We start from the raw sequence: 230,182 nt of genomic DNA on the forward strand, positions 1-230,182 counted from the left end.
TCTCTACTAAAAATAGAAAAAATTAGCCAGGCGTGGTGGTGGCACATGTTTGTAATCCCAGCTACTCGGGAGGCTGAGGCAGGAGAATTGCTTGAACCCGAGAGGCGGAGGTTGTAGTGAGCTGAGATCGTGCCATTGCTCTCCAGCCTGGGCAACAAGAGCGAAACTCTGTCTCAAAAAAATTTTTTTTTTTTTTTAAGAAATAGTCTCCATAGTCTCATTATGTTGCCCAGGCTGGTCTGGAACTCCTGGGCTCAAGGAGTTCCCCCCTACCTCCTAGGCCTTGGCCTCCCAAAGTGCTGGGATTACAGGTGAGAGCCACTGTGATCAGTCAGTCTTGTCTTTTTATTTTCTTTCCAACTCCTTCACCTCCTTCAAGTCGTTGGTAAACATCAACTTCTCAAAGTGGACTTTCCTTATTTAAAATTCCAATCCCCTTTTATTACTCATTCTCCAAATTTTTTCCCTCCATATCACACACAAACTGCATTAGGCATGGTGTTCTTTTAGTTATGGTCATGGTACTGGGAAATTTTTTATTTATTTTTTATTTTTTAGACAGGGTCTCGCTCTGTCACCCAGGTTGGAGTGCAGTGGCACCATCTCAGCTCACTGCAACCTCTGCCTCCGGGGTTCAAGTGATTCTCATGCCTTAGCCTCCCGAGCAGCTGGGATTACAGGTGTGTGCCAGGACACCGGCTAATTTTTGTATTTTTAGCAGAGACCGGGTTTCACCATGCTAGTCAGGCTGGTCTGGAACTCCTGACCTCAAGTGATCCGCCCACCTCGGCCTCCCAAAGTGCTAGGATTACAGGTGTAAGCCACCGCACCCGGCCCCAGTCTACTTTTTTTTTTTTTTTTTTTGAGACGGAGTCTTGCTCTGTTGCCCAGGCTGGAGTGCAGTGGTGTGATCTCGGCTCACTGCAAGCTCCGCCTCCTGGGTTCACGCCATTCTCCTGCCTCAGCCTCTCGAGTAGTTGGGACTACAGGCGCCCGCCACCACGCCCGGCTAATTTCTTTTTGTATTTTTAGTAGAGACGGGGTTTCACCGTGTTAGCCAGGATGGTTTCGATCTCCTGACCTCTTGATCCGCCTGCCTCAGCCTCCCAAAGTGATGGGATTACAGGCGTGAGCCACCGCGACCGGCCCCCAGTCTATTTTTTAGGTGTAAAGGTGTCAGGCAGATCGCGATTCCCAGGCATCCCGCAAAGTAGGCTGGTCACCTTAGGGGCGACCTTTACCGCTCAAAAATTCGTCTCACATTAGCAGTGAGGATTCGGGCGTCACCCCGAATCATTATTTTCCTTACTCATAAGTTTAAGGCAAAGTACTGGGAATTAAAAAAAAAAATTAGGTTATTTTAGTGAGAGAGAAAGAGTAAGAGTGAGAGAGAGAGAGAGAAAGAAGAAGAGGAGGAGGAGGAAGAAAGGAAGGAAGGAAAGAAACCATTATATTTTAAATGAAGTAACTCAGGAATGGAAAAGCAAACATCGTATGTTCTCACTTTTTTGTTTTGTTTTGTTTTTTGAGATGGAGTTTCGCTCCGTCGTCCAGGCTGGAGTGCAGTGGCGTGATCTCAGTTCATTGCCTCCCAGATTTAAGCGATTCTCCTGCCTCAGCCTCCCGAGTGGCTGGGATTACAGGTGTGTACCACTAGGCCCGGCTAATTTTTGTGTTTTTAGTAGAGACAGGGTTTCGCCATGTTGGTCAGGCTGGGCTGGAACTCCTGACCTCAATTGATCCACTCCCGCCTCAGCCTCCCAAAGTGCTGGGATTACAGGCGTGAGCCACCGCGCCCGCCTTGTTCTCACTTACAAGTGAGAACTATGAGGACCCAAAGGCATAAGAATGATACAATGGGCTCTGGGGACTTGGGGGAGGGGTGAAAAGGGGGTAAGGGGTAAAAAACTCCATATCAGATGATGGGTGCACCAAAACTCAGAAATCACCACTAAAGGACTTTTCCATGTAACCAAACACCACCTGTTCCCCCAAAACTACTGAAATAATAACAATAAAATAAAAATAAGTAAAAACAAAAAACAAACAAACAAACAAAAACCCCTAAACCCATTAAGATAAAGCAGGGCTGGTGGGTTGGGGCCAGATCACACAGGGGTTTGACATGTGTGTGTTTAGAAATGTATTTATTTATTTTTAGAGATGGGTTCTTGCTATATTGCCCAGGCTGGACTTGAATTCCTGGATTCAAGTAATCCTCCCACCTAAGCCCCCGAGAAGCTGGGACTATAGGTGCATGCCACCATACCCAGCTTAGACATATATTTAATTTTATGAATCAAAAGCCTTGGCACCAAGAGTTTATCCAGAGCAGGGTGTGGAACTTGGGAAGGGTTTATAGCAGGAAAGTGACCACAGCATGAGCTCAGCTAGACCATGCACCGAGTGGCCTTGGGCAAGTCGTTTATTCTCTCAGAACCCGTTTCTTCTTGTAGAAAAGGGGGATCGTGTTGGTCCCTAACTCACAGCGTGGCTGGGAGCTTTAAACAAGGCTGTAAAAACAGTAAGTTCTGCCATGTATTCAGAGCTAACTATATGTCCTAATCACTTTACATATATTATTACCCCCATTTTAGAGAACAAAAAACCATCCTTCCAGTGCAGTCCTTAAGGGGGCTTGGGTTCAAATCCCATCTCTGCCACTTACAGATGTTTCCCTGTCTGTAGTATGAGGAGAATAAAGGTGCCTATTTGTGAGGATTAAATGAGACAACACATGAAGGGCATTTAGAATGACAAATACAAAGAAAAAGAAAGAGAAAAAAATACATGAAAGGCATTTAGAATTATTCCTAGTACATACAAGCAGTCAATAAATGTTAGTAAGACATGGAAGCCTCCCTGTGCAAAATTGCTCACAATTTTCTCACAAACCAACTAGGAGAAAAACAAAGAGACAATCCCACTTCTATGCAATGCATGATGAATATTAGTGGCAGATATAATCAACACGAAATTACACAGTACTTAATTGAATCTCTTAACAGTGTCTATCTTATTTTCATTGACGGTTATTATTAATAATTAGTAATAACCATTCATTATTTATAAGATATTCCCCACCAGGCCTTGGTATTCTGGGGATATATAAAGCAGGGTTTTTAGAATGAAACAATTAATGAATAAAGTACTCTATAGATTATCAATAGGTCCAAAGCATCATAAATGTATGTCTCCAGACCTGTTAACACCAGAGTAATAAATACATTTTCTTGTAATTTTAATTTAAAAAGCCAGAAACTCAGGATCTGGAAGAATTTGCTTTAAAAATAAGTAAGGCGGGCGCGGTGGCTCACGCCTGTAATCCCAGCACTTTGGGAGGTGGAGGCGGGCGGATCATGAGGTCAGGAGTTCGAGACGAGCCTGGCCAACATAGTGAAACCCCGTCTCTACTAAAAATACAAAAATTAGCTGGGCATGGTGGCAGGCGCCTGTAGTCCCAGCTACTCGGGAGGCTGAGGCAGGAGAATCGCTTGTACCCGGGAGGCGGAGGTTGTGGTGAGCTGAGATCCTGCCACGGCACCCCAGCCTGGGCAACAGAGTGAGACTCCGTCTCAAAATTAATTAATGAATTAATTAAAAGCCAGTAGCAATAAAATTTGTTTAATTATACAATTTTTAAAAATATGAAATAATAAAACAGCAAAATTAAAATTCGAAGATAAAAACTAAGTGAAAAAAAGAAACCAAAAATTAAAAAGCCAAAATATTAAAAACAAAGGCACATAACATTTGCACCTTTCCAAACTAGGATTCATACAGATGCCACCTAAATGAAAAACACTGTCTGCTTGCTTTTCCCAGCCTCTGCCTCCGCCAAGACTCTTAAGTCATAGCGACTTTTGGGCCACCATTGTCCTCATCCAGAATCCGCTTTCTCCCTTTTCTAAAAAAATTCCACTAGCCCTACAAACGTGGCCTCTTTGGGAAAGCTTTCATTTTGGGGAAAAAAAAAAAAAAAAAAAAAAAAAAAAAGCGAGGGGAGGGGCAGAGGGGTCGGTCTGGGATCTGACCTTGAAAAAGGCTTTTGATTCATCAAATTTAAACATATTAAAAATCACACGCACACATACAGGTTACATTTCTATACCAGGATTCATTCCGGGGGGATCTGGATAAAAGCCACTACCAAAGCGCTATAGGAGAAAACCAAACCATGAGCGCGTTCAATCTTAGTGTTTTGAACTCGCCTCCAGATTGTTTTCCCGAATTGCGGCTGCGCAGAGACTCGGGGTTGGGATGAGAACCAACAGTGCCCCACTGCCTCCCTACTCGAGTGACATTGGGCATGGAACAAGAGACCTGACAGGATCCAACAGAGACAGGTGGATGGGCTCAGAGCCTCTTTCCAGGCCCGACACTGTCTGGGGCAACAGATGATGTCCGGGAAGAGGCGGAGCCAGGTGTGACAGCTCTGAGGGCCAAAGACAGCCGTTGGGTTAATCAATTGTTCTTTGGAGCAGCTTGGACACTTTTAGAGGGTGGGCTCATAGGTGAAAGATCGGCAGGCGGACCGATCAGAAGTTCCTGCTCTGATGGCTGGGGACGTGCAGAACTAGAGGATGCGGAGCCGATTGACAGCAGACCTGACAGTAAGAGAGAGGTTAGACCCTACAGTTCTTCCGCGAGAAGGGGGCGGGGATTGGAACTTGATTGATGGCATTCCGACCAGTGAGAACGTCTGAGTCAGGGGCTCTTGAGTAGTACGTGTATTTTGGCAGTAGAGAGTTGGTCCTTGCTTTGACTGACCCTCTTAACATCCAATAAACATGCCCGCTTCAGTTGGGGGCGGGGCGACTGAGTGCAGAAAAGACGGGATCTTGTCCTTTTCCTCGTTTCCCTTAAAGAGGAAACCCAGTTCCACCAGGAGCTCCCTACCCGCTTATCTGTTTTTTATTTTATATTTTTTATTTTTTTGAGACGGAGTCTAGCTCTGTCGCCCAGGCTGGAGTGCAGTGGCACGATCTCGGCTCACTGTAACCTCCGCCTCCCGGGTTCCAGCCATTCTCTTGCCTCAGCCTCCTGAGTAGCTGGGATTACAGGTGCACGCCATCACGCCCGGCTAATTTTTGTATTTTTAGTAGAGACGGGGTTTCACCGTGTTGGCCAGGCTGGTTTCGATGTCCTAACCTCAGGTGATCCGCCCGCCTCGGACTCCCAAAGTACTGGAATTACAGGCGTGAACCACCGCGCCCAGCCTTATCTGTTTTTTTGTTTTTTTGTTTTTGTTTTTTTTAAGTTTGAACGTTACAGATTTAGAAGTTTAGCTTTCCTGCGCTGTACAGAAACGATGACCTCACTGCACCTGTGAAGAAAGAGCTGCCCCAGAAAAGGCAGTCTTAGGGTTGGGGAGTTGGCCTAGGATTGGAATTTGATTTGAGATTTTAGGCCTGAGAGGCTACGATGGAGGACGGGTGTTTCTGATAGAAGATTTCTGGGGTGAGTGATGGGAGGGTTCTAGGGACAATATTGGGGTCTGTAGAGATCAGTAATAGATGGTTAGTGGAAAAGCTAAACTTCTAAAGCTGTGACTTTCAAACGTTTTAAAACGTTTTATGCCTTTTTAACAGATAAGTGGGTGGGGAGCTACTGGTGGAAGTGGTCAGTCTGGGTCACTCATGTAGATGCCCATAGTAAGAGCCTATTCTCTGATGAGGCCGACTGGAATCAAACAGCTGATGCACTTCTAGTTCACTGCCCCCTGAACATGGCAATGCATCCACCATCATAGACTGGGCACAAAGTAAATTACTGTATGTTTCTGACACAGACCATTTGCAGTCTGACAGTGGTGTGCCTTTTGTTGCAAAGGCCAACCAACTATGGGCCAGTAGTCAAAGCCTTCCATAGATGTTCTATGTGCCCTACCATGGGCAGGTATCTGATATTGTTAAACATTGAAATGGCCTCCTCAAAAATGAACTCAAAAGGATTTCAGAACCTACCTCTCTCTCCTTCTCCTGGTCTACTCACCTTAGTAAGGCAGTTTGGTCACTAAATGTGGCTGTCCCAAGAATGGGATCATCTCCCATTGTGTACCTCGGATAACAGTCAGGACAAAAGGGGTGGGCCATAGAGGCATTTGGGATTCTACCATTGCCATTCCTGGACGTGATGTGTTTTTCTTTCCTTTAACAGTAATCCCAGGTCCCAGGCTAACCTAGTTGGTAACCCTCCAGGCAGCAGCCCAGCCCAAAAGAGCCCGAGGGGACTTAAACTTTTTTTTTTTTTTTTTTTTTTTGATACTGAGTCTCCCTCTGTTGCCCAGGCTGGAGTGCAGTGGTGCAATCTCAGCTCACTGCCACCTCTGCCTCCTGGATTCAAGCAATTCTCGTGTCTCAGCCTCCCAAGTAGCTGGGATTACAGGCACCTACCACTACACCTGGCTAATTTTTGTATTTTCAGTAGAGACAGGGTTTCACCATGTTGGCCAGGCTGGTGTCGAACTTCTGACCTCAGGTGATCTGCCCACCTTGGCCCCCCAAAGTGCTGGGATTACAAGCGTGAGCCACCATGCCTGGCTCGGACTTAAACTTAATTCTGGTCAGTCACCTGAATTCTCTTGTTGGGTGGACACGGTCCTAGATCCTAATGACAATGACCGCTTGACTGAGTACACTACTCACCAAGTTCCCATACAGCAGCTCACATGGGCTAAGATAGAAGACATTTAAAAAAAAGTCTGTAAATTTTATAAAAATGCCTTTGGCCCTTTTGTACTTGACCCTTCTGGATGAAAGGTCTGGGTACAAATAGGGGATGATTGGGAAAAAGTGAAGTTACAGGCTCTGAGATGGGATACATTGATTTCATGAGGTGTGGAAGGAGAGCATTTGGGGAGTGATATGGTTGGCTTGGCTCTGTGTCCCCACCCAAATCTCACGTTGAATGGGAATCCCCCTGTGTCAGGGGAGGGACCTGATGGGAGGTGATTGGATTATGGGGGGAGTTTCCCCCATGCTGTTCTTGTGATAGTGAGTGAATGAGTTCTTACGAGATCTGATGGTTTAAAAAGTGCGTGATGCTGGGTGCGGTGGCTCACGTCTGTAATCCTAGCACTTTGGGAGGCCAAGGCAGGCAGATTGCCTGAGTTCAGGAGTTCAAGACCACCCTGGGCAACATGGTGAAATTCTGTCTCTACTAAAAATACAAAAATTAGCTGGACATGGTGGTGTGTGCCTGTGGCCCTAGCTACTCAGCAGGCTGAGGCAGGAGAATGGGAGGTGGAGGTTGTAGTGAGCCAAGATCACGCCACTGCACTCTAGCCTGGGTAACAGAGCAACACCCTGTCTCAAAAAAAAAAACAAAAAACTGGGTGGCTTTCTTCCCTTGTTCTCTCTCCTGCCGCCTTGTGAAGAAGGTTCTTGCTTTTGCTTCACCTTCTGCCATGATTGTGAGTTTCCTGAGGCCTCCCCAGCCATGCAGAACTCTGAGTCAATTAAACCTCTTTTCTTCATAAGTTACCCAGTCTCAGGTAGCTCTTTATAGCAGTGTGAAAATGGACTAATACAGGGAGGAAATATCTTAGACCCTGAGAGGTGCAAGATGGGGAGACAATGAATGCTCTGTTTGTCCCCTAGATCGAGCACTTGCAGTCCAACGAAACAATCATCTGGTCTGCTGGAGTCAAGCAGCAGGTGCAGCTGGCAATCTGACCTGCTGCTAGGTTTGCCATCACTGTCCTTGGGTGACAAAAACAGAAAAAAGCATGTGAGCACGGCTGCTCCTGAATTACTCTGCTGTGCCTGATGCCATCAACAGCAGCTCCTGAAGACAGGCTTCCCTCATACCTGTAGACATACGTGGACCAGCACAACCTTGTTTAGATCTGGCTGATCCAAATTCATCTGCTTCTCCTGGCACTCGAGTGGTCTTGGATTATGCCATGTTTAGCAATTGAGCTACAAGTACTAAGATGCTACTTGCTATAGGTGGAATGTTTATGTTACCTCAAAATTCATATGTTGGAATCCTAAGCCCCAAGGTATTAGAAGGTAGGGCCTTTGGGAGGTGATTAGGTCTTGAGGGCAGAGCCCTCATGAGAGGAATTAGTGCCCTTATAAATGGGACCCCAGAGTGCTTGCTCCCTTGTCATTTTCTCCATGTCAGGACACAGTGAGAGGATGGCCATCTGTGAACCAGGAAGTGGACCCTCACCAGATGCAGAAATCTGCTGGCAACTTGATCTTGGACTTCCAGCCTCCAGACCTGTGAGAAATAAACTTGTTGGTTATATGCTACCCTGTCTATTGTATTCCATTATAGCAGCCTGAATAGACTACCTCTTATAACACTACCAAACCAATGTAATGGTGAGTCAAATCAATTTGAACAACAAATGTTGAAGTGAAATGAACTGTTCCCCTTTGGATGGTATATTTGTATATGGGGAGAACAGTGGGAAACAGAATGTCTCTCCACTTGGGATAGGGTTTGCTTTGGGGCCCATGTATTGCCCCCTAAATTATTGACAATACACCAAACATCAGCACATCAGTCTAAATTCCTTTGTGTGGGTTGTACATATGGTAGCCTGGCCTTAGTTTTACTACTTTGTGGCTGCCTAAAGATACAAGGCCCCAATCACTGATTACCTCAGCCATTTCTCAGGGTTGTGATGACAGCGAGCAACCCTGTGGGATGAGGCAATGTCTCCCTCTGGGGTGAAAGACAGGCTGGATGACCCAAGCTCAGTGTTTCTTGGCTGTGATGTAAACCTATTGTGTGTGCAATGTCCACCAGGGACCCTCTGCATCACTGCTGTGGGAGTTGGAGGACAAGGGGAGCAGGTGCCCCTGTGACATGCATGCTGCTGCTGTCCCAGGAGCAGGAAGGTCCTTTGTCTCAGCCCCAGGAGTCTCATGTTTTCTGTCAGCATCTCTAAAACATGTTAGCTTGTAAGAGGGTGGAGTCTCAGACCTTTCGCAGACCCTGACAATCAACAGTGGAGGGATTTTTCTTTATGCTCTGACAGTCTCTATGGTCTGGTCACTGGCAGTTTTGGAAGGTAGTGATTGGTTGCCAATGGTGTCAGGATGAGGCTCCAGGGATTTGAATCCTGAGGTAATTAATAATTGGAGGCCTTTGAGGCTACTGATTGAGTGTCTGTGGCTGTCAGTCACTGGGAGAGGGGCCATAGTGGTAGTGTTTGTGTGAGCCAGTGATGACTGACACTCTGTGCTTCCTTCCTCCCTCCCTCCTTCCCTCCCTCCCTCCCTCCCTCCCTCCCCTTCCTTCCTTCCTTCCTTCCTTCCTTCCTTCCCTCCCTCCCTCCCCTTCCTTCCTTCCTTCCTTCCCTCCCTCCCCTTCCTTCCTTCTTTCCTTCCTTCCTTCCTTCCTTCCTTTCCTCCCTCCCTCCCTCCCTCTCCTTCCTTCCTTCCCTCCCTCCTTCCTTTCTTTCTCTCTCTCTTTCTTTCTTTCTTTTCTTTTTCTTTCTTTCTTTGTTTCCTTCTTTCTTTCTTTCTTTCTTTCTTTCTCTTTCTTTCTTTTCTTTCTTTCTTTCTCTTTCTTTCTTTCTTTCTTTCTTTCTTTCTTTCTTTCTTTCTTTCTTTCTTTCTTTCTTTCTTTCTTTCTTTCTCCTTCCTTCCTTCCTTCTTTCCTTCCTCTTTCTTCCTTTTCTTTCTCTCTCTAATTCTTTCTCTTTTTCTTTCATTCTTTCTCCTTCTCTCTCTCTCTTTTTTTCTTTTTTTTTTTGAGACAGAGTTTCACTCTGTTGTCCAGGCTGGAGTGCAGTGGCACAATCTCGGCTCACTGCAAGCTCCACCTCCTGGGTTCAAGCGAGCACGCCCAGCTAAGTTTTGTATTTTTAGTAGAGATGAGGTTTCACCACTTGGCCTGGCTGGTCTCAAACTCCTGACCTCAAGTGATCTGCCAACCTTGGCCTCCCAAAGTGCTGGGATTACAGGCATGAGCCACTGCACCCAGCCTCTTTTTCTTTCTTCTTTCTTTCTTGCTCCGTCACCCAGGCTGGAGTGCAGTGGTGCAATCATATCTCACTGCAACCTCAAACTCCTCGTCTCAAGAGGTCCTCCTACCTTGGCCTCCCAAAGCACTGGGATTACAGGCATGAGCCACAGTGCCTGGCCTTGATTGTGGTTTCATTGGTTCCTTAATTGGATTCTTGGAGGGTCAGTGATTGGGCCTATGTATGATTACTGTTTGGAGACTTTGGAGGACCCTGTGGGAAACAGCTGCCCCAGGCAGGTGGGAATGGGTCTTCAGGAAAGCATGGAGTTGAATTTTTTAGGTAATAGTCTCCCTTTAGATTCAGACCTACATTTATTTGGTACATAGCTCTACTACTTACTAACATAGTATGACCTTGGTCGAGTTTCTGATTCCTTCTGAGCCTCAGAAGTTTCCTTATCTAGAAAATGGAGATAATATAGAATGCATATGCTATATAATACTGTAATATATAGAGTATATAATATATATGATGTCCTAGTATTGTGGAAAATCCTCAGCATGTCCATAGTGCAAAGTCATAGAAGATTTGTGAGAACAGAGGCAGTAACACACTGGGATACACCCCTATGGATTCGGGACTTGCAGGGCGGGAGGTGGGGAGAATGTGAATGGGGACTGGCTTTGCTGCAGGGCAGCTGCTCCCCCACCTCTCTGTGGTAAATCCTATCTATCTCCATGTGTCTTGTGAGGTACCTCCACTCCCTTGGACAAATCCGACCTCCACGTGTCCTATCAGGTTCACAGTTTTGACTCAGAGAAAGGCTAGCACAGAGACAGTCCTAGGACAGATCTCCTGGTTTTTGGCCTAGGTAGGTAATCTTATCAGCAGGGAAGTTTGTAATCTTGTCAGCAGAGGGTAGGCAGTGTAGGTTGCCCAGGATGTGCACTGAACTATTCAGGAGCTTTATTTTAAGTAACCCTGACATTGTCATACTGCAGCCTGAGCTCTTGACCTGAGCCTCACAGATGCCCCCTGCCCTCCACAATCACTGACCTCCACAGACTACTCGTTTTTATAGTTTCGTTTCTTTTTCTAGTTTTACTGAACTGGCTAGAATCTTCAGTACAATGTGTTTTTTGTTGTTGTTGTTTGTGTTTTGAGGCGGAGTCTCGCTCTGTCGCCCAGGCTGTAGTGCAGTGGTGCGATCTCGGCTCACTGCAACCTCTGCCTCCCGGGTTCAAACGATTATCCCACCTCAGCCTCCCGAGAAGCTGGGATTACAGATACCCTCCACCACACCCAGCTAATTTCAGTACAATGTTGAATGGCAGTATTGATACTAGAACCCTTGTCTTTTTCCTGATTTAAAGGAAAGTCTTTCAGCTTTTCCCATTGAGAACAATTTTTTATAGAGACTATCATGTTAAAAAAAAACCTTCCTGTCTTTTCCTAGTTTGATAGGAGTTTTTTGTTTGTTTTTTTTTGACAGGGTCTTGCTCTGTTGCCCATGTTGGAGTGCAGTGGCGCCATCATTGCTCACCACTCACTGCAGCCTTGGCCTCCCAGGGCTCAAGCGATCCTCCCATCTCAGCCTCCCAAGTAGGTAGGATAAGCTCATGCCACCATGCCCAGCTATTTTTTTTTTTCTCTAGAAACGAGGTTTTGCTGTGTTGCCCATGGCTGGTCTTGAACTTCTGGACTCAAGCAATCTGCCTACTTCAGCCACCCAAAGGGCTGGGATGCTGGGAATAGAGGTGTGAGCCATCATGTTCAGCATTTTGTTTTGTTTTGTTTTGTTTTGTTTTGTTTTGTTTTTTGAGACAGGGTCTCATTCTGTCACTTTGGCTGGAGTGCAGTGGTGCAATCATAGCTCACTACAGCTTCGACCTCCTGGGCTAAAGCAATCCTCCCACCTTGGCCTCCTAAGTAGCTAGGACTACAGGTGTGTACCACCACACCTGGCTAATTTTTTAATTAAAAAAATTATAAATGGATGTTAAGATTTGTCAGATGCTTTTTCTGTGTCTTTCTTGGCAACCACAAGAGTCTTCTCTTTTAATCTGTAAATATGGTAAATTGGCTGGGCAAGGTGGCTCATGCCTGTAATCCCAGCATTTTGGGAGGCCGAGGCAGGTGGATTACTTGAGACCAGGAGTTCGAGACCAGCCTGGGCAACATGGTGAAACCCCCTCTCTACTAAAAATACAAAAAATTAGCCAGGTGTGGTTGTGCATGCCCATGGTCCCAGCTACTTGGGAGGCAGGCGAATTGCTTGAACCTGGGAGGCGGAGGTTGCAGTGAGCTGAGATCATGCCACTGGACTCCAGCCTGGGGTGACAGACTGAGACTGTCTCAAAGAAAAAAAAGAAAGAAAGAAAGAAAGAAAGAAAGAGAAAAGGTAAATTACATTATTTAATTTTCCAGTATTAAACTAATATTGTATTCTAGGGATAAACCCAACTTGTTTATTGTTTATAATATATTAACCTTTTTATGTATTACTAGTTTTTTAGGATTTTTGCATCTATGTTCATGAAGGAGATAAACCTGAAAATTTTCTTTATTGAAAAAATTTTATCATTACTTTTATTTTTTAGAGACAGGGTCTCGTTCTGTTGTCCAGGCTAAAGTGCAGTGATGCAATCACGGCTCACTGCAGCCTTGAATTCCTGGGCTTAAGTGATCCTCCTACCTCAGCCTCTCAAGTAGCTGGAACTACAGGTGCATGCCACCACATCTGGCTAAATTTTTATTTATTTACAGACAGAGTCTCACCATATTGCCCAGGCTGGTCTCAAACTCCTGGCCTCAAGTGATCGTTGTGTGTTATGCTATCTTTTATGGGTTGAATTGTGTTCCCCGCCAAAAAGATGTTGAAGTCCTAACTCCTAGTAGCTCAGAATATGATCTTATGTAAAGTTTGGAAATAAGGTTGTTGCAGATGTAATTAGTTAGGATGATGTCCTTATAAGAAGACGGCCATGTGAAGACAGAAGCATACTGGGAGAATGCCATGTGGCCACGGAGGCAGAGATTGGAGTTTTGCAGCTGCAAGCCAAGGAATGCCGAAAGTTGCTGGCAAACCACCAGAACCTAAAAGAGGAGAGGAAGGATTCACCGACAGGTTTCAGAGGGAGCACGGCCCCGCAGACACCTTGACTTCAGACTTCCAGCTTCCAGAATTGTGAGAGAATAAATTTTTGTTGTTTTAAGTCACTCAGTTGGTGGTAGTCTGTAATGGCACTTCTATGGAGCTAATACACTATCCTCCTAAAATAAATTGGAGATTTAAGCCTCTTTTTTCCTCTTCCCTGTAAGAGTTTATGCAGTACTAAAGTAATCTGTTCCTTGAGTGTTTTGTAGAACTCAACTGCAAAGCCCTCTGGGCTCACTATTTTCTTTGTGGGAAGGTATTTCTTAAATAGGAACTAAACTCTTAGTCATCTACTGTGTATCTTCAGCACTGAGTATATAGGTGGGAACAAGACAGGCAAAGTCCTTGCCCTCATGGAGTGCCAATGGTCAGAAAAAATACATTCTGGATACACACACACACACACACACACACACACACACACACACGCACACACATATATGTAATATCCAGTAGGCAATTGGATATGTATGTCTGGGCTCTGCAGAGGGGCCTGGGATGCATGTTCAGAAGTGGATGGTTGTGGCCGGGCACAGTGGCTCATGCCTGTAATCCCAGCACTTTGAGAGGCTGAGGCAGGTGCATCACCTGAGTCCAGGAGTTCAAGACTAGCTGGCCAACGTGGTGAAACCCTGTCTCCACTAAAATACAAGAATTAGCCATGTATAGCAGCAGGTGCCTGCAATCCCAGCTACTCAGGAGGCTGAAACATGAGAATTGCTTGAACACAGGAGGTGGAGGTTGCAATGAGCCAAGATCATGCCATTGCACTCCAGCCTGGGTGACAGAGCGAGACTCCATTTCAAGAAAAATAAAAGTGGATGGTTGTTGAGACTTTGGGAAAAGATTAGTTTGTCCAGAAATAGAGGATACATTCCTTCATGTAAAATTATTTCTGATGCAATAAATTCCTCCTTATACTATTTGTGCAACCTCAGGTCTGTGATATCTTTTCCAGAAAAGTTTATATAGGATTGGTGTTTTGTTGTTTTTGAGACAGGTTCTCACTCTGTTGCCCAGGCTGGAGTGCAGCGGTGTGAACATGGCTCACTGCAGCCTTAACTTCCTGGGCTCAAGCAATCCTTTCACCTCAACCTCCTGAATAACTGGGACCACAGGTGTGCACCACCACACTTGGCTAATTTTTAAATTTGTTGTAGAGATGGGGTCTGGCTGTTTTGTCCAGGCTGGTCTCAAACTCTGGGGCTCAAGCAGTCTTCCTGCCTTGGCCTCCTAAAATGATGGGATTACAGGTGTAAGTCACTGTGCCTGGCCTAGGATTAGTGTTTTTTTCCTGTTTAAATGTTTGCTAGAATTCACTGGTGAAGCCAGTTAGAATTTTGCGTACAATATTGAAGAGAAGCGATAAGAGTAGATATTCTTGTCTTATTCCAGATCTTACGAGGAAAGCATTGTTTTTCACCATTAAGTATGCTGTTAGATGTAGGATTTTTGTAGAAGCCCTTTATTTGAGGATTTCACAAGAATCTTTCCGTTATTTATTTCTTTTCTTTTTTTTTTTTTTTGAGACGGAGTCTTGCTCTGTCACCCAGGCTGGAGTGCAGTGGCCGGATCTCGGCTCACTGCAAGCTCCACCTCCCGGGTTCACGCCATTCTCCTGCCTCAGCCTCCCAAGTAGCTGGGACTACAGACGCCCGCCACCTCGCCTGGCTAGTTTTTTTGTATTTTTAGTAGAGACGGGGTTTCACCGTGTTAGCCAGGATGGTCTCGATCTCCTGACCTCGTGATCCGCCCGTCTCGGCCTCCCAAAGTGCTGGGATTACAGGCTTGAGCCACCGCGCCCGGCCCGTTATTTATTTCAAATTTAGTTCCAATGTGGTCAGAGAACATTTCTCATTAGACTTGAGCCCTTTTTAATGTATTGAAGCCTGTCAATGGCCCAGAATATACGTTTGTAAGCGTTCTATGTGCACTTGAAAATAATGTGTATTCTGCTGTTGAAGGAGTATTCTACAAATGTTAGTAACGTTTAATTCGTTAGTAGTGTTGCTCATGTCTACTATGTCCCTGCTGATATTGACTGACTACTTATTCTGTTAATTATTAAGAAGGCTTATTGGCCAGGCGCGGTGGCTTATGTCTGTAATCCCAGCAATTTGGGAGGCCGAGGAGGGCAGATCCCCTGAGGTCAGGAGTCCGAGATCAGCCTGGCCAAAATGGTGAAACCCCATCTCTACTAAAAATACAAAAAAAAATTTAACTGGGCATGGTGGCACACATCTGTAATCTCAGCTACTCGGGAGGCTGAGACATGAGAATTGCTTGAACGCAGGAGGCAGAGGTTTCAGTGAGCCAATATCATGCCACTGCACTCCAGCCTAGGTGACAGAGTGAGACTCCATCTCAAAAAAAAAAAAAAAAAAAAAAAAAAAGAGAAAAAAGAAAAAGAAAAAAAGGAGGTTTATTGAGGCCAGGCAAGGTGGCTCACACCTGTGATCCCAGCACTTTGAGAGGCTGAGGTGAGTGGATCACCTGAGGTCAGGAGTTCGAGACCAGCCTGACCAACATGGTGAAACCCCGTCTCTACTATCTCTACTAAAAATACAAAAATTAGCTGGGCGTGGTGGTGGACACCTGTAATCTCAGCTACTTGGACTAAGGCAGGAGAATCGCTTGAACCTGGGAGGCAGAGGTTGCAGTGAGCCGAGATCACACCATTGCACTCCAGTCTGGGCAACAGAGCAAGACTCTATCTCAAAAACAAAAAACAAAACAAACAAAAACAAACAAACAAACAAAAAACATGAAGGCTTATTGAAATCTCCAACTATGATTGTGGGTTTGTCTACATCTTCTTGCAGTTCTATCAGTTTTTGCTTCATGCATTTTGAGCTCTGTTTTCAGGCTATAAATGTTAAGGATTTTTATATCTTCTTGACCTTCTTTATCCCTGAAATTGACCTTTTTCAATATTAATAGTCACTCCAAGTTTTTTAAAAATACGAGCACGATATATTTTTTTCTATCCTTTTACTTTTTTAAATTAGCGTCTTTGTATTTGAAGTGCATTCCTTGTAGGGGGCACGGAGATTGGTCTTGCTTTTTTTTCCAATCTGGAAATGTCTGCCTTTGTATTGGAGGGTTTAAACCACTTATATTTAATGTCATATTGATGTGGTAGTTAGGTTTGATTCTATCACCTTCCTATTTGTTTTCTATTTGTCCCATCTGTTCTTTGTTCCAAATTTAAATTTTTTCTGTGTTCTTTTGGATCAATTAAATACATTCATGATTCTATTTCATGTCTTTTGTTGTCTAATAAGCTATAAGTCTTTGTTTTGTTGCTTTGGTGGTTGCCTTAGGGTTTATAGTATACATTGTTATCAGAGTCCACTTTCAAGGGGTATATCACTTCATGTATAGTATTAAAAAACCTTACAGTATTATACTTTTATCTCTCTCCTTTTAGCCTTTATGCTATTCATTAATGCATTCTACTTTTACATATGTTGTAAACCTTAAGGAGCCAATTATATTTTAAATATATTTAAATAATAGAAAAAACATATATTTATCCATATAATTACCATTTATTTATTTACAACTGGAGTAATTTCCTTTTGCTTGATGCATTTCTGTAACATATTTTTTTCTTTTTTTTTATTTTTGAGACGGAGTTTCACTCTATCACCCAGGCTGGAGTGTAGTGGCGTGATCTTGGCTCAAGGCAACCTCCACCTCCTGGGTTCAAGCGATTATTTTGCCTCAGTCTCCCAAGTAGCTGGGACTACAGGCGCATGCCACCACACCTGGCTAATTTTTGTATTTTTAGTAGAGATAGGGTTTCACCATATTGGCCAGGCTGGTCTCGAACTCCTGACCTTATGATGCGCCCACTTCAGCCTCCCAAAGTGCTGGGATTACAGGTGTGAGCCACCACGCCCAGCCTCTGTAACATTTCTTATAGTGCGGCTCACTGTAGCTTCACCCTCCTGAACTAAAGCAATCCTCCTTCCTCAGTCTCCAAATAGCTATGACTACAGGCATGTGCTATCACAACTGGCTAATTTTTTTTTTTTTTTTGCTTTTGTAGATATGGGGGTCTCAATGCCACTGATTTTTGTATGGTGATTTTGTATCCTGCAACTTTCCTGAATTTGTTCATCAGTTCTAATAGTTTTTTGGTGGAGTCTTTAGGTTTTTCCAAATATAAGCTCAGATCATCTGCAAAAAAGTATAATTTGATTTCTTCCTTTCCAATTTGGATGCCCTTTATTCCTTTCTCTCTCTCTCTCTCTCTCTCTCTCTCTCTCTCTTTTTTTCCTGTGAGACGGAGTCTCTTTCTGTCACCCAGGCTGGAGTGCAGTGGCTCGATCTTGGCTCATTGCAACCTCTGCCTCCTGGGTTCAAGCGATTATCTCCTGCCTCAGCCTCTGGAGTGGCTGGGATTACAGGCACACGCCACCACATCCAGCTAATTTTTTTGTATTTTCTGTAGAGATGGGGTTTCACCATGTTGGCCAGGCTGGTCTTGAACTCCTGACCTCAGTTGATCCACCCACCTTGGCCTCCCAAAGTGTTGGGATTACAGGTGTGAGTCATCCTGCCCCGCCATATTTCTTTCTCTTGTCTGATTACTCTAGCTGGGACTTCCAGTGCTATGTTGAGTAACAGTGGCGAAAGTGGGCATCCTTGTCTTGTTCCAGGTCTTAGAGGAAAGGCTTTCAATTTTTCCCCATTCAGAATGACACTAGCTGTGGGTCTATCATATATGGTTTCATTGTGTTGAGATATGTTTGTTCTATACTCAGTTTTTTGAGGACTGTTATCATGAAGGGATGTTGAGCTTTATCAACTCCTGCCATTTTGTTGTTCGTTTTCTGGTTGTTTTGTGGTCTTCTCTTCCTCCTTTCCTTTTTCCTGTCTTCCTTTCAGTGAGGGTGGTTTTCTCAGGTGGTATGTTTTAATTTCTTGCTTTTTTATTTTTTGCATATCTGTTGTATGTTTTTTGATTTGAGGTTACCATGAGCCTTGCAAATATCTTATAACCCATTATTTTAAGCTCATGACAAAGTAACACTGATGGTATAAACATACAAACAAATAAGCAAAGAGAAAACCAATAAAAACTCTTACACTTTAACCTCATCCCCCATTTTTTAACTTTTTGTTGTTCCTATTTATATCTTATTGTACTATGTCTTGAAATGCTGTCATAGTTATCATTTTCAATTGGCTCATCTTTTCATCTTTTTTTTTTTTTTTTTTTTAGATGGAGTTTCACTCTTGTTGCCTAGGCTGGAGTGCAATGGCATGATCTTGGCTCACCGAAAACTCTGCCTCCCGAGTTCAAGTGATTCTCCTACCTCAGCCTCCCGAGTAGCTGGGATTACAGGCATGCGCCACCATGCCTGGCTAATTTTGTATTTTCAGTAGAGATGAGGTTTCTCCATGTTGGTCAGGCTGGTCTTGAACTCCCGACCTCAGGTGATCCGCCAGCCTCCCAAAGTGCTGGGATTACAGGCGTGAGCCACCATGTCCAGCCTCCTTCAGGACTTTAAATATGTCATGCCACTGTCTCCTGGCTTGTAAGGTTTCCACTGAGAAGTCTGCTGCCAGATGTATTAGAGCTCCATTGTGTTGTTTCTTTTCTCTTGCTGATTTTAGGATCTTTTCTTTATCCTTGACCTTTGGGATTTTATTATTATTTTTGAGACAGGATCTTGCTCTTTTGCCCAGATTGGAGTGCAGTGGTGCAATCATGGCTCACTACAGCCTTGGCTTCCTGAGCTCAAGTGATCCTCCCATCTCAGCCTTCCAAGTAGCTGGGACTACAGGCACATGATCCCACATCTGGCTAAATTTTGTATTTTTGTTTTGGTAGAAATGGGATTTTGCCATATTGCCCAGGCTGGTCTCAGACTCCTGGGCTCACATGATTTACCCACCTCAGCCTCCCAGAATGCTAGGATTACAGGCATGAGCCGACACGCCTGGCCAGGAGTTTGATTATTAAATATCCTAAGGTAGTCTTATTTTGGTTAAATCTGCTTGGTGTTCTGTAACCTTGTACTTGAATATTGAAATCTTTCTCTATGTTTGGGATGTTCTCTGTTATTAGCCCTTAACAGATAACTTTTTTTCCCTATCTCTCTTTCTCTCTCCTTTTTAAGGCCAATAACTTTTAGATTTGCCCTTTGAGGCTCTTTTCTAGATTCTGTAGGCATTCTTCAATCTTTCTTTCTTTCTCTCTTTTTCTCTTTCTCTCTTTCTCTCTTTCTTTCTTTCTTTCTTTCTCTCTTTCCTGAGACAGAGTCTTATTCTGTCACCCAGGCTGGAGGGCAATGGCGCGATCTCGGCTCACTGCAACCTCCGCCTCCTGCTCCAGCGATTCTCCTGCCTCACCCTCCCGAGTAGCTGAGATTACAGGCCTGACTAAGTTTTGTATTTTTAGTAGAGATGGGGTTTCACCATCTTGGCCAGGCTGGTCTCGAACTCCTGACCTTCTGATCTGTCCACCTCGGTCTCCCAAAGTGCTGAGATTACAGGCGTGAGCCACCGTGCCTGGCCTCTTTTTTCTTTTGTCTTCTCTGACTATATGTTTTCAAATAGCCTGTCTTCAAGCTCACTAATTCTTTCCTCTGCTTGATCAATTCTGCTCCTAAATGACTCTGATGCATTCTTCAGTCTGTCAATTGCATTTTTCAGCTTCAGAATTTCTGCTTTATTCTTTTTTCATTATTTCAGTGTCTTTGTTAAATTTATCTGATAGGATTCTGAATTTCTTCTTTATGTTATCTTGAGTTTCTGTGAGTTTCCTCAAGACAGCTATGTTGAATTCTCTGTCTGAAAGGTCACATATCTCTGTTTTTCCAGGATTGGTCCCTGGTGTCTTATGTAGTTCATTTGGTAAGGTCATGTTTTCCTGGATGGTCATGATGCTTGTCTGGGCATTGATAAGTTAGGTATTTACTGCAGTCTTTGCATCCTGGGCTTGTTTGTACCCATCCTTCTTGGGAAGCCTTTCCAGGTATTTGAAGGGACTTGGGTGTTGTGATCTATGTTTTTTGTCATCGAAGCCATATTTGCATTGGGGGAACCCCAAGCCCAGTAACACTGTGGCTCTTGTAGACTCATAGAGGTACCACCTTTGTGGTCTTGGATAAGATCCAAAAGATTCCTTTGGATTACCAGGGAAACATTCTTGTTCTCTTCCTTTACTTTCTCCCAAACACACAGTTTCTCTCTCTGTTCTGAGCCACCTAGAGCTAGGGAAGAGGTGACACAAACACCCCGGTGGCCACCACCAGTGGGACTGCACCAGGTCAAACCTGAAGCCAGCTCAGCACTGGGTCTTGCCCAAGGCCCATGGTAACCACTGCCTGGCTACCACTAATGTCCACTCAAGGCCCTAGAACTCTACAATGAGCAGGTGGCAATGCCAGCCTGGCTTGTGTCCTTCCCTTCAGAGCAGCAAGTTTCCCCAGTCTTGAGCAGGCCTAGAGACGCCATCCAGGAGCCAGGGCCTAGGCATGGAAACCTTGTGAATCTACCTGGTACTCTATTCTATGGTGGCCGAGCTGGCACCCAAGCCACAAGACAAAGTCATTCCCACTCTTCCTTCCCCTTTCCATAAGCAAAGGAGTCTCTGTGGCCAGCACTGACCCAGGTCTTTGGCAAATATTGCCTGGCTACCACTGCTATTCACTCAGGGCCCAAGGGCTCTTTATTCAGCTTGTCGTGAATGCTGTCAGGCCTGGGACTCACTCTTCAGGCTAGTGGGCTTTCCTCTGGCCCAGGCAAGGTCCAGAAATGTTGTCTAAGAGCCAAGGCCTGGAATTAGGGACCCCAAGAGCCTATTTGGTGCTCTACTCCCATGTGGTGAAGCTGGAACATAAGCTGCAAGACAAAGTCCCCTTTACTCTTTCCTCTCCTTTTCCAAGCAGAGGGGTGTCTCTTCCTGTGGCTACCACAGCAGGGAATATGCTGGGTCACACCTAAAGCCAGCATGTTTCAGGGTCTCACCCAAGGCCCGTGGTGTACTACCTGAGTACCACTGTTTGTTATTCAGGGCCCGAGGGTTCTTTAGTCAGCAGATGTTGTATTATACCAGGACTAGAGCCTTCCCTTCAAGGCAGCAGGTTCTCTTTTTCTTTTCCTTTTTTTTTTTTTTTTTTTTTGAGATGGAGTCTCACTCTGTCGCCCAGGCCGGAGTACAGTGGTGCGATCTCAGCTCACTGCAAGCTCCGCCTCCTGGGCTCATGCCATTCTCCTGCCTCAGCCTCCCCAGTAGCTGGGACTACAGGCGCCCGCCACCACGCCTGGCTAATGTTTTGTATTTTTAGTAGAGACGGGGTTTCACAGTGTTAGCCAGGATGGTCTCGATCTCCTGACCTCGTGATCCGCCAGCCTCGGCCTCCCAAAGTGCTGGGATTACAGGTGTGAGCCACCACGCCCAGCCAACAGCAGGTTCTCTTATGGCCCAAGGTGTGTCTAGAAATGTCATTTGGGGCCAGGCACAGTGGCTCATGTCTGTAATCCTAGCACTTTAGGAGGCCAAGGTGGGCAGATCACTTGAGGCCAGGAGTTTGAGACCAGTCTGGCCAACATGGTGAAACCCCGTCTCTACTAAAAATACAAAAGTTAGCTGGGTGTGGTGGCACGTGACCGTAATCGCAGCTATTCGGGAAGCTGAGGCAGGGAGAATTGCTTGAACCCAGGAGGTGGAATTTGCAGTGAGCCAAGATCGCACCACTGCACTCCAGCCTGGGTGACAGAGTGAGACTCCTTCTAAAAAAAAGTTTGAAAAATGTCATCTGGGAGCTAGGGCCTGGAACAGGGGCTTCAGGACTCTGCCTGGTGCCATATCCTACTGTGGCTGAGCTGGCATCCAAGTTGCAAGACAAAGTCCCCTTTACTCTCCCCGCTCCTCTCCTCAAGTAGAGGAAAGGAATCTCTTCCAGTGGTTTGAGCTGCACTGCTTGGGGTTGGGAGAGGGGTGGCTCAAGCACTCCCTTGGCCACCCCAGCCGATGTTTCACTGGGTTGTGTGTCCAAATCCACTGACTCCAAGCCCAGCACAGCACTAGGACTTGCCCAGGAATGGTAGTCCTTGTAGCCTAGACTGACTTTCAAGTTTATTTAGGACCGCAGAGCACTTTAGCCCACGGTGGTGAGGCTTGCCAAAACTCAGGTTCTGACTGCTGGGATGGACAATTTGCCTCTGGCTAGGGCTGGTCCAAGTGCTCCCCCCAGGGGTGCCGGCTTAGTTCTCTCCGGTTTTTGCTTTCTGTTGTGACAGGGAAGCACTGAGTTCCAGTACAAAGTCTCACAACTGCTGTGCTCTCCTGCCCACAAGCACACAGATTCTCTCTCTATGCCACATACCCACTACCAGGGGATGGGGGTGGGGTGGTGTAGGTGATTCAAGGCTGTCTTTCCTACCCACTTTAGTGCCTCTTTCGGTGATAGGAAGTTAAAACCAGGTACTGTGATTGCTCACCTGAATTTTGGTTCTTATGAAGGTGCTTTTTTATGTGGATAGGTGTTCGATTTGGCATTCCTGTGAGGAGGATGATCAGGAGGCTTCTATTCAACCATCTTGCTCCCTAGGTTGACAGTTTTTAAAATTCATTCTTTGAAAAATGTTGCACCACTGGGCCATTTTTATATCTTCTATGTCTCTCGTTGAACTCTTTTGAACTTGTGGAACATAGCTTTAATAACTCTTAATGTCCTTCTCTGCTAATTAATTTATGCATCAAATCTGGGTTGGTTTTCATTGATTGATTGTTGTCTTCATATTTTCCTGCCTTGTTGCATGATTAGTAATTTTTTTTTTTCTTCCCCCAAGATGGAGTCTTGCTCTATCGCCCAGGCTGGAGTGCAGTGGCGCGATCTCAGCTCACTGCATCCTTTGTCTCCCAGGTTGAAGCAATTCTCCTGCCTCAGCCTCTTGAGTAGCTGGGATTACAGGCGCCCGCCACCACACTCAGCTAATTTTTGTATGTTTAGTAGAAACGGGGTTTTACTATGTTGGCCAAGCTAGTCTTGAACTCCTGACCTCGTGATCCACCTGCCTTGGCCTCCCAACGTGCTGGGATTACAGGCGTGAGCCATCATGCCCCGCCTGATTAGTAAGTTTTTTGTTTGTTTGTTTGTTTTTAGAGACAGGGTCAGCTCTGTCACTCAGGCTGGAGTGCAGTGGTGCCATCATAGGTCATTGCCTCCTTGAACTACTGAGTTCCAGCAATCCTCCCAAATGGCCTTTTGAACACCTAGGACTACAGTCATGCGCCACCACACCTAGCTAATTTTTGAATTTTTTGTAGAGACAGGATCTTGCTATGTTGCCCAGGCTGCCCTGGAACTTCTGGCCTTAAACAATCCTCCTTCCTCAGCCTTCTAAAGTGCTGGATTAGAGGCATGAGCCACTGTGCCTGGTCCCATTAAGTTTTTCTTTTCTTTTCTTACTTTTTTTTTTGTTTTTTTGAGACGGAGTCTCACTCTGTCGCCCAGGCTGGAGTACAGTGGCTCCATCTCGGCTCACTGACATGGCTGCCTCCTGAGTTCAAGTGATTCTCCTGCCTCAGCCTCCTGAGTAGCTGGGATTACAGGCACGCGCCACCACACCTGGCTAATTTTTTTGTATTTTTAGTAGAGACAGGGTTTCACCATTTTGGACAGGCTGGTCTCGAACTCCTGACCTCAGGTGATCCACCCACCTCGGCCTTCCAAAGTGCTGGAATTACAGGCATGAGCCACTGCGCCCGGCCCTATTAAGTTTTGATTGGATGTCAAACATTGTGATTTTTTTTTTCTTTTTGGGTGCTGGATATTTTTGCATTCAATATAAATCTTCTTGAACTTTGTTGAGTTGCAGTTAAGTTTCCTTGGAAATATTTTTATCTTTTAAGGTCTAGCTTTTATGATCTGTTTGATGGAGTCTTGAGCAGTGCTTTTTGTAGGGCTAATTATTCTCCACAACTGAGACAAGACCTTCCTGAGGACTCTACCCAATACCTCATGAATTATGCATTTTTTCCAATCTGACTGGTGGGAGCAGGCACTATTACTGGCTCTGTGTGAGCATGAGGCACTATTCCCTCTAATCCTTTCAGATGTTCTCTCCCTGGCCCCAGGCAGTTTCCTCACATGCATATACTGATCAGTAAGTAGTCTTTTGAATACCGAAGCATATGCTCTTCAGATCTCCAGGGTTCTCTGTCTATATTAGGGTTCTCCAGAGAAACAGCACCAATGAGATATATTAGGATATATGTATCTATATTTATCTATCTATCTACCTACCTATCTATCTATCCATCCACCCAGAGATTTTAAGGAATTGGCTCACATGATTGTGGAGGCTGGCAAAGTTCGAAACCTTCAAGGTAGACTAGCAAGCTGGAGACCCAGGGAAGCGCTGATGCTTTAGTGTGAGTCCGAAGGCAGCCTCCTGGCAGAATTCTCTCTTCTGGGGAGATCAGTCTTTTTCTATTAAGGCCTTCAACTGATAGGATGAGACCCGTGTGCATTATGGAGGGTAATCTGCTTTACTCAAAGTCTACTGATTCAATGTCAATCTCATTTAAAAACTACCTTCACAGAAACATCTAGAATAATGTTTCACCAAATATCTGGGTACCAAGGCCTAGCCAGGTTGACACACAAAATTAACCATCACATTCTTTGTGTAGCGTTTTGCTTTCTGGTACTCTGTTCTATCAACTCTAGCTATTTTGATCTCCCAGAAGTCTTAGCTCCAAATCCTCAACTCAGGGAGTCAGGTGGGCTCTACCTCAGTTCTCCCACCTTGTGCCAAAGCCTGAACACTTTCTCAAGGGGCCAAACTGGTCTTCCAGGAGTGGTGGCTCATGCCTCTAAATCCTAGCACTTTGGGAGACAAAGGCAGGAGGATCACTTGAGCTCAGGAGTTTGAGACCAGCCTGAGCAACATAGGGAGATGCTGTCTCTACTAAAAATTAAATAATAAAAAAAAAATTAGCTGCATGTGGTGGTGCACACCTGTAATCCCAGCTACTCGGGAAGCTGAGGCAGGAGGATCCCTTGAGCCTAGGAGGTCGAGGCTGCAGTGAGCCATGATCATGCCACCTGCACTCCAGCCTGGGCAACATAGCAAGACCCTGTCTCAAAAAAAAAAAAAAAGGCAGTAAACTGGGGAATCGTTTAACTCTTCATCTCATTTGTTTCCCATCTCTCTATCCTTGGTTGCCTGCTGTCCATTGTTCAAAACCTGTTGTTTCATGCATTTTTCTGGTTTCTTTGGTTGTTTCAGGTGGGAGGGTAAATCTGATCCCTGTCCATCTTTGGGACAATCAAATCTGAATCATATGTTCTTCTCCAGTATAGCCTCTCAATATGATTTAGAAGAAATCTAGATGAGACTAAGCAGTTTACCTTTTTTTTTTTTTTGATGGAGTCTCGCTCTGTCACCCAGGCCGGAGTGCAGTGGCGCCATCTCGGCTCACTGCAAGCTCCGCCTCCCGGGTTCACGCCACTCTCCTGCCTCAGCCTCCTGAGTAGCTGGGACCACGGCACCCACCACCACGCCTGGCTAATTTTATTTTGTATTTTTAGTAAAGATGGGGTTTCACCGTGTTAGCTAGGATGGTCTGGATCTCCTGACCTTGTGATCTGCCTGCCTTAGCCTCCCAAAGTGCTGGGATTACAGGCGTGAGCCACCGCGCCCGGCCAAGCAGTTTACTTTCAAATAACTTGGGCCCTAAAAAATTCTTAACTGATTAAAGTAAATCTAAATGAAACTGAGTAATTGATGTGAAAACAAGCTCAGAATCACACATTCTACTCCAATGTAACTTCTCAATATCAGTTAGAATAAATCTAGCACAACTAAGCAATTTATGTACAAAATAACTTAGAATCACATATTTTCCCTAAATAAATTTTTATAGTGAGTTAATCTAGGTGAAACTAAGAGCTTTATTTTAAAATATTCAGAATCATAATTTTTTTTTCTCAAAAGTAATATCTTATGGAGAGTTAAGAGTATGTGAAGATGAAACTAGCTGTATATGTACTAACAAGCAAAAGATCACACATAGTTCTAAAAAATAACTGCATATGGTGACTTAGTGCAACTCTAGGTAAAATTATCAATATAAGTGAAAACAAGCTTAGAATGACACATTGTTCTCAAAAGTAATTTCCCATTGTGAGTTAGGGCAAAATTAGATGAAAAGAAGCAGCACATCTTAAAATAAGCTTAGAACCTCACATTCTTTGGCAAGGAAACCAATTCTTTGAGCAAAGTTTGAGCAAATTTAGATTAGTCTAAGCATAAGCATTATAAGTAAAAATGTGCTTAGAATCACACATTCTTTTCTCTTTCTTTCTTTCTTTCTTTCTTTCTTTCTTTCTTTCTTTCTTTCTTTCTTTCTCCTTCCTTCCTTCCTCCCTCCCTCCCTCTTTCTTTCTTTCTTTCTTTCTTTCTTTCTTTCTTTCTTTCTTTCTTTCTTTCTTTCTCTTTCTTTCTTTCCCCTTCCTTCCTCCCTCCCTTCCTCCCTCCCTCCCTCCCCCCCTCTCTCTTTTCTTTCTTTCTTTCTTTCTTTCTTTCTCTCTCTCTCTCTCTCTTTCCTTTCTTTCTTTCTTTCTTTCTTTCTTTCTTTCTTTCTTTCTTTTTCTTTCTTTCTCTCTTTCTTTCTTTTCTTTCTTTCTTCTTTTTTTTTCTTTTTCTTTTTTTTTTGAGACAGAGTCTCATTCTGTTGCTCAGGCTGGAGTGCAGTGGCGTGATCTTGGCTCACTGCAACCTCTGCCTCCTGAGTTCAAGCTATTCTCCTGCCTCAGCCTCTGGAATAGTTGGGACTACAGGCATGTGCCACTATGCCCGGCTAATTTTTTTGTGTTTTTAGTAGAGACAGGATTTCACCATGTTGGCCAGGCTTGTCTTGAAACTCCTGACTTCAAGTGATCTGCTTGCCTTGGCCTCCCAAAGTGGTGGGATTACAAGCATGAGCCACTGTGCCTGGCCAAAAATCACACATTTTTCTTCCAAAGTAATTAACTTTTCTTTCTTTGTTTTTATTTTTTTTAATTTTTATTTTTTTAATTGAGGCAGAGTCTCGCTTTGTCACCCAGGCTGGAGTGCAGTGGCACGATCTTGGCTAACTGCAACCTCTGCTGCCCGGGTTCAAGTGATTATCATGCCTCAGCCTCAGCCTCCCGAGTAGCCATGTGCCACCACACGTGGCTAATTTTTTTTTTTTTTTTTGTATTTTTAGTGGAGACGGCTTTTGCCTTGTTAGCCAGGCTGGTCTCGAACACCTGACCACACGTGATCTGCCCACCTTGGCCTCCCAAAGTGCTGGGATTACAGGCAGGAGGCACTGCACCTGGTCCCAAAGTAACTTTTTATTGTGAGTTAGAATAAATTTAGATGAAATCAGCAGTATTTGTGAGAATAAGCTCTGTGAAAACACCAAAATAACACACTCTTCTCAAAGTAACTTCTTATGGCTAATTAGAGAAAGTATTATTATTATTATTATTATTATTATTATTATTATTATTATTATATTATTTGTGATGGAGCCTCACTCTGTGGCCCAGGCTGGAGTGCGGTGGCGCAATCTCGGCTCATTGCAACCTCCACCTCCTGGATTCAAGTGATTCTCCTGCCTCAGCTTCCCAAGTAGCTGGGATTACAGGTGCCCGCCACCACGCCTGGCTATTTTTTTTTTTTTTTGTATTTTCAGTAGAGATGGAGTTTCACCATGTTAGCCAGGCTGGTCTTGAACTCCTGACCTCAGGTGATCTGCCCGCCTCATCCTCCCAAAGTGCTGGGATTACAGGCGTTGAGCCACCGTGCCCGGCCTCCCTTAGGTCTGTTCTAAAAGGACTCTGCATCCTCTGTGGAAGTCTCCAGGGCTACCTCTGCCAATCCCTCTCTTCTCCTTTCTCCCCTGCATGAGAAATGGGGTCACAAAATCTCCAGGCTGAGGTCGAGTGGTAAGACAGCTTCAGTGACTGCTTGTGACAGTTGTGACTTAGCCTCTGCAGAGAAAATTAGAGACTTCCTATCAGGACTATGAAGTGGGGACTTAGACTTGGGAGCTGAAATCAGAACTTAGCATCTGTAGGGGGAGTGGAGGAGAGTTGGTCCCTGGAGGGGGATTCGAGGAACCTGGTACTGGTGGCATAAATTGGGACTTATCCTCTGGAGGCAGAGATCCCGACTTGCTTTCTGGCAAGAGAGGTCAAGACTCAGCCTTGAAGCATAAAGTAGGACTTAGGTCCTAGAGCTATTAGTGTGGAGTTAGCTTCTGAAGGGGGAATTGGGGACCTAGTAGCAGGCGACATAGTATCTGGCAGGGGGAAGGCAGGACTTAGTGTCTGGTATGAGGAGTCTGGTGTTAGTGTCTGCCTGGGGACCTTAAACTCAGTGTCTGATGGGTGAGAATCAATGTCTAGAACTGTAAAGGAATTGAAGTTTTACCCTATTTTCAAGCCAATAAGATGTCTTATATCATGGAGGCAAGCAGAAGACAAGAGATTCCTTGGTCAGAGATAAAGGATTTTACTATTCACAGCAAAAGCAGTAGCCAGAGTATCAGCATGACGTTTGGGCTGGTTTGCCATGCCCCCAGGTCTCAGAGAGGTATGCAGGTGGGCCTAGATGCATGTGTGTGCACATAGTGGGGTTGTGTTATAGGAGAGGTACACTGAATGTGGTGGATTTGTTGCTTTTATAATGAACAGTGACAAGCCCTGCTTTTGTCTGGAAGGAGATATTACCTGATTTCTCAAGGGAGCTCACTGAGCCACTGCTTCTGTAAAGAGTGGTCAGGGCCTCGCATTCTTGGCATGCCTGGCATGAATGTGCAGGGACCCTCAGGAACCATGGCACATTGCCTTTTGGTAAGTCAGATTGACCGCATGGTCTGCTTTGTGGTTTGATAAGATGTTCTGATTTGGGGGTTGACCATAAGTCTGGGTTCACAGGTTGACCAGATGTCTTGATTCAACCAACTGTTCCTTTTAGAAGTTTAGTTGACTAGATGTCCATTTAGACAATTGGCCAAGAAAGACTCAGATAGTGCTGGACTTTAAAGTTTGTCAGGGCAGAGGCTTCCACCACTGGGGAGTGGAGCTACAGCCTCTGCCCCACTAGATTGAGTTCCCAGCTCCAGGAGTTCCAGAGAGGGCAAGAGAGCCACACTGGGGACCTCGGATCACCTGTAATTCCTGGTGATCTCCTCCTCAGACTCCTCGGGACACACCACTGTGGCCCCTGGAGCTCCCTGGAGCCATTCCACTCCTCTCCCCTCTACCTTGATTGAGAAATGGGCTGGAAGTGACTGGATTAGGAGGCTAGCCAATTCTGTTGAGGTGGGGGAAGGTTCCCTATTTTAGGCTTCAGATAATCCCTGGCCTTCTGAGGGTCCTCAATAAAGACCTCTATACTCTCTTTGGAGCATTGGGAGCCTCCCTGTGCCAGCCTTGTTGCTCTCTCAACACTCTTTTTTGAGAAATGGGAATGAAAAAGAACCAAGTAGAGATCAGACAACTAGTAGGCCACAGTGAGGGTTGGAGATGGGGAGAAGGAGGCCAGCCTGGGCCGTCATATCCACCTGGTACCTTGGAGAGCTCCAATGAAATGGTCTTTGCAGGTTAGCTTTGAGCCCAGGAATTCATAAACAACTTTACTTTGCTTTCCCCAGCTCCTGACCGCATGTGCATGGATTGGATCCTGATTTACATACCAAAGACTGTGAGCTGAGCTAATGCTAGACCTCTGTCCAAGTCCTAGACTAACTACTGGGTGGTACACAATGGGATGGACCTGAATAACACTGTAAAGTCTGTAAAAACTGAATGGAAAAAAAAAAAAACCCTACATCAACAGAAGACAGGATGGAACCTAACCTGTGGCCTGAACCTAACCGTATAGATTGCCTGCTAAAACAAATGTATCAACATTCTTCATATGATTTAAACAAGGCCCATATTATGTATTTTGAATACATAATATTCCAAATGGCCAGGATACAATCCAAAATTACTCAGCATGCAAAGAATAATGAAATGCTCAATTCAAATGGGGAACAACAACCAGTAGATGCCAAGAATGAGATGATGCAGATGTTGGAATAATCTGACAAGAACTTTAAAGCAGCTTTATAAAAATGATTGAATGAGCAATCATCCTTGAAACAAATATTAAAATGGAAAGTATTGGAATAGAAAAGAGGAGACACAAAGACTAACCAAATGGAAATTTTGGAATTGAAAGATAAAATTTTAAAAAATCACTGGGTAGGCACAACAGCAGAATAGAGATGACAGAGTGAAGAGCCAGTGAACTTAAGATAGATCAATACAAAATATTAAATCTGAACAACACAGTGAAAAAAAAAGACTGAAAAACAACAACAGTCTGAGGAACTTGTGGAACAACAAAAAGTCTAATATTCAAGCTATTGGAGTCCAAGAAAGAGAAGAGTGTGGGGCAGAAAAAGTATTTGAGGCTGGGTGAAGCCAGTGGCTCAAGCCTGTAATTTCGGCACTACGGGGGAGCCAAGACGGGAGGATCATCTGAGCCCATGAGTTTGAGACCAGCCTAGGCAACATAAGGAGATCCTGTCTCTAAAAAATAAAAAATAAATAAATAAAAAATTTAAAAGCTAGGTGTGGTGGCATTTGCCTGTGGTCTCAGCTACTTGGGAGGTTGAGGTGGGAGGATTGCTTGAGCTCAGGAGGTCAAGTCTGCAGTGAGCTGTGATTGTGCCACTGCACTACAGCCTGGGTGACAGAGAAAGACACTGTCTCAAAAAATATACATATTTAAAGCAATAATGGCCCCAAACTTTCCAAGTTAGGTAAAGACATAAAGTCAAGAAGATGGGCAAACCCCCAATAGGATAAAGCCAAAGAAATCCACATCCAGACACATAATCAAATTGCTGAAAACTAAAGGTAAAATAAAATATCTTGAAAGCAGTGAGAGAAAAATGGCTCATTACCTGCAGGAGAACAGTGATTTCAATGACTATGGATTTCTCATCACAAACCGTGAAGGTCAGCGCTATGGTTTTAGCATCCCCACCAAAACTCACGTTGAAACCTTAGTTTCCAGTGCAGCAATGTTGGCAGAGGGTACCTTTAAGAGATGATTAGGTTGTTAAGATACATTAATGTCTTTCTCGTGAGACTAGATTAGTTCTTATGGATTATTTCTCTGAAATGGATTAGTTCCTATGAGAGCAGGTTGTTATAAAGTGAGGTTGTCTCTTGTGTTTGGTTTCTCTGCAGGCACCTGCTGCCCCTTTGGCTTCTCTGCCATGTTGTGGTGCAGCATGAGGCCCTCACCAGAAGTTGAGCAGATGCCAGCACCATGCTGTTAACCTTTCCAGCCACCAGAGTTGTGAGTAAAATAAACCTCTTTCTTCGTAAGTTTACCCAGACCCAGGTATTCTATGATAGCAATACAAAACAGACTCTGATAGACAGAAGGAAATGACACATTTTTAAAGTGCTGAAAGGCTGAAAGAGAAGAACTATTGACCCTGAATTGCACATCCAGTGAAAATAGCCTTCATGTGAAATAAAGATATTCTCATATGAAGGAGTGAAATAAAGACATTCTCATATGAAAGAAAAGAAAACTAAGGGAATTCATAGCCAGGATACCTATTCTAAAAGAATTGCTAAAGGATACCTATTCTAAAAGAATTGCTAAAGGAAGTTCCTTTTTTTTTTTTTTGATCAAGTTGCCCAGGCTGGAATGCAGTGGTGTGATCTCGGTTCACTGCAACCTCCACTTCCCTCCACTTCCCGGGTTCAGGCCATTCTCCTGCCTCAGCCTCCTGAGTAGCTGGGATTACAGGCGCCCACCATGATGCCTGGCTAATTTTTGTATTTTTAGTAGAGACAGGGTTTCACCATCTTGGCCAGGCTGGTCTTCAACTCCTGACCTCAGGTGATCCGACTGCCTCAGGCTCCCAAACTGCTGGGATTACAGGCGAGAGCCACCGTTCCCAGCCAGGAAGTTCTTTATAAAAAGGATACAAGAAGGAAACTTGGAACATCAGGAATGAAGGAAGAAGAATGGGAATGGTAAACATCTTGGTAAATATAAGGGACTATTCTCCTTTTTAGTTCTTTAAAACATGCTTGACTGTTCAAAGCAAAAAAATTTAACATTGATGAGTTTTCAATGTATACAGAATATATAATACACTTGTAACATGAAGGAGAAAGGCTCATGCCTGTAATCCCAACATTTTGGGAGACTGAGGTCAGGAGTTCGAGACCAGCCTGGTCAACATGGTGAAACCCCGTCTCTACTAAAAATACAAAAATTAGTTGTGCATGGTGGCGGGCACCTGTAATCCCAGCTACTCAGGAGGCTGAGGTGGGAGAATCACTTGAACCTGGGAGGTGGAGATTGAAGTGAGCCGAGATCACACCACTGCACCCCAGCCTGGGCAACAGAGTGAGAGACTCCATCTCAAAATAAAAACAAAAAACAAATCAAACTTGAATTTCAAAGAATTGAAATAAAAAATATGCTCTCTGATCATAATGGAATTAAACCTGAAATCAATACCCAAAAAGATAATAATGAAATCTCCAATCATTTAGAAATTAAACACACTTCTAAATAATCCATGGGTCAAAGAAAATGTCTCTAAGGAAATTAGAAAATATTTTGAATTTACCAACAATGAAAAGACAATATATCAGACTTTGTGGGCTGCAGAAAGAGCAGTACTGAGAGGAAATGTATAGCATTAAATGTTATTTTAGAACAGAAGAAATGTCTTAAACCCATAATCTGAGATTCCAATGTAAGAAACTAGAAAAAGAGCAAAATAAATCAGAATAAAGCAGAAGGAAGGAATAACAAAGATAAAAGGATAAATCAGTGAAATTGACAACCAAAAAATGAAATCAAAAGCTAGTTTGAAAGATCAGCGCAACTGATAAACCTCTAGCACGATTGACAAAGAAAAAAGACACAAATAACCAATAGCAGGCAAAAAAGGGGATATCACTACAAACCTCTCAGGCATTATTAAAAAGATAATAAGGAAATACTACGAATAACTCTACACACATAAATTTGACAACTTAGATGAAAAGGATCAATTCCTTGGAAGCCACAAGCTAATAGACCTCACCAAAATTAAATAAGGCACCCAAGTGACCTTATAATTATTAAGGAATGTTTAAAAACTTCGGAAAAAGAAATCTCCAGGTCCAAATAGTTTCACTGATGAATTTTGCCAAATGTTTAAAGAATAATAAAAATTATACATTATCTTTTTTTTTTTTTTTTTTTTTTTTGAGAAGGAGTCTTGCTCTGTCACCCAGACTGGAGTGCAGTGGCGCGATCTCGGCTCACTGCAAGCTCCGCCTCCCGTGTTCACGCCATTCTCCTGCCTCAGCATCCCGAGTAGCTGGGACTACAGGCGCCCGCCACCACGCCTGGCCAATTTTTTGTATTTTTAGTAGAGACGGGGTTTCACTGTGTTAGCCAGGATGGTCTCGATCCGCCCACCTCGGCCTCCCAAAGTGCTGGGATTACAGGTGTGAGCCACCGTGTCTGGCCTATACATTATCTTTTCCAGATAGTAGAAGAGGGAATACTTTCCAGTTCATTTTATAAGGCCAGAATTACCCTGATGTCAACCACAGACAAAAGATAGTAGATGCAAAAATCCTCAACAAAATATTAGAAAATGGAATTCAGCAACATATAAAAGTAATAATATATCATGACCAAGGGAGGTTTATCTCAGGAATGCAAGAATTGATCATATTAACAGTCTAAAGAAGGAAAACCACATAATCACATTAATAAATGCAGAAAAGTAAATGAGAAGGGAATTTCCTCAATTTGAGAAAGGCCATCCACAAAAATACATATAACTAATATATTTAATAATAAAAGACTGCATGCTTTTCTCTTGAGATTGGGAATAAGACAAGGCTATCTACTCTTACTATTTCCATTCAACATAATAGTGGCAATCTTAGCCAGTGTAATAATGCAAGAAAAAGAAAAACATATGAATTGGAAAGAGAGAAAATTGTCTCTATTCATAGAAGACATGATTATATATCCAAAGAATCTCAGATAAGCTACAGAAATACTCTTAGAACCAATTAGTGAGGTTAGCAAACTCATCAGATACAAAGTCAACCTATAAACGTCAATCACACTTCTATGAACAAGCAATGATCAACTGGAAACAAATCCAAAAAATAATAATAAGACTGGGTGTGGTGGCTCATGCCTGTAATTCCAGCACTTTGGGAGGCTGAGGTGTGTGGACTGCTTGAGTACAGGAGTTCGAGGCTGCAGTGAGCTATGATCGTGCCACTTCACTCTAGCCTGGCCCATAGAGCAAGACCCTGTCTCAAATAATAATAATAATAACATTTACAATAGCTCCAAAAAGTGAAATACTTGGATATAAATCTAACAAAACAAGTACAAGATCTGTATGCTGAAACCTACAAAACACTGATGACAAAAATTGAAGAAGGCCTAAATAACAGGAGAGACATGCCCTGTTCATGGATAAGACTCACAATAGTAAAGATGTCAATTATCTCCAAAAGCAAAACCCCTAAAAACCAACCAAACAAATGAATGAAAAAATGACCATAGTGGCATGCACCTGCAGTCTCAGCCCAGCTACTTGGGAGACTGAGGTGCGAGGGTTGCTTGAGTCTGGGAGGTAGAGGCAGCAGTAAGCCATGATCGCGCCCCTGCACTCCGACCTGGGCGACAGAGTACATCCCGTCAAAAAAAAAAAAAAAAAAAAAAGCGATTCACGATTCCAGTTAAAACATTGTAGCTGGATTTCTTTTGTAGATATTGTCAAGCTGATTTGAAAATTTATATGGAAGGTCAAAGGAATTAAAATAGCCAAAGCTATTTTGAAAAAGAGCAAAGTTAGAGAAATCATACTACCTAATTTTAAGACTAATTTACAATGACAGAAAGCAGATCAGTGGTTTCCTGGGGGCGGGGAACAGGCAGGCAGAGGGGCTGAAGGAAAGGATTACGACGGGACAAGGAAAGTTTTGGAGTAGTAGATAGATTCATTATCTTGTTTGTGGTGTTGGTTTCATGAATGTATATTTGTGACAAATTTGTCAAATTGTACACTTTAAATATGTACAGGCCAATTATAACTCAATAAAGCTATTTTTGAAATAAGTCTTTCCAAAGAGACATATTACTTTTACATCCAGTAGGTGGCAGCTGGAACCATGGATTTTGACAGTATGTTTGCGTCTTATCCTCCAGCCATATTTTAGTTTGTAAAATAACATATAGGAAGTGTAATATCTATGTAGGTTAGTTAGCATTGTGGTATATTTTATAAGATTATGATGAAAATAAAAGGGAACATAATAGGTCGTTACCAGATTATTATTTATTGTTCCTTGAAGCTTTAATATAGTTAAGTATGAAATGCAGAATCAAGAAGAGATATGTACCCACCCACCCTGGCAATTTACAAAGAATCAAGAGGCTGATTGACAGTTGAACAATTCTTTGCTCTTCTATAGTACCTTTTACAGAAAGCCTTATAAGTGTGTTATCAAAGCCACCTGTCACTCCTTGTTAAAAACGCTCTGCCTTTTAAAAGTTGTAAATTAAAACTTAACCCCGTTAAAAATATCATTGCCTCATTTTTCTTTCTAACTAGATTGTAATTTCAGCCCCAGAATTGTCTAGTTGTCTTCAGAGCTCCCTCTGGCAGGAAAGAAGACCTATCCTCATCCTGCATAGGAGTAGGGAGCAATTCCTTTGACCCCCAGACCAGTTATCTGTTGAAAAAGAAAAGAGAGAATCTCAGGCGAAAGGTAATTCACAAGTATTCTTCAAAAGCATTTTTATGATTTGTAATAATATACTTAGCCACCTATTATCTTTGTTTTATTTCCTATCATAAAAAGGAATTACCTGACTGGATATTTATGGTCCAACCCAATGATTCATATAGTTTATAATTCAACTAGCAATCTTTTACGACTAACTTAGATTTAAAACTGAATTAGTTCTATCATCTGCCGCCTGCTAAGAAAGGGGTTTCTACATTATGTATTTCTTTTCAGCTCAAAAGCTCTACGATTTTTATCAGGGTTTATTCTGCTGCTAAAAGATGTTAAAAATCTGAAAAATCCTTAAGACATCAAAACAATCAACTGATCTTCTAGGCATGATGTAAATATTGGTTTTCCAAGTTCATTCGACTGATTTGAAGAATTTCAATAAACAGGAAGTAAAAAAATTTAATGTACAAAGTAGGCTAAACACATCATCTTGGAATTCGGATAACTTACTCTCTAGAAAATCGAAATAAAATGTTTTTCAGTCTAGCATGATGAGCTTAACATACTAAATAGGATCATGCTTTAGAAGTATACAAAAGTACCAACCACTCAGTTACTTACAGGGGATCCTCCCCAACCCCCAAAATCAAAGAAATAGTCCTATCACCTTGAAAATTCCACCAGCTTCAGGCTGCCTCAAAAGGCCCTCGGGGTCCATCCCATCCCGGGCGCAGGTCACGTACATTTCAGAGTAATTCTTCCCTCCAAAGCAGCATGAAGTTGTTTTATCAACAGGCAGCTTCACAGTTTGAAGTCTTTTCCCTAGACCACCAAGTATTTTATTTAAAGTTTAGTTGCAGCAATTTCCAACCTGTGTATTGTTTCTAGGGAAGATCTAAGAAGACTGGGGAGGTCAGGATTCATCTGTGCATTTAATATTTAATCTACTTTCCCTGACAATTTATTTTGAGCAAAAAGATGCACTTCTACAGGAAGAGAAATTCTGACTAACTTTCGGGCTATATCTCTGCTTGGCCATGACAAGGATTTTTTCATTTTGCTGTGGGCCTACCTGTCACAGGATCTAAACGAATCACTCTTCCTCCGTTGTAACAGGCCACCCAGAGCTTCCCCTCAGCATCAATACACATTCCATCTGGGATTTGTTCTTCTTTTTCGAGCTTGTAAACACTTCTGCGGTTGGCTATGGTTAAAAGGCAAAAACAAAAACAGAACCACAACAAAACAACAGGCCACTAAATACTGAGAATCAAACAGGGAGCTCTCAAGCTGGTTATAAATACTGATCACTTCAGCTTATCCAGTGTCTGGCATGTGAACAAAGGATTTTTACCACATGATTGGGATGGATTCATTGTCTTTTGTTTGGGTACAGGCATCTGTTTAAGCATTCAGAGGGAGAGAGAAAAAAGAAAGCAGAATTCTTACTAAAATGCCAATAATAGTTCTTTTCGAAGCTGACCTGAATTGGGGCCCTGCATGTCTATGTCAAGTACATGTCAGCTTGTGGTTAGACCTTTGCTGTTTCAGTTACAAAACTCTTGAGATCCACAAGGCAACTTAATGGTATCACGTGAACAGTTCATGCACAAAAACTAGCAAGATGTATGAGTTCTTTTTCTGCCTGACTGAGTGCTCCAAAATCAAGACTAAATATTAGAAGAGCCTGTTTCTGGCAGGAGGGGCACGCAGAAACCACCTAGGTGCCCTTAAGCGGGGGTAACCGTGGTATACAAAAAACAAATATCAAAATCCAGAACTTTATGCTACAAAGTCCAGGTCACTACAGTCATCAGATTGAGGTATAATGGAAAAATGTTAAAACCACGTATAATGACAATGGGTACAAACAGTCATAAAAAAGAGCACTACATCCTTCTTTCTTTTCCTTCCTTCCTTCCTTCCTTCCTTCCTTCCTTCCTTCCTTCCTTCCTTCCTTCCTTCCTTCTTTCCTTCTTTCCTTCCTTCCTCCCTTCCTTTCTTCCTCCCTTCCTTCCTTCTCTCTCTCTCTCTCTCTCTTTCTTTCTGTCTTTTTCTTTCTTGATGGAGTCTCGCTCTGTTGCCAGGCAGGAGTACAGTGGCGCGATCTTGGCTCACTGCAACCCCTGCCTCCCGGGTTCAAGCAATTCTCCTGCCTCAGCCTCCCAAGCACTACATATTTCAAAGCAAAACATCTGCACCAGAATAGTTTGGTCTGATTAAATCTGCATGCAGAGTTCTGGGGATATTTTTTCAAAGTCATTTTTATTATTAGTGTTGCTCTTTTGTTTCATAAAAGGTTTGGCACCTTTCATGAAACAGTTTCAAGGACTCCCTTCTAGATTCTAAATAATTCCTTCCCTCCCATTTTCCAACTATGGCTCCTTTCAAGCATATTGATGGAGTTGGACAACGTGCAATTACTGTTTTTTTTTTTTTTGCATTTCCATTTTGAAAGGTTGGTAATTAGCTTCTGAGTACTTGCCTATGGTTAACTAAAGTACAAACAAGAAATAGCAATCAAAAACCTCAAGGTTTCTGTTCTTTTGCGCCAATATTCCATTAAGTATTATCTGCCTTTAGTCACCTCCTGGTAGAACAGGATCCCTTTTGCAGTGAGCCTCTTTCTGGTGATGATGGCAAGGAAGAGGATTGAGAATCTATATTTGTATTAATTATTTTTTATTAGCTTCCCCAGATCTATCCACATTATGCCAAACTCTTGCCATATTTAAATATGTTGAGGGCCATGATTTGACTGGCAGCACAGTCAAGTCTGTGCTATCGTTACTGTATTGGAATAGTAGCATCAGAAAGCTCTCCATTTAAGTAAGGACCTCTTCACATGAGGCAAGGGAGAGGCGCCTTACTAGTCACAAACACGTGAAAACAATACTGGCAGCACTGAGACAAATAATGAAAAATACATACAGATCTGTCCTGTCTGCAGGTCATAGTCAAAGGCATCCACGGAGTAGGACAGGCTGTCAATGTAATAGAAGATTTTGTGGTCTAGCGACCAATCCAAACCATTGGAGATGTCCACCTGGTCAAAGTACTTTTTCACGTGGTGGTCAGGAAAGAGGGAGTACAGGGATCCCTGGTGCCGCTCAAGAACTGCCGGAGCTGTTTCCTCAGCCATGGTGCCTATGAAAACCAAAGAGCGCTCAGCTCTGCCCCAGAGCATCTTGCCCTATGCACGACACCATCCTTTCTCACCAGGGATCCTTTCCAGTGATTAAATCAAAGGAAATCATTATACAATTCCAATTTGGGCCCTATATATATATACATTTTTTAAAAATGACAATTACCTTGCATATAATGCAAATTAAAACTGTGCCTAGAGGTGCTGGTTCAAAACAAGAAGGAGTAAACATGCACGAACCTCATTTTCTCCCACTGAGCACAGCTATAAAACCTGGATAAAATACATGGCACAGCCATCTTAGAACTCTGAAAAGCAAATATTAGCAGGTAGCTCAGGGAAGAACAGCAGACGTGGAAGTACCATGGAATTGATGGTGAGCTCTTCATTTTCTTCTCTGGTATCTGCCAGCCTGAACTCAACGCACCCTGAAATCTGGAAATGTGCACTGTGATGCAGACAGAGATCCAAGAGAAACCCCCTAGATCTGGTTCAAGGAGCAGAAAAGGAAACTCCTGAAGCTCAGAGAGAGTGGAGAAAATCCCTAGGTTATTTTCCACTCCTTTTTCTCCATTCTCTCACGCACCAGTCCCCAGACAAGTCTGCAGCAGCAATGGCAGAGAGAATGGCCAGCAGCAGGAAACTGTAGGAATGCAAACTCCAAGGGAAGGAGACGTTCATCTCCATTGGGTGAAGCTGCAGCCCCAAAAGGGTGACGCCAAATACTGTTGCTTTTATATTATCTTTCTCTGTCCTCGCTGCTTGGTCCCAGCCGCAGCACAGTCATAGAAATGGGTGGTTTCTGGCTGGTGGAATGAAAAGGAGAGGTCCAGGAAACTGGAAATGACTGAGAAATAGTGAAGGGGCAATTGCTTAGGAACGCAATCCCGTTAAGCTGTTTACGATCTCCTAGGCTCACCCCAACTTGGACTTATACATGCATGAATTGGATTCGAATTAGCCTACTGAAGACATTGAGAGCAGAGCTGATAGAACTCCTTCTGGGTCCCAGACTGACCACTGGGTGGCACACGTGTGAGACAGATCCTAATAACATCTAATAAAAAACAGGTTGGAACTTGTGGCCTGAACCTACACATATACATTGCCTGCTAAGACAACTATAACAACATTCTTCAAAGGATTTCTTCTTCCTCTTCCTCCTCCTCCTCTTCCTCTTCCTCCTCCTCCTTCTCTTCTTCCTCCTCCTCCTCTTCTTCCTTCTTCCTTCTTTCTTCTTCTTCTTCTTCGATACGTCATCCAGGCTGGAGTGTTGTGGCACGATCATGGCTCACTGCAGTCTCAATCTCCCAGGCTCAGGCGATTCTCCTACCTCAGCCTCCTGAGTGGCTGGGGCTACAGGCACATACTACCACGCCAGGCTAGGTTTGTTTGTTTTGTTTTGGTTTTGTTTTTGTATTTTGAGTAGAGACGGGGTTTTGCCATGTTGCCCAGGCTGGTCTCAAACTCCTAGACTCACTCTGGTTGCCCAGGCTGGAGTGCACTGATGCGGTCTCGGCTCATGCAGCCTCGACCTCCTCTAGGCTTGGGTGATTCTCCTACCTCAGCCTCCCCAGTAGCTCAAGCAACTCAAGCAATCCACCTGCCTTGGCCTCCAAAGTGCTGGGGTCACAGGCATGAGCTGCCATGCCAAACCCCCTCCTTCTCCTTCTCCTTCGCCTTCTCCTTCTGCTGCTTCTTTTTTTTTCTTCTTCTGTTTTTTTTTTTTTTTTTTTTTTTTTTTTTTTTTTTTTTTTTTTTTAGCAGAGTCTTGCTCTGTTGCCCAGGCTGGAGTGCAGTGGCGTGATCACAGCTCACTGCAGCCTCAACCTCCCGGACTCAAGCGTTCCTCCCACCTCAGCCTCTGAGCAGCTGGGTCTGTGGGAGTAAGCCACCATGCCTGGCTCATTTGTTTTATTTTTTATTTTTGTAGAGACGAGATTTCACTGTGTTGCCCAGGCTGGTCCCAAACTCCTGAGCTCAAGTGATCTACCTGCCTCAGCCTCCCAAAGTGCTGGGATTACAGGCTTGAGCCACCGCACCCGGCCAAAGGATTTCAATAGGACTCAGGGCCTCATAATATTCAAAATGTCTAGAACACAACCCCAGATTACTTGGCAACACAAAGAAACATGGAAATCTCGACTCACATAGGAAAAGAGAATCAACAGATGCCGAAAATGAGATGGCACAGATGCCAAAGAGATAATGTAGATGGGAAGCCTGAATAGCAAGCAAGACAGGGTTGATCCTCCCTCCTTGGGGAGAAAGATGTTCCCTTGGCAGTTTCCTGCTCTAGGTCAGTTGGGTTTGTTTCATGGCTCTCCCTGCACAATATCTGCCTCACAGAAAAAGAGGCCTGGAACATGCACATGAATCTCCTGCTGCTTGGAAAGCCTCTTCCTTGGTGGACAGAATAATCTAGAGCCTCAGCTTCATTATCTAGTAACAAGCATAGACAGGTCAGATCTTGGGTGTGGTGATATCTTCAGGGTGCGATCACCTTGAGAATCCATCTAGACTATAAGATGACCCCACCTTTTTCTGGGCCTGGGGCACCTCGGAGTAACCTATTAGGTATATACTACTGTACTAGTGTTAGGCATCTGCAAGAATACTATAGTATTATAACATAATTATATATAATATAATATAATATATAAATATAATATATAATATTATATATAGTTGTATTATATATTATATAATGCAATTATATAATATATAATATATAATTATATTAATATAATATAATTATATGTACTTATATAATTATACTATATTATAATATATAAATTAAAATTATATATTATAATATATAAAGTAAAACTATATATTATTTTAAGTATAATATTATAGTATTAGTATTAGTACTATAGAATATTATAGTAATACCTAATAGTTACACCCACAATGACACCTACAATTTTATTTTTTATTTTTTATTTTTATTTTTATTTTTATTTATTTATTTTTTTGAGACGGAGTCTCGCTCTGTCACCCAGGCTGGAGTTCAGTGGCCGGATCTCAGCTCACTGCAAGCTCCGCCTCCTGGGTTTACGCCATTCTCCTGCCTCAGCCTCCCGAGTAGCTGGGACTACAGGCGCCTGCCACCTCGCCCGGCTAAGTTTTTGTATTTTTAGTAGAGACGGGGTTTCACTGTGTTAGCCAGGATGGTCTCGATCTCCTGACCTCGTGATCCGCCCGCCTCAGCCTCCCAAAGTGCTGGGATTACAGGCTTGAGCCACCGTGCCCAGCCAGACACCTACAATTTTAAGAGGTCTCTTGATGGCCCAGAGACTCCATGCTAAGAATGCAGGCCTTGGAGGCCATCTTTATTTTTGTCTCACAAAGTGCCTCAGAACTGTAAACTTTTTAAAAAAAATATGGAGCTCTTCATGCGTGTCATCCTTGTGCAGGGGCCATGCTAATCTTCTCTGTATTGTTCCAATTTTAGTAGATATGCTGCTGAAGCGAGCGCAGAACTGTCAACTTCTACTCAAAAGAGGGAAAGAAAATCAATTTCACCAGGAGGCGAAATATCCAATCACGTATCTTTATCCTGCAGAAATTACTGCAGAAGGGCTTCCAACAGATCCTCATCTTTAATCTTTCAACCTGTCCCTGACCATATCTGTGGTTGTATAAAGCCCAGGAAGATGGGAAGCAGTCTACAGTCAGCTGCTCTGACCTCTCCTGCCTTCCAGGTTGAACATGCACAGGGCCAGGACAGCAGGGCCAACAATATGAGGCGGCAGTGTGGGAAGGTGGGAATAGCAGAGATGGAGAATCAACTTTGGCTAACTTAGAAGGTTATTATGATGAGAAATATATGTGAAATGCATTATCTAATTTAAAACGGTAGATAAAATTCTTTTAAACCTGCATATAAGTCATTTTGCAACCATCATAGTAAACTTTGGTTCAAGAAAGAATCATCAACGAATGCAAAACTTAAGGGAGAAATTTCGATGAGGACAAGGATATTTGTGTGGACTTAGAGTATCTCCCCATGTTGTAGCCAGCCTCCAAGATAGCGCCTAATGATTCCCACCTTTCAGCATTCTCACCCTTGGATAGTTCCCTCTGTCATTGTCTGTGTGACCAAATAGCATATGGCAGAAGTGATGGTATGTCACTTCCAATTGGCTAAAGACTGTAGCTTCCATCTTGGATCTTGGGTGCATGCGTTTTCTCTCTCCCTCCTCTCTCTCTCTCTCTCTCTCCTCTTATCACTAGTTCTAGGGGCAGCCATGTCCTGAGCAGCCCTATGGAGAGACCCACCAGCTAAGGAACTGAAGCCTCCTGCCAACCCCTATGTGAATGAGCTTAGAAGTGGATCCTTTAGGCCTCTTCAGAGAATCCAGCCTTTTCCGAGGCTGCAGTCCCTGCGGAAAGCTTGACTGCAGTCTTATGAGATAGCCTGAACTGGATCCATCCAGCTAAGCTGCACCCAGATTCTTGACCTTCAGAAACCATCTGAGATAATAAATATTTCTTATTTTAAGCCTCTAAGTTTCAGCGTAATTTGTTATCCAGCAATAGATAACTAACAACCCCCACAAATTGTTTATAAATTGCAATTAAAAATAGTTATGCGGTAGAGAAATCTGACAGAGGCTTAACCTGGCAATCAAAATCACCAACGAGGGGACACATGGACATCGTGTACCTCCAGATGGGTTACCCTGAGAACAGAACATTATCTATGCAGTATTCCCGTCAGGAATGTATAACATCAACTTGATCACAAACACCAGACAGATACTAAATAAGGAATGCCCTGTTAAAAAAGGGGGGAGTTGGGTAGGGCTGGCTGTATTCTTCAAAAATGGCAATGTTATAAAAAACAACAACAAAAAAAGCTATGAAAATGTTCCAGTTTTAAAAAAGATCAAAGAGATATGAAAAGGAAATGCAATCCATGATCCTAGACTGTATCCTGTGCTGGAGGGAAAAAACGTGAGAAAGAACACTTTTGCACAATTGACAAAACTGGGATTTAAATAGTATATCAGATAAAATGACCATATCAATGCTAAACTTTTTTAAGTTGATCACTCTAACTGTGGTCATGTAAGACTATGTCATCTTTCTTGGGAAATTCACACTGCAGCATTTTAGGGGTAAAGGCACATAGGATATACATGCAACCTACTCTCACATGATTCTGGAGATAGGCCGGGCGCAGTGGCTCACACCTGTAATCCCAGCACTTGGGAGGATGAGGTGTGAGGATCACTTGAGCTCAGGAGTTCAAGACCAGCCTGGGCAACAGAGTGAGATCTCATCTCTATTTTTTTTTTTTTTTTAATAAAGGACTCCAGAGATAAATATGTTTAGACATATACAGACAGCGAATGATAAAGCAAATGGAACAAAATGTTAGCAATAGGTGAACCTGAGTAAAAGGTATACAATACAAGTGTTGTTTGTACTATTCTTTTTTTTTTGAGATGGAGCCTCTCTCTATTGCCCAGGCCGGAGTGCAATGGCGTGACCTCGGCTCACTGCAAGCTCTGCCTCTCAGGTGCACGGCATTCTCCTGCCTCAGCCTCCCCAGTAGCTGGGACTACAGGTGCCCACCACCATGCCTGGCTAATTTTTTTATTTTTAGTACAGACAGGGTTTCACCTTGTTAGCCAGGATGGTCTGAATCTCCTGACCTCATGATCTGCCCGCCTCGGCCTTCCCAAAGTGCTGGGATTACAGGCGTGAGCCACCACGCCCGGCCTGTACTATTCTTATTTTTTTCTGTAAATTTGAAAATATTTCTGATTTAAACATCAACAACAAAACCCCTGTATTTAAAACTCACTTAAACCACCAAAATACCATACAGATTTTAGTCTCTGCTAGAGACGGAAATACAAATGAAGATTTTATCATAGGATTTTGTGTGTGTGTGTGTGTGTGTGCTACAAGTTACTCAGGCAATAATAAAAGAAGAACCCAAGATTCATTATAAATAACACTTTTGAGGTAGTGAGAACTAACTTACTTTCTTACTTTCTTTCTTTTTCTTTCTTTCTTTCTCCTTTCTTTTTCTTCTTTCTTTCTTTCTTTCTTTCTTTCTTTCTTTTCTTTCTCTTTTCTTTCTTTCTTTCTTTCTTTCTTTCTTTCTTTCTTTCTTTCTTTCTTTCTTTCTTTCTTTCTTTCTTTCTTTCTTTCTTTCTTTCTTTCTTTCTTTCTTTTCTTTCTTTCTTCTCTTTCTTCCCTCCCTCCCTTCTCTCCCTCCCTCCCTCCCTTTCCTCCCTCCCTCCTTCCCTCCTTCCCTCCTTCCCTCCTTCCCTCCTTCCCTCCTTCCCTCCTTCCCTCCTTCCCTCCTCCTTCCTTCCTTCCTTCCTTCCTTCCTTCCTTCCTTCCTTCCTTCCTTCCTTCCTTCCTTCCTTCCTTCCTTCCTTCCTTCTTTCTTTTCTTTCGAGACTCTATCACCCAGGTTGGAGTGCAGTGGCACGATCTTGGCTCACTGCAGCCTCAAACTACTGGGCTCAGATGATCCTTCCAACTCAGCCTCCTGAGTAGCTGGGACCACAGGTGCACGCCACCACACCCAGCTAATTTTTTGTAACTTTGGTAGAGACAGAATTTCACCATGTTGCCCAGGCTGGTCTCGAACTCCTGGGCTCATGCGATCCACTCGCCTTGGCTCCCAAAGTGCTGGGATTACAGGCGTGAGCCACCACCCTGGCCAGTAGTGAGAACTTTGTATGTCAAAGTATTTCCTCCAAGGCTCAGTAAGTAGGTGTTAAGAGAAATCTTACCAGCAAAGTACCTCCCGGCGGGATCCACCTTCCCATCATTGAAGCGATTGTTTTTCTTGTCGTTATCCACTGTGGCCAAGACAACTGCTGATTGTTCTTCCCAGTTCAAAGCACAGAACTTTGTTCCAATGGTGGCAACATAGCCTCCCGACTGGCGAAGGGCCACAGAGCTGACTGGGGCATCTGTAGAGGCAAAGCAACAGTTAAAAAGCAGTACCAGTTTAGTGGCTGAGGCCACTGAGGTCACTGTGCTACCTGGCATCGCTTAGAGTGGGAGCCCAGCTCTCGTGACAATGGGAGCGCTCTCTTCCTTCTGTTGAGTAGGGAAGGCTATGTAACCTAGTACATTTGTTGAGTATGAATTATGTGTGCTGATCTGGGCAGCAATAGATAGAAATGTGAATAAAACCTAATTCCTCTGGAAGCTCCCAGTCTAGTGGGAGAAGCAGAGGAGTGAAAGCACAGTGGCCATGATATGGAGCAAGTGCCACATCCAGTTCAGAGGAGGAGTTTCTAATCTAGGGGCACTGGGACAGTCATCACAGAGCAAGTGATACCCCATTTTGCCAAAAAATGCTCCAGAAAATTCAGAGACACAAACTGAGTTTAGTTATAGCAACTAGGTTTTGTGACATCTCTCTGCCTCTCCGATACAGGATTTGCCTTTTTTTTTTTTTTGACAAGAGTTTTGTTCTTGTTGCCCAGGCTGGAGTGCAGTGGCGCAATCTCAGCTCACTGCAACCTCTGCCTCCTGGGTTCAAGCAATTCTCCTGCCTCAGCCTCCTGAGTAGCTGGGATTACAGGCATGTGCCACCACGCCTGGCTAAATTTTATTTGTATTTTTAGCAGATGGTTTCACCATGTTGGCCAGGCTGATTTCGAACTCCTGACCTCAGGTTATCCACCCGCCTTGGCCTCCCAAAGTATTGGGATATTAGGCATGAGCCACCGCACCTGACCCAGGATTTGTCTTTTCTAAGGGGCCCTATTTTATATGTATTTAATTGCAAATTGTTTCTCAGATCCTTTTTTGGAAGTAACCACGGTAAAAAATAATAAACAGATAGAAATGTAGATGCAGAGATAGTATAATCACATCTCTTCATTATATTACTATATTTTATGTTTTTAAATTTTAGGTTTTCTTTGTTTAATATTTTTCCATGTATAAGAAAACTTTTTTTTTGTTTTTGTTTTTTTTTTGAAATGGAGTCTTGCTCTGTTGCCCAGGCTGGAGTGCAGTGTCATGATCTTGACTCACTGCAACCTCCGCCTCCTGGGTTCAAGGGATTCTCCTGCCTCAGCCTTCCAAGTAGCTGGGATTACAGGCTGTGCTACCATGCCTGGCTAATGTTTGTATTTTTAGTATAGACAGGGTTTCACCATCATGGTCAGGCTGGTCTTGAACTCCCGGCCTCAAGTGATCCACCCATCTCAGCCTCCCAAAAGTGTTGAGATTACAGGCATGAGCTACTACACCCGGCCAAGAATTTTTTTTTTTTTTTTTAAGTGGAGAGATTGACTGCTGTGGTGAAATAAATTTATCAGAATTGATTTTGAAAACATTTCCTAAGCACCCATTCAGTGTAAGATAATGGGAGCTTCAGGAGCCACCCTTAGCTCAAAGCCCTGCTCACACTTTGATTGGAGTCATCAAGGGTCCCAGGGAATGTGTAGGACAACTCTCATCGGGGATCCCAACCTACAGCCTGAGACTTCTCTTGGTAGCTCTCTAAGCTACTGCTGACACCACAGCTTTTTCCATGGGTTGGGGGTGGGGGGCGGGGGGGAGGCGCTTTTCAGATCACAGATTGGCACGTGTGTCTGCTGCAAAAGAGACTAGAAAAGGCAAGGGGAACCCATCCCCATTCTACCCTCAGAGGTCACAGTCACTTTACCACAGTCATACTTCTGGGTGAATTAAAAAGTTGTTCCCGGGGCCGGGCGCGGTGGCTCACGCCTGTAATCCCAGCACTTTGGGAGGCCGAGGCGGGCGGATCACGAGGTCAGGAGATCGAGACCATCCTGGCTAACACGGTGAAACCCCGTCTCTATTAAAAATACGAAAAATTAGCCGGGCGTGGTGGCGGCGCCTGTAGTCCCAGCTACTCCGGAGGCTGAGGCAGGAGAATGGCGTGAACCCGCGAAGCGGAGCTTGCAGTGAGTGGAGATTGCGCCACTGCACTCCAGCCTGGGCGGCAGAGCGAGACTCCGTCTCAAAAAAAACAAAGTTGTTCCCTTTCATTTAAAAATAAAGAAGTTTAAAGCGGGCCGTGGTGGCTCATGCCTGTAATCTCCGCACCTTGGGAGGTCAAGGCAGGATAATTGCTTGAGCCCGGGAGTTCAAGATCAGCCTGGGCAATATAGGGAGACCCTGTCTCTACAAAAAATAAAAATAAAATTAGCTAGGTGTGGTGGCACACGCCTGTGGTTCCAGCTACTCAGGAGGCTAAGGTGGGAGGATTGCTTGAGCCTGGGAGATTGAGGCTGTAGTGAGCCATGTTTGCATTATTGCACTCCAGCCTGGATGGCAGAGCCAGACCTTGTCTAAAAAAATGAAAAAAGTTGAGGTCCGAGTTCCGGATTGAGAAAGAATGTCCCAAGATTATAGGAATTCCTGATATTTTTTCCCATGGGCTCAGTGAAAACAAGAAACTTTTTTCTCTATCGGTAATTACATCAAGCCCATTCCCTTGGGCCATAGGAAGTGATAAATTCCTTCTTTAGAATTCACAGGGCCATAAACGCATCACACTCAAATTCACATGAAATTCCATCATGAATCCTATTTTGTGCAGTGAGCAAAGATGGTCCTGGTTAACTCTTTATACATCCAAAAGCTAGTTTTCACTTTCAAAGAAGGGAGGCACCTGTTTTTGTTTTGTTTTGTTTTGTTTTGAAAATTAAGGTCTTGGCCTGACCCAAGGCAGATAGCTGCGTCTTTAACTTTCCATGGTTATCTGACGGTATTAAGGAAAGACAGAAACTAGAGTAACCCAGCATCCAAACAAAACTGGGAATGGGCTGGGCGTGGTGGCTCATGTCTGTAATCCCAACGCTTTGGGAGGTTGAGGTGGGTGGATCTCTTGAGCCCAGGAATTTGAGACCAGCCTGGGCAACATGGTGAAACACCACCTCTACAAAAAATACAAACTAGCTGGACGTAGTGGCACACATCTGTAGTCACAGCTACTAGGGAGGCTGAGGCAGGAGTATCCCTTGAGCCCCAGGAGATCAAGGCTGCAGTGAGCCGTGATCACACCATGGCACTCCAGCCAGGGCAACATGGTGAGACCCTGTCTCAAAACAAACAAACAAACAAACAAAAAAACAAACAACCCCCCTCCTCCCCCCCAAAAAATTGGAATGTTGTCCCTCATTCAAAGAGGAAGAGGACAGTATTGACCATCCATAATTAAACCCTGGGTCAGAGTGGAAGGATATGGAGTGGGGACAGACAACATGACAAGTGTATTCAGTGTGCTTTGACAAGAAGGGTGCCGTGGGAAAAGGTAGCTGGCTGATCTCAGCCCAGCCTTCATCCTTACCCATGGTCACTCGCTGTACTTGCTTGGTGAGTGAATCCCACCGGCAAAGCTTTTTTGCAGGAATGTCTACGAAGAGCAAAGAGTCGGATGCTTCCTCCCATACTGGAGACTCACCGCACTGGCAGTTCTCCGGCAAAACACACTCAATCTTAATGGAAGACATGGTCGCGGGGGAGATCTATTGAAGGTAACAGAGGTGAGTGAAAGGTCATCGCACAGAACAAATATAGTAAAACACCTGGCTAAGAACTGGCAAGGCTGGATACACTTCCCCCAGATCAGACAAGGATATGCAATGTGACAGGGAGAGACACATGTAGGCAAAAGAAAAGAGCTGATAACAGACCATGAAACATCTTCAACCAACTTACCAGTGACGTGCTTCTCAAATGATCTTTCAAAAAGAGAACAAAAAAGCGACACCCTGACCTCCACTCCTTGGTGTTTGTGCTCCTCAGAGAACTGGCTGTTGAAATAGTGCAAGGTCGCCCTTTATGTCAATACCCCGGGCCCCAGGGCGGGTCAGGGAGCCGGCAGTTTGTTCATTGGTGGCCCTTCTGGGTGTCTGCAGGGCACTTTCTGCTCCCCCCCTTCTGTTGATGCTGTTGAGCCCCTTCTTTGAGGGTGCAGAGGCCAGGGCCCTCCACACCTGTATTTTTCTGAGCTGCTTTACTGATTTATTTTTCTTCTCTGTGTGGTTGATTTTTATGAACTGCATTTTTAGGACTATGTTCACCCCAATGAGAACTCGCTGAATTCGAACTAACACGCATTTTCCAACGCAGACCATGGAAGGAGTGGAGAAAAGGACAGCATTGAACCACCCTGGCAGGAACTGACAGCCCTTCAGTGATTTCTTGCTTCCCAGGAAGACACCGTGCCAGTTTGGCAAGGAGTGTTGGACTCCACAGGAGAGGAACATTCTATGCTGGGACTTTAGGCCAGAGACCATGACCAGCGAACTGGGAGAAGACAGAAAAATTATCTGAAAAGGAGAAAAAATCAGATAAGAATCCCATGTGGGAGAGGAAAGACAGGCAACTTGCAAGAGCAATCTTTTCTTTCTGTACCTCTGCCCTGAGTAGGCGGTTTCCAGGAATGATCCACACTGCCTGCATTTGTCAGGCACAGGGGCTCAGGCCTGTAATCCCAGCTCTTTAGGAGGCTGAGGCAGGAAGATTGCTTGGACCCAGGAGTCTGGGACTGGTGTGGGCAACATAGTGAGAGCCTGACTTTACAAAACAACAAAAAATTAGCGAGTGTAATGGCACATGCCTGTGGTCCTAGCTACTCGGGAGGCTGAGGTGGGAGGATCATTTGAGTCCGGGGGATGGAGGCTGCAGTGAGCCGTGATCATGCCACTGCACTCCAGCCTGGGCAACAGAGCAAGAACCTGTCTCTAAATAAATAAATAAAAATTGCCTGCATCTTCATCCTTCTCCCAGGGTAGCTATCTGCTTTGAAGTAAGTGATCCTACACATGGGTGGGCAAATGAATAGAGGGGGGAAAAAGAAAAATAATGTTTGATCTAATATTTCCTCCAATAAACTATATTTTAAAAAAGAAACACATGCCAGGCGTGGTGGCTCACGCCTGTAATCCCAGCACTTTGGGAGGCTGAGCCAGGTGGATCACGAGGTCAGGAGTTCAAGACCAGCCTGACCAACATGGTGAAACCGCATCTCTATTAAAAATACAAAAAAATTAGCCGGGCACGGTGGCGGATGCCTGTAATCCCAGCTACTCACAAGACTGAGGCAGGGGAATCGTTTGAACCCGGGAGGCAGAGGTTGCAGTGAGCCGAGATTGTGCCATTGGATTCTAGCCTGAGCGACAGGGTAAGACTCCTTCTCAAAAACAAACAAACAAACAAAAAACAAAACAAAAAAAAACCAGAAAAACCAAAAAACCAAAACCAAAACAAACAAAAAAACCACAGCCCAAACCAGTCCCAAATACAAAGTATCCGCATCTGCAGCAGCATTTGGAATGTTTTTTGGCTATTAAAAATGGGCTCAGGCCGGTGCCGGTGGCTCGTGCCTGTAATTCCAGCACTTTGGGAGGCTGAGGTGGGAGGATCATTGAGGTCAGGAGTTTGAGACCAGCCCAGGCAACATGCTGAAAGCCCCTCTCTACAAAAAATACAAAAAATTAGCCCGGCTTAGTGGTTCAAGCCTGTGGTCCTAGCTACTAGGGAGGCTGAGGCTGGAGAATCGCTTGAACCTGGGAGGAGGAGGTTGCAGTGAGCCAAGATTGGGCCATGGCACTCCAGCCTGGGCGACAGACTGAGACCTTGTCTCAAAAAAAAAAAAAAAAAAAAAAAAAAAGGGAGGGGGCGGGCAGTGTTCAGACTCCAAAGGCCTTCATCCTATCAGTCTTAGATAAGGCTCAAGATCAGAGGCAGGAGTTTTGCCATAGCGACTTTTAACCCCATGCTCCCTCATAGAAGCCAGTGGGGAGGGGACAGGGGAGCCAAATGTTCCATTTAGGTCCGGCCCGTGGCCACAAAAGGGGTGGCTGGGCAGCAGGGAGCGGGGACGGGGGCGTCAAGCGCCCGAGCTGCCCCCCGGGGTACCTGTGCGGGTGAGAGGCCTCCACAACAGTCTGGTAGAGCCGCTGGGGCCTCGGGCGACGGTGACGGCGACAGTGACAGAGAGGCCCTGGGAATCTGAAGGTTGAGCCTGCCTCGTCCCTGGCGCAGGCTTTGCAGAGGGCGCACCAGCCAGCCCGGTTGAAAGGGCCCGGGTTCCCGGGTGGGCACAGGGCGGTCAGTCTCCTTCTGGCTGCCCCCGATAGGGAGATTGGGACGGGAGGAGCAGGTCTGGCTCTGTTGTCGCCGGGGCCTTTCCTTTCCAAGGAGGGGGCGGGGAGGCCGTCCTGGCTCGGCACTCGCCAGGCTGGAAACTTCTCAGGCGGCTCGAAGGTCAGGCAGCGGGCCAAGGAGAGGGGAAACGCCTCCCGGGACCCGGCGGCTTGGTAGGTGGATGGCACGGGCCTGGGACCCCGCCCCGTCCCCGTCCCTGTACCCCGCGGCTGGAAGAATCCTGCAAAGCCGCCCCTGGCAGGCACGGGGATGGTGGGTACAGGCTTACGGCCCAGTGAACCTGAGCTTTGGAGTTTGGACGAATAGCTAGTTTACCTCTTACTTCAACCAAAAAAAGTTGTTAAATGCCGAACAGAGAGAGACTGGGAGGGTTAAACCCAAACAGGTTAAAAAGGAAAGAACAAAGCTCCTCTCCATCCTAGTGGAGAAGACCCTGGTGGCTGAAGGCCAACTCTTGCAAAAACTTTTTTGGTGGGGGAAGAGGAAAGGCTCGATTTCATTTTCAAATCATATGGAAAACACATTCCTCAACGGCACGCAGCTCCACAACCCCATTCTTAGCCTAAATGTATTCCTGGTCCTGCCATCTGACGGTACAGGCTTTCTCTAAATAACCCACATTAAAAAAAAAAAAAAAAAAAAAAAAAAAAAAGCCAGGACCAGCACAGTGGTTCAGGCCTGTAATCTCAGCACTTTGGGAGGCCGAGGTGGGTGGATCGATTGAGCCCAGGAGTTTGGGATGAACCTGGCAACAAAGGGAGACTTCGTCTCTACTAAAAATTAAAAAAAAAAAATCCCCAAAAACGAAAAACAAAAAAATACTGGCCGGGCATGGTGGCTCACGCCTGTAATCCCAGCATTTTGGGAGGCTGAGGCAGGCGGATCACCTGAGGTCAGGAGTTCGAGACCAGCGTGACCAACATGGTGAAACCCTGTCTCTACTAAAAATACAAAATTAGCCGGGCGTGGTGGCACATGCCTGTAATCCCAGCTATTCGGGACGCTGAGACAGGAGAATTTCTTGAACCCAGGAGGTGGAGGTTGCAGTGAGCTGAAATTGTGCCATTGCACTCCAGCCTGGGCAACAAGAGTGAAACTACTTCTCAAAAAAAAAAAAAAATTATATATATATCTGGGTGTGGTGGTGCGTGCCTGTAGTTCCAGCTACTCAGGAGGCTGAGGCAGGAGGATCACTTGAGTCCAGGAGGTTGAGGCTACAGTAAAAAGATGTTTCATGCCCAAACCCAATCCAGGGTGAGGCATTGCATTTAGCTGCCTTTAGTTCCTTTTCACCTGGAACAGCTCCTCAGCCTTTTATTTTTGTTTTCTGACATCATTGACGTGTTTGGAATTCAAAATGTACAATGTCCCTTAATTTGGGATTCCTTAATTTATCCTCGTGGTTAATTCAGGCTATGCCTTTTTGGCAATGCTACAAAAGTGATGCTGTATTCTCAGCATCTGGAGGCAAACGAATGTTGATTTGTTAACTTTGATCATAATATGTGGTTATGAATCTTTTAAAATTGACTGGGCATGGTGGCTCATGCCTGTAATCCCAGCACTTTGGGAGGCCGGGGCAGGTGGATCACTTGAAGTCCCAGCCTGGCCAACATGGTCAAACCCCATTTCTACTAGCTGGGCATGGTGGCGCATGCCTGTAGTCCCAGCTACTCAGGAGGCTGAGGCAGGAGAATTGCTTGAACCCGGGAGGCGGAGGTTGTGGTGAGCCAAGAACATGCCACTGCACTCCAGTCTGGGTGAGAAAGTGAGACACTGTCTCAAAAAATAGTAATAAATAAAGTAAAAAAATAAAGTGTCATAGCACCCTGCAATGGACCTCGAGCACACAAGGCCCTTCGAACTTGTGGGGAGTCCCTTCTTGATCTCTGTCATGTTCTAGCCACGTTCTCTGCTTCTTGACTTTGAACTTGCTATTCCCTCTGCCTAGAACACTTTTCTCTAACCACTAATCCAATGCTCCCTTCTTCACTGGACTAACTTCTACCTAAGAGTCAGTTGAATGTCCCCTCCATCAGGAAGACTTCGCTGACCCTCCTGGCTCTCTGACCTATTGCTCTTCAATAACCATAACCAGCGCCTTGTTATGTTTTATTACATTACTCATCACACTGAGATCCATTGGTTTATCTGTCTCTCCTGCTTTATCAGGAGTTCTCTGAGGGTACATCGGGATCTTTTATTACAATATAAGTGCTCTTTATTCGCAGACCACCTGCAGTCAAACAAATCTGGGTTTATTGACTCTTTACAGTGAGGAGGGAGAACACACTCCATGGGGTACCCTGGGACATCTCAGTAACAGGCTGTTAGAAAGAACCTACTATAGGCCAGGCACGGTGACTCATGCCTGTAATTCCAGCACTTTTGGGAGGCAGAGGAGGGCGGATCACTTGAGGTCCGGAGTTCGAGACCAGCCTGGCCAACATAGGGGACACTGTCTCTACAAAAAATACAAAAATTAGTGCGTGTGGTGGCACATGCCTGTAATTCCAGCTACGTGGGGGGCTGGGGCAGGAGAACCACTTGAATCTGGTGGGCGGAGGTTGCAGTGAGCAGAGATCATGCCACTGCACTCCAGCTGGGGTGACAGAGCGAGATTCTGTATAAAAAAAAAAAAAAAAAAAAAGAACCTACTATAGAATTTGGCCTTGTATTAGGTGATGTGATTTTGGGGCGAGTCCGAGGATTGAATGCTGTCAGGGAGTAGGGGTGACTCCATGATTGGGTATTTTAATTTTCATCTAAAAGACAAGGAGAATGGGCTGAAGAACAAGCAGCCCTCATTCAGATGAGCCAGGATGGGGCGATGTTTAGTAATTTTTGTGATTTTTTTTTCTTTTTTCTTTCTTTCTTTTTTTTTTTTTGAGACGGAATCTCGCTCTGTCGCCCAGGCTGGAATGCAGTGGCGTGATCTCCGCTCACTGCAACCTCCTGGGCTCAAGTGATTCTCCTGCCTCAGCTTCTCAAGTAGCAGGGACTACAGGCGTGCACCACCATGCCTGACTAATTTTTTGTATTTTTAGTAGAGACAGGGTTTCACCGTGTTAGGTAGGCTGGTCTCCATCTCCTGACCTCGTGATCCACCCGCCTCGGCCTCCCAAAGTGCTGGGATTATAGGCCTGAGTCACTGCGCCCAGCCTGTGATTTTTTTTTTTAATTGAGACGGGGTCTTACTTTGTTTTGTCCAGGCTGGTCTTGAGCTCTTGGCCTTAAGCAACCCTCCTGCCTCAGCCTTCCAAAAGTGCTGGGATTACAGGTATGAGCCACCAGCCTGGCCTAAATTTTTAATTTTTTTGTAGAGACGAGGTCTCCCTTTGTTGTCCAGGCTGGTCTTGAACTCCTGGGCTCAAGTGATTCTTCCACCTCCGCCTTCCGAAATGCTGGGATTACAGGCATGAGCCATCACGTCTAGTCCATTTTTGTCATTTGGACAGTCTACGATTAATCTTGTTTTTGTCTTGATCCATCACAGTCCCAGAATGGCCTTGTCTGATGTTGGTGATCTCTGAATTGTTCATGTTCAGCAGGAGAATGCCAAGGCCTAGCTGTGGGTGCCATGGCGGATTTTGGATGTCACGGACTGCTTTTCTTTCTCAATCTCCCCTTTTGTCCAACATCAGATTAAGTAAAGGCCATAGGATATGATTCAATTTTGTGATCTTCACCATTTACCTGGATTTTGCTGATCTACAGGTGGCTCCAAGAAAACTGTCTGTAGTAGAACAAGGGTTAGTCTCCCCACCCTTTAAAAAAGTTTTTTTTGAGACAGTGTCTTGCTCTGTCTCCTAGGCTAGAGTGCAGTGGTAGGACTGTGGCTCACTGCAGCCTCGACCTCCTGGGCTCAAGCGATTTTCCCATCTCAGCCTTGTGATTAGCTAGGACTATAGGCACACATCACCACCCCTGGCTAATTTTTTTTTCTTATTTTTTGTAGAGATGAGGGTCACACTATGTTGGCCACACTAGTCTTGAACTCCTGGACTCAAGCAATCCTCCCACCTCAGCCTCCCAAAGTGCTGGGATTATAGGCGTAAGCTACTGTGCCTGGCCAGTTTTTATAAGACCAAAGTTTGGGGTTAATGATGCAAGGGAAACTTAAGAACCAGAAGAGGCTTACTAAAGGAAATGCACCTTCTGTGGTGTTTAAGGAAGAATGATTAATTTTTTTTGTCAGCAAACAGTTAAATTCAGAGCAGTAGCTATGCTCTGAGAAAAACTTATCAGAGTGCTTTGTTTTTTCTTTTTTCTTTTTTTAAAATTTATTTTTGAGACAGGGTCTTGCTCTGTCACCCAGGCTGGAGTGCAGTGGCACGATCATGGCTCACTGCAGCCTCAACCTCCTGGGCTCAAGTGATCCTCCCACCTCAGCCTCCCGAGTAGCTGGGACTACAGGCACACGCCACCAAGTCTGGCTGATTTTTGTATTTGTTTTGTAGAGACGGGGTTTCGCCATGTTGCCCAGGCTGTGTTTTTTCTTAAGTGAGAGGGGACCGTAAAGGTTCAGAAGTCACAGGATGAGGATAAGGGAGAACACACTGAGAAGCCTTTTAGTCTGTTAGTATCATAGAGAGAGTGTAAAGTACAACAGACAAGATGAGTAAGAGAATGAAGGGAAAGAAAAGGGCTGCTGAAGAATCAGAAAATTAACTTTGAGTTGAATCTGGCCACTTCTGCAGTCTGGAGAAGTGAAGAAGTTTCTGGAGGGCTCCTAAGAGCCTCTTAGTTTAAAGTGTCCCAATGGAACAGACATCCAGGAGTCAGGATAAACTGATGTATATCTTTTAAGCTGGGAAACAGGAACTTAAGTGTCCCGTTGGGGTTTTATTGCTGTGTCAGTTGCTAACAGTCCCTGATAAGGTCTTCCATGGGGACTCAAGTAGTTTTTCTCTGATGTCTTTTCAGAAAACCAAACCTTCGGGTTTGAGATCCTGCTGAGGTGGGGGTTTTGAAAATGTAATTCACTAGGCAGGCATCGTGGCGTACGCCTGTAATCCCAGCTACTCAGCTAATCACTTGAACCCGGGAGGCATGGGTTGCAGTGAGCTGAGATTGGGCCACTGCACTCCAGCCTGGGCGAGAGACAGAGCCAAACTCCGTCTCAAAACAAACAAACAAAAAAGAAAATGCAGTTTATACCTGTTGGTGAGAAAGCTGGAGGTATTGTAGGAGTCCCCTGCAGTAATGAGTCATATCAGCCTGTCATAGGGTGGAGTCTAGGATTGGGAATACTTTCCAAATGCATAGGGAAACCTGTTATTATCTCAGAAGCAGATAACTTGTGAATCCTTTGGGTAGGGGGGTGCAGATCTTATTGCCATGAAAAATAATGGCAATACTCGAGGCTATGGAAGTTCGAGGGGTTTCTAAGAGCTTTGATTATGGTGGTTTTAGAATTCCAAGAGTTCTCTGTTTTTTTTTTTTTTTTTTTTGAGACAGTCTCGCTCTGTCACCCAGGCTGGAGTGCAGTGACGCAATCTTGGCTAACTGCACGCTTCACCTCCCAGGTTCAAGCGATTTGCCAGCCTCAGCCTCCAAAGTAGCTGGGACTACAGGCATGCACCACTATGCCTGGCGAATTTTTTTTTTTTAAATATTTTTAGTAGAGACGGGGTTTCACCATGTTGACCAGGGTGGTCTTGAACTCCTGACCTCAGGTGATCCGCCCGTCTTGGCCTCCCAAAGTGCTGGGATTACAGGTGTAAGCCACCATGCCTGTCCAGTTCTCTGTACATTTTCTGAATTGACAGTTGATAAGGACCGTGCCACTCTAGGAAATGAGAATAAAAAATCACCTTCAGTGACCAGTGTTTTCTATCTATTCCTTACTCAGAAACTGTCAGTTTCCAATGTGTCCAAAGATTATTTATTAATGAACTTAATCTTTTATCTCAAGTCTTAAAGTTAGGATCCAGAGATTTCAATTTTAGCCAATACATTAAATCCTTATGGTTTGTAGAAATTTAAGAAATTTTCAGGCTGGGTGCAGTGGCTCACACCTGTAATCCTAGCACTTTGGGAGTCTGAGGCAGGAGGACTGCTTGAGCCCAGGAGTTTGAGACCAGCCTGGGCAACATAGGGAGACACTGTGTCTACAAACAAAAACAAAAACAACAATAAAAATTATTTCATGAAGGTGCAGAATGACAAAATATAATAAAACAAAAAAAAATTAGCCAGGCCTGGTGGCTCATGCCTGTAATCCCAGCTACTCAGGAGGCTGAGATGGGAGGATCGCTTGAGCCCAGGAGGTCGAGGCTGCAGTGAGCTATGATTGCACCACTGCACTCCAGCCTGGGTGACAGAGTGAGACCCTGTCTCAAAAAATTTTCTTTTTCATAAAATTAAACTACTTAAAAAGACACCTGTTCGTATTATTCCTTTCAGTCGTTCATCTATGTATGAAGTTACAGGAACAATGGTAACTTACTTAACCCATAAAACCAGTGTAGGAAATTTAGAAAGCTTAAGTAATTTAATCCTGATTTTTGTACAAGCAAAAATATTGTTCTGACATTACTTTAAAATGGTAAACTATTTTTAAAGACCTTCAATCATAATTGAAAGCTCTTCTTTATCTTGAAATTAAATTCTTTTCTTTTTTTTTCATAAGTATAATGACAAAGACTATTGTGTTAAATATACTTTCTAGTGTTCCCCAAAAGAAACACATTCCATAACTTTTTCTTTCCTTCTTTTAGACACTTTTGACAGTTTATCAGGACTAGATATTTCTAGAGCGTATGCATAACAACTAAATATTTTTTTTTTTGAGACGAAGTCTCGCTCTGTTGCCCAAGATGGAGTATAGTGGTGTGATCTTGGTTCACTGCAACCTCTGCCTTCTAGGTTCAAGGGATTCTTTTGCCTCAGCCTCCCAGGTAGCTGGGTGCCCGCCACCACACCCGGCTAATTTTTGTATTTTTAGTAGAGACGGGGTTTCACCATGCTGGCCAGGCTGGTCTTGAACTCCTGACCTCAAATGATCCACCTGCCTCGGCCTCCCAAAGTGCTGGGATTACAGGCTTGAGCCACTGCGCCTGGCCCTGAATTATTATTATATTTTTTTGATCAGTTAATCTTTAAAGTTTCCCAAGGGAGTAAAAGAGAGGGAGAGGAACAGCAACAACAAAAAGCCAGCTTCAGACGAATATGAAATTGTCATTTATTAGGTTGGTGCAAAAGGAACTGCCATTACTTTTAATGGCAAAAGCTGCAGTTACTTTTGCATCAACATAATCAAAGTCTAATTTCGTTCTTTCTTGAAGGACAGGGAAGAATATATAAATATAGAAAGCCCATTTTGACAAACACACTGGGGGGTGGGGAGGGAGACAATAACTTGGGCCTTTGACAGTTTTATCCACGTAAATAATTTTAAAGCTACCACTCACTAATCCTTGAAATGTGGAAACAAAGGAGGGGGGTCACCTACCCCCCAAAACAATTTTTCTTTTAGGCAAAACCAAATAATCTCCTAATAAGGTTTTCTTCACTCTGTTCTAAGATGCCTCTTAAATGAACAACCTTGTTCATCTCAAAAGTTCCCCAGTGTGGCTGCAGTAATTTCAAACTGACTCTAGAGAAATTGTGCCATATGGAGAACATTATAGAAGGAAAACATGAAGGAAGCAGATATTTAGTATCAAAGACTTGCAGTTTTAGACTTGGAAGACCCTATGAGAATGTCCATGGGCTGTAATGATGATGCTTGGGCAACTTCGTGTCTACGGAACCTGGCTGAAGGCCAACCATTGCCGGTCAAGAGGCAATGTAAAACCTGCCGATTCCAGGCTGATTAGTTTTTAACTTTGAGACTGGGTTTCACTCTGTTGCCTAGGCTAGAGTGCAGTGGTGTGATCATGGCTTACTGCAGCTTTGACCTCCTGGGCTTAGGCAATCCTCCTGACTCAGTTTCCTTAGTAGCTGAGACCACGGATGCATGCGGCCACACCCAGCTAATTTTTTTTTTTGTTTTTGAGACGGAGTCTCGCTCTGTCGCCCAGGCTGGAGTGCAGTGGTGCGATCTCGGCTCACTGCAAGCCCCGTCTCCCGGGTTCACGCCATTCTCCTGTCTCAGCCTCCCAAGTAGCTGGGACTAAAGGTGCCCGCTGCCACGTCCGGCTAATTTTTTTGCATTTTTAGTAGAGACAGGGTTTCACCATGTTAGCCAGGATGGTCTCGATCTCCTGACCTCGTGATCTGCCCGCCTCGGCCTCTCAAAGTGCTGGGATTACAGGCATGAGTCACCGCGCCCGGCAACCCGGCTAATTTTTAAAATTTTTGTAGAGACAGAGTCTTGCTATGTTGCCCAGACTGGTCTTGAACTCCTGGGCTCAAGTGATCCTCCTGTCTCAGCCTCCTGAAGTGCTGGGATTACAGGGATGAGCCACCCACACCTGGCCAGAGTATAATTTGATTAGTTTTGACATATGTATACATGTCTAGAACTATCTCTACCACCAAGATAATGAACATACTGGTCACCCCCAAAAGTTTCCTCCTGCCCTATTATCCCTTCCTCCCACCCTTCCCTGCTCCTAATCCCCAAGCAACCACTGATCTGCTCTCTGTCACTCTAGATTTGCTCCTATTTTGTAGGTTTTTTGGTACCTGGGATTATATTTATACAGTATGTATTCTGTTTTGTCTGGCTCAGCATAATTACTTTGAAATTCTTCTCTCCCAGTCTCTGATTTCTCTTTTCAGCCTATTAATAGCATCTTTAAAAAAGTAGTGGTTTTGGCTGGGCATGGTGGCTCACACCTATGATCCCAGCACTTTGGGGGGCCAAGGTGGGAGGATTGCTTGAGGCTAGGAGTTCGAGATCAGCCTGGGCAACATGATGAGACTCTGTCTCTATTAAAAAAAAAAACAAAACAAAACACACACACACACACACACACACACACACACAGACACACAAACCCTATCTCTTACCATATACAAAAATCAAATCAAAATGGACTTCAAACTATGTAACTACTACAAGAAAACATTGAGGAAAGTCTCCAGGACATTAGCCTGGGCAAAGATTTCTTGAGTAACCCACAAGCACAGACAACCAAAGAAAAATGGACAAATGGGATCACATCAAGTTAAAAAGTTTCTGCACAGCAAAAGGAACAATCAACAAAGTGAAGAGACAACCCACAGAATAGGAGAAAATATTTGCAAACTACCAATCTGACAAGGGATTAATAACCAGCATATATAAGGAGTTCATACTGTAGGAAAAAATCTAATGATCTGATTAAAAAAATGGGTATGCCCCCACACCCTAATTTTTAATTTATTTTTGTACAGATGGGATCTCACTATGTTACTCAGGGTGGTCTGGAACTCCTGGGCTCAAGTGATCCTCCCACCTCGGCCTCCCAGAGTGCTGGGATTACAGGTGTGAGCTAATGTGCCTGGCCAACTGTAGGGTTTTTTGTAGTGTCCTCTATAAGGTTCTGGGTAGATATCCTTTATTCAGCTTCTCTTCACAGTTTACTGAACACTACTATCAGCAGTAGATACTGTCAAATGTTTTTATTTTTTTGAGACAGAGTCTCACTCTGTCACCCAGGCTGGAGTGCAGAGGCACAATCTTGGCTCACTGCAACCTCCGCCTTCAGGGTTCAAGCAATTCTCATGCATCAGCCTACCGAGTAGCTGGGATTACAGGCGCCTGCCACCACACCCGGCTAGTTTTTGTATTTTTAGTAGAGACAGGGTTTTGCCGTGTTGGCCAGGCTGGTCTCGAACTCCTGGCCTCAAGTGATCCACCCGCCTCAGCCTCCCAAAGCACTGGGATCACAGGCGTGAGCCACAGCGCCTGGTCTCAAATGCTTTTTATGTATCTATTGAGATACAGTAAATCACATTGATTGATTTTCAAATGTTAAGTCAATCTTGCATGTCTGGGATAAATCCTACTTTTGATATATTCTTCGATTCAATTAGTTAACGTTTTGTTAAGAACTTTTGCATTATTTTTATTTTTATTTTTGAGAGGGAGTCTCACTCTGTCACCCAGGCTGGAGTGCTGTGGCACGATCTCAGCTCACTGCAACCTCCACCTGCTCGGTTCAAGCAATTCTCCTGCCTCAGTCTCCCAAGCAGCTGGGGTTACAGGCACCCACCACCACGCCCAGCTAATCTTTGTATTTTTAGTGGAGACTGGGGCTTCACCATCTTGGCGAGGTTGGGTCTTGAACTCCCAGCCTCAAGTGATCCTCCTGCCTTGGCCTTCCAAAGTGCTGTGATCACACGCATGAGCCACCACACCCGGCCACTTTTGCATTAATTTTTATATTGGTCTCTAGTTTTCTTATGTATTTGTCTGGTTTTGGTATCAGGGTAATGCTGGCTTCATGGAATGAGTTGAGAAGTATTCTCTCCTGTCCAATTTTTTGGAAGAGTTTATGTATAATTAGTATTATCTGTTTCTTAAGAGCTTGTTAGAATTTACCAGTGAAGTCATCTGGGCAGAGTTTCCTCAAAGAAAAGTTTGACTGCAAATTCAATTTATTTAATAATAAAGAGCTATTCAGGTTATCTCCTTTTTTTTTTTTTTTTTTTTGAGATGGAGTCTCACTCTGTCGCCCAGGTTGGAGTGTAGTGGCGCAATCTTGGATTACTGCTACCTCTGCCTCCTGGGTTCAAGTGATTCTTGTGCCTCAGCCTCCTGAGTAGCTGGGACTACAGGTGCGTGCCACCATGCCCATACTTTTAGTAGTGATCTGTACTTAGTAGAGATGGGTTTTCACCATGTTGGCCAGGCTGGTCTTGAACTTCTGACCTCAGGTGATCCATCCACCTTGGCCTCTCAAAGTGCTGGGATTACAGGCGCGAGCCACCCCAGCCAGTATGTTTGTTTGTATTTATTTATTGAGATGGCGTTCCCTCTTGTTGCCCAGGCTGGAGAGCAATGTTGTGATCTCGGCTCACTGCAACCTCCACCTCTTGGGTTCAAGTGATTCTCCTGCCTCAGCCTCCTGAGTAGCTGGGATTACAGGCATGTGCCACCACACCTGGCTAATTTTGTATTTTTAGTAGAGACGGGGTTTCACCATGTTGGTCAGACTGGTCTCGAACTGCCAACCTCAGGTGATCTGCCCGCCTTGGCCTCCCAGAGTGCTGGGATTACAGGCGTGAGCCACTGCGCCCGGCCAATATTTAAAATGGGCTTCTTGTAGGCAGCATAGAGTTGCATTCTTTAACCTCCAAGCTCGGCTCAGGTATCTGGGGTGTTTAAGAACTCAACTCTCAAGCCATTCACTTCCTTTTAGGAGGCTCTGATAACGAAAGCATTTCTCATAATGAGCCATATGTGCCTTCTATAACTTCCCCCGTGGAGTATCACTCAAGGAATTATTTCTACTTCCCCAGGACAGTTTTTCAGACAATAGGACCATACAAACCTATGGGCAACTCCTCTGGCAGTGCCAGATTCAGCTGCGGTGGATCCAGCAGGCCCACGGAGGATTATCCAAGGCTACCTAAGAAGTACCAAAGGCTACCTTGGAAAAAGTGTTGGGGGGATGGGGCGAGAAAGAGAAAACTAATTTCTCTAGGGGAGGATTCTATTGATCAAAAAACACACTGGTTTTCCATTTAATGCAAAGAGTTTCAACTAACGAAAGTACGGGGACAACCTAGAGTATCACAGCAGAGATGGGCACACTGGGAAAGGAACACTCCCCCAAAAGGGTAAGGAGCACTTTCAGTATGCCTAGTGTATTAGTTTTCTATTTCTGCTGTAAAAATTACCACAAATTTAGTGGCTTAAAACAACACAAATGTATTCTCTTAGAGTTCAGGAGGTCAAATGTCTAAAATCACAGCGTAGGCAGGGCTGAGTTGTTTCTGAAAACCTTCTGGGATGGGGGGGATCTGTTTCTTGTCTTTTTCCGTTTCTAGAAACTATCTGCATTCCTTGGCTCATGGCTCTTCTTTGCATCATTCCAACCTCCTGCTTCCATTGTCACATCTCTTACTACTGACTCGGATCCTCCTGCTTCCCTCTTATAAGCACCCTTGTGACTATATAGGTTGGGCCCACCTAGATAATCCAGGATAACTTCCCCATTTTAAGGTCCTTAAATTTTTATTTTAGAGTCGGGGGTACATGTGCTTGTTTGTTACATGTGTAATGGTTGGGGACGAAAGCCCTTAACTTTAATTACATCTGCTAAACCCCTCTTACCATGCAAGGTAGCATATTCGCAGGCTCCAGGGATTAGGAAGTGGACATCTTTGGGGAGCCATTATTTATCTTTACTATGCCCAGTTACAAGTTAGACTAGCTATGGAGAAGGCAAATTCACCAGGTCCTAGATCTGTGAGGTCTGTACTGTTCAGATTTGTGTGAATTAGCTTGTATTTTGGATGTGAACCTCGAAACTGACTTTGTGTTACATGACTAATTTTGGTCCAATCAGCTCTGTCCAGGTGTCACGGATCAAGTGGTACAGAATCCTTATGACCAAACCCCAACTCAGGTTGCTTTCTTCAGGAAGAAACTGAGTAAGAGTGTTTAGAGAGGGGGCTTTGGCACAGGAGTCAAGCAAAGTGACTAAAATTATGAGTTGTTGAGGCAACCTCACAGGTTCTAGCTTTGAACAACTGTCTTAAACATTTGGCCTCAGTTTTCACGTATCAAATGCAGCTGATAGTATCATCTTCATATGGTTGTTGTGAGAACTAAATAAAAGGTAGCTCCATGTAAAAGGTTGAGCAAAAGGCCTGCCATAGGTTAAGGGCTTGATGAATATTGTAACTTTTATTATTTGAAGGCTTGACGGGTCCCAAACAAGTTTCCTGGCTTGTCCGACCAAGGTTTTTTTTAAAAATATTTTTTATAACATGGAGTTTTGTCATGTTGCCCAGGCTGGTCTCACCTGGGATCCAGCGATCCTCCCCACCTCAGCATGCCAAAGTGCTGGGATTACAGGCATGAGTCACCATGCCCGGCCCCAAGTAGCTGTCTTGAAACTGACCTTTAGCTTGAAACTGCTCATGCAGCTCTCAGTCCATCTTTAAGGACTGGGGGACAAGACATGGGCAAAAATTCTGCCCCAAAGATGGAGGCAGCACTGTCTGATCTTGTTCATTGTTGTCCTTGAAGGCAAATATGACTGAAAAGACTGAGTGGCCATAGTACTGCACACAGCTAACCACCACCTTGTGAACACTGTTATTGCTTAACCCCTAGAGCCACCTTTGTCTGCAGAGCTAGGGGGAAGGGAAAGAAATAACCAGAGATCCAGTTTCGGAAAGTAGAAAAGTTAAGGTGAAGAGAGGAAAAATCTGTTGCCAGAACGCTGGCACCTATGCCAGGCTTATCTGAAGCAGGAACACATATTTAATGTTTTTTTTCCCTAAGCAGCTGAACGATCCAAAATGGTACTGGTCCAACCTGAAGTGTCTTTCTGTTGTGAGGCTGAAGTGATTATAATTTTCAAAATTTCAGCAATTTTTCTAATGAAGTTTTCTCATGTGAGAAATGACTATAAAATAATGAGATCCATTTCCATGTGTGGTGTATGAAAGCAGCGTCATTACATCATGGCAATACTTTAGAAAGCAATGTTGAGCAAAAGATGGTTCCGCAAATGGCCTCCCAACTCAAGATAACTCACTGTAATCAGTACAGCTTGAACAGACCAATTCCATCTTTCCACCTTGTTTATAACCTGATATTCAGTTATAATAAATGAAATTGAGAAGAAGAGTGGAAGTAGTGAGAGGAGGGGAAAGAAATTTAAAGCTTGGGGCATTCAAGCCTTGAGGCTGGACTGCTCACATCCAAATCCATCTTAACAAAATGAGAAATGATAGATGCTCTGAGACCCTAAAAAAAAAAAAAAAAAAAAAATTCATCAGTGGCCAGGCATCATGGCTCATATGCCTGTAATGCCAGCACTTTGGGAGGCCGAGGTGGGAAGATTGCCTGAGCCCAGGAGTTTGAGACCAGCCTGGGCAATATAGTGAGACTCCATCTCTACAAATAGAAAAATGTAGACAGGCATGGTGGCATGCACCTGTAGTCCCAGTTACTCTGGAGCTGAGGCGGGAGGATTGTTTGAGTTCAAGAGTTGGAGGTTGTAGTGAGCTCTGATCGTGCCGCTGCACTCCAGCCTGGGTGACAGAACAAGACCCTGACTCAAGAAAAAAAAAGATCATCAGTGACTACATAGAGTAGTGAACACTAGTCTGGGGCTTGATCCTCCTTAACATTGATTTATTTGAAGAACAACTATCCTCTCCTCTTCAGGTCATGCAATTTGATCCAATCTGTATAGTAAAATTAACCATATTCAAAGAAACTTCTTTTACAGTGCTAGACAGTTATAAAGCTCCCACATAGAAGTGACAGCCTCAGGGTGGGTCTTTTTTTTTTTTTTTTTTTGAGACGGAGTCTCGCTCTGTCGCCCAGCCCAGGCTGGAGTGCAGTGGCGCAATCTCGGCTCACTGCAAGCTCCGCCTCCCGGGTTCACGCCATTCTCCTGCCTCAGCCTCCCGAGTAGCTGGGACTACAGGCGCCCACAACCGCGCCCGGCTAATTTTTTTTTGTATTTTTAGTAGAGACGGGGTTTCACCGTGGTCTCGATCTCCTGACCTTGTGATCCGCCCGCCTCGGCCTCCCAAAGTGCTGGGATTACAGGCGTGAGCCACCGCGCCCCGCCAGGGTGGGTCTTTATTAACTAAAAGTTACTTAAAAAAATCCAAGCTTGCATGGTTGTTAGTTAAAAGAATAAATAAAAAACCCCACACAATTGCTGCTTTCTATTAAAACTTGCAAATAGCTGAATTAAGGTTGTGAAAATCTAATATAATTTATAAATAAGTAGATTTTTTGGGAAAATATCACATAAAAGCTATTCAGTGGTAAGTTAGTTTTTACTTCTATCATGTACTTTTCCCCCAATTCTGAAAGGTCAGCAAGCATACTGAGGATTTTAAAGTCCTATAAGGAAAATAACCCAGGACTGTGCATCCTTTGGCTTATCCTCTGAATTTAAAGTTGCTTCAACACAAGGACAAAGATTCATCTCCCATTGGAAATGTACACATTAGTATAAACTCAATAGCTTTTGTTGGCTATAACAGGGTATACCTGTAGTTTCAGTTCTCTAGCAGAGAGAGAGAGAGAAAGAGAAAGAGAACCAACTTCACCTTTATCTTCACTACTGATTTACCCAGTGACCTTTGGCAAGTACATTTTTCAATCATGAAAATGTTTATAATGCCTAAAAGCTCCCCTTGACACCACATAATCCCATGACATCAACATACTCACAAGACTCCAAACAGAATATTGTAAAGAGTATATATTTAAGAGATGCCTGACTGAAGCCTTTTCAGTCTTGTCACTTTAGATAGGATCTATCTCTCTGGTGATGTTTTATGATGATCCTAAGGCCTTTATCTTAACAGTCTGATAAAATCATGATTTCTTGGTAAAGTTCAAGTATCCAGAGTTCTCCTGGGTCCCCGGTATTGACTTGAATGTTGAATGTGTGCTTCTAAACATTCAGTTCCTCCTCTTCCTCCTCCCCCTCTCCACACTATCTGTTTTGTTCAGTGAATATAATTTTTTAAATATAAAACGAACATATGTAACCAATATGCCAAAATAAAAAACACACTGACAGTAGTTAGCAGTTTTCATAATTTAATGAAAAAGTATTGGTAAAAAGGTGACATTTGAAAAAGGACTGAGCTTATCTTGGAAAACTGGACTATATAAGACAAAATGAAAAAAATTAACAAAGAAGGTTAAGAGGTAATACTTCAAACAACAAAATGTAGCAAATACATTTTGGGGTAATTGAAATTTACAACTGAAGGCTCCTTCATTTACCTAGGAATATCCTGTAAAAATATTACAACTATATTTCCCTGACGAATGATATTTTAGTCAATACTCTCCCAATGGCATTACATATGGAATTTGGCTGAAGCACTGTTTCGATGTCTGCTTTTCCTCCCACTCAGAATTGAAAGGCATGAAAGGACATAGGCTACTGCACTGGCCTCTGACATAAGGAATTTACAACACAGCTCCATCATAATTTCATTACCATGAAGGTGTCAAATTAATATCTACTCCAGAGAACTCAAAGAAAAAGCACAGAAACCTATGCGTAAATAGGGGAAATTCTCTTCCTCATTTTGATAGTTTTTTTTCCAAACAAAATACAGGACACCTACCACACATGCTATGGCATGTTTACACATGTACATAGGCACAAAAGAAATATTTTGAAGATGTAGCCAAAAGAGAGGCGAAACACATATTTTCAGAAAAGGAGAAAGCAAAAAGCAAAGGAACTCATTAACAACATGACAAGAACGCAACTGGGGGAGAGGAAAACTGCTGAGTTTTCCATATTGACGGAGAGAGGGCCCCTGCCTTGACTGACTGGCACCTACTACAACTGGGCTGTTTCACCAGTAAGAAGCTTTAAAAATGGAAAATGGCCTCTTTTGTCTGAATATTCCCACTACACTTTCCCAAACTAGAAGAAAGAGAATATTAATTTAAGGCTAAGAAGAAAAGAGAGCTGAGAATTATAGTCTGCTTCACATTTAAGAAACGGCATCATTTCTCTCTTATTTAAATGGGAAGCAGACATGTTTTTATCCACCTCCCCTGCAAATGTAATTATTCTCTTCCTACTAGAAATTAATCAAGGCTGATAGTTTGGGAACAGGGTATAAGCAACTTCTGAAAAATGGCTCCAGCCTTTTTGTTTGGGAAACTGCCTCAGATTCAAAGTTGACACAAAGCTAAATTATATCCATGTGTTAAACACATGCTTTCAAATTCTGTTTGACAATAAAAATCTGTTTCAAAATTAAAGCAGGTAAGAATACTTAACCTCTGTGCATTTTACTATATTTTAATTATACCTCAATAAAAATTTTATAAACATTAAAGCAGGTATACAAAAACTGTCAGCCAAACTTATTTTAGTCAAACTTATTCGAAAACAACAACACAAAAACCCTGACCTGGTACAAATACCCCAGAAATGGTCTCACTTTGGGAAAGGCTCTGGAATACTTCATAAATGCCTAAACAGAGAATCAGAGCATTTTCCTTGGAAGTAGTACTTTTGTACTTTTGTAAACACTATCCACAAGTTAGCCTTTTATGCTTGTCAGTCAGGTGAAATAGTTATGAGTGTGTCCCCAACAAGCAAGTTTAGGAACAGGCACTGGACACTGATAAGCATGAGGAGTATTGACTCAGTAAGTTAAGATACTGTGAAAGGAACTCAACCTTGTGCAGAACAAAGGAAGACAGTAGTGAGTTTGACAGTATCTAAGATGGTGGTCTCCTGGTCTCTCCCCTGAAAAGGGTTTATAGATACCAGTGGAATTAGAAACTTCCTACAGACAGGAGCTCTGGGAGTCACATGCTGTAGCTTCAAAAGATAAGTAGTTTTAGTGTCTGATAATCATGGTCTCTTGCAAATCAGTTAACAATGCAAGGACTCTTAATACATATACTTGTCAATGTGTTATATAACTGCAAAGCTGCCCCAAAATATTTACTGAGCAAATACCCTGGGCCCAGCTGTTCCCAATAGCCTCTGACAAACCAACCTCTGGACAACCTGCAATTACTGTAATGTGCTTGTAAAAACTAGACTTGAAACATTTTCAAAAACTGCAAGACAATTTACTATGGAAAAATGTTATCCTTTTCACTGCAATTTCTCTTAACATATGCTAAAATCCTTTTGGTGTATGGGTTTTCCCCAATATATGGGGCAAAGGCAAAGGTTGGGTCATCCTTGGAAGTTTCTAATCACCTTTGCATTGAACTGTGGGAAAGGGGATGTGTCTTGCTTTTACCATGGCAATCCCGTCTAGAGTCATGGGGAGGATTTTCCCTGTCTGAGCTATCTTTCCTTACCCTGACTTTTTCTTTATTCCCATCACTTTCTGCTTCTGAATCACTCAGCTCCAAATCTGGGCAATAGCCATCATTTTCCTGATATGGAGCTCTCCCTGCAGACCGCTTGAGAAGCTGTCTACCCCAGAACTGCTCCTTGGGGCTCATATTCTTGGTTGGCTTCACATAGCACTGGAGGTCCTCTGCGTTCCTCACCCACCTATTGGTGGTCTCTTTAAAGGACCTACTAAAGTGTTCTACAGTGGATTTTCTAAAGCTGCCCTGACTGACCAAGTGGGGACTGAGCACAGGCTCCTGGTCACAGAACATCTCACTCGAGCTGTCTTTTTGGGTGACATTCCCAGACCAGCTGCCCTCCAGGCCATTGGATTTGGCAAACTTGGAGTTAGGCTGACTTTTCCCATTCCCAATGGAAGACTGTCCATGGAGGGCAGCCTGAAGGACAAGAGGCTTTCCCAGTGACTGCCCATGATAGCACTCTGAAGACGGGGTTCTCCAAGCAGGACTGGACTCCTTTGTTTCACTCCTAGAATGGCTGAGACTGGCCAGCAAACGGTTATTCTTGCTCTCTAGTGGGTATCTCGGATATGATTTCGTTCTCATTTCTAGTGACTCCTGGGGCACCTGCATGCTCCTTATACTGTGAACAGAGGAGCTGCTGTCAGGAGAGTGGGGTTGCTGATCGGTTTCTGTGGAGCTGTTTCTGTGGTCTTCTGGGGTTGATCTGGGCATTTTTAACTTCAAGGTAATTCTTGGTGGTGGATAAAACAGTGAGTTTTCGAGTGCATTTGTCAAAGGTAGCCCTGAGGTAAAAAAGAAAGATTCATTTTAACAACAGATTTAAATAATGGCTTTTGTGCTTATGGCAGAGTGAGTTCACATACCTACTCTTCCAAATGTTTAACAAGCACCTGGCTCTGCTAGGTATGTACATCATAGTGCAGCAGCTGGAGTGAGCTGAACTAGAGGCTGGGACCAAGAATGCTACAGATGAGAAACTCAGCAATGCCACTGTTTGCTATATGGCTCCACACCTCTTTACCTCTGCTCCTTTAGTTTGTAAAATGATCACAAACTAGTATGCTGCCTCCTGCGTCCCATCTCTGCCCTTCCATTTCTGAGAAGAATGTCTCTAGCAATAGTTTAGAACTGGGTCTCCCTATTTGTGTGTCTCTGTATGCATGTGTCGGTATGGCACAGCACTTAGTATGTGTCTTAAACACACACATTTCAGGCCCCATCCTCTAATCTCTTCTGGCCTTCCTGAAGCAAGGCAAACACAAACCTTCAGAAACGTTGCAAGGGTTTTGGTGGGTGAAGAGTATGTATGTGTTTGAACTTGGCATTAGAGGTGATACTGGGTGGTTCCCATAAATTTTATATCCTTAACCTAGAATAATTTCCTGACTACAAATGAACATTATGGAGGTGAAAGGTTTTGTAGTGGTAAGGCCAGCAGAAAAGAATCATAACATTCCTGCCAATCGGCTAGCTTTAGGATTGGCTGGGGAGTATCGGCAATCAGTTTCTCAGTCAAGTCACCCTACAATCACAGTCAGAACAGGCCTTCTTGTATTATTTCAAGTACTTTGAAATTTAAAAAGCACTATCAAACAATTCCTTCTTGTATATGGACTTGACCTTTGCCCATTATCATCTTATGGTAGCCTCACAAAAATGAGATATCGAGAGGATAGCTTTTAGGTACCCCAGTGGGCAGCATTTGTTCCCCAAAGGTCCACCTTAAACACCCACAACCCCCATTTCTGTCAGCAGCTACCACCTGCTGATGCTGCAAGTCATAATGAGGTTGACTCCTACCCATCAGAAGGCATGTGGGTAGGAGCCAATTTCCTTGGCATGCAGGGACTCTCCCTGTTATCCTCTGCTTCTCCTTGTTTGTCATGTTGCCCTTTGTGGCTGAGCAGTCTTGCTGCCTCCTGCTATACTACTCTGTTGAGACTGATGACATTGAGATACTCCAGGGCCTCTGACACCCACTTGTCACCTCATTTCTGAGTCTCTCTCTTGCTCCATGGCTCCCTTGGCAGGAGCTGATTCTGCACACCCTGTCCAGTGACCCCTAGTTTCCCAGGCTCTGCCATTGACCACTGTGTTAAATGAGGCACAGGGAGTTTACAGGTGTCACTGAATATGACTGTTATCACTCCAGCCAAGCTCCCTATGCTTAGGGCACTATAATTATGCTCACCTGTCTTGCTCACCCAGTGAGCAGTATACCCTACAGGCAGGGATTTTGTCTTGCTTTCTGCTCTATCTTGTAAATCAGTTCTTAGTCCATTGTAGGTGCTCAACAAATATTAGTGAATAAATGAAAAGATAACAACTCAGATCTAAAAACTTACTTCTGGCTAAGGATTTGTTTTAATAGACTACTGTTAAGATGAGTAACCCTGGAATTAAGTGTTTTCTGGAAACGGGTTAGATTCTATCCTGTCGATTTCTAAATGAATTTGATAATTACAGAATAATTTCATGGCTTCAACTAATGGTCTCGAATATCTGTTTGGGACCTAGATTACCTGCCTTAGACCTACAACTCCTCCTACCTCACCCTGGGATTTCTTGCCTTATGAATTGACAGTGAAATGGGCCAGTTTATACCAAGATTAGACGGAAGCAAATGAGATATCTGACAAGAATTTAAAAAGATTTTTAAGTGGAATGACTGGCATGAAATTTAAATTGTTAAGATAGGATATAACCAGAGTCTACATATTTGTTAGGACATTTTAAATATACAGGTTACCTGCATCAATTTCTTGGTTAAGAAGCTGGACTTGCAAACCGAAGATCTGTTCCTGTATTTTGTTGTGTGACAGTTTCAGCTTCTCTCGCCTGCTTATCATATAGCACAGATTTCGGACCTGAAAGCCCAATCCCCAACAAATAGAGATGTTTGTCATGTTAAGCAAACCTGACAACTGAAATTGTTTGGCTAAAATAAAGACACTAAAGTCAGGTAGGGTTGAGAAGACAGAATCCAAGAGCTGCAGAATGAGAGCCACTCCACAGGAATTCACACAGCATGGTCAATTGTGGGATCATGGTTCCTATATAAATCAATAGTAAGAGCAAAATGCTCCAAATCTGCCTTCTGAAACCTACTCTCCTTGCAGTGTCATGGGTTTGATATTTATTTGCACAGCCAGGTTAGGAAGACCGAATGATAGTTTAACAATTCAGCATTCCCTTTAGATCCCTGAGTATGAATGATGGCAATGCTGGCTGTACCCAGTAGAATTTTCTAATCAGTGCCGGATGGGCAGGATACAGTTCCACTGGGAAGACTAGAAGTGTTTTCTTTGCTCACACTTTCAGCTCAACCAAGTTTCCACAGCCACAAAGGTGAAATACTCACTCTCTCATACTCCCTACCTAGGCAAGTTACACAAACTTTCTTTGCCCCAGTTTGTTCATCTGTAAATAGCGATGATGATAATAATAGTAGTTTTTCATGGGCATGTTAGAATTAAATGAATTAATATTTATAAAATGCTTAGGACAGTGTTGGCAATAATAGTAATAGTAGGTGCTATATGTGAGTGTCTTAAATTTTTAAAAGTGAGCCAAATCTATTAGTTCTCTTTCAAATTCTGGTAGCAGAGAAAAAAACACAAGCCATTTATAGAATTACATTTAATTAGAAAATTCTCTAGGATAAACACAGGGTTTAACTTACCCTTGAAGCCCTGCAGCATCTCATTTAGTAGATACCTGATAAATACACCATGAGTTATATTGAATTATCATGTGGAGTGGCTCTCAACTGGGGGAGAGCAGTTTGCAGACATTTTTGGTTGTCACGTTGGGGGTGTGTGTGCGGGTGCTACTGGCATCTAGTGGGTAGAGGCCAGGGATGCTGGTAAACATCTTAAATTCCCCCTACAACAAAGGACAGCCCCCTAACAACAAAAAACGATTCAGTCCAAAATGTCAACAGTGCCAAGTTTGTGAAACTCTAATTTGGTGTTTTCCTGAACAAAATTCACTCTTTCTTCAGCCTAAAGTCTCATAAATATGTCAGTAAAATATGAAGGGGCCAATTTAGGCTCAACAGTGAATAAAAACTAAACCAAATGAGAGTTTATTTCAAATGTAAAGTTCATAGAGCATATACGTGAGGCCTCTCAAATCCCCTGGATGTGCCTGCCAGAATTTACACAGAGCCCACAAGTCTGGGGCCACAAAGAGATCAGAAGATAAGCAAGGACACAGAAGCCCACACTATTATGAGCTGACTAACCATTATTAAACCGGAAGTGGGACCTCCATTTCTACACAGACCAAGACCTATATACTAGTCACAGCTGGTCACCTTACCCTCTCCAGGTCCTGGCGTAGATGCATAAACATTCTCATTCGAGTGTGAATGCTTTCCTCTTTTGGCTGCACCAGCCCATTTTCTTCATCCTCCTTTGGAGGAAATAATGGCTTATTGAAGTTACTTTTCCGCTTCAGTTTCCAGTAGTTATAGATAAAGTCCACAGCTAGTGTGGGCATACCCAGCTCTGCAGCCACATCTTCCACTCGTACCAAGGAATAGAACTCCTCCTCCAGCTCCCAAAGCTTCTGTGCCCGCAGGCTGGTTTTCTCACTTTTGGCCTGACTCTGCTCTTTAGCCCTGTGGTGGGGGTACTCAGCTTCTCCAAGTTTCTGCCTGTTTTGGCTATGCTTGAGGCAATATGACTTGAACTTCACTTCGTCTCCCTCATCTAGGATGGTCTTCATCTCTAGGCCGTGCTCAAAGGCACAGGTGACGTGGAAGGCAGTGATGCAGCTTTTTATAGAGCACTGTAGGAAGAAAATATGCATCAAGGTAGCAGGGTTGGAGGAAAAGGGAGAGCCCTATGTTTCTGGACCTAAATTGATAGCTTATAGGAAGCAAAGGAAAGACTGGGAGAAAGTTAGTCCTAAACTGACCATAACAGATGCTTTACAAGTAACCCAAGAAACCTGTTCTTACAGAAAACAGCAAACACAGAGGCCAAAAAAAAAAAAAAATTCAAACACTCCTTTTGAGGTTTCAGCTCAAGCATTCAAGCATCAAGTTTTCTGAGATGCTTTCCTGGGCTCCTGTAAACAGTCATGTAGTCTCTTCTCTGTGTTTCCCACATCACCCTATAAATGCTTTTATAATGGGACTTTTCACACTGTACCTATATCAATTGTCAAGTCCTTAGGGATAGATCTTAAAAACAGAAACTGTGTCTTTCATTTTGCATTGTCATTAACTATTGAAGAAGCAGTTGCTCAGAAAATGCTTATAAACAAACAAAAGAAAACACACAAAGTCAGTATTATTGCTAGAGCATTCACTGGTTCTAAAAAGATCACAGGAATTCCAATATCTAAGTAACCTAACTTCTTGAATTTTTTTCTTTTAAACATAAAAATTTTAGGCCAGAGCACAGTGGCTTACACCTGTAATCCCAGCACTTTGGGAGGCCGAGGCAGGTGGATCACTTGACACCAGGAGTTCGAGACCAGCTTGGGCAACATGGCGAAACCCTGTCTCTACTGAAAATACAAAAGTTATCTGGGCATGGTGGTGCACATCTGTAGTCCTAGCTACTTGGGAGGCTGAGGCATGAGAATTGCCTGAACCCGGGAGGTCCAAGCTTCAGTGAGCCGAGATCACACCACTGCACTCCAGCCTGGGCAATAGAGTGAGACCCTATCTCAAAAAGAATTTTATAAAACATTTAAAAATAGAGATGGAATCTGTGTTGCTCAGGCTGGTCTTGAACTCCTGGGCTCAAGTGATCCAACAGCCCCAGCCTCCCTCAAAGTGTTGGGATTACAGGTGTGAGCCACCATGCCCCGTGAAATTGTTGTTATAGAACTGAGCTGTCCAACTTGGTGGCCAAGTAGCCATGAGTGGCTATTTAATTTTTTTATTTTTTTAGATGGTGTCTCACTTTGTCGCCCAGGCTGGAGTGCAGTGGTGCAATCTCGGCTCACTGCAACCTCTGCCTCCCAGGTTCAAGCGGTTCTCCTGCTTCAGCCTCCCGAGTAGCTGGGATTACAGGCATGTGCCACAATGCCCGGCTAATTTTTGTATTTTTAGTAGAGATGGGGTTTCACTATGTTGGTCAGGATGGTCTCGAACTCCTGACCTCAAGTGATCTGCCTGCCTTGGCCTCCCAAAGTGCTGGGATTACAGGCATGAGCCACTGCGCCCAGTCTTAAATTTAATTAAATTAAAATTACGTATAATTAAAAAATTTAGTTTCTTAGTCACAGTAGCCACATTTTAACCACACTAGACAGCACAGACGTAAAACATTTCCATCACTGTGGAAAGCTTTTTTTTTTTTTTTTTTTTTTTTTTTTGAGACAGTCTCACTCTGTTGCCCAGGCTGGAGTGCAGAGGTACGATCTTGGCTCACTGTAACCTCTGCCTCCTGGGTTCAATCGATTCTCTTGCCTCAGCCTCCCAAGTAGCTGAGACTACAGGTGTGCATCACCATGCCTGGCTAATTTTTGCATTTTTAGTAGAGATGGGGTTTCACCATGTTGGCCAGGCTGGTCTAGTCTCGAACTCCTGGCCTCAAGTGATCTGCCCAACTCAGCCTCCCAAAGTGCTGGGATTACAGGCATGAGCCACTGCATGCTGCTGCCCAAAGATTTAAAATGCATGAGTGCACCTATGCGTTTATGTAGAGGAAGTGGGGAAAGTAAGGGAAGATTCATTTCTAAGGAAATATTGGGAATTCTTATGGTTAAAGCCAAGTGTTAACTCTTACATATGAATAAAGACAAAAAGAATGCAAAGGCCCGATAGATTATCTTAGATTGAGAAATTCAACACCTAAGAGAATACTGGAAACTGTCAAAGTTTTAAAGGGGCATATTCCATATTTCATTTAAATTAATTTCATATGATAAAGAATTCCAGGGATGAAATATAATTCTAAGATCATCTAATCCAGCCTCACATTTATTATTGCTTGAATTTCCTCTAGAGTACCTGATTTTCTACCTCCATCCCCCACTCTATACACATCCCCCTCCACTTTCCAATTAAGTGGTAATCTAGCCACTTACTGAATTCTTCCAGATAAGAAGCTCCTAAGATGGTCCACCCTGGCTTTTAACACCACTATCAGAAAAGTCTGTTATATTACAGTGAAGCCTCTCGAAAATGAGGATGATGAAAGTTCAAGATGTACTTTTACCTGGGTACTTTTTGTTATTACTTGACTAAGAAACTAGTCAGACATTTGAGAAACAAAAGTAAAAGGTATTCTTTAGTAAAAGATTTCAAGTGTTGGGCACAGTACTCTTTTGCTGTTTAATAACTTAAACATATGGGAAGAAAAAACAAATGGTTTTCTATTCAAGGGAATGAATAAGTGACATTAAACTACTATTATTGGGAAGCTAAAAACAGATCTTCTCAGGTCAAATTTATAGAACGTTTATAGAATATAGAGACATAAATATAAACATAAATTATTCAAAATAAAAGATAATGCACAGACAAGAATTGGGTACTTATATAAAAAATATGCCTTAGGAAACTGCCATAAAATCCAACTCTTTTCAAAAAAGATAATTCTGTGGTATTTATAGCTGGAGATCTATATATTTTGGTGGTGAAAAAATGCTGGTCAATGGGCACAAAGTTATAATTGGGAGGAATAAGTTCTGGTGTTCTATTGCACAGGGTGACAATAGTTAACAGAAGGGTATTATATTTTACAAAATAGCTACAAGAGAGGCTTTTGAATGTTCTCACCATAAAGAAATGATAAACGCATGAGATGATGGATATGCTAAATATCCTGATTCAACTATACAACATATATAAAGACATCAAATTATACCCTACAAATATGTACAACTACAATGTGTTAATAAAAATTGCAATTTAAAAGATAAAACTTGGGCTGGGTGGGCATGGTGGCTCACGCCTATAATCCCAGCACCTTGGGAGGTTGAGGTGAGAGGATCGCTTGAGCTCTGAAGTTCGAGACCAGCCTGGGTAACATAGTGAGACCTCATCTCTACTAAAAATAAAAAAACACAAAGTAATATTGCCATTAAAAAAAAGAAGAAGAGTGCCGGGCACAGTGACTCACACCTGTAATCCCAGCTGCTTGGGAGGCTGAGACAGGAGAATTGCTTGAACCCAGGAGGCGGAGGTTGCAGTGAGCCAAGATGGCGCCATTGCACTCCAGCCTGGACGACAGGGCGAGACTCCTTCTCAAAAAAAAAAAAAAAAAAAAAAAAAAAAAAGAAGAAGAAGAAGAAGAGCCAGGCGCAGTGGCTCACGCCTGTACTCCCAGCACTTTGGCAGGCCAAGGGGCGAGGATCGCTTAAGTCCAGGAGTTCAAGACCAGCCTGGACAACATGACGAAACCCTGTCTCTACAAAAAATACAAAAATTAGCTGGGTGTGGTGGTGCACACCTGCAGTCTCAGCTACTAGGGAGGCTGAGCCTGGGAAGTTGAGGCTGCAGTGAGCCGTGATTGTGCTACTGCACTCCAGCCTGGGCGACGGGAGTGAGATCCTGAAAAAAAAAAAAAGGGTTGGGCGCGGTGGCTCACGCCTATAATCCCAGCCCTTTGGGAGGCTGAGGCAGTTGGATCACTAGGTCAGGAGTTCAAGACAAGCCTGGCCAAGATGGTGAAACCCCATCTCTACTAAAAAGTACAGGTGGGCACCTGTAATTCCAGCTACTTGGGAAGCTGAGGCAGAGAACTGCTTGAACTCGGGAGGCGGAGGTTGCAGTGAGCCGAGATCGCGCCACTGCACTCCAGCCTGGGTGACAGAGCGAGACTCGGTCTCAGAAGAAAAAGAAAAAAAAAAAAAAAGAAGAAAGGTGCCAGTCAGATACCAGATACCTATTTGTTCTTTTCTAAAACATATGTCTGGCACATTCTATTAAATAAAATGCCTTTGCATACATCTCACTTATTTCCACTGTAACCATGGAAGGTGATAGAGAGGTTTCATTACACCCATTAAAAAAATATTTTTATCTTTACAAATTTAAAATAAAAAATTGAGATAGCACTGTTCTCTTTGTGGCAAGCAAATAGCACTTGTACAAAGCATCTTTTATGTGACACGTCTTTAAACACTTCACTACATGCATTACAGCATGGTCATTATATTCATTCACTGAAATGACAGAAACAGCTTTATTAAGATATATTTTATATACCATAAAGTTCGCCAGTTTAATGTGTACATTTCAATGGTTTTCAAATATATTTACAGTCATGCACCCATTGCCAATACCTAATTCCAGGATATTTTCATCACCGCCCACTCCAAATCTTGTCCATTTGTAGTTACTCCCTGTTACCAACTCCAGCCCCAAGCAACTACTAATCTACTTTCTGTCTCTATTGATGTGCCTATTCTGGACACTTCATATAAGTGGAATTACAACAATATGTGGTTGTGTGAGTCTGGCTTCTTTCACTTAGCATGTTCTTCAGGTTCCTCTATGTTGTAGCATGTATTAGAACTTCATTCCTTTTTATGGGCAAAAAATAGTTGTATGGATATACCCCATTTCATCAAGTTGATGGACATTTGGGTTGTTTTAACTTTTTGTCTGTTATGAAATAATGGTGCTATGAAAATTCATGCAGCAGTTTTTGTGTGGATATATGTTTTTATTTCTCTTGGGTGTTGTGCGGTAAAGGATAACCTTGTCTAAAGAAAGGTTTGGCTGTTTGTCTTTAGCTCCTTAGAAGTAACCTTTAAGCCCCTGGAATGTCCTGCCTGATAAGAGTGTCTTTGTTTACCTTGGGTCCTTGGGCCAAGTGAGATAGTCTATGCTAACAATGTGATTTATGGTAGAGACTTTGGGGCACCTTCTATCAGCCTGACCTCCGGAGGGACTGGAGAGTAACGTCAGCCACGTGGATGGTGAGCAATGCCTACGTGGCCAACTCTCAATAAAATCGCTGAACACCAAAGGTGAGTTTTTCTGGCTGGCAATACTCTGTGTGTATCATATACTGTTGCTGGGAGAAATAAGCACTATCTGCACAACTCCACTGGCAGGGGTAATGGGAAGCTGTATTCCAGGTCTCTCCTGGACCATGCCTCATACGCCTCTATCCTCGGCTGATTTTAAATCTGTATCTTTTCATTATAATAAATTATAACTATGAGCATAACTGTTCCTCTGAGTTCTGAGAGTCCTTCTAGTGAATTACTGAACCTGAGAATGGTCTTGGTGATCTTAAACTGCAGGTATATACTTAGGAGTAGAATTACTGGTTTATAAGGTAACTCTATGTTTAACATTTTGAGGAGCTGCCAAACTTTTTTCACAGCAGCTGCATCATTTTTATTTCCACCAGCAATGCATGAGGGTTCCAATTTTTCCACATCCTTGATTGTTTGCCTTTCTTATTGCTGCCACCCTAGTAGGTATGAAATGGTATCTCACTGTGGTTTATTTACTTTTTTTTTTTTTTGAGATGGAATTTTGCTCTTATTGCCCAGGCTGGAGTGCAATGGTGCGATCTCGGCTCACTGCAACCTCTGTCTCTCCTGGGTTCAAGCGATTCTCCTGTCTCAGCCTCCTGAGTAGCCGGGATTATAGGCACATGCCACCATGCCCAACTAATTTTTGTATTTTTAGTAGAGACGGAGTTTCATCGAGTTGGTCAGGCTGGTCTCGAACTCTTGACCTCAGGTGATCCGCTCGCCTCGGCCTCCCAAAGTGCTGGGATTACAGGCGTGAGCCACTGTGCGTGGCCGGAAAAAATAATTTTCTATATATTGTTCAGTAATTGTAGAAGAAAAATACTTTTTCAAATGCTTTCACTAGAGGAAAAATGCTACCTTTTACAAATCCACATCTGTAAGAAGAGTTTCCGTGCCCAGGCTGATCTTGAGCTTCTGGCTTTAAACAATCCTCTTGCCTCGGGCTCCCAAAGCACTGGGATTTTAGGTATGAGCCACTGCATCCAACCCAAAGTTTCTTCAAAGGGGAATGATATGCCTTAATTCCTAAATCAGTCTCTGGTGTTCTTTTTCAAGATTTTTATTCTAGCCACTCTATCTTATTCAATTTCTATCCCACACCTCAAACATTTATCCTTTATGTTACAAACAATCCAATTATACCCTTTTAGTTATTTTAAAACGATCATTCATCATGACCAAATGGGATTTATCCTAGGGACGCAAGGATGGCTCAACATATGCAAATCAATCAGTGTGAAAAATCGTATCTTCAGCATGAAGGACAAAAACTGTATGATCGTTTCAATTGATGCTGAAAAAGCATTTGATAAAATTCAACATCCTTCATGATAAAAACCCTCAATAAACTGGTCATAGTGAATGATCTTTTTAAAGTATTGTTAAATTTGGTGTGCTAGTACTTTGTTGAGGATTTCTGCATCAATGTTCATCCAGAATACTGGCCTGTAGTTTTCTTTTTTTGATGTGTCTTTGTCTGATTTTGGTATCAGCGTAATACTGGCTTTGTAGAATGAGTTTAAAAGTATTCCCTTCTCTTCTATTTTTTGGAATAGTTTGAGTAACACTGGTACTAGTTCTTTCTTTAAATGTTTTGTAAAATTCGGCAGTGAAGCCACTGGGTCCCAGGATTTTCTTTGAGGGGAAACTTTTTATGACTTCAATCTCACCATCTGTTACTGGTCTGTTCAGATTTTAAATTTCATCATGGTTCAATCTTGGTAGGTTATATGTGTCTAGGAATCTGTTCACTTCTTCTAGGTTTTCCAATTTGTTGGCATATAGTTGCTCATAGTAGCCTCTAATGATCCTTTGAATTTCTGCAGTATCAGTAGCAATGTCTTTTTCATCTCTGATTTTATTTATTTGGATTTTCTCTCTTTTTTTTTTTTCGAGTTGGGCTAAAGGTTTGGTGATTTTATCTCTTCAAAAAACCAACTTTTTTGTTTTGTTGATCTTTGTTTTTTTCCATTTCAACTTCACTTATTTCTGCTCTGATCTTTATATTTCCTTTCTTCTACTAATTTAGGGTTTTGTTTGTTCATTTTTCTAGTTCTTTAAGATGCATTATAAGGCTGAAGTTTTTCTATTTTTTTGATATACATACTTATTGTTATAAACTTTCCTCTTAGTACTGCTTTTGCTATATTCTATAGGTTTTGGTATGTTGTGTTCCCATTTTGTTTGTTTGTTTGTTTCAAGAGAGTTTAACATTTTCTTCTTAATTCCTTCATTGACCTACTGGTCGTTCAGGAGCATGTTGTTTAATTTCCAAGTGTTTGTATAATTTCTAAAATTCTTCGTTATTGATTTCTAGTTTTATTCCACTGTGGCCAGAGAAGATAATTGATGATTTCAATTTTTAAAAATCATTTTAAGACTTGTTTTGGCACCTGACACATGGTCTATCTTTGAGAATACTCCATGTGCCGAGGAGAAGAATGTATATTCTGCAGCTGTTGGATGAAATGTTCTATAAATATCTATTAGGTTGATTTGGTCTATAGTACAGATTAAGTATGATACTTCATTTTTTATCTGGATGATTTGTCCAATGCTGAAAGCAAGGTATTAAAGTCTCTAGCTATTATTTTATTGGGGTCTATCTCTTTAACTCTAATAATATTTGCTTTATATTTCTGGTTGCTCCAGAATTGGGTGTATATATATTTATGACTGTTCTATCCTCTTGTTGAACTGAACGCTTTATCATTATATAATGATCTTTTTGTCTCTTTTTATAGTTTTCTTTAAATCTATTAAGTATAGCTATTCCTGCTTTTTGATTTCCATTTGCATGGAATATCTTTTTCCATCCCTTTATTTTCAGCCTATATGTGTCTTTATAGTGAAGCATGTTTCCTGTTTTTTGTATTGATTCAGCCACTCTGTGTCTTTTGGAGAGTTCTGTCCATTATAAGTAAGGACTTATTCCTGCCATTTTATTTGTTTTCTGGTTGTCTTGTGGTCTTTTCTTCCTTCCTTCTTTCGTTCTTGTCTTCCTCTTAGTGAACATGATATTCTCAGGTGGTATGTCTTAACTTCTTGCTTTTTATTTTTGTGTGTATCTGTTGTATGTTTTTGATTTGAGGTTTACCATGGGCCTTGAGAATAATATCTTATAACCCAATATTTTAAACTGATGACAACACTGATTGCATAAATAAGTTAACAAACAAGCAAGGCGAGAACAAAAACTCTATACTTCAACTTCATTCCCTTAACTTTTTGCTGTTTCTATTTACATCTTATTATACTGTCCATGTCTCAAAAGTTATTGTAGTTATTATTTTTGATTGGCTAATCTTTTAGTCTTTCTCTTCAAGATAGGAGTTTTCATACCACAATTACAATATTATAATATTCCATGTTTTTCTGTGTACTATTACCAGTGAGTTTTGTACCTTCAGATGATTTCTTATTGCCATTAACAACCTTTTCTTTCAAGACTGAAGAACTCCCTTTAATATTTTTTTGTAGGACAGGCCTGGTGTTGAAGAAATCCCTCAGCTTTTATTTGGGAAAGTCCTTATTTCTCCTTCATGTTTGAATGATATTTTCACTGGATATACTATTCTAGGATAAAAGTTTTTCTCTTTCAAAACTTTTAATATGTCATGCCACTCTCTCCTGGCCTGTTAGGTTTCCAATGAAAAGTCTACTGCTAGATGTATTGGAGCTCCATTGTATGTTGTTTCTTTTCTCTTGCTGTTTTTAGGGTCCTTTCTTTATCCTTGACCTTAGGGAGTTTGATTATTAAATGTCTTGAGGTAGTCTTATTTCAGTTAGATATGCTTGATGTTTTATAACCTTCTTGTACTTGAATATTGATATACATTTCTCTACATTTGGGAAGTTCTCTGTTATTACCTCTTTGAATAAACTTTCTACCCTGATCTCTCTCTCTCTCCCTCCTCTTTAAGGCCAATCATTCTTAGATTTGCCCTTCTGAGGCTATTTTCCAGATCCTGTAGGCATGCTTCATTCTTTTTCCTTTCGTCTCCTCTCATTGTGCATTTTCAAATAGCTTGTCTTGAGGCTAATTATTCTGCTTGATCAAGTCTGCTGTTAAGAGACTGATGGATTCTTCAGTCCGTCAATTGCATTTTTTCAGCTCCAGAATTTCTGCTTAATTCTTTTCCATTATTTATTTATTTATTTATTTTTTTTGAGACAGAGTCTCACGCTGTTGCCCAGGCTGGAGTGCAGTGGCATTATCTCGGCTCACTGCAAGCTCCGCCTCCTGGGTTCACACCATTCTCCTGCCTCAGCCTCCCAGGTAGCTGGGACTACAGGGGCCCACCACCACGCCCAGCTAATTTTTTGTATTTTTAGTAGAGACAAGGTTTCACCGTGTTAGCCAGGATGGTCTCGATCTCCTGACCTCGTGATCTGCCCACCTCGGCCTCCCAAAGTGTTGGGATTACAGGCATGAGCCACCGCGCCCAGCCTCTTTTCCATTATTTGACATTTTTTAACTTTTAACATTATTTATTTATTTAACATTATTTAACATTATTTATTATTTATTAATTATTTATTTAACATTATTTAACTTTTTTCCATTATTTAACATTTATTTAACTCTTTTCCATTATTTAACATTATCTTTGTTAAATTTATCTGATGGGATTCTGAATTCCTTCTCTGTGTTTTCTCGGATTTTGCTGAGCTTCCTCAAAATAGCTACTTTGAATTTTCCATCTGAAAGGTCATATATCTGTCTCTCTAGGATTAATCACTGTTGCCTTATTTAGTTCATTTTGTGAGGTCATGTTTTCCTGGATGGTCTTGATGCTTGTGGATGTTCATCAGTGTCTGGGCATTGAAGAGTCAGGCATTTATTATAGTCTTTGCAGTCTGGGCTTATTTGTATCCATCCTTCTTCAGAAGACTTTGCAGGTATTCAGAGGGACTTGGGTGTTGTGATCTAAGTCTTTGGTCACTACAGCCATATCTGCTCTAGTAATGCCATGGCTCTTGTAGACTCGTAGATATACTACCTTGGTGTTACTGGGTAATATCTGGAAGAACTCCCTGGATTAACAGGCAGAGATTCTTATTCTTTTCCCTTACTTCCCTCTAAACAAATGAAGTCTCTTTCTCTGTGCTGAGTTGCCTGGAGATGGAGGAGGGCTAACATAAGCACCCCTATGGCCACCACTACTAGGACTGCACCCAGTCAGACTTAAAGCCAGCACAGCATTGGGTCTCGCCCAAGGCCTGCAGTGATCACTGCCCGGCTACCACCTATGTTTGTTCATGTCCCAAGGGCTCTACAATCAGTAGGTGGCAAATCCAGCAAGGCTTGTGTCATTCCTTTCAGGGTGGTGAATTCCTCCTGGCCCTGGGTGGGTCCAGAGATATTATCTGGGATCCACAGCCTGGAGTCAAGAACCTTAGGAATCTATCTGATGCTTTCTTCTACTGTGGCTAAGCTGGCACTCAAGTTGTATGACAAAGTCCTTTCTACGTTTCCTCCCCTTTCCTCATGCAGAGGAGTCTCTGTAATGAAATTCCTTATAATCAAAATTGTAAAAGTCTCAATTTGGTAAGACCTTTATAAAATAAAGAATCTGAACTCAAGTAATGAAAGTAAGAACTATTGCTCTGCAAATGAGAAACTTACACCAGAATGTTTCATCTCTCAATCTGTTAATCCATCATCCATCCATCAATCTAATATTAACTGTCTGTCTACCAGATCTGGGTATAGGGGATCTAAGGATGAAAGTCTAAGCTTACAGTCTAGTAGGGCAGATAAAACTCAAATAACCATAATAGAGGCAGAATGTGGCACATCAGGGCTGTAATACAATCCAGGTCTGTTAAGGTCAAGGCCAATATTTTCTCTTACTGCCTTCCAATCCAAAGTGCTGGGATTACAGGCATGAGCCACTGTGCTTTTTACCAAAGTCTTATTGCCACTTACTAATTATTGTAGGAAAAAAATAAGCCTGGGCAACACAGCAAGACCCTATCTCTATGAAACAAAAAACTTAGCCAGCCATGGTGGCGTGTGCCTATAGACCTAGCTACTTGGGAGACTGAGGTGGAAGGATTGTTTGAGCTCAGAAGTTCAAGGTTATAGTGAGCTATGATTTCACCACTGCACTCCAGCCTGAGTGACAAAGCAAGGCTCTCTCTTAAAAAAAAAAAAAAAAAAAAAAAAAAGGCCAGGTGTGGTGGCTCACTCCTGGAATCCCAGCACTTTGGGAGGCCAAGGCGGGTGGATCACCTGAGGTCGAGAGTTCGAGACCAGCCTGGCCAACATGGTGAAACCTTGCCTCTACTAAAGATACAAATAATTAGCCAGGTGTGGTGGTGTGTGCCTGTAATCCCAGCTACTTGGGAGGCTGAGGCAGGGGAATTGCTTGAACCCAGGAGGCAGAGGTTGCAGTGAGCCGAGATCGCGCCACTGAACTCCAGCCTGGGCAACAGGGTGAGACTCTGTCAAAAAAAGAAAAAAAAAAAAAAAAAAAAAAAAAAAAAGAAAAAGCACGGTGGCTTATGCCTGTAATCCCAGCACTTTGGATTGGATGGCCAAGGCAGGAGATCACCTAAGGCCAGGAGTTCAAGACCAGCCTGGGCAACACAGTGAAATCCTGTCTCTACAAAAAAATTTTTTAAATTAGCCAGGTGTAGTAGTGTGCACCTGTGATCTCAGCTACTCAGGAGGATCGTTTGAGTCCAGGAGTTCAATGGTGCAGTGAGCTATGATTGTGTCACTGCACTCCAGCCTAGGTGACAGAGTGAGACCCTGTCCCACAACAAAAGCAAAAATGAGGGAAATTGCAGTGACTCCAATAAAGAAAATAAGTTACTGGATATAAATCCAATGTGCTACTATAAAATGACCAAATAATAACTCTGAAAAATGAAAAATATATTATTTTTAGAGGGGGAAATGCATATCACAAATGAATCCATGGTACAATAAAATATGAATATATTTATTCAATAAACCATAATTAAGCACTAACAATGGGCAGGCACTCTACTTTGTGCCAGGGAAATTCACAGAAGAATGATGCACAACCTTGGCCCTCAAGGGACTCACATATGGGCAGCAACCAGGAAACAGCTTAAACACACAGGCAATGTCCTAGGGTAGTAGTCCCCATGAAAAGAGTTTTCCTTTAAATATTTTTCCTTTATTATTTTAAAGTGGCATAGTTAAAATAAATAAAATCATCCAAGAAAGGTTAAAAAAAAGAGGAAGTAGCCAATTCTGTCAGATATAAGAATGAATTCAAAAAATTAAAAGGGTCTTTGGGGGTCCAGATTATGTTCTTCAATTACAATGTCCCAGTAAAAGACCCTGGGTTCCTTGGAGGAATAGCTAATCCCAGGTTTACAGTAAGAAATCTACACGATAAGCCTGGAAAATACTGTCATGCCAGACAGCAAGAAATCTCACAAAGTGCCTAGCGTCATTATCCCTAAAGCCAGAGGTCCCCAACCTTTTTGGCACCAGGGACCAGTTTTGTGAAAGATAATTTTTCCATGGACTGGGGGGAGATGGTTTTGGGATGATTCAAGCACATTACATTTATCGCACACTTTATTTCTATTATTATTACATTGTAATATATAACGCAATAACTATACAACTCACCATAATGTAGAATCAGTGGGAGCCCTGAACTTGTTTTCGTGCAACTAGACGAGCCTATCTGGGGGTGATGGGAGACGGTGACAGATCAGCAGGCATTACATTCTCATAAGGAGCGCTCAACCTAGATCCCTTGCATGCACAGTTCACAACAGGGTTCACGCTCCTATGAGAATCTAATGCCACTGCTGATCTGACAGGAGGCGGAGTTCAGACGGGTAACCCTTGCTTGCTCACCACTTAACCTCCTGCTGTGCAGCCCGGTTCCTAACAGGCCATGGACCAACACTTGTCTGTGGTCTGGCAGTTGCGGACCCCTGCACTGTGCAATGATATTATATGTCCCCTCTTCACCGAAGAAGGTCGGCAGGCAAATATAACTCCAACCAGCTTGCAGTTCACATGCAGGAGGTCTGAGAGGTGAAAGGTCATCCTTTCCATCCCTCTAGCCAGGAGAGCCATCTTATTACATTTGGGACAGAAGGAGAAATAACATGGAAAGACAAGGCAAGCCTTGTGCCTTTGCTGGAGGTAACTGGGTGTTCCCAATCCCATCCATGTCTCCCCTAATTGCAGAAAACCATATACTGCATGTTCTCACTTATAAGTGAAGCTAAACATTGAGTAGACATGGACACAAAGAAGGGAACAGACACTGGGGCCTACCTGAGGGTGGGGATTGAAAAACTACCTGTTGGGCATTATGATGATTACCTGGGTGAGAAAATTATCTGTACACCAAACCTCTGCAACATACAATTTACCCATGTAACAAACCTGGACACGTGCCCTTGAACAGAAAATAAAAGTTGGAAAAAGAAAAAAACAAAAAAAAGAAATCATGTCCTTTGCAGCAACATGGGTGCAGCTGGAGGCCATTATTCTAAGTAAATTAATTAAGAAACAGAAAACCAAATACCACATGTTCTCACTTACAAATGGGAGCCAAACAGTGGGTATACACAGACATAAAGACAGGAAAAATACGGTGGGGATTACTAGAGGGAGAAGGGAGAGTACGAGGGCTGAAAAACTACCTATTGGGTACTTACTATGCTCACTATATGGGTGATGGGACCAAATGTATTTCAAACCTCAGCATCACACAATAGACTCATGTAACAAATCTGCACATGTACTCTCAAAATTGAAAATAAAAGTTGAAATTAAAAAAAAGGAACATGGGCCTGGTTGTTTCAGAATTATAGCCGGTTTCCACCCAGGATGGTATCATCTAGCTTTAGAAATCACTTAATTCATCAGCTCCGACAGCAAAGGATGTAAGATAAACTATCACTACGAATACTGAAAAGAATAAGCTTAATGGTCCAGAGGCAATATCCAAAAAAAGGATTTCCAGAAATGGTCCGTACAATGGCAGAGCCCTGAGAGTGGGTGGGTGATCTCCTGAGTGACCTTTCAGTAGACAGGACACTCTCACTGGGAGGGTGAGTCCAGCTAATTTGGTGTTAGCCCACTCTACTACTTCTCATGGGGACTTACCTGAATACAAGCCCCTGTCTTCAACTTGCACAAGTTGCAGACTAAGGCCCACCGACTGGGTGGGATGTGGGAGATCTTCGTGATCGGTTCCATCCTCTCAGGACAAGCAATGCTGACCTACAAATAAAATACCACCATAAGGCAGAAGTACCAAGGCATCCCAGAAGTACCTTTCACAAACCATAAATGATGTTACATAAAGCTAAGAACATTAAAACAACGAGGTAAGTCACATCTCTTAAGGTTAATATGGAATCAAGAATAAACAAAAGTTATTTCCACTGCTCAGTCCTTCACTCATTTCCAGTAATATAAATAATTCACATATGGGATGAGAGAACAGGAGTATAGATTAGGCATGATTACCTTTCACTTTATTTCTTTTTTTTTCTTTTCTTTTCTTTTTTTTTAAGAGACAAGGTCTCCCTCTGTCACTCAGGCTAGAGTTCAGTGGTGTGATCATGGCTTACTACAGCCTTGAACTCCTGGGTTCAAGTGATCCTCCCACCACAGCCTCTACCACACCTGGCTAATTAAAAAAAAATTTCTTTTTGGCTTTTATCCAAATGACAGGCAATAACAAATGTTGGTGAAGAGTGGAGAAAAGGGAACCCTCATACACTGTTGGTGGGAATGTAAATTAGTACAACCACTATAGAGAATAGTTTGGAGGATTCTAAAAAAAAAAACAACAACAAAAAATAGAGCTACCATATTATCCAGCAATCCCACTGCTGGGTATATACCCAAAAGAAAGGAAATCAGTATATCAAAGAGGTATCTGCACTCCCATATTTTTTGCAGCAATGTTCACGATAGGCAAGATTTGGAAACAAGCTAAGTGTCCATCAACAGACGAATGGATAAAGAAAATGCAGTACATATACACAATGGAGTACTATTCAGCCATATAAAAGAACGAAATCCTGTCATTTCCAACAACATGGATAGAACTGGAGGTCATTGTGTCAAGTGAAATAAGCCAGGCACAGAAAGACATACATTGCATGTTCTCATTTATCTGTGGGATCTAAAAATAAAAACAACTGAACTCAAGGAGATAGACAGTAGAAGGATGGTTACCAGAGGGTGGGAAGGGTAGTGGGGGGAACAGGGCAGGCAGGGGGTGGCAATAATTAATGGGTACAAAAAGGATAGAAAGAATGAATAAGACCTACTATTTGATAGCACAACAGGGTGACTATAGTCAAAATAACTTAATGGTACATATAAAAATAACTACAAGAACATAACTGGGTTGTTTGTAACACAAAAAGGATAAATGCTTGAGGGGATGAATATCCCATGTTTCATGATGTCATCATTAGGCATTACATGCCTGTATCAAAATCTCATGCATCCCATAAATATATACATCTAATATGTACCCACAAAATAAAAAATTATTATTATTATTTTTGTAGAGATGAGGTCTTGCTATGTTACCCTAGGCTGGTCTTGAACTCCTGGCCTCAAGTGATCTTACTGCCTTGGCCTCCCAAAGTACTGGGATTACAGGCATGAGCCACTGCGCCCAGCCAAGGTTACCTTAATGAACACTTTTACTTAGGAACCAAAGAAAGCTACTGAAAGTAACTAAAATTCACAAAATCGAGTATCTATTATGTTAAGAGATGGTGCTACATGCCTTGTTGTTTCATTTGATCATCTAAGGATGAAAAACAGAGGCAGTGACAAGTCTTTCCATTTGGTTTACAAAGGAACCATGATATTGTTGGAAAACAGCACATTTGTGTAATGAAGAGACTGCACAATGTAAGTAGAAAGGATGAGGATGACATTTTAAAACCAAAGTCTTTAAAACCACGTGACGATCATGAGCTTACCCTACTCCCTCAATCAAAGTAGCTTCAAAGTGAAATTAGTCTTTGGGAGAGTACTGAAAAGAAAGGGATGCTTTTTTTGTTTTCCTTTTTGAATCAGGGTCTCACTCTGTCATCCAGGCTAGAGTGCAGTGGCAGGATCAGAGCCCACGGCAGCCTCGACCTCCCAGGCTCAAGTGATCCTCCCACCTCAGCCCCTGAATATCTGGGACTACAGGCATGCACCACCACAGCTGGCTAATTTTTTGTATTTGTAATAGAGATGGGGTTTTGCCATGTTGCCCAGGCTGGTCTCAAACTCCTGGATCCAGGTGTTCTGCCTGCCTCGACCTCCCAAGTGCTTGGATTACAGGCGTGAGTCACCACACCCAGCAGAAAGGGATGTTTTAAAAAAAGATGAAAATATTCTTTTCCATGTGAAAATAAGGGGTCAAGCAACTGCTGGTAACAAGTATTTTCATTCCTCCTACCCCGTCAAATATATACATGAGTTTTTAAGAGAGATACAGCTTTAAAAGGTGAAGAACTGTCAAATAAGGATGCCAAACTAGTACTGGTTTTGCCCACATCAGGAAACTAACAGATCTTGAATAGTCCAGAAGGCACTAGAAACCAAGAACTAGAAACCATAAGAGAATGCCAATAACTGAGAAAGCTTATTTTGTTTTTAAAGAGCTCTTCCTGAGTCATGTTCTGGACTTTTATAAGCTGAGAGCCTACTCTATCAGCTGGGGGATTTGCTGCTGGAAAACAGTCATTCTCAAGCCAGAAACCTGTTTATTTTATGTCTAGATGTTCTTAGTGAGAAAAAGAAACTACTATTCAAATATTTTAAAAAAATACTGATGTCTATAGCCATAGGAATACAAAAGTATATATATGGGACTTTTAGTGTAACTCTGTGAGCTTCTTTATTAGACAATAACTCCCCGGAACCAATATTAACAAGATTAAAAACAGGAAAATCTTAAAGGAGAATGAGTTACTGATATAATATCAGCTTCCCATTAACTAGATTCTGCAGTCTCTCTTGTCATGCAGTAAAACTGCCTAACAAATCTGCTGGCTTGGATAGTGGTTGGGGAGACAGGATATGAGTGGGATATCCACACAGCTAAAGAAATAAAAAAAGGCAACCATAAGAAGAAATGTCTGTAAGCCCCAGTTTAATTAAGTTAGTGTACATGTAGCCACTCAGGAAATACCAGCAACTGAAGGACCAGGCTAGATGACAAATCAAAGTTTGAATAAAGAGGGTCTTTGGCAGATGTTGAGTGTAAGCCCTGAAAAGAGCTTCAAAAAGTAAAGGGCATCGGCTGGGTGCGGTGGCTCATGCCTGTAATCCTAGCACTTTGGGAGGCCTAGATAGGCGGATCACCTGAGGTCAGGAGATCAAGATCATCCTGGCTAACACAGTGAAACCCTGTCTCTACTAAAAATACAAAAAAAAAAAAAAAAAAAAATTAGCGGGTGTGGTGGCGGGCACCTGTAGTACCAGCTACTCAGGAGGCTGAGGCAGGAGAATGGCGTGAACCTGAGAGGCGGAGTTTGCAGTGAGCCGAGATTGCACCACTGCACTCCAGCCTGGGCGACAGAGCAAGACTCTGTCTCAAAAATAAAAATAAAAAATAAAATAAATAAATAAAAATAAAAAAAGGTAAAGGGCATCTATCACAGTAGACAAAGAGCTATTGCTCAATTTGTAATAGCCTACATGTAAACAACCCAAATGCCATCAAAGGAAAATGAATAAATCAGAGTATATCCATACAATGGAATATTAGCAATAGAAAGGAATAAACTATTGATACACACCACAACATAGAGTGTTAGCCAGACCGAAAAGAATACATACTGTATGAAGTTTAAAACCAGACAAAATTAATCTATCATGATCGAGATAAAAATGGTGGTTATTCTTGGGGGATAGAGACTGGAAAGTGGGCATAGAGGATCTTTCTGGGGTGCTTTATGTCTATTTTTAGGTATTTCATGTCTTGGTCTGAGTTGTGGTTACAGATACATACAAGTGTAAAATATCACAAAACTCTACACTTAAAATTTGGCATCTAAACATAAGTTTTACCTTAAAAAATCCTGCTGCTCACACCCTGCCCTGGTCTTTTGTGTCTCTACTCTCATACAAATTTATCAATTTATACATGATATACCCAAATATCGTGTACATATTTGGGTATTATCCCAAGTACCACGGGAATACCACCTATATATTAATCAGCATGGGCTTACATGTACGTGTGCATCCAAGGAGGATCTGAGGTAGCTCAAGTGGAAGTACCATTACTTCAGAAACATGGGCAAGCATGAAGCATCTCCATACTAAGCCTGAGTCAGTCTGAATGTTGTGGGGAACAGGGACACCCTGGAGCAAATGGTCTCACAGGCCTGGATGAATTCTTACCTCTGGGATCCACAGGGCACAGCTGACATGAGCCCATTTAGTCCCTGTCTTGGTGGTCTTCATGGCTCCACCTTTCTTTGGACATAACACACATTGCGGATAAATGCCCAGGACACAGGAGCGACACAACCAGCTGCCTTCTGGGACCTTGAGGATGCCATAGCAGGCCTGGAGGTACGAGGAGGAGAGGGGAGAATGGTCAGTACCTTCTCACCAGGGTTGGTATCTGTTCTGATACACAGTCACAGAGTATCCTCCGCTTTTGGGAGAAAGGCAAATAAAGCTGAACAAGTTTATATCCAGTATCGAGTGATTTAAAAATACTCAAAAAAGCAACTTCCACCATCTGTCCTAAGATCAGCATGTCTGTCCATGAGAACTGACTTTAAGGATGATAGAACAAGACTAGGAGATACAGCCAACCATTAGCCCAACTGTTATCTAAGTGTTGTGATTACAGCATTTTTTTGGTCTGTTTTCTAAAGCTTCTTCAATGACTATGTATTATAATTAGTCAAACACTTATTGAACATTTCCTAAAAATCATACACTGCTGTGATCAAGAAAAAAATGTTAGAAAATAAAGAGAGTGAAACTTCTGAGGAGCAAATGAACTAACGTTTATAAAAAGCCTATTAACGCCTAGTGCATAAAAAGTACTCAGTAAATCATAGCAATTGCTTGCTTGGGTTGAAGAAACAGAGACTTGTGAATGAATCTTGAATAGAATATTACACTAATCACAATAATTCATAACGAGTTCTGGAAGGTGCTTCAAATCCTTTATGGAATGAAGTTGGACAAATAAATAAATGAATTACTGTGAAAGACTGGAGATTAGTCTGGGAAACATTCTAGACTTCCTTTTTGCTATCCCCAATTTTGCCCATCATTTCCTCCTTACTGCTCTACTCTATTAGAGACTAACTGATTCAATATGGCAGCTTCAAAACTTGTCTGCCTCAGGAGATTCACCCGCAGCTCAGATTCAAGTTATAACAGTTACCATAATATCTGCCCCCCACAACCTGGTCCTTTTCCAAACTCCTTTTTTCCATGTCACCACCATTCTTCCTATCTTCCAGATCCAAATTCCTAGACTTGTATTACTCACTTTCTTTCATCTGCTGACCTGGTGCTTGCTATTCTCCCTACAGTGGCCCCAAAACTCTGACCTTCCTCTCCATCCTCACCACTTGCTCTATCCAAGTTCTCATTATGCCATGCCTGGATTGATTAATTTCTGCATTTTCTTTTTCCCCCTTTGTACCTTCAACCCTTCCTCTACTTGGCTGCCAGATTGTCCTCACTAAAAGAATCCATACCATTGTACAGTGGCAAGCCCTTTAGATATTCCTTCTACTCTTACCTGCCCCCTACCATCCAAACTAGGGGTTGGCTGTTTTCCAAGGTCTGTTTTATAAAGCCAACAAGCTAAGAATGGTTTTCACATTTTTAAAGGGTTGTAAAGAGACGAACATGTAACAGAGACTGCATGTGGCCTATAAAGACTGAAATATTTACAGCGGATCCTTAAAAAGTTTACTGGTTCCTTATCTAAAGCCTGCTGCTCCTTGTATCTCACTATCCGATCTCATGCCCCACTATACCCAAACACAGGGCTTCTGACTTGGACAGGCAGGCCTCCTGGTTTTCTCCATAACTGGTCATTCTCATTTTCATGTCCATGTGTCTAAGCAGTTTCCCTGCTCTACATGGTTAACTGTTCTTTGCATAGTCGGACCTTTCTCACCCTTCCAGACCTGGTTCAAACTCCAGGCCCCTCCAAAAGACTTGCTTAGGTCACTGTAGCCCCTTGTGTTTGTCCCACTGCCTGACTCCCGCCCTCCACTCCATGCAATTTCTCTCACCAGGTACGCAGTCAACATCATGTGTTCTTTATTATTATTATTATTATTATTATTTTTGAGACAGGGTCTTGCTCTGTCACCCAGGCTGGAATGAGGTGGCATGATCTTGGCTCACTGCAGCCTCGTAGTGAGCCTTGGCTCACTGAGCCCCTCCTGGGCTCAAGCAATCGTCCTACCTTAGTCTCCTGAGTAGCTAGGAGCACAGGCATGTGCCACTCTGCCCAGCTAATTTTTGTAGAGACAGGGTTTTGCCACACTGTTCAGACTACTCTCAAAATCCTGGGCTCAACTGAACCACACTTTGGCCTCCCAAAGTGCTGGAATTACAGGTGTGAGTCACAGCACCCGGCCAGCACCATGTATTCTTTTTGTCTACATTTGCTGTCATGTTTCCTCTCCTCAGTGAGATTTAAGTAATTTTTTTTCTTTTAATTAACCCTGGCCTACAGAACTCAATGAGATTTTAAGGTCACTAGAGGTAGAGCTGTTATCATCAATTTACCTGAATGCCCCCTATGCTGAGCTTGAGCAGGTGGTTGGATAGAACAAATGTGTTTAGCTCAAGAATTGAAGCTGGACTCTAGGTAGGCTCCTCTCACAACAGCAAGGCATCATTTTATAAGGTTTCTAACCTTTAAAGCTCTTTGTCTGAGGCCCAGAATGTTTGCTAGGAAATGAAAGCAAGCTTCCTCCCTAAAATAGAGTCTCTTTCAGACTGGAAGAGAGATCAGAGGCCGGCTCCTGGAATATCCTTTAGCTCCTGGCCAGTTTATTGGGCAGAACATCATTTACTGAGCCCTTTTGTGGACTTACTCATGGTCATAAGATCATAGATACATGTAAAAGGACTTGGAATGGCCCTAACTTTCACATTTTTTTTTTGAGATGGAGTCTCACTCTGTCACCCAGGCTGGAGTGCAGTGGCGCAATCTTGGCTCACTGCAATGTCTGCCTCCTGGGTTCAAGCAATTCTCCTGCCTCAGCCTCCCGAGCAGCTGGGACTACAGGTGCGTGCCACCACACCCAGCTAATTTTTGTATAGAGACGGGGTTTCACTATTTTGGCCAGGCTGGTATCGAACTCCTGACCTCGTGATCCACCCGCCTTGGCCTTCCAAAGTGCTGGGATTACAGGCGTGAGCCACTGTGCCTGGCCCAACTTTCACATTTTTTAAAGAAAAAATGGTAAATTCATTGTTAAAATCTAAAGGCTACTTATGTACACATCTCTTCTAAAGTACTGACTATAAGTGTATTTTTGTCACTGAAGAACAAACACTGAAATGTAATATGGTGTCAGTAAAGAAGAAAAATCATGTTTAATAAATTCAGATGTCAACATGTCCCCATTCTGTTAGGGAGTAAACCAAAGCTTCCAAAGCATTTTAAGTCACTTTTCAGCCAACAGAGGGAGCTCTAAGCTAAGTATCTCTTCAGAATCCAAGTAAATATACTTACTTTGGAAGAATCTCTTATGTGAAACTTTATAGGGTACCAATGTCCCAGCTTTAATACATACCAGTTTACATTCTGCAAGGTCTGGTCAGTTATTGTCATCTCATCTCTTTCTATGTGAGAAAGGGGCATCATTTATAGTCATTACCGGAATCGTTTTCAAGACTAATAAATAGCATTGGAGATAATTACGCTACATTTGATTTTGTTAAAGAATCTGAGAATACTTACTATTTTGTCCCAACTGTAAAGGACAAACATAGGAAATATATACAGATGACCTTTATGCTATTCCTTTTAAGCCTACTACAGATCCACAATCATTTATCTGAAACCTCTAGGGTAAGAAAAATTAGGAAATTCAGAATTGCTCAGATCTTAAGAAAGTATATATATAGTATATGGCCTAAGCCCCCAGTGGGACCAGGGGCAATACCATATAACCAAACACATTAATAGTTCTCTAACAAAATATATGAGTATTTACATAAAATGGATAAGGACTACAAATGGCCTCATACTGGGTGGGTTCTGGTATTGTCCTCAAATCAGTTCTGGTGTGAAACTTCAGCAAAAACGTGTGGTTTTCAGAACTTTATAATTTTGGAATTGCAGAGAAGGGACTGTGGGCTTGTATCGTGAGATATAATACTTAAGTTCATAGTTAAGTGGTAAACATTTTCTGCTGTCACTTAAAGTCTGATATAAATGCCAATAATTGGTAAAGTGAAGACAAATTTTCAAAATTTACTTTGTTAAAGGTAAATGAAGAAAAAGACCCAATTGGTCACATAATAATTGTGAGTACCTTTTACATACAGGGTGGTTAGGTTAGGTGGCACAGGGAATTAAAATAATCTTAAGCCCTGGTTTCTATCTGCTATGTTATCTATTCTAATTATTTTAGTCATTTTATAGCCAGAATGATCTTTCTAAAATACAAATCACATCCTCCAGGGTTGACAGGACAGAACTGAAGTTCCTTAGTTTGTCAGAAGGTCCTTTACACACGTCTCTTGTATCCCTCTCCACCCTCACTCTCCATGCCTTCCCTACTCTGCTCTGCCACTTTATAGTTTCTGAAGCCTTCAGTTGCCTCTGACATACTTTGCCTGCTTTCACTACCCTGTATGAACATTTCTCCTCTCTGCCTGAACACACATTGCTGGTTTACTTGACATCTCCTTTTGGACATTAAGATTTAGCTTGGATACCACCTCTTGGAAGTTGTCCCTGACCATCATTTCTCACAGATGCACTTCCACAGCAGCTTGGACTTATATCTATAAAAACACTTGGCACATGATGCTAAACTGGCAGTTTCCCTATATTTCTTACACCAGACTATGATCTCCCTGGGGGCAGAGACCATGTCTGCCTCTCTTCATCACTGAGTGTGTCCTCAGCATGCAGCACAATCCTGGCCCATGGAGTACTGTACCTATTTGCTAGATAAATTAACAAAATGAATGAAATATAAACAGGTTCAGAAGAATGAAAAACCACTTAGGGCAAGGGAGTTCAAGAAAGGATCTGAACTAGACCTTGAAAAATATGTAGATTTTTGATAGCTGGGAGATAGGAGGAGGCATTTACAAATTGAAGTGCAGCTGAAACATGGGAGATAGGACAGTGTCAGGAATATTCATCACTGCACCTTGAGTAACCTTACTTTGTTGGAGCATAGTGCTTGTGGGGGAAAAAATGGAAAGAGCTGAGAGGAGGGTTGATATCATAATCATTATTAATTAAAAAGGCAGTGTAGTAGAAAGAATGACAAATAACCAGCTTGGGTAAAGTCACTTCACCTCTCCTGGTATTGTGTAAGATTGAAGAGTTACACAGTCTTTTGCAGTCCTAAAATTCTGTGATCTTTAAAAGTGGGGTGGACCTTCTTAGGAGTGGCATGTTTAGGGGATGGGGGAGGGTCTTGAGTGCCAGGATAAGGAGTCTGGACTTCTATCTGTAGGAAGTGTAAACTCACCAAGGTTACTGACCACGGGTGTAACCTCATGAGGCCATGGAGATTTGAAGGCAGAGGAGAGACCTCAGACAGGCAGCAATGAGATCCCCCTGGGGCAGGGGCCTAGGGGAGAACTGAACAAGGCAATCCCAATGGTCTGGGCACAAAGTGACACAATAAAGACCTGGGTTTAGCCCCATGGGGTAAAGTTAGTCAGCAAGTCATCTTGGTGGTCATAAGAAGTATTGTTTCTAGAGGAAATACTGAAGAACAACCAGGCCAAATCTTTATTTTCACCCTTAAATGCAAGCCGCTACTCAGATATGGGTGCTGGAGATCATCACTGAGCTTGAGAAAGGCTGACCGTAGGGAGGTGACGGTCTCCACTCTCACTAACCTGATGCACACAGACGTTACACTTATCACAGAACACCATATCATTCCCTTCTTCACTGTCTGGAGACCGGCACACATCACAGATCACATCTTCATCATACTCTATGCCTAGCCCTTCCTCTGTCTCAATAGCATGGTTCATATTTTCATGGCAATGGCGTTCCAGGACTTCTACTGTCTTTTCCATAAGATTCTCATCAACTGGCCCACAACCTGCACAGAAATACAAACAATCAATCAACCCATCAGTCAGCTGTCATTCCCAAATCACCTACTGTGAGCCCAGTGCAGGAGTGGGTAGGATTCTAAAGGATAAAAACATCTCTTTCCTGCTCTAAAACAACCAGATTTCAAAAAATCTTTTGCTAGTACTACTCTAAAATTTACCTATAATCATGTATTAGTGTTTGACACATGAAAGGAGATATACATTTCACCATGTTCCTTAGAAGATATATTACTGACCCTTTCGATTTCTTGTCCAAATTCTAGCCAGTCTCCTCTTAAATCTCTATTTTCTCTTATTCCCACTGTAGGAGGACTTTCACCAAGCTTTATAATTCTGGACATGATCATTTGTAGCATAGTAATTAAAATCACATAACTATTTGGACATAATAATTCATTCTTAGCAAGTTAGCTTCAATGAGCATATATAATGATTATACAAGGAAAATTTCATATGAAAATGTATGAAGCCCATAATAGAAAATTCTAGGTCCTACGTGTAGGTGATTACACATATAAAATATTTTGTTTTTCAAATATAACTTTTAAAAAAATCTAATAATATTTTTCAATGGCAAACTATAATAACATATAAACCTATTAAAATTTACAAAGCTCTAACTTCAATTCTGAAATTACCTTCTTTGCTTCCTGATTCCTTTTTCCAGCTATATCTTTATTTTATCTTAGCCTTCCACACTTATTAATCAACTTTTGTGAGAGCACTTATGTATTTATTCTAACAACTTGTAAACTCAGGAATAATCCTCAAAATGATTCAAAACAAACGTACCCAAGTATTCCACTTCATTTGTAATATAAGATGTCCTAGGAAACTTTAGAATTCCACATAAACTATCATTTTAAGGTTGTGGCTACTTATGAAACCAAAAACTGTCCAGGCCTTATGTTTCATTTCTCCAGCCAAGACAAGTTACACAGTTTTTTTTTTTTTTTTTTTGGAGGAAAGGAATATAGTGTCTGGTTACAAGAAAACTTGGATTAAAATTCCAACTTTACCTCATATTAGCTATGTAAACTTTGACAGGTTATTTATCCTCTTTAGGGCTTAGTGTTCTTATCTATGAAATAAGTATAATAATAAGAAACCCACTGATTTGTTGTGAAGCTGAGATGAAGTAATTGCTTAGTATGGTGCTCAATATGTAGTCAGCACTCAAAAAAGTCCTTAATTCATAATACGCTTAATATTGTTTTTAAAAAGTTTACTTTAAGCTCTTAGATACCTCACTGCAATATCATTCACCCTAAAGAAAAGCTTGAGATACTGCAATCCTCTTTTAAAATTCTTCCAAGCCTAAATGCAATGTGGTATACTGGATGGGATCCTGGAATAGAAAAAGGTGGTAAGTAGAAAAACCCTTGAAATCCCAATAAAGTCTGAAGTTAATAGTAATGTACCTGTGTTGGTTTTGTGGTTTTGACATATGTACCATGGTAAAGTAAGATGTTAACATTAGGGGAACTGAAACTGTGAGGTGTATATGAGAACTCCCTGTACTAACTGCAACTTTTCTGTAAATCAAATTATTCCAAAACAAAAAGTTTGTTTAAAAAACTCATCCAAGGAGGCCGGGCGCGGTGGCTCAAGCCTGTAATCCCAGCACTTTGGGAGGCCGAGACGGGCGGATCACTAGGTCAGGAGATCGAGACCATCCTGGCTAACACGGTGAAACCCCGTCTCTACTAAAAAATACAAAAAACTAGCCGGGCGAGGTGGCGGGCGCCTGTAGTCCCAGCTACTCAGGAGGCTGAGACAGGAGAATGGCGGGAACCCGGGAGGCGGAGCTTGCAGTGAGCTGAGATCCGGCCACTGCACTCCAGCCTGGGCGACAGAGCGAGACTCCGTCTCAAAAACAAACAAACAAACAAACAAACAAACAAACAAAAAAAACTCATCCAAGGAGAATTAGTTACAAAATACCAAAGGAACCTCATAATAAGGTAGTTTCATGCCAAAGGCAGCCTTGTAATGATTGTGATATCTATGGATATTATATGCATTATGAACACAAGTGCACATTGAGCCATGGATCCATTTGATTATGTCCTCATATTCTGATTTTACTTCTCTGTCAGTCTTTTATTCCCTTCTCTTTGTGGTTGCCACCCTAAATTTACCACTCCCCTCTCCTCTTAGGGGGCAGAGCAAGAAAAGACAAAACAAAAAGCTTTAAAAAATCAAGGAATAAGGACTGGTTACCGGCAGAGTAACTATCATTCCCCATGCCAAACTGATTTAGTATAATTTTAGTTTTTTATTCATGTGCATTCAGATACTAGCCTCAAAAGAAAGAAAGGAAAAAGGGAGGGCAGGAAGAAAAGAAAAACCACTGATCCTTATACTAAAATGAACAAATGTGATTCAAACAAAAATGAAATAAAATGTGATTCAAACAAAAATGAGATCAAATGTATCTTTCACCATATCTTATATGGAGACTTAAAAACAGATGAACAAGAACTGTGTGTAAGTATAAAATGAGTTATCTTTCAGCCTAGCATTTCTCAGTATTGTTGGTATGGTATTGTATGGCACACATTTCCTTTAAAAGCATTAATTATGTTTACTTTCATATGTAAACATACATTTATTTGCTTTTGTTTCATTTTATTTTTTGAAAATTGTATGACAACTCTAGAACTCTGTGGAAGTAGCTAAGAACTGCTTTGTGAATGTTTTGCCCTAGGCCTGCAACTTTTCTTCCAGGCAGCAAGTCCTGCATTAAGGGGTACTGTCATAGCAATCTGTCAGTTGCAGTGGTGCTGCTCAATGCTGAAATTGGAGATTCTCTCCAACCCCCTGCCAGAGGGGCCTCTACTTCTGGCCCTGCTCACTGATCACACTGCTTTTCAGGCCAGGAACCTGCCTCAGAATTCTCAACCAGAAGTCCAATCAGCTATGGCCACTCTCAAACTTCCTGAATTGGGAAACAACTTCATGAAACCTACATGCTATCCTTGATCTGTGCCATTAACCATGAATAAGGAAAGAAAAGGTCATATTTAAATGTTATTGCTCTATTTCTATGTATGCATTTGAAGAAATATCTAACTGAAATAAGATAAAATCAACAAGAAAAATAAATGAAAAGGCCAGAAAAGAAAGGAGGCAACAAAATAAAAAGCTAAAGGGTTCTGATAACTTAAAAAAAAAACAACAAAATATGAGTTAAGTCACAACTTACTTGCGAGAAAAGAACTTACCCATTTCTGCAAGGTCTTCATTGAGTTCCTGAAGCCAGAAGATGTCCATGTCATCTAGGTCATAGCGGCAAACAGATGCTGCCAACTCCATGATGTTGATGTAGCCAGGCTCTGTGGTGTCTGGACTGGAGCAGTGAATATACTTCCGGGGTCGGATAAACAGAACGTCCTTTACCTTCTCAGCTATAATCCTAGAAAAGCAAGAGAAAGACAATGATAACAATCAACAAATGACAGATTCCAGGCACTGAACAGATGGCTAAATGCCCTCTGGGAGGTATGGCAGATTCCTTTCTAGAAAGCAAATGGTTTTACAAATTTAGTTTTGTCATATGCTGTTAACTCACTGACTGCTAACAATATTCTTTATTCACCCTCATAGATCCTGGTTCCCACCATTCTAATTTTTAAAAAAATTTTTAGAGACAAGCTCTTGCTCAACCACCCAGGCTGGAATGCAGTGGGCAAGGTCATAGCTTACCACAGCCTTGAAAATCCAGTGATCTTCCTGCCTCAGCTTCTCAAGTAGCTGAGACTACAGGCACATGCCACCATGCCTGGCTAACGTTTAAAAAGATTTTTGGGGGGTAAGAGACGGGGTCTCACTATGTTGTCCAGGCGGGTCTTGAATTCCTGGCCTTAAGCAATCCTTCGAACTTGGCCTCCTAAAGTGTTGGGATTACTGGCGTGAGCCACCACGACCAGCCCATTCATTCTAATAAAATGTTGTCATGTTAGTGTGTTCTTGGTACAATGGCCACCAAGTTTATTTAGAAGAGGAAACCTGGGAGGGGGTGGTATCTGCACAAAGGCACAGACAGATCCCATACCAAAGATATATTTCAGCCAAATTAATAATTTTCTGTCATGGAGACAATACTGGATGGTGGTAAAGAAAACAAGCTTTAGTTTCATAGAGGCTTGTTTTTTTCTGCCACTCACTTACACGGTGATCTCAGGCTATTACTTTATTTCTTTGTTTGTTTATTCATTTATTTTGAGATGGAGTCTTGCTCTGTTGCCTAGGGTGGAGTGCAGTGGCGTGGTCTTGGCTCACTGCAACCTCTGCCTCCCGGGTTCAAGTGATTCTTCTGCCTCAGCCTCCCAAGTAGCTGGGATTACAGGCACCTGCCACCATGCCCAGCTAATTTTTTGTATTTTTAGTAGAGAAGGGGTTTCACCATGTTGGCCAGGCTGGTCTTGAACTCCTGACCTCGTGATCCGCCCACCTTGGCCTCCCAAAGCGCTGGGATTACAGGCGTGAGCCATCATGCCTGGCCACTTACTTTATATAAGGTTCAGTTTTCTTAGCTAAAAAGTAAGGATAACAATCATTAAATATGATAAAAAATAATACCTAGCAAAGACATGGAATCAAGCTAAATGTCCATCAATGATAGACTGGATAAAGAAAATGTGATACACATTCACCACGGAATACCAGGCAGCCATAAAAAAAAAATGAGATCATGTCCTTTGCAGGGACATGGATGGAGTTAGAAGCCATTATCCTCAGCAAACTAACACAGGAACAGAAAACCAAAACCTGTATGTCCTCACTTATAAGTGGGAGCTGAATGATGAAAACACATGAACACATGGTAGGGGGAACAACACACACTGTGGCCTGTCAGTGAGGGGAGGGAGAGCATCAGGAAGAATAGCTAATGCATGCTAGGTGTAATAGCTTGGTGATGGGATGATCTGTGCAGCAAACCACCATGGCACACGTTTACTTATGTAACAAACCTATACATCCTGCACACGTACCCCTGAACTTAAAAGTTGAAGGGAAAAAAATGTCAAACTTGTAGGACTATTATGACAATTATATAGAAAAAAACAGATGAAGTGTTTGGCTTAGTGTATAGTAAAAATAGATGCTCAATAACACCATTGTTATTGTTTTAATATTCCTTATTATTTTCACTATTTATGCAAATGAGTTAAAAGCCAAGAGGCCATGGAGCTATGCACACTCAATCCATTTCCCATCCATACACAATAGTAACCATAAATCTAAGCTCAAGCAGACTGATATTTCCCCTCACCCTTCCTGACATCCAAGAGCTCAAGGCAAGGAAACCAGAGAAAAAATAAATTTTTTTCACACCAAGTTATTATTGGTAGTTTAAATACTGTATGAGGCCTCAGAAAATTTAACCAAGAGAAAAATCTGGATTACTATTCTGTGGTAATTTTAAAGAACAAGGCGGGCCATCTAAAAAAATAAACAAACACATGTATGTCATAAAATAATGAAAATCATTTCTCCGGAAGGCTTCTGGAGCCAGTTTTCTTTACTCTAGAGTCATCATCACATATATGGAAGGATTTATAAACATAAACATATTCCAATGAATACACATAAAATATACACAGGCATAGTCCACCCTATAAATGTAGAGAATATTGCCTCCTAAGTATTCTTCCAAAAGCCTCTCATTCCAAATAATGAATCTGAATAAAGCTAATAACAACTACACACATTTGCACATTTTAATTTTTCTACCATATGGAGTTTTGAAAGCCAAAGGGAACAAATATTTGAGGAAAAATGCAGAAACCTCAAATATTAATTGAAACTAAAATTTTGGGAATTGCTGTTAGAGGCCTGCTTCCAACTGAAACATACCCAACTAAAAAGGGTAGGACAGACATATGAATTCTTCGGAGACTATGAGATTAAATATGTCATGTTTCTTTAGTGCATGGCCTAGAAGGGAGAATATCCAATTTTTTGTCAAGAGTTACCTTTTTCTAAAAGGAAGACCATTTTGCTAACTATTCGTCTCAATTGCCTCAAATTCTACATGGAACAAGGTAGGCTATAAATGTTTTTCTATAACAATATGCTCATTAAACTTCTGGAAGAAAACAGAGGAGAATATATTTATGACCTTGGGGCAGGCAAAGATATTTTAAGTAAGACACAAAAGCCATTAACCATAAAGGAAGAGACTGAAAAATGAAACTAGAACTTCTGGTTATCAAAAGAGACAATTAAGAGAATAAAAAGGCAATCCACGGGACAGGAGAAGATATTTGCAATTGAACATAGACAACAAAGGACTTATATCTACAATATATAATAAACTCTTACAAATTCATTAGAAAAAGACAACCCAATTAAAAGCTGGGCAAAAAACTTAAATAGATACTTCACAAATAAGGCTATCCAGATGGCAAATAAACTTTAAAAAGGTTCTCAACCTCATTAGTTATCACGGAAATGCAAACTGAAATTACAATCACTATTATCTACCAGAATAATTAAACTTAAAAAGACAGTCCAAAAATTGAAAATACTAAATGTTGGTAAGGAAATGGAGGAAACGGATTATCTCTTATGCTGCTGGTGGGAGTGTGAATTCGAACAACCACTTTGGCAGCAGATATTATAGCTGAACATACACATACCCATGGTCTGGCAAACCCACACTAGGTATATACTTAGCAAAAGTGTACACAGATGCATACCAAATGATGAATAAAAAGGCTCATATCAGCATTTTTATGGTACGTAAAAACTGGAAACAACCCAAATATGTATCAAGAGCAGAATAAAAAATATGGCATATTCACACAATGCATGACAGACGTGAAAATTAATGAATTACTACATCCAACAGCATGGATGGATGGCAAAATCATATTGATGAGCAAAACAATCCAGTCTCAAATGACTGTATACTGTAGGAGTCTATTCATAGGAAGCTCAAAAACTGTCAAAACTGTTACCTAAGGTGAGGCAGGTCAGTTACTGGCAGGGAAAAGAAGGAGGGGTTCTGAAGTGTTGGTAATATTTTCTTTTTTTTTTTTAGGCAGTTCTCAGTGGCATGACCACAGCTCACTGCAGCCTCAACCTCCTGGGCTCACGTGATCCTGCCACCTCAGCCTCCTGAGTAGCTGAAACTATAGGTGCACACCACCACGATGGCTAGTTTTAAAATCTTTTGTAGAGATGGGGTCTGTGTTGCCCAGGCTAGTCTTGAACTCCTGGGCTCAAGTGATACTCCCATCTCGGCCTTGCAAAGTGCTGGTATTACAGGCATGAGCCACCGTGCCCAGCCATGTTTTATTTCCTGATCTGAGTGGCAGATAAATGAGTGCATTTAATTTGTGAAAATTCATTGAGCTGTACAGCTTTGTGTACTTTTCTGTGTGGACATTAGACTTCAATGCAAAATTTACAATAATGATAATGACAGCAATGTCATCTCACTCATCTTTCCTCGTGTATCTTGAACTAAAGGTCTGCATCTAAGGACCGAGTCCATGACAATAAATTATATACTAAAACAGTAACACCAACTACGAGAAAATATGTGGGTAAAAGATGAAGTTAATAAAAACTCACAAGGAGAAATTACTGTATTTATAATGATAGAGGGGGAAGGGCTGTGAGAATTAGTGAAAAAATATGTTTGGGATTTTTAAAATGCAGCTTCAGTATCTTTGAGTATATATAACATGGCTAAAGCTGGAGGAAATCCCAGGATTATCCCCCCTGGATGGGTGATTTTCTTTCTTGGCTATGTACTATGGATAGAGACACTTTTTTTTTTGAAACCAAGTCTCACTCTGTTTCCCAGGCTAGAGTGCAGTGGCATAATCTCAGCTTACTGCAACCTCTGCCTTCCGGGTTGAAGTGATTCTCCTGCCTCAGCCTCCCAAGTAGCTGGAATTACAGGCACATGCCACCACGCCAGGCTAATTTTTGTATTTTTAGTAGAGACAGGGTTTCACCATGTTGGCCAGGCTGGTCTCAAACTCCTGACCTCAGGTGATCCACCAGCCTTGGACTCCCAAAGTGGTGGGATTACAGGCGTGAGCCACCGCGCCCGGCCTGACACACTCTTTAAATGGTCACTAGACCATTGACCAAATCAGCAAAAGCTCACAAGCCTAGAGGCATGAGCAATTTTGTTAGGATGAGGTAACCTCAACTTTCAATTTGGATGCTTGCGTGTAAATGAATGTTGTAATAACTTTCCAGAGGACTAGCCTTTGGTGAAAGGACCCACAATCACACCTGCTCTCCAGGGAAGGCTAGTGGCTGGATCACTACTACCTCTGGCCCCTGTGGATACTGCTGTGCCAACTGACGAGGCAATAAAAAGGTAACTGCAGTCACTCTAACCTGATCTATGGCCTCCTCCAGTGTCTTATACACAGAGACCTCTTAGTGTCTCTTCAGTTGATCTAAATATTTGGTAGGTACAGACTATGCTACATTTCCTAATAAGTGGATTAGAATCATTTGTGAACACTGCAGAAGCTGCATAAAACCAAAACCTCGTAGGTTTTGTAAAGGTTTGAAATAAATGCCTTAAAAATGAACTGGATAAGAGTTGGGTGTGGTGGTATGCTCCTGTAGTCCCAGCTACTCAGGAGGCTGAGGCAGGAAGATCACTTGAGCCCAGGAATTTGAGGCTGTAGTGAGCTACGATTACACGATTGCACTCCAGCCTGGGTGACAGAGTGCAACCTTATCTCTAAACACACAAATACAACTAACTAGATAGTAGTTACTGTAATAACAACTCTAGGAATAGTTTCCCAAGATGACCCTTGTTCATACTACCACTCTGGGATAACCACTTCTCTCCAAGCCTCCATGACTCAATCTATAAAACAAAGGACAATGATAACCCCTGTGACAGATGGTATTTTCCAAATCCCACATTCTTCTACAATGTGACTTTGTCATCTTCATCAAGTAGTGAAGTCTATCTTCCTTCCCCTTAAATAGGGGAGGGCTTGTGATGGTTTTTGATCAATAGAAGTGATGCCATGAGAACTGCAAGGCTGGGTCATAAAATGGAATGTAGCTCCCTCCTGGTTTGCAGGAATGCACGCACTTGGAGCCCTGTGCCTGAGGCCTGTAAGAAATCTGACTATGCTGAGGTTGTTAGGCTATGAGGAAGCCAAACTAATGGGAAGGCCATGTGTAGTCCATGTTATCCAAGCCCAGGGATGGGCTGTTACACAGATATGCAGTGAATAAGGCTTCAGTTGATTCCAGTGCCCAGCTCTATTGGGTCACTCTCAAACTTTGTCTTCTTTGATGAGGCCCTAGACACATCATGGAGCAGAGAGAGGCCATCCCCACTGTGCCCTATCTGATTTCCTGACCCACAGAATCAATGAGTATAACATAGTTGCTCTAAGCTGCTAAGTTTGGGGGCAAATTATCATTAGCAACAGTAACTGGCACAACTGCAAAAGGACTGTTTTAAATTTTAAATAAGATAAACGTGTGTGAAAGTGCTCTGTACATTGTGCTCCTTACTGAATTCTCACAATTGAAAGTAAAAGTGATAGAATGCTGCTGCCTGAAATGGGATGAAAAAGGAGGTGTGGGAAGAAGGAGATGGGGTGAGGAGAGTACAGGGAGATGGGAGAGGCCTAGATGACCAAATACAGCAGTGGAGTGGGAGGCAGGCATGTGTTCCCATTTATCATTAGGGGTTGTTCTTTTGACTTACTGTATGAAATATGGATATATTTTGAAAATAGAGTTAAAAGGATATCCTGTTATATTGACTATGGGATATAAGACAATGAAGAATCAAAGATGACTAAGAATTTTGGCTTAAACTGAAAAGACAGAGTTACAGCTAGAAGGATAGATTTTTCTATCAGCTAAACCTAGAAAACTACAAATAGAACTGGTTTGGGAAGATCAGTAGTTCAGTTTGGGACATTTTTAGTCTGAGATGTCTACTGGACATCCAAGTGGAACTGTTCAGTTGGCAGTTATACATTTGAGTCTAGAGTTTAGTAAAGAAAGTACTGATCTCCATAGTCCAGTAAGTCCAGAGTTTACATTGCAAGGGGAAATAGGGACCTATCTGTATCCAATCACTTCCTCTTTCAGTTTTATTAATGATGCAGAAGTATATATTGTTAAGTGAAAAAAGCAAGTTATAGAATAATCCCATTTATTTATATATACATATATGCGTGTATATAAGCATATACTACACAGTTAATTTTTTTGTATTCTGATTTTTATTGGTATAATAATCCGTAATTTTAAAAACATACCCACATGCACACACACACAGTAAAACTTCATTAATCACTGTGTATTATACAACTTATAATGTTTGCTTTCAACAAAAAATGAAACATTGTTTTCCTTCCATTGGAATCTTACTGCAATAGAAACTGATTAAAATATATAAATGAATACCCAAAAAGAAATATCTGAAGCTCGCTGTTAATGACTCAAAAGCCTTCAGTCTACCTAGACACATGTAATAGGGTTAATACCATCTTTATTTGTTGAACTCACTTTCGAAAAATTTCTTTTGGTAGTCAATGCTTACCTAAGCAGCTATAATTTACAGTGTAAGATGGCTCTGTAATCTCTGTACCCCTCCCCTCAATCACCACATATATACACTATACTGAACTAACAGGAAAACTGCAGAAAGGACAGTGAAACAGATTGGAAAATCTCATCTGAAAGCCAGAAAAAAGATTCTGAAAGGATGTGCTCTACTCATCCATTTTCAGTTACTATAGCACGAGTAGAGTAATTCTAGCACCCAAGGATCAAGTCAATTAATTTATATATATATATATATCCAAAATTACTGCTCTAAGTCCATTAGGAAATAAAATGCTAAAGTATTTTGATAATCTTATAAATTAGTTAATAAAGAGCAAGAGTGTACTTTGGTCTTATTAGTAAAGTTTCTCTAGCTGACTAACCTGTCTATAGGCAACAAAACAAGTAACTCAAGACAGGCATGGTAGCTTGTGCCTGTAGTTCCAGCTCATCACGAGGCTGAGGCGGGAGGATAGCTTGAGCCCAGGAGTTTGAATCTAGCCTGAGCAACATAGCAAGACCTGTCTCTTAAAAAAAAAAAAAAAAAAAAAAAAAAAAAAAAAAAAAAAAAAAAAAGACAAACATTAAAAATACTACGACTGTGGTAGATCAAAGACGGCCACAAATCCTTTGATATGTCTTTTATTGAGAAATGGGGTCTATTTTCCTCTCCTTCAATTTGGGAGCCCTCTGCAACTGTCCTAATAAAATAGAGTGGAATTAATACTGTGTCAGTTTCTGAGCCTAGGCTTTGAAATGAGCACCTTCCACTTCTTACCTCTTAAAACATTCACTCTTGGGGTCCTGAACTGCCTGTAAGAAGTCAGACTATCCTGCTGAAACACTAGGTGGAAAGATCCTAAGACTATATGGAAATCTGTATAGTGTAGATCATAGCATCAACTACAGGGTTACAGTGGTGAATAAAACCAGTAAGGTTCCTGTGCTCTCATAGCTTTGACTTTGTAATGCCACTATCAAAGAACTGCAGAGAAGTGCTAGGTGTTCACCAAACCCTATTTCCATTTCCACCTGCGCACATAGCAAGACTGCGTTCTCCAGTCCCCTTTGCTATTAGGTGGGCCATAGGAGTGAGTTCTGGCTAATGATATGTAGGTGGGTAAGTCACTTCAAAGCCTACCCCCGCTTCCCCCCAGAAAAAAATCCAAACTGTATAACCCTCCACACACTTTTCTTGCTGACTGGATTCAGAAGTTAGAGAGTAGAAAAGAGTAGAAAAGAGAATGGGTAGTAAATAAAGGCACCATTCATAAAAAGAGCTTGTGTCCCTAAATAACTGTGTGGGGCAGAGGGGATCCGCATTCAAACCCACATTGGATGGAGACATGTGCGAAATATAAAGACTTCATTGTGTTAAGATGCTGAGACTGGTTGGGTGCAATGGCTCACACCTGTAGTCCCAGCTACTCGGGAGGTTGAGATAGGAGGATCTCTTGAGCCCGGGAGATAGAGGCTGCAGTGAGCTATGATCATGCCACTGCACTCCAGCCCGAGTGACAGAGATCCTGTCTCAAAAAAAAAAAAAAAAAAAAAAAAAAAAAAAAAAAAAAAAGATGCTGAGACTTTTGAGGATGTTTGCTATAACAACTGGCATATTCCAATACATAAGAATTATTTCCCAATATTTTCAAGTACATTTTAACTTAATTTACCATTGTATTACATTAGATTAATTCCTCTTTTTTTTTTGAGACAGTCTTGCTCTGTCGCCCAGGGTGGAGTGCAGTGGCATGATCTTGGCTCACTGCAACCTCTGTCTCCCGGGTTCAAGTGATTCTCATGCCTCAGCCTCCTGAGTAGCTGGGATTACAGGCATGAGCCACCACGCCCAGCTAATTTTTTTGTATTTTTCGTAGAGATGGGGTTTCACCATGTTAGCCAGGCTGGTCTCGAACTCCTGATCTCAAGCGATCCACCCACCTTGGCCTCCCAAAGTGCTGGGATTACAGGCATGAGCCACCACACCCAGCCAGATTCATTCTTATATTTCTCTAACAGATTTACATTTTGTAATATTTTCTCCCTACAAGTGAGATTTCCATCGGCAGAAACTAAAGTCACTAACCAATTGGGTTTTAATTTTACCAAAACTAATATGAAGTAGCAAGCCCAAAGTAATACATTCAAAATTTTTTGTTTTTACATTCTGATACTTTCCATATGTTATTGTGAATTGCTATAACATACTTTATTAAAAACCTTTAGCGCAGAATTAAGGAATGTCATCATGCTTTCAATGCACTCTGACTTACAATTTTTAAAATCTGGAAGGTGGAAATAATTTTTACAATTCAACAATTACTAACATAGTAATACATAATCACTGAAGATAAGAGTTTTAAATCTAAAAATAATTATTGCAAGGGTTTGTTATAGAACACTTATATTCATTTAAACTTAGCAATTACATTGGAAGAGAACATTATTATTTATGGTTTTTGAGAATAAAGCTATTTTTTAATTTCAAAAACTGTTTAAATACCCTCTCAATTAGTGTAAATAACCATATTGTTATGAGGCACTTCCTTAACTTTCGGGAGTTTTGTAAACTATAAAAACAACAACAATCAAAACATACACAAAAGGAAAACTAACACAAAAGTTATAAAATTAACCAATAAAAATTAACATAATGCTGTTTTGTTATGTAGGGTGGGGAAAACAGTAACATATAAGACGTCTTCAAAACGTTCATGGAAAATAAAAAACTATATGTAGATTTCAAAAATTTACACAAAAATAAATTCATACTAACTTTTACAGGCACTAAGAAGGGTAAGACATCCGTTTGAAAAGGGCCCCTATTAGAGCAATATAAATTTGGCTAAAATTGAAACAAGAACAAACATCAAATTTATGGTGAAATCTGGGTAGAAGAAAGGAGAAATCGCTGTTTTACAAAAAGTTCATGGGGACAATGCCCCAAAGAAATCAGCAGTTTACAAATGACTGGCTTGTTTTAAGAAGGGAAGAGACAAAGTTGAAGATAAAGCCCACATTCACATCATTTTCACATCGCATCAATTTGCAAGGAAAAAATTCATTTTGTTCATGCCCTAATTAAAGAGGACTGATGATTAATAGCACAAACAACAGCTAACACCACAGACATCTCAACTGGTTTAGCTTACAGTCACAATTCTTCAGTCACAATTCTGACTGAAAAATTCAAGTTAAGCAAACCTTCCACTCAATGGATGCTGAAACTGGTTACAGCCAGATCAGCTACAGACAAGTGCAGAGCTTTCAATGGAAATTTTAAACAAGTGGGATCAAGATCCTGAAGCATTTCTTTGAAGAACTATAACAGGAGATGAAACACGGCTTTACTAGTACAATCCTGAAGACAAAGCACATTCAAAACAATGGCTACCAAGAGGTGGCAGTGGTCCAGTCAAAGCAAAAGTGGATCAGTCAAGAGTAAAGGTCATAGCAACAGTTTTTGGGGATGTTCAAGGCACTTTTGCTTGTTGACTTTTTGGAGGGCCAAAGAATGATAACATCTGCTTATTATGAGTGTTTTGAAAGAGTTACCCAAAGCCTTACAGAAAACTGTTCAAGAAATCTTTATCAGAACGTCCTTTGCTATCACAATGCTCCAGTTCATTCTTCTCATCAGACAAGAGTAATTTTGTGAGAGTTTCAATGGGAAATCATTAAGCATCCACCTCACAGTCCTGTTTTGGCTCCTTCTGACTTCTTTTTGTGTTCTAATCTTAAAAAATCTTTAAGGGGTACCCATTTTCCTTCAGTTAATAATGCAAAAGAGACTGCATTGACATGGCTAAATTCCCAGGACGCTCAGTTCTCTAGGGATAAACTAAATGGCTGGTATCATTGCTTACAAAAGTGTCTTGACCTTGATGGTGGTTATGTTGAGAAATTAAGTTTATATTTTTAATTTTCATCTCTTAATTCCATTATTCCATGAACTTTTAAAAAGTTACCTTGTATTTGGACAGAGTGAAGCATAAAGTACAGAAATTAGCATCTCAAACTAGAAAAAAAAATTTTAAGTCACTTTGGTAGATTTGTGAAACAGGAGATTAACAAAAAATAAAACTGGCTGGGTGCGGTGGCTCATGTTTGTAACCTCAGCACTTTGGGAGGCCAAGATGGGATGATGGCTTGAGGCCAGGAGTTTGAGACCAGCCTGGACAACATAGCAAGATCCCATCTCTAAAAAAATGATAAAAAATAACTGGGTATAGTGGCATGTGCCTGTAGACCCAGCTAATTGGGGAGGCTAAGGCAGGAGGATTGCTTGAGCCCAGGAGATCAAGATTACAGTGAGCTATGATTGTGCCACTGCATTCCAGGCTGGGCAACAGAGAACGAGACCCTGTCTCTGAAAAAAGAACTAAGATTTCAAAATATAAAACTAGGACTTCTTGCTAATTCAATAACTATGCTTTCTTTCATAGCAGCCTGACTTATAAGGAATACATGGAACCAAGGTAGGTGGGTTTGGGGTACAGTGTTCATCATTTTCAAAAAGGACGCTGCCCAACAAATGGTGTTGTGACAACTAGATATCCACACCTAAAAAAAAAAATGAACTTGGATCCCTAATAGCTCAAGCCAGATACAAAAATGAACTCAAATGGATCAAAGACCTAACTGTAATAGCCAAACTATAAAATTCTTAGAAGAAAATATAGGTGTAAAACTTGACCTTGGTTTAGGCAATATTTGATATTTCTTGGATATAACATCAAAAGGACAAGCAACCAAAAAAAATAGATAAACTGGACTTCATCAAAGTTAAAAACTTTTTTTTGAGGCAGGGTCTCACTCTGTCACCCAGGCTGGAGTGCAGTGGTGTGTTCATAGGTCACTGCAGCCTTAAACTCCTGGGCTCAAGCAATCTTTCCACCTAAGTCTCTTGAACAACTGGGACTATAGGTATGCGCCACCATGGCTGGCTAATTGTTTTATTTTTTGTAGAGATGAGGACTTGCTATGTTGCCTATGATGGCCTTGAGATCCTGGTTTCAAGCCATCCTCCCACCTCAGCCTCCCAAAGTGTTGGGATTACAGGTGTGAGCCACTGCATCTGGCCCAAAATTAAAAACTGTTGTTCCTCAAAGGACACCATAAGGAAAGTAAAAAGGGAATCAATAGAATGGGAGAAAATATTTGCAAATCATATTTTTGATAAGAGACTTGTATCCAGAATATGTAAAGAACTCTTATGACTCAACAATAAAAAGACTGCCCATTAAAAAAAATTGAGTTAAGGATATGAATAATTTCTCCAAAGACAACATAGGAGGTATGCATGGATGCAGTATTAAAAAATGGGACATTCTAGAACAGGGAACTTTGTTGCCCTATTCATTAAAGGGTCAGATTTTCAGCAGCCAAGGACATACATACTCAAATGAATGTGATGGGACTTACAAGAAGTGAACTGAGATGACTCATTCTGGCTGTGTGAACAGCAGCATTTCATAGAATACAAAGATAAATCTTGTGTTTTCTGACCTCATAAAGGCTTTTTGTGATAAAGTAGAAAAGGTCTCTTGAAAAGATATATAAATGGCTAAGAGGGACATCAAGAAAAGTTGTTCAACATCATTAGCCATTAGACAAGTGCAAATCATAATCACAGTGAAATACACTTCATACCCACTAGAAAGGCTATAACAAAGAGACAGACAATAACAAGTATCAGTGAGGATGTGGAGAAAATGTAACCTTCACACATTACTGACAGGAATGTAAAATGTTGCAGATGCTATAAAAAATAGTTTGACAATTCCTCAAAATGTTAAAGATGGAGTTACCATATGACTCAATAATTCTACTCCTAGGTATGTACCCAAGAGAAAAGAAAACATATGTGCATTCAAAAACCTGTATGAATTTTCTTCTAGAAGACCTGATTAAAAAAAAAAAAACTGTATGAGGACACTTGTAGCACCATTATTTGTAACAGCCCATATGTGGAAACAACCCAAATATCCATCAACTGCTGAACGGATTAACAAAATGTGGTATATCCATATAACATAATATTATTTGGTCATAAAAGTAATGAATATTGATACATGTAACACTGATGAATTTTCAAAACATTATGCTAAATGAAAAAAGTCAGACTCAAAATGCCATACATTGTATGATTCCACTTATATGAAATGTCCAGAACGGGCAGATCTACAAGAACAGAAAGCAGACTAGTGGTTGTCAGGAACTCAACAGGCCCTTCTCAAATTCATATGTTAAAGACCTAACCTATGATGACTTTACTTGGAGACAGGGCCTATAAGTAGGTAATAAAGGTTATGAGAGGTCACAGAGATGGGGCCTTAGTCTGATAGGGCTGGTGTCCTTATAAGGAGACACCCCAGAGTTCCACCCCCACAAACTGTGTGCACATACAGAAGAGGAAAGGCCATGTGAGGACACAGTGAGAAGGTGGCTGTTTACACACTAGGAAGAGAGGCCTCACCAGACATCAATTCTGATGACACTTTGATCTTGGACTTTTAGACTCTAGAACTATGAAAAAATAAATTTTTGTTCTTTAAGCCACCCAGTCTGTGGTATTTTGTTATGGCAGCCCTAGTAGACTAATACAGTGATTGCCAGGGGCTGGGGGAAGGGAAGAATGACTAGTAACTGCTAACAGATGTGGGATTTCTTTCTAGGGTGATAAAAACGTTTTGGAATTACACAGGGATGATGGTTGTATAACCCCGTGAATATACTAAAAACCATCATACAATGAAAAAGGGTGAATTTTATGGTATGTGAATTCTATCTTGATTTAAAAATGTACATGGCTGGGCGCAGTGGCTCACGCCTGTAATCCCAGCCAAGGCAGGCGGATCACCTGAGATTGGGAGTTCGAGACCAACCTGACCAACGTGGAGAAACCCCGTTTCTACTAAAAATACAAAATTAGCCAGGTGTGGTGGCACATGCCTGTAATCCCAACTACTCGGGAGGCTGAGGCAGGAGAATCGGTTGAACCGGGGAGACAGAGGTTGTGGTGAGCCTAGATCGTGCCATTGCACTCCAGTCTGGGCAACAAGAGCGAAATTCTGTTTCAAAATAAATAAATAAATAAAAATAAAAAATTATAATAGGTGAATTATCTCATTTAAAAAAATCTAAGAAAAGCAAGCTGTACATTTATGAAAACCACAGAGGTCATGTGACAAACTTAGAACTTGATCTGACTGAGGAACTTCGTAAAATTTTCCTACCTTCCATTCTCCTATTTTGATTTAAAACATCACTTATTAGTTGCAATGTTGTGTCTACTTACATTAAACTCTTTCAATCAAGCACTTGAGAAAGTGAAAAAATCTTTTTTTTTTGAGATGCGTATCCAAAAAAACTTTTTATTTTAGTGTAAGAAAGGCAAGTGGGCCAGGCATAGTGGCTCACACCTGTAATCCCTGCACTTGGGGAGGCCGAGGTGGGAGAATTGCTTGAGCCTGGGAGTTCGAGACCAGCCTGGGCAACATAGGGAGATCCCATCTCTACAAAAGATACAAAAATTAGTCAGGCACGGTGGTGTGTGCCTGTAGTCCTAGCTACTTGGAAGGCTGAGGTGAGAGGATCCCTTGAACCTGGGAGGTCGAGGCTGCAGTGAGCTGTGATTGTGCCACCTTGCTCCAGCCTGGGCAACACAGTGAGATCCTGTCTCAAAAACGGAAAAAAAAAAAAAAAAAGGAATGCAAATGGTGAAAATGGAAGGCTTAGTTCCCTCCTGTTCTCATCTTTGTTTTTCTTACTTATATTTTGGTTCTTCTCAAACGTTCTTAATTAACATTCACCATTTTCCTCTCGGTTTCCTTTTCATGTTCTCCTTACAACAACACATATTTATTGAAAACCTTTTTATCTGAACAGTAGGGGTTCTGCCCTTAGGTAGTTTACAGTCACATCTTGTCTTTCTCCTTTTCTAACCACCCATGATTGTGTCTTCGTGTAGCCACTATCACATTTCTTGTTGAGACAGGGTTTTGCTCTGTTACCCAGGCTGGAGTGTAGTGGTATGATCACGGCTCACTGCAGCCTCAACCTCCCAGGCTCAAGCGATCCTTCCAACTCAGCCTCCCGAGCAGCTCGACTACAGGCGCATGCCACCATGCCCAGCTAATTTTTTTACTTTTTGTAGAGACGAGGTCTCACTGTGTTGCCCAAGCTGGTCTTGAACTCCTGGGCTCAAGTAATCTTCTTGCCTTGGCTTCCCAAAGTGCTGGGATTATAGGTGTGAGCCACCACACTCGACCCCACTATCACATTTTCTTACCCATCTATACATATACACACCTTTACTTGTGATGATTGTTCATATAAATATTTATAATGTATCTATGAATATAAAAGTATTATATTCATCATATACATGATTGGGGTATAACTGACATACAATAAACTATGTATATATTTTAAATGTATAAAGTTTTGACACACACATCTACATACATTTGTGCAACTAGCATCACAACCAAGATAATGTGTCCGTCACCCCCGAAAGTTTCCTTGTATCCTCCTGCTTCCCTGTCTCCTCCCAGAAAACCAATGATCTGCTTTCTGTCACTAAAGATTACAGATAGTCCTTGCTTTGCATGGTGATATGATACCGTAAAAATGACTGTGCAAGCTGAAACTGTGAAAAGCAATCTTAATAAACAATGGGGAAAACTATTATTGTTTAATAAACTTTAAAAATTTTGTCAAAACATTAAAAAGCTATATTCCCATTGACTATAAACATATAGGGAAATAAAAAACAATAAAACCAATATGTATTTAGTATACTATAATTTGAAACACTAGAAACATTGAGAATTACACTTTTATTTATTTGTAAAAACTTATTAAGAGTACAGTGCTTAACTCCCTTTCACTGTATAACTTACAACATGGAGTAAGCACCTTTTCTATCCCTTGGCAAATTGTCATACTCCCTTCTAAGTGTGGATTAAGTTTCCAACATTTTGTTCTTTGTGCTTTCAATGTTGTAAAATACTTCCAAGAATTCCTTTAATGTGCACTTTTTCACTAGTATCACTTCCTCTGGGACACCTTCACTCTTTTCACCATACCATTTTCTTCATTTATGTTGATAAGTTTGCCTTCACTAAGTTCTTTTTGGCTGTAAACCTAGAGCTTCTACAACAGCAGCATATCCCCATATTCCCATGGTTAGCTATTTCTTTTATAACTCCATTCATCTTTGATTGAAATTTCTCTTCTACTGTTATCACTTTTTATTTCTTTCAATGTTTCGTAGAATTCTCCAGTGAAACCATCTGGGCCTGGAGGTATTTTTAGGGGAAGTTTTAAATTACAAATTCAATGTTACTAATAACTTTGGGGCTATTCAAATGATCTATTTCACATGGGTCGAGTTTGGTAGTTTGTTCAGGGAACCTCCAAGGAAGGTAGGAAAAATAAAGCAGAGAAATGAAAAACAGAGAACACACACACACACACACACACACACACACACACACACACAAAATAAAAGGGCACGCTGAAGTCCTAACATATTACTAATTGCATCAAATATAAGTGGTCTAAACCAATTAAAAGACAGATTGACACAGCAGATTTAAAATATGATCCAAATATATGCTGTCTAAATAAAACATACTTAAAATACAAGGATATAAGTAAGTTGAAAGTAAAATAATGGAGAAAGACATATGATGCAAACATCACTCAAAAGAAAGCAAAAGTGACTATATTAACATCAGATAAAGTAGACTTCATAGTAAAGAAAATTACTAGAGATGAAGAGGATTATATAATGATAAAAGTGTCATTCCATCAAGAAGACATAGCAATCATAAATGTGTGTGCACCAAACAACAGTGCTCCAAAACACGTGAGGCAAAAATGAACTGAACTCAAAGGGGAAATGGACAAATCCATGATTATAGCTATAGACTTCAACCTCTCTCAGTAATTGATAGAACCAATAAACAGAAAATCAACAAGAGTACAGAAGAACTCAACACTACCACCAACTAACAGAGTTGAAAGAATTGATATTTATGGAATACTCTATGCAACAACAGCAGCATACACTTATTTTTAAGCACCCATGGAACATGTACTATGACAGATCATATCCTGGGCCATAAAATAAATCTCAACAAATTTAAATAACTGGAATTATTTAGTGTGTGTTTTCTGATCACAGTGGAATGAAAACTAGAAACTGGCCGCACACAGTGGCTCACACCCATAATCCCATCACTTTGGGAGGCCAAGGTGGGAGGACTGCTTGAGCCCAGAAGTTCGAGACCAGCCTGGGCAATATAGTGAGATCTCATCTCTTAAAAGAAAATAATAAAATGCTCCAAGTCCAAGATATAAGAACATTAAGAAGTTTTTTCTTTGGTGTTGGCTGTATTCTTAAATTCTACATTAAGTGACTTTTTTTTTTTAATACTTTAAGTTCTAGGGCACATGTGTACAACGTGCAGGTTTGTTACATATGTATACTTGTGCCATGTTGGTGTGCTGCACCCATCAACTCGTCAGCACCCATCAACTCGTCATTTACATCAGGTATAACTCCCAATGCCATCCCTCCCCATAATAGGCCCCAGTGTGTGATGTTCCCCTTCCGGAGTCCAAGTGATCTCATGGATCAATTCCCACCTATGAGTGAGAACATGTGGTGTTTGGTTTTCTGTTCTTGCGATAGTTTGCTGAGAATGACGGTTTCCAGCTGCATCCATGTCCCTACAAAGGACACAAACTCATCCTTTTTTATGGCTGCATAGTATTCCATGGTGTATATGTGCCACCTTTTCTTAATCCAGTCTGTCACTAATGGACATTTGAATAATGAAAAATGTAAACACATTTATATGATGTTATTCTGAAAATTTACAGACATTAACATTTCTTTTTTTAAGCTTTGTGGTTTTAATTTTGCACTAAAAGTAGACATACACATTTATTTTTCTGCTAAGCAGTTTTCTTCTTAAATTATCAGTCTCATATGGGTGTGATATTTAATAGTGATTTTCTTTTAAATGGAAAAGACACCTTTCTTGTTTCAAATCTCTGTATACATATCTAAGATGGAATTTTACTAAAAAATAAAAGTGACAGTATTTAGTATAAAAAAAAAATAAAAAAAAAGAAAACTAGAAATCAGTAACAGAAAGATAACAAGAAAACCTCCAAACACTTGGAAACCAAAAATCACACTTTGAAATAATCCATGGGTGAAAGAAGAAATTTCAAGAGAAGTTAAAAAAAAAATACACTTAAGAGAACGAAAATGAAATTCAACATACCAAAATTTATGAGACACGGTTAAAGCAGGTGCTGAGAGGAAAATTTATAGTACTACATGCTTACATTAGACAAGAGAAAAAGCTTCAAATCAATAAATTAAGTTCTCAACACTAGAAACGAGAAAAAAGGAGCAAAATAAACCCAAAGTAAGCAGAAGGATAAAAATAATAAAGACCAGGAATCAATGAGATTAAAAACAGAAAAGTAATGGGCCGGGTGCACTGGCTCACACTTGTAATCCCAGCACTTTGGGAGGCCGAGGTGGGCAGATTGCTTGAGCCCAGTAGTTCAAGATCAGCCTGGGCAACATGGTGAAACCCCTGTTTCTACAAAAAACAAAAACAAAAAAACCCCAAAAAACAAAAATTAGCCCGGCATGGTGGCATGCACCTGTAGTCTCAGCTACTTAGGAGGCTGAGGCAGGAGGATCACTTGAGCCCAAAAGGTCCAGGCTGTAGTGAGCTGTGATCATGCCACTGTACTCCAGCCTGAGTGACAGAGTAAGACCCTGTCTCTAAAAACAAAACAGAAAAATAAAAAGAGTGTTCTGTGAAATGATCAAGATAACTGACCAACCCATAGCAAGAAAAAAAGATAAGACAAAAATTGCCAATAATAGGAATGAAAGAGGGATACTATTTTTTTTAACTTGTTTCAAGTATGTTGACAATTGTTCACTAAAGCATTTTTATGTTGGCTGCTTTAAAATCTTTGTTAAACTATTCTAATATCTGGCATCTTGGTGTCGGCATCTGTTTTTGGTCAGGTTAAGATCTTCCTGATTCTTGATGAGTAATTTTTTACTGAAACCTAGACATTTGGGGTATTACGAGACTCTGGATCTTATGCAAACCTTTGATTTTGGTTGGCTTCCTATGACACTATCTGGCTGGAGATCAGGGTTGGGGGCAATGCCTTGTTACCACGAGGTGGTTGTATAAGACCTAGTTCACCATTTGGCCTGTGTCAACATCCCTGTTACTGTTGGGTGGGGCTGAGAGCTTCAGCTCCCCACTAGGCTTCCACGGACATCTCCATTGCTGGGATTGGTAAGAATGCCTTGCTATTGTTTCTTGCATGGCCTCCACTGACACTGCTGAACAGAGGTGAAAATCCTGACTGTCCACTCAGTCTCCTCTAACACAACCCCAGATGTCGTACACCATTGCTGTCTAGGCTCCCTACTCCATCTTTGCTAGAGAAGGTTGGGGTGGCCCAAAATATTTTTCTGTGGTGTTTGACTGGAGAAGAGTTTTCTGTTTAAAAGTTTTCCACGTTGGCCAGGCACAGTGATTCACGCCTGTAATCCCAGCACTTTGGGAGGCCAAAGTGGGTGGATCACTTGAGGTCAGGAGTTTCAGACCAGCCGGGCCAACATAGTGAAACCCCACCTCTACCAAAAATACAAAAATTAGCTAGGTGTGGTGGTGTGCACCTGCAATCCCAGCTACTTGGGAGGCTGAGGCAGGAGAATCACTTGAACCAGGGAGGTGAAAGTTGCAGTAAGCAGAGATGGCGCCACTGCACTCCAGCCTGGGTGCCAGAGACTGAGTCTCAAAAAAAAAATAATAATAAAATAAAAAAATAAAGGTTTCCCGTCTGATAGGCTGCCCCTTTCCTGGTCATTTGGCTAGAGAGGACAGGCTTTTTTTAGTTTTTGTTTTTTGTTTTTTGCTGGTTTGTGCTTCTGGGTTGCTAGCTTCTCCAGCACCAATGCTGGGAGCAAAAAGAAATCCCAGGGAACATAAAACTGGGTTGTTCCTCAGGTCTCAAGGACTCTAGCTGTTCTGCTTTCTTCTGATCTTTCAAAGTCTTATGTTTGCATTATATAAAATGCTCAGGGTTTTTAATTGTACTTAGTGGGAGGCATAGGGAAAACCACACCTACTCCATCTTTTTGGAAGTAGAAGTCTAGCCAAGATTGAATTTTAAAATGAAAGCAACACAGGGAATACTATGAACCATTTTATACAGGTAAATTCAACAATTTAGATGAAACAAACCTGTACCTTAAACTACAAACTACCCAAAGTCACCCAGTTTGAAATAGTTACAGGGCTATTCAAATTATCTATTAAAGGACTCAAATTTGCCATGTGTAGTGGCTCATGCCCGTAATCCCAACATTTTGGTAGGCTGAGGTGGGAGGATCACTTGAGCCCAGGAGTTTCAGACCAGGCTGGCCAACACAGGAAGACTTCATCTCTACAAAAAATTCTCAAAAAATTAGCTGTGTATTGTGGCACAGGCCTGTGGTCCCAGCTCCTGGGAGGCTGAGGTGGGAAGATTGCTTGGACTTAGGAGGTTGAGGCTGCAGTGAACTGTGATTGTGCCATTTCACTGCAGCCTGGGTGACAGAGCAAGGCCTCAAACAAACAAACAAAAATAACAACAACAAAAAGAACTCAAATTTATAGTTATAGTTAAGCAAATTCCCAAAGAGAAGCCTCTAGGTCCGGAGTGTTTCATTGGAGAATTCTATCAAACATTTTAAGAATTAACTCTAGTTCTACACCATTTCTTCCAAAAACTGGAAGAGGAAGCAATATTTCCCAACTAATTTTATAAGGCCAATATTACCCTGATACAATACAGATATAAATATCATGAGAGGTTGGGCGCACTGGCTCATGGCTGTAATCTCAGCACTTTGGGAGGCCAATGCTGGAGGGCTGCTTGAGGCCAGGAGCTTGAGACCAGCCTGGGCAACATAGTGAAACCCTGTCTCTATAAAAAATACAAAAATCAGCTGGGCGTGGCAACAAACACTTGTAATCCCAGCTACTCAGGAGGCTGAGGCAGGAGGATCACTTGAGCCTAGGAGGTGGAGGTTGTACTGGGCTTGAGATGGTGCCACTGCACTCCAGCCTGGGCAACAGAGCGAGACCCTGTCTCTCACATTATATATATATATAAAAATTATATTATAAATTATATAAGACTACAGGTCACTATTCCTCGGGAACATAAAAATAAGACATGAAAATATATGGACATAACAATTTCCAACAAGATATTTGCAAATCAAATCAAGCAATATAAAAATATAATATAATCCCTGATCAACTTGGTGCTATGGACTGAATTGTGTCACTCCCAAAGTGACTGTATTTGGAGACAAGACCTACAGGAGGTAATTAAGCTTAAATAAGGTCATAAGGGAAAGGTCATGTGAGCACACAGTGAGAAGGAGGCAAGCAAGGAAGACAGACCAGAAACTGAACTCTGCAAGACCTTGATCTGGGACTTACAGCCTCCAGAACTTTGAGAAATAAATTTTTGTTGTTTAAGCCATCCAGCCTGTGATATTTTGTTATGGCAGCCCAAGTTGGCTAACACTCAGGTTTGTTCCAGCAATGCAAGGCTGGTGCAATATTAAAAAAATCAATCAATGTAATCTATAACATTAACAGGTTGAAGAAGAAAAAAATCACCTGATCATATCATTTGATAGGGATCATTTCAGTTGACAAAATTGAAAACCCATTTACAAAAAAAACTACCACACACTAGGAGTAGAGGTGAACTTCTTCAACTTGACAAAGAACATCTATGAAAAACCCTATAGCGGCCAGACGTGGCGGCTCATGCCTGTAATCTCAGCACTTTGGGAGGCTGAGACGGGCAGATCACAAGGCCAGGAGATCGAGACGATCCTGGCTAACACGGTGAAACTCCGTCTCTACTAAAAATACAAAAAATTAGCTGGGCGTGGTGGTGGGCGCCTGTAGTCCCAGCTACTTGGGAGGCTGAGGCAGGAGAATGGCATGAACCCGGGAGGTGGAGCTTGCAGTAAGCTGAGATCGCACCACTGTACTCCAGCCTGGGGGACAGAGCGAGACTCCGTCTTAAAAAAAAAAAAAAGAAAAAAAGAAAAACCCTATAGTTAATATCATACTTAATATATTGAAAGACTAAAAGCCTTCCACCTAAGATTAGGAACAAGACAAGGATGTCTGCTCTCTCTACTGCTATTTGACATATTACTAGACATTTTAGCTACTAGAATAAGGCAAGAAAAGAAATAAAAAGTAAACAGATTGGAAAGAAAGAAAGAAAACCATGTTTATTTGCAGGTGACATGATGGTTTACACAGAAAATCCTAAGGAATCTCTTTTTTTTTTTTTAAAATAAAACTGCCAGAACTAAGTAATTCAGCAGGGTCACAGGAACACAAGATCAACACACAAAAATTGGTTGTATTTGTATATACTAGCAATGACCATGTGGAAACCTAAATTATAAATACAATACCATTAACAATTGCTCAAAAATTTTTAACACTTAAGTATACATTTAGCAAAATGTGTACAGGACTTGTACAGATGTCAATTCTCCCCAAGTGATATAGGTTTAATACAATCCTTATGAAAATCCAGCAAGATTTTTTGTATATATGGAAAGCTTATTATAAAATTTGAATGGAAAGACAAAGAAAATGGAATAGCCACAGCAATTTTGAAAAAAGAATAAAGTGAGAAGAATCAACTTACCTGATTTTGAACTTTGACCTATGCCTCCCATCTTAACAAAATTCAAAATGGTTCATGCATTTAAATGTAAAACTATAAAACTCTTAAAAGAAAACATAGGAGAATATACCTACACACACACACACACACACATATATATATATATATATATATATATTTTTTTTTTTGAGACGGAGTCTCTCTCTGTTGCCCAGGCTGGAGTGCAGTGGTGTGATCTCGGCTCACTGCAAGCTCCACTTCCTGGGTTCACGCCATTCTCCTGCCTCAGCCTCCCGAGTAGCTGGGACTACAGGCGCCCGCCACCACACCTGGGTAATTTTTTTGTCTTTTTTAGTAGAGACGGGGTTTCACCATGTTAGCTAGGATGGTCTCGATCTCCTGACCTTGTGATCCGCCCGCCTCAGCCTCCCAAAGTGCTGGGATTACAGGCGTGAGCCACCGTACCCAGCCGAGAATATTTTTGAGACATAGAGCTAAGTGAAAAGTTCACAGCACGACATTAAAAGCATGATCCAAAAGAAAAAAAAAATCAATAAATCGAACTTCATCAAAATCATAAACTTACACTTTGTGAATGACCCTGTTAACAGGATGAAAAGTCAATCTATAAATAGACTGGGAGAAAATATTTGCAAATCACATGTTTGACAATGGATTCATATCTCAAATTTATAAGTAATTCTCAACACTTGATAGTAAAAAAAAAACAAAGAATCTGATTAGAAAACAGGCAAAGATATATTTCACTGAAAAGGGTATATGTATGGATGGCAAATAGAAAGCTCAGTCAAAAAACCTTAAGACTAGCTCCAAGTTAAAAGGCAAGTCTGAGAATAACTTCATACCATGGGGCTAAATAGGCCTGAATTTATATAGTTCTTAAAAATGTTAATTGAGGCCGGGCGCGGTGGCTCACGCCTGTAATCCCAGCACTTTGGGAGGCTGAGGCGGGCGGATCACAAGGTCAGGAGATCGAGACCATCCTGGCTAACACTGTGAAACCCCGTCTCTACTAAAAATGCAAAAAATTAGCCGGGCGAGGCGGCGGGCGCCTGTAGTCCCAGCTACTCGGGAGGCTGAGGCAGGAGAATGGCGTGAACCCGGGAGGCGGAGCTTGCAGTGAGCCGAGATCGCGCCACTGCACTCCAGCCTGGGCGACTAAGCGAGACTCTGTCTCAAAAAAAAAAAAAAAAAAAAAAAAAAAAAAAAAAAAAATGTTAATTGAACTCATTTGATTTTGAAAATCTGTTGAAGGACATGAAAACAAATTATTTATTAATGTTCCAATATAATTTCATATCACGAAGATTTAATTTTTAAGGCGACTTACAAAATCCAGAAAGTAAAATCACAAGACATAGTTTGACCCATGCAAAATGATGATAGTTAAGGGTTGCTGCGATAAGCAGCTGTGGTTGAGGAAATTAGGTACTTCAAACAAAGTTTAGGTACTCCAACCAAATCCTAAACAGGCTGAGCCTCCAATATGGCTGGCTCATATTGAAAGCCAAAAGAGAAATCCAAGGAAGATGATAAAAATATGGAGATTTCCATTAAATTCAGAAAATAAGATAAACATATTTCATAATAAAATTGTTCTCAAAGTGTCATCCCCAGATTAGTGGCATCAGTATCGTGTTGGGAGTTGTTAGAAATGCAAATTCTCAGACCTCGCACCTCAGATCTGCTGAACCAAAAACTGGGGGTGAGGTTAAGAAATCTGTTCTAACAAGCCCTCCAAATGACTCTGATGCACCCTAAAATTTGAGAATTACTGTTCCATAGGAAAGGCTACATACTACAGTACAAGTCTTATTGATATTTTCTAAAAAACAGAAACTGATATACCTACCAAGAGCAACCAGTTAAGGATTTCATTAAGGAATTCAATATGATCAATAATTTAATAGTCTGCCTTGTTGTTCCATTAAAATTAAGAGTTTCATATGATAGGCAAAGAACTATGGGAAACAGAAGAGATTTACCAACAATTCACAGCACTTATAATGGTAAATATTTGCAGCCCTCAGAACAAATATTAGAGCACTGAAGCCACACATGAATTAGGAACGCATATCCCTATATTTGAAAACAACTTACTCTTTTAGTTCCTAAAATTACTGTTCTTAGGCTGAGTGCGGGGGCTCACACATTTAATTCTAGCACTTGGGAGGCTGAGGTGGGCAAATTACTTGAGGCTGGGAGTTTGAGACCAGACTGGCCAATATGGTGAAACCCCTTCTCTACTAAAAACACAAAAATCAGCTGGGCATGGTGGCACATGCCTGTAAACCCAGCTACTCAGGTGGCTGAGGCACGAGAATCACTTGAACTCAGGAGGCGGAGGTTGCAGTGAGCTGACATCATGCCACTGCACTCCAGCCTGAGTGATAGAGCGGGACTCTGTCTCAAAAAATTAAAAAAGTGAAAATAAATTACTGTTCTTAAACTGTTGCTCCATTCTTGCTACCCTACTTATCCATGGCTCACTTAACAGATAACATTTTTAAAGTGGTACATGGGCCATTTTCCACTCAGCCTAAAAGATTAAAATCACCTCCAATGAGTAGACAATTGATACTGACTTACCAACAAGACCAAAGTCAAGATGTTAGTCACACTCAATAATCCTCGGAGTATCAATGGAATGGTGATGGTCAACTCAGCACCAGGGCTGCTATAGTTGTACAAAAATACTGATAACAAGGACATGAAAACGCTCAACTCCTATGTTCATTCATGATGCTATTCTGATTTTTAGGGGGCAGGAGATGGTGCTGATGAGCCAGTAAGTTTTGAGACATATGCTGAGCAAGGCTGTGGAGCTTTAATTAACAGGGCATAGGCAGCCTCTCTGTGGGTAGGACAGCCTGGGTTTCTAGAAATGATTCCAACAAGCATTTCTGGAGCATGACTAGGTCTTGAAAACCTAGTACTAGGAGCAGAGAATTCAAGGATGTTATCTCTGCCCTTAAAAAAATCTAATATGTAATAGAAATAGATGGGTGTACAATAAGATCTACAATTTCTCACAGTAACCAGCAGGTCCCACTAGCCCCTTTATTTGGCACTCTACATTCTATTCATTCATTCATTCACTCAAACTTTTACTCAACATTTTGTTTAATGCCAACCTTTGTGTAAAGTACTGGAAACACAAAGACCAGAAAGAAAAAATGGCTTCCAAAATCAGTCGCTACTCTTTAGCTGAACTTATTACTTATTACTTCCTCTGGCAGAAAAGTCTTTCTCTCCTCTTTCTTCAAAACCAAAGCCCTCTCCTACTTCAATTTTCTTCTCAGGTCTAATGCAAATGAAGGCCATGTGCTTATAGTCAACTCAATCATTCAGTAATCCCCTTTTATTTGGGTTTATGCATTTTACAAACTCTTATGTTTTTGGCCCTCTGTTTATAGGTACCATTACTCTATGTTTTTGATCCTCTATTTATAGATACTATTACTTTAAGGCCCTATATTATATATAAGTTATATATAATATGCTATATATAATACATAAGTTACATATTATATATGGTATATATAATACGTAAGTTATATATAATATATACGTTATATATTATGTTATATATAATATATTAATATGTTTATGTGTTATATGTATAATATATAAACATATATTATATATGTTATATGTATTAAACATATATGTTATATGTATTATATAAACATATATGTTATATGTATTATTAAACATATATTATATATGCTATATATTATATAAACATATATTATATATGTTATATATTATATATATGTTATATATATGTTTTTTATATATATATCTATAACTTCCCACAGGTGTTTCTATACTTTGAATGTGTCTCCAAAAGTTTATGTACTGGAGCTTTAATTCCCAATGTGACAGTGTTGGGAGGTGGGGTCTTTAAGAGATAATTGGGTATTGAGGGTAGAACGCTCATGAATTGACTAATGCTGTTACAGCAGCAGTTAGTTCTTGTGGGAATGAGTTCCTGCAGGAGTGAATTAATTCTCATAAGAGTGGGTCATCATAAAAATGAGCTTGGCTCACTCTTGTGATCTCTTAAACACATGTTCACTTGTCCTCCTTCTTTTCTCACATGTTATGACACGGTATAAAAGCCCTTGTCAGAAGCTGCTGCCATGCCCTTGGACTTCCCAGTCTTTAGAACTGTGAGTCAAATACTTCTTTATAATTTATACAGACTCAGCCAGGTGCGGTGGCTCATGCCTGTAATCCCAGCACTTTGGGAGGCCAAGGCGGGCAGATCATGAAGTCAGGAGTTCGAGAACAGCCTGTCCAGCATGGTGAAACCCTGTCTCTACTAAAAAAAATACCAAAAAAATTAGCTGGGCATGGTGGCACATGCCTGTAATTCCAACTACTTGGGAGGGTGAGGCAAGAGAATCTCTTGAACCTGGGAGGCAGAGGTTGCAGTGAGCCAAGATGGTGCCACTGCACTCCAGCCTGGGTGACAGAGCAAGACTCTGTCTCTAAATAAATAAATAATACAGACTTAGGTATTGTTATAACAATAGTAAACAGACTAAGACAGGCATTATGTAATTCTGTTTCTCTCAGAAGACTAATAAATGCTACTGACTGTTGAGTCAGACTTGGAAATTCTTGTCTCCAAAATTTTATCATAATTTCAGATTGGACTTCAAATGGTCTTATCCTATGAATAATGGGCACACACTATGTCACTAAATACATGAGCCTGACTTTAACTACTGGCCTATTATAGCCTGGTAAAATCTGCTACTGGTCTGAGTGAATTGGTGAAGATGGTATGTGACTTTGTACTATAAATGCATAATTAGCCACTCTAAGTTTCTCCCCAAATGGCAGACAGATAAACATGAGAGCATTCATTCCCTAAGTCAAAGGTGCAAGCATGCAAATACCTGAGAGAAGGCTGTGGAACAGTGTCTGGACTGGCTGGTACCTGGACTCCCTTTTCCCATTCTTCCTTCCATGTATCAGCAAAGAGGTAATAGCTATCAGGATTAATGTGGTGAGAATCTGGAAGTTTCATGGCACTGATGAGGTCCTTCCGGAATACCTGGAAAGATATTGCACATATCTTGAGAAGACCATCACTATGCAACTGATACCATTCAATGTTCTCCTTTTAAAAAGGCCATCCCCAACCACTCTACTTCCAACAAAAGAAACATCTCTAACTTCCTAAATGGCCAGATCAACTTCTGTTTGGAAAGGTCTGAAGTACTGACAAGGAAGCTAGCTTATTTGGGATTTAATAAAGGGTAATGGAATCCTTCCTGAATTATTTTCTTGGGTTCTCTAAATTTAAATCAACAATATAGGTTACTCAAAACAGTCTGTATAAAACAATCCTTAACTCTCTTAAATTAAGCAACAAGTTTCACTGATAGTTAATAATTTGGGCATCACCTCATTTTAAAATTTATTTAGAAATAATTGTAGGCTTAAAGAAAAGTTATCAAATAGTACAGTTTCCATATATCCTTCACTTAGTTTCCTCTAATTGTTTACACTTTATATAGCCAGAGTTCAATTACCTAAACCAGGAAAGTAGTACTGCTATAATACTATTAATTAATGTATAGACTTCATTCAAATTTTCACTATTTTTCTCCCTAATGTCTTTCTGTTCCAGAATTTTATTTTATTTTTTTGAGACAGGGTATCAATATGTTACCTGGGCTGGAGTGCGATGGTGTAATTTTGGCTCACTGCAACCTCTGCCTCCGGGGCTCAAGCGATCCTACCACCTCAGCCTCCTGAGTAGCTGGGACTACAGACACATACCACCATGCCTGGCTAATTTTTGTAATTTTTTTTTTTGGTAATTTTTGTAGAGGCAGGATTGACAGGTTGCCCAGGCTGGTCTCAAACTCCTGAGCTCAAGTGATCTGCCCGCCTTGGCCTCTCAAAGTGCTGGGATTATAGGTGTGAGGCACAGTGCCTGGCCTTAGAGTGCCTTTAATGAGGCAGTGGTTAAATAGTTGTGGCAATTGCCAATCTGCTAAACTACTGTCTTTGGGAAAGATGGTGCTGTGGGAAATCCTTCCTTAGATCTGGAAAGTGTTTGTCAACATCCTAAAATATCTCATTATTTTCCAAGTGAAAGTCTTTACAAAATATATCAACTGATTACAAAACATAAGCCATATCTTCATACTTGACATAACTGCTTATGAAATCTGCCCTACATAGTTTCCTAACCCGAAAACATATTGCAGTGGATTGAATGGTGGCCTCCAAAAAGATATGTCCACATCCTAGTTCCCAGAAACTATGGATATTACCTTATTTGGAAAAAGGGTCTTTGCAGATGTAATTAAGTTAAGATCTTCAGGTGAAGATATCATTCTGGAATATCCAAGTGGGCTGTAAGTCGAATGACAAGTGTCCTTACAAGAGAAAGGTGGAGGGAGATTTGAGATGGAAGAGGAGGAGGTAGTGTGATCATGGAGGCAGAGATTAGAGTGATTTATTGATCCACAAATCAATGAATGCTGACATCCACCAAAAGCTGGAAGAGGCAAAGAAAGAATCTCGCTTAAAACCTATGGAGGGAGCACAGACTGGCTGATTTTTTACTTTTGGCCTTCATACTGTGAAAGAATAAATTCCTACTGTTTTAAGCTACCTCATTTGTGTTAATTTGTTATTATAGCCCTAGAAAACTAATACACATGTTTATCAAACAGAAGAGTAACTTGAAGGCTATAGACAAAGGTATACAAAAGCAGAGGCCAATGAAATGTGGTCCTTGTCTATGGCTTCAGAAATACTCAAACCTGGCCAGGCGCGGTGGCTCATGCCTGTAATCCCAGCACTTTGGGAGGCTGAAGCGGGTGGATCGCAAGGTCAGGAGATCAAGACCATCCTGGCCAACATGATGAAACCTCATCTCTACTAAAAACGCAAAAATTAGCCGGGTGTGGTGGCGCATGCCTGTAGTCCCAGCTACTCGGGAGGCTGAGGCAGGAGAATTGCTTGAACCCAGGAGGCGGAGGCTGCAGTGAGCCAAGATTGTGTGACTCCACTCCAGCCTGGGCAACAGAGTAAAACTCTGTCTCAAAAAAAAAAAAAAAAAGTAAAAAGTACTCAAACCTCCATGAAGGTGAAGTCTGGGAAACCATCATCCAATTCACACCTGTTTTTCTTAAGTAAATGAAAACTAAATCCAATGACTATTATAATTTTCCCTTCCCCTTTAGAGAAAAACAGCAGGCATGTGATAAGCCTGATTTCAATTTTACAAGCTAGCCACATTAAAGAGCATCAGATGTAAGTTTTCTAGAGAAGCATTTTTACTTAAGGCAGAGTGTGAGAGGCTGCCTTATCTTGCTATGGAAGTCAAACATCTCAAGCATGAGACAGAACATAAAATGCTGAGTGGATGGGAATGTCAGTTCAGTACTCAGGCAGAAGATATGTGCAAAGTGATATAAAACATATTTGCCGGCCGGGCGCGGTGGCTCAAGCCTGTAATCCCAGCACTTTGGGAGGCCGAGACGGGCGGATCACGAGGTCAGGAGATCGAGACCATCCTGGCTGACACAGTGAAACCCCGTCTCTACTAAAAAATACAAAAAAACTAGCCGGGCGAGGTGGCGGGCACCTGTAGTCCCAGCTACTCGGGATGCTGAGGCAGGAGAATGGCGTGAACCCGGGAGGCGGAGCTTGCAGTGAGCCAAGATCACGCCACTGCACTCCAGCCTGGGCGGCAGAGCGAGACTCTGTCTCAAAAAAAAAAAAAAAAAAAACAAAAAACATATTTGCCAGACTGGTCTCATTAACCTGCTTTTGATAAGAAAAGGCATTTTTAAAGTTTTTGAACTGAAAACAAAATAACTACAGCAAATCCCTATTAGTGAGGAGAATTTTATATACAGACAGTGGCACACATATACATATATATTTGTATATATTTTCATAAAGAAACAATAAAAGAATAAACCAAAAACTTAACAAAAAGATTAACTCTGCAGAGTGAGGAGAAAACAGGGAGGGGAAAGAGACTTATAGAAAAGTTACCAAAATAGTTGAGCTGAATCTAGCTGGATCTCTCAATATATTTTGTTTTACAGTTTGAAGTTTGAAGCAGGCAAATATTTTATATAATTAAAAAATCTTAGGCCGGGCATGGTGGCTCACGCCTGTAATCCCAGAACTTTGGGAGGCCAAGGCGGGTGGATCACGAGGTCAGGAGATTGAGACCATTCTGGTTAACATGGTGAAACCACATCTCTACTAAAAATACAAAAACTTAGCGGGGCATGGTGGCGGGCCCCTTAGTCCCAGCTACTTGGGAGGCTGAGGCAGGAGAATGGCGTGAACCCAGGAGGCGGAGCTTGCAGTGAGCTGAGATCACACCACTGCACTCCAGTCTGGGCGACAGAGTGAGACTCCATCTCATAAATAAATAAATAAATCTTAAAGGAATATGGGTCTGGGACAGACTACCTGGATGGGCATACTGGTTTCACTACTGAGTAGCTTTCAGCAAGTTATCCAAATTCTGAGTCTCAATTTATCTATAAAATGGGGATAATAACTCTCACCTCATAAGGGTTGCAAAGATTAAATGGGTGAACCTGTATAAAGGACTTAGCACAGTATGGAGCTCATAGTAATTTCTAAATAAATGCTAGATGGTGTTATTTTATTATCATCATTATAGCATTCCTTCTAAAATCAGAAACAAGTATATAACTGAGTTCTTCTCCATAGTCCACAAAGTAATTGTTGATGGGGTAAGAGAGATATGAGTTCACAGCTCAGTTAAAATGTGCATGGTTTGGCTCCCAAAGACACAGTTCCCAAGCAAGAGCCCCATCAAGAACTTTAACCAACATTCCAAAGGCCACAAGGTAATGTAGAAACTTCACAAAATAAAACATAGCCATTTGTTGCTAAATTAAAGATAATGAAGGAGGGACCTAGATGCTGACCCTGACCTTTCTAGGTAATGAAGTTGAGAAGTTTTACAAGTTCTTAATAGTGTGTCTATTTTACATGCACTGGTAGTTTTCCCAAAAGTTCCTGAAACAAAAAGCCTTTGTACTTACCAGATAACTGTTCATTTATGGTCAAAGAGGGGATTCACTGGCTAACATACAGTCCAGAAGCTATGCCAAGCCCAACACTGTGTGCACATCTGGCCTGTCAGATGCTTGCAGAAACAAAGGAGGCCTCACTATGAATTCAATTAGAACATCAATGCTCAACCTGCCAGAGCCACAAAATGAAAATGCCCTTTGCAGACAACTCTGACTTTTATTGCTCTCATTAACATCTCTCAGTTGGCAATTTTTTAAAGCATAGCTCCTCTGAACATTTGTGTGACATTTTTCATAGGAAAAGTCAAAACATTAACTTCCTGTATGACACAAAGAGGAACACTGTCTGGTCCATGTGAATAAAGCAGAGAGACTGATCAAGTTTGATTCAGTCACTGAAATCTGAAGCTATACATAACTGACCACAAACTGACATGTCACCCCAAAAGCATAAAACAGCCACAAACTGGTAATTATATTTAAGCAAAATGAATTAATTATAATTATACAATCTTTAGGCAAAAAGTTGTCAGGTTAAGAAGAATCAATAGCAGAGAAAACTTAGCAAAGAACACTGTGCCTAAAACCCTTAAAAACTCTGTTCTTGTATTGTCAAGACATTGCATCCCACATTGATTTTTTTCAATGAATCAAAAAGCTTATTCAATTTCTAAATTTAAAACTTTAAAACCCATGGAAATATTTTTCAAATAGTTTAAAATAACTCTCAGGTTTCTTATAAAGAATAAACAGAACATTTTGATGGCTATGGGCTAACACCAATTGCAACATCAGTTACCATAAAGCAATGCACCTTTGGGTTGCTTAAGTTGGATTATTCCCTTTCCCCCATATCAAACAGAGATGTAATGGAGAATGGGGAGCAACAAAGTCTGATTTAGAGATCTGAGCAGTTTTAGCACAAGAAATAACATCTGAAGGCTGCTTTGCAAATTATTCTCCCTTCCCTCAATGTCCCCTTTTGTGTAATAAGTATGCACTTGTAGCTCAGTGCTCTTTATCTGCTGCAGGTCAGAAAACCAAATAATTAAGCTTGTTAGAAATATAGGTACAATGATATAAACAGGCTTTACTAGAGAGTATGTAGTGCTCTCCACTGAATTAAAATATATGAGCTTTCATTCTGTTGCTATGAAAGTCTTGGATAATAACGAGACTCCAGGCCTACAGATGATATGCAGTCAATGTTTTAAGATAGGTTGATATGTTTTACACACCAGACTAGTAGTCGAAAATACCCTAGCTTCTGATAACAAATGGAAGACTTTTTAATAGTCTCCCAAAGTGCTGGGATTGTAGGTATGAGCCACGGCACTCAGCCAGTTACTATGTACTTTTTCTAGGGATTAAAAAAACCAACAACAACTTTAAAGTATGGGCCCTTTTAAGAATCAGATAAGGCTACTATCTCAGAAAAAAATTAACAAAGAACATACCCTTAAAAATCTGTATACAATTTCCAGAAGGTACACAAAGCCCCTGAACCATACAGGGGATTCACATATCCCTAGGGAACTCTTCTCTACGGGATAAATTAGAGGGAGACTTGCATAAGAATCTCACTGATACACTAAATACCAAAGAAAAATATATATTTTTTAATGCAGCCAATTAATCCTCTGCAAAAAGGATAATTTATATTGCACGTCAGTGACTAATTCCCAGTAAAATCGTAAGGCTCAAGAATTCTGGTTTTGTCTCAGACCTGTAGTCAGAAAACAAAACAAAACAATCTCCCGTTTTTATAAGAAGCAAATGGCAGGACAGGCAGCAAATTAACAAATTTTCATGAACCCATCAGAGAAATGAATCACAGCACAAATAGCCAATTCAGAGAGACAGGTGCCTGCAGGGAGACACAGGGCAGAGCATTTGGTTACCTGTGGCAGAAGCCACAGCAGGAACATTAAACTAGAAATTTTGAATCGCTGGATGCTGTGTGGGGACTGATAAGAATATGAAGTTCCTGGGGGCTGTAGTTATGGGAGGGGGGGTCCCAACCGCTTGCAAGCTTTTTCTTCAGAAACCCAATTCCGCTCACACAGGGAAGCTGGGGTGGGGGGCGCGGTACCTGGAGAAAGCACCAGAGTGGTGCTGTCTGGGTACTTGGTGCTTAGTACCCTGGTTCCCTTACCAAACAAAAGGCTTCATCTGCAGGGGAAGGGTATCAAGTGAGGGCAATGGTGCAGTTTCATCACTGCTGGGAGAAGGGAAAAGCATCCAGCCTCAGCCTCCCTGTGTTACCTAAGGGGCAAAAAGGTAACCTACAGGAGCGAGAACCTCAAGGACAAAGGCTGAGAACATCAGAAGGTATCTGCTACAGGCCAATGAGGGAATAGGGGGCAGGGGCAAAAAGGCTCTACCTGAAGACTACCTTCCCCACCACCACTTCCACCCCCAGAAACAGGACCCCTATGCACCCTAAAGACTAAGAAAGAGTTAATGAGAAGATTAGCGAATGCTGCCCCTCCCCCATACCGTCTACTATGCTAAAGCCTCCAGGGATAATACATTGGCTAACAGCTTGGGAGAGCTGCAAGAGACAAAATTCCTATGAGGACAAGCACAAAGAGACCTTGAGCCAAGAGGAGAGACAAAAACAGGGTCACTAGAAGAAGTTGAAGTCTGTGTTACAGCAATAACAAATTTCAAACACTCTCATATATTGCTGGTGTGACTGAAAAATGATGAGCCCCTTTGGAAAACAGCCTCGTAGTTCTTTAAATAGTTAAATGGTTAAGTAGAGTTACTATATGACCCAACAATTCCACTCCTATGTGTGTAATCAAGACAAACTGAAAATGCACGTCAACACAAAAACTTGTACCTGAATGTTCAAAGCAGAATTACTCATAATACCTCATAAGTGGAAACAACCCAAATGTCCACCAACTGATGAACAGATAAACAAAATGTGTACTGATAAAATGTAGTATCATTCAGTCATAAAAAGAAACGAAGTGTCCAGGCACGGTGGCTCATGCCTGTAATCCCAGCACTTTGGGAGGCCGAGGCGGGTGGATCACCTGAGGTCGGGAGTTCAAGACGAGCCTGACCAACATGGAGAAACTCTGTCTCTACTAAAAATACAAAATTAGCCAGGTGTGGTGGTGCATGCTTGTAATCCCAGCTACTCAGGAGGCTGAGGCAGGAGAATCGCTTGAACGTAGGAAGTGGAGGTTGTGGTGAGCCGAGATCGCGCTATTGCACTCCAGCCTGGGCAACAAGAGTGAAACTTTGTCAAAAAATAAATAAATAAATAAATAAATAAATAAATGAAGGAAGGAAGGAAGGAAAGACGGACGGACGGACGGACGAATACATGCTATAACATGAGAGGTGAAAACACTATGTTCAGTGAAAGAAGCCAGACACAAAGGGCATGTGTTGTATGATTCCATTTATATGAAATGTCTACAATAGGGAAATCCATAGAGAAGGAAGGTAAATTAGTGGTTGCCAGGGGTTGCAGGTAGGGAGATGGGGAATTACTGCTAATGGGTAAGGGGTTTCTTTCTGAGGTGATGAAAATGTTCTAAATTATTATTGTAATGGGTTACACAACTCTGAACATACTAAAACCCACTGAATTATACACTTAAAATGGGTGAATTGTATGGTACGAGAATTATATTTCAAGAAAATATGTTAAAAATGGTTTTTAAAAAAGGGTGATTATTGCAGTGTCAATGTACACCACCTGAGAGGTCTTGCTGTTCACTCTCTCCCAGCAATAATGAGGCACCTCTCCTCCTCAATGTGATGTTTGCAGACTGGGTAGGGAGCCTGGGCTGTCACCATCACCCATCAATAAGGTGGTACTTTCACTACCACCATATCCTCCATCATCAGTGGGGGCAACAAGGTGGTGGGAATTTCCACCTCTATGAAGCAGTAGAGACTCCCCAGTCCTGCTTCCCAGAGAAATAAAGAGCTAGGATGGGGAGCTTAGGAATTCAACAACAGGTAGTAAAGAGTCAGCAGCCCTCTTCCCCACTGGCCTGGTTATAGCGGAGGACTACTAAAACAGAAGATTTAAATAAGACTCAGTGTCTAATGACATAATACTGAAAAAGTCCAGGATACAACTGAAAATCACTCATCATACTAAGAACTGGGAATGAGAAGAGACAATCAACAGGCATCAACACTGAGATCACACAGATGTTAGAATTATCTGACAAGGATTTTAAAACATCCATGATAAAAACGTTTCAACAAGAAATTACAAACACTTTTGAAACAAAAAACAGAAAGTCTCGGTGAAGAAATGGAATATATAAGAATAACCAAATGGAAATTTTAGGATAGAATTTTAGGATGCAATTACTGAAATAACAAACTCATAAGATAGGCTCAACCAATGAATGGAATTAATGAACAGAAGACAGAACCGATGAACAAGAGAAATTATTCAATCTGTTCAACAGAATATACACTGAAAAAAAAAAAAAAAGAAAAGTGCCTGAGGGACCTGTGGGAAAATAACAAAAGGTCTACCATTCATGCAACTGAAGCCCCACAAGGAGGGGAAAAAGAAGGTGGAGTTGAAAAATATTTGAAGAAATAATGGCTGAAAATTTCCCAAACTTAGTGGAAGATATAAATCTACAGATTCAAGAAGCTGATTAAAGCCCAAAGAGGATAAGCCAAAAGAAATCCATGCCCAGGTACATCATAATCTAACTTTAAAAAACTAAAGACAAAGAAAAATCTCAAAAACAGCTGGGAATGAAATGACTACCTAGAGGAGAACAACCTATCTGAATGGGGGCAGATTTCTCATCAGAAACCATGGAGGCCAGAAGGAAGTAGCATATTTTTCAAGTGCTGAAAGAAAAGTACTGTCAAACCAGAAATCTATATCAAGTGAAAATATCCTTCAAGAATGAAGGAGAAATCAAGACATCCTCAGATGAAGGAAAACTAAGAGAATTTATCACCAGCAGACCTATCCTAAAATAATAGCTAAAGGAAATTCTTCAAACAGAAACAAATGAACAAAAAAGAAAAATGGGAACATCAGAAATAAAGAAGCGTACAAATATGTCGTATTTCTTAAGTGAACCTTAAAACAATTGTCTGAAGCAAACAGGTGCAGCAAATAGGGCCAGGAAAATCAGAAATTGAGAGAAAAGTGATACTCACGCTATCAGAAATAGGGCATAAACTGATGCTTTGAAAAAAGCAGTCAATGGTGGCTGGGCGCAGTGGCTCACGTCTGTAATCCCAGCACTTTGGGAGGCCAAGTCGGGTGGATCACGAGGTCAGGAGTTCAAGGACAGCCTGGCCAAGATGGTGAAACCCCGTCTCTACTAAAAATACAAAAATTAGCCAGGCGCAGTGGCAGGCGCCTGTACTCCCAGCTACTTGGGAGGCTGAGGCAGGAAAATCGCTTGAACCTGGGAGGTGGAGGTTGCAGTGAGCCGAGATTGCACCACTGCACTCTAGCCTGAGCGACAGAGCAAGATTCCGAATCTAAATAAATAAATAAATTAATTAAAAAAAATAAAAAGCAGCCAATGGCAATATTGCTTCAGTTTCAGGAGCCAAAGAGGAAGAAAGAATTCACAGTGGTTCCATCTGATTCCTCAAAGGCTGCTTTCAGACTCACCTGTGAGTAGTGTGTGCTTGTTACCTTTGCCAATTTCCACTTACTTTTACTTCTCTTCTTTTACCAAGGGTTCCTACTATATTCTTCTTGCTGCCTGGGTTCCCAGCCCCTGTTCAATTCCAGGTTTGTTCTCTTTATTCTTGAGTTTTGTTCTCACTTCATTATGGAAACTTTGATTATAACTACTCATGAGAAAACACTGATGCTGTCCCATATTTCTTAACTGCCAAAGTTTCAACAAATGTTTACTATACAGTTATTGTACCCTACATAATATGTCCAATGCATATGGGTTAATAAAAAAAGATTCAGCATGAATAAAAACTTGAATGTCAGTTCTGCTTTTTCAAATGACCCTGGGCAAATAAATTTCTCTGAGCCTCATCACCTGCAAAACAAACAAACAAACAAACAAACAAAAAACTGGAAAGTACCTACTTTATAGTGTTACTGGAGGAATAGAACAGGAGTATATTACTTCCCCGATGTGCTTGATTATAAAAATCACCTGAGTCACTTTTTAAAATCCAGATCCTAGGCACCTTTCTTGGAAATACTAATTCAGTAGTGTCACAGGGTGGGGTAAGTCTGGAATCATTATTTTAAACAGGCATCCAAGGAGAGTCTCATAACTGTTTAAATTTGGGAAACTAATGTAAAGCTTTTGGCACATAAAACTTCAATAAATGGTAGCTATGAGAGATAGGTATGATAATGTCCATGTTATGCTGACAAATTATTTCAAAGAGATGAAATAAGCCAGCAAAGCAGAACATGGGATCAAGCTCTTCTAATGCAAAGGCTAGTTTTGTCCTACAATATCACCAGGTTTTCCTTTTTATAACAGATTAAATATAAATGAAAACAATTTGCTTTCAGCAGCCCAGGTCCCCTATCCCTTGCAACAAAAAGATTACTATTCCCACTGCCTGGGAGGCAGTAGGCCTCAAAATCCAAAGCCCTTGAATTGCCTTATGTCCTAGGACCAGCTGTCCTCCTAAAAGGGTAGGTAGCAAGGTTTCTTTCTCACCATTCTGTAGTCAAAGTCTCCTCTAGACAGATGGGAAATTTCTTCCACTCCTGTTTATGTGTGTTATATTCCCTAAGTTTTTCTGTATGACATGGACATATATAAATAAACTTTTACTTCTATTGTGCCCAGAAAAATCCCTGGCAAAAGAAATGAAAAGTGACCTCCAAGGAAGAGAGACATGCTCTCTGGTGAACACACCCAAAAGTAACCCACAAAGAGTCACTCCCTTTCTATTAAGGCAGTGGGACCTGTGACTTGCTTCTAAACAACAGAATATGGCAAACATGATGAGATGGCATTCCTTTGATTAGGTCACATTATATAGCAAATGTGATGGGGATGCCACTCCCATGATTATATTATGTTATGTAACACTCCATCTTAGCTGACCGGAGGGAAAGACTCTCCTTGTTGGCTCTGAATAAGTATGCTGCCATGTTGTGAAAGGATCTATGGAAAAGGCCATGTGGCAAGGAACTACAAGTGGCCTTTAGAAACTGAGAGTGCTCTCTGCCAAAAGCAAGAAGGAAAACAGAAACCTCAGTCCTTTAGCTCCAAGGAGACAAATTCTGCCTACAACATGAGCTTGGTGGCAAATTCTTCCCTAGGCAAGCCTCCAGATGAGAACACATCCCATTTTCCACAGTGATTTCAGCCTTGAAAGATCCTGAACAAAGAATCTAGTCACACCATGCCCAGATTACTGACCCATAGAAACTGAGATATAAGTGTGTGCTGCTTTAAGACACGAATTTTGTGATAATTTGTAATGCAGCAATACATAACTAATATATTTTCTGTTCTTTTACAGCGAAGGAAGTCTACTCATAGTAGAAGTGAAGATACACAAGGTCATTTTATCATCATTTAATTATCACAGAGGAAAGTCTGTAGGATTCACTAAACCATGATCAAGTTGAAGGGGAACCCTGGCACTTTGCTGCCTTTTGTGGAAAAGATGACCAGCCTCATAAGGATTGACCTATTCGTTCTGGGCCAGCAGTGATCCAAAGGCTGTAAGGACCTATCACAGCTTCACAGATCATGACCCATACAATCTTTAATGTAGTCCTACTCACCTATCCCTTTCTGTACTATCTCTCCTCACCTGCTAACTTAGCTTTTTCCAATCATAGGCCAGGCTATCTCTAGGTCCTTCTCAATTCCCCTAGTCTGGCTCTCTTTGACTTCCTGGTTACGGGAGGAATATTCTAAAGCCAGGCAATACGTGTCACCACAGTGTGAAGATGATTGAAATCACAAAATGAAATCACAGTGTGAAGATTATTGTTCTCCTAAAGGAGACAGAAAATTGAATCTTTCTTGGAAAACAAATAAGTTCATCAGGAAACAAGCCTACCCACTGACACATTATTTATTCTTCACATCTTCAGATTCTGGGTACTGTTGGTATATAGTTAGGAGGCAGCCATCTATCCTTTTAAAAGTAGTCTTAGTTTATTTAGTATTGCTATAAAGGAATACCTGAGGCTAAGTATTTATAAAGAAAAGAGGTTTTTTTAGCTTATGGTTCTGCTGGCTGGAAGGTTCAAGATTGGGCAGCTGGTAAGGGCCTCAGGCTGCTTCTACTCATGGTGGAAGGCCAAGGGGAGCTAGCATATGTGGAGATCACATGGTGAAAGAAGAAACAAGAGAGAATGGGAGGAGGTGCCAGACTCTTTTTAACAACCAGCTCTCAAAGGAACTAACAGAGTGAAAACTCACTTACCCCTTGCACTGGGAGGGCACTAATTTATTTATGAGGGATATATTCTCATGATCCAAACATCTCCCATTAGGCCTGCACCTCCAACATTGGGATATAATTTCAACATGAGGTTTTGGGAGACAAGCATCCAAACTATAGCTTAAGTCTAAAAATCGAGAATATGATCTCACCTCAGCAGGTTTCTTGTGTTCACTTGGAATTTTTGACTTGATCCTATACATTGAGCCAGAAGTAAAGGAAGTGGAAGGACCTGTAAAAGATAATTAGAAAATAATACTGAGATGCATTACCTACTAATATAACTAAATGTCATAAAACTAAAAGTCATCCAAGAGAATATGAAAAATATCATGGAGAAACCAGAGAGCTCATACCACTGAAGAAAACAGTCAAACTGCACTGAAGAATGCCTCATAATGGAGTTTAGTGACATTTATAGATGATCTCCTACAGTGCAAAAGCTTCAACAATGCTAAGGATGAGATTATCTGATTTGGTATAATCACACCTCATAATGTTATGCAATAACACAATTCATATTCCACTTGAAGAAAAAGTATCTCCAAAAACAATTGGAAAAACTAAAAATGTGGAGCAAGTAATCTGTGTATACTTCAGCGCTTCCCCAAAGGCTATTGCTAATAAGGTTACTGCCTTTTACAAATGATGACTGACTCACAGTCAAACACTTAGTACCTAAGCTACAATTAGAATCAGGGCCTACAATTTATGCTCTTGTACTTTTCTTCTTTCTAGAGTAGCTCTATTAAAGCATTACTAGATTTGGCTTTTGTTGTTTACGTAAATGAAAAGTGAAAACAGTTATATGCCACACACAACCAATTCTTCTAATTTATCTATCTCTAATGAAATTTAAATAAGAAAATGGTGCCCTGAATTTTCCTTCTCAGAAACATTTTTTAACCATTGAAAAAAGCATGAAATGGCTTATCCTCAAATGAAAGGAAAAATCCCCAAGGGATATAGATAGAAAGGTTACCAGCTGCCAGCCAGTTCTACTCACTCTCGTCTGAACTGTCACTGCTGCTGACAGGCCTATGGCGTTTCATCCTGGAGCATCCTGGGAAAGAGAACAACACTGAATAAAACAGTTCACACGCACCCATCCCAGAGGGCAGTCAACACTGTCCCACAGATTCCAGAAGTAGCAGCAAGCAAATCATGCAAACTGAATGATTTTTGTCAAGAATATTCTCAAATGACTTAGAGTAATGAGAGAAAAGTACTACCAAATCTTTCAATACAAAGCATGTCAAAGACTAGGAAAGGCCACATTAGCCTTAGGAGGAAGCCCAAGCCACAGATGAGTGGTACAGCACTAACTGGAGCCTCAGATGTGGCCACATGGCCACTGTCGACCAAACCAAAGGGTGGGGCAGCCATGGGGCCATAACCAGTCAGTGATCCCCAGTAAGAGAGGAACAGAAAAGAAAAAATCAGTCATGAGGGCAGGGCCATCAAGAGCCAAGGTTTGAAAAGCATGAGACATATTTGACTGAAGAAAGAACAAGTGAGGCATATCCACCTTTAAGAACATGACCACACTAATTTTCTGCCTGCCCTTTATCCCTCTCTCTCTCTCTTCCTGTCCCCATATCCCAAATAAGTAGCCTAAAGTCATAATTATATATATACTACAGGGAATGTTAAAGAAAGCTCCTATATTGTGAAGAGTAAATAAAAATGCTTTGGACTAAAGCTTCTAACGGTTCAAGTGTACTTCCCTGAGTATGGCCAATGACAGATAAAAGAAAGAAGCATCACCCTTCTGGGAACACACTAGCACTGGAGTGTAAGAAAAAAGGAAGACACAGTTAAGCATTTTAAGTCACAAAGGAAGAGCTGAAAATGTAAACTTGAAAAGACAGCAATACAGTCAGTGACTGACATTCTTTTATGTGCCACAACATACAACATGCTACCAGGGGCTATCATGATTCCATAATGAATAAAGGTCAAGGCTACTGCCTTCAAGCTATTTACAATCTACTAATGAAGTAGAAATCCAAGTACAAGGCCACTCTGAGCAATTAAGAGTAGCAGCAATAAAACTGTATGTTAAAAAGCTTATAGAGTTCCACTTCTGGCATAACAGCGTGAGCAGCTCCGTGGACGACCCTCTTCCCAGTGAAACTGGTGAAAGTTATTTCAATTAAAAAAAAACAAACAACCATTTAAAGTCTCTGGAAATGGTTGTAAGGGCATACAGCAAATGAAGAAGCACTTATTCAAGAAAATCTACTAAAATTCAGAAAGTAAAGTCAAAGTCTGCAGTATCTGGATCTAGAACCACTTCCTCCATCTTCCCTCCCAGCACAGATCTCATGCCAGAGTAGAGTAGCCAAGAACACAGTGTTCCTTCTACCCCAGCTCCCAGCTTCTTTCTTCCTGGGAAGAACAGGATGTTGGCATCTCTTATCCTGTTCCCAGCTACTTTTGCTGAGGCTACGTTACAGGATAATGTAGCTGAGAGGTGGGGGCTCCCTTCTTCCACCTAGCCCCCAACTCATGGGATGGAGGCTAAGCCTTGGGTGTTGTGCCACCAAGAATACCAGAGCCTTGATTGCTCTGGCGTTACCTTGTGGGGTAAGGGTTCTATACCAGAAGAGGCAAACCTGGGAGACCTGGGGCTGACACTCAGAGGGAAGCTCACCATTTGTCTCCACCCCCTGTGCCAGAGCTGTGGCTCAAAGATTTTTCCCAGGGAGAGAGGCAGGGCATAGAATAGGGGACTTCAATTCTCCTGCAATAAAACTGACTTCATTTGCAACTGAGTGTACAGAAGTTCAAGCCTAGGCTGCCTAATATGCCAGAGAGAACCAGGGAAAGAGATAGCCTCTTGGGGTCGGAAGAAATCTCAAACACTGATCTCAGAAACTATCTTCAAAGGAGCCCTAATTTGATTGGATCAGTTTGTGGAGCAATTTATGTTCCAGGACATGATTAAAACAACAGAGCAGCTGGGCGTGGTGGCAGGCGCCTGTAATCTCAGCTACTCGGGAGGCTGAGGTAGGAGAATTGCTTGAACCCCGGAGGTGGAGGTTGCAGTGAGCTGAGATCGCGCCATTGCACTCCAGCCTGGGCGACAAGAGTGAAAATCCATCTCAAAAAAACAAAAACAAAAACAAAACAAAACAAAAATCAAGAGCAACCAGTCAACAATTAGTAGACCATAACAGCATGGTGTGGTCAAGTAAAGAGACAGCCAAGGAGAGCCTCACCAAAACCACTGTCATCCCAGGGTGACTGTGGGCATATACAAGCTTGTACCCCCGAAGAGCAACATTAGAGGTTTCATACTGCAGGGTGAGAATGGGGGTTGAGGAAATAGCCTTCAATAAAATAATCCAGCCAGTTACTAAAGCAGTAAATAAGCAAATAATAATAAAGAACCCTGGTGGAGGGGGTAGTACCCACAATTGTTACAATATATTATCCAAAATGCCCAGTTTCCAACAAAAACTTAAGAGATATGCAAAGAAACAGGAAAGTATGACCCATACAACCACATGTCAGATTTAACAGGCAAAACCTTCAAATCAGCCATATAAGTATGTTCAAAGAACTAAAGAAAACCATGATTAAAGAAGTAAAGGAAGGTATGATGACAATATTTTACAAAACAGAGACTATCAATAAAGAAATAGGAAATATAAAAAATAACCAAATAGAAATTCTGGTGTTGAAAGCACAATTGAAATGAAAAATTCACTGAAGGGCCCCAACAGTAGACTGAACAGGCAGAAAAAAATTAATGAACTTGAAGTAGGTCAACAGTGATTAGGCAAGTTGAAGAACAGATGGAAAAAAGAATAAACAGTCTCAGAGAAATGTAGAACACCATTAAGTTCATCAACATATACATAATGAGAGTACCAAAAGGAAAAGTGAACGAGAAAGGAGCAGAAAAAATATTAGAAAAACTTACCAAATTTACTGAAAAACATTAATTTACACACTCAGGAAACTCAAAGAACATCAAGTAGGATAAACGCAAAGAGATCCAGAAAGAGATTCCTCATAGTAAAATAACTGAAAGCCAAAGACAAGGAGAAAATCTTGAAAGCAGCAAGGGGAAAAAACAACTCATCACTTACAAAAGAAGCCCAATAAAATTAACAGCAAACTTCTCAGAAACAATTAAAATTAGAAGACAGTGTGAAAACATATTGTATCCTTTGGTGATTGGTTGCACATATCTGTGAACAAATTAAAATAACTGAATTGTATACTTTAAGTGGGTAAGCTGTATGGTATATAAACTATATCTCAAAGCTGTCATTTAAAAAACTAATCAAATTAGTACAAGTATCAGGACCATTAACTAAGGTTCTGTTTGTCCTGTAGTCAGTCAATTGAATATTTTAAAAAAAGAGAATGTTAGCCTCCCATCATGTAAATTTTTGGGGCTACATTTGGCTCTCTGGTGCAAAATTTCATTCAACTCTCTTCTGAAATGCAAACAAAACCAACAGTAACAAGAAGATACTTCCTATTAAAAAGTAATAGTGGGGAATTTAAAGTCACAATGAATGTAGAAATTTAAGCAGAAATAAAAGTAATACATTTTCTAACTATTCTCCACTGAATGCACAGATCTACTTAGAGTAGCGCTTCATTTGTCTGATATCACGGGGATGTTGCATATATAAAAACTGTTCAGATAAATAGTATACTCAAACATATAAAATCTTATTTTAACAGAAGCTTTTCTAAAACACCTATTTATTAGTTTTCTAATGTTACAGTAACAAATTACCACAAACTCTGTGGTTTAAAACTACATAAATTTACTATCTTACAGTTTAGTGGGTCAGGATTTTGACACAGGTCTCACAGAGCTAAAATCACGATGTCATCAGGGCTGTGTTCCTTTCTGGAGGCTATAGGGGAGAACTCATTTCCTTGCCTATTACAGCTTTTAGAGGACACTCGTACTCCTTTGATCTTGGCTGTCTTCTTCCATCTTCAAGGCAAGCAACACTGCATCTCTCTGATCCCGTTTCTGTCATCACAGCTCATTCTCTGACCCTTCTGTTCTGCTTCCCTCTTCCACTTTTAAGGACCCATGTAATTACATTGGACCCACCCAGATAATCCAGGATAATGTCCCTATTTTATAGTCAGCTAAATAGCAATCTTAACATATTCATAGGTTGCAGAGATTAGGACATGGACATCTCTGCCTACCACAACCTAACACACAAAATGTAACTCAAAATGGATCACAGACTTAAATGAAAAATGTAAAGTTATAAAATATTTACAAAAAGCATAAGAAAAAGTCTTCAGGATCTAGGGCTAAGCAAAGAGTTCTTAGACCTGACACCTAAAGCATGATTGGCAAAGAAAAATGTGTTTTCATTAAAAGTAAAGACTTTTGCTCTCAGAAGCACATCCAGGGCAACTTGAATCTATGCTGCTGAGTTGTGGTCTTCAAACTTGGCCCAAATAAACTATCTTCTTATATTTTTAAAAAAACTTCTGCTCTGAGAAAGACCCTGCTAACAAGATGCAAAAGCAAGCAACAGAATGGGACAAAATATTTACACATATTACACACACGTATAATATCAAATGTTGGAGAAGATGTGAAGAAATTATCATTCATATATTGCTGGTGGGAATGTAAAATAGTAGAGCTAGTCTAGAAAACATTTTGGTCATTTCTTAGAAATACTATATATGTAATATTTATTATAAAACACATATCTGACAACGAACTTATATTCCAGCATGCGTAAGGAACTCTCAAAATTCAACAGTAAGGAAAAAAATGACCTAATTAAAGATCAACAGATGGGCCAGGCCTGGTGGCTTGTGCTTGTAATCCCAGTACTTTGGGGGGCTAAAGTGGGTGGATCATTTGAGGTCAGGAGTTCGAGACCAGCCTGGCCAACATGGTGAAACCCCATCTGTACTAAAAATACAAAAATTAGCTGGGTGTGGTGGCACGCACCTGTAATCCCAGCTACTCGGGAGGGTGCAGCATGAGAATTGCTTGAACCTGGGAGGCAGAGGTTGCAGTGAGCCTAGGTCGCACCACTGTACTCCAGCCTGGGTGACAGCGAAATTTTGTCTCAAAATAAATAAATAAATAAATAAATAAATAATAAATCAGCAGACATTTTATCAAAGAGGAACACAAATGGCAAATAAGCACGTGAAAAGACATTCAGTATCACCAGCCATTAGGGAAATGCAAATTAAAATCACAAGATATTATTACACACTTATTATTACAATAGTTGAAATAAAAAATAGTGAAAACATCAAATCCTAGAGAAAGCGTAGAGAAACTATATCACTTATACATTGCTGGTGGGAATGTAAAATAGTATAGCTATTCTAGAAAATATTTCTGTCATTTCTTTGAAAATTAAATATGCAACTATGACTCAGCAATTGCACTCCTGGGCATTTATCCCAGAGAAATCAAAGTTTATGTTCCCACTGAATATACTGAATATAACCTCCATATGGATGACTCATGATGGGATCAAGGGCAACAAATGTCATAGAAAAAACATTTTTATTTCCTAAAAATCTCAGTGAAGAAAACCAACTGACCATGGACCCTCTCTCCTCACCTCCCTGAGAGTTTCAGAAGACCTAAGACTTCTTGTGAGATGGATACTCCTCTCATCTGAAGTTCTGGGTATGTGTACTTTGGATAAAACAGTTTCTCCATGTTCTATAATATTCTGTTCTTTAAGTGAAAGAGTCATCAAACTGTTCATGACAGAGGGAGATTTTAAAGAATAGGCAAAATTTGGCATTTTTAAAACAATTACAGTAACAACTATTTTTTATTACAGATGGAAACAAAAAATCTTGTATTATTAGTAAAAAAGCCTAGGTAACAGATTATCTAATACGAGTAACACCAGTCCTGGGAAATAAGAAAATGAGTCATCAATGACTTTTAGAAAAGAAAATCAAGTTAATTTTTGGGTCTGGGCTGTTTAAAGTTCAGTGATTTGTTTGTCCATTTCTGTGACATACTGCTGTTTTAATTATTGTAGGAAAATGACAGAAAACAATAAATATCAGCAGAATGATTCAATGATGGTAAATCTTTATATCTCTATTTTTATTTCTACACATATCAGCAGCAGCCATTTTACAGATGAGGAAATTGGGGCTCAGAAGCATTAAAGCGACACGCTTAGAGCAACATGGCCACCAGGGGGCAGGGCAGTCAGGTACAATGACAATGAGCACTCCAAGGTGATCCAGAAGCCAGAGGACAGGCTGGAGGAATGACAGCAAGAAAGGTGCCCCTTCTAAGCCCAATCTCCTCAGCATGGCTTGCGAGGTCCAGTTCTGGCTCCCAGTCTCTCAGGCCTCATCAACTGCTGTTCCCTCCACCCCACTCCAATTGTTCTGCATATACTATGCCCCATGTGATTCCATGAACACATTCATCTTGTTTCATACTTGCTTGCCAGCCTTTGCACAGGGCTCTTCCTTCTACCTACAATTCCTCCCCATGTTTTCCTTGACCAGCCCATTTTCCCCAACCCTGGTTCTATTCATTCATTGGATGTCCTCGATGAAGCTTCCCAGATGTCCCTCCTCCACAATTATTCACTCCTTTGCTTTCTATCCAAGTATCCAAGTACATGCAAAGAAGCACCTCACTTGCACCATCAATATTCTTTACATCAAGCTTGTCCAACCTACAGCCTGCATGTGGCACAGGACGGCTGTGAATGCCGCCCAACACACATTCATAAACTTTCTTTAAACACTGAGGTTTTTTTGTGATTATTTAAAGCTCATTAGCTATCGTTAGTGTATTTTATGTGTGACCCAAGATAATTCTTCTTCCAATGTGGCCTAGGGAAGCCAAAAGATTGGATACTGCTGCTTTACATGATCAGCCCTGTTGTCATTAGACCACAAGCATCTTGAAAGCAGGGACTGTGTCACATTCATTTTTTACCCCTAGCTCTTAGCACAGTATCCTGCACAAAATAAACAGGCAAAGGAATAACACACTCTGCTGCCCCCACTCAATCCTGTTTACCTAGCTAGCATACTGTACTCATTTTCCAGCTACTTCTTGTTGGTTGCTAATGGCTCACAATGGCCCCTCTCTTCCCAAGAACTGGGGATTACACTCTTCCAGTCTCCCTCCCAGAGGCAGCCTGCAGTCAATAATTGTTCTGCCACCACCTCAAACAGGCTATGGCTAGATTTTCTTAAGACCCTAACTGGCTCCTTCTTCCTTACCCTGTTACCCTCTTCCCCTTACAGGTTTCTCCTGAGAATACTCCTGAATAAATCACGTACATTTGAACACTGCCTCAGGTTCTGCTTCTAGGCACCCCTACTTAACATGTGAATCCTTATTAAGTGGTAATTTTAAGAATGTACCACTTAATTTAAGGTAAGTCATAGAGATCTTTTGTACAGCATAGTGCTATAGTTAACAATACTACATTGTATACCTAAAAGTTTGCTAACAGGATAGGCCTTTATATTGTGTTCTTACCACGACAGAGTAAGAGCAAAGGGAAACTTTTGGAGGTGATAGATAGGTTTATGGCATAGACTGTGATGATAGTTTCACAGGTATATACTTATCTCCAAACTCATTTAGTTGTTGTTGTTTTTGAGACAGAGTCTCACTCCGTCACCCAGGCTAGAGTGCAGTGGTGCAACCCCTAGAGTGCAAACCCACTTCGGCCTCCCAAAGTGCTGGGATTACAGGCATAAGCCACCCCGCCTGGTCAACTATTTCTTAAACAGAAGTCATGAATGCTATAAATGTGTTTCTTGAGCTGATTATCCTGTGCTTTGGGGCAAACAGTCCTAACCTTCTCTACAGTGAGACAGTTTAAGTGCCTGTGCTGTAATTGAGAATTCACCCCTCTCTACAAAACAATTCTATCCCTGCTTCAATGTCATGGAAACAAAACTCTGTCCTTCAAATCTGTTCATCTTGCGTATCTTTCATTTCTACCACTTCTCAGTAGTCCAGTAATTAAAGCCATAAACATCTATCTAGAGATTGAATAAACAAAAAAGAAGAAGAAAAGAACATATTCTACATATGTCACTACTTCTCCTCACCCCTAACCAATCTTTGAAAGAGATAACGGAAGTTGGGATAATGAACTTTTCTAAATGAAGACTTTATCTCAACATTTCAAAGCTTATTTTTTAAAATTAAGATATACCATATGACTCACGAATCTTGTGACGAGATGAGGAGTCTGGAGGTCAACTCTTTTCCAAAAAGCCCTCGAAAAACATCCAAGGAAAAATAAAAGAACATACAAATTTGCCTACGCAGATTCCTGCCACAGACAAGTATTTCTTTGTCATCCATAATTATCTCTGTCACCAGGAACCAGGCTTACCCTCTTTAATATACAGACTTGTTAGCAAATTATTTGGGAATTTCAAACTCTGTGAGTAGAAATCACCTTGCATGAGAAGGCCAGGTTGGGAAGTGTGTCTAAACCAGGGGTCAGCCAACTTTTTCTGTAAAGGACCAGATGGTAAATATTTTTGGCTTTGAGGGCCACATGGTCTCTGTCACAACTACTCAAATTTGCCATTGTAGCATGAAGGCAGCCATAGACAGTACATAAACAAATGAACACAACTCTCTTCAGAATAAAACTTTATTCCAGCCAGGCACGGTGGCTCACGCCTGTAATCCTAGCACTTTGGGACACGGAGGCGGGCGGATCACCTGAGATCAGGGGTTCAAGACCAGCCTGGCCAACATGGTGAAACCCCATCTCTACTAAAAATACAAAAATTAGCTGGGCATGGTGGCACATGTCTGTAATGCCAGCTGCTCGGGAGGCTGAGGCACAAGAATTGCTTTAACCTGGGAGGCGGAGATGGCATTAACCTGGGAGGCAGAGATGGCAGTGAGCCGAGATCGTGTAAGATATTGAGACACATCACACAGTTACTCCAGGATTACACTATACTGATTTATGGTTTCGCTTGACAAAACATTTTATTCTAAGGTAATTTTTTTCATGATGCAAATAAATTTACTTACTTGTTTTCTTTTATGCTCCTTATTCCTCTTTTCTTCCAAAAAGTTACTTTGACAATCACAGACCTTATTGGGCCTCTTTCTCTCCTAGTTCTTAAATGAATATTCGCAACAGGGACATCACAGAAAACAGTTGTTTGCCGTATGCTTTCAGGTGTCATTAAGCATCATGCTCAGCCCCTGGGCTGCTGTGACTTTGAGGTCTGCCTGGTCAACTAAAGAGGGCTAGTCCTTCTATGGGACTTTTCTTTCTTAAAAAAAAATTTGACATACAAACAGCTGTACATAGTTAATATATACAACTAGATGAGTTCACCTGGGTGTGGTAGCTCACGCCTGTAATCCCAGCCCTTTGGGAGGCCGAGGCAGGCGGATCATTTGAGGTCAGGAGTTTGAGACCAGCCTGACCAACATGGCGAAACCCCGTCTCTACTAAAAATACAAAAAAATTAGCTGGGTGTGGTAGCGCATGCCTGTAGTCCCAGTCCTCGGGAGGCTGAGACAGGAGAATTGCTTGAACCTGGGAGGCGGAGGTTGCGGTGAGCCAAGATAGCGCCACTGTACTCCAGCTTGGGCGACAGAGCGAGACTCCATCTCAAAAAAAAAAAAAAAAAAAAAAAAAAAAAAAAAAAAAAAAAAAAAAGTTTGGGATGTTCTTTGCCCACATAGGCAGGAATTCACCCTTCAGGATATAAGAAATATGCTTCTCTGGTCTGACCAGTGGCTTAACTCTAATGTCTGCCTCTGATAATGGCTCTGAATGATATTTTCCTGAAAGCCTAAGGGAGCTAGACTTTCAGATGTTTCTTTCCTTAAGGATTACTTCCAAATACCATCACGGATTTATTCTCTCTGATTTTTATCTCAGTCCTTCTTGAACTTGTTTACATTTTCATTTTGTTTCACTTCTTGAACTGATGAGTTCTCTTAGTTCCCTAAGCAGGCCGAAAATCCTGTTTTCCTTTTGATAAAATTGCCTTTAGGTTTCAGGGAATTCCCCTTTGTTATTTAATTCTGTAACTGGATGAATAAAATCAAGTTGATCATTTCTACACTCTTCTTAATAGCTCATTGATTTTTGTTTCATCCTTTTAGAGCAAGATTTGTCAACCTTGGCACTGTTGGCATTTTGAGCCAGATAAGTCTGCACGTTGTAAGGGACTATTTCTGTGCCTTGTAGGATGTTTAACGGCATCCCTTCTGACCTCTACCCCTAGATGCCAGTAACATCAATTATTGTGATAACCGATAAATGTCTCCAGATATTGCCAAATGTCCCCCGGGGGGCAAAATTGTCTGCAGTTGAGAATCACTGCTTAGATCTTTGGCTTTTCCAAAATGCAAAGTCTGTGCGACTGTCATTATGACACAGAGACGTCTCTGTTTAATTGATTATATTGCACTTTTCTGGATTTCTTTCAGCTCTGGTTAATGTCCATCTTGAATGACAGCGATGGCCACTTTTATAGTTTCAGTGTTTCAGGTCAGCTGAATCATTTGGGAGTGACATGGGAACAGATATCTTGAAATCTTAGAAAAGTATTTTTTCCGGTTGTAAATGTCCTATATGTTTACTCTAAAAATGTGGGGAATGGAAAAATTTGGAAAGAATGTTTTTATCAACCAGAAATCTGTCACTTCAGTGCAACTAATGTTAGTAAACTGGTTTATGGCTTTTACTTTCTATATATTTTATTTCATACATGTATAGTAATTTCACTATAAAACCAATTTTTATACATTTTAAAACATCTTAGCATAAATGTTTCCCTGTATACCATGTTTAAATGACTGGATGAAATACCATAATATTAATGTACCTTAATTATTCCTCTTGTGTGATAGGTTGGTTTTATTTATTATTTCTATTATGAAGTTTTAATGGACATTTTGGTTCATAAATCATTTTCCGTGTCTCAAATTATTTTTCTTTCTTTCCTTTTCTTTTTTTTTTTTTTTGAGACAGAGTCTCGCTCTATCACCCAGGCTGGCATGCAGTGGCATGATCTCAGCTCACTGCAACCTCCACCTCCCGGGTTCAAGCGATTCTCATGCTTCAGCCTCCTGAGTGGCTGGGATTATAGGTGCCCGCCACCACACCCAGCTAATTTTTGTACTTTTAGTAGAGAGGGGGTTTCACCATGTTGGCCAGGCTGGTCTCGAACTCCTGGCCTCAAGTGATCTGCCCACCTCAACCTTCCAAAGTGCTGGGATTATAGGCGTGAGCCACCGTGCCCAGCCTGTATTACTTTTCAAGGACGAATGTTAGAAATATAATTCCTAAGTCAAATGGTGTGAATATGTTTAAAGTAGAGCATTAGATTATTTTTTAAACTGTTACATGGCCCTGCAGAGGGCAGTGAATAGAGGCCCCTTGCACTGACCATGTATTTCAGAAGTATGTCTCATGGGTATATAGTAGGAAAGGAAAGGGCTATGTTTGAGCTAATCACTTTTCCTTTCCTTGGCCTGCATATTCTTCCGTGGGAATATTAATGGGGAGTCAAGTAGCCACCAAACCACAGGCTTAGGTTCCAGTCCCAAATAATCCCAGTTGGGTTGACTTCCAGACAGTCCTTCTTTAAAAGGGTATTTTACCCAAGGAAGACATTTACTCAAGACATTTGTATTTTGCCTGGCTTGCAGTCACTGTTAAAATAAATCACTGTGCTGTTAATCACTGTACTTGAGATGATAGTAGGAATAAAATCTGAAAACTGCCATCAAATTAACGTTCCCAGTGGTGCAAGGGAGGTCTGGTGTACATTTCGTTTCTGCCAAAACGAAGGTAAGGAAGAAAATAATGCCTTTATAAAGTCTGTGCTCTGATCTGAGGACTAGAAAATAAACAGCTGAATAATATAAACATCACACTTCTCATCAATACAGTGACTTGAATGCCTGAATGTAGATGAAAATATAGCATATCAAAACTTGTGGCCAGGTGCAGTGGCTCACGCCTGTAATCCCAGCAATTTCGGAGGCCAAGGCAGACAGATAACCTGAGGTCAGGAGTTCGAGACCAGCCTGGACAACATGGCAAAACCACATCTCTACTTAAAATACAAAAATTAGCCAGGCGTGGTGGCACATGCCTATAATCCCAGTTATTCAGGAAGCTGAGGCACGAGAATTGCTTGAACCCAGGAGGCGGAGGTTGCAGTGAGCCAAGACTGTGCCACTGCACTCCAGCTTGGGCAACAGAGTGAGATTCTGTCTCAAAAAACAACAACAACAACAACAAAAAAAAAAAAACCAAAAAAAAAAAACCCAAAAAAACCCTTTATTATACTATTTGAATTTCATACAATTTTCATGTGTTATGAAATGTTATTCTTCATTATTTTTCAATCATTTAAAAATGTAAAAACCATTCTATATGCTGGTAGGCCATATCAAAACAAGTGACAAGCTAGATTTAGCTCACAGGCCGATTTGTCAACCTCTGGTCTAAACTAAAAAAAATCTTTACTGAAAGAAAGAATATTGAAAATTTGAAGAATGCAATTGAATTATCACTCTCTTAACACACCTCACCCCAATCCCTAATTTCTCAGCTCACTGTTTGGCTGATACCTCACTGGGTGGTCAACTCTATAATGTTATCTTGACAGATTTTAACGGTGCTAGCCCTTTCTAAATTAAAATCTGCTTTACGTCTTTTGAAGAAAAGGCCCCCAGTTCCAATAACTTTTAAAAAATTAGCAGTACATTTTCTTTTCTTTTTTTTCTTTTTTTGAGACGGAGTCTTGCTCTGTCACCCAGTCTGGAGTGCAGTGGCTGGATCTCAGCTCACTGCAAGCTCCGCCTCCCGGGTTTACGCCATTCTCCTGCCTCAGCCTCCCGAGTAGCTGGGACTACAGGCGCCTGCCACCTCGCCCGGCTAAGTTTTTGTATTTTTAGTAGAGACGGGGTTTCACTGTGTTTGCCAGGATGGTCTCGATCTCCTGACCTCGTGATCCGCCCGTCTCGGCCTCCCAAAGTGCTGGGATTACAGGCTTGAGCCACCGCGCCCGGCCTAGCAGTACATTTTCTTAATTTATGTACTTATATTCAAAAATTTCAGCTGGGCATGGGGGCTTACGCCTGTAATCCCAGCACTTTGGGACACTGAGGCAGGTGGATCACTTGAGGTCAGGAGTTTCAGACCAGCCTGGCCAACATGGTGAAACCCTGTCTCTACTAAAAATACAAAAAGTAGCTGGGCATGGTGGCAGGCACCTGTAACCCCAGCTACTTGGGAGGTTGAGGCTGGAGAATCACTTGAACCCAGGAGGCGGAGGTTGCAGTGAGCCGAGATCACGCCATTGCACTCCAGCCTGGGCGACAGTAGTGAAACTCCGTTTCAAAAAAAAAAAAAAAAAAAAAAATCAACTACCCAGATAAGTCAACTTGATATCTTAAGAATAAAAAGATACATACATGTACAAAATGTAAGTCCCTTTAAGATAAAATACCATTTGCAGATAAGACCTCTTAAGAGTAAAGTAAATCAATGAGATGCTTTTATTATTAAATATATAATTCTTTCTCCAGATAAAAACTCAAACGATTTTAAAAAAGCAACGATTTCCATTGTTTTATCTGCTGCTGTGAGTTGTTTCCACAGTGAAATTTTTACCCACATGTACCCATTATACATTTACAATAACATCCTTGTGATTTAAAGTAATCATCCCAATTTATGAGAAGGAAAAACAACCTTTATCCCAGGTTTTCGTAACAACGACAGGCATGTAAACCTCACATATAAGGTTAAACACACAGAAATGATGCCAAACGTACTGAGCAAGTTCAAATCCACTGCACATCAACTTTTAATACTGTGCTAATAGAGGGCAGGCACTGTACTGGCCACCAGAAAGAGAACAGACAAGGAAAAAACTGAGAAACCAAGTCCTTTGGCTCCCACAGAGCCAGGGTCACAGGACCAGGTGCACCAAACACATAGTCACTATGGCTTGGGTGATCACAGCCTAAAACTCTTAACCAATGATGTGTGACAAACCAATTAGAGGGGGGTGTGAGTTAATCCCAAGATCAATCAAATAGGGTGTGGGTGTGGGTGTGGGTGTGGGTGTGGGTGTGACGTGAAGGAGGGTTGCTGTTAAATCCTCACCTCCGGTCAGATCAATGCCCATGGCAAAGGAGCAGTCAGACATGGAAGTTAACATACAAGTCAGTACTGACTTTGAAGGCAACAAAAAATGAGGGAAAATGAAATGGCAACAAATTTCTCTGGGGAGAAATCAAAGGGTCTGGCAGATAAATGCCAATACATGTTAAATCCCCCCAAAAATGTATTTGGCCTCCCCAGCAGAGGTTCTCAATCCCCATTACACGTGGGAATCATATGGAGAACTTACAAAAATCCCAATGTCCAAAGTGTACCCATTACCAATTAAGTCAGAATCTCTCTTTTGGAAGAACCAGTTTTTAGACGGATTGCTTTTTCTGTTTTTCTGTTTTTGATTACATTGACTTTTGTTCTTTTATTATTTCCTTCCTTCACTTACTTTGGGTTTATTTTGCTCTTCTTTTTCTAGTTACTTAAAGTGGGAGCTTAGATTATTCATTTGAGGTCTTTCATCTTTTCCTCATATAAGCATTCAGTGCTCTAAATTTCCTTCTTAGCACTCATTTAAGTTACATCCCACAAGTCTTTCTTTTCTTTCTTTTTTTGAGATGGAGTTTTGCTCTTGTCACCCAGGGTGGAGTGCAGTGGCACGATCTTGGCTCACTGCAACCTCTGCCTCCCGGGTTCGAGCAATTCTCATGCCTCAGCCTCCTAAGTAGCTGAAATTGCAGGTGCCTGCCACCACATCCACCTAATTTTTGTATTTTAAGTACAGACGGGGTTTCGCCATGTTGGCCAGGCTGGTCTTGAACTCCTGACCTCAGGGGATCTGTCCACCTCAGCATCCCAAAGTGCTGGGATTACAGGCGTGAGCCACTGCGCCCTGCCACGAGTTTTGATATGCTATATTTTCATCTACATTCAGGCATTCAAGCCACTATATTGATGAGAAGTGTGATGCTTAGTTTCCAAGTGTTTGGAGAACTTCTTATAGTCTTTCTGTTTTGTTTTGTTTTTTTCCTTTTTAAAGACAGAATCTCGCTCTGTTGCCCAGGCTGGAGTGCAGTGGCACGATCTTGGCTCACTGCAACCTCCACCTCCTGGGTTAAAGCAATTCTCGTGCCTCAGCCTCCTGAGCAGCTGGGATTACAGGCATGTGCCACCACACCCAGCTGATTTTTGTATTTTTAGTAGAGAGGGGGTTTCACCATGTTGGCCAGGCTGGTCTCGAACTTCTGATCTCAAGTGATCCATCCACCTTGGCTTCCCAAAGTGCTGGGATTACAGGCGTGAGCCACCACGCCCAGCCGTCTTTCTGTTTTTGATTTCTACTTGGATTCTATTATGGTCTGAGAATATACTCTATATGATTTCCCTTCTTTTCCATTTGTTGAGGTTTGTTTTATGACCTGGGATGTAGTCAATCTTGGTGAATGTTGCATGTGCACTTGAAAAGTAAGTATATTACACTGTTGTTGGGTGAAGCATTCTATAAATGTCAATTAAATCTGGTTGACTGGTGGTGTTATTTCTTCTATATCTTTGCTGATTTTCTGTCTACTGGTTCTATCAATTACTGAAAGAGGGGTATTAACATTCTCAAGTATAATTGTGGGTTTGGGTTTGTCTATTTCTCAATTCAGGTCTGTTGGGTTTTGCTTTGTGTTCTTTGAAGCTCTGTTATTTGGTGCATACACATTTAAAATTGCTATGCCTTCTTGGTGGATTGACCCCTTGTATCATTCTTTTGGTCCGTGGTAATTTTCTTTGCTGTGATATCTAATTATCTGATATTAGTATAGCCACTCCAGTTTTCTTTTTTTTTTTTTTGAGACGGAGTCTCGCTCTGTCGCCCAGGCTGGAGTGCAGTGGCTGGATCTCAGCTCACTGCAAGCTCCGCCTCCCAGGTTTATGCCATTCTCCTGCCTCAGCCTCCGGAGTAGCTGGGACTACAGGCGCCCGCCACCCTACCCGGCTAGTTTTTTGTATTTTTTTAGTAGAGACGGGGTTTCACCGGGTTAGCCAGGATGGTCTCAATCTCCTGACCTCGTGATCCGCCCGTCTCGGCCTCCCAAAGTGCTGGGATTACAGGCTTGAGCCACTGCGCCCGGTCTCCAGTTTTCTTTTGATTGGTGTTTGCATGATATTTTTTTCCATCCATTTACTTTTTATTTTGAGATACGGTCTTGCTCTGTCACCCAGGCTGGAGTGCAGTGGCACAATTGTAGCTCACCATAACCTCCAATTCCTGGGCTCAAGCAATCCTCCTGCTTCAGCCTCCCAGGTAGCTAGGACTACAGGTATGTACTACCATGCCTGGTAATCTTCCATTTACCTTTAAACTCACTGTATCATTACTTTGAATTGGAATAGAGTAAAATGTGTCTACTACTCCATCCTGTCTGGAATGGGAAGTTTGCTCTCTGTACTATTTTTGCAACTCCTGTCTAAATTTATTATCTCTAAATCTCTTAACTCAAAAAATTAACTCAAAATTTAAAAATGAACTATTAAAAAAGCAAGTGTATAAAAAGAGCAGTTTATTAATATTCCTACATATCTGGAAAGTATTAATTTGAGAAAGAGAAATAATCAACCTATCATTTTGTGAGATTTTCACTTACTGTACTCTTCCAGAGCAAGGAAACAAACAGGCTAAGAAACAGGTAAAACTTACAAGTCTGGGGGTAATTGGGAAGCTGACCCCCTATCTGTGGGTCCAAAAGAAAGCAAGTCACTTTGTATCAAGGATATATATCTATTTTTCCTCAAAAGATAAATATTCACCACACCTGGTATTCCTGGTTTTGCTTTGGGAGCGGGGAGTTGTTTTCTCAGTCCTTGCATTTTCTAGTCTCCCTGTCTGGATTTTAGTCATTTCACTGCTTACTAGCTTTCTGAAAGGTTAACAGAATTTAAAATGTGTAACTCGAGAAGAAATAAAAGGCTAATCAATTAGTTACAACACTTGTTAGTTCTGTAAAAGCAATGATGAGTGAGAAAGCTGGAAAGTACTGACTAAAATATGGCTTTCTGAGAATTAGTTGAGTTCAGTCATTTATGCTGTTCATGCTCCAGTACCCGCCCCAGGAAGCCAGATTTGGATACAGATAGTACCTGAGTCATTTGAGACAAAACAACAAGTTACCCCGAATTGTTTTAAATGCTAACGAAAGTGATCACTAAAAGATCTAAGTCATGGATGGAACCTAATTACCTCCCCTTGGCCCTGGAAAACCAAAAACGTCCAGACAGGAATATGAAACATAGAGAGAAGAAAGCAGGTTTTTCCTTTCTATTTATTTCTCCTATTATCTAAGCCCTATTTTAATTATTTTGAGTTAACACCATTTTACAAAAATGGACAGATAAAAAATTAAACTCAAAATTTTGAAACAAAGACTCTTTGTTGCCGTGTGTGGAAAGTGACTATCTTGTCAAAAAAATACCTGTGAGCCTAGAGCATGATTGATTGTTCAATGTGATGAAACTTTCCTGGACCCTAAGCCTCAATATTTTGTTATCTGAAAATCTGCAGTTTAATTTCACCCTTCAAGATCAAAGGCAAATACATTAACTTGGTCTAGTGATTCCACAAATCTCTAGAGAGCTGCCAGGCAAGGAAGATCCACAGAATAACTCATTAACTTATAATGCTTAAAGCAACTTTGGGAAAACTGTTAGGAATTGAACACAGGCTAAAACTCCTGAAGGCACTCACCAATGTATCTTTTTACACAGTTGACCAGAAAATAGCTAAGCTCTGCTTGACTACTCCAGTGACCAGGAGCTCACTATCTAACAAAGCAATTCATTCTAATGTCTAGACAGTTCTAAACATATGGATGATTTTCTATGAACAGAAAAAAATCTGCCTTTTAACTTCCAAATTCTCCCTTTATATTGATTTCTTTCTGTTAACAGGTTCTAATCTCTCTACCTTTATTCCCAAACCATCTCCTGACCCTACTTTATTTTTCTCTAGTTAATATCCACTTTCTTTCTTTCTTTGTCTTCCCTTGCAAACTCCTCAAAAAGTAGTTTACAGTCTGTAACTCCTTCCTTACTCTCAATCTCTCCTTAATTGGCTTCTATCATACCAGAATTCTTGGAAAAGTGTGCATACTTCCCAACCCTCATCTTTAAGTATCTGTATGCTGCATTTGACACGTTGATCACTCTGTCCTTCTTGAAACTACTCCTGTGGCTTCCAGAAGCTTTTTTCAAGTTCCCTGTGTTGCTCTCTAACATACTTTTTTTCTTCCTCTAACCATCTTGTAGGTGATGGTGGTTCCCTGAAGTGCCCTACCCACATGCTTATGGCTCCCAAAACAAGGTCCTCTGGTCCAGAGCTGGAGATAGAAAGGAAAGGCGAAGGAGAAAGGAAGGCAGGAGGGAAAAGCAAAGCAAAGAAGGAAGGAAGAAAGAATAGAAAAGATACATCAACAAAAAGAAAAAAGTCCTGACAACCAGATACATCAACCTGGAAGATGATCAACACTGAGTAGACTATATTCTCTTTTCCACTAGTTCTTCCTCCCTTCTAACTGGTCTCAGTTGGCACCTTCCTCTATGCCATCACAAAATCTAGAAAAATCTCTGAACTCTTTCCTATATCTTACCCTGGAACATCCAATCAATTATTAAGCCCTGTCAGTTAACCTCTGAAATAATCTTCCAAATCAATGTTCCTTTCCCATCTCAGCTGTCATTTTCTTAGTTTTGGACCTATCTATTTCCTCTAACCTAGAATGCAAGAGCACTTTCCTAACTGGCTTTAAAAGTCCTAATCTTGTCCCCAAACTTACCCTCCACTCAACTGCCAGAGACCTATCTAAAACATAAATTGGATCATGTCCCTCCATGGTTGAGAGATTTCAATGGCTGCCCTTTGCTCCTAGGATCTTTATTAAGGTCCTCATCAAGGCCAACACAGTCCTCCACAATCAAGCCATGTCTACTTCTGCAGCTTTATCCCTCACCACATTCTGCCCCAGTTTTACGCTCAAACAATGCTGAACCTCTGTAGTTCCTATCTCTAGGCTTTATACCATCCCTTCTCCCAGAAGGGCCCTCTTCTTGCTTCCTCACTTTTAAAACATATAAACTAATTCTTATAAGGCTCAGCAAACACGAGCCTTATCCTTATAAGGCACAGCAAATCTCTTCTAGGATGCCTCCCCTAGTATGACTCACCCACACTTTGACAATCAACAGCAGTATGCTCTCAGAGTGGCCTGTGTATAGTACCATCACTAACTTAAAATATTTTTAACCGCTAATATTATCAAATCTCTAATGAGAATGAGTTCCTACCAGGTATGGACTGGACTTTAAAATTTTTGTAATGGATGTTATTCTTCCTTTATCTCTTTGAAAATCTTCCAGATTTAGACAGTGAGCCAAAAATACTTTTGTCCCTGGTCCTAAGTCTCTCTCTGCTCTCCTGCCTGCCACTCTGAACAGAAGCAACATCTTTTTATTGTCTCTGTTCATGGGCAATCTCTGACTTCACAGTCAGGGATCATTTCCTCCATTCACTGAATGTTTTAATCCCATTATCTACAGAAATACAATTCCCAGCCATCTCTACCTTTTTCTGGACCTAAGAGTCCAGAATGTCCATAACTATAGGCCTGTAACTAATAATCCTCACTTACTGTCTGATCTGTTTCTGGTCCAGAGATTCATACTTTCTTGACCACAGATATGTCTAATTTTTTACTTTATTATCACTTTTAAAGAAAGGAGATATGAGTTTAAAGTATGAAATCAGAGCCATCTTGACCAGAAGCCCTCAAGTTTAAATTTTATGACTATTACACAACCTTTTAGATCGGGGTCAGCAAACTACAGCCCATGGGCCAAATCTAGAGTACTGCTTATTTTTCATATGGCCTGGAGGCTAAGAATGGTTTTTACATTTTTAAATGGTTGAAAACAATTTAAAAAGTATTTTGTGACACATACAAATTATGTGAAATTCATATTTCAGTGTCCATAAACTTTTTTTGGAACACACCCATGACCATTCACTTCTGCTGTTCCAGTTACTGATTGTTGTGCAACAAACAACTGCAAAATTTAGTGGCATAAAATCACCACCACTTTATCACTTCATGAATTTTGTGGGTCAGGAATTCAGATAGGCACAGCAGTGCCTATGACTTTTTTCTACTCCACAATGTATGGGACCTCAGTTGGGAAGATTCAAACAGCTGGATCATATGGAGGCGTCTTCACTCATCTGGCATCTTTGACTGGGATGGCTGGGCTTAGCAGAGACTACCTCCAGAGTGCCTACCTAAGGCCTCTCTGGCATAGCCACGTGGATTCTCAACAGTCAAACTTCTTACATGGCAGCTCAGGAGTCCCAGTATGAGTGTTCCAATGAACAAGGCAGAATCTGAATTGCCTTTTATGGTTTAGCCTCAGAAGTCTCATACTCTATTGTATTGAAGTAGTCACAAGCTCACCCAGATTTAAGTGGAAGGAGACACAGATCCCACCTCCTGATGAGAAGAGAATAAAAAAAATTGCAGCTGTGTTTTAAACCTTCATTTATGGGGTTCACATCATTTTATTGCAAGGATCCAGGATTAATGACTGATTTAAAATGTGATATACATCCAGGCCTCAGAGCATCCAAGCTTCAAAACAATTTAGCTTCACAAGAGGACCGTCATCAGGGTCACGACGTGAACAATTTTAATACTTTCCTATTTGCTTCTGGTCAGTCTTTAATTCCAAACACATAGAACACATGCGTTTTTAAATGTTATGGGAGTAAACTGGTGCCTTAAAAAAGGGTAATTTGTATCTGTGTGATAGATAGCAAAAATGGTCCCAATTCTTTATCCATGCCCTTTCCTTATGGATGCTCCTTGAATCTGGACTGGCTTTGTGGCTTGCTTAGGGCAATTGAGTACAGTATGAGGTGATGGTGTGCCAGTTCAGAGCCTAGGCTTCAAGAGGCCTTGCTGCTTCTACTCACTCTTAGAAACCTGACCAACTACCATGAGAACAAGTCTGGGCTAGCCTGCTGCAGGATGAGAGATGCATAGCTCTGTGCTCCTACCTCCTACCACTGCTCCAAGTTGACAGCCATTGGACTTCAAAAGCAGACCTACCCTACCCTAGTTGACCATAGGCATAAGGGTAGACCAGCTGAGAACAGAACTGCTCAATGGAACCCAGTCCAAATGACTGACCCATAGAATGAACTAAGTAATTACTATTTTAAGCCACTAACTTTTGAAGTGGTCGTTATATAGCAATAGTTGACTGACAGAATTTGAAACACAGGTTTTAATGATTAACTGTAGAGTGGAAATTTCATCACACACCTCATTCCTACTACACTAAATCACTTTGGGTACTAATTTTCCAAAGTGGGCATTACTGCTGGGATCCACAGGGGAAGGCACTGTAGCTAATGCCAAGATCACAGATGGGTCAAGCACTTGACCCAAAAGAAGTACATAACAGCGGCCATACAAGTAGCAAATATCACTCTATCTGAAAGTTTCTAATCCTGTCTGATGCCAAGGCAGCCATAAGGTACCTCCCCTATCCAGAGATAAGTGTGGCACCTGCAACCAGTGGTTAACTATTTAACTGGAATGTCAGAGTAACACATCAGAGCACCCCTGTAATCCCAGCACTTTGGGAGGCCGAGGCGAGTGGACCACGAGGTCAGGAGTTCGAGACCAGCCTGGCCAACATCGTGAAACCCCATCTCTACTAAAAATACAAAAATTAGCTGGGCATGGTGGCAGGCACGCATAATCCCAGCTACTCAGGAGGCTTAGGCAGGAGAATCATTTGAACCTGGGATGCGGAGGTTGCAGTGAGCTAGGACTGAGCCACTGCACTCCAGCCTGGGAGACAGGGTGAGACTCTTTCTCCAAAAATAATAATAATAATAATAATAATAATTAGTTTATATTAGGTTGAACCACATGAAACTGCCATTGTTGCAAGTCAAAATGTTTGCATATCAGCAATTTCATATGGTTCAATCTAATACTGCAGGATTTGGCTCATGAACAAAAATAAGCAAAAAATAAAAGCTTCCTTCCTTTGCTTCTCTTAGCCTCCAAGCCCTCATATATTCTAGAGAAGTTTAATTCCTATGAACTTTTAAGGACATATATTAAGAAATACATAAAGCCTCGCTTAAAAATACATTTTTTTTTTTCTCAATTCAAAACACCTAGTTTCCTTTAGGAGTTGTATTCCACTTACCAGACTTAAGGTAATTGGCCTGTGGGTCCCCAGTGGAGTATTAGGTCTCTCTACCTACATCTCAAATTTCTAGATCAGATCTGAGCACCCTCTTTTCATGTGCCATTTGTACACGGCAAACCAGGATTCCAGAATGTTGTTTAACACAAGAGGAGGTTTTTGACAAAAAACTATTCTGATTATTACTATCAGTGTGGGCTTGGTGACAGTGGGGGGGAGGATATAATTGATTTTATTCTAGTTTCTGCTTTTCCTGCCCCAGAGTTGCAACCAGATGGCTAGACTATCATCTCTAGGTCTCTTGTCAGTCAGAGTAGGAGAAGCCTAAGAGGCAGGATTCCTACCCCTGCATATGTGACTAGAGTGGTGAGGCAGTTTTCCTCCATCTTCCTGGGCAGCCACAACAAGACCCTGTGAGGAGGCGCAGGTGCTTCGAATAACTGGCACTCTCCCAGGCCACAGCAGACGCCACATGCTCAGAACAGAGGCTCAATTTTAATCCTTCTGAGACACCATTTCAGAGATTGGCCAATATACAGACATGTAATCAATGTAATGCTTCTGTGTGCTCGTGTGGGTCTTGAGCTTATGAATTTTTTGCATTAACGGTTTTAGAATTTTCTGCCTAGAAATTTTTAGAATTACCCAAGTATAAATGCAGTCTTTTTTATGGTAAATGTTATTTCATGAGAAACACTGCATACATAATTTCAGCTTCAATGGTCAGAAGATCCTGTGCTTTCAAGCTTACTGTTAGAAATGCAAAACAGGGACACCAAAACTCCATCATCCCACCTCAGTTCCCTCAGTACAGGATGTTTCCCTCCTTCAAAGGTTTTTTATAAGATCTTTCGTCCAGTGTATTTTACATAACCAGCTTTCTCTATTTTCCAAAGAAAATTATTGCACAGTCTAATTAAGTTTTCCCTTAGGAAACACCACTCCTGACACACAAAGAAAGACAAAACAATGGTAGTAGATTGTGGAAACAGAAATATTTCATTTTACCAATTGAAAAACTATAAAAATTAAAACTACTCCTAAGCTATTAATATGCAACGATTTGAAATATCAGCAATTCACAGGAGACTGGTAAAGAGTTCTTTGTTCATTTACTGTTTTTATCAAGTTCTGAATTCAGAACCCCACATTACTACTTTGACAACTGATAGCATCACAACCACCTAAAAACAAGTTCAGAGCGTTCCGTTGTAGACAGTATAAATGATGCTTGTTTTTGCATGACCTGTCTCAGAAGTACAGCCAAGGAGGAACTGAGTCTCACATGTTCACTCTCACAGGGCCCATTAAAGAACTCAATAAAGATTTGATGAAGGAACTTAGGCTGGAATTTGGAAAATCTGGATAATACACCAAATTTCTAGTCCATTATCATATTATTTTTATTATAATGACTTTGTAGTAAGTTTTAATTTGATAAAGCAAACTCCCCTCACAAATCTTGCTTCTGGGGCGTTTATTCTTTCCAAAATGCAAACCTGATCATGATACTTGGTGTAAAACCCTTCTGTTGCTTCCCAGTGCTCAGACTCCCTTTTAGGCCCCTGCAGAACTGTGGTTTACTAGAGGGGAGTGCAAGTTTAGGGTGAAATCTGACTGCTCAACAGGAGAGTCACTGCCACCATCAGAGAACCTCTCTCTCTGCCCTGGTTCCTTACCAGGCTCACTCTCTCCTTTAAATATGCATTGAAAAAATAATGGTTTTTGCAAGGGTGCTGTGTAAGGGGTTCCCAAGATCACCCCTAGGTTCAGTGATTCACAAGGAAGACTCACAGGATTCAGCATATAATCATACTTATGGCTATGATTTATTATTACACTGAAAGGATACAAAGCAAAATCAGCAAAGGGAAAAGGCTCATGGGATGTAGTGCAGGGGAGACAAGGCACAAGCTTCTAAGAGTCCTCTCCTAGTGTATACACAGAACACAATTTCCCTAGCAACAAGTTGTGATGATGCACGTGAAATGTTGTCTACTAGGGAAGCCCACTAGAGACTCAGTGCCCAGGGTTTTTATTGGGGACTGGTCACATAGGCACCCTCTGACTGGTACAGACCAAAATTTCAGACTTCAAGAAAGCAAGTATTCAGCATAAACCATATTACTTGTATAAACAATTCTGGCACAATGAGCCAACCTTATCCGTTCTGGGAAGGTCAAGAACCCTCCCCAAAATAAAGTTCTCATTCGCCAGTCCAGAGTCAACCTTGTAAGCAGGCCTTTTCAAAGTCAGGTCTGCTATGATAACTTTTTTTTTTTTTTTTGCACAGATGCCAACCATTAGCTTGGCTGGGCACCTACATATTCTGCCCAGACCTAGATGGGGTAAACAAAACTGTGACAGTACTCTGAGCAGGGGACTAAGGGAACAGGAATAGAGGAACACCCATCCTTTTCCAGTGGCAAGAAGGAAGGGGCAATAAGGACTGCTTCCTGGGAGAGGTCATGCCTGAGCCCAGTTTGAACACGATAGATATTGTGGCGTCCATAGATTTAAATGCCAACCAGGTGGGTGAGCTTGGTAAATTAATGAGACTAAATTGTATCTCAGAAAGTGAGTTACCCATATGGACCAGGGCTATTAATCACTTTGATTCCCTGCTTTAAACTTTGTATGGCTTCTAAATCTCTCCTGCAAACCATGCAGCTCTGTCAGAGGTGGTGCCAACCTACTTTTCCAGTCCTACCTGTGATACTCTGCCCCTTCAGTCTCTGTGGTCCCAACATCCTGTATTCTTTTCAGTGCCTGGAGTATGTTCCTTTCTACCTCCAATACTATCCTTCCCCCTACTCTGGGCTGCTCATCATCACCCTATCCTACTTCACATGGCTAGCTCCTAGTCATGTCAGATTTCAATCCAAACAACATTTCCTCAGGATAGCCTTCTCTTCCCTACCCCAGAGTAGGTAGGGACCCATGTCATTTGCTTCCCAGCACCAAGTAACTTCTCCTTTATCACTGTGGGAACATTAAAGCCCATTTCCTTACACATTGACACTTCAAGAGGGCAGAGACCATGCCTGTGTTGTTCACTGTGATTACCTCAGAAACTAACATGGTGCCTGGTACATACTGGGCACTCATCAAACATATGAATGAAGAATGAATGAGGGCTCACTCACCATCCCAACACTACACACCTCCTGTATCTAAGGCACATGGCCTAGGCTAGGTCAACATGTCAGTCAAATGTTTTGACAGAAGTATTGGGAAAGAGGCATTGCATTGCTACAGATAAAGTATGCCTGAGAGTGAAACTAAATCACAGGAATGCACAGGTGAGAAAAGGAGATCTGGGGCTGCAATAACAGCTTGGATGTTGCCATTCCTAAAGGCAGCAGCCTGTGGACTTCATTTACCAGTAAACCCTCTTTCTGTTACTTAGGCTAATTTAAGTCAGGACTCTGAGATGTATAACTAAGAATCCTTATAGAAAAATAGTCACTGGAATTAGGCATGTGGTTGGTCCTAAAGAACAAGAGAAAGACTACCAGCAAGCCTAACTTGTGATGTCCCAAGCTACTGGCCTAGGGAGTCCTCACAGTTCCTTAAATTAAAGCTTGAATATCACTTCAAACTAAATTCTAAACCACGTTAATAAAGCATTGGCTGGATAAGCACTTGAGTAAGAAAACAGTCACTAGCAGCCAGCATAGGCTTTCTAAGAACATGACACACCCATCTTACTCTAGGCTCCTTTCTGTTCCAGTCACTCATTTATTGAGAAAATTATTTATAGGTACAGTAATACATGCAGGCAGCTGACTGGATTTTCCTGCTGATAAGATAAAAAATGCAGGCTGCGGGCAGGTAATCCTGAAGGTAGGTGTCTTCTGGTGGGACACAGAGCTATGCCCCTGGCCCTATCTTGATCAAAACTTTGATCGGTAACATAGATGAATTTAGGGTTACTGACCCTAAGAGGGGTAACATTCATCAAAGGAAAGAGGAGAATTCAAAAGCTAATATTATAAGCAAAAACAGGATGAAATTTAACTAGAACATATGTAAAGTCACTGCAATTAAATTGCTTCCCAAATGCAGGATGATAGCAGTTCAGTTTTTGATGTCAGTAAATACCACAGTTTAGTAATGCAGCTATTAAACTTGGGCTGAATTCAGAAACATAATGTCTACCTCAGTTGGACAACAACTGGACAACCATGTTCCAATCTGAATACCATAAACATTGACCAATGAAAGTGCATCCAGAGAGGGGAACCAAGACTAGACAAAGTTTGGGGATCATATCATATAAATGACCACTGAAAGGGTGAGAGATGGTATAGCTGCCTGGGAAAGCAAAGACAGAATCCTATAAAACTGAAAATATCCACACCCTATGACCCAGCAATCCTATTTCTAAACACATATCTGGAGACACTCATAAATTTGCACAATGATCAACATAGAACTGTTTATAAAAGCAAAATTCAGAAAGTAGTTAGGCTTCCGTCAATAGGAGAATGGCTAGACAGAATAAGGTTCATTCATACTCTGGAATACTTTGCAGCAGTTAAAAACAATGAAATGGGTCTATAATCAATCAGGATAGACTAAGTTTGCCAAGGTAACAAAAGGAACCTAAAACCTGAGTGGTTTAACACAACCAAAGTCTGTTTATCCCATATGCTACATGTTTAAAGTAAGTTGGTAGGAGAGCTTATTGTAGTTATTCTAGACCCAAGCTTTCAGAAGCTCCATCTCTATCGGCCAGGGGAATGGAATATGGCAAATCTCATATTAGATCTTAAAATTTCCATTTGCAAGTGCACTCATTACTCTTACTGACATTTCAATGACCGAAGCAAGTCACAGGGCCATGCCTAACCTCAAAAGGGATAGGAACTACAATCCTACCATATGCCCAAATGGCAGACAGCCAAAAACATTATGTGACATATAATAATATAATATACACTATGGAAAAATTAATAGAAAACATATGAAAAGATCTAAGACATTTTGCTGTGTAGAAAAAACAGACACATTCATAATACCACCATTTATGTAAATTAAAACATAGATCCAAACAAATCTATATATTGTTTACACATATCTATCTATATCTATATATAGATCTATCTATCTATCTATCTAAAACTATCTATCTATCTATCTATCTATCTATCTATCTATCTATCTATCTATCTATCTATCTATCTAAAACTGAGGAGGGAGGAGGATGACATTAGAAGAGGCGACCAAAGGAGAAATAAGCATTTCTATAATGTTTTAGTCCCTTTATTTAAGAAAGAAAGAAAAAAACAAAAGGCTGGGCTCATGCGTGTAATCCCAACATTTTGGGATGCCAAGGTTGGAGGATCAGTTGAGCCCAGGAGTTCAAGACCAGCCTGGGCACAGAGTAACACCCTGTCTCTACAAAAAAAGAAATTAAGGCTGGGCATGGTGGCTCATTCCTATAATCCCAGCACTTTGAGAGGCTGAGGCAGATGTTTTACTTGAGCTCAGGAGTTTGAGATCAGCCTTGGTAACATGGAAGAACCTCATTTCTACCAAAAATTTTAAAAAAATTAGCTGGACACGGTGGAGCACACCTGTGGTCCCAGCTACTCAGGAGGCTGAGGTGGGAGGCTCACTGGAGCCTGGGAGGAGGAGGTTTCAGTAAGACGAGATCATGCCACTGCACTCCAGCCTGGGCAACAGAGACCCTGGGAAAGAAAAGAAAAAAGAAAAGAAAAGGGGAGGGGAGGGGAAGGGGAGAAAAGGGGAAAAGGAAAAGGAAAGGAAAGAAAAGAAAAGAAAGAAAAAAGGAAGGAGAGGAGAGGAGGAAAGAAAAGAAAGGAAAAGAAAGGAAAGCAAGCAAGCAAGAAAGTAGCTGGGCATAGTGATGCACACCTGCAGTACCAGCTACTTGGGAGTGTGAGGTGGGAGGATCGCTTGAGCCCAGGAGTTCGAGGCTGCACTGAGCCATGATTGTGTCACCCACTGCATTCCAGCCTGGGTGACAGAGTGAAACTCTGTCTCTAAAATAAACAAACAAGAAAAAAAGAAAAAAAAAAGATATTACAAAATCTTAATTGCTGATAATTCTGGCTGGTGGAGAATATCAGTATTTATTATATTATTCTTTGAATTTTTCCATTATATTAAAATCCTTGAAATAAGTTGTTACATGAATCAGAAATGTTTTAGCTTAAAAGGCCACGGGGCAAAGCACGGTGGCTCAGCCTGTAATCCCAGCACTTTGGGAGGCCGAGGCAGGTGGATCACGTGAGGTCAGGAGTTCAAGGCCAGCCTGGCCAACATGGTGAAACCCCTTTTCTACTAAAAATACAAAAGTTAGCCAGGTGTGGTGGTGTGTGCCTCTAATCCCAGCTACTCGGGAGGCCGAGGCAGGAGAATCGCTTGAACCCGGGAGATGGAGGTTTCAGTGAGCTGAGATTGCACCACTACACTCCAGCCTGGGCAACAGAGCAACACTCTGTCTCAAACAAAAAAAAAAAAAAAACAAAACACACAAGAAAAGGCCACGGGTGGGAGAAAGGGGAATAGGAAATAGGAAAATAGATAGCTTTAAATATTTTGGACAAAGGCGATTTGCTCTGTGTGACTATGGAGAGGAGAGCCAGGAATGATGGTGAGAGTTCCTGAAAGGCAGATATTGGCTTGGGAATAAAGAACCACCAATCTATTAAGGTTTTTGGTCTCATTTTTTTTAGTAGCCTCAAAACTGTATGGAGGAAAAATATGTATTCTTTGGGTTAAAAAAAAAATGTGGTCAAGAGTCAGATAACCAACCACCTGTCTGACAGATACTGTGGCAAGGATTCCTGCACTGGGAAGGAATTTGGATTTGGTAATCTCCAAGGTCCCTACAATTCTCAGGTTCCATCAACCTTGGACTGGAACCTCTCAGTTTCTAAATTTTAGTTCACAGGCTCTGGGAAATGCACCACAGTTATCCCAAGGAAAACTTGAAAAGATAATGCAACAATCTGAACACAATACGGATCTGAATTGTTACCTGGGAATATTTCACAATCAATAAGGAATAAATCACTTAATTGGGACTAAAAGTTATTATAGGCAAGGGAGTCACAAGAATTACACTGGCCTTGAATAAAGCTAGCTTTAATTCTCACACCCCGATCAACCTTATGCACGTAATTAAATCAGTATTATTTGGAGAACTATTGCCTGTTTAATTACTGTTTCTGTAACTTGTTATTTGTTCTCCCAGTACCAAAGTCAAATTGCTCCCACAGCTAGAGAGATCTCCACAGAAACATCCCACTGAAATAAACATTCCTTTATAAAATGGAAGAGTAAGAATAATGGATGTGTTTTCTTTTAAACTAGTTGCTTTGGCTGCTGTCAAAAGAAAAAATAAAAGTCTTAGCAAGGGAAAACAAGTACCACTTCTATGAGGAGGGCCAGTCTCGCATAAAGATAGTGAGGTAAGAACTCAAGCAGCTCTCTGCTGCTACCCTGCTCCCAGCCAAGAAGATAATGGATTTCAATAGGAGTAAATGAGACAACATGCGATACCTGATGATTTTCTTCCAAAAAGGTACCATACCTTTTAAACCAGTAAGGTTTTTTGCTGTACACAGTTAATATATGCCTAGAAGGTTATAAGTTGAGCAGTCTTTGCATGCCTGGAACCTGACAGATCTCAATAGATACCTGGGAAGCCCACTGTGGCTTTTAAAGAATGCATATTTCTGGCTGGGTGCGGTGGCTCACACCTATAATCCTAGCACTTTGGGAGGCCAAGGCGGGCAGATCACTTGACGTCAGGAGTTTGAGACCAGCCTGGCCAAGATGGTGAAACTTTGTCTCTACTAAAAATACAGGCGTGGTGGTGCACGCCTGTAATCCCAGCTACTCAGGAGGCTGAGGCAGGAGAATAGCTTGAAGCCAGGAGGCAGAGGCTGCAGTGAGCCAAGATCGCACCACTGCACTCCAGCCTGGGCAACAAAGTGAGACTCAATCTCAAAATAAATAAATAAATAAATAAATAAATAAATAAATAATAAAGAATGCATATTTCTACCACAAAAATACTGAAAGCATGCTGCAACATAAAAACATGTGCTCTGCCCATGTGTTTTTGCCCATTTAGGATTTCCTTCCTTCAGTGATTCTGTACCACATAACTAACAATAGGAAATACTTTCATAAAAGTGACTGTTATTTAGTAGTTTCTTCTATTAACTTTCAAAACTAAAACCAAACCAAACCAAACCAAAAAACAGCCCACAAAGCTCTTAAATATTCCCAAGTTAATGAGGTTAGCATGGCTTAAATATACCTTCTTTCTAGGCTCACATTCCTGACTGTGTTGGAGTTTCATGTGTCCTGGTCTCTGTTACCCACCAGAAATACCATGTGAGGCAGAAAGCCCCGATATGCTGGAAAAGCAGCTGCCTAGACCACCACAATGCCTTGCAGAGACACAGTTCTGGCCCTAATCTATGAGCAAAACCTGATTCCCACCCCCCTCCAGGTTTCTCCATCCTTCAAATGCAGGCACTTCACATCCTAAAATGTCACAAAGCAGTGCATTTATCCTTGGGAGATAGAATTTGGTGATAAAATGCAAGACTGTAATGTTAGGAAGGACAGAGTGTGGGGAAAGCCAGAGACAAACAGGAGAGGGAGGAGGAGAAAGGGGCTGAGGAATGAAGTTCTGCGGGGCAAAGGTTACTGGAAAACAGCAGGACAGAAGCAAGAGACTATGACAGAGAGGCATGGCCAAGGAAAACAACGAGGTCAATGATATGCTACACAAAGACAAAAAACTGTGCTTCCCGATGAGATTACCACATATGCCTTTAGAGAAGTGGTTCTGTTTTTCAGGGGGTCATTATGTATTCAGCCAATAGTGCAGCTCCTCTGCTTACTCTTAGCAACTTTTGTCCACCTAACTGTACCAAACACTACATATCTGAAACTATTATTTCAGAGATACAAATACTTTAAGGGGGAGGGAAAGCAACCCAAAACATCCATTAAAATATCAGTGAAGACTTCTGGTTCCAAGTAAGATGGTATAAACACACACGTAACCTTTCTGTTCACCAAATGCAACTATAAAATCTGTAAAGAAAATATGGGCAACTATTAGAGAACTCTTAAAAGTATATAACAGCAGGCGATCAGGAAAGAATGCCAGAATGTGGAGTACAACTGAACTGGCAGTGACTTAACCACTTTTTTTCTTCCAGTATTCACTGGCCTGAACTCAACACAATGAAATCTGAAAGTGAGCACTGTGGTTAGAGCACATGTTCTGGTTCAAGGTGCTTTTTTTGGAAAAGGGAACTACTAATGCTCAGAGAAACTGGAGTGGTGAGGTGGTGGGGTGGGTGGGTTGGGGGGGAATCCCCTGGGTTTTTCTCTCCTTTTTCTCCCCTTTCTAATGTCTAGAAAATCCCATGGTAAAGGCTGTCACAGCAGCAACAAAAAGTAACTGGCATAGGGAGACTGTAGGAGCTAAAACTCTGAAAGAGAGAAAGAAAACTTTCGTCCATTTGGTGGAACTATGGCTCCAAAAGGGCAAAGCCAAATCCCATTGCTTTTTTTTTTTTTTTTTTTTTTTTTGGAGACAGAGTCTTGCTCTGTCACCCAGGCTGGAGTGCAGCGATCTTGGCTCACTGCCACCTTTGCCTCCTGGGCTCAAGAGATTCTCCTGCCTCAACCTCCCGAGTAGCTGAGATTACAGGTGCCCGCAACCATGCCTGGCTAAATTTTATATTTTCAGTAGAGACGGGGTTTCACTATGTTGGCCAGGCTGGTCTCAAACTCCTGACCTCAAGTGATCCGTTCGCCTCGGTCTCCCAAAATGCTGGGATTACAGGCATGAGCCACCGCACCTGGCCTCCCATTGATTTTTCTTACCTTCTTTCTGTTTGCCTGTCCCTTGTGCCCTAGAGGCAGTGTGTTGTGAAAGTGTGTAGTTTCTCAGTGGAGAACTAAAAAGGAAAGCCCTGGAAAACTAGAAAGTACCAGAGAAATAACAACGAAGGAAGAGTTCAGGAAAACAAACTCACAAAAAGTTGCTTACAAACTCCTGGGATCGCCGCCACTTCCTCACAGGTGGGTTTGATTCTAATTAGCATATCAAAGACTTTCAGAAGTGAGTTAACACACACTTAGGTCCCTGACTGACAGGTGGGTGGCACACACACGACAGAGGTGAACAGCACTGCAAAGCCATTGAATACTGAACTGATATTTGAACTACACCCCATAGGAAGTGAGATGGAACTTGCAGTCTGGACCTAACCAGGCCAGCTGCTGCTAAAACAAATACATTGACATTCTCCATTGGGTTGAAACAAGATCCAGAATCTCATAACATAATATTCAAAACATCCAGGATAAAATCCAAAATTATGCAATACACAAAGAACCATGAAAATGCCAGCTCACATGAGAAAAGACAACAGATACCAACAATGAGATGACACAAATGTTGAAATTATCTAACAACAACTTTAAAGCAGCTATTCTAAAAATGATCAGATTGCCATGCATGGTGGCCTGCACCTATAGTTTCAGCTACCCAGGAGGCTGAGGTGGGCAGATCACTTGAGCCCAGGAGTTTGAGTCCAGCCTGGGCAATATAACAAGATCTTGCTTCCAAAACAACCAACCACCACCACACACTCAAACCTGAATACTCTTGAAAGAATGTTAAAATAGAAAATATCAGTAAAGAGAAGATATAATGATAACCAAATGGAAACTCTAGAACTGAAAAACAACCTAAATAAAAATTAACTGGAAGAACACAACAGCAGAATGGAGGAGGCAGGCAACCTGAAGACAGATAAACTGGCCAATCTAAAACAGAAAAAAGATTGGAAAAAAAAAATAACAAAGCCTCAGGGACCTGTGGGATAACAATAAAGGATCTAACATCTAATATTTGTATAACTAGAATCTAATACAGAGACGAAAAAGAGTGTGATGATAATTTTTTATTTTTTTTATTTTTTGAGATGGAGTCTCACTCTGTTGCCAGGCTGGAGTGCAGTGGTGCAATCTCGGCTCACTGCAACCTCCACTTCTCGGGTTCGAGCGATTCTCCTGCCTCAGCCTCCCAAGTAGCTGGGACTACAGACGCATGCCACCATGCCTGGCTAATTTTTGTATTTTTAGTAGAGATGGGGTTTCACCTTGTTGGCCAGGCTGGTCTCGAACTCCTGACCTCAAGTGATCCGCCTGCCTCGGTCTCCCAAAGTGCTGGGATTACAGGCTGGGTGTGGTGGCTCATGCCTGTAATCCCAGCACTTTGGAAGGCTGAGACCAGCAGATCACTTGAGGTCAGGAGTTCGAGACTAGCCTGGCCAACATGGTGAAACTCCGTCTCTACTAAAAACACAAAAGTTAGCCGGAAATCGCTTGAACCCGGGAGGCGGAGGTTGCAGTGAGCCGAGACTGTGCCACTGCACTCCAGCCTGGGCAACAGAGTGAGACTGTGTCTCAAAAATATAAATAAAAATAAAAAATAAAATAAAAATAAAAATATAGTTTAAAACTGCCAAGGCACTAAGAACACCAAACAGAATAAATACAAAGAAATCTATACCTAGGCACATCATGATCAAACTGCTGAAAACTAAAGACAAAGAACTGAAGAAATAGACAATTGGACACTAACAGAGTTTAACATTCCACTCTTGGTAATAAATAGAACTAGAAAAAAATAAAGAATATACAAAACCTAAACAATAACTATTTTAAAAACTGACGTAACTAGTATCTACAAACCACTCTAAGAAAAGCAAAATATACATGCTTTTCAAGTACACAAGCTATATTTCCCAGGAATTATTGGTGGGACTATAAAAGGGTTCAGCCACCTTAGAAAACTGACAGTTTCTTTAAAAAATTAACTATAAATTTAACATACAGCCTGGCAATTCTACTCCCAAAAATCTACCCAAGATAAATGAAAACTTATGTCTACACAAGGATATGTACATGAATGCTCACTGCAGCATTTTTCAAGAGAACCAAAAGCTGGAACTATCCCAAATACCCATCCGCTGGCAAAGGAATAACCACAATGTGGAACATCCATATGATGGAATATTATTCAGTAACAAAAAGGAATGAATTATTGATATGTTGTACCACCATAGATAAACCCCAAAAACATTATGCTATGTGAAAGAATTTGGACACACAAGACCATATATTATATACTTCTATTTATATCAGATGTCCACAAAAGACACATCTACAATGGCAGAAAGTAGATTAGTAGTTGCTTAGGGCTGAGGGGAGAAGAGTGGAGTGACTGCAAAGGAGTACAAGGGATTTTATTAGAGTGACGGAAATATTCTAAAACTGAGTTATGGAGATGGTTGCACAACTTAGTAAATTTATTAAAAGGCATTGAATTATATACTTATGCAGGTGAATTCTGTGGTATATAAATTATACTTCAATAAAGTTGTCATTTTAATAATTTTACGTAAGTGAAATTATACAGTATATAAACTTTTGAGATAGGCTACTTTTCATCCAGCATAATGCTTTTGAGAGCCATCCAAGTTGTTCCACTTATCAATAGTTTGTTTCTCTTATTACATTTTATGAATGCACCACAGTTTAACCATTTACTTACTGGAGGGCATTTGGGTTGTTTCCAGTTTTTGGTTATTAGAAATATAGCTGATACGAATATTCCTGTACATCATGGATGAATCTCAGAAACATTATATTGAGGAAAATAAACCAAAAATAAGCCAGACACAAGAATATATATACTATATTATTTCATTTACATGAAGTTCAGTCATAGGCAAAACTATATGGTGACAAAAATCAGAATAGTAGTAGCTACCTATGCTTAGAGGGGACTGACTGAAAAGAGACACGATGATACTTTCAGGGGCATAGAAATGTTTTATATCTTGATTAGGGTGTGGGCTACATGGGTATATACATTTGTCAAAACTCAAACTGTACTCTTAAAATCTCTACAATTTACTATATGTAAATTATGCCTCAATAAAAGAGAAATAAGGAAGTCACCACTACTACTCATCAAAATGGCTAAAATTCAAAACATCAACAATACAAGTGTTGTTGGCAAAGTGCCTGGTGAGAATATAAATTAGGATAAAAGCTTCGGAAAGTTGTTTTACAATATCTACTGAAGCTTAACATGTGCACACCCTATGACCCAGTTACTTTACTCCTAATTATATATACAACAGAAATGTACACAGATGTTCCTCAAGACATGTATGAGAATGCTCAGATAAGCACTATATGTAATAGCCCCAAACTAGAAACAACCCAGAAACGTTCATCAGTAGTAGAGCAGATTTGGCTGGGCGTGGTGGCTCATGCCCGTAATCCCAGCTCTTTGGGAGGCCAAGGCTGGCAGATCGCTTAAGCCCAGGAGTTTGAGACCAGCCTGGGCAACATGGTGAAATTCCATCTCTACAAAACAAAACAAAACAAAAAAACCCCACAAAAATTAGCCTGGCATGGTGGCATGTACCTGTAGTCCCAACTACTCTGGAAGCTGAGGTGGGAGGATCACTTAAGCCCAGTAAGCCAAGGCTGCAGTGGGTCATGACTGTGCCACTGCATTCCAGTCTGGGTGACAAGGACTCTGTCTCAAAAAAAAAAAAAAGTTTTTTTTTTTTTTTTAAATTGTGATATGTTTGTGTATGTGTATTCTCCATCCACACAAAATGTGAAAATGAGATTAGTCTATAGTGACAGAATTCAGGATAGCAGTAACCTGGTAACCTCTGGGGTAGAAGAAAGGGGTATTCAGGAAGAAGGCCTCTGAGGTGCTTATAATGTTCTTCTTCTTGACTGGGGCACTGGTTGAATGGGTAAGTTCACTTTGAGATGATTAATAGCGTTGTACCCTTATGACTTGTTCACTTTTTCTTCAGGTATATTATACTTCTACTTATATGCTAAATACTTTCCTTTATGCTATATGTACATATATTTAAGGCTTTCCCTTTTTGACACTATTTTTATCCTTCTTTGCATTCTCTCTCTACATTCTTGTCTGCTGAACTATCAATAATACATTGTATTTAACCTGTATCTTCATTGCCAACTATTAGGAATGCTTAAGTCAAAACTGATGCAAATAAAGTGAGCCCACAAAATGAATGCAGGGAGAATACAGGCATTCTTTATGCAGGCAGAATTTCATGAGTTAGCATCAAAGAATCTGGCCTGTCTATCCATAGAAGGGAAACCATACTTTAAACAGAAGGATTAGTTTACTTATCCACATAATTCCAGGACAAAAGTGTAGGTCAGGAGTGACATTCCTTTGCGTGCTCCTTCCTATATAGGGAATCTATCTAAAGGCACTTTCACATACTTTAGCAATTATCAAAGCTGAGAAATAGTATAAAGGAGGCAAAAAGGCTGCCCAGGAATTGATTCTTAACTGACAGTACACAACTTGAATTTAGACAGTGATCTTAATCTTAAAAACTCCCACAGGCTAACAACTTTCACCGACCCTTTAATTTCACATAATTTTATTTATTAATCTATCCACACGCCAAATTCATCTAGAGGCCTGATACCACGGTTGTGGTATCAGGGACAGATAACTGCAGGTCTGTAATCTCCAGGAACCTGGGCTCTGGTGGAGGGATAAGGAGGAAAGGAAAACAACTTACCAGAACCCAGAGTACAGGTTGTATAACAGAGGAAGAAAGGAAGGCTCCAAATTTCCTGGGAGCATGATAGAATATTGACTAAATCTGTCCAGAGAGGGCATGGAGGCTCCAAGTTGGAAGTGACACATTATCAGGACGTACCAAACGACACGGTACCTCTCATGCTGGGGATGAGCAAAATTCAGGTTTTTATTATGAAAGATAAACTGGTAAAATCTGCATTCAGATGTAATTGGACAGCTAAGGGGACAAACCCTGATATTGCCTATACAGGAGCCAAAAAAGCTCATCAATATCCAAAACTCCAAATTAATTTGGGAATGGCATAGATACAAAAAAAGTTACATCTGACTTCATTTCAGGGAGGCAGGATTAGAACATGAGTACAGTTTACTAAAAACAAACAGCTGTAGTTTATATTCTACTTAGGATGGAAAAAGACTACAAATAAAAGGGGGATCAGTCTGAAGGAGTACAAAAACGAAAGTTACACAGCTAGAAGTTCCTATGTAAGCATGGTCCAGAGGAGATACAGTCCATGTCCAAGTACCTACCCATCTGGGCTCAGGGACAAGAACAATGCAGTTTCAGAAAAAGACCAAAAAGCCAGGCACGGTCGCTCATGTTTGTAATCCCAGCACCTCAGGAAGCTGAGGTGGGTGATCACTTGAGGCCAGGAGTTTGAGACCAGCCTGGCCAACATGGTGAAACCCCGTCTCTACAAAAAACACAAAAATTAGCTGGGCATGGTGGCGCACACCTATAATCCCAGCTACTCAGGAGGCTGAGACATGAGAATCAATTGAGCCTAGGAGGGGGAGGTTGCGGTGAGCTGAGATTGTGCCACTGCACTCCAGCCTGGGTGACTGAGTGAGACTCCATCTCACACACACACACACATACACACACACACACACATCAAATATGAGAATCACATCACTAAAATCCCTGCTCCAAGTCCACACTTGGGATGTAATCTTGTGAAGATGGCTTGGCCTACCACATAACTCACCCAAAGACAGAGAGATAGTATCAGTGATATGCTGATGTTTACCATCAGGCTCTTCAAGAGGGAGAAAAGCTCTGATTTGTAGTTTACTGATTCCTGTGATATAGATACTCCCATGATGGTCAATTTCGAGCTAATAAGATGATGTCACTCATCATGGAGTTTGAAAGCCATGCATGCAAATCAACTCCTGCAATCTGGTGTGAGGTGGCTCCATCATATGAAAATGCAATCACAGTTGAATCTTTACTATACATCAATAAACTGCCATCTTAGCTTATACAGATCAGATCTCAAGAGCTAGGTGACCTCAAGTCCATCCCCAAGTACAGGACGATATACTCATGGAGGCACTATTTTAATTCATTTAATCATACATGCCACATGATAGTATCTATTTATACAGAACAGCTTCAGGGAGCTGAGATCTGAACTCATGGACTGATTCCCAAAGACACACCTTTCTACTATATTATGCTACCTCCATGGGAAGGCTGAGTGATGACGTAAGAACACACCCCCACCCCCATCCTGCCCACTGCCTCTTAAGTCCTCTACATTTACCTTAACTTCTGAAAGGGAGAATATGGAAATTTTTTTCTCAGGCCTAGCCAGGAAATTCTACTATATTCCTTTGGGACCCATTTCAACAGCTGTCAGAAATACTTCCTTCTTTTCTTAAACCCATCATAACAAGAAAGTCTTTACATTATTCTCAGCACCCATAATTATAACTGGCTACTACCTATTTTCATTTAAAATGGTCCAAGTATTGAAAGGGCACCCTCTTGATCTTCTCTTTTGCAAGGTTAGTAATCATAATTCTTTACCTGCTACTCTGAAGTCTTGCTTTCCAACAGGAATATATGAACTATAAGGAATATACTATCAATACATACACAAAGCCTCACATATGCCCCACTTAAGCATAAAGAGATGAACACACCAGGGTGATTCTCATCTGTTAGGGAGTGCCTAGGAGCAGCCTATCCTACCAGAAATTTGTATTCTTGAGGGAACAGGAATCTCCTGTTAAAGAAGGGGCCCCAAGAGAAAATGGTAGCTCACCAACTGAATCCAGTGGCAATATTCCAAGGTGTGAGGGAGTAGTAATTCATAAAACTGTGTGAAGTGTGTTACTCAGGTTCATTCTTTAGCTCAGCTAGCTTGCAAGGACTCAGTTCAGAATCCTAGTAAGAGAGAGGCTCTTCACAGAAACCTAAACAAGCTGACATGCAGCTCCCACAGCTCCAGGAGTTCCAGCTACAGCAGAAAGATGAGAGAGCCAAGAGCCTTAGCACAGACACTAGTACCCTTAGTTGAGTACTGCATGAGTGGGTCAGCCAAATGGGAAGTCAGGCAAGTCAGTGGTAGCAGCAGCACTGGGGGCTGTGCAAACATATTAATAGAAGAGAAGCTTCCAGAGGTTGAAATCAATAGTAGTCTAGGAAAGACCCTGCCCAAGAGGTCACCAAAAGTGCTAAGAGGAAAGAGGAGAGAAGGGACATTAGGTGCTATATTACCTAGTCCGGAAAACACAGCAGATACCTCCAGGGCAAAATGGGTATAGCCAAAGACTGCTCTGGAAGCTGAAGAACTATAACAGCTAAAGTCTATGAGTGACTATCATCCAGACTCTGGTTTTACCCTCCTGGATGATGTGGCCCAGGGCATTCAGGACAGCTGTATTTCATGGTAGTAACAGATCCAAGAGTGAACAGCTATAAAATACACATATGGGCTGGGCACCTCTCAGCACTTTGGGAGGCTAAGATGGGAGGACTGATTGAGCCTAGAAGTTTGAGACTAGCCTGGGTAACATGGTGAAATCTCATCTCTACAAAAATTACCAAAAAAAAAAAAAAATTTTTTTTAGCCAGGTGTGGTGGCGTGTACCTGTAGTCTCAGCTAGTTGGGAGGCTGAAGTGGGAGGATGGCTTGAGCCCAGGAGGTCGAGGCTGCACTAAGCCATAATTTTGCCACTGCACTCCAGCCTGGCTGACAGAGTGAGACCCAGTCTTAAACAAAAAGAACACACATATGTATTGAAAATACATATGCATGAATAGTACAAAATTTGTTTTTCTGTCACCTAAAAGGTGAGTTTACAAATCAAGAGAGTAAAATTTTTATTAGCCTAAAAATTAATGTGTATAGAACATTTAAAATTGGTTTCCAGAGGCACAATATACCAAAATCTCTGGGATGTAACAAAGGCAGTGTTAACAGGAAAGTTTACAGTACTAATGCCTATATCAAGATGTGAGAAAGGGCCAGGTGTGGTGGCTCACGTCTGTAATCCCAGAATTTTGGGAGGCCGAGGCGGGTGGATCATCTGAGGTCAGGAGTTCGAGACCAGCCTGGCCAACATGGTGAAACCCTGTCTCTACTAAAAATACAAAAAAATTAGTTGGGCGTGGTGGTGGGCACCTGTAACCCCAGCTACTCAGGAGGCTGAAGCAGGAGAATCGCTTGAACCCGGGAGGCGGAGGTTGCAGTGAGCCAAGATCACGCCACTGCACTCCAGCCTGGGTGACAACAGCAATACTCAGTTTCAAAAAAAAAAAAAGAAGTGAGAAAGATCTCAATTCAATGATCTAACAGCCCACCTGGAAGAACTAGAAAAACAAGAACCCCAAAGCTAGTGGAAGAAAATAACTAAAATCAGAGCAGAACCAAAGGAAATTGAGACCCAGAAATTCATACACAGGATTAACAAAAAGTTGTTTATTTGAAAGGACATATAAGATTGATAGACTGCCTACTAGACTAACAAAAAGGAGAGACAATCCAAATAAGCACAATCAGAAATGACAACGGTAACATTACACTGCCCCACAGAAATACAAGAGATCCTCAGACACTATTATAAACACCTCTATGCACACAAACTAGAAAATCCAGAGGAAACGGATGAATTCCTGGAAAAATACAACCTCCCAGGATTGAATCATGAAGAAATTTAAACCCTAAGCAGATCAATATCAAGTTCCAAAACTGAATCAATAATAAAAAAAAATCTACCAACCAAAAAACGCTCTGGAACAGATGGATTCACAGCCAAATTCCACCAGATGTACAAAGAAGAACTAGTACCAATCCTACTGAAATTATTCCAAAAAAAATCGAGGAGGAGGGGCTCCTCCCTAAAGCGTTCTATGAAGCCAGCATCATCCTGATAACCAAATCAGGCAAAGGCAAAACAAAAGAAAACTATAGGCCAAAATCTCTGATGAAGGTAGACAAAAATTCTCAACAAAATACTAGCAAATCAAATCCAGCAACACATCAAAAAGTTAATTCACCACGATCAAGTAGGCTTTATTCCTGGGATACTAGGTTAGTTCAACATACGCAATTCAATAAATGTGATTCACCACATAAACAATTAAAAACAAAAACCATATTATCATCTAAATAGATGCATTTATGCCAAATAGATGCAGCAAAAGCTTTTGATAAAATCCAACATCTCTTCATGATAAAAACCCTCAATAAACTAGGCATAAAAAAAAAAAACCTCTCAAAATAGTAAGAGCCACCTATGACAAACCCAAAGCCAACATCGTAATCAATGGGCAAAAGCTGGAAGCATTCCCCTTAAGAACAGGAATAAGGGCCAGGCGCGGTGGCTCAAGCCTGTAATCCCAGCACTTTGGGAGGCCGAGACGGGCGGATCACGAGGTCAGGAGATTGAGACCATCCTGGCTAACACGGTGAAACTCCATCTCTACTAAAAAATACAAAAAACTAGCCGGGCGAGGTGGTGGGCGCCCGTAGTCCCAGCTACTCGGGAGGCTGAGGCAGGAGAATGGCATAAACCCGGGAGGCGGAGCTTGCAGTGAGCTGAGATCCGGCCACTGCACTCCAGCCTGGGCGACAGAGCCAGACTCCGTCTCAAAAAAAAAAAAAAAAGAACAGGAATAAGACAAGGATGCCCAGTCTCACTACTCTTATTCAACACAGTACTAGCAGTCTTAGCCAGAGCAATCAGGCAAGAGAAAAAAAATAAAAGGCATCCAAATTAGAAAAGAGGAAGCCAAATTATCTGTTTTCTGATTATATGATCTTATGTCTAGAACACCCTAAAGAATTCTCCAAAAGACTCTTAGATTCTATAAATGAATTTGGTAAAGTTTTAGGATAATCAATGTATGAAAATCAGTAGCATTTCTATACACCAATAACATTCAAACTGAGAAACAAATCAAGAATGCAAGCCATTTACAACAGCCAGACACACAAAAATAAAATACCTAGAACACATCTAACCAAGGAGGTTAAAGATCTTTACAAGGAGAACTACAAAACACTGCTGAAAGAAATCACAATGACATAAACAAATGGAAAAACATGCCATGCTCATGGATTGGAAGAATCAATATCGTTAAAATGGCCATACTGCCCAAAGCAATTTACAGATTCAACACTGTTCCTATCAAATTAGCAATATCATTTTTCACAGAATTAGAAAAAATATTCTAAAATTCATATGGAACAACAACAAAAAAGAGCCCAAATAGCCAAAGCAATCCTAGTCAAAAAGAACAAAGCTGGAGATATCACATTACCCAACTTCAAACCATAAGGCTACAATAACCAAAACAGGATGGTGCTGGTACGAAAAGACAAATAGACCAATGGAACAAAAGAGAGAACCCAGAAATAAAACCACATACCTACAACCATCTGATCTTTGACAAAGTTAAAAATAAGCAATGGGGAAAGGACTCCCTATTCAATAAATGGTGCTGGGATAATTAGCTAGCCATATGCCAAAGAAATTGGACCTTACCTTTCACCATATACAAAAATTAACTCAAGCTGGATTAAAGATTTAAATGTAAGACCTCAAACTATAAATATACTAGAAGAAAATCTAGGAAATACCTTCTGGACATCAGCCTTGGCAAAGAATGTATGGCTAAGTCCTCAAAAGCAACTACAACAAAACCAAAAATTGACAAGTGGGACCTAATAAGAGCTTCCGCACAGCAAAAGAAACCATCAACAGAGTAAACAGACACCCTAAAAAATGGGAGAAAAATATTCACAAACTGTGCATCCAACAAAGGTCTAATATATAAGGAACTTAAAACAATTCAATAAGTGAAAAAACAACCCCATTAAAAGGCGGATAAAAGGCCAGGCACAATGGCTCACGTCTGTAATCCCAGCACTTTTGGGAGGTTGAAGTGGGCAGATTGCTTGAGACCAGGAGTTCAAGACTAGCCTGGGCAACATGATGAAACCCTGTCTCTACCAAACAAAACAAAAAAAATTAGTCAGGCATGGTGGCACCTGCCTGTAGTCCCAGCTACTCGAGGGGCTGAGGCAGGAAGATCACTTGAGCCTGGGAGCTCGAGGCTGCAGTGAGCTGAGACTGACTGTACAACTGCACTCCAGCCTGGGCAACAGAGTGAGTCCCTGTATAAAAAATAATAATAATAATAGCAATAATAATAATAAAGTGGGCAAAGGACATGGACACTTCTTAAAAGAAGTCATATACAAGTGGCCAACAGACATATGAAAAAATGCTCAACAAAACTAATCGTCAGAGAAATGCAAATCAAAACCACAATGAGATACCATCTCACTCCAGTCAGAATGGCTATTACTAAAAAGCCAAAAAGTAACAGATGCTGGCGAGACTGCAGAGAAAAAGGAACTTATACACTGTTGATGGGAATGTAAATTAGTTCAGCCACTGTGGAAAGTGGTTTGGAGAGTTCTCAAAGAACGTGAAATCAAACTACTATTCGACCCAGCAATTCCACTACTGGGTATATGACCCAAAGGAAAATAAATTATTCTACCATAAAGACATATGCACTCATATGTTCATCACAGCACTATTCACAATAGCAAAGACATGGTATCAACCTAGGAGGACTGGATAAAGAAAATATGGTACATATATACCACGGAATACTATGTAGCCATAAAAAAAGAATGAAATCATGTTCTTTGCAGCAACATGGACGCAGCTGGAGGCTATTATCCTAAGTGGATTAATATAGAAAACCAAATACCGCATGTTGTCGTCTATAAGCAGGAGCTAAACACTGGGTACACACAGACATAAAGATGGGGACTACTAGATGGGGAGAGAGGGAAGGGGAAGGGCTGAAACACTACCTATCAGGTACTATGCTCACTGCCTGGGTGACAGGACCATTTGTACCCTAAACCTCGATGTCATGCAACATACCCACGTGACAGACCTGCACATGTACCTTCTCAATCTAAAATAAAAGCTGAAATTATATTTGTAAATGAAAAAATAAAATTGGTAGTTTCTAGGTTGTTTCTTAGGTGACCCACCTAAGCTTAAATTTCAGTGGGTAACAAGATGATTTGTGCCTTAAAAAAAAATCCTTAAATGTATATGTAGTACAGATGTAGCTCACTTGGTCTTTGAGATGAAGGGGAGAAAATGGGAAGAGGTTGGGAACAGCAGGCTATGGACATCTCAATAGGCTTCTGATGTCAGCTAGCGAGGTGGGTCTATAGGCTCAGAAGAAAGGCCTCTATAGGGGTAAAGGACAATGTCAGGCTGGGGTCCTGGTAAGAGTTGGGCTTTCCTCCTCATTTAAAAACGACCAGCCATCTCCTCCCACTAGCCATACAGAAACACCCTCACAAAAGAAGCCTACAGAAAGGCAACTAGGTAACTAACTAGACCTATAAAAAGCCCAACTCTAGGAAAACACAGAAATATAACCAGTTAAACGCAGAATTTTAAATAAGAGCCTTTATTTCCTCCAGCCAATGAAGGCTTCCTAAGTCCCTTACACATGGGTCTCAATGCCTCCAACAATCTTCAAATACCTAGGTAGAAACAACTCCGACTTTTCCTCCTATCAACCTCTCCTGATCTGATGGGCTAATTTAAAAAGTATAGATAATGTGGAATATTGCTATAGGACTGAAAATGTTTAACATATGTTAATAGACTAGGATTATAATCAGTTAACTCTCATCTTCTAATTTTCTCACATCTAAGATACTTATTCAAAGAGTAAAGTTTGAATCCTAGCTACCCTTTCCACACAGTTCAGATCACTGACACACTAACCCAATTCACTCAACATTATTGTAAACCAGGAGTTAGCGAACTTTTTCTGTAAAGGGCTAAACAGTAAATATTTTTTGCTTTGCAGGCTATTTGGTCTGTGTCCTAATCAATTCTGCCATTGTAGTGTAAAAGAAACCATGGGCAATATGTAAACAAACGGATGTGGTTGGGTTCCAATAAAATTTCACTTATGGACACTGAAATTTGAATTTCATATACTTTGTACATGTCATGAAATATTCTGAGTTTTTCCCCAACCATTTAAAAATGAAAAGCCCATTCTTAGCTTATGGACTGTACAAAAACAGGTAGCGGACTAGATTTGGCTGGCAGGCCACAGGGTGCCAATCATGCTCTTAACTAAGACTTGATACCTCACTGAAGAAACTGAAAATTTCAGACTTTTCCTGATAAAAAGTAGGTATTTCAAACCAGTGTCTCACATAAACCTATGTGAAAGTTTCAGCTTGAGGGAGGGGAAAATTCTATAAGTACACAGCAATACATTACTGTGGAAACAGTACCTGAAAATAAGACCTGCAACTTACTAGGTATGTAAAGTTACAAAACTCACTTATTTTTTCTGGGGCTCAATTCCTTCCATTCTAGTCCATTTCTAACAATCTTCCACATCACTGAAAGGGAGCAGGAGTTACAACTAGAATTTACTAACGTTAAATTCTGTCTGGGATGTATAGCAAATACTTATACATTTCACTGTGCAATTCCCTATGATCCAAAGCCACTTTCAAAAGAAGTCTTTTATCACTATTATTCCAGTCTATTATAAAAGCTAGAGCTGACTTATTCTTTCAATAGCCTGAGCAGTGAAAAAATCCCAACAGAAAAACAAAACAAAAAAACAAAAAAACAAAAAAACCCAAATTAACTCACATCCAGGTATACCTAAATCAAACTGCTGAAAGTAATACAAAGAAAAAAATCTTGAAAATAGCAGCTATTACATTACCTTATGGGGGTATAACATTTAGAATGACAGTGAATTTTTAATCAGAAACCATGGAGGCCAGGCTGGGTGTGGTGGCTCATGACTGTAACCCCAGTACTTTGGGAGGCCAAGGTGGGTGGATCATTTGAGGTCAGGAGTTTGAAACCAGCCTGGCAAACATAGTGAAACCCCATCTCTACTAAAAATACAAAAAATTAGTTGGGCATGGTGGCATGTGCCTGTAGTCCCAGTTACTCAGGAGGCTGAGACAGAAGAATCACTTGAACCAGGGAGGCAGAAGATGCAGTGAGCTGAGATCATGCTACTGCACACCGGCCTGGGCAAGAGAGCGAGACTCTGTCTCAAAAAAGAAACCATGGAGGTCAGAAGGAAGTGGCACAACATGTTTGAAGGGCTGGGGAAAAAAATGTCAACACAGAATTCTATACTCAGCAAAAATGTCCTTCAGAAATGAGAATTTATAGCCAGCAGACTTGCTCTAAACGAACTGCTAGAGGATGTTCTTCAGACAATTGGTAAATGATACCAGAAGGAAACTTAGAACACTAGGAATGAAAAGAAGAGCAACATAAATGGTGAATATTTGGATAAATACAATATACTATCCTTCTCTTGAGTTCTTTAAAATATGTTTGGTGGCTGACAGCAAAAATGACAATGTGTGAAGGAATTTTCAATAGGCATAGGTGTAATATATAAGACAACTATGACATAAAGAAAGGAGGGTAAAGGGACCTATAGGGTGGTAAGGTTTCTGCATTCCTCTTGAAGTGGTGAAGTACTGACTCTAAGTAGACTGTATAAAACTATGTATATTATAATCCCTAGAACAACCACAAAAAACAAAGAGATAATTAAAAAATCACAGTAGGTAAATAAAAATGTAGTAGCACTAAAAATGTTCACATAACCAAAAGACAGGAAAATGGGAAAAAAGAGGAAATAAAAAGAGGTATCAAAAATAAAAAATAAAAAGATGTAAAACAACCATATCAATAATTACATTAAATGTAATGGTCTAAACATTACAATTTAAAGATAGATTGTCAGAATGGATTTTTAAAACATGACCCAACTACACACCATCTATAAGAAAATAACTTCAAATACAATGATATAAGTAAGTGAAAAGCAAAAGGATGGAAAAAGTTACGTGATGCAAACACTGATCAAAAGGAACAATTTGTTTATGTGTTTGTTTGTTTATTTATTTGACACGCAGTTTTGCTCATCGCCCAGGAGGGAGTGCAGTGGCGTGATCTCAGCTCACTGCAACCTCCACCTCCCGGGTTCAAATGATTCTCCTGCCTCAGCTCCCAAATAGCTGGAATTATGGTGCCCACCACCATGCCCGGATACTTTTTGTATTTTTAACAGAGATGGGGTTTCACCATGTTGGTCAGGCTGCTCTCAAACTCCTGACCTCAGGTGATCCGCCCGCCTCGGCCTCCCAAAGTGCTGGGATTACAAGCGTGAGCCACCATGCCTGGCCAAAAGGAGTAATTTAGAGCAAAGAAAATTACCAAGATATAAGAGGGATGCAGAGGGACATGACATAATGTTAAAAGGGTTAACATACCCAAAAGACTTAACAATCCTGAATGTGTAAACACTTACAATAGTGTTTCAAAATATGTGAAGCAAAAATTCTAAGATCTAAAATAATAGAAAAATCCAATCACATGGAGGTTTAAACACTCTTATTAATATACAGAACTAGTAGACAGAAAATCAGCAAAAATATACAAGAACTGAACACCATCATCAACCGTCGTTACCTGACATGTACAGAACACTTCACCCCAAAATAACAGAATACGTGTTCTTTCAACAAGATAGACCATATCCTAGATCATAAAACAAACCTTCCAAAATATAAAATATGGAAATCATAAAGAGCATGTTCCCTGACCATAAAGGAATTAAAATAAGAATCGACAACAAGAAGAAATCTCCAAACACTTGGATATTAGACAGCATATATTTAAATAATCCATGAATCAAAGAGAAACTTTCAAGATAAATTAGAAAATATTTTGAACTAAAAAAAAACAAAACAAAACAAAAGTACAACCCATTTTGTGGACTACAGTTGAAACAGTGCTTAGAGAGAAATTTATAGGATTAAATTCTCTTTTAGGAGGAAAAAAGGTCTCAAAAAAACAATCTACACTTCTACCTTAGGGAACTATAAAAAGAAGAGCAAAATAAATCCAAAGCAAGATGATTAGGAAATAGTCAAGATAAAGGACTAAACAGATAAAAAAAAAAAAAAAAAAAAAAAAAAAACAGAGAAAAATCAATGAAGCCAAAAGTTGGCTCTTTGGAAAGATCAACAAATTTGATAAACCTCTAGCACAACTGAAAAGCAAAAAAGAACACTCAAATTACTAATATCAAGAATGAAAGAGGGGATATCACTACAGGTCCTGCAGATATTAAAAGGATAATAAATGGACACTATGAACAAGTCTACACACAGACAACTTAAATGAAATGGAACAATCCCCTGTAAATAACAAACTACTAAAACTCATTGAAAATGAAATAAATAACCGGAATACTCCCATAACTACTAAGGAAACTGAATTCAAAGTTTAAAACCTTTTAAAAAAGAAATGCCCAGACCCAGATGGTTTTACTGGCAAATTCCGACAAACATTAAAAAAAAAAAATCTACAAGATCTCTTCCAGAATACGGGAAAGGAGGGAAGCTTTCCCAACTAATTTTATGAAGCCTTGATACCAAACATAGAAAATATGTACAAAAAGAGAAAACTACAGACCAATATGCCTCATGAACATAGAAACAAACACCTCCAACAAAATATTAGCAAATCTAACAGCAATATGTAAAAATAATAATACCCCTCAACCAAGTGGGGTTTATCCTAGGAATATAAGGCAGGTTGGGTTCAGTGTTCAAAAATCAATGTATTCTTGGGAGGCTGAGGTGGGCGGATCACCTGAGATCAGGAGTTCAAGACCAGCTTGGCCAACATGGCGAAACCCCGCCTCTACTAAAAATACAAAAATTAGCTGGGTATGGTAGCACGCGTCTGTCCCAGTTACTCAGGAGGCTGAGGGAGGAGAATTGCTTGAACCCAGGAAGCAGAGGTTGCAGTGAGCCAAGATCGTGCCACTGCACTCCAGCCTGGGTGACAGAGTGAGACTCCATCTCAAAAAAAAAAAAACAAAAAAACAAAAAACATATACCCACACATACACACACACACACACTCAACCACGTTAAGTCTAAAAAAAGAAAAATCAGCCAGGTGTGGTGGCTCATGCCTGTAATCTCAGGAGGTCAAGGCTTTAGCCCAGGAGATCAAGACTGCAGTGAGCTGTGTTCACACCACTGCACTCCAGCCTGGGTGACAGAGAGAAACCTTGTCTCAAAAAAAAAAAAAAAAAAAAAAAAAAAAAAAGTGAGACTTAAAGTTGAAAGAAGAAAAAGATGCCCTTTCTCACGACTTCTAATCAACATCATACTGGAAGTATCAGCCTGTACAATAAGGAAGCAGTCCCCAACCTTTTTGGCACCAGGGACAGGTTTCAATTTTCCACAGATGGGGGAAGGGAGGATGATTTTCCAGATGAAACTGTCTGTTCCATCTCAGATCATCAGGTATTAGATTCTCATAAGGAGTGTGCAACCTAGATCCCTCACATTAGCGGTTCACAATAGGGTTTGTGCTCCTATGAGAATCTAATGCAACTACTGATCTGATAGGAGGTGGAGCTCAGGCAGTAATGTTTGCTTGCCCACTGTTCACCTCCTACTGTGCAGCCTGGTTCCTAACAGGCCACAGACTGGTAAGAGTCCACAGCCCATTTTTTTGTAGATAGAGACAAGCGGCTTCTAAAATTATAAAGAACAGCAAAAGAACTAGAATAGCTAAAAACACTTTTTAAAAAGAAGAATAAAATTGGAGGAATCATAATAATTGAATTTAAAACTTACTATAAAGCTGTAGTAATCAAGACAGTGGTATTGGCAAAGTGATTAAAAACAGACCAACAAGCTGGGCACGGTGGCTCATGCCTGTAATCCCAGCACTTTGGGAGGTCGAAGCAGGTGAATCACTTGAGGTCAGGAGTTTGAGACCAGCCTGGCCAAAATGGCGAAATCCTGTATCTACTAAAAATACAAAAATTAGCCGGCATGGTGATGGGCACCTGTAATCCCAGCTACTCGGGAGGCTGAGGCATGAGAATGGCTTGAACCCGGGAGGTGGAGGTTGCAGTGTGCTGAGATCACACCACTGTGACTCCCACCTGGGAGCCAGAGTGAGACTCTGAGAATAAACCAACAGAACAAAAAGAGAGACCAGAAACTGACCCACATAAATATAGGCAACTGATTTTCAACAAAGATGCAAAAGTAAATTAAAGACATCCATATACACAAAAATAGACCTTCACCTAAACCTCACTCCACTTACAAAGATCAACTCAAAATAGACATAAATGTAAAATTATAAAACTTTTATAAGCAAGTTTTTCTTATAAACATAGAAGAAGGCCAGGCACGGTGGCTCAGGCCTGTAATCTCAGCACTTTGGGAGGCCGAGGCAGGTGGATCGCTTGAGATCAGGAGTTTGAGACCAGCCTGGCCAACATGGTAAAACCCCACATCTACTAAAAATACAAAATAAAAAAAAATTAATCCAGGCATAGTGGTGTGCGCCTGTAGTCCCAGCTACTCGGGAGGCTGAGGCATGAGAATCGCTTGAATCTGGGAGGCAGAGGTTGCAGTGAGCCAAGATTGAGCCACTGCACTCCAGCTTGGGTGACAGAGCCGAGACTCCATCTTAAAAAAAACAAAATGAAAATCTTGCTTAGTGAATGACACCATTAAGACAATGAAAAGCCATGGCCGGGCGCGGTGGCTCAAGCCTGTAATCCCAGCACTTTGGGAGGCTGAGACGGGCGGATCATGAGGTCAGGAGATCGAGACCATCCTGGCGAACACGGTGAAACCCCGTCTCTACTAAAAAATACAAAAAAACTAGCTGGGCGAGGTGGCGGGCGCCTGTAGTCCCAGCTACTCGGGAGGCTGAGGCAGGAGAATGGCGTAAACCTGGGAGGCGGAGCTTGCAGTGAGCTGAGATCCGGCCACTGCACTCCAGCCTGGGCGACAGAGCCAGACTCCATCTCAAAAAAAAAAAAAAAAAAAAAAAAAAAAAGGACAATGAAAAGCCAAGCTACATACAGAAAATATTTGCTGATAAATCAAATAACCAAAGGATTTTTACCCAGACTATTAGGGAAAAAAACCTCAAAAACAACAGTAAGAAACAACCCAACTTAAATAAGCAAAATATTTGAACAAATACTTCTCTGAACAAATACTTGGGCAAAATACTTCTCTCTGATGGGTTTGACAAAAGTCATGAATTTGAAATTAGCCCAGCACTTTTTTTTTTTAAGGATGGGAACAACGCTGCTTCCAGCTTTCTACATCCTGGGGCAGAAGCTGGCCAAGCTAATTATTTTTTCTGAAACACTTTATTGTGAAACATTAAATAGTGGATTTTTTGTTTTTAAATAATCACCAGGAAAAATGGGTTGAAATTTTTTCTTCCACTCCTGTTCTCAATCCACTCCACTTCACCCTCCCTGGTATTTTAAAATTTGGTTCAGACTTCCTCTGCAGAGGATTCCCTATACTGCATACGAAGTTGGCACTTTGATCCTTTTGTATGAATGGGAATTATACCTGGATTACTTCTCAGTTTGAATTTTTATTGTAAGATGTTTCATGCTTCTTTCAATAAAGTTGTCAAGCTGACTCAGAATACTTATAAATACCAGAATTAGTGAACCATGTTTTAACCTGTTCTTCTTGGTTCTCCGCACATTTCAAATTTGTGTGTATTTAATATTCAGTGGTCTTGTACTGTACATAACTAAGCTTTTGTTAATGTGAAGGAGTTCCACTCTTTTGCATGACTCCATTTTTAGTTCTTTGGGTAATGACAAGGCAGACTGCAACCCTCCATTTGGGCTCTGCTCTCCATTTTTATTCTGGACAACTGCAAATCAGTGATTGACATTAAGAACCAGTGGAGCTACTTTTTGACAAAGGGGAGCGGGAACATGGGGATGTGCAGGGCCAAGCACAGTGTCCATAACACAATGGCCATTAGCTGAATTTGTTGATTTGATTATGCTGTTCAGTAGTATGAAAAGTATTAAAATCTGTTAGAGAAAAAAAGGATATACATGAGCTATAGTGTATCTTGCCAAAACTATTAGATTTTTGAGTCAGCTGATAGTTTATCAATTTTTATTGCTACGATATAGTTATTTTATGGCAATTACTAGGAAAGGCAGATTATAGAAATAGTGTTTAACAAGAAAGACCCTGTGTGTGAGTCTGCTTGCCATGGATCTCCTAAAACAAAGGCTCTTAATGTCGTCCTCTCAGCTTAGAACAGTAACATGATAGGAAGGAACATTAGTTTCCCATTTTGTGAGAGAAGTCCCAGAAAGTCTTTCTGCAGTGTTCTTGAGTACCTGCAGAGGTATCCAAAATTATTCCTGTGAAGACCTCTTCAGGTACTAGCATGATCACAAAGGTATTTCAAGGTGCTGGTACAGTATCAAAACCAACAGTCAGTAATGGGTTTCAGGGACTCTGTACAGGATGGGTCATGACCCACAGGCAATGTTGTAGAATGTTTGGGTGTTGAAATATAATTTTCAAAATTAAAAACATGACTCATACAAATGTAGACTGAACACATGTCAAAGACATTTAACTTATTAGGGAACTAACAGGATTTAAAGCTTATTCAAAGAATATTTGAGAGACTTGGTATATATAGGCCTTGAAAGAATGCTCGAATAAAATTGCTAAATTAGACAGAAAAGTGGTTATGCCCTATAGGAAAGTTCATCTGTAGTCTTTACGATAATTTCTTCTACCAAACAGAAAATTTTACATCTCTCCCAGGAAAAAATCTATAAGTTAACATGCTGCTTGAAAAGGTCTCAACTCTAATCATTAGTGAACAGTGAGCCAAACTAAGACGCAATCCCCTAGAGAACTAAATAATTATTGGGTAGGCCCGTCAGCCAATGCTCCAGTATGACACTGAAAGGATATTCAGACATTCTTTTGCTTTAAGTCTTAAGTAATTTCTATTAACAGAGGGCTAATGGTTTATTTTGTAACTAAGCCTTTGCAAGTAAAATTAAGGTACTAGGGGGCCACCTTTTAGAACAGTGTTGTAGTGCTTATGTATTTTTACTTTACACAGGCATTTCAAGACAGTCATTTATTTACCTTTTAAACAAATCATAGAATCTTAGAAGTCAGATTAGATCCAGCTATCTTCTAGTACAAGAATGCTTTATTTAGCAGTCTTGACAGGAGATCATGAAGCACTGGTATACAAGGAAGAAAGAAACTAACATTGAGTGCCTATTATATGCAAGTTTGTTTTCAAAGGGCCAAACTTCTTTTCACATAGTAACATGTTACCTATATACTGAGCCACATTTATTAAATAAATGGATTTCTTCAGCATAATTGCTTTGATGACAAAATCTTTAATTAAAAAAATTTATATAGGCTGGGCGTGGTGGTTCATGCCTGTAATCCCAGCATTTTGGGAGGCCGAGGCAGGTGGATCACCTGAGGTCAGGAGTTCAAGACCAGCCTGGCCAACATAGTGAAACCCCATCTCTACTAAAAATACAAAAAATTAGCTGGGCATGGGTGGCAGACACCTGTAATCCCAGCTACTCAGGAGGCTGAGGCAGGAGAATCGCTTGAACCCAGGAGGTGGAGGTTGCAGTGAGCTGAGATCGCACCATTGCATTCTAGCCTGGGCAACAAGAGTGAGACTCTGTCTCCAAAAAAAAGAAAGAAAGAAAGAAAGAAAAAAATTTACATACACTGTAATTTATCCTTTTTAATGTTCAGTTAAAGTTCTGACAAAAGTATACTATTGTAATTACTATCACAAACAATATATTAAAAAGTTCCATGCATAATTGTTTTTAAAATGTCAATTAATCAACAGGTATTTACTGACTACTGATGTGTCTAGTAGTCACTGGTTAGTCTTTAAGTGGAGATATGCCAGGGAATGAGAAAAGGCATAAGAAAAAGGTATTATGCCTGCCTCCAAAGAATTCCCCCAGTTTAATCATTAAAGGCATGGTTTTACACATGAACCAAGCACGAGATGCAAGAAAACACAGGCAATCCACTAGGTAATCATCTGTGTGAGATGCGGGCTCTAGTCTTGACATTGCCATCATGTGACTTTGAGTAAGCCATTTATTATTATTTCTTACCTGTGCCTTCCTTTCCTCATTCATAACTAGAAGGGGCTGTCTCAATTTCTAAGGTTCCTCCTAACTATAAGCACATGTGATTCAGGTAGTGAGGGTTCAGGGTATGGATGGAGGGCTGGGAAGTTGAGAAGAGCTTTATGGCACTGAGGTGGTCAGTGGATTGACTTCACAGGGTTAGAGAATGAGGGTAAGTAGGAGGGATGCAACATAGAGCTGAGGTGGGGTGTAATGAACTGTCTGTCATAGGGCTGTGATGGGGGCAAAAGGATGGATGCTGGCGCAGTGGAGCAAAGAAGAACTACAAGGTCCTATTCTGGAAGAATGCGTTGAAGTCAAGCTTTGAATTTTTGTGAGAGCCAAGAGGACTGGGAAGTTTGGTTGTCTATTAAGCAAAGAGAGGAGTGACACCACAATGACAGTAATCCACAACAGTCTTTTACTGAAAACCTGCCTTGGGTCATGCCCTCTAAGCCCTGGGGATATAGCAGTACAAACTCTGCCCTTTCAGTTATTTATTGCTATGTAATTCACCCCAAAACTTAGTAGCTTAAAATAATAACCATTTTATTAGCTCACAATTCTGTGGATTAGCAATTTGGGCTAGAATCAGCTAGGTGGTTGTTCTGCTGGTCTTTTCTGTGGTCCCTCATATGGTGACAGTCATCTGCCAATGTAACTGGGGCTGAATGTTCTAAGATGGCTTCACTCACATATCTGACGGCTGGTTGATGACTGGATCTCTCTCTCCCTCTCCACACCATCTCTCTTCCTCCAGCAGGTTAGCTGGGGCTTCCTCACATGACTGCCTCAGAATGGAGAGTAAGAAGGAAGCTACAAGACTTCTTGAGACCTAGGCTCATAAGTCATTTGGAGTTACCTGTGCCATGTTTTACTGACCAAAGCAAGTCACAAGGATAGCCCAGATTCAAGGAGTAGAGAAACAGACTCCACCCCTTGTTGGGAGGAGCTGCAAACTCACACTCTACGTGTACACACAGAGACGAAAGGACATTGTAGCCATTAAGTATTCTACCACACTATCCCATCTGGGTAAATGAGTGTTGAACACATTTAGTCCTGTGGGGCTTCAGAGGTGGAAGAAACCACTGTAGTGAAAAGATGAGCTTTTCACTGGGTCCGGAAGAACACACAGGATGGAACAAACCCAGAGCAATGTGGAGAACACTCCAGGCAGAGGCAGACGGTCAGAATGACTCATGGTATGTTTAGACTCCAGTGAATATATGCTTGGATAGAGTGGCTACAGAAAAGTATTTGAGAGGAGTCAAGGGTAATGGGAAAGATTATGATTGGGTATGGGGGACCCTGAATGTCAGGTTCTAGGGAGTACACATACTACTTACCGTGCAGCGCACAGCCAGAGGTCAGTGGGAGCCTAGTGGTGTGGGTGGGAAACAAGGGTATAGTGAAGAAGCCTTTTGAGTCTGCATCTTTATGGACAGCAGTACAGAAGGAAGTTGAGTCAGACTTGGAATATGGTGGCACAGAGATTATGGGAAGAAGGAAGTCTAGAGACAGTTACCCTAAAGGCAAGTGTCTATATGGATTATCCTTAAGAGGCTAAGGGGCATAATTGGAGCTCTTTCAAGTAAGTTTATTTAGAAGTCTAAAAAAGCTTCTTCTTGCATCTTAACTTTTCTAATCCATACTACCAACTAAAGAAAGAAAAAAAAGTTTCTTCTGGATTTATGTTAGTTATTCTAGAGAGAGCTAAATTTAGGCTCATCACACACAGATACACAAACACCTCTCCTGCATAAGTTTCATGTGAGACAAGTAGGATACAGCTGTTTATAGTCAAAGTTTTGTCTATATTTGAAAAGACAACATTCCTGGTGTTAATATTGTAAGTAGGGGCAAGGAATCATGAGGAAGGCTAGAAGCCAAAATGAAGCCAGGGAAAAGCTGTCTGCAGTCTATACTCTGAAGCCATACTTTACCCAGGCAGACTGTATGGCCACACTTTTCACAATGGTAGCATGGCAAAGCAGCAGTTTTGACAATCTGCAAAATGTATATTTCTTTTCCAAACTATTGTTTTCCACAGGAAGCATATGTCCATTAGATCATGCTACATGCAGCCAGGCAGGATGGCTCACACTTGTAATCTCAGCACTTTGGGAGGCTGAGGCAGGAGAATCACTTGAGGCCAGGAATTTAAAACCAGCCTGCACAATATAGTAAGACCCTGTCTCTACAAAAAACAAAACAAAACAAAACCCACCATTTAATTAGCTATGCATGGTGGTGTGCACCTGTAGTCCTAGCTACTTAGGAGGCTAAGGTAGAACAATTGCTTGAGCCCAGGAGTTCAAGGTTACAGTGAGCTATCTATGATAGCACCACTGCACTCCAGCCTCGGTGACAGAGTGAAATCCTGTCTTTAAGAAAAAACAAAAAACACAAATAAGAACACGCTACATGTAATTTTTTTTTTTTTACACAGAATGACAATTGATGTTTGGTTTGTTAATTGTATAGGAGGCAGTAAGTCCCCTTCAGGTATTTGTGGGAGATAAGATGCAGAGAACCTGAGGGTTTTCTATCACTCTGTCTAGCTGTATACCTGCAAGTCACATGTATACAAATAGGTCACAGAGTAAGAAAGTATGGCATTAGTTGCCAAAGTGAATAGAAAAGACAGGACTTGGCCGGGCGCGGTGGCTCACGCCTGTAATCCCAGCACTTTGGGAGGCCGAGGCGGGCGGATCACAAGGTCAGGAGATCGAGACCACGGTGAAACCCTGTCTCTACTAAAAATTACAAAAAATTAGCCGGGCGCGGTTGTGGGCGCCTGTAGTCCCAGCTACTCGGGAGGCTGAGGCAGGAGAATGGCGTGAACCCGGGAGGCGGAGCTTGCAGTGAGCCGAGATCGCGCCACTGCACTCCAGCCTGGGCTGGGCGACAGAGCGAGACTCCGTCTCAAAAAAAAAAAAAAAAAAAAAAAAAAAAAAGAAGAAAAGACAGGACTTAATGAGGAAATATGTAGTAAGGGATGGCATCCAAAAGAGTAGAATTGAGGGTAGTGGAAAATCTCTCGCTGAGATAGAATTTACAGGAATTTGGAAGAATTGGCCAAGGCAGGATTGGCAGGGCAAAGAGGGAAGGATGTCCCAGCTGTGAGGAAAGGTTCCAGGTAAACATGAGTGTTGGACTGTTGATGGTACGGGGGAGGGAAGGCAGTGCAGAAACAGTCCAGAGATGACATCTCTAAGATTGTGAGCTCAAGACTTCTTGTTTCACCCAGTTCTCCTGAAATCCCAGGTAAAGAACTGTCACAGTTGATGGACTGTACCATGTGAAAATATTACAAAACGATGAACAGACAATAAAAGAACATTTAGGTTCCTTATTACAAATGCTGAATTTCATTCACTGCCTGGTGGGTGAATGGGTAGTATTCTGTGCATACCTCATAGGATAGGGGAAAATTCTCCAGGGGAAAACATATCCTCTCTGCCTTTGGTGCCTGCTCAGACTGAGCCAGACCATACTATGTGGCAGTTATGCAAGAAAGGCTCTCCACTGCATTTTCTAATGGTATAGTGCTCTAGGGCAAGACCTGCTGAGTATTTCCGTAATTCCGACCTCAATGTGTTCCTCAAAACTGGGGAGATTAAGCCAGGTGTGGTGGCTCCCGCCTGTAATCCCAGCACTTTCTGAGGCCAAGGCAGGTGGATCTCCTGAGCTCAGGAGTTTGAGACCAGCCTGGGGAATATGGTGAAACCCCATCTCTACAAAAAAAAATACAAAAATTAGCTGGGCATGGTGGTGTGTGCCTGTAGTCTCGTCTACTTGGGAGGCAGAGGTAGGAGGATCGTTTGAGCCCAGAAGGTGGAGGTTCCAGTGAGCCAAGATTGTGCCACTGCACTCCAGCATGGGCTACAAAGTGAGACCCTGTCTCAAAAAAAAAGAGCTCCGGTAAAAAGATGTGTTTTAAGATAAAAATTGAGAAATCATAGATGGCTAACATCATGGGAGCTCCAAGAAATCAGGCCTTGTCAGCGTCCTCAACAGGTAGCTTTCTTTAAAAAAGTATAAAAACAAGGTTTGGTGGTTATACAAATTATCTATTTTGTGGGGAAGTACTCAGGTTTATGCAACTGAAGAGTGTCTAGCTTAAGACTTAGTATATAGCAAGCACTCAATAAGTGTTCACTGATCCTGAGCTACTTTTTTCAGCTTCTTACATGAAATATAGCAATGTATTCAATTTTTGGTGAATATGATTCTTCAATGTTGAGAGGGCAAGTCAAACCACCAAACCTGGGCATCTGGTCCAACCTTTGGACGTTATACAAGACTCTCATACATCTATGTTCCTAAACTTTTTTGCCACTGAGGACTTCTGAAATTTTCCCCAGAGACAGCATATTTTGAAGGCTTGCCTACCAAACACACCACAATTACAGATTACTTAATTTATCCGTTTTAATTCATCAAAGATGAATGTTTCTCACAAAAAAGGTTCTATTAAACATGAGATAATAATATATTCAGTATATCATACATTGCTCAGCATTTTATCCTTAATGTCATTTATTCCACACAACAATACCAGTGGTTATTAACTTCATTTTACAAATGAGGAAAGTGAGGCACAAAGAGGTTAAACTGACTCAAGGCTGCACAGCTAGTAAAAAGAAAAAGTAGGATTCAAACTTGGGTCTCTGCTGCTCTATCCATTCTAGCATTCAAACTCTAGCTAACTAGTTTTACCATGAATGGTAGTACAGTTCTAGCAATCATACTCCCAGGTATTTATCCCAGAGAAATGCAAACTTATATGCCCACAAACACATGTACATGAATTTTTATAGTGGCTCTACTCAATCACCAGAAACTGGAAACAACTAAAATGCCCTTCAATGGTGAATGATTAAACAAGCTGTGGTATATTTGGACAATGGAATACGACTCAGCAATAAAAAGGAACAAACCATTGATATACACAACTTGGATGAATCTCAAAAGCATTACCCTGAGAGAGGAAAATGAGATTCAAAAGATTACAGTTTGACTCCATTTATGTGATATTCTCAAAATAACAAAACTGTAGTGATAGAACACAGATCAGTGGCTGCCAGAGTTTAGGATGGAAACAGAGTATGACTAAAGAGTCAGCATAAAGGAATTTTTTGGGGTAATAGAACTGTTCTGCACCGTGATTGTGGTGGTGGTTGCACTGATCTATATATGTGTTAAAAGTCCACAGAACCGGGTCAGGCGTGGTGGCTCATGCTTGTAATGCCAGCACTTTGGGAGGATCACTTGAGCCCAGTTTCAAGACTAGCCTGGGCAATATAGTGAGACCTCGTCTCTAAAAAAAAAACTAGAAAATTAGCTGGGTGTGGTGATGCCTGCCTGTAGACCTAGCTACTCAGGAGGCTAAGGTAGGAGGACTGTTGAGCCCAGGAGTTCAAGGCTACAGTAAGCAACACTGTGACACTCCAGCTTGGGCAACAAAGCGACACCCTGTCTTAAAAAAAAAAAAAAAAAAATTGACCAGGCGCGGTGGCTCACGCCTGTAATCCCAGCACTTTGGGAGGCCGAGGCGGGTGGATCACGACGTCAGGAGATCGAGACCATCCTGGTTAACACAGTGAAACCCCGTCTCTACTAAAAAATACAAAAAATTAGCTGGGTGTGGTGGCAGGTGCCTGTAGTCCCAGCTACTTGGGAGGCTGAGGTAGGAGAATGGCATGAACCCAGGAGGCGGAGCTTGCAGTGAGCTGAGATCACGCCACTGCACTCCAGCCTGGGCGACAGAGCAAGACTCCGTTTCAAAAACAAAAACAAGGCCGGGCGCGGTGGCTCAAGCCTGTAATCCCAGCACTTTGGGAGGCCGAGACGGGCGGATCACGAGGTCAGGAGATCGAGACCATCCTGGCTAACACAATGAAACCCCGTCTCCACTAAAAATACAAAAAAATTAGCCGGGCGTGGTGGCGGCGCCTGTAGTCCCAGCTACTCGGGAGGCTGAGGCAGGAGAATGGCGGGAACCCGGGAGGCGGAGCTTGCAGTGAGCCGAGATCGCGCCACTGCACTCCAGCGTGGGCGACAGAGTGAGACTCCGCCTCAAAAAACAAAAACAAAAACAAAAACAAAAACAAAAAAATCCACAGAACCATAAATAACCCCAAAGTCCATCCTACTGTATAATTTTTTTAAGTCAATAGGACAGGTGCAGTGCCTCAGGCCTATAATCCCAGCACTTTGGGAAGCTGAGGCAGGAGGATCACTTGAGCCCAGGAGTTCAAGACCAGCCTGGGCAACACAGTAAGGTCCCATCTCTTAAAAAAAAAAAAAAAGAAATAAAATTAGCTGGGCGTGGTGGTGTACACCTGTAGTCCTAGGAAGCTGAGGTGGGAAGATTACTTGAGCCCAGAAGTTTGAGGCTGCAGTTAGCTATGATACCGCCAGTGCACTCCAGCCTGGGTGATGGAGTAAGACACTGACTCTCAAAAAAAAAAAAAAGTCAATAGGTCATTTTTTTTTTTTTTTTTTTTTGGAGACAAGAGTCTTGCTCTGTCGCCCAGGCTGGAGTGCAGTGGAGCGATCTCAGCTCACTGCAAGCTCTGCCTCCCGTGTTCACACCATTCTCCTGCCTCAGCCTCCCAAGTAGCTGGGACTACAGGCACCCGCCACCACACCCGGCTAATTATTTTTGTATTTTTAGTAGAGATGGGGTTTCACCGTGTTAGCCAGGATAGTCTCAATCTCCTGACCTTGCGATCCACCTGCCTCGGCCTCCCAAAGTGCTGGAATTACAGGCCTGAGCCACCGCGCCCGGCCAATAGGTCATCTTTTTAGTTACTACTAATTTCTGTGTTTCCCATTTACTACAACATTTCCACTGACCACTAACAATAGGATTTAAAAATTAAAATAGCTATACTATAAAGTAAAACAAAGAACCATTATCATGCCACACATCCCCACTGAATGATAAGTCATCTCTTTAAATAAGCATTCCTTAAAAGTTAAATAAATTTGAGAGCTTATTCCCTTAAAAATAAAAGTATTTTACTAAGTTATTAGATGGCATGATATTTCACATAGCAATTTGTATAGTAAAACAGAAATAGTAATCAAAATTAACCCTGGGAAGGAGACTGTGATAGGATGAGGATGTCAAGGACAACCGTGGCTCTTTCTACAATTTTTCAGTTTTTTTGCTAGGATGCATTCATGTATCATTAGTATAAAAATAGAGTTCTTAAAAGAATTAAACCCTTCTAGATTGAAATGGAGATATTGTACAAGTTGCAATATCCTTCCCTCCATGGGGTTTCCACTGCCCTTGGGGACCCCTTGGTTATTCCACTTACCAAGTCAGGTTTGTATTCTACTCAATACCTAGCGCCTCACTCATAGCACAGTGGGCACTCAACAAATGTCTGCAGAAGCGAACGGCACCTGGCAATGTGGAGAACAAAAATGACAAAAACATGGTCACTAACAAAATCTATAATCTAAATAGAAAAAATCATGCTCTAATTTTGAGTGATGCAAATTACTGAGTGCTAATGACATATTAAAAAACTACAGGCATACATTGAATTTTGGAAGAGAGCAAGACAAACATATAATGTTTAAGTGGGATAGAGGCTTTTTAAGCCTAAAACAGGGAGAAACCAAACTAGAATCAATTATTCCTGGCTCCCTAGCCATAAAACCATAAAATTCAAGAGAGTAAGAAATAAAAATAAAGGAAAACTAACCTGTACTGAGTTTCTATGTACCATGCACTGCATTAGACATTTATACAGATTAAAACTTTCAGGTTTCAGCTTGGATATAAAGCACTAGGATGCTATCATCTCCATTCTCACAACAAGAAAAATGCTAGACAAACTGAAAAGCAATTACTTTTCTTTGACATATGACAGAACTGAGGTCCTAGGACAAACCACTATCCCACAATCTCAATATATGGAAAGACACATACCCGCAGGGAGACACAGGATCCGAGCATATAAACTTGTAGGAAGACCAAACTAGAAGTTCTGACAAATTACTGGAGACCAGAGTATGAGCTGGCATCAGAGTGTGAAGCTTGTAAGAGGTTGCTACACTCTTTCAAGCTTTTCCTACAGGAATTCCACCAGGCTCTCACAGGGAAGATCAGGGAAAAATCTCAGAGAAAGCGCCCACCATGGTGCTGGCTGGCTGGCTGAGGAAAATAGCACCCACTGTGAAACCTACCCAGATTCCTTTATCCCCAGAATAAAAAGGCTTAGTCTTCAGGGGGAAGGACATGAAACCCATGGCTGGACAACACTGGTGGATACCCACTGCAGCTAGGATAAAGGAACATGGGAAAAAGAAAAAGAAGCTTCAGTCCAGGAGGAGGAAAAGGAAATCTTGCCAAGGACACACTCAAGACCCAGGCTCTAGTACCTGTCTCAGTAATGTTTAATCAGATCATCAGAGAACTCCCTCCTCCCCTACTAATTACAACCTGGCAAACCAGCTCCATAGTTAAGAACAATAGAATACAACTGGGAGAGCTGTTAAAGATAGCTCTTGGGAAGCAGCACAGAGTAAAAACCCAAAGCAAAGCAAGAGTCAAAATGAATGTATCACTAGAGAAATCAGAAATCTCTGGTGCCTGGTGGAGCACAGTGGCTCATGCCTGTAATCTCAGCACTCTGGGAGGCCAAGGCAGGAGGATCGCTTGAACCTAGAAATTCAAGACCACACTGGGCAACATAGGGAAACTTCATCCCTACAAAAAAAAAAAAAAAAAAAAATTTAAAAATTAGCTGGGCATGGTAGCACGCACTGTGGTCCCAGATACTCAGGAGGCTGAGGCTGGAGGACTGCTTGAGCCCAGAAGGTTGAGAGGTTGAGGCTGCAGTGAGCCATGATCGCGTCACTGTACTCCAGCTTGGGTGACAGAGCAAGACCCTGTCTCAAAAAACAAACAAAAAAAAAAAAAAAAAAAAAAAAAAAGAAAAAAGGAAAAAAAAGAGAGAGAGAGAAAAGAAAAGAAATCTCTGGTACCCACAGCAAAACAAAACCAATCCGATATCAAACAGGTCAACTCTTGCTGGGCACGGTGGCTCACACTTGTAATCCCAGCACTTTGAGAGGTCAAGGCACTTGAACCCAGGAGTTCCAGACCCAGTCTGGACAACATGGTGAAACCCCATCTCTACAAAAGATCTTAAAAATTAGCTGGACATGGTGGAGCACACCTATAGTCCCAACTACTTAGGAGCCTGAGATGGGAGGATCGCTTGAGCCCAGGAGGTCAAGGCTGCAGTGAGGTATGATCATGCCACTGCACTCCAGCCTGGGTGACAGAGCGAGACTCTGTCTCAAAAGCAAAAACACAAAAACAAAAAAACACAGGCCAACTCCTGGCCAGATTAACACAAATCCCCATAAATATGTTCTTCTCCAAACATATCAAATATTAACCTAAGCACTGCCCATGTTCAGCTTTTGGCATATTTGGGAGGCGTAACAAAAGGCAAGAAAACACTCCAAGTGACAAAGGAATTATTAAATCCAGACTCAGTAAATGCAGATGTTGAGATTATCAGAAACAAAACTTAAAAGAACTATGATTAATATCTTAAAGACTCTAACATAAAAAAGACAATATGCAAGACCAGACAGATAATTTCAGCAAAGAGATAGAAACTGTAAGAATGAATCAAAGGGAAATACTAGAAATTAAAAAAAAAAAAAAAAACAGCAAGAAAAACAACGGGCTCAACAGTGGACTTGACACAGCCAAGGAAAGAATCAGTGAGCTTGAAGACCAAGCTTATTGATCAGTCAATAAAAATTAAAAAGAGACAAATTAATGAAAATATTGAAGAGCATTCAAGAACTGTGGGGTAATAACAAACAATATAATACACTTGTAATTGGAATCCCAGAAAGAGAGAGAGAGAGAAAAAAAAGAACAGGATAGAAGAATTATTTGAAGAAATAATGGCTGAGAACTTTCCAAAATTAGTGACAGACAACAAACCATAGATATAATAAAGTTCAGAGAACACAAAGCAGGATAAAAATGAAAAAATTTTAAAAGCCACAGTTAGGCATATCATATTGAAGCTGCTGAAAACCAAAGACAAAAAGAAAACCTTCAAAGTAGTCAGAGGAAAAATGACACATTAACTATGGAGGAACAAGGATAAGAATTACAGCAGCCTCAAACTAACGTGGGAACAGAGAGCCAAACACCACATGTTCTCACTCTTGGGTGGGAGAGTTGAACAATGGGAACATATGGACACAGGGAGGGGAGCATCACACACTGGGATCTGTCGGGGGGGTGTGGGACTGGGGGAGGGATAGAATTGGGAGAGGTGCCTGAAGTGGGTAATGGGTTGATGGGTGCAGCGGGCCACCATGGCACGTGTATACCTACATGGCAGACTTGCACGTTCTGTGCATGTATCCCAGAACTTAAGGTATTAAAAAAAAAAAAAAAAAAAAAAAAAAAGAATTACAGCAGCCTTCTTCTCAGAAACTATGTAAGCCAGGCAATGGTGGAGTACTATGTTGAAAGAGGAAAAAAACCTGTCAACCCACGAAAGTGTCCTTTCAAAAGTGAAGAAAAATGAAAACTTTCTCAAACAACCAAAAACAGAGAATTTACTGCCAGCAGATCTGCCCTCAAAAGATAGGTTAAAGGGAATTCTTTAAGCAGAAAGACTGTGATCAAGGTAGGAAACCTGGATTACCATAAAGAAATTAAGAGCATTGGAAAAGGAATAAATGAAGGTAGAATACAGTCTTATTAAACATTTGAAAAGCCAATTTCCCAAACACCAGCTAAGGGCCAATCGTGCACATTGGCCTTCTAAAGATAGCAGCCTCAGGCCTGCTATGTTAACTCTTTTCTGCACAACACAGTATATTTAAAAAAAAAAATCCTACAACATCATACTTGATGGTGAGAGACGGAATGCTTTCCAAGATTGGAACAAGTTAAGGATGTCCTCTCTCACCACCACAATTCTGAAAAAGAAAAAAGCCAGGCCAGGTGTGGCGGCTCGCACCTATAATTACACCATTTTGGGAGGCCAAAGCAGGAGGATCACTTGAGGCAGGAGTTCAAGACCAGCCCGGGAAACATAGCAAGACCTTATCTCTGCACAAAAAATATTTTAAAATAGCCGGGCATAGTGGCATGTGCCCATAGCCCCATCTACTCAAGAGGGTGAGACAGGAGGATCACTTGAGCCCAGGAGTTCAAGGCTGCAGTGAGCTATGATGGGGCCACTGCACTCTAGCCTAGGTAATAGAGCAAGACCCTGTCTCTTAAAAAGCAAAAAAGGCCAGAGGTAGTGGCTCATGCCTGTAATCTCAGCACTTTGGGAGGCCAAGGTGGGAGGACTGCTTAAGACCAGGAGTTTGAGACCAGCCTGGCCAATACAGTGAGACCCTGTTTCTATAAAATTTTTTTTAAAAATTAACTTAAGCATACCCTGAGAGAAAAATTGTAAAAAGTCAGAGTACTCATATTATCTGATTTCTAGGCTTATTATAAAGCTATAATAATCAAGACTGTGTGTTAATGGAGAAATGATAGCTACATTGATCAATGCAACAGAGAGCCCAGAAATAGATCCACAGAAGCATAGCCAACTGATTTTTGATACATATGCAAAGGCAATTCAATGGAGAAAGGATAGTCTTTTCAACAAGTGGTGCTGGGACAACTAGACATCCATATGTGGAATATGAACCTCAATACATACTTCACATTCATGGCAGGAGAGAATATAAAACGGTAGAACCACTTTGGAACATAGTTTGGTAACTTCTGTCAAAGAAAAATCCACTAATCCCATTCCTACGTATTTACCCCAATAAACTGCAAACTTATGTCCACACAGAGATCTATCTGTACACTAATGTTTACCACAGCTCTATTCATAACTACCAAGAAACTGGTAACAACCAAGTTGTCCTTCAACAGGGGAATGAACAAACTGTGGTATATCCATACAATGGAATAGCATTCAGTAATGAAAAGGAACAGGTTATTCATTCACATAGTATGGATGAATCCACTAAAAGCAAGAATTAAAAAAGGCTATATATTGTATGATTCCACTCATGTGACATTCTGGAAAAGGCAGAATTATAGTTTAAAATTCAGAAGTACACTATTGTGAGGCATTTCTAGGGGGAAAAAGTGGCTAGATTTTTTTTGAACAGGAATAGCTCTGATCAGGTCAACTTGGACAGAAGTCTATGGAAGTTCACATCACTATATATCATCTCTTTAAAAAAATGTATTTAACTTTTAAAATAAGAAAATATATTCACATTGCTTAAAATTCAAAACACATACATAAAAGTTTATGTACTGAAACGTCTCCCTCTCACCCTCTACCTGCTTGGTCATGCATGCTCCAAAACTATCAGTGTCTTCAATATTCTTGATTGACCCTTAGGATATTATCAATCTTTTGCTACTACAAGCAATACTCCAATTAATATGCAAATATTTGTTGAATAAATTCCTGGAAGTGTTTGTGGGATCTAATGATGTGTGTGTTTATAAATTCTGACTGCTCTTTCAAGTCACTGACTTTTAAAATGTCAGAGATTTTTAATTTTTAATTTTTATCCTAGGAGGAAAGAAGAAAAGCTAAGATTCTATCACCAGGCAATTTTCTGGAGGAATGTACATCTCTTAAGACACGCAAAATGAGCCTTGTATAGTTTCCCACACATACTTCCTAGGGTCCAGTTGCATTTTCATGTAATATATTTCAGGCTACAAGCTGTTGTAAAGCCTATTTCAGTTATGTGGAAAGTGTTACTTCTGAGATCTTCACAAGCAAAGGTCAAAGGCTGATGCCCCAAATTGGTAATTCCTGGCCACTCACTTCACAGTGCAATGCTGGATTTTTCACTGCAACCACAGGAAGATTTTTAAATCTTGCCCAATTAAAACACATCTACAGAGAATCCCTTGCCCTTATTACCAATGCTCAAATAAGAATTTCCTCTCTTAGGTACAAATTATAAATCACATAAAGGTTCCAAGGAAAGACTGCAAATGTTTCTTTCATCTCTTAAGTGGTCGTGGTTCCCAAGTAACAGTCTTTTTGCTTGACCACAAAACCTAGCAGAGTCTAATACACTAGGGTTTTCGTGATAATGCTTGAATGGAAGGTTGAGAAAATCTAGGGACTCCTTTGAATAATAGCCATGCAAGATCAGAAAGCAGTTAAGCCACTCACAAGAATATCTATGTCCAAAACCACACTGTCTCCCGTCGGCTTCTTCCTAGAAAAACCATCACTCCATTCCACACTCAGTGGAAGAGGTGTTACCAATGGCACAATCACATTATTTAGTCTCTAGAATACACTACATTCAGAAATGGGTGTTTAATAAGATTTATCAAAGGTTAAGAGCTTACATTCACTGCTAATTATTATGAATTATTGAAGTAATGGCCCCCAATTTTTTCACATCTCCCTGTATCCACACCTTTGAATGGTCACCTCCCACAATGACTCTGGGCTTGGCCACAGAAGCACTTCCATGCTTTAGCTTATGGGACAATAGCAAATGTGACACAGCAAACATTTGAAAAGTGCTTGTGTACTGGTGCTTGCTCTCAGTTGCTACTCTGTGACTTCAAGACTACCATGTTAGTAAGTCCAGACTAGCCAGCAGGAGGGCAGACCACATAGAGTGGAGATGAACCATCCCAGCTTAGGGCCTCCTAGACCAACCAGCCTGCCAACCAACAGATGTGTGAGTAAGGCTATCCCAGATCATCTAGCCACCAGCTAACCACCCTCCCCCAAAAAGCTAATTGACACAGGCTACTTAAAAGTAAATATGTTTGTGGCCTAGTACTTATGGGAAGGGAAACAGAACACTGGTTTTCCTCCTGTGAAGTTTACTCTGTAGATAAGAAATAGTTTCAAACAGAAAAACTTCCAGTACCTGGATGAGAATAAATAAATATATAAGTATTGAAAAAATACTTAAGTCTTCCCAGATTCTAACAAATGTGCTGTCTGCCATCACAGATGGCACACACATGCAAAAAACAAAAAACATAAAAAAAATTTCCATTTAGTCACTGAAGTATCTTTATCATGATATATTTAAACCAAAGTCTTATACTCGACAGTTCCATTTCTAACACTGAACAACAACTCAGGTTTCCAGGAATTACGTTTTCTCTCAATTCTACTTTTTCCCCATGTGACAGGGATCAGTGAGAGCTGAAAGAGCTCCCTTAATGCAGCCTAAAAAGCATCAGCTATATGAGCCTAATTAAACCTCCTTCTAGAAGCATTCTGAAGGACCAACTTCTTCCAGCATCATAGAAACTCTTTTTAGCCATGTTAATGGCAGTCAATAAAAACTGTTTAAGACCTACACATTTGGTCTGGGGACATTGCCTCTATTGGATTGCAAGGCGGGACATTGAAGGGGAAATGACTTTCTTAAACCATTTTTGTTTAGGCCTCGCTATATGCTTCTCTGCATGAGAGAGAGAGAGAGAGACCTCCAATTAGAGAGAGAGATAGAGAGACCTCCAGAGAGAGAGAGAGAGAGAGAGAAACACCTCCCATTGTACTTGGAATAAAACACAAGCTCCTTAATGAGGTCCTGTAAGGCCCTGTCAATCTTTCCCTGCCCACCTCATCTCTCTTACCCCAGTTCCTAGCCAAACCTCTGTGGATCCTTTCCATATCTCTCTCCCACCTCAGTGCCCTCACAACACCTGCTGCTACCCCTGCCTGGCAATCCCTTCTCTCTAACTTTTACCTTGCTTATTCCTGCTCATTCTCAAGGCTCAGGGCACCATGCTGGTCTCCCTCACAGGGACATTCTACCTTATACTTGCTGCGTGACCTTGGGCAAGTTACCTTTGCTTCACCTTTCTGAGTCTCACACCTCAGAGAGAGAGATCCTCTGTTAGTTAAGCACTTAGCACAGTACTCGGCACACAGGAAATGTTTAAGAAATAATTGCTGCTGTTATTGTTATTATCCTATATGATAATGTCCATCATAGCTCTTAGTGCAATTAGATATTTATTTGTTGAAAAAAATAGAAACACACCCCCCTCCCCAGCTTGGATCCCACCTTAATACCTATTACTTTTCAGGCAATTTCCCCATATATTGCATTTTTGTAGAGTAAGATGAAATGAATGTTTACAAAGCATTGATTAATTCTCACTACCACCCTCAGAGATATGGTTTGACAAAGAAATTGAGGCACAGAGAAGTTAAGTAACTGGCCAAGAGCAAGTGGTAAAGCTAAGATTTGAATCCAAGTTGGCCTGACCTCACAGCCTGTGCTGGGTATATGACACCAAAGGCTTCCCTAACTCACGAACCTTGTCATCTAAGAGCAGACCTCGGAGAAGATAGATCTTCATAGTTACATCCATCCCAAATGACTCCAGAGATCTACTCCTCAGATCCTTAACCAGGATGGTGCTCCCATCACTCCCTGTGAACCCCTTCAGCAGAGCACTCTTTCCCCTGACTGTGAGAAGATGACTTAATTCCTTTCCACTCGAAGTTGAGCTGTAAAGGGGATGATTATCTTTCACCTCTTATACCCCTAGCAAACAGAAGGTATTCAATACATGTTTGCTGAATGAATTAAATGAAAATCTTGGAGAATATATTATTGTTACAAAGTTGGGGAGTGGAGTGAATTTTCATTAACAATATTAAAGTTTGGCATAGTTAAGAACAAACTTGACAAGAATGGTGAGAAAAGTGGGGTTTATCTTAACCACTTTTACAATTGATAATGATTTCTATATCTAGCCCTAGAGATTCTACAGAGTTTACAAACTGTGCTTCATAGCTGTAGGTAGACTTTGCTCTACCTCTGGGACCCTGCCTCACCAACACTGTTCTGCTATACCCAGTGGCTGCAACTAAGCCACTGTTCAGGACAGGATGCCCTTGATAAGTACCAATCTCTCAGTGATGACTAACAAATGGCTTGAAAGAAAGAACAAATAATAAATCTCAGTGATTACTAACAAATGGTTTGGAAAGAGAAACAAAAAGAGCAAGTGATAAAGCAAATAAGAGTAAACTGTTAATAATTGAGAATATAGTGAGTTCTTTGAACTATTCTTGTAACATTTTGTAATTATCAAAATAAGTTTTTAAAATCTAAAGAAGAATGTGTCCCAGAAGATTTCAACACACAAAGTCTAGTGTATTGGCCATGCTGGTGTCATATTTTCTTGTCATGTGTCTCAAAAAAACAGACAAAAAAACAAACAAACAAACAAAAACACATTCTAGGCTCGGGTTTCCTTGCCCAGCAGCCAATACCAAGTGAAAAGGAGCTCCTTGGGTAGCAGGGCACAGCCATGGTTCCTGGGTTGTGGCAAAGATTAAATTATTTGCTGCTTGAAAAGTACTGATGAACTCATAGGTGTCTCCTATTGGTCAAAGCCCCAGTACTATTTTCCCACACTAGGTCCTTTATTCAGTTGGTTGCCTTCTGAGTTATCACCTTCCTTTTCACAAACCTAGCTATGAAATCAGGCAAGTTTTTCCCAAGACCCTTTTTCTCTTACTTTCTCCCAAGAAAAGCACAGAGGCAGTTCTAATGGTAAGAACTTTGCTGCTATTGTCCATGAAAAAACCTACAGGAACAAGGCAAAAATAACCATGGGGGAGTCACAAAGATTCCAGAAAACAAAACTCAAAGTGGTAGTTATTTGGTCTGTAATGATCACTTACTTGCTAGTAACCATTTATCCTTTTATCACTTCTATCCATTCATCCTAGATCCTCCCCACCATGCAAACCAGAATGCTTCAGCTTTCCCAGCCAATGTAACTGGAACAACAGAAACTTGTGAGCCATTAAAGTGTCCCCACGTTAGGCGAGTGCCAGACAGGTGTCACCTAACACTCACTTCTCACCTATATTGTGGGGCAAGTCAAGATCATAGTAAATTATACCTCAATGAGAGATTTTCTTAATGTAAGACAGCATATTACCTCTGTCTTCTCAGCTCCTATTTTGTGTAAGCTCAACAAGGAGATAGGTGCATTATGTCCCATGATAATGTTCAACTTCATTTTTGGACTGGCTCTCTACAACTCTGATCAAGGCTTGTAAGAGCTCTCTAACGCCATGTCTTCATCAACACCTGATGCCTCCTACCTCCCCCACCTCCTCCAAAATACTTGCCTAGTTCCAAACAGACCTCAAAGCAGTGGGCAGAAAGAAGATACAGCTTTGTGTAGGTTAGGGGAAAAAAATGGGTTGTTATGGTTGGTGGAACACAAGAGAGGGAAAAGACAAGCATTATTAAAGGAGAGAACCATACAAAACCTACAAGTCTTCAACACCCTTTCCTCTTTAACTTTCACCAATCCATACTTCTTAGCTATGATGCCAGCCCTACACCATCACCTGTCCTGCTCCTGGGAATCTCCCCTACGGGCCTGAAGGTGGGTCACAACACTTCAGGGAGGAGTGGGAAGCCTTTCTCTACTTTTTTCTACCTGTGACCAGATTCACATCGCATTGCTGAGGGCAAGCAACATGACTCAGAGAAGGGGGGAGAGAGAAAGTGTGAATTCTAGAGCCAGCCTTGCACCCCTGAGTACTCCAGAATTGACTGGACAGAAAATGCAAGGCAACAATATTGGGTTAAAAGCTATTCTCTAGCAAACAAAAGCGTAAAGAAGAGCACAACTGGAGAAAAGGTGGCAATGATGGTGGCTAACATCGATTGAGAGTTGAATACACGCTGGGCACTGAAACACTTCTCAAAGATCTCAGGTAATCCTTGAAGAGAGGGTATTATCCTTTTACAGTTCAAGTATTTAAGCTCAGAGCTCACTTTAAATGAAAGAGAAAATGATATGGAGGTAGAATACTTCTAGGTTAAACAAAGAAGAAAAAAAAATCTATTTTCACTTATCCGAAGAGTAATCCCATGATGTTACAAAAGCATGAGAACCACACTACTCAAAGGGTACGAAGGCCGGGACCCACATTCCCATTGTCTACAGATGTTTTGGAAGTATTAAACTAAATAAAAACACAATGCTTTGTTCAGACCGACTCTTCTCTCAGCCCTACTCTTTCCCCCTCCCAGACCTAGGCTGACAAGAAGTGGCCAAAGGGAAAGTATTTAAGAGGAGAACTGGTCTAGGAAAGTGGATTGCGGGTTGCTTAAACTAAGCAAAGACGTTGTGCAACCAGTTTTTACCTAAATTATTTTTCATGACTTCCCAAATTTAGAGAGCAGCAGTTCACTTTATCAGACTGAACACAGGGAATGAGGTCGCCTTTCCCTCCAGGCCACCACTGGAATCACCTTCAACACGGTTTCTGACTTCTTACACAATCAGAGGGCGGGAGGGGGGAATCTCATCCTCAGCTTCAGAGATAAACGCACCTCACGGCGCACACACACACACAAAACAACTCGCGCACATCTGAGGCCATGGATTTCCTTGCAACTCAAAGTCGGAGAAGCGGCCAAACAAGTTTCTTGCCAAATCCCTAGTAGCTACATATGTCCCAGGGCTGCACAGCGATAAAAACTTTGAAACATGCCTCCACATACCACCATTGTGGTCACTCACTCCAGATCCCGCCACCCACTCCTCACAAATAACAAACGCAGGCTGCTCTGTGCAATTTAAAGCTAGACTCCACCGAAGCACTGGCTCTGCTCTGAAAAGCGGGAGAAAAAGATTGAAGGCTATTTAAAAAAACTAAACAAACAAAAAACCAAAAAAGAAAACAAAACAAAAACAAACTACGGCCCTCGGGGCGGAGGGAATGAAACGAACTCGAAAGCTGGAGAAAAGTTAACTTTGCCGTGCCCAGCGGTGGGAAAATTTCTCCGAAAGACTAGCAAAGCCCTCACGATTTTCCCACCCCGGGACCGCCCGACGCTCGGCGGCCACGGACCCGCAGTTCGAACAATGCCGCCAGCGGGAGGGAAAGTTCGCCGACCCGCCGGGCGCCCGCGCTCTCGCTCCCGCCGGGTGGGTACCCGAGCTCCCCGGGGTGCCTCGCCGCACCCAGCACCACCCGTTCTTCCCTCTCCAGGCACTCGGTTCTTTCCGCCCCCCAACATCTAAACAGCCAGGGCGCGCCCTCGCTCCCTGGAGCATCCGACCCCTGGCGGTCGACAGAGCAGGTCCTCCCGCCACGGGTCTGGCCCCGTCAGCCCCGAAGCCAGGCAAAGGGCAGGGACGGAGGAGGGGGCGCCAGGAGGGGGCACCGGAGGAAAGAGCCGCAACAGTTATGGCGCTCAATTCCTGCCCGGTGTAGCCGGGAGCTGCAGCCAAGCTCGCGCGTCCGCCCCCGCCCCCCGCCCGGGCCACCAAGCACTGCCCGGGCCGGCAGAGGGGCCACTAGGCACTTTACCTCAGCCCACACACGCTCTCGGCCCCAAGGCGCCGGGGACGCCGGAGGCGACCACGATGTGGAACCGGAGCGACCCGGAGCGCGGCGAGGCCGGGCCGGGACTGTGCGCTCCGCGCCGCTCGCTTCCACTCCCGGAGGCCGCCGCTCCCGCCGCCCACCCGGCGCGACGCCCCCAACCTCGCCCGCGCCGGGTCCGGCCTCCGCGGTGCCTACCTTCGCGCAGCTGGCTCGCGGCTCCTGCCCGGCTCCACGCCGCGGCCCGGCAATGTGCCGGGTGAGTCCGGTCGGAGTGGTAACCGCCCCCCTAACCGCTCGCTTTCTTCTCTTCCCTCCCTCGCACCTGCCCCTTAATCCCCTCCTCGCCCCCGCCCCCCGCCGGGCCGCCCCCCGCGCCTCAGCTCCCGCCCTCGGCCCTCGTCCGCCCGGCCCGTCAGGCCTCAGCGCTGGGCAGGCGGTTGGGCGGCGGCGGCGGCTGAGGCGGCGCGGAGCACTATTGTATTCCTGACACTGTGCGCTCCCACGCTCCGCCTCTTCCCTTTCCTTCCTCCCCCAACCTCTCCTCCCACCCACCGCCGGCCGCGCTCGCCCTACCGGAGCGGCTCCCAGCCGTCTGCCCGCCGCGCGTTCTTCTGGCGGGCTGGGCGCCGTCGCCACCCGCCGCCTCGACGCCCCGCCCACTCGCCGCTCCCGCACCCGCGGCGCCGCGTTCCAGGTGGGCTCCCCTCCCGTCCAGCTGGGTGCGCCACTGCCCGAGACGCCCCAGCCCCGCCGAGCGCTAGAGAGGACGAGGTGCGGATGCCTCGGCTGTGTTGAAATACGGACTAAGCTTTTCATGGCCCCTTCCAACTCTGAAGTTCCAAAGTGGGACTCTCATACATCAACTCGGCGGCCGTTATTGATTTATGTCGCTTGTGCTTGAATTACCTGTAATAATAAAGCCAAAGTGGCTATTAACAGAATTCATTTAGTCAGTTGCCAGCACAGGTGGTTTGTGATGTTGTGTGGCTTTTTCGATGTGTCCACTGGTTAGGCTACAGCCCACCAGTTATTTGATAGAATGTCAATTCAGGTGTTGCTCTGGAGGTATTTTGCTGATGTAATTAAAGCTCCTAATCAGTTGACTTAAAGTTAGGGAGATAATCCTGGATAATCTAGGTGGGCCTGAAGGAATCAGTTGGAAAGCCTTTCAATCAGGGCTGAGGGTGCTCAGTACGTTAGAGAAAGAATTTCCCCTATGGATGACACCTTTGGCCGGTGCCCATTGGTTCTAGCCTTCTCCTGATCTTCCCTTCCTGACTGCGTGCCCTACAGGTTTTGGATTTACTTAGCCACCACCACAATCGTCTAAGACAATAGCTTCGAAGAAATGAATGAACAGGGAGTGTATATACATATATTCCCACCACGCGTTCTTCTGGCGGGTTGGGCGCCGTGGGTGTGTGTGTGTGTATGTGTGTGTGTGTGTATATATATATAATTTCCTACTGGTTCTGATCCTTTGGTTGAATCCTAATATAGATGTTTAAGCAACAAACCTTTTTGGCTTACCTCTCTGGGTTTGGAAATGTACTATATGCAACTATGATGAACTCATACTCATTCTCTTTCTTTTTTCTTTTCCTTTTCTTTCTTTCTTTTTCTTTTCTTTTTTTTTTTTTTTTTTTTTTGAGTCAGGGTCTCGCTCTGTCGCCAGGCTGGAATGCAGAATGCAGTGCCTCGATCTTGACTCACTGCAACCTCTTGGCTCCCTGTCACCCAGGCTAGAATGCAGTGGCGAGATCTCTTGGTTCCCTGCAACCTCCACCTCCCAGGCTCAAGTGATTCTCCCACCTCAGCCTCCCAAGTAGCTGGGACTACAGGCACATGCCACCATGGCCCGATTTATTTATTTATTTATTTATTTATTTATTTATTTATTTATTTATTTAGTAGAGAAAGAGTTTCACCATGTTGCTCAGACTGGTCTTGAACTCCTAAGCTCAAGCTATCTGCCTGCCTGGGCCTCCCAAAGTGCTAGGATTACAGGCATGAGCTACCGTCCTGGGCTATTTTCATTTACATTTCTAGGATGAACAATAATGTAGGCTCTTTTGTATTTTGTCTGTTTTCCATGTCAAAGATCTAGTTATATTCCATAATATGGAAATGTGTGAGTTCTAAAATATTCATAGTCTTTCAGACTTATCTCACTTTATTATACTTATTTAAAAATAATTATAGATTCACCAGAAGTTGTAAAAAGAAAAATGTACAGAGTGGTCCCATGTACCCTTCGCCCAGTTTCCCCCAACGGTTATAGATAACTATAATACAATATAGATATTAACATTAATACAATCTACAGACCTGTTCCAGATTTCATCAATTTTTCATGCACTGATTTCTGAGTCTGTGTATATAGTTCTGTGCAATTTTAACACTTTAAATTTGTGTAATCACCACAATCAACTTTTTCTCCACCACAAAGATTCCTCCTGCTACACTTTGTAGTCACAGTCACTGCTTTCTCCTGCTCTAATTTCTGGCAACCCCTAACATGTTCTCCATCTCTATAAATTTGTCATTTCAAGAATATTACATAAATGGAATCATACCTTTTGAAATCAGCTTTTCTTCACTCAGCATAATTTTCTTGAGATGCACCCAAGTTTATTGCATGTCTCAATGATTTGTTGCTTTTTATTACTGAGTAGTAGTCTCTAGTATGGATGTCTATACTAGACAGTTTGTTTATTCATGCATTGAAGGTCATTCGAGTTGTTTCCAATGTTTGCCTGTTAAGAATAGAACTGCTATGAGCATTAATGTAGAAGTTTTTGTGTAAACATAAGTTTTCATTTCTCTGTGACAGATGCTCAGGAGTGCAATTGCTGGGTCAGATGGTATGTGTATATTTAGTGTTGTAAGAAAATGCCAAACTTTTCCAGACTCTACCATTTTATATTACCACCAGCAATGTATGAGAGATCTAGTTTCTCCACATCTTTGTCAGCATTTGGTATTGTCACTATCTTTTTCTTTTAGCCATTCTAATAGGTGTGTAGTGATGTCTCATTGTTATTTTAAATTGCATTTCCTTAATGGCTAATGATGTTGAGCATCTTTTCATGTGCTTATTTGCCATCTGTATAACCTCTTTGGTGAAATGTCCGTTCAAGTCTTTTGCCCATTTTCTAATCGGATTGTTTCTTACTATTAAATTTTGAGAATTCTGTATACTATATTCTAGATACAAATCCTCTGTCAGATATATGATCTGCAAATATTTTTGCCAGTTTGTAGCTGGTCTTTTCATCCTCTTAAGAGATTTTGCAGACCAAATTTTAAATTTTGATGATGTCCAATTTACCAGTTTTTGCATTTATGTATCATGTTTTTGTGTCATGTCTAAGACATCTTCATCTAGCTCCAGATCCTGAAGATTTTCTCTTAGCTTTCCTTCTATAAGTGTTATAGTTTTATATTTTACATTTAAGTGCATGATTCATTTACTTTTTATATAGGATCTAAACCTAAGGTTGAGGTTCATATTTTTGCCTATAGTTGTCTGATGGCTCAAATAAAATGACTATTTTTCCTCCACTGAATTGCTTCTGCACCTTTGTAAAAATCGGTTAGGCTTATTTGTGTGGGGCTGTTTCTGGGTTTGCTATTCTGTTCTATCGATCTATGTGCCTATACCTCTGTGAATACCAGTCTTGATTACTATAGCTATATAATAAGCCTTAACCTTGGGTAGAGCACTTCCTCCCACTTTATTGTTCTTTTTCAGAATTGTTTTAGCCATTCAAGGTCATTTGCCTTTCCATATAAATTTTGTAATGAGTGTATTCTGTATCTACGAAAACCTTGCTGGGATTTTGAAAGGAATTGTGTTAAGCCTATAGATCAGTTTAAGGAGAATTGACATCTTTACTACTGTATATTGAATCTTCCAATCCATGAACACGATATGTCTGTCTTTCCATTTATTTAGATCTTCCTTGACTTCTTACATTAGCATTTTTGAATTTCCAGCATACAGACCCTATGCATGCTTTGTTAAACATATACCTAAGTATTTCATTTTCTTTGTCACGATTGTAAGTGGTATTGTGTTTTTAATTTGTCTTCACATTCATTGGTCATTATTAACATATAGAAATGTAATTAATTTTCGTGTGTTGAACTTGTTTCCTCTGACCTTACTAAACTCACTTACTAGTTCTAGGAATTTTTCAGCAGATTCTTTGGGATTTTCTGTGTAGACAATCATATTATCTGTGAGTAGGGACAATTTTATTTCTTCCTTTCCAATCTGTGTGCCTTTTATTTCCTTTTCTTGCTGTCTTGTTCTAGCTAGAACATTCAGTACGATGTTGAATGAGAGGGGAGAGAGTGGACATACTCCCCTTGTTCCTTATCTTAAGGGGAAACATTCTGTCTTTCGCCATTAAATATGATGTTACTTGCAGGTTTTTCGTAGATGCTCTTTATTGAGATGAGAAAGTACCTCTCTATTCAGAGTTTACTGAGAGTTTTTATTATGAGTGAATGCCGAATTTTGTCAAATGCCTTTTCTGCATCAAGTCATATGATCATGTGATTTTTCTTCTTTAGCCTGTGGATATGGTAGATTACATTGATAGAATATTGATTTTTGAACCAACCTTGCATAGCTGGAATAAACCCCATTTGGCCATAATATAATTATTTTTACACCTTGCTGGATTCTATATTGCTAATGTTTTGTTGCACATTTTTGTGTTAAAGCCCATAAGAGGGAAAAGTCTGTAGTTTGGAGGAGATTTTGCTAGTCTTTGTCTGGTTTTGGTATTAGGATAATACTGGCCTCATAAAATGAGTTGAGGAAGTTGTGCAGAAAAGAGTTAACATAACAGGCCCTTGGCAGGCATCTGTGAACTTGGATTTCAGGAGAGCTCTCATTGTTCCCGGAACTGATAAGAATGGCTAACTATGTCTAAGCTGCTTGTACAAATGTTATTTGTGCTGGGACTAGAACTTAAGTCTCCTGAGTCTCAAGCTGTGCAGAAAAGAGTTAACATGAAAGGCCTCAGTGCTATCCTTTGAAAGCCCTGCATGCAAGGTCGGTCCTTGGATGGCATTTGGAACTTGGATTTGAAGAGGGCTCTCACCATTCCCAGGGCTGATGAGACTGTTCACAGGGCCTAAACTGTTTGTACAAACAATATGGTTTATGCTGAACACTTGTTTTCCTTCTAGGAGTCTGGAGTTTTGGTAAGTGCTAGGCAGAGGGTGCCTATATGACCAACCCCCAGTAAATGTCCTGGGAGCTGAGTTTTTAATGAACTTCCCTGATAGACAACATTTCACACGTGTTGTCACAACTTGTTGCTGGAGAAATTAGTACATCCTGCGTGACTCCACTGGGAGAGGACTCTTGGAAGCTTGTACCTCTTTCTTCTGTACTTCCACATGCCTTTTGCCTTTGAAGATTTTGTTCTGTGTGCTGTTACCATGAATGTGACTATCTACTGCATTCTGAGTCCTCATAGTGAATCATCAAGCCTGGGAATGGTTTTGGGGACCCCTAGCACAGAAGTGTTCCCTCCTCTTTGCTATTATAGAATCTATTGTGTAAAATCAGTGTTAGTTCTTTAAATGTTGGGTAAAATATTCCAGTGAAACCATGTGGAACTGGAGCCTTCTTTTTTCAATAACTTTTACATTATAAATCCTATTTTAAAATAGTTATTAGACTATTCAGATGATAAATTTCATATTGGTTGAGTTTTGGTAGTTTGTAGTTTCAAGGAATTGGTCCATTTCATCTAAGTTGTTGAACTTATATATGTAGGGTTCTTGATAGAATTTCTCTATTTTCCTTTCAGTGCCTGCAGGATCTGTAGTAAGATCCCCTGTCTCATTTGTGATTATAGTGACTTATGCCTTCTCTCTTTTTATCTTAGTCAATCTTGCTATAGGTTTATCAACTGTACTGATCTTTTCAGAGGAACAGCTTTTTGCTTAATTGATTTTATCTATTGTTTCCCTGTTTTCAATTTCATTGATTTCTGCTGTTGTCTCTTTCCTTCTACTTGCTTTGAAGTTTTAATTTTGCTCTTCTTTTTATAGTCTCTTGAGATGGGAGCTTACCTGATTGATTTAAGACTTTACCTCTTCTTTTTAAAACATTTAAAAAATATATATTACAAATTTTTCTTTTAGTGGCAAGTGACAGGCAGCCTCTTTTCTAATGTAAGGATTTAGTGCTATAAATTCTCGTCAGCACTGCTTTAGCTCCATTCCACAAATTTTAATATGTTACATTTTCATTTTTATTCAGTTCATTGTATTTTTTAAAAATTTCCCTTGAGACTCCATTTTTGACCTATGTGTTAGTGAGAAGTGTGTTGTCTAGTTTTCAAATATTTGGAGATTTTCCTGCTGACTTTGTTATTGATTTCTGGTTTGACTCCATTATGGTCAGAGAACATGAAGTGGTTCATGCCTGTAATCCCAGCACTTTGGGAGGCTGAGGCGGGAGGATTGCTTGAAGCCAGGAGTTCAAGAGAACATACTCTGCATGGTTTCAATTCTTTTACATTTGTTGAAAATTTGTATGACGCAGAATACGGGTTATCTTGGTGAATGTTTTGTGAGTATTTGAAAAGAATGTGAGTTATGCTATTGGGTAGAATGTCCTATAAATTAGGTCCCGTTGCTTTATGGTATTGTTGAGTTCTATAATCCTGCTGATTTTCTGTCTAGTATTTCTATTGCTGAGAGGAGGGTATCGAAGTCTCCAACTATGATCATGGATTTACCTGTTTCTCTTTCAGTTCTATCAGATTTTACTTCATGTATTTTGAAGCCCTATTTATTGGTGCATACATGTTTAGAATTTCTTTGCCTTTTTGGTGGATTGACTCATTTATCATTGTGTAATATCTCTCTTTGTCCTTGGTAATTTTATTTGCTCCAAAGTCTACTTTTCTGATATTAACATATAGCCACATCTGTTTTTATAAATTAATGTCTGTGTAGTGTATCTTTTTCTTTTCACTTTCTACCTATGTTATATTTGAAGTAGTTTCATATAGACAGCATATAGAGGGTTATTTTTTTAAAATCCATTTTGTGATTCTCTGCCTTTTAATTCATGTATTTAGACCATTTAATTAGAAGATAATTATTGGTATCTTAGGGCTTAAGTGTAATGTTTTATTATTTGCCTTTTCCTCTGTTCCCTCTATTTCTCATTCCTCTGTTTGTCGTTTTTGGCCTTACTGTGGGTTACTTGAATATGTTTTAGAACTGCATTTGACTTAATTTTAATGTTCTTGAGGATATCAGTGTGTATAGTTTTCTTATTGTTTTATAAGTGTTAAAATATACACATATAACTTATAGTGTATCGTTATCAACATTTTACTACTTTTAGTAAGGGGTAGAAACTTTATTTTCATTTAGGTTCCTTTATCTTTTACCCTCCCACTTTTTTTTTTTTTTTTGGATGTAGTCTTGCTCTGTTGCCCAGACTGGAGTACATGGCACAACCTCAGCTCACTGCAACCTCTGCCTCCTGGGTTCAAATGATTCTCGTACCTCAGCCTCCCAAGTAGCCGGGATTACAGACATGCACCACCACACCTGGCTAATTTTTGTATTTTTAATAGAGCTGAGGTTTCTCCATGTTGGTCAGGCTGCTCTTGAACTCCTGGCCCCAAGTTATCTGCCTGCCTCAGCCTCCCAAAGGACTGGGATTGCAGATGTGAGCCACTGCACCTGGCCTACCCTCCCACTTTAAAAATATAATTTATATTTCTTGTATGTACATTGAACCCAACATCAGATGATGTTACAATTTTTGCTTCAACAATTCGACATAATTGAAAGAAATTCATTAGGAAAAGGATAGTCTATTTATATTTATCCTTATTTTTTACACATTTCATTGTTTTCCTTCCTTTCTGAAGTTTCAGGCCTCCTCCTGCCATCATTTCCTTTTTTTTTTTTTTTTGGAGAACTTCCTTTAGCTATTCATTAATAGTAAGTCTGCTACTGAAAATTTTATAAATTTTCTGTCATCTGAGAATGTCTTTATTTCCCCTTTATTCCTGAAGGATATTTTCACTGAACATGGAATTCCAAGTTGACAGTTCTTTTCTTTCATCACTTGAAAAATGTACCACTTCCTTCCGGCCTTTATGACTTCAGATGAGAAATCCACTATCATTTAAATCAGTGTTCCTCTATAGGTTATGTGTGTTTTTCTCTCTAGCTGCTTTCAAGATTTTTTTTTTCTCTATCTTTAGTTTTCAAAAGTTAGTTATGATGTGTCTTGGTGTGGATATTTTTGGGTTTTCCTGGCCTACTTTTGTGGACTGTGTAGTTCCAATGACAGTTTAGTTTTTAGAACCCTTGCGGCACTATTCTGGTCTGCTTTGTATGCTACTCCCAAGCCACCTTGAAAACCTGAGTGGTATGCCACACAGTAGTTCAGTTGTCAGACCTGCAGGGCTGGTGATTTAGTTAGTTTCATGCTTGGCTCAGACAGGTGTCTTTCCAGGACTTCCTATGCAGATGTAAAGAATGCCTTTCCGCAGCTACTTCCTCTCTGAGATCCCTTCCTCACTCTAATTGGAAGGGTGAGGGGCACCAGCTGCCACTGGCAGATAAGGGTGAAAGTCCAGACTCCTCACTCAGTCTCCACTGGCATGGCAACCGTGGGGAGGGGAGCACCTGTCTGCATCCTCTGCTGATAGCTGCTGGGAGCCGGGCAGCAGATGTCCAGATTCCTCACTAGTTCTCTACTGACACCACTGGCGGGAAAGGAAAGTGCCTTCCCAACTGCCTGCCACTTGATGGGGCTCAGGAGACTCCCCACTTGGTCCCCGTCATGGTGCCTGTGATGGAAAGTGCCTCCCTTGGCTGTCTGGTGCCCAGGGATTGGTGAGGGGTTGGGAGATGCTAGGCCTGCGGGGGTTGAAAGTACTAATCTTGCCTCTCTGCTGCTGCTGGGTGGGGGACAAGCATCTGGACTCCGTGCTGGGTATACGCTGATGCTGCCAGTGGGGCTGAGCATGCCTCCTCCGGCTGCCTGGTGTGACTGGGGCTCCCCCTAGCTCTTGGCTGTTGCCCAGCGTGGGAGGAAAGTGCTTCCCTGGTACCGCTGGGACTCCCACTCAATCCTGTCTGGTGTTCCCGTGGGGGAAGAAGGCGGCTTTTCCCCCAGCCACCTGAGGCTACTGAATGGGGAACGGAGCTCTTCCAGTCCCTACTCAGTCTCACTCTGCTGACACCACAGGGTTCAGCTTGGGTAGGGCTGGTGCTGTCCAAAAGGTTTTACTTATGCTGAGCTGGGTTTTTCTCCTTTCCCAGTCCTTTGGCCACAAAGAACAGGTATTTGCTTTGTTTTGTTTGTCTGCTCTGATTAGAGATTCTAGGTTGCAGGCTTCTCCAGCACCCAGTCTGGAACATACAGAAGAGATAAAAAGAAAAGCCAGGGAGCCCATCACAGTGTCATTCCTCAAGCCCTGAAGTCTCTAGCCAGTCCACTTTCCTCTTTCCACCTACCAGTCCCCTTTTGATGGACTTTATTACTTTTAGGAATTTTAATTGTACTTAGCATGGAAAAGCAAAGAGAAATGGGTCTATGTCTTCTTGTTTGAAACTTGGTTACCTTACATTTTAAAATAAATTAATGAGGCCGGGCACAGTGGCTCATGCGTGTAATCCCAGCAATTTGGGATACCAAGGCAGGCGGATCACTTGAGGTCAGGAGTTTGAGATCACCTTAGCCAACATGACAAAACCTCGTCTCTACTAAAAATACAAAAATTAGCCAGGCATGGTGGCAAGCGCCTGTAATCCCAGCTACTCGGGAGGCTGAGGCAGGAGAATCGCTTGAACCTGGGAGGTGGAGGTTACAGTGAGCCGAGATTGTGCCTGCCACTGCACTCCAGCCTGGGTGACAGAGTAAAACTCTGTCTCAAAAAAAAAAAAAAAGAGAGAAAAATTAATGAAATGATTAACAGATAAAGTTTTCAGTTTCAGTTGGAAAACACAAAGAATTTTATCGAGGCTTCAGTTTTCACTTTAAAGTCACTGAAGTGACTTCAGTTTTCACTTTAAAGCCAAAACTATTTGTTGCCCCCCCTTTTTTTTTTGAGACAGGGTTTTGCTCTGTCCCCCAGGCTGGAGTGCGGTGGTGTGATCTTGGCTCACTGAAACCTACACCTCCCAGGCTCAAGCGATTCTCGTGCCTTAGCCTCCCGAGGAGGGATTACAGGTGTGCGTCATCACGCCCAGCTAATTTTTGTATTTTTAATAGAGATGGAGTTTCACCATGTTGGCAAGGCTGCTCGCAAACTTCTGAGCTGAAGTGATCCACCTGCCTCAGCCTCCCAAATTGCTGAGATTATGGGCATGAGCCACCGCACCCGGCCTCTTTTTTTCCTTTTTTAAAAAAATTTTTTTTTCATTCATAAAATGAAACTGATAATGCTTGGACTTTGGTGGAAAGATACTTTCAGAAAGTATAGGGGATTATTTATCTGTCTTTGTTGAGCCACTGGTTGATGAAACTGGATACAAGAGCTTTAAACTGCTGTGCTATTGTGCAAACACTCTGGTAGCATTAACTCGCCTAAAATGGGCTCAAGGAACCAAAAAAGAAAAGGCCAAAGAAATATAAAGAAGTAAAAGATAAATCTTGGCAAGACCTCCCTTCCTTTTTCTCCTTTCTCTCCAATCTCTTTCTTGCCCATCATGCCAAATTTCATATGATAAAAATCAATAACTGGCCCAATTTTCCTTAGACAAGTAAAATACCTACTTTCCATGAGTTACTTTGTCTGTCCACAGTAATACCTATGTAAATCCATACAGAGATGCTCTGGAAGGATACCAAACTGATAATTGTAGTTCCCAATGGGAGTGGGGTTTGAAGAAGATTTTAGATTTATCTCCAATTTTTTTATGTGAAAAACACCTTGTATTATTTGTGTAATTAACAATTAATAGCCGGGCACAGTGGCTCATGCCTGTAATCCCGGCACTTTGGGAGGCCGAGGTGGGTGGATTATGAGGTCAGGAGATTGAGACAATCCTGGCCAACATGGTGAAACCCCGTCTCTAGTAAAAATATGAAAATTAGCTGGGCGTGGTGGTGTGTGCCTATAGTCCCAGCTACTTGGGAGGCTGAGGCAGGAGAAACACTTGAACCAGGGAGGCGGAGGTTGCAGTGAGCCAAGATCATGTCACTGCACTCCAGCCTGGCGACAGAGCGAGACTCCATCTCAAATAATAATAATAATAATAATAATAATGATGATGAAACAAAAACAAAAACGTGTGCATTTGTCCAGACATGTGAGTCTGATATTGAACGGAATTTAAGATATGCTATCTTTTTTCTCAATCAAAAATTATTTCACACTCTTGAAACCTGGTGACACTTAATATTTGCTCAGAATTTTACCACCATGACTTCCATGAACACTTTCAGATGAAATTAGGAAAATTGCTGATTTTTCAAATAAAAAGCAACTGTAAACTCCAGCAACTTTATCTGTACTCATTGTTGAAGTGACAACATGTAAAAAATGGTCTTCCTATGCACATAAGTAAATACAAAGCCACCTACAGTGTGTCTTTATAGTCAATTTGATAAATTAGTGAGCACTGGAAACCTCACTTGATTCTTTGCTACACAGTGATATCCAAAATAGTGCTGCTAGAGAGAATCTGCAAAAAAATTGGAGAGGACTTTTAACTCATAGGACTTCACTTATGAAGGCTGTATTCATAGAAGGGGGCAAAAAAAAATATTTGTGGAACATCTGTGTTTCAAGTGTCTAACTTATATTTTCTAATCCTTCCCAAGCCCTCAAGACAATAATCATTATTCCCATTTTACAGGTAAGCAAACTAAGGCTCAGAGAGAAAATAATTTGTCCAGAGAGAAAATAACTTGTCCAACATTATTAGTGGACAGTAGGTATACTTCAAAATAAAATGCTTTCTGCTCTTGTGTAGGTTCAAGTATTTCAAAGCACCTACCATTTCTAACTCAAGGGAGAGTGGATTCATTAAACATTTGTGGCATGAGAAAATGATTTCTACAAATGAAATACACATCTGTTCTTTGAAATCCTTCCTTCTCAAGTGT

At 41.4% G+C, this 230,182-nt stretch overlaps 2 protein-coding genes, 1 long non-coding RNA gene, 1 other non-coding gene and 1 pseudogene across 10 annotated transcripts; 1 reads left to right on the forward strand and 4 right to left on the reverse strand.

Annotated features, from left to right (window-relative positions):
- Positions 1-1,177: 1,177 nt before the first annotated feature.
- On the reverse strand, positions 1,178-1,326 carry LOC112423579 (U12 minor spliceosomal RNA). The gene has a single exon (XR_003014052.1). It is a non-coding gene; the product is annotated as a U12 minor spliceosomal RNA (small nuclear RNA).
- Positions 1,327-4,777: 3,451 nt separating this feature from the next.
- On the forward strand, positions 4,778-43,532 carry LOC105463736 (uncharacterized). 2 transcript variants are annotated; one of them, XR_011618416.1, is made up of 5 exons: positions 4,779-5,156; positions 5,261-5,460; positions 7,602-8,231; positions 31,337-31,448; positions 43,269-43,532. It is a non-coding gene; the product is annotated as an uncharacterized lncRNA (long non-coding RNA). The 2 variants fall into 2 exon arrangements; XR_976490.3 differs by having other exon boundaries at positions 4,778-5,460.
- Positions 35,459-52,241, reverse strand: LOC105463743 (regucalcin). 2 transcript variants are annotated; one of them, XM_011711024.2, is made up of 8 exons: positions 51,918-52,239; positions 49,713-50,326; positions 49,342-49,519; positions 45,794-45,976; positions 38,813-39,028; positions 36,954-37,085; positions 36,549-36,703; positions 35,459-35,875 (listed from the first exon to the last, which is right to left on the reverse strand). In XM_011711024.2, exons 3-8 carry the CDS (start codon positions 49,502-49,504, stop codon positions 35,825-35,827), a joined length of 900 nt encoding a protein of 299 aa, XP_011709326.2. In that variant the 5' UTR covers positions 49,505-49,519; positions 49,713-50,326; positions 51,918-52,239; the 3' UTR covers positions 35,459-35,824. The 2 variants fall into 2 exon arrangements, with proteins under 2 accessions (XP_011709326.2, XP_011709329.2); XM_011711027.2 differs by lacking the exon at positions 49,713-50,326 and having other exon boundaries at positions 51,918-52,241.
- On the reverse strand, positions 42,410-42,510 carry LOC112423556 (U6 spliceosomal RNA; annotated as a pseudogene).
- A 15,579-nt stretch (positions 52,242-67,820) lies between the features above and the next one.
- Positions 67,821-218,706, reverse strand: LOC105463721 (jade family PHD finger 3). Of its 5 annotated transcripts, none has more exons than XM_011710954.3 (12): positions 218,638-218,706; positions 205,987-206,074; positions 144,236-144,292; positions 143,382-143,461; positions 130,663-130,820; positions 102,610-102,800; positions 99,155-99,366; positions 93,470-93,637; positions 89,204-89,320; positions 74,449-74,919; positions 72,875-72,992; positions 67,821-70,907 (listed from the first exon to the last, which is right to left on the reverse strand). In XM_011710954.3, exons 3-12 carry the CDS (start codon positions 144,279-144,281, stop codon positions 69,997-69,999), a joined length of 2,472 nt encoding a protein of 823 aa, XP_011709256.2. In that variant the 5' UTR covers positions 144,282-144,292; positions 205,987-206,074; positions 218,638-218,706; the 3' UTR covers positions 67,821-69,996. The 5 variants fall into 5 exon arrangements, with proteins under 5 accessions (XP_011709256.2, XP_011709252.2, XP_011709287.2 ...); XM_011710950.3 differs by lacking the exon at positions 218,638-218,706 and adding an exon at positions 218,260-218,380; XM_011710985.2 differs by lacking the exon at positions 205,987-206,074 and having other exon boundaries at positions 218,638-218,658.
- Between the last annotated feature and the right edge of the window lie 11,476 nt (positions 218,707-230,182).

The sequence above is a fragment of the Macaca nemestrina genome, chromosome X, assembly GCF_043159975.1.
Source record: "Macaca nemestrina isolate mMacNem1 chromosome X, mMacNem.hap1, whole genome shotgun sequence".
Lineage (NCBI taxonomy): Eukaryota > Metazoa > Chordata > Mammalia > Primates > Cercopithecidae > Macaca > Macaca nemestrina.

Coding starts and splice junctions, on each gene's coding strand:
- LOC105463743 (XM_011711027.2), bottom strand. CDS start 49,504: ATGTCTTCCATTAAGATTGAGTGTGTTTTGCCGGAGAACTGCCAGTGC. Junction 37,086..38,812: donor CCTGCAGACAGGACAGATCT/GTATGTATTTTT, acceptor TTTTAACCATAG/CCAACCGCAGAAGTGTTTAC. Junction 36,704..36,953: donor TCGTTTAGATCCTGTGACAG/GTAGGCCCACAG, acceptor TTGGTGGTCTAG/GGAAAAGACTTCAAACTGTG.
- LOC105463721 (XM_011710954.3), bottom strand. CDS start 144,281: ATGAAACGCCATAGGCCTGTCAGCAGCAGTGACAGTTCAGACGAGA. Junction 102,801..130,662: donor GTTCCACAGCCTTCTCTCAG/GTATTTGCATGC, acceptor TTGCTTTTCTAG/GATTATAGCTGAGAAGGTAA. Junction 89,321..93,469: donor GTGCCCTGTGGATCCCAGAG/GTAAGAATTCAT, acceptor TTTTATTTGTAG/GTCAGCATTGCTTGTCCTGA.